General features: G+C 39.9%; 13 protein-coding genes and 4 long non-coding RNA genes across 22 annotated transcripts; 7 read left to right on the top strand and 10 right to left on the bottom strand.

Annotated features, from left to right (window-relative positions):
* Window positions 1–17,263: 17,263 nt before the first annotated feature.
* Window positions 17,264–17,720, bottom strand: LOC120438929. The gene is made up of 3 exons (XR_005612257.1): window positions 17,680–17,720; window positions 17,441–17,589; window positions 17,264–17,336 (listed from the first exon to the last, which is right to left on the bottom strand). It is a non-coding gene; the product is annotated as an uncharacterized LOC120438929 (long non-coding RNA).
* Window positions 17,721–33,428: 15,708 nt separating this feature from the next.
* Window positions 33,429–38,187, bottom strand: LOC116333171 (mucin-5AC-like). The gene is made up of 10 exons (XM_039609536.1): window positions 36,690–38,187; window positions 36,531–36,595; window positions 36,218–36,411; window positions 35,793–35,902; window positions 35,636–35,697; window positions 35,399–35,541; window positions 35,113–35,303; window positions 34,521–34,582; window positions 34,290–34,435; window positions 33,429–34,186 (listed from the first exon to the last, which is right to left on the bottom strand). Exons 1-10 carry the CDS (start codon window positions 38,184–38,186, stop codon window positions 34,101–34,103), a joined length of 2,556 nt encoding a protein of 851 aa, XP_039465470.1. The 5' UTR covers window position 38,187; the 3' UTR covers window positions 33,429–34,100.
* Window positions 38,188–43,378: 5,191 nt separating this feature from the next.
* Window positions 43,379–48,539, bottom strand: LOC116330578 (uncharacterized threonine-rich GPI-anchored glycoprotein PJ4664.02-like). The gene is made up of 12 exons (XM_031752944.2): window positions 48,492–48,539; window positions 47,886–47,946; window positions 47,520–47,798; window positions 47,087–47,424; window positions 46,702–46,763; window positions 46,122–46,611; window positions 45,580–45,641; window positions 45,340–45,488; window positions 44,903–45,240; window positions 44,398–44,459; window positions 44,110–44,258; window positions 43,379–44,018 (listed from the first exon to the last, which is right to left on the bottom strand). The coding sequence occupies exons 2-12, from the start codon at window positions 47,926–47,928 to the stop codon at window positions 43,930–43,932; spliced, it is 2,061 nt and encodes a 686-aa protein (XP_031608804.2). The 5' UTR covers window positions 47,929–47,946; window positions 48,492–48,539; the 3' UTR covers window positions 43,379–43,929.
* Window positions 48,540–61,247: 12,708 nt separating this feature from the next.
* LOC120433432 (GATA zinc finger domain-containing protein 14-like) lies at window positions 61,248–73,228 on the bottom strand. Its single transcript, XM_039599610.1, has 5 exons — window positions 73,203–73,228; window positions 69,562–69,762; window positions 65,732–67,927; window positions 61,404–61,549; window positions 61,248–61,309 (listed from the first exon to the last, which is right to left on the bottom strand). Exons 1-4 carry the CDS (start codon window positions 73,226–73,228, stop codon window positions 61,519–61,521), a joined length of 2,454 nt encoding a protein of 817 aa, XP_039455544.1. The 3' UTR covers window positions 61,248–61,309; window positions 61,404–61,518.
* On the bottom strand, window positions 64,846–65,371 carry LOC120438927. Its single transcript, XR_005612255.1, has 3 exons — window positions 65,232–65,371; window positions 65,073–65,137; window positions 64,846–64,953 (listed from the first exon to the last, which is right to left on the bottom strand). It is a non-coding gene; the product is annotated as an uncharacterized LOC120438927 (long non-coding RNA).
* Window positions 73,229–92,389: 19,161 nt separating the features above from the next.
* On the bottom strand, window positions 92,390–95,316 carry LOC116333179 (cell wall protein DAN4-like). Its single transcript, XM_031756363.2, has 2 exons — window positions 93,616–95,316; window positions 92,390–93,284 (listed from the first exon to the last, which is right to left on the bottom strand). Exons 1-2 carry the CDS (start codon window positions 95,308–95,310, stop codon window positions 93,270–93,272), a joined length of 1,710 nt encoding a protein of 569 aa, XP_031612223.2. The 5' UTR covers window positions 95,311–95,316; the 3' UTR covers window positions 92,390–93,269.
* LOC120434861 (mucin-5AC-like) lies at window positions 95,317–97,003 on the bottom strand (the record flags this gene model as incomplete). The annotated part of the gene is made up of 1 exon (XM_039603370.1): window positions 95,317–97,003. A coding segment is annotated over exon 1 (1,608 nt), but the record flags the coding sequence as incomplete, so codon positions are not given.
* Window positions 97,004–107,202: 10,199 nt separating this feature from the next.
* On the top strand, window positions 107,203–108,895 carry LOC116333187. Its single transcript, XR_004200436.2, has 3 exons — window positions 107,203–107,459; window positions 108,179–108,257; window positions 108,841–108,895. It is a non-coding gene; the product is annotated as an uncharacterized LOC116333187 (long non-coding RNA).
* A 6,580-nt stretch (window positions 108,896–115,475) lies between these two features.
* Window positions 115,476–126,639, top strand: LOC116333178 (E3 ubiquitin-protein ligase ZFP91-like). 2 transcript variants are annotated; one of them, XM_031756362.2, is made up of 11 exons: window positions 115,476–116,203; window positions 116,432–116,463; window positions 116,568–116,696; window positions 116,816–116,852; window positions 116,958–117,041; window positions 117,151–117,312; window positions 121,879–121,923; window positions 122,672–122,750; window positions 122,843–122,957; window positions 123,119–123,218; window positions 125,280–126,639. In XM_031756362.2, the coding sequence occupies exons 1-11, from the start codon at window positions 115,869–115,871 to the stop codon at window positions 126,199–126,201; spliced, it is 2,040 nt and encodes a 679-aa protein (XP_031612222.1). In that variant the 5' UTR covers window positions 115,476–115,868; the 3' UTR covers window positions 126,202–126,639. The 2 variants fall into 2 exon arrangements, with proteins under 2 accessions (XP_031612222.1, XP_039466014.1); XM_039610080.1 differs by having other exon boundaries at window positions 116,565–116,696.
* A 6,094-nt stretch (window positions 126,640–132,733) lies between these two features.
* On the top strand, window positions 132,734–138,421 carry LOC116333172 (ciliary neurotrophic factor-like). Its single transcript, XM_031756357.2, has 3 exons — window positions 132,734–133,098; window positions 133,573–133,884; window positions 137,298–138,421. Exons 1-3 carry the CDS (start codon window positions 132,991–132,993, stop codon window positions 137,436–137,438), a joined length of 561 nt encoding a protein of 186 aa, XP_031612217.1. The 5' UTR covers window positions 132,734–132,990; the 3' UTR covers window positions 137,439–138,421.
* A 3,019-nt stretch (window positions 138,422–141,440) lies between these two features.
* On the top strand, window positions 141,441–154,192 carry LOC116333168. The gene is made up of 8 exons (XM_031756351.2): window positions 141,441–141,607; window positions 145,785–145,894; window positions 146,469–146,553; window positions 147,403–147,598; window positions 149,053–150,128; window positions 150,256–151,055; window positions 152,657–152,863; window positions 152,958–154,192. Exons 1-8 carry the CDS (start codon window positions 141,465–141,467, stop codon window positions 153,200–153,202), a joined length of 2,862 nt encoding a protein of 953 aa, XP_031612211.2. The 5' UTR covers window positions 141,441–141,464; the 3' UTR covers window positions 153,203–154,192.
* A 66-nt stretch (window positions 154,193–154,258) lies between these two features.
* Window positions 154,259–160,201, bottom strand: LOC116333176 (butyrophilin subfamily 1 member A1-like). The gene is made up of 10 exons (XM_039609531.1): window positions 159,501–160,201; window positions 159,258–159,320; window positions 158,647–159,009; window positions 158,252–158,545; window positions 158,046–158,144; window positions 157,882–157,917; window positions 157,767–157,781; window positions 156,989–157,012; window positions 156,836–156,880; window positions 154,259–156,740 (listed from the first exon to the last, which is right to left on the bottom strand). Exons 1-10 carry the CDS (start codon window positions 159,502–159,504, stop codon window positions 156,142–156,144), a joined length of 1,542 nt encoding a protein of 513 aa, XP_039465465.1. The 5' UTR covers window positions 159,505–160,201; the 3' UTR covers window positions 154,259–156,141.
* Window positions 160,202–167,814: 7,613 nt separating this feature from the next.
* LOC120437645 lies at window positions 167,815–170,022 on the bottom strand. Its single transcript, XR_005611317.1, has 2 exons — window positions 169,917–170,022; window positions 167,815–169,160 (listed from the first exon to the last, which is right to left on the bottom strand). It is a non-coding gene; the product is annotated as an uncharacterized LOC120437645 (long non-coding RNA).
* Window positions 170,023–171,161: 1,139 nt separating this feature from the next.
* On the top strand, window positions 171,162–183,062 carry mfsd8 (major facilitator superfamily domain containing 8). 3 transcript variants are annotated; one of them, XM_031756329.2, is made up of 13 exons: window positions 171,162–171,567; window positions 171,997–172,082; window positions 172,286–172,329; window positions 175,046–175,286; window positions 175,396–175,509; window positions 175,598–175,742; window positions 176,699–176,757; window positions 177,014–177,122; window positions 178,004–178,138; window positions 178,218–178,321; window positions 178,466–178,692; window positions 178,812–179,052; window positions 182,277–183,062. In XM_031756329.2, the coding sequence occupies exons 1-12, from the start codon at window positions 171,512–171,514 to the stop codon at window positions 179,016–179,018; spliced, it is 1,527 nt and encodes a 508-aa protein (XP_031612189.1). In that variant the 5' UTR covers window positions 171,162–171,511; the 3' UTR covers window positions 179,019–179,052; window positions 182,277–183,062. The 3 variants fall into 3 exon arrangements, with proteins under 3 accessions (XP_031612189.1, XP_039465535.1, XP_031612190.1); XM_039609601.1 differs by having other exon boundaries at window positions 178,812–179,058; window positions 182,283–183,062; XM_031756330.2 differs by lacking the exon at window positions 182,277–183,062 and having other exon boundaries at window positions 172,000–172,082; window positions 178,812–179,018.
* A 772-nt stretch (window positions 183,063–183,834) lies between these two features.
* On the top strand, window positions 183,835–193,951 carry LOC116333154 (tetratricopeptide repeat protein 31-like). Of its 2 annotated transcripts, XM_031756321.2 has the most exons (19): window positions 183,844–184,016; window positions 184,177–184,199; window positions 185,207–185,419; window positions 185,524–185,590; window positions 185,692–185,873; window positions 185,954–186,034; window positions 186,122–186,190; window positions 186,273–186,455; window positions 186,666–186,833; window positions 187,376–187,439; window positions 187,572–187,662; window positions 187,748–187,889; window positions 188,817–188,921; window positions 189,156–189,255; window positions 189,419–189,674; window positions 190,597–190,671; window positions 190,798–190,900; window positions 191,472–191,587; window positions 193,035–193,951. In XM_031756321.2, the coding sequence occupies exons 3-19, from the start codon at window positions 185,414–185,416 to the stop codon at window positions 193,069–193,071; spliced, it is 1,845 nt and encodes a 614-aa protein (XP_031612181.1). In that variant the 5' UTR covers window positions 183,844–184,016; window positions 184,177–184,199; window positions 185,207–185,413; the 3' UTR covers window positions 193,072–193,951. The 2 variants fall into 2 exon arrangements, with proteins under 2 accessions (XP_031612180.1, XP_031612181.1); XM_031756320.2 differs by lacking the exon at window positions 185,207–185,419 and having other exon boundaries at window positions 183,835–184,016.
* A 3,832-nt stretch (window positions 193,952–197,783) lies between these two features.
* On the bottom strand, window positions 197,784–251,556 carry LOC116333185 (zeta-sarcoglycan-like). Of its 2 annotated transcripts, none has more exons than XM_031756370.2 (9): window positions 251,431–251,556; window positions 251,190–251,328; window positions 238,121–238,315; window positions 229,388–229,489; window positions 218,820–218,907; window positions 216,307–216,429; window positions 215,185–215,257; window positions 202,325–202,448; window positions 197,784–198,943 (listed from the first exon to the last, which is right to left on the bottom strand). In XM_031756370.2, exons 2-9 carry the CDS (start codon window positions 251,226–251,228, stop codon window positions 198,752–198,754), a joined length of 936 nt encoding a protein of 311 aa, XP_031612230.1. In that variant the 5' UTR covers window positions 251,229–251,328; window positions 251,431–251,556; the 3' UTR covers window positions 197,784–198,751. The 2 variants fall into 2 exon arrangements, with proteins under 2 accessions (XP_031612230.1, XP_039464043.1); XM_039608109.1 differs by having other exon boundaries at window positions 251,462–251,555.
* A 2,036-nt stretch (window positions 251,557–253,592) lies between these two features.
* On the top strand, window positions 253,593–257,642 carry dctn6 (dynactin subunit 6). Its single transcript, XM_031756371.2, has 7 exons — window positions 253,593–253,728; window positions 253,966–254,030; window positions 254,140–254,245; window positions 254,361–254,449; window positions 256,300–256,347; window positions 256,853–256,995; window positions 257,104–257,642. Exons 1-7 carry the CDS (start codon window positions 253,694–253,696, stop codon window positions 257,200–257,202), a joined length of 585 nt encoding a protein of 194 aa, XP_031612231.1. The 5' UTR covers window positions 253,593–253,693; the 3' UTR covers window positions 257,203–257,642.
* The last annotated feature ends 1,389 nt before the right edge of the window (window positions 257,643–259,031 follow it).

Here is a 259,031-nt window from a genome sequence, read left to right as displayed (position 1 = left end):
TCACCTTCCAGCAGGACAACGACCCTAAACATAAAGCCAGGGCAACAATGGAATGGTTTAAAACAAAACATATCCATGTGTTAGAATGGCCCAGTCAAAGTCCAGATCTAAATCCAATCGAGAATCTGTGGCAAGATCTGAAAACTGCTGTTCACAAACGCTGTCCATCTAATCTGACTGAGCTGGAGCTGTTTTACAAAGAAGAATGGGCAAGGATTTCAGTCGCTAGATGTGCAAAGCTGGTAGAGACATACCCTAAAAGACTGGCAGCTGTAATTGCAGCAAAAGGTGGTTCTACAAAGTATTGACTCAGGGGGCTGAATAATTACGCACACCCCACTTTTCAGTTATTTATTTGTAAAAAATGTTTGGAATCATGTATGATTTTCATTCCACTTCTCACGTGTACACCACTTTGTATTGGTCTTTCATGTGGAATTCCAATAAAATTGATTCATGTTTCTGGCTGTAATGTGACAAAATGTGGAAAAGTTCAAGGGGGCCGAATTCTTTTGCAAGCCACTGTATCCTCGAAAAGGTAAGGAGCTGGTACTGTGTTCCAAGACTAGGACGAACGGGATGCATTGTTCCTGAATATAAGTTTGACTGAAAAGCTGACTCTCCTTTCCAGCAGTCTGGCATGGACATTCACCAAGGAGCTGTTTAACTGCCTCAGTGACCTTACCCCCAGTGATGGACGAGTCATCCCCAGAGACTCTGCTTCCTCTAAGACGTGTAATTGGGATTAAGGATGTCCTCAAAGTATTTCTTCCTTCACTCGACAATGTCCTCAAAGTCAGCAGCGCTCTACTCATACTATACACAGTGCAGGTAGAGTATCGCTTTCCCCTCTTGAGTTGCCTGAGGGTTTGCCAGAATTTCTTCAAGGCAGTCCAAAAATCTTCTACCATGGCTTCTGAACTCTGAAGTGGTAGATAAATAATATAACAAAACAAATTTGATCGAAACCTATTTTCATAAACACGCCATTGTGGAATAGTGGACCTTGTTTGTCTCCTAAGTCACCTTAATAAATAACAAGTTTAACACAGATTGAAATTTCAGTTAAGACCAATCTGTAGAAATTATGTAATGTGAAACCATCCTGTAGGAGCCACAACATATTTCCTGTCTATTATCTATGTGTTCTATTTCTGTTTCACTTCTACCAATCACCTCTACGAACCCCATGGCAAAGAATGACTAATAGCAGCAAACAAGTAGCCTAAAAGGATTTAATGAAGAATTTATTTGTCAGAGAAAGAGAACCAGAATTAAACTCTTTCTAGTTTTGGTAAAAACCAGTGATGTCTATGCTGGGAATGCTTTGAAAAGCTTTAAGGGGTTAAAAGAACATGGCCTAACAAATCAACATTTTTGGAGGGTTTCTCCACATGCTGTTGGACTTAGTAATGGAACATGTGATCAACTCTTCTGGATCAATTTCAACGTGACAAACCGGAATACATCCATCCACTTCCCAGTGTTTCTGGACCAACTCCTAGGGAAGAACCACTCCATGTGTTATCAACAAGAGAAAGGTAACACACCCGTTGGAAACACGACAAACTGTGTCCAAACTGCAGGCCATGGAGAGGGCGCCCCTGTGAATATGAGTGGACCTTCTAACGGCACGTACTGGGTGCAAGGAATGGCCTGGCTATGTGGACAATGGGCATATTTCATACTGCCCCCAGGCTGGACAGGAACATGTGCTCCTATATTCCTGTCAGACCACACTTTCAGGATGACAGCAGTAAACACCACTTCTACAGCACGCTGGAAAAGAAGATCAACGTTCCCTAAACTTCAACCACATGACCCGATATGGGGTAGCAACGTACCCAAGGAACTCAAACTGTGGACTACCGGACGGAAAGTACTCCACACGTTGTTCCCCTGGGTGGGAATCGGAAAAAACATGCTGAGGATCGAAACTCTGGACTACCGCTTTGGACTCTTCTTGAACGCTTTGTGCAAGATCAATGAACAGCAGAATAAGGAAATCAATGCATTACGGATCGCAGTGATGCAGCATAGAGTATCTTTGGACATGATACTAACAGAGAAAGGGGGACTTTGCGTCCTCTTCAACAACACCTGCTGCACTTACATACCGGACAATGTACACTCATCAAACATGACTGACGCCCTGAACGCCTTGAGACAGATCCAGCAAGCCCAAAATCAGGACTATGTGAGTAATACAAGTGACTGGTTTTCTTGGCTTTACACTAGCTCCTGGCTACAGGTGCTAAAAAGACTACTACTGCCTTTTCACTGTGCAATACTTTTTGTTAATAACCAATGGTGCAATAGACTTCAATACTTGAAATACTTGCAATTCCCTTGTATTCTTATTTATTCTATTTATCCCTTTTGTATACTCTTATTTATATATATCTCTGTATTTATATATGTGTATATATAGTATTCAGCTCACATTCTGTAACTTCTGTCGGTGCTGTGCTACTTGGAAACCGAATTTCCCAGAGGAACCCACCTGAGGGATTAATACAGTTCTATCTTATCTTATCTTATCTTACTCATCGGAGTTGGAGTATTTTTACTTTTATTTTGTGTTTTTGTAACATGTATCCTGCCATGTCTAAAACTCATGATTAACTGCATAATCGTTTCCACTGTAACTGCATACTTAGCCGTGACAAATGATGATGATGATGACCCTGACCTGTTGGAACATGAAGACTTTGTGTGATTAATGATGAGAAAATGTACAACAAAATGATATCTCACTTAAAAGTTATGCTGACAACAGGAGGGAATGTCAATGGAAAATTGTACTTAGTAGTCAGTATAAGCTTTTAATGATATAAGTTTACTTGTGATAGAATACTGCATGATGACCTTTTCCTTGCTTAGAACTGATTGTTCTATATATATATATGAATCTTCCCACAGCGATAGTAAGAAGTTGAACAAGCAGTTCTGACCTCACACACACACACACACACAATCACATACGCACATGCTCACGTCACTGAACGAATGTATTCATTTCTCTTGTGTATAAATAAACACAAGTGCAAGAACAGAGCGCGCACTTCACAGGGCCCCCACTCTGATGTGAGCGTTCTGTGACCGCCCTTGCAAGTAAAACCTGCAGCGTGTGTGTGTCTTCACTCTTAGACTCTCAGCTGAAGAAGTGTCATTTAGAATAAATCTCTTGACAAAATATTTAAAAGTAAGAATGTGGATAAGACTGAAACAGGCTATCTTAAGCACAGCATTTAGACTGGGCCAATTCAGTCAATCTAAGGCATGAAGTGAAATGAAGAAAATGAAGAGTAGTTTAATTTGTTATGACATTTCCATTGGGGCTTTTAATTCACTGGATTTAAACAGCACTGCTTTTTTTCAAAAAGCAGTTCAATTCATAGGACAGCGAATTTGTCTGCATATGAATCTATCAGAGAGAACATAGCTGAAAAAAATCACTGAAGGACATTTTGATGCCTCATTGTTCTTTTATACAAATTATACGCGCAGCACATCATATGATCTGGAGCTGGATCTTGACTCAGGAAGTAACCGCTGATGGGAAATCTTCATTGTCACTTTAGATTCGGGTAACATCTAGCATCAATGACGTTAGTTGAGCATGTGAACACTATTGTTCTTTTGTGACAGGAAGAAGTAACAATGATTCATGAATACAACTTGAGGAACTTGAGACACATTTTAAAGAGACACCAATGAAATACAAACAGTGGTGTGTTTTATTAGGTGAAGACTTATTTCTCTGCCATGTCGTCATTGTTTCAAGCTGTATGCCTGCCAAGTGAAACTAACAGTGTTAAAAATCAGAATCAAAGATTACGCAACAAAATTTCCGTGGAAATTATGGTGCACTGAGTGCAGTTTTGGATCCACATATAAGAGCTGAAATTAACATTAGAACTACATTTTTATACGTCAGGGTTTATATACATGCAACTACTAAATGAGAGAAATGTACCCTGAACCAATTCATACATAGTTTTGTCACACAAAGGTTATTCATCCCCAGAATAAAAGCAAAACACTGCTCACCATTTTAAGGTTTAATGTACCACTGGCTATTACATTTAATTTCATCTGACAGTAATTTATGTAGATGTGAGACTCTACTTACCTACTTGTACACACACTAGAGTGTGTGTGTGTGTGTGTGTGTGTGTGTGTGTGTGTGTGTGTGTGTGTGTGTGTGTGTCTGTCTGTCTGTCTGTCTGTTTGTGTGCATGTAGGTGTGTGTGTGTACTCACGTAGGTGTCACATGGATATGACTAACAGAGCAAAACTGCGTCACACCCTCATAGCAGACAGCAATTATTAGACTGAATGACATCCAGAACATTGTTTTCATATTTTTACGAATCCCCTAATTAACAGTTGGCATTTAGCAAAGCAATTCATTTTACTATTAAAATGATTAATTTATTCTACTCAACTGCGAGTATAGGTCTTTTAGTCAGACTATACAAGGTCAGCAAGATATGCACGAAAATTAATCTGCAGATAAACATAAATGTGAAGTCTGTGAGAATACAATTTACCTAGTAGAAATGATGAGCACAGTCATAAAAGTCTCTTTTTACTGAAAGAAAACCACAAGTCTGAAGATTTTCCTCCAGCCCTGTAGTCACATCATTTAACTAACTAAAGCTTCATTTGTTGATGCAGTTCAGTGAGAAACAGTATTAGTGCACCTAAGCCTGCTTCCCCACTGGAAAACTAATTAGGCCAATCCCCAAGCAAAATACAGGTGGGTTATAATTGGTTTTTTGGCCTGTTCTTAACTTTCACCCTAACTGTCTACTTTTAAGAACAAGACGGTGGCTCCACCCTGAAAACTTTATGTTCCAGAAGCTTCTCTTTTATTGTTATCGGTTCAGCTGCAGTTCAGGACAAAGAGCCCATTGTTGTCAGTTTGCCACAAATATTGTGTAATGTTGTTTTGCAATCCAGATGATGGCAGTGAAGGAAAATAAAACAGCAGTGCTTATTGTACAGTGCTTTTGGTTTTGATTCACAAATAAACAAATTTTTCCTGGATTTCTGGCTTTTAAATCAACTATTACTGGCAACACTGAATTAACTGAAGCCTAGAGTCTAGCATGTAGCTCCTGGCTTGTGGCAGTTTCTCTGAGCATTCTCTGTCTTTGGGATTATTCATTATTCATTATTATTCATTGGGGTTATTATTAATCACTCTTAAAACTGATGAGCAGCGTGATTTGCTTCTCTACACAGCTGATGTTTTTCTTTCTTTGGTATTGCATTAACACACACCTGAATACTCCAAACCAGTAAAACCCATAAATTGTTAATAGAGGCAGTCACACTTACTTATTATCAGTTAATCAAGTGCATTTGATAACGTGATGGTTATGGCTGCCACTTACTCTTTTAATTCAGTAAGACTGGACTTAGTTTTTCACACAATGCTTCTGCATTTTTGCTTAGCCTTTGTTAAATAAATAATGCCTCTTTACATGCCCTTTTATTAAGCTAAGACCTGCTAATGATCAGGTTAAATAAAGCTTTAGAATATGAAGAGGGTGTACTATATACTTACCATGACTGTAAATGCTTCATCATCATCATCATCATCACCTTTATTTATAAAGCACTTTAAAACAACCACAGCTGACACAAAGTGCTGTACATTGAAACTGTAAAATAAAATTACATGAGATATAAATAAAAAACAAATAAAAGAAAAGTAAAACAATTAATTAAATAACTACTTCAATTAAAAGACAACCCAAGTCTCACTGAGGTTAAAAGCCAAAGAATAAAAGTGGGCTTTAAGACGTGATTTAAAAGTGGACAGTGAAGGGGCCTCTCTAATGTGCAAGGGCAAATTATTCCATAATTTAGGAGCCACGATAGAGAAGGCCCTGTCCCCTCTGAGCTTCCTCCTGGATCTCAGTACCTCCAGGAGGAGCTGGGCAGCTGACCTGAGAGACCAACAGGGTGTGTGGGGATGAAGAAGCTCAGAGAGGTAAGCCGGGGCAAGACTGTGAAGGCATTTAAAAACAAACATGAGAATTTTAAAATGAACTCTAAAAGACACATTCTTCTTCTTAATCTTCTTAATCAATAAATTGCTTCTACAAACAAATCAGTTTTCAAAGACTTTTCTACTTCACCTATTTAAAGGTATAAAAGGGATTGCATACCTCATTGTTTTTCCTTAAGGTGGTTCCCAAGGATAATACTCTTCCTTGTTAGTGTTGGCTGTAGTGGAAGGCATCACTGACACCTAGTGGAAGTTTCTGTCCAATTAGCCACATTTTTGACTATTTCGTGGAAAATCATGGCTGTTTAGGTTTCTGCTTTTACACAGTAACCTGGTCTGCACCTTTCCACTACAAACTTCCAGTAAATAACAAGTGCACATACACAGATTTTTTAAAACCAGTTTTATTTTACAGTTTCTTTAAAATGCGGTGTCAACATCGGCTGCATCAGAATGAAAAACCTACAGTACCTGCAGGGCTGGGCGTCATAAGACTTTAGGTGGCTGCACACTAAAAATTCCTTTTGATTTCATCAGCTGTGCTTACCTAAAAAAATAACCTAAAGCTTACATAAACACTTGAACAAACAAGCCGAAAGCCCTTTTGCCTTGTTAATACTAAGCAGCCTTTGTTAAAAGGTCATATGCAGGGATGAACCAGCAGCAAGTGACTTGCACCAGCTGCTGTTTATATAGTTATTTAGTCAGCATTTGTCACTTGATTTATACAATATAAAACCATACACAAGACTGGTGTTTATAAGAACTAGCAGGGACTGTTTCAGTAAACAATCATAAGCTAAAGGACATTGATAATATAGAATAGAATAGAATAGAATAGAATAGAATAGAATAGAATAGAATAGAATTCAACTTTATTGTCATTGCACATGTCACAGGTACAGGGCAACGAAATGCAGTTTGCATCCATCCAGAAGTGCTTTAGCCATGATATAGATATATTACAATATATATTAGCAATAATATAGATATATAAGTATAAGTAATATATATATATAGTAATGTAAGTAATATAGTTTTAAAGCTCTTACTAATCTACTTTAAGTAATAGTTTACGTGAGCTTAAAGCAGCAAGTAAATCTCTTTACCCAGAACCAGTTGTTGCAACCTAACACCATGACAAGTGGCTGAAATAGTAAGGATGCTGCAAGTTTTGTGATCACAAACCAAAGCCTCACCCACAATATTTTCACCTTTGGAACCACGGGATAATCTGCCCTGTATCCTCTGCCACCCACTGAAGCTGAGCAACAGGAACGACCTCTTTCCTTCCCTGAAGTGTTCCAGAGTGAGTTGAATGAAGCTGGTGTGTTTTAACCCAGTGCTTGTTTAGTGTTTAAACAGCTCTCTCATACATATTTGTCAGACCATTCCAGGATGGCACATATTGTCAACCTACTTCGGGGCAGAGCTTTAAAACTGGTTCAAAATAAATAAATGATAAATAGAAATTGTAGTTTGACTTATGCTGATTTCATTAACAAGTTTTAAAATGTTTTTGATAAAGAATCCCATCCTGATGCTGCCGCTCACAGCATTTTAGTTTCCTACAGGGAAGAAGAAGTGTGACTGATTATTCCATTGACTTTGGGATGGATGGATTTTGTCACTGGGCTGCAACCCTACTTAGTTAATACCACAGTCCTAACCATTATTGATTATTTCTATAAGGCCATCCACTTCATTGTTTTATCCAAATTATGCACTGGAGATCAGGAGACTGCACAAACCCATAATCAACCAATGGCCTTCATCTCCATAGGATTCCCATGAGTCCAAGAACTACACCATGTAAATTATACACATAAACTTCTGATCAGAAGGAGGACTGCCTGCCCCTGCTTGTCTCCCTGCCAGCCATCACTGACCGGTCGCTCCATTTGATTATGTGCTGGACAAATAAATTATGTTACTCTTTCTGTTCCTCATTTTGACTCCAGATTGCTAGTGGTCTCTTGACAAGTCAAATAAAAGACTTAAGTTCTTGGCAGGTTTATGGTAAAATTAGTGTTAATATTTCTTCAAGTCTGAAGCTAACTGAGTTTGAGGCAGTAATCGCTCGTTTCATCTGATGGTATTTGAATAAGAAAGATAATTAAGATAAGATGTTTGGGTAAAGACCAAATTATTGAAGATGGAAGAAAGCAGAGAAATAGAAAGGGGAAAAGGGGTAAAAGAGAAAAAAAAGAGAGAAAAGAATGTGGGTTGGGAGAAAAAGTCGAGGGTAAAGTCAACAGACCTACTGGGTCTCCAACTGATACACAGCACCAAAAAACACAACTATGCATCCACCCCAGCCAACGGAAGAGAGAAGCCGTCTCGGCGGTCCAACTGCCAAGGGTGGGGGTGTTGGGGGACAAGAGGCAGTGAGCAGCCGACCACGCAGGTGGGCCGTTCCCCCAGCACAAGGGCCACAGACCCCAGACCGCTGAAAAACACCCCATCCCCAGCAGAGCCCCCACTACAAGAGGAAGAAGCCCAAGCAAGCCAGCAACCATGCCCAGTCAGGCACCCCAGAGCCACCAAATGCCCGGGGGGGGGGACAATTCTATGAATAAATAATGTCAGTAATGTATCCACAAACAGAAAAAGCTGAAACGTAGACAGGCTGTGAATGCTGCCTGCTTTTCAGCTCTGAATATCACGGTACAAGCAGGATTCACTCATATTAGCTCCGGTATTTTGCTGCCTGTGTTTGGTGGTGTCAAGCCATATGAGGCGCCGTACAAGCCAAAATTCATTCTTTCACTCTCACACACATACATTCTTCTGTCAGACCCACGTATTGTCACGTTTCAGGAGATGATAAAATATTTCTTAACACCCCGATAGCTTGCTGAAGAACTCGAGTTTCTTCTCCCCCCTCCATGCTGTCAGACACTTGAAAGTGACCCGCGCGTGCTTCTCAGCCAATCACAGCGATACAGACAGCCAGCCTTCCGTTTCCATTAAACTCCTTCCGTTTCCACTATACTCTTTCATTCGCATACATTATTCTTTTGCATACATATATTTTCTTCAGACATGTATGCATTCTCTTCTTACATACATATATTATTTGTGAGATTAAATACATATTGAATGCATGTAAATGAGAGCAAAATGTAGGAATGCATAAATGAAAATGCATGTATGTTAGAGTGAGAATTTGTAAATATGTACATTAAAATACAAAGAGAGCACAATATTGCAATGTGTGTGTTAAATATGTGTAAACATGAGAATAAGAATATCTAAATATAAAAATTAAAATAAAACTATGTGAGAGTGAAAGTATATGTGTGTGAAAGAAGAATGTATGTGTGTGAGAGTGAAAGAATGAATTTTGGCTTGTACGGCCCCTCATGAAGCCAAACAGAGTTTAATGCTTGTTTTAAGGAGGTGACAGTTTACTCAGAGCTAAAAGAAAGGTGGTTTATTCATAGGAGTTAAACATGTGCCCCCCTGTACCAACTGAGATCTCATCTTCTTTAGTACTCGTAATAGCACAAATAGTAAATACTCCTCCTTCTCTCTCTCCTCAAACCACGTGAGCCTGTCACCTTTATGTCTGCCCTGCACTTTTCCCTTCTCTCTTTTTCTTTCTCTCTGATTGTAAAATAAAAGTACGAACACGCATTCATAAGTTAAACTTGTGTTTTAATCCTGCAGCTTATCACACATTTGATTTCCATGTCTGAGAACTGCAAGTGTCCAGAGTCATGACAGACTAAGGAACCCAGTGCTGCAGATCATGTATGATCATCTCTGAGGGAGAGCTGATGGATGCTTTCCACCCCTGATGATAACTCTTCTGGCTGTTGACGGAGTCGGACGCATCTCTCACCCTCTCCCCCCCTTATTTTTCCTGCTTAGCGTCTATGTCCTTGTCTACTCTCGTCTAACTCTAACCCTCAGAGAGCCTCTCAGTCTCGTTCTTGTTCTCTAAAACCTAAAGAAGAATTATGGATTTGATCAACTGGTTCTTTAATCCAATTGAAAGTCTCTTCTCGATGAGGAGCCTGGGTTCGGGAGAGCCCAAATGTCCTGAAGGGACTTTCCCTGCCAGATACAAGATGGATGGGTGGCAGAAGTAGTGAGTTGTGTGCCTGGTGGGACTGTCTATTGAGGACATCGACGATATCTGTCTATTCGGAATCATGATAACAGGGTTCTTGATGATCAGAGCTGGCCTGGTCCTGGCTTATCGGAGATTGAAGAAAGCGGTTACAGCTGTTCAAATCCCCACAAGGCTAGCTGCTCATACTGGTCCCCTATCAGGGGATCAGAGTAATCCCCTTATCAGTACTGATCCCCCTATCAGGGATCAGTAAAGGCTTCAATCAATCAATGATACACCAGGACAAACTCAGCAGTGTGTGAGGAAGATGAGGAGGAAGAGCCAGCACCAGCTGAGAGATGGGGAGAATAGACAGACTGTTCCCTCTTTGTGAAGGGCTGTTAGAAAAGTAAAATAAGTGATTATCTGTCCTGAATCAGTCTTATTAGGTAATCTTAAAATAATTTTATCATTAGTGTTTTTAGTGTGGGAGAAACTACTCAGGCACTTCAAGTAAAAAGTTATATATTCGGAAATTAAATTATGTAAGTATCAGCACCTGAATGTACCTGAAAATAAATGTCCATAATTTTTTTCAGTTACATGAAGCACCGTGTACTTTGGATTTGTAGTACCGCAGTGTTTGTTGTATGTTATTGCTGTAGATGTTTATGTGCTTTATATATTTTGAGGTAAGTTCTTCTACATTCTTACATCATAAATTATAAGAATATTATAATATATAATATATTATATATTATGTGTTTGTATCATGTCTGCCCAGTTTGACCCATTTAGCAAAAGTCAGTCTGTTCTATGTAACTTAAAACAGTTATGATTAGGGCTGAGTATCATCACTGATTTCTATAATCAATTCAATTCCAATTCACAAAGTCCCAATTCGTTTCGATTCAATTTGAATAAGGGAAATTTCAGAAATATTATAATTCTGGTCATTTATCAGTACTGATAGTTGTGAGACTTCATCAGAGGTGGGAGCATCACAGCAGGTGCCTTTGTCTCAAAGTGACTGAGGATAAAACACCGAAAAACATGAAGGAGATTTTCCTGGCCTGGCTTTTTATAGCAGATAACCCCCTGCAGAAAACAGAGACTTGAGATGGGAAACTGTTCTTGAAGTACAATGAGAGAGAGAGAGAGAGCTGTGCAGGAAGTGAAATTTTATCGTGCTACACAACACTCAAAAAAGTGAAATAGCGTGGTTGTTACATTTACAAGAGTCTAACTTGTAATTTGAACAAAATAATTTTATGTTTTTGTGGTAAACGTAATTATGTCATGTAGGATCTACATGAAATGGAACAACTTAATTTATTCTTGTTAAGGTGATGTGATATAATCTAGCAAGAGTGGTGAGTTGCCTGGACTCGCAATATCACAAGAAAATAGAGGTTTCAAACCACAGGAGAATCACTGGGTTTATAAGAGGCGAAAAAGCATACACACCACATGCACACTATTGCTAGTTTAACTTGTCAAGGACAAAAATATAAAAAGAATTCTTTATCAAGCCTGGTAATCATAGCTTTCCTATTCTTTTTTAAGTATGGATTGACAGCTTGGTGGTGCAGTGGTTTGCACTGTTTTCACACAGCAATAAGGATCTTGAGGGGTTTGACTCCATCAACTAGCAGAGGCCTTTCTCTGTGGAGTTTGCATGTTCTCCTGGTGGTTGCATGAGTTCTCTGACTTCTTCCCACCATCCAAAGACATGCTTTTAGCGTGGTTAGGTTAACTGGTGATTCTGAATGACCCATAATTGTGAATGTGAGTGCCTCTCTACATTAGCCCTGTGCAGTGATGGGAATAATGGCGTTACAAGTAACAGCGTTACTAACAGCGTTACTTTTTTCAGTAACAAATAATCTAACTAATTACTATTTCTATCGTTACAACGCCGTTACCATTAGTAACAACAAAATGCGGTGCGGTTGCATTACTATTTTTCAACAAACAGACGGTGGAAGCTGTCTTCAGCTTACCACATCTTATATCAGTTTCACGGAAGTAGCTGGGCGCTACAGCTTTAAGCAGGTGCGTTGGCTTCTGCGGGTTCAATCACTTTCTGGCAAACAATCACTTTTTGGCACAACACGTGAAGCTAAGCAAGCAAAACAATCACATGAGTGTTGCTGTTTGGCTGAGGAAGAATAAAGTAGTCGTGGTAAGCCGATCACACGACCAATTCAAAATTACAAAGCAACAAGGTGATATATACCAGTTTTAAATTGTGTTGATAGGCCACGTAAAACCAGAATCATGATAAACGATACATACCCGGTGTTTTTTTCTGAATAGTTTCGTCACGTTTAATGTCTAAGGACAGCACTAGCAAGCACTCTCTGCTTATGACCAAAAAGAAAAAAAACAACAAAAAAAAAACCAGCCCGTTCGTGTTGGTGGAAAAATGCAGCATCAACCAATCAAAAAATGATTTGGAAACATAACATTTGGTTGATTAGGAAGAGGGGGAAGTTTTAGGAGTGACGACGAGAGAGAGAGAGAGAGAGAGAAAGACAGCAGAAAAAGAGAGAGAGAGCGAGTTTTGAGATGTGAGAGATTTGTGACGTTTAGCGTGTTTGGAGTGTGTACTGAATGTGTAGTCTTGTGTAGTTAGTGTGTAGTGTTGTGGATAGTTTGGTGTTGTGTGTCAGAACAATGAGGCGACTCATGTTGGTGCAGCAGGCAGAGTTGCAGACCCAAGATGCAGGACTCACAGGCTGAAATGGACTCTATCAGCTTTATTGCTGATAAATACAAATAACTAAACTAGCAGGAACATGTGCGATACAAACAGGCAGCGCACACAGCAAGAGCTGTTTTTCAAAGCATTCATTTTTTATGATGCAAATGTATCTAAAACAAGTAACAGGTAGTAATACATGTAAAACCCCAAATCAAATTAAGGTTGCACGTTAAAGATATTTGTCCGATTAGCAATGAGATAGCAATTTAAATATTGGTGGAAATCCTGTTTATCACTAAACCATGTTCAGTTCATTATGATGATCCCTCATTATTGAACTGTCATTTAGTATAGACAAGTGAACACACACATGTAAATTATATGCATTAACAGATCATTACAAGAGCGACATTAAAAGCATGTCAGACGTGAATTAACACAGATAAAACCTCCATTGCTTTGGTGATTATTTTACTATAAAGTCAGGAGCAAGAAATTTCATTTTTGTGTGATGTAAGAGTCATCCCTTGGTAGCTTTTAATACATCAGTTGGGGGGGGAAACTCTCCAGTAATTTCAATATACTGTAACTAAGCATTAATGGTGAAAATAACTACATTTTTTAATGCTGTCTAATTTAAATCATCTTTTGGTTCATCAAGTGAGAGAAGGACTTTTATTAGTTAGAGTAACAACTGTCTGTTTCACAAGCATCACAGTTTACATTTTCTAAAACAAAGACGAACTGCACTTAAACATGGGTAATAGTAATTTTAAAATACAGGAATAAAAGACAGAAATGCTCACCAGATATCACTAGATTCTCATGATGTTTCACGCAACAGTTAAGCCATTCAAGGATGCTGTGTTTTTGATAACAATGGAATAAATGTAATTGTTTTCCTGCGCTTGTATTTCAAATGTAAATTATCTATTGATGGTTTGCAAATAGCCATGTCAACAACATGAGGCAGGAAGCAGTGTAGAGACGTGTCTTGTGGCTCGATCCTCCTGAAGCTGGAAATGAAGAGAAAACGCAATGAGAAAATTTTAGTTGATTTAGCTGATTAGCTTTAAATGTAGCACTTATCATTTCAATTAGTTTATCTTACATGTGTTTTCAGATATATGTGCTGCAATAGTTGTTGTCGTTCTCACAGTGATTGTTGTTTCTGCAGTAGCTGCTGAAGAAGGAAGTGTTGCACTTTCCACTATTGTTGTTGTAGTTGTGTATAACACCATGGTGGTTGCTGTAGGAACCTGTGCCATAGTAGCCACAAAAGTTGCTGGTTCAAGTACTGTTGTTGCTAAAGTATTAGTTGTAGCAGATTTCACGGTCACTACAGTTGTTGTTTGAATAGTTTCTTCTGTTGGCGTAGAAATGATGGTCGTAGTTATTGATGCTGGTTTTGAAGGGGTAGCAGTTGATGTCATAGTGCAATTAGCAGTTGGTGTAGCAGGTGTAACATTGACTGGAACAATAAAATATTTATCAAAAATAGATTAATATATATCTGTGTACAACCTAAACTATTATCTTTATCCTTCACGAATGTCAAAATAACTTTTGGTTACATTTTCAAATACTCACCAGAAGTTACTGATATTGTGTCAGGAACTATGGCAATACCGAAATTGCTGCTGGAACTGTTAATAGCCTGTTTCAAAGTTTGAACAATAGTAGTATTATTTGGGACTTGTGCACTGGGCGCTGTTTGATTGAACACAAGCTCCACCTCTGCCTCAGTTCTATCCACTCGTGTTTGGACTCTAACAAGACTGTGCCATGAAAGAAATTGAGTCAGATGTTAGATAATGATTACAGATTATTGAATGGTTTAACTATGTTACATGGCACTTTTAATATTCAAAATTAAATTAAAATAATAATTTAGAGGAAAGTAACTTAATCACTGTTAAAAACATGTTTTACCTGAACCGAATCACAATGGCACGGATGAAGGAAGGAAATGGTTTGTAGATTCTATCACACTGCAAAAAAATTAACACAAACAGAAAATTTAAACAACTTCAAACTTACATTGTCTAAAAATGCCTATTTAAATGAAATAAAATGTATGATTTTAGATTTGTTCTCTAGATAAAGTGTCAGTCAATAAAAGATATATTAAGTTGAAATATTACTCACCGTCTCTTCAACTCGTCTTTTGCGATCTTGATATACACTGCTGGTGGGGTCTGTAAGATCAGGTACATATGGTTCAAGGATCTGTAGAAACAGAAAAACTTGGACAGGTGCAGTCGGAGCTTTTGTAGTTGTGGTAGTTGTTGGAGCTGCTGTGGTTGTTGTTGGAGCAGATGTAGTAGTTGTTGGAGTATATGTAGTTGTTATTGGAGTAGATGTAGTTGTTGTTGGAGGAGATGTTGTAGTTGTTAGAGTAGATATAGTAGTTCTTGGAGTAGATGTAGTTGTTATTGGAGTAGATATAGTTGTTGTTGGAGCAGATGTAGTGGCTGTTGGAGGAGATATAGTAGTTGTTGGAGGAGATGTAGTTGTTGTTGGAGCAGATGTAGTAGTTGTTGGAGTAGATGTAGTTGTTATTGGAGTAGATATAGTTGTTGTTGGAGCAGATGTAGTGGCTGTTGGAGCAGATGTAGTGGCTGTTGGAGCAAATGTAGTAGTTGTTGGAGGAGATGTAGTTGTTGTTGGAGCAGATGTAGTAGCTGTTGGAGTAGATGTAGTTGTTGTTGGAGTAGATGTAGTAGCTGTTGGAGCAGATGTAGTAGCTGTTGGTCCAGATGTAGTAGTTGTTGGAGGAGATGTAGTAGCTGTTGGAGCAGATATAGTAGCTCTTGGTCCAGATGTAGTAGTTGTTGGAGTAGATGTAGTAGCTGTTGGAGCAGATGTAGTAGCTGTTGGTCCAGATGTAGTAGTTGTTGGAGTAGATGTAGTTGTTATTGGAGTAGATATAGTTGTTGTTGGAGCAGATGTAGTGGCTGTTGGAGGAGATATAGTAGTTGTTGGAGGAGATGTAGTTGTTGTTGGAGCAGATGTAGTAGTTGTTGGAGTAGATGTAGTAGCTGTTGGAGTAGATGTAGTTGTTGTTGGAGTAGATGTAGTAGCTGTTGGAGCAGATGTAGTAGCTGTTGGTCCAGATGTAGTAGTTGTTGGAGTAGATGTAGTAGCTGTTGGAGCAGATGTAGTAGCTGTTGGTCCAGATGTAGTAGTTGTTGGAGTAGATGTAGTAGCTGTTGGAGTAGATGTAGTAGCTGTTGGTCCAGATGTAGTAGTTGTTGGAGTAGATGTAGTAGCTGCTGGTCCAGATGTAATAGTTGTTGGAGTAGATGTAGTAGCTGTTGGAGTAGATGTAGTAGCTGTTGGTCCAGATGTAGTAGTTGTTGGAGTAGATGTAGTAGCTGTTGGAGTAGATGTAGTAGTTGTTGTTGGAGTAGATGTAGTAGTTGTAGGAGCAGATGTAGTAGCTGTTGGAGTAGATCTAGTAGTTGCTGAAGTAGATGTAGTAGTTGTTGGAGTAGAGGTAGTAGTTGTTGGAGTAGATGTAGTAGCTGTTGGAGCAGATGTAGTAGCTGTTGGAGTAGATGTAGTAGTAGTTGTTGGAGTAGATGTAGTAGCTGTTGGAGTAGATCTAGTAGTTGCTGAAGTAGATGTAGTAGTTGTTGGAGTAGAGGTAGTAGTTGTTGGAGTAGATGTAGTAGCTGTTGGAGCAGATGTAGTAGCTGTTGGAGTAGATGTAGTAGTTGTTGTTGGAGTAGATGTAGTAGCTATTGGAGTAGATGTAGTAGTTGTTGTTGGAGTAGATGTAGTAGCTGTTGGAGTAGATGTAGTAATTGTTGTTGGAGTAGATGTAGTAGCTGTTGGAGCAGATGTAGTAGCTGTTGGAGTAGATGTAGTAGTTGTTGTTGGAGCAGATGTAGTAGCTGTTGGAGCAGATGTAGTAGTTGTTGGAGTAGATGTAGTAGCTGTTGGAGTAGATGTAGTAGTTGTTGGAGTAGATGTAGTAGTTGCTGGAGTAGATGTAGTAGCTGTTGGAGCAGATGTAGTAGCTGTTGGAGTAGATGTAGTAGTTGTTGTTGGAGCAGATGTAGTAGCTGTTGGAGCAGATGTAGTAGTTGTTGGAGTAGATGTAGTAGTTGTTGGAGTAGATGTAGTAGTTGTTGGAGTAGATGTAGTAGCTGTTGGAGTAGATGTAGTAGCTGTTGGAGTAGATGTAGTAGTTGCTGGAGTAGATGTAGTAGTTGTTGGAGTAGATGTAGTAGCTGTTGGAGCAGATGTAGTAGTTGTTGGAGTAGATGTAGTAGTTGCTGGAGTAGATGTAGTAGTTGTTGGAGTAGATGTAGTAGTTGCTGGAGTAGCTGCAGTAGTTGTTGGAGTAGATGTAGTAGTTGCTGGAGTAGCTGCAGTAGTTGTTGCAGCAGATGTAGTAGTTGTTGCAGTAGCTGCAGTAGTTGTTGCAGCAGATGTAGTAGTTGTTGCAGTAGCTGCAGTAGTTGTTGCAGCAGATGTAGTAGTTGTTGGAGTTGCTGTGGTCGTTGATGTTGTTGATGTGTTTGTTGTTGGGGTAACTGTGGTAGATTTAAAATGAGGACAAAATGGTCATAAAACATTTAACTGAGTCCCTGTAAAACCTTTGAGACTTTTTGATCAAAAATCACGAAATGTTACTCACATGTGTCACTGACATTGACAGAGGTCGTTTCGATGTCAAAGCCTGTCACATTTGAGGCTGTACTGATCAAAACATTTCTAATCTCAGTGTCATTTGGAACAGATGAGTTTACAAACTGAAGTTCTATGGTGTTGATGACTGATCCCTGCCTGTGAATGCAGACACAAAAACGGTAGTTTTGAATATTTAGGGCGTTAGGTCAGTACTCTTAACATTATATGTCAAAATACTGAAATTACCTGAAGCTCACAACGGCCAAGGAGACAAAGGAAGAAGGGAACGTGTTTCTGTAAGCAGGTTCAATCTGCAGACACAAAGCAGATTTTCTTAAAATCAGGTTTAGCTGTTTGTGTACGTGATGTATATTGTATGGTGAAATACATTAACAGAAGACTATTTAAAGAAAAAAGGTGAGGTCTTGACCCGTACAGAGAGTAGCTCTGGTAGATCACAGAGCTAACACAGACAGAAACAGACAACCATTCACACTCATATTCACAAATGTCATGGCAAAGACTGTAAATAAAGTACTGCAATGTGTATAGAATTTTGAGGTGAAAATGAATATAATCCATTTTGCAATAAGGCCGTAAAATGACAAATAAAATGGAACAAGTCCAGCGCCGTGAATAATTTCAAGATGCACAGTATGGGCAAGTTAGAAACACCAGTTAATAGAATAGAATAGAATAGAATAGAATAGAATAGAATAGAATAGAATAGAATAGAATAGAATGCCTTTATTGTCACTATACAGTTGTAAAATGAGATACAGAGCATCTCCTACTCAGTGCAAACATGCTGGGGGGTGGCACAGTTCTGCAGCGCTATATACATATGGACAGTATTAACAGAGGGAAAAAGATATATATATATAAAATGTACAAATATACAAGCCGGTTTTTTAAAAAAGTAATATGTAATAAATAGTGTTGTGTATATACAGTTGGGTTATTGCACATAGAATTGGTATTGCACAGTGGTGGTCCATAGAGGAAGTGGGAAGAAAAGGAAAAAAAAAAGAATTGGGTGGGGGGGGGGGCACTGTGTTTTCAGGGTGGTTATGGCTTTGGGGAAGAAATTGTTTTTGAGTCTGTGGGTTTTTGTGCTGATGCACCTGTAGCGCTTCCCTGAGAGAAGCAGGCTGAACATGTTGAAGCCAGGGCGGGAGCTGTCCTTGATAATGTTTGCTGCTCTGCTGAGGCAGCAGGAAGAATAAATGTCCATCAGGGAGGGGAGAGGGCAGCCGATGATCTTTTGTGCTGTCTTGACCACACTCTGAAGCCTCACTCTATCCGCTTTGGTGCAGCTGCCGTACTATACCGTGATGCAGTAGGTTAGCAGGCTCTCAATGGACGAGCAGTAGAAGGTCAGCAGCAGGTTGGAGTTCAGCTTATACTTCCTGAGGACTCTCAGGAAGTGCAGCCGCTGTTGGGCCTTCTTGACGACCGCTGAGATGTTGTCTGTCCAGGACATGTCAGCAGAGATGAGGACACCAAGGAACCGGAAGGTGTGGACCCTCTCCACACACTCCCCATTGATGTAAAATCTAATTGCACTGATATGTCTTTGGCCTGTGGGAGGATGCCAGAGCACCTGGAGAAAACTCATGGTAAAATGGAGAGAACATGCAATTTCCACACAGAAAGACCCAAGATTCAAACTCAGGACCTTTTTACCATGAAATAACAGTGCTTACCACAAAGCTACCATTTTAAATTTAAGTAGTTAAATTACTGCGTGCAGTTTTGCAATGATTCTTCCTTATTCAGTGAGATAAATGTAGTGTGTTTGGTGTTGAAGAAGTGCTATAAAGTCAGGTTCAATGGATTAGGTGAAGATGGGAAAGACAGTAGACAGGTGAGTGAAAGAGAATCTATATCTGGATTAATTAAACTTCATCACTGAAAATCTTTGTTCAAATATGAAGACATATTCAGTGAGAACAAGCCTTAAGACCACTCTTAACCAAGTTTAAGAGCTTTTCTCCATTGAGAGAACAATAAGAATCCAGCAATAATACTGACTTCAAGTAAAACAGACTGTAGGTCAATTAGCTAAACACCACTGGATGAATTATCCATCCCTGGATGTGTAAAGCTTGGCAAAAAGGTTTTCCAAGTTTTATAACCTTGCTAGCAAAGGTTCTCCTCTTGACTTGTTTCTGCTCTTAATCAGTCAAATTTATTTAGGGTTTTTTTTTTATGTGAATTATATTCTTTAAGCAGACTTTCTGCTTTCTATTAGGTAAGCACATGACTTTGCCTCCAACTTCAGTGACAAATGCTTAGAAGTCCAAATAATCCACATTCTGCATTGTTCTTCCTTTAGTGAACCCTTATGAATTATGGATTTTATTTCAGTGTGAGCTGACAATGATAGCTGTGTTTGAAGTGTTTCATAAATACTTAAAACACTTCTGCTGGAGCTGCATGTGCCTTAAAAAATGCATTGAACAATCAGTTCAATAGCATATTGAAGTACTTTTAGCACCATAAGGTGGTCTGGTGCCTTTCATTAATTTGTCACGTAGCTGTAGTTTGAACTTCTCAATCATTCATTCAGGACAGTTGTCCTGGCGCTTAGTTCTTATGGAAATTTTTGAATTTTTTCCTAAGACTTTGTACTTATTCTATATAAATTAAGTTATATTTTTTTTACCACCTTCATGTGAAAACAATGAGAAGAAACTAGTATTTGAATATTTGCATTACCTTCATGATCAGATAAAGTCTTGTACACTAACCTTACAGATAACACTCACCTGCGCCTTTATTGATGAACATCGACTTTTAAAAGCTTCAGATGATGAATTCAACAAGTTTGCTGTAAAATTGCTTTGAATGGATCTGAAAACAACATATCTAATTGTCAAAGGTCCAGTGGTTGTGGCTACAGATGTGGTCGGTGTTCCTGCTGTTGTGATTGTTAGAGCAGATGTGGGACTACTTAGAGGAGTAGTAGCAGTTGTTGGAGGTGCTGTGGTACACCTTCCTGTATAGGTGATAGATGTAAATGATCAGAAAATTACAGGAATATCACAGGGATGATTGTTGCTGTGTTTGTATATGCCACCATCTTACCCATTAAAATCAAGAACGTAGATATAAGCCATTCAACAATCATTCTGCTTTCCATTTAACCTGTAAAATTAAACAATACATTTATTCATCATGTGAAAACATATTTTTAATCTATAACTCACATAATACATTTATTTCTCCACTGTTGTCACAAAAAATAAATAAATACTAATAAACTGGCTGCTCGTTTATTCACAGGAGATCACAACAGTCCATTGCTCAGCTTGTGTGATTTGGTAGATTGTTTTATACTAAATCCCTCATATACACCAAAGGTATTTTGTCTCATCCCAGCTCCAAACCAGGGCTTAAAAAATCAGTCAAATCAAAAAGTAATATCCACTGTAGTGAACCCTCATAAAAGATGTAACCACTAATACTGTGAAATTATAACATTTTGTGCTATTTGTGGTTTTTGTCTGTTTTAACTTTGACAAAATGTAAACTTTACTTTTGTTAAACATCAGTTTTCACTGATGTGGCGTTCAAACAAACACAAACTAATAAGATTTGTAAACATGTACATTACCTGTTTGCTTATGACATTTAAGTTATTCCATCTCAAATCAGCTACTTTTTGGAACATTTGCTGCGCAACCATCTCCAAATCACATAGATTGACGGCATAAATTTGACGGTATAAAGTTTAAACATATATAATGACAGCTGATAAATTTTAGCTTCATTTATCAAATAGTGACTAGATATATTTTTTGGAAAAATGATAGTTTGTTCCCTTTTCAAGGCATTTTTCCGCATATTGAAATCTGCGGCGATGTTTATTACCTTTGTGTGTTTATATACATGAGTATGTCAAAAGGTTTTAAAAATTTAAAGAATGAGATTTTCACTAGTCTTTTATCAAAATAAATCAAATTATGTAACTTGGCACAGAACTTCTGTAACTTGCATATTGGTCATGCGAAATATGAAGAAAAAAGAAGTCGAGTACTTATGCAAAGAGTCATATTTGAGTACACACTAACAAAAAATTTCAACTTGCAAAGGACAATAGTGACTATTTATGAATGATATATACTTGAATTTTACAGTACTGAAAAATAAAGCACATAAAATCCTTTTAACATGAAATACTCAATCACAAAAATGAAGAACATGTCATTTTCATTAAACTTTCATGCTGGATTGCACAAGTATGACAAGTTGTATCATAGAAACAACAATGTCAGTAGATAATCTCATGCAAAAACAGAAAAATATGGGAGTTTCTAGATTGTAATCTAACTTTAAATCAGTAATTTTCTTAAATATGTGCTTATTTTTCATTTCCAAGACATTCGCCTATGTCGGTAGAAATAATAAGAAATTGACTTACCCAAAATGAGAATAGAAGTTGAAAAGTTACTGATTCTCATCTGATGTTTATCTGTGATATGTCTAAATTGCAACCCTTTTACCTTATGCAACTGTCCACATACATATACCACGAACCGAAAAGCTGAAAGACCTTAATGAAGAACAAATATTCTACCTGTCAATATATATTTGCGTTGTCCCTTATCATACACCCTTCTTTTGTTCCATGAGTCAGTGGTGAACTTTGTATTACAAAAGCACTTCCTTGGAAGTCATAATAAATATAAATATTTCTAACCTCGAGCTGTTATTCAAAGTAGTTATAAGTCATGCAAATTGATTTAAATACTGAATCCATTTTAGGTCAACAGGTAGTGAAGCTTGCTAAAAATTCAATTTCAGTGTTGGATTAAGTTTCAAGGAAGTTTGTTTCAATGAGCACTATTTCTTTTTCTATATCATTTATTTGTTTCTTGCTTGGGTTTTCTTTAGTGAGTTGAATTTATGTGCACAGAAATTTTCTTTCTGTAATTTTCTTTTATCACCGTCTTTGCTGTTTAGGCCTGAAAATGTCTAGGGTAGCTTTGGAAAAAGACCATGATTTTATTTAAAAAAGATCCTTTCATAACCTTCTGAATGGAAAATGAGACCAGTGAGTACCAATTACATTCTGATGTGACTATTTAACATGTTACCCTGAAATTTCACACTGATGTTGTCCTCACAAGTCACCTATGAGATGTGCGCTCACGAGGACCATGTCTTGCCCGATGAATGATCATCCCTGTCTTCTTTAACCACAATTTTCAAAAAGATTAAAAATCTTTAGTCATCACACCAGAAAACAGTTTTCCAGTTAGCCTCTTTAACTAAGGCCCAGAAAAGGCAAAAGCAGTTCTGGATCTTGTTTTTTCTTTGAAGGGTAGCATGTAAATGAAGGCAACTACATTTTAAAATACTGTGCAATTTAAATCATCTTTTGTTCATCAAATAACAAAAGGACTGTTATATGTTAGAGTAACAACTAACTGCTTCACCAGCATCACAATTTAAATTTTTCAAAACACAGGCAAGCTGCACTGAACCGAGCTTAATAGTAATATAAGCAGATGAACTCTTAACAAACATATATGGAGCAGATATATGTGCTTCAATAGTTGTTGTCATTCTCACAGTGATTGTTGTTTCTGCACTAGCTGCTGAAGAAAGAAGTGTTGCATTTTCCACTATTGTTGTTTTAGTAGATCCAGAGTCATTCCATTCAATTCAATTTTAATTCAAGTTTAAAGGAGCTTCAGATTGTAAGGTCTTCCTTACAATCTGAAGTAATACAGCGCAAATTCCAACAATCAAACCCCCAATGAGCAAGATCTTGGTTAGAGTGGGAAGCAAAAACCCTCTTTTAACAGGAAGAAACCTTCTCTGCCATGACCAGTTGGGGGTGAGGGGAATGACACAGAACAAAAGACACACTGTTGTTGTGGTACAGAGCCAGAGACTAATAATAACTAATGCAAAGCAATTAGATGCAAAGAGGTGTATAAATACATACCGAGTAAAAAAAAGGAAAGTGCATCATGGGAAACCCAGCAGCCTAGGTCTATAGCATTGTAAATAAAGGAAGGGTCCCCTGATCCAGCTATAACAATGTGCTTTATCAAAAAAGAAAGTTTTAAGCCTAACCTTAAAAGTAGAGGGTGTCTCTCTCCCTCACTCTCCCTAATCCAAACTTAGGGTTAGTACCACAGAAGAGAGGCCGGGCTCTGCCTCCCATCCTAATTTTAAATACCTTACCACAAGTAAGCCAGCAGTCTGAGAGTGCTCTAGTGGAGTGATATGGTACTCTGAGGCCTTTAAGATAATATAGTGACTGATTATTTAAGATGTATGTGAGGAAAAAGAATTTTAAATTCATGTCTGGATTTAACAAGGACCCAGTGAAAGAAGAATCAGACAAATATGCTCTCTCTTTCTAGTCACTGTCAGTAGTCTCAATGCAGCATTTTGGATCAACTGAAGGTTTTTCAGGGAATCTTTAGGACAGCCTGACAATAATGAATTCATGGGTGTGTACATGTACTGTAAGAAGAGACACAGATGAAGTGATACATCTATTATGCCTGGTGCCTACAGTGCAAAACTTTGTAGGCAGTAGGTTGCTTAACCTGGCTCAGCAGGGTTACGTGCCCAAAAATGAGGCCGACTATATGAATGTATGGAATGACCAAGTTTTTCCATGAGTGGATTTTCAAAGAAAATGAGTTTTCTTCAAAGGGTATCTGGGCTCTCCATTAGAGATAGGGTGGGGAGCTCAATCTTTCGAGAGGAGTTGAGTGGCTGCTCTTCCGCATCAAAACAAGCCAGTTAAGGTGGTTCAGGCCACTAAATAAGATGCCTCCTAGGTGAGGTATTCTGGGTATATACTTCCGGGAGGTGACTCAGGGGCAAATCCAGAAGAGATTATATCTCTCAGCTGGCTTGGGAACATCTCTGTGTAGCACCAGATAAGCTGAAAGAGGTGACCAGGGTGAGGAAGTGACACACACACACGCACAGGTGTATACTTTGCTCACACACACATGCCTGCTTAAAACTGTCACGTGGTTAACTGAATTATGTGTAACCTCTGTTGTCAATAAAATAGTGAGGCGGACGCAGAGGAGTTGGAGTTGCTTGGACAGGCGAGTAGCAGCACTGCTCTCCAACGCTCCCTTTGCAAGTAAAACTATTGTGGTGTCTGTGTGGTTGCTTTCAGTAACAGTTTCTGTTTACCAGCAGGGTTGACTTAAACCCAACAACATCCACTTGTGACCGCCCCTCAATCCACAAAATACCAGACCCCAAAGGCTCACAGGAGGAACTGTTAAAGAACTGTTTATTTATTATTCTCTGTTTGGTTCTTAGTTTGTTTATTGGTTTCATTTTCATGTATGTTCATTAGTATTTTGAGTATTAGTTACTATTTTGAGGGGGGTTCTTTTTATATGAAAGTATAGTTGTTCCTTAAGGTTATCATGGTGCTGGGTCTGTGACCCAGTGTTTGTGTTTCAGGTTTAAGTAATATTCTTTGATTCATTGTTATTCATGGTTCTGGCTCTCTTGGTTGTTTTTCTTATTATACTTTAATAGTTTCTAGTCCCTAGGTTTCTGTTCTCTTCTGTTATGTTATGCTATGCCTACACTGTATTCCACATTTTATGTGCAGTTTCTCTTGTCTCTATGTTCATACATCTCCTGTGTGCAGACCATCCCCCGTCTCCCTCATCAGTCATGTCTCCTTGTCTCAGTATCAAGTCCGTGTCTCTGTGCCTGTCTCATGTTTCCTGTTTTACTTTGACAGTCTTGCGTCCTATGTTAGTGTATTTAGTTTTGCTTCCTCCCCGTGTTGTTATGCTTGATCTCTCCCAGCTGTGCTTCCCATCATCTCACATTGCTATACATTCTCCTGTGTTCCTTTTATCCCTGGCTTCTCCTAGTTTTTTCCCAATTTCTTAGCTTCGAAAAAAAACTGGTCCACCCCAAGGATCGGGTCCCCCGACACAAACAGAGTAACATAGTGTACGCTGTTAAGTGCCAGGAGGATTGCCAGGAGGATTGCCAGGATTTATACATCGGGGAAACCAAACAACCTCTAGCAAAGCGGATGGCACAACACAGAAGAGCAACCTCATCAGGCCAGGACTCTGCAGTTTATTTACACCTACAGGCCAGTGGACACTCGTTCAACGATGAGGATGTACACATCCTGGACAGGGGAGGAACGCTGGTTTGAGCGTGGAGTCAAGGAGGCCATTTACGTGAAAAGGGAAAGACCATCTCTGAATCGAGGAGGGGGCTTGAGGGTACATCTTTCGCCATCTTACAATGCTGTGATTGCAGCCATTCCCCAACTGTGTAAATGGTACTCATGGCCATTCATCAGTGGTTGTTGATCAATGGTCATGAGAATTTGCATATTAATGATCAAAGAACTAAACTCCCAGCCCATTGTTCCTTCCAAGGTTATTATCGTTAACGAAAACTAACGAAATAACAAAAACTAGAAGTGAAAAAACATTTTCGTTAACGGAAATAGAAATAAAAACAAAAAAAGGAAAACTAACTAAAACTGTAATGAGTGTTCACAAAACTAACTAAAATTAACTGAATTTATACCAAAAATGTGTTTAGTTTTCGTTGATGTGTGCGTGTCATACAATAGTCAAGGGTGAAAATGAAGTTTAGTTTCCAGGTTTTTTTCTTGCTGTGTCCCATTATGCCAGCAGGTGGCAGTACGTTAGTTGAGTCGTCTGTGTTGCTGCTCCGTCCGCGCGCAGAATCATGTCAGGAAAAGTCTGGAGAAAGCGCCAGAGTCCAATTTGGGATTACTTTGAATATGACTGTGTTTTGGATAAAGCAAGTGTCTTGTAGTGGAAAGAGACAAATTATGAGGGACATTTCTAAAGGGAAAAAAATCCCACAAACCTTAAAGTGCACTTGAAAAGCTCACACAAGAAGGCTAACCTAGCCTAGCTTACCTGGAGAAGGTAAGGGAGCACGCCCAACCCTCATCCCCAGAAACAGAAGCTAACCCCAGGCAAGGCAGCGTGATGCATCCCGAGACAACAGGACTGGGATATCTACATAACTGTGTGAGTCAATTGCCTTAACACCCAGTGCTGCAAGAGTTAATAGTCTCATTGGGGCCAAGATATACATTTTATAGTTGCCTGGTATCAATGGTTGTTCATCTGCCTTTATTTATTTATTTAAAGAACCCATAGGTGGGAATGTGACTTGTCTGTCTCTGCGTGTTAGCCCTGCGACAGACAGGCGACCTGTCCAGGGTGCAGGGTATGGTAGCTGGAATAGCAACATACCCAAGGATAACCAGAAGAGAATGACTGATATGATGAAACTGGGATTTTGTTACACTTTATTGCAAACACAACTAAAACTATAACTGAAACTAATCAAAACTAAACTGAAACTAAGGATTTTCAAAAAAAATAAAAACTAAACTAAACTAGCAAACAATTGGTAAAAACTAATTAAAACTAATATAAAATTGAAAATCTGAAGTCAAAACGAAATAAAAATAAAAAATAATGAAAATTGCAAAACTATTAAAACCCTGGTTCCTTCAGTGGGCTGGTTTCAGTCATTATGCAAATGTACTGTTTATAAGATTGGGGAAACCTGCAGTCAGCTGAGACTGAAGAAGTCACTTGGATGACGAAACGTTTCTCCCACTGAAAACACTACGTCCAGATGAACAGAATCAAACTTACCATATTTCATCTTTCCTCATAAACGTCCTCGTTCATGTACATATTGCCACCTTAGTGCTCATAGTCATAGTGTCTTTGCTCACGTCATAGTTGTGCTTATTAGAGTTTGTCACTGCCCATAGTTCTGTCAATATTGGTTCTTTCCCCTGTATATATTTGCAGCCCGTGCACTACTGTTAATTTATGACTTGTCAGTTCACTCTCAACTGTAAATAGCCACTGCACTTGTACACAAGCATTGCATTAATCCACGTTCTTGTAATTAAACTCTTTTGCATGTATCTCAAGTGTCAGTGTTGTTACGGTTCTGGGTCCGTTGGACCCAGTATTTTGAGTTTATTATGTTTTGGTTTACTTTTGCATCATGGATTATTCTTTATGTTTCTCTGGTACTGTGTTTCAGTTATCTTGGTGTTTTGGTGATGGTGATGATGATTATTGTTATTAGAGTTCCATGTTTCTGTTTATTTATATTTAGGATTTGTGTTCTCATGTTTTGTGTGAGTTCAGGTTCCATGTGTCATTTTCTGTCTGTCTCTCAGTGTCAGGTCTGCGTCTTGGTGTAGTGTTCTCGTTTCCTGTTTTATTGTGAAGGTCCGCGTCTCATGTGAGTGTGTTCAGTTTTACCCCTGTCTCGTCTTGTTGATTATTCCCAGCTGTGTTCCCCACCTGTGTGTAATCTCCTTGTGTTTCTCTGTGTGTATTTAAGTCGCGTCTTCTGTGTTTGTAGTTGCTGGTCCGTCTGTGTATCCACCCTGCGTCATCTGTGTGTCTCCCTGCTGTCTACCGTCATCCACCTCTGCTCGCCGTCTGTGATGTTCGTGTTCAGGTTCCTCCTCCGTAGTTTAGCTGTTTCCAGTATAGTTTAGTCTCCGTTTGCCATGTTTTCCCTGTGCCGTGTATTTCAATAAACCACCTTCTCACCTTTACAAAGTGCCTGCATTTGGATCCTACTTCATTATCTCTACACGGCTCATCTCACTCGCCGTGACAAGTGTTGAATCTGTCTTTTGGGTCCATTCTGTGTCTGACGGTCTGCACAGTGACAGTCACCTTTTTAAACTGGAAATCAAAATCACTATGAACACAAGTAAATAATATCCTAATTGATTATATATCTTTAGAAAACTCTCAGCCATCCTTTAAAAAATAGCATAACTAGGGATGGGTATCGAAACCCAATTCCTTGGAATTGTTTGCCATTTTTGCAAACGATTCACTTATCGATTCCAGTCACCCCGAATGAAGTTGCGTAGCATCATTTACCTGGCAAGGCGCCTAAGCGGCTCAAACGCTCAAAAGTTTGGTTATACTTTACGAGAACGGATGACAACAGGGCAACTTGCAATACTTGCAAAGACATTTCATTTAAAGGAGGAAACACTATGAATATGCAAAAGCATTTGCTCACAAAACACACGATAACCTTAAATGAATGTTGTGTTTTTAATTCCCCTCCGGACTCGTGAATCCCAACCCAGCAGCAGCGGTAACGTTTGCATGTCCTCTCCTGTTAATGCGGCAGGTAAATAATCAACTAACATTGCATATTATGTTAGCGCGATCTGCCTTAATACAAAACCAGCCATTACTGTGCGCTGCATTTAGATGACCATGATGAGAGAGACAGAGTCTGGCTGGCTCAGATGCTGGCAGTTCTCGATGCAGCCTACCATTAGCGTCTTCTTTCAGGCCAGGATAGACGAATGTCACCGAGCAGTGACTAAGTTTGTGGTCAAAGGCTTGCACACATTTGCCACAGCAGATGCCCCCGATTTTCGGTAAGTGAATGTGTTTAATTGTAGGCAGTGACATTACTGGATATTCTTGTGTAATTGCTACAGAATAATTTATGTTATACTTGCTACAGAAGAATATTTATTTTATTATTTTACATTTACAATTTTTTTCCTGGGGACCCCATTGAAGACCTGTAGGCTGTGGATCTCTTAACAGGCATAGTCTGGTGAATTTCTTATTGTTATCATCACTGTCAGAATTTTGACTATCTTTCGTGTTCATAACACATCAACTATATGTACATGCTTATAGATTTGTTATGTATATATCAATCTATATTGCAATTATATTAATAGTTGCTTGTGTGTATGTATGCATGTATACATGTGTACACACATCTCTGTATTTTTATCTCTGTCGCTATGCGTGTGTATGTATGTATACATGTGTATCTAAGCAGGGCTCTAGAGTGCGACCAATTTGGTCGCAAATGCGACCAAATTTTTCAGTGGTGCGACTAAAAAAATATATTTGGTCGCACTGCTCGGGTAACAAAAAAACAAAAAACTCTGCAACTCTCTGTGTGGTCAACAACAGACACACATTATGCCCCTATCGTGGATTAAACCAATCAGAGATAGTCAGGGGCGGGACCTCTCTGATTGGCCGTGGTCCAGTTGAAAGTGCAGGTGGAAGAGAGAGGTGAGTAGCTTGAATAAAGCGATATCGATTCATTAAATCCTGAATTGACTTTTAAATATAACTGTGTTTTGCCAGAAACGCCAGATTCTCAGATTAAAGCTCACAAAACTATTTCAACAACCACCAAACATTAAGTGAGAGCAGGTACACGGATTCCCAGTGGCGGTCCTAGCCTGTTTGGCGCCCCGGGCGAACACGCCCTCTGTCGCCCCCCACACACACACGCACATAAAACATATTAAGGATTATACATTAACATAAAAATGTTGTCGGAACCATACTGAATTTCACCAGAGAAACACACACACACACACACACATATGAAGAGAGAGAGAGTATGCATAGTATGCAAACGGCTACCAAACAGCTATCATAATTTGTCATACAATGAGAAAGGACAAATCAACAATTGACAATGACTAGTTAATATTAAAATCTGTAACATAATGTATTGTTTGGAGTTTAGTCTGTTACTGTTACTATTTTTACCATTTCTTTTTGGAGCAACTGTAACCCACATTATTTCCTTAGGGATTAATAAAGTATTCTGATTCTGATTGTTTCAGGATGACCTGCCATTATCCAATGACACATCTGCTTACCTGTATCTTTTGCTCATTTCTCCTTCTCTCCTTTTCTATTTTTTCTAAACTGAGCACCTGATGGCTTTGAACTTTTCTTGTCCATCTTCCATTGGTTTTAATTTTCCACTCCAGTATGAACACAAATCCCCCAACTCGAGGATCACCACGACATAACCTAATAGACCTGCACCTTAGTTCACAGATTCACTTTGTCTAAGGTGTATTTCTGGGATTTCACACAACCCAGGATTCAAATCATGAATACATAATGGGCTTGGATTTACATCATTATGAATGAAATGTGTTCTATTTGGAAGCAGCTGCCCCCCTTTCGACAGATTGTGTGTGAGACTTTAAATCATCAAACTGTAAATTATAAATTTTAAATTGTTATTGATCCCGTTACCCCGAGTCCTAAAGTGTATATTTATTTTCTTACTCTTCTTACATTTATTGTTTGTTTATGCTGTACTGTATGTAGCGGAGATGACAATAAAGTTTACTTTGACTTCCGCAGCGAGCAGGCGCACCGAGGGCTCTCGCGCTCACTTTTCGCGTATAGAATTTCGAAAAAACATCGGTGCAAATTATAAGTCTGTATCATAATGTCTGGTGTTTTCGTGTTTGTTGGTTTGTTTTTCTTTTGTTTTATTTTGCGAGTTGATTATTAGATGCTGCTCCAGCCAGCCAGAGAATCCCCGCCGCCCGCCCTCTCCTCCCTGTGCATAAGCAGCAGGCGCACCATAAACGGTGGGCGCCCTTACTCCCAGCAAATAGGCGATAGAAAACCGATCGTTGCCTACGACTTTCCCAATATGCGCTGGCTGATGTCGGGGCAGCATGAGTACGAGCAATTTTTTTTGTTTTGTTTTGGGGGGTTTTTGCCGATGCCCGTGATGCCACCCCCCACCACGATGCTGCCCTGGGCAACCGCCCGTGTCGCCCGTATCAAAAACCGCTACTGCGGATTCCACACAAAGACATAAACACAGAGCGACCCGACGCATCAGAATCAGCTTTCTCTTTCTCGGCTTTCTCACCCGACAGCACGTAGACGGACACGCTGTCGGAGCTCACCGATTCTGATGCGTCGGGTCCGCACTGTGTTTACGTCTTTTTGCGCTGATTCTGAGCTGCAGGTTTTGTCTCTCCAACCAAAATTCGCCGAGCGAGCAGCAAAAGAAGCAGCAAACTACGCTTCACATTTGATCAATGTCGTCATGAATTTCCTCTTACTTTTGCTGTTTTGCTTCCACCACGATAAAAGTCACACTTCATGCACAGCTCCCTCTCTCCCTCTCTCTCTCTCTGTACTTCAAGAACAGTTTCCCGCCTCAAATCTCTGTTTTCTGCATTATTCATTCGCTTATTACCCACCAGTCTACCGTTGTTTACAGCGCTGTCTTTTTCTTTTTTCACTTAAATGACCTCGGACAAGAAAGCCTAATTTCTGCTGTTCAATACTGAAGAAATTTAAACTTCTTAAAATTATGCAAAATTGCAGAATATTGCAGAATATTTTAAGGTTATCTGCTATAAAACGCCAGACCAGGAAAATCTTCATGTTTTTCTGTGTTTTATTCTCAGTTACTTTGACACAAAGGCATCTGCTGTGATGTTCACAATTCTGATGAAGTCTCATGTGTATCAGTACTGATAAATGATCAGAAGCAGGAGCAGCCTAGGCCCGACAGAAGTGGATGTAGCTGTGGGTAATAAGAAAAGATGAAAAGAAGTATTGATAACTTTTTTGTTAAGTTAAGGCCTGATCCATCTGAAATTCATAGCCAGCTCTGACACTGTGCCATCAATCTTTGAATGCTGAAAAAGCAGCAGTGTATCCAGAAAACACATTATATGCTGCAATAAATGCACTGCCCAAGTGTCCCCTCTCCCCACTGCCTTTCAGCAGCATGCAACAGCAAACAGGTCGTCAGGCCAAGATGGTGATTAAGTTTAACATTTTCTACAATATTGACAAAGCACTTCAAGCACAAGTTTGTTAGTTAATAATTTAGAAATGAATATTGTATGTATGAACTGCAACTTGCCCCCAAAGAAAGTGCACATGTAAAACTGCGGTGTTAAGCGATGCGGTTGAAAAATTTGAGTGCGCCTAACTTTTGTGCCGGTGCGCCTAAATTTTTAAAGTTAGGCGCCCCAGTGCGCCCATGTCAAAAAGTTAGTCTAGAGCCCTGCTAAGCATGTGTATTTAAAGTGGCATGGAAGGTGTTGAGGTGTGGTAATTTGTAAAAAAAAAAAAAAAAAAAAAAAACAACAACAACAATTTCATTTGTATTTTTTTTTTTCATTTTTCATTGTATTTGTTTTAATTTATAATTATTATTGTTGTTGTTGTTGTTCTGTATTCTATAATGTGCATGTTTTAATCCTATAAAGTACATTGGGATATCTCTGGGTCTGCTAATTACTGACTGACTTCCACACACAACATTAATCATATACAATGATTACACAATTATTATTACTAATTAGTTATCATTTAATTATGTCAATCACATACAACAAATAAACAGGCCATCTTCCCATGGTCTGAAGGGTGCTTTTATGGTGGTAATGCTCTGAGCCGGTTCAGAGCTGGCAAACCACAGTATAAGGAAAATAATGATGGGTAATCCAATTTTGGAAGTCACCAACTGCTTTACTTACACTAACATAATTCTTGACTTGGACTATCCCACCTCAAGCTGTCCTTAGATTCTCCTAACAAATTCCCTCCGTGCCTTATAATAATATTGGCTTTTAATACCTTAATTTCATTTACAGTCAATAGTTACATAACTATACACAAGAGATTTATATCCATACATTCATTTCATTTCTGTTTCTCATGTATGCATGTTTGTCTATATATGTTTGTAAGCTTGTATAGTTTTGCGTCTTTGTATGTACAGGTACATAATTTTGTATATATGTGTGTGTGTTTTCTGTTTTCCTTCCTTGTTGCATGTCCTTGTCCCGTGCTGTTGTTGCTTCAGTAAAAAAATAAAAATTTTAAGAAGGATGCAAAATGATGTGCAATTTCAGTGTGTGAGACCTGGAGATATTGTGTGATGTTAAAAAAAAGAAGCAGCGAGATCAGGGTTTTTTTTAATGCTATTTTCATCAGTTGAAAATAGCATTGAAATGGGGTACGCTGTGGACAGATAGGCAGATAATCCTGCCTTTAGACCTAAGGCAAATTCAGAATCACTAATTAAACTAGCATTCGTGTTTGAGGAAGCTGCAGTACCATCACATCACACAAACATGAATGATGGTACACAGATGGCAGGGTTTGTTCAATGTCTTTAATTGAAGCTTCTTTAGTTTATCATGAAAGACTTCAGAAGAACCTGCTTCAGAAAGAAAAAGGTGATATTAATATTATATTATTTTTATAGGGAGAGTTCATTTCAAATGTGTGCATCAGGATCACTTAGACTTTGATTTTTACCATAATTATCCAATACAATACAATCAGAATACATACAATAATACAATACAATACATACAAGAAATATATTTAAATATTGACTGGTAAAAGTGACTGGTAACTATACAGGACATTTTCACACATCTTATAGTTAATAATGCCTTATCGTTTAGAATGCCAAGGGAGGTGATGCTATCCTGATTATCACTTTCATTTTTTTCACTGTCAGAGTCACAAGCAAAGGAGATGCAAAGGAGATAAAAACTTGATCTCACTGATATTAATAACTTACATCATGACTTTATCACAGCACTTCATAAACTGACAATCAATGACACCTTTGCTTGAAATTATGTTACACTTTATATTTGTAGATAACATAAAGGTTAATTTCTAATTCTAAATCATGGTATGATTGCTCTTCATCAGAAGCTCCTCGTGGATTTTCAGTTGGAACAAAGTCCTTCTTCATACCCAGTCAAAGGAGACATTTCCTCAAGTTATTTCACAAGAGCATCAGCGCAGATGTTATTGCTGGCCTGACAGCAGCCATGACAGCAGCACCATACAGGACGCAGTGAGGAGACTGATCTTGTGGCTCACTCCATGTGACACTGTTGCAAATGTTGAGTAAAAGAAAAAAACAAGGCAATCCTTTCAGAAACTGTTCTGCGATATAGTAATATGTTTGACATGATTGTGTTAAATATATCTTACATATGCCGTCCACAAGAATAGAACTGATATCAATGTCGAAGGGTGTTATCTTGGCTGCATCAATCAAAACTTGTGCAATCTCTTTTGCATTAGGGACCAGTGACAATGCAAATCCAATGTCCATGTTATTGATAATGGATCCATTACTGCAAAAGGAAAACCCCCAAACTTTGTTTTGTTTGCTTTATTTACTTGAAAAATTTGTAAAATTCTATACCATAAACAATTTACCTGAATCCAGTCACACTGATGAAGCGGAATGAAGGAAATCTTGCCAAGTAGAAAGGTTTAAGCTGTAGAAATATGAATAAACAAACTGTAAGTATGTATGCTTTGCTTTTTGGGGTTGTGCTTCTTTACTACCATGTAATTTGTGATATATTATTTGCATTATGTAATATCATAGTGCAATTGATAGTTGTTGCTAGCCATTTTTTGAATGGCTAGCATATAATTTTATGTTATATCTTTTTTCTTTAAACACTTACAAAAGCATAGCAATGAGTTGGAAAAAACATAGAGACATGAGGAGTAATTACTTTGGAGTTTTATTTCAGTTTAGCTTATGATGGAAATGTTTTTGGTATATAGTTTATTGCATATATGATTTTTCTTTATCTCAATCTGTATAATCTTATGAAAAAATGGAAAAATTGTTGACTTTAGGAGGGGATTCATAAATGCATGGATAGAAAAAGATGGCCATACATTTTTTTTATGGTACACTACCAAAATGCTGTTATATGACAATATAAGTATATACTCTGGAATTATTCACAATACATACACTTAAGTATTATTCAAATGCAAGAAGAAAACTTACTGTTGTCTTTATCAGTGTGGATCGTTGTTTAAACGCTGTCGATGATGAAGTCAGCAAGTCAGTTGTAAATATCCCATTAACAGATCTGAATTGCACCACCAGTATTCTTACAGGCTCAGCAGTTGTAGTTGCTGCAGTTGTAGTGGTTGTAGGAGTCATCATTGGTGTTGTAGTGTTCACAGTTGAAGCCGCTGTAAATGCCAAAAAAATGAGACAAAATGTTGCTTTAACAAACAGTTCTGAGATATTATGAATTTAAGATATCCTAATGTTAAATAATGCTTACCTGAGTCACTGACAACAACATTGGTAATGTTAAAGGCTGTTATGTTTGGAGCTGCATTGATCAAAACATATTCAATGTCAGTGTTATTAGGCACTGACGTAAATAAAAAACGAATGTCAATGTCAGTGATGATGGATCCACTTCTGCAAAATGAATAAACCAAATATTGTTTTACTTGCATGAATTCATTATGTATTATATATTATATGATATATCATCAAACAAAAAATAAATTACCGGAATTGAGTCACTTCCATTGAGTAGTATGAAGAAAATGTTTTATTGTAAATAGGTTCAAGCTGCAGAAACACACACAATCAAAGATCTGTGAGTCTGTATGCTTAAGTGAATGCATGCATTTAACCACTGTTTGACTTCAAGAGAACAAACTTACTGTTGTCACTATCAGTGATGATCTATTTTTAAATGCTGGAGATGATCGGTCCAGCAAGTCAGGTGTAAATGTCTCTCCAACAGATGTGAACTGCAACACCTTTGTTATAACTGGCTCAGCAGTGGTAGTTGTTACAGGTGTAGAAAACAAAGAGGAAGAAAAAAAGCCATTAAAAACAAAGTCATTTTTCATAAACACACAATGCTGTTTTTATACATGGTGGATCTAATTTAAAGGAGTCTCTCTACTGTTTAGCACATTAGATAATTATGTTGGTGTTATCTGAGAGAATAATTAAATAAATAACTAGAAAGATGTTCATGCAACAAACAATAATAAATTCTATATGATATTAAATATGAATAGGTATATTGCATAACAATAAACCACTTCAGGAGTGGCATATGTGACTTCTGTTTACTCACTGTTTACTTGGGTTGCTACAACAGATGTGTTATCAATACTGAGGTTGAAAGTGTTGTTGGGGTTAGACACCGCTTGAACTAAAGTTTTTTGAACATCTGCAGCCTGTGGGATTTCTGCAGGTGTTATTGTGTTGTTAAAAACAACCTGCACTTCTGCTTCAGTAGTAGATGCTCGTGTTCTGCTCCCAGCTTGTCTAAAGAAAAAATAGAAAAACTCAGTTCTTAATTAAATATGTTAAATTAACATTAATTATTTGTAATTACTGATAATAAGATTAGCGTTGCTATAAATGAACAAAAGTAAAAATCTTACCTGAATGCTATGACAATTACACGGCTGAAAAGTAAACCATATCTAGCTCTATAGATGATTTCATACTGTGCGGAGCAAAGTAGAAATTAATTAATTCATTCAAATGTAGATGTAATCAGCTGGAATTTTAACAATATTCCATCTTAGTATTTTACTCACCACTACTACCACTTGCTCCTCAAGTGCCTTAAATTGTGGGCTGTTTTTATCTTCCAGTTGAGGCACAAAGGGTTGAACCAAAACTGCTGCAACAACAACAATTGGTGCGCGAACTACTGCCACTGCTGTTGTTGTTGTTGCTGTTGTTGTTGTTGTTGATGATGATGTTGTTGTTGCTGCTGCCGTTGTTGTTGAACCAGTTGCTGTTGTTGCCGCAGTTGAACCGGGCGTTGTTGTTGAAGCTGTTGTAGATGCAGTCGTTGTATTTGTTACAGGTGTGGTGCTTGTAAGATTTGTTGTGGTTGCGTTTGTAGGGGTAGTGATCATTGGTGTTGTAGCGTTCACAGTTGTTGTTGAAGCTGTTGTAGACGCAGTAGTTGTATTTGTTACAGGTGTGGTGCTTGTAAGATTTGTTGTGGTTGCATTTGTAGGGGTAGTGATCATTGGTGTTGTAGCGTTCACAGGTGTAGTTGAAGCTGTTGTAGACGCAGTAGTTGTATTTGTTACAGGTGTGGTGCTTGTAAGGTTTGCTGTGGTTGCATTTGTAGGGGTAGTGATCATTGGTGTTGTAGCGTTCACAGGTGTAGTTGAAGCTGTTGTAGACGCAGTAGTTTTATTTGTTACAGGTGTGGTGCTTGTAAGATTTGTTGTGGTTGCATTTGTAGGGGTAGTGATCATTGGTGTTGTAGCGTTCACAGGTGTAGTTGAAGCTGTTGTAGACGCAGTAGTTGTATTTCTTACAGGTGTGGTGTTTGTAAGATTTGTTGTGGTTGCATTTGTAGGGGTAGTGATCATTGGTGTTGTAGTGTTCACAGGTGTAGTTGAAGCTGTTGTAGACGCAGTAGTTGTATTTCTTACAGGTGTGGTGTTTGTAAGATTTGTTGTGGTTGCATTTGTAGGGGTAGTGATCATTGGTGTTGTAGCGTTCACAGGTGTAGTTGAAGCTGTTGTAGACGCAGTAGTTTTATTTGTTACAGGTGTGGTGCTTGTAAGATTTGTTGTGGTTGCATTTGTAGGGGTAGTGATCATTGGTGTTGTAGCGTTCACAGGTGTAGTTGAAGCTGTTGTAGACGCAGTAGTTGTATTTGTTACAGGTGCGGTGCTTGTAAGGTTTGTTGTGGTTGCATTTGTAGGGGTAGTGATCATTGGTGTTGTAGCGTTCACAGGTGTAGTTGAAGCTGTTGTAGACGCAGTAGTTTTATTTGTTACAGGTGTGGTGTTTGTAAGATTTGTTGTGGTTGCATTTGTAGGGGTAGTGATCATTGGTGTTGTAGCGTTCACAGGTGTAGTTGAAGCTGTTGTAGACGCAGTAGTTGTATTTGTTACAGGTGTGGTGCTTGTAAGGTTTGTTGTGGTTCCGTTTGTAGGGGTAGTGCTCATTGGTGTTGTAGTGTTCACAGTTGTTGTTGAAGCTGTTGTAGACACAGTAGTTGTATTTGTTACAGGTGTGGCGCTTGTAAGATTTGCTGTGGTTGCATTTGTAGGAGTAGTGATCATTGGTGTTGTAGGTGATAGATGTAAATGATCAGAAAATCACAGGAATCTCACAGGGATGATTGTTGCTGTGTTTGTATATGCCACCATCTTACCCATTAAAATCAAGAACGTAGATATAAGCCATTCAACAATCATTCTGCTTTCCATTTAACCTGTAAAATTAAACAATACATTTATTCACCATGTGAAAACATATTTTTAATCTATAACTCACATAATGCATTTATTTCTCCACTGTTGTCACAAAAAATAAATAAATACTAATAAACTGGCTGCTCGTTTATTCACATGAGATCACAACAGTCCATTGCTCAGCTTGTGTGATTTGGTAGATTGTTTTATACTAAATCCCTCATATACACCAAAGGTATTTTGTCTCATCCCAGCTCCAAACCAGGGCTTAAAAAATCAGTCAAATCAAAAAGTAATATCCACTGTAGTTAACCCTCATAAAAGATGTAACCACTAATACTGTGAAATTATAACATTTTGTGCTATTTGTGGTTTTTGTCTGTTTTAACTTTGACAAAATGTAAACTTTACTTTTGTTAAACATCAGTTTTCACTGATGTGGCGTTCAAACAAACACAAACTAATAAGATTTGTAAACATGTACATTACCTGTTTGCTTATGACATTTAAGTTATTCCATCTCAAATCAGCTACTTTTTGGAACATTTGCTGCGCAACCATCTCCAAATCGCATAGATTGACTGGCATTAATTTGACGGTATAAAGTTTAAACATATATAATGACAGCTGATAAATTTTAGCTTCATTTATCAAATAGTGACTAGATATATTTTTTGGAAAAATGATAGTTTGTTCCTTTTCAAGGCATTTTTCCAAGATATTGAAATCTGCGGCAATGTTTATTACCTTTGTGTGTTTATATACATGAGTATGTCAAAAGGTTTTAAAAATTAAAAAATGAGATTTTCACTAGTCTTTTATCAAAATAAATCAAATTATGTAACTTGGCACAGAACTTCTGTAACTTGCATATTGGTCATGCGAAATATGAAGAAAAAAGAAGTCGAGTACTTATGCAAAGAGTCATATTTGAGTACACACTAACAAAAAATTTCAACTTGCAAAGGACAATAGTGACTATTTATGAATGATATATACTTGAATTTTACGGTACTGAAAATTAAAGCACATAAAATCCTTTTAACATGAAATACTCAATCACAAAAATGAAGAACATGTCATTTTCATTAAACTTTCATGCTGGATTGCACAAGTATGACAAGTTGTATCATAGAAACAACAATGTCAGTAGATAATCTCATGCAAAAACAGAAAAATATGGGAGTTTCTAGATTGTAATCTAACTTTAAATCAATAATTTTCTTAAATATGTGCTTATTTTTCATTTCTAAGACATTCACCTATGTCGGTAGAAATAATAAGAAATTGACTTACCCAAAATGAGAATAGAAGTTGAAAAGTTACTGATTCTCATCTGATGTTTATCTGTGATATGTCTAAATTGCAACCCTTTTACCTTATGCAACTGTCCACATACATATACACCGAACCGAAAAGCTGAAAGACCTTAATGGAGAACAAATATTCTACCTGTCAATATATATTTGCGTTGTCCCTTATCATACACCCTTCTTTTGTTCCATGAGTCAGTGGTGAACTTTGTATTACAAAAGAACTTCCTTGGAAGTCATAATAAATATAAATATTTCTAACCTCGAGCTGTTATTCAAAGTAGTTATAAGCCATGCAAATTGATTTAAATACTGAATCCATTTTAGGTCAACAGGTAGTGAAGCTTGCTAAAAATTCAATTTCAGTGTTGGATTAAGTTTCAAGGAAGTTTGTTTCAATGAGCACTATTTCTTTTTCTATATCATTTGTTTGTTTCTTGCTTGGGTTTTCTTTAGTGAGTTGAATTTATGTGCACAGAAATTTTCTTTCTGTAATTTTTTTTTATCACCGTCTTTGCTGTTTAGGCCTGAAAATGTCTAGGGTAGCTTTGGAAAAAGACCATGATTTTATTTAAAAGATCCTTTCATAACCTTCTGAATGGAAAATGAGACCAGTGAGTACCAATTACATTCTGATGTGACTATTTAACATGTTACCCTGAAATTTCACACTGATGTTGTCCTCACAAGTCACCTATGAGATGTGCGCTCACGAGGACCATGTCTTGCCCGATGAATGATCATCCCTGTCTTCTTTAACCACAATTTTCAAAAAGATTAAAAATCTTTAGTCATCACACCAGAAAACAGTTTTCCAGTTAGCCTCTTTAACTAAGGCCCAGAAAAGGCAAAAGCAGTTCTGGATCTTGTTTTTTCTTTGAAGGGTAGCATGTAAATGAAGGCAACTACATTTTAAAATACTGTGCAATTTAAATCATCTTTTGTTCATCAAATAACAAAAGGACTGTTATATGTTAGAGTAACAACTAACTGCTTCACCAGCATCACAATTTCAATCACAAACCCAGTGAAAGAAGAATCAGACAAATATGCTCTCTCTTTCTAGTCACTGTCAATAGTCTCAATGCAGCATTTTGGATCAACTGAAGGTTTTTCAGGGAATCTTTAGGACAGCCTGACAATAATGAATTCATGGGTGTGTACATGTACTGTAAGAAGAGACACAGATGAAGTGATACATCTATTATGCCTGGTGCCTACAGTGCAAAACTTTGTAGGCAGTAGGTTGCTTAACCTGGCTCAGCAGGGTTACGTGCCCAAAAATGAGGCCGACTATATGAATGTATGGAATGACCAAGTTTTTCCATGAGTGGATTTTCAAAGAAAATGAGTTTTCTTCAAAGGGTATCTGGGCTCTCCATTAGAGATAGGGTGGGGAGCTCAATCTTTCGAGAGGAGTTGAGTGGCTGCTCTTCCGCATCAAAACAAGCCAGTTAAGGTGGTTCAGGCCACTAAATAAGATGCCTCCTAGGTGAGGTATTCTGGGTATATACTTCCGGGAGGTGACTCAGGGGCAAATCCAGAAGAGATTATATCTCTCAGCTGGCTTGGGAACATCTCTGTGTAGCACCAGATAAGCTGAAAGAGGTGACCAGGGTGAGGAAGTGACACACACACACGCACAGGTGTATACTTTGCTCACACACACATGCCTGCTTAAAACTGTCACGTGGTTAACTGAATTATGTGTAACCTCTGTTGTCAATAAAATAGTGAGGCGGACGCAGAGGAGTTGGAGTTGCTTGGACAGGCGAGTAGCAGCACTGCTCTCCAACGCTCCCTTTGCAAGTAAAACTATTGTGGTGTCTGTGTGGTTGCTTTCAGTAACAGTTTCTGTTTACCAGCAGGGTTGACTTAAACCCAACAACATCCACTTGTGACCGCCCTTCAATCCACAAAATACCAGACCCCAAAGGCTCACAGGAGGAACTGTTAAAGAACTGTTTATTTATTATTCTCTGTTTGGTTCTTAGTTTATTTATTGGTTTCATTTTCATGTATGTTCATTAGTATTTTGAGTATTAGTTACTATTTTGAGGGGGGTTCTTTTTATATGAAAGTATAGTTGTTCCTTAAGGTTATCATGGTGCTGGGTCTGTGACCCAGTGTTTGTGTTTCAGGTTTAAGTAATATTCTTTGATTCATTGTTATTCATGGTTCTGGCTCTCTTGGTTGTTTTTCTTATTATACTTTAATAGTTTCTAGTCCCTAGGTTTCTGTTCTGTTATGTTATGTTATGCTATGCCTACACTGTATTCCACATTTTATGTGCAGTTTCTCTTGTCTCTATGTTCATACATCTCCTGTGTGCAGACCATCCCCCGTCTCCCTCATCAGTCATGTCTCCTTGTCTCAGTATCAAGTCCGTGTCTCTGTGCCTGTCTCATGTTTCCTGTTTTACTTTGACAGTCTTGCGTCCTATGTTAGTGTATTTAGTTTTGCTTCCTCCCCGTGTTGTTATGCTTGATCTTGTTAGGATGCCTGGGTCGTTGACCCAGGGCTGTTGAGTTTATTATATTATTTATCTTTTCTAGTCTTTGGTTTCTTAGAGTTCCGTCTTATGGTTTATGTCTCTGTGTTCTATAGTTGCTCTGTCTCCCCTGTCGGCTGTATCCCCTTGTTAAGTTCGCGTCTCTGTGTTATGTTTCCTGTTTTACTTTGAAAGTCCGTGTTTCATATTAGTGTATCTGGTTTTGCTTTCCTTGTCTCGTTAGTCCTGATTTGCCCCAGCTGTGTTTCCCTCCTGTTGCCCATTCCCTGATTGCTCCCTCTATGTATTTAAGCCCTGTGTTTCAGTTTGTCATTGTCGCGATCTACCGTTTACTATGCTGTGTGTTTCTGTCTGCTTGCCTGAGTTTATTTTTGCACTTTGGAAGTTTGTTACTTTGAGTTCAGCATTAAAGCTGTTTTTTGAGTTCACGTCTGTCTCCAGAGTCTGCACTTTGGGTCCTTTTCCTGCCTGCACACAGCCGTCACATAATAGATCTCTCCCAGCTGTGCTTCCCATCTGTTTCTACTTCCTTTGTTTCCTCTGTGTATTTAAGCCCTGGGTTGTCCTCTGGCCATTGTCACATCATCTCACATTGCTATACATTCTCCTGTGTTCCTTTTATCCCTGGCTTCTCCTAGTTTTTTCCCAAGTTCTTAGCTTCGAGTTTCCAGTTTAGGTTTTCTTTTCGTGAGTTTAGGTTTTGTCTCTTTTTCTCACAGCAAATAAAGCTGACTTTTTGAGTTATTCCTGTGCACACTGTGTCCTGCATTTGGGTCCTGCCTGCCACAGCACCTTACATGACACAGCATTTGTTCAAGTCTATTCTCTGGTATTAAGTTTGTACCTCTGCAGTTCACTTGATATCATGAGTGGTCTTCTTGCTCCATCCAAAAAAGTGTTTTTGAGCTTGTGTATAGTTGCCCTTAATTAAGCGATTCAAGGCAATTAATAAAAGGCCCTGAAGTCAATAATCAATAGTAATCTATATAGCAACATTACATGTCTCAATACCTTTGGGTGTATGTTTTATCTTTATCATCCTGAACAACACTGACAGTACTGAGGAGAGCTGATGGTTAAAAAAAGAAAAGTTTAAATAAAGAGAGCAGAGCTCAATTCTCTGTATAGATCTTCAATTCGTTTAATGCAAGCAGTTTCAGTATATCATGACAGACTTTCTTTGGACCTTCTTTAAAAGGAAAAAGGCATTGATGTAGTCTATACATTCGGGGGTATTCTAACTGCGTAACCTACTTGTATTTTTTTATTACTATGCTGTATTGTAATGATACAAAATAAATGCAAATTCACACACACTATAAATAGATTTAAACATATGAAACATAATTGGGTAATCATACAGGACGTTATTCACATAGCTTATGTTTCAGGTTTATCCCACAGTCAGTCAAACTGTCCATTTGATGGAGGAGCTGTGCAGTGAGGAGTGCAGAGATTACAGATCACAAATTCTTATCTCAGTTTCATATGGTATTACTCATTAATGACACACATTACACTCATTAACCTTTCAGTGGATCCAGTTATTTCCATCATAGATGGGATTCCAGCTCCTACTTACTATGCAATGATGAAGTAGATGCGCTTTTACAAATATGCTTCATTATTGTTGTGTGTATTACCCAATTTAATATCTAATTCTTGTGAAGCCATCCTTTGCACTTTACCAGGTCCTCTTGGATTTTCAGTGTGAACAACGTCCTTTTTTCATAGCCAATCACAGCAGACATTTCCAAAAGGAATTCCACAAGAGCATCAGGACATGTTATTGGTGGCCTGACATGAGCCATGACAGCAGCACCATACAGGATGCTGTGAGGAGACTGCTCTTGTGGATCACTCCACTATTCACCACTGTAAATGGGAAGGGGGGGGAAAGTCTTTAACAAATGGTTCTAAGATATTGCAATTCCTTTTTAATATGATCGCATGAAACATTGCTTACTTGTGCCATTGACAACAACACTGGCAGTGTCAATGTTGAAGACTGTTATGTTTGAGGCTGCATTGATCAAAACATTTCCAATGTCAGTTATGTTAGGGACTGCTGAAGATGCAAATCCAATGTTAATTTCATTGATAATTGATCCACTTCTGTAAAATGAATAAACAAAAATATTGTGTTATTTTCATCATTGTCTTATTATTATTATTCTTCTTATTATTATTATTATTATTATTATTATTATTATTGTATTTGTAAATTTCCATCTATATATAAAACAGAAATTACCTGAATGAAATCACTCTCAGTGAGCGGAATGATTTAAATGCCATGCTATAAAATGGTGAAAGCTGCAGAAACACAAAATATTCTCTGAATATCTAAATATTCTCACATATTGAATCCATTTCCCTTTTCATTTTACTTTTTAAATCATTTGGAAAAAAAATAGCAAAACAGCACTCAAATGCTGATAAAAGCAGACCATTTAACAGGACTTGTCAGAAGCACTCACATTTTTTAAAATACAAAATTAAATGTGTTTGCACATTTGTTTTTAATGTGAAGATCATGCAAATTATTCTAATTTTCACTATCAAATCAGGTTCCAAACTATGATGGGAAATTTACTACACTTTTATTTTAAAAGAAAATTCTAAATATTTGTAAAGAAGATCAAAAATACAAAGAAATCTGTCATTATGCACATATACTGCAATAATATACTGGCTTGTATTTTCTTTTTTTGATAATATGCATATGGTTGGCTATGACATTTAAGAAAGATACTTACTGTTGTGTCTATGAGCCTGCTTCGATTTATAAATGCTGTAGATGTAGAATTAGCCAAGTCTTGTGTGAATGTTTCATTTGAGGTGAATGTCAGTAATACTCGTGTTACTGGCTCAGCTGTTGTAGTTGTTACAGGTGTGCTGGTTGTAGGAGTCATTGTGGTTGTGTTTGTAGGGGTAGTTATCATTGGTGTTGTAGTGTTTACAGGTGTAGTTGAAGCTGTTGTAGGCACCATAGATGTATTTGCTATAGGTGTGGTGTTTGTAACATTTGCTGTGGTTGCGTTTGTAACTGTAGTCATCATTGGTGTTGTAGTGCTCACAGTTGTAGTTGAAGCTACTGTTAAATGCCAAGAAAATAAAACAAGCCGTTGCTTTAACAAACAGTTTTAAGATATTGTGAGGTTAAAGTATAATAACATTAAATAATATCGCTTACCTATTTCACGGACAACAACAGAGTCTGTGGTAACATTGAAGGCTGTTATATTTGAGGCTGCATTGATCAAAACATTTGCAATCTCAGTTAAATTAGGCACAGCTGAAGATGCAAACCCAATACTCATGTCATTGATAATTGATCCACGTCTGCAAAAAGAATAACAAAAATATCGTTTTATTTTCATTAATGTATGACGCATATTTGTAAAATTCCATCTGTATATAAAAATGGAATTACCTGAATGAAATCACTCTCAGTGACCGGAACGTTTTAAATGCTGCGTTGTAAAAATGTGTAAGCTGCAGAAACACAAAATAATCTCTGAATATATTTGCTATATTTTTAGGGTTTGTGCTTCTTTATTTTCCAAAGTAAACATTGCATTTATGATGCAAAAGTCATTTGCCAGTTTTGTTTACTAATCATACAATTCCAATTTCTTTGCTCACATACAGTATTCAATCTGTTTCTTTTCTAACTAAATATTTTCTTCTTTTGAAAAAACTCAACAACAGCACACAAATGCTACTAAAAGCATACCATTTTGCAGGACTTCTCAAAAGAATTCAAATTTAAAACATGATCCAGTAATACAAAATGATATGTGCTTGCACATTTGTTTATACTGCTGTGATCATGTGAATAATTCCAATTGTCTCTTGCTCACTCTATGCAATCATATACATGTAATGCCATACTAAAATGACTTATATTTTTTTAAAGTTATGTGCGTATGTGCATGCATATGTTTGGGTATGAAACTTCAAAAGGATACTTACTGTTGTCTCTATGAGCCTGCTTCGATTTATAAATGCTGTAGATGTAGAATTCTCCAAGTCTTGTGTGAATGTTTCATTTGAGGTGAATGTCAGCAATAGTCCTGTTATTGGCTCAGCTGTTGTAGTTGTTACAGGTGTGCTGGTTATAGGAGTCATTGTGGTTGTGTTTGTAGGGGTAGTTATCATTGGTGTTGTAGTGTTTACAGGTGTAGTTGAAGCTGTTGTAGGCACCATAGATGTATTTGCTATAGGTGTGGTGGTGTTTGTAACATTTGCTGTGGTTGTGTTTGTAACTGTAGTCATCATTGGTGTTGTAGTGCTCACAGTTGTAGTTGAAGCTACTATTTCACGGACAACAACAGAGGTTGTGGTAATGTTGAAGGCTGTTATGTTTGAGGCTGCATTGATCAAAACATTTGCAATCTCAGTTACATTAGGCACTGATGTAGATGCAAACCGTATTTCAATGTCACTGATAATGGATCCATTTCTGTAAAATGAATAAACAAAAATATTGTAACTTTTTTTGTTAATGTATGACACATATTTGTAAAATTCCATCTGTATATAAAAAAGTTACCTGAATGCAACCACTCTCAATGACTGGAATGAATCAAATGTTGCATTGTAAAAAGGTGTAAGCTGCAGAAACACACAAAACAATCTTTGAATATATGTGCTATATTTGTAGGGTTGTGCTTCTTTATTTTCATAAACAAATATTCTATTCATGATGCAATATGTATTTATGCAATAATACATCATTTTATTTACTGTTCGTACAATTTCCATTTCTTTGGTCACATATTGAACCCGTTTCCTTTCTAATTTTATTTTGTTAATTATTATTAAACTCAACAATACGAATTATGCAGTCAGATTCTAACTATGATGGGAAATTTACTACACTCATGTTTAATTTGGATGCATATGGTTGGCTATGACATTTTAAGAAAGATACTTACTGTTGTCTCTATGAGCCTGCTTCGATTTATAAATGCTGTAGATGTAGAATTAGCCAAGTCTTGTGTGAATGTTTCATTTGAGGTGAATGTCAGTAATACTCGTGTTACTGGCTCAGCTGTTGTAGTTGTTACAGGTGTGCTGGTTGTAGGAGTCGTTGTGGTTGTGTTTGTATTTGCAGTCATCATTGCTGTTGTAGTGTTTACAGGTGTAGTTGAAGCTGTTGTAGGCACCGTAGATGTATTTGTTACAGGTGTGGTGTTTGTAACATTTGCTGTGATTGCATTTGTAACTGTAGTCATCATTGGTGTTGTAGTGCTCACAGTTGTGTTTGAAGCCACTGTAAATGCCAGGAAAAGAAAACAAACCGTTGCTTTAACAAACAGTTTTAAGATATTGTGACTTTAAAGTATAATAACATTAAATATTGCTTACTGATTACAGGTGTGGTGGTTGTAGGAGTCACTGAAGTTATATTTGTAAGTGCAGTCATCATCGATGTTGTAGTGCTCACAGTTGTTGAACCAACAGTTGTTGTTGAAACTCCAGTTGTTGTTGATGCCTCAGTCATCGCTGATCCTTCAATTGTAGTTTCCCCAGTTATGGTTGAACCTCCAGTCGTGGTTGACACACCAATAGTAGTCGAACTTCCAAATGTTGTTGAAACTCCAGTTGTTGTGGCAGTAACTGGTGTACTCAAAAGCTTTATTACCACTGTATGCAAAAATGAGAATATTAAATGCTTTTTATAAAGCTCTCTTTTGGATTTGTATTCTTTTTTTTCATAAAGGATTAACTTACCTATAAATGTCAATAAAACTTTAAAGATTTGTTTGTGGCCCATTATGGCTGGTTCCTGAACCTGTAGTATTTGACAGTACAAGTATTTACACAGCAATAAACAACAACAAACATATTAATATACTTTCAAATCTGTAGGTATATTATATTAATTTTAAGCACATGTTAACCTTTTCCTTAGTTAGGATATTTGCAATTCGGTTTTCTTTTTGAAAATCAAAACTGATTTGTGCTGCTGTTTTTGACTATGTTGGTCAATGCTAAAATGAATGAATGAACATCACCAAAACCCTCAACTGCTATCATTAACCATAACACTACACTTATTTACCCTGATTATGAAATCTAATCCTGTTACGGATAATTGTTCACTTTTAAAATACTATTGAAGAATATTTAATTAAATCAATTTTTTAAGAATCCTGTGTGGTTCTGTTGTTCTGTAGCATGACTAGAACAAAAAAACTAAACAATTTTTTAAACTGCATTTCATTTAAAAAAATGAAAAAATCATGAGCAAAAATAGCTTAAATAAATAGCAATAATTTATTTTATAGTTACAATAAGAAATATATATATGGACTATATATAAAGCAATGCACTTACCCCAAGCAATGGTCTAATGTGTGAGGCGCTGCTTCAAGTGACTGCTCCCTGTTCTTGTGTGATGCCACTAATTTGTTCAGGTTTTATATATGTTCCTCTGAGCTTATGACACGTCAGTGAAATATGAAACAAAAGCATTTACTTCCTGAATAACTGATTCATTGCCATTTTCTTAGTTAAGACAATGAACAATCGAGAGTTCTGTGGTTCATTCCTTTCACATAACTTAACCAGATGCCATTAACTTAGCGGTTGAACACGCAGAGCTGTAATCCTTCAAAATCAGTCTGTTAGAGCAGATTCTGCTCTTTGATTGTGTGATTTTCTTTTCACACAGACGAGTGTGAACATCTATGTGTGATTTACTTGTTGTATAAAAAAGTTGTAATCCCTATACTATTAATGAATTTTTGTGTAAAAACCTTGAATCAAAACCGAAAATCCGCTCTTCAATCAATCACGCATTGAATTTTAAATTGGAATCCACTGTGGGAGCAAAGCTGCAAAAATTGTTACTCCTCCTCCACGTTCATGTGGTTCTGCTACGCCTGCTGTCTACTGACATTACCATCAAACCTGCTCTTTTCCTTTTCTTTGTTTCCTTTGGGTTTTTCCTTGTTTGTTCCTTGTTTACTGTGCATTAGTTTTTATTTTTGTGTCTTGTGGTATTTTATTATTTCAGTGGTGGGTGTGCCATTTACTGTAAAAAGATGATGCCACATGTGGCTAATTAATGCCACGTATGGCAATGTGGAGACTACTTGTCACATGTATGTGAATCATATGTTTGTGAATCAAACAAATGTAAACTGTGCACTCAAAACATCCCTGACATTTACCTGCATGCTATTTGGCACTGCACCTCAGTTAGACCATCTGAAGTCCAATTACAGATCGCCTTTCACACTTATTGAGCTGCTGGATCCCAGTGTACCTGCAACTCTATGTCTCGGTCAGCTTATCATCTGTGCGAGGTCCACCTACTTATTTTCTCTTTACAGCTCTAACTATTCCTAAGAATGTCATCTGTTATGGTCCATGTGAGTGACAGGGTTTTTCCACTGTGTGTCATGTTTCCTCCTCTGGGCAGAGCTGTCCTTGTTCTGTCTTGGGAGCCGCACCAACTCTCGAGAGAGAACGGGAGCTGACTAACGCAGCAGCATTTAAGTCCAGCTGTGACAACTACTGTTCACCAGAACGTCTGGTAACCAGCGTTAGTGTCGAACAATTCATGTTTTTGCTATCTTCGTGCTTAAACTCACCTTGCTTTTTCTTGTCTCTAGTTTTATCCACTGACATTCTCTCCCCCAGTCTACAGTTCCTTTCTACACTTACCTGCTGCCATCTCAGTCATAGATCTGGTACGGTCTGGACTTCCATTCTCACCTGCCTGCCTCCCTGTTTAACTCACGGATCATCTCAGATTGGATTAATTGCACACTCGTCTGGACCTTCTGTCAGGGGCTGGGTCTGTGGCCCATCGTTTATTTTTTATTGTGTATTTCATATGTTAATATTATGTTACATTCATGTGCTATTCTTAAGTTAAAGGTAGAGTTGAGTTATTTTGTATTGATAACATTAAGTTCTAGTATTATTATTAGTTTGTCTTGGTTGAGTTTTAGTCTGGTTTATGTTTTTTCTATGCTTCCTCATCTACGTTCCCCTTCTGTCTCTCTCTTCTGTCTCCCTCTGCCTCTTGTGTGAAGCTTGAATGTCCCAGTTCATGTCTCTCCATGTTTCCTGTTTTATTTTGAAAGTCTTGTTTCTATGTTCAAGGTGCTTAGTTTTACTTTTCCCTTTATCTTCATAATTATTTGTGTCAGCCGTGTCTCCCCAGGTGTTTCCACTTTCCTCATTTCCCTCCTGTATATTTTAGTTCTCCGTCTCTCTCTGTTCATTGTCAGTGCGTCTGTTTTCCTTCCCCCATGTCATGTCAGATTCCAGGTACCTCATGATTCTGTTCAGGTTACGTCATGTTTCATGTTAAAAGTTTTCTTGCGGGCACGTCACCACAACCCCCTCTGGCCTCTGCTCCGTGGCTGCTGGGTGACCTCTCGTTTGGGGCTCTCCTCAGCTCTTCCCAGGAGGCTGGCACGGTTGGCCCCCTGATGGTCCTCCTTGGGTCCTCGTATTCTGGGGCCTGGATCTCCTCCATACCTGCTTCATGCCCTGGGGGACGGGGCAATGGCTTTTGAATACAAGCGTGCCGATCCACACAGGTGTACACACGGGTGTTCACTGACACAAACTACACCTTTCTTGGTTGCTACCTCAAAGCACATTGTGCGCTGTCGATTTTGCGTACTGCACAATAACATGTAATATTTAGTATCTACTGTTATCTACTGTTAGCTAGTTTATTGCGATGGTGTTGTATTTATTATGTTGCTCTTTCTTGTTTGTTTTCTCTTCTGTTTTTTCTTATTTCCATACAGGTGATCCAGGTGTTTTGTTGGTTTTTCTTTTTCTTTCTTCCTCCCTTTCTAACCATCTCTTCTCCCCTCTATTTTTCTTTCTCTCCCTCTCTTTCCTTCATTCTTCCTCCCTGTCCTATCCCCCAGTCATGTCTGTCCCATCTGTAACAACCAAAAATCAAATCAAATAAATACATGCTACTACTGCATGTATTTATCTACTGCACATTCACCCAATGTATATATATATATATATATATATATATATATATATATATATATATATATATATATATATATTTATAATGTTATTCCTCTACACCCCAATGTTTTTGCACGTGTCGAGGAGCATGTCAGGATACATTTCACTGTGTGTTATACTTGTATAACTATGCATGTGACAAATAAAGAACCTTGAACCCTTGAACCTTGAACCAGACCAGCTGGCTGGGGTCTTCACTAAGATCTTCAACACTTCACTGTCCCAGTCCTGCATCCCGCCGTGCCTAAAGTCAGCCACAATTGTCCCACTGCCAAAGCGTACTAACATTAGCAGCCTCAACGACTACCGAGTTGCCCTAACACCTGTTATAATGAAGTGCTTCGAGAAACTGGTCCGACGTCACATCATGTCCTGCCTGCCACCCACACTCGACCCGCTCCAGTTCGCAAACAGAGCTAACAGATCAACTGAAGATGCCATTGTTACAACGCGCCACACCACCATCTCTCACCTGGAAGTGCAGGGCCGTTACGCCAGGCTGCTCTTTGTTGACTTTAGCTCTGCTTTCAATACAATGCTCCCGGAACGACTAATAGTTAAACTGCTGGAAATCGGACTTCCTTCTACCACCTGCCGCTGGATCAGAGACTTCCTCTCAGACCGTGTACAGAGAGTTAGAGTGGGGCCTCATCTTTCCTCAGCCCTCAGCCTTAACACCAGCTCTCCACAAGGCTGTGTACTGAGTCCCCTACTGTACACTCTGTACACACATGACTGTGTTAGTACCCACCCAGACAACACAGTCATCAAGTTTGCAGATGATACCACCGTGGTGGGGCTCATCTCTGGGGGAGATGAGACGGCGTACAGAGCTGAAGTTCAGAGGCTGTCAGATTGGTGTGTAAATAACAACCTGGACCTCAATACCACCAAGACAAAAGAACTGGTAGTTGACTTCATTAGGAGGAAGTCTGAGCTGCAGCCTGTCAGCATCAACGGGGAGTGTGTGGAAAGGGTGTCCAGTTTCAAGTTTCTGGGTGTGCACATAGACACAGACCTCCAATGGAGCTCTAACACCTCTGCGGTTTTAAAGAAGGCCCAACAGCGTCTCCATTTTATGAGAATCCTCAGAAAAATGGACCTGAAGAAGGAGCTGCTGACCGTCTTCTACCGCTGCTCCATTGAAAGTGTGCTGACATATTGCATCAGTGTATGGTTCTCCAGCTGCACCACAGCACACAGAAAGGCACTCCAGAGGGTCATCAATATGGCCCAAAAAATCATTGGACATCCTCTTCCCTCCCTGAAGGACCTGTACAGCACTCACTGTCTCAAGAGGGCACGCAGCATCCTACGGGACTGTACAGACCCAGGACACCAGGTGTTTAAGCTGCTGCCGTCTGGCAGGAGGTTCAGGCTGCTGAGGTCCCGGACAGACAGACTCAAGGACAGCTTTTATTACAGGGCAATAGCCCTAATCAATGCAAATAGCTGACCTGATTGGCTACCTCCCTGACTTTTTTTTTTGGGGAATAACAACAGTAAAACAATAACAATAATAATATTTATATTTATAACAAGGTGCAATAATAATTAATGTGCAATAATAACAGTGTGCAATACACATACACTTATTCTTCTTTTTTTATTACTAACTTAATATACTGTGTTGTGTTGTTTGTGTTGCGTTGTGATGTGTCGTATCGCGTCATGTTGTGTTATATGTAGTGCCGACGTAGGACAGTTTTCAGCTTTAATTGTACTATTGTACTATGTATGACTGTGCAATGACAATAAAGAGCGATCTTATCTTATGTCTGTACTTGGGTCCACTCCACAAACACACAGGCTGCTCAGCTGTGACACCTTCATGAACTGACCATCCTCTCTTATGTGCCTCTACTTTCGGACAAGTAGGCCGCAGAATACTCTCAAACAAAGGCGTAGATTTGGTTTTGGCATTGGTGGGGACGGTTGATTCAACCACCGAACCCTGCCCTGTTTCTTTTTTTTTCCTTTTTGTCTTTGCTTCTTGATAAAAAAGGAGAAATATACTTGCCTACATATGCTATTCTACATACTTTTAAACCATTTAAAATTACAATTCATAGTTTTATATGTGAATTATATAATGTTAAATTACTATAAAACAAATGACTAAGTATTTTAGACTTTAGTTTACTTCAGTCATATTCCATATAAATCAGGTATCATACAAAAATAAAAATAGCTTCAAATACAGTCATGACAATAAAAGAATATGACTTTAAGGACTTAACAACATTACTTCAGTTATAGTACACCAACATCTCTTACTCAAACTCACTGCGAACCTGTTTTTGCTCCATTTTGACTCACCTCTCCTCTCTTACAATTGCTCTGATCTCCGTACCACTTTACCTGTTCCCTGGCCTGATTAGCTATTCCTTTCAACGTCCACTTCCTGTCTTGGGACCCATTATCATGCTCGCAAACAAACTACTCACGGTAACTTTGACTTGATACATCAATCATCCAGGTAAGTAAATCCCCAAAGTTTGATTCTGCCTAAGAGAAAACCCGTAGTTATCCCGTATGTGTCAGGAGTATCGGAACAGCTGAGACGCATTTTTTCTAAACACTGAGTCTGTGTGGCTTTTAAACCTCTTAAAAAAATTGGTACACCCCAAGGATCGGGTCCCCCGACACAAACAGAGTAATATAGCGTATACTGTTAAGTGCTAGGAGGATTGCCAGGATTTATACATCGGGGAAACCAAACATCCTCTGGCAAAGTGGATGGCACAACACAGAAGAGCCACCTTGTCAGGCCAGGACTCCGCAGTCTATTTACACCTACAGGCCAGTGGACACTCATTCAACAATGAGGATGTACACACCCTGGACAGAGAGAAGCGCTGGGTTGAGCGCGGAGTCAAGGAGGCCATTTACATGTAAAGGGAAAGACCATCTCTGAATCGAGGAGGGGGCTTGAGGGTACATCTTTCGCCATCTTACAATGCTGTGATTGCAGCCATTCCCCAACTCTGTGTAAATGGTACTCATGGCCATTCATCAGTGGTTGTTGATCAATGGTCATGAGAATTTGCATATTAATGATCAAAGAACTAAACTCCCTGCCCATATAGACGAATGTCACCGAGCAGTGACTAAGTTTGTGGTCAAAGGCTTGCACACATTTGCCACAGCAGATGCCCCCGATTTTCGGTAAGTGAATGTGTTTAATTGTAGGCAGTGACATTACTGGATATTCTTGTGTAATTGCTACAGAATAATTTATGTTATACTTTGTTATTACTACAGAAGAATATTTATTTTATTATTTTACATTTACAATTTTTTTCCTGGGGACCCCATTGAAGACCTGTAGGCTGTGGATCTCTTAACAGGCATAGTCTGGTGAATTTCTTATTGTTATCATCACTGTCAGAATTTTGACTATCTTTCGTGTTCATAACACATTAATTATATGTACATGCTTATAGATTTGTTATGTATATATCAATCTATATTGCAATTATATTAATAGTTGCTTGTGTGTATGTATGCATGTATACATGTGTACACACATCTCTGTATTTTTATCTCTGTCGCTATGCGTGTGTATGTATGTATACATGTGTATCTAAGCAGGGCTCTAGAGTGCAACCAATTTGGTCGCAAATGCGAGCAAATTTTTCAGTGGTGCGACTAAAAAAATATATTTGGTCGCACTGCTCGGGTAACAAAAAAAAAAAAACTCTGCAACTCTCCGTGTGGTCAACAACAGACACACATTATGCCCCTATCGTGGACTAAACCAATCAGAGATAGTCAGGGGCGGGACCTCTCTGATTGGCCATGGTCCAGTTGAAAGTGCAGGTGGAAGAGAGAGGTGAGTAGCTTGAATAAAGCGATATCGATTCATTAAATCCTGAATTGACTTTTAAATATAACTGTGTTTTGCCAGAAACGCCAGATTCTCAGTTTAAAGCTCACAAAACTATTTCAACAACCACCAAACATTAAGTGAGAGCAGGTACACGGATTCCCAGTGGCGGTCCTAGCCTGTTTGGCGCCCCGGGCGAACACGCCCTCTGTCGCCCCCCACACACACACGCACATAAAACATATTAAGGATTATACATTAACATAAAACTGTTGTCGGAACCATGCTGAATTTCACCAGAGAAACACACACACACACACACATATGAAGAGAGAGAGAGTATGCATAGTATGCAAACGGCTACCAAACAGCTATCATAATTTGTCATACAATGAGAAAGGACAAATCAACAACTGACAATGACTAGTTAATATTAAAATCTGTAACATAATGTATTGTTTGGAGTTTAGTCTGTTACTGTTACTATTTTTACCATTTCTTTTTGGAGCAACTGTAACCCACATTATTTCCTTAGGGATTAATAAAGTATTCTGATTCTGATTGTTTCAGGATGACCTGCCATTATCCAATGACACATCTGCTTACCTGTATCTTTTGCTCATTTCTCCTTCTCTCCTTTTCTATTTTTTCTAAACTGAGCACCTGATGGCTTTGAACTTTTCTTGTCCATCTTCCATTGGTTTTAATTTTCCACTCCAGTACAAATCCCCCAACTCGAGGATCACCACGACATAACCTAATAGACCTGCACCTTAGTTCACAGATTCACTTTGTCTAAAGTGTATTTCTGGGATTTCACACAACCCAGGATTCAAATCATGAATACATAATGGGCTTGGATTTACATCATTATGAATGAAATGTGCTCTATTTGGAAGCAGCCCCCCCCCCCCCCTTCGACAGATTGTGTGTGAGACTTTAAATCATCAAACTGTAAATTAATTATAAATTTTAAATTGTTATTGATCCCTTTACCCCTAGTCCTAAAGTGTATATTTATTTTCTTACTCTTCTTACATTTATTGTTTGTTTATTTGCACTGCTGTAACTGGAGCCTCGTCGTCTCGTCTCTCTATATGCTGTACTGTATGTAGCGGAGATGACAATAAAGTTTACTTTGACTTCCGCAGCGAGCAGGCGTACCGAGGGCTCTCGCGCTCACTTTTCGCGTATAGAATTTCGAAAAAACATCGGTGCAAATTATAAGTCTGTATCATGATGTCTGGTGTTTTCGTGTTTGTTGGTTTGTTTTTATTTTGTTTTATTTTGCGAGTTGATTATTAGATGCTGCTCCAGCCAGCCAGAGAATCCAGCACCGCCCCGCCCTCTCCTCCCTGTGCCGCAAGCAGCAGGCGCACCTCGCAAACGGAGGGCGCCCTTACTCCCAGCAAATAGGCAATAGAAAACCGATCGTTGCCTACGACTTTCCCAATATGCGCTGGCTGATGTCGGGGCAGCATGAGTATGAGCGATTTTTTTTGTTTTGTTTTGGGGGTTTTTTGCCGATGCCTGTGATGCCGCCCCCCACCACAATGCTGCCCCGGGCAACCGCCCGTGTCGTCCATATCAAAAACCGCTACTGCGGATTCCACACAAAGACATAAACACAGAGCGACCCGAGGCATCAGAATCAGCTTTCTCTTTCTCGGCTTTCTCACCCGACGGCACGTAGACAGACACGCCGTCGGAGCTCACCGATTCTGATGCATCGGGTCCGCGCTGTGTTTAAGTCTTTTTGCGCTGATTCTGAGCTGCAGGTTTCGTCTCTCTCCAACCAAAATTCGCCGAGCCAGCAGCAAAAGAAGCAGCAAACTACACTTCACATTTGATCAATGTCGTCATGAATTTCCTCTTACTTCTGCTGTTTTGCTTCCACCACGATAAAAATCACACTTCATGCACAGCTCTCTCTCTCTCTCTCTGTACTTCAAGAACAGTTTCCCGTCTCAAATCTCTGTTTTCTGCATTATTCATTTGCTTATTACCCACCAGTCTACCGTTGTTTACAGCGCTGTCTTTTTCTTTTTTCACTTAAATGACCTCGGACAAGAAAGCCTAATTTCTGCTGTTCAATACTGAAGAAATTTAAACTTCTTAAAATTATGCAAAATTACAGAATATTGCAGAATATTTTTAAGGTTATCTGCTATAAAACGCCAGACCAGGAAAATCTTCATGTTTTTCTGTGTTTTATTCTCAGTTACTTTGACACAAAGGCATCTGCTGTGATGTTCACAATTCTGATGAAGTCTCATGTGTATCAGTACTGATAAATGATCAGAATTATAATATTTCTGACTGTCTGAGGCAAAATTGAATCGAATCAGGACTTTGAGAAGCGGAATCGAATGGATTATAGAAATCAGTGATGATACCCAGCCCTAGTGAGCAGCCTAGGCCTGACAGAAGTGGATGTAGCTGTGGGTAATAAGAAAAGATGAAAAGAACTATTGATAACTTTTTTGTTAAGTTAAGGCCTGATCCGTCTGAAATTCATAGCCAGCTCTGACACGGTGCCATCAATCTTTGAATGCTGAAAAAGCACAGTTTATCCAGAAAACACATTATATGCTGCAATAAATGCACTGCCCAAGTGTCCCCTCTCCCCACTGCCTTTCAGCAGCATGCAACAGCAAACAGGTTGTCAGGCCAAGATGGTGATTAAGTTTAACATTTTCTACAATATTGACAAAGCACTTCAAGCACAAGTTTGTTAGTTAATAATTTAGAAATGAATATTGTATGTATGGACTGCAACTTCCCCCCAAAGAAAGTGCACATGTAAAACTGCGGTGTTAAGCGATGCGGTTGAAAAATTTGAGTGTGCCTAACTTTTGTGCCGGTGCGCCTAAATTTTTAAAGTTAGGCGCCCCGGTGCGCCCATGTCAAAAAGTTAGTCTAGAGCCCTGCTAAGCATGTGTATTTAAAGTGGCATGGAAGGTGTTGAGGTGTGGTAATTTGTAAAAAAAAAAAAAAAACAACAACAACAAAACAACAACAACAATTTCATTTGTATTTTTTTTTCATTTTTCATTGTATTTGTTTTAATTTATAATTATTATTGTTGTTGTTGTTGTTCTGTATTCTATAATGTGCATGTTTTAATCCTATAAAGTACATTGGGATATCTCTGGGTCTGCTAATTACTGACTGACTTCCACACACAACATTAATCATATACAATGATTACACAATTATTATTACTAATTAGTTATCATTTAATTATGTCAATCACATACAACAAATAAACAGGCCATCTTCCCATGGTCTGAAGGGTGCTTTTATGGTGGTAATGCTCTGAGCCGGTTCAGAGCTGGCAAACCACAGTATAAGGAAAATAATGATGGGTAATCCAATTTTGGAAGTCACCAACTGCTTTACTTACACTAACATAATTCTTGACTTGGACTATCCCACCTCAAGCTGTCCTTAGATTCTCCTAACAAATTCCCTCCGTGCCTTATAATAATATTGGCTTTTAATACCTTAATTTCATTTACAGTCAATAGTTACATAACTATACACAAGAGATTTATATCCATACATTCATTTCATTTCTGTTTCTCATGTATGCATGTTTGTCTATATATGTTTGTAAGCTTGTATAGTTTTGCGTCTTTGTATGTACAGGTACATAATTTTGTATATATGTGTGTGTGTTTTCTGTTTTTCCTTCCTTGTTGCATGTCCTTGTCCCGTGCTGTTGTTGCTTCGTAAAAAAATAAAAATTTTAAGAAGGATGCAAAATGATGTGCAATTTCAGTGTTTGAGACCTGGAGATATTGTGTGATGTTAAAAAAAGAAGCAGCAAGATCAGGTTAAGTTTTTTTAATGCTATTTTCATCAGTTGAAAATAGCATTGAAATGGGGTACGCTGTGGACAGATAGGCAGATAATCCTGCCTTTAGACCTAAGGCAAATTCAGAATCACTAATTAAACTAGCATTCGTGTTTGAGGAAGCTGCAGTACCATCACATCACACAAACATGAATGATGGTACACAGCTGGCAGGGTTTGTTCAATGTCTTTAATTGAAGCTTCTTTAGTTTATCATGAAAGACTTCAGAAGAACCTGCTTCAGAAAGAAAAAGGTGATATTAATATTATATTATTTTTATAGGGAGAGTTCATTTCAAATGTGTGCATCAGGATCACTTAGACTTTGATTTTTTACCATAATTATCCAATACAATACAATCAGAATACATACAATAATACAATACAATACATACAAGAAATATATTTAAATATTGACTGGTAAAAGTGACTGGTAACTATACAGGACATTTTCACACATCTTATAGTTTATAATGCCTTATCGTTTAGAATGCCAAGGGAGGTGATGCTATCCTGATTATCACTTTCATTTTTTTCACTGTCAGAGTCACAAGCAAAGGAGATGCTTTATGGATAAAAACTTGATCTCACTGATATTAATAACTTACATCATGACTTTATCACAGTACTTCATAAACTGACAATCAATGACACCTTTGCTTGAAATTATGTTACACTTTATATTTGTAGATAACATAAAGGTTAATTTCTAATTCTAAATCATGGTATGATTGCTCTTCATCAGAAGCTCCTCGTGGATTTTCAGTTGGAACAAAGTCGTTCTTCATACCCAGTCAAAGGAGACATTTCCTCAAGTTATTTCACAAGAGCATCAGCGCAGATGTTATTGCTGGCCTGACAGCAGCCATGACAGCAGCACCATACAGGACGCAGTGAGGAGACTGATCTTGTGGCTCACTCCATGTGATACTGTTGCAAATGTTGAGTAAAAGAAAAAAAAAGGCAATCCTTTCAGAAACTGTTGTGTAATATAGTAATATGTTTGACATGATTGTGTTAAATATATCTTACATATGCCATCCACAAGAATAGAACTGATATCAATGTCGAAGGGTGTTATCTTGGCTGCATCGATCAAAACTTGTGCAATCTCTTTTGCATTAGGGACCAGTGACAATGCAAATCCAATGTCCATGTTATTGATAATGGATCCATTACTGCAAAAGGAAAAACCCCAAACTTTGTTTTGTTTGCTTTATTTACTTGAAAAAATTGTAAAATTCTATACCATAAACAATTTACCTGAATCCAGTCACACTGATGAAGCGGAATGAAGGAAATCTTGCCAGGTAGAAAGGTTCAAGCTGTAGAAATATGAATAAACAAACTGTAAGTATGTATGCTTTGCTTTTGGGGGTTGTGCTTCTTTACTACCATGTAATTTGTGATATATTATTTGCATTATGTAATATCATAGTGCAATTAATAGTTGTTGCTAGCCATTTTTTGAATGGCTAGCATATAATTTTATGTTATATCTTTTTTCTTTAAACACTTACAAAAGCATAGCAATGAGTTGGAAAAAACATAGAGACATGAGGAGTAATTACTTTGGAGTTTTATTTCAGTTTAGCTTATGATGGAAATGTTTTTGGTATATACTTTATTGCATATATGATTTTTCTTTATCTCAATCTGTATAATCTTATGAAAAAATGGAAAAATTGTTGCCTTAAGGAGGGGATTCATAAATGCATGGATAGAAAAAGATGGCCATACACTTTTTTTTATGGTACACTACCAAAATGCTGTTATATGACAATATAAGTATATACTCTGGAATTATTCACAATACATACACTTAAGTATTATTCAAATGCAAGAAGAAAACTTACTGTTGTCTTTATCAGTGTGGATCGTTGTTTAAACGCTGTCGATGATGAAGTCAGCAAGTCAGTTGTAAATATCCCATTAACAGATCTGAATTGCACCACCAGTATTCTTACAGGCTCAGCAGTTGTAGTTGCTGCAGTTGTAGTGGTTGTAGGAGTCATCATTGGTGTTGTAGTGTTCACAGTTGAAGCCGCTGTAAATGCCAAAAAAATGAAACAAAATGTTGCTTTAACAAACAGTTCTGAGATATTATGAATTTAAAATATCCTAATGTTAAATATTGCTTACCTGAGTCACTGACAACAACATTGGTAATGTTAAAGGCTGTTATGTTTGGAGCTGCTTTGATCAAAACATTTTCAATGTCAGTGTTATTTGGCACTGACGTAGATGCAAACCGAATGTCAATGTCAGTGATGATGGATCCATTTCTGCAAAATGGAAAACATTGTTTTACTTGCATTCAGTTATCACAAATTTTATAAATATTATATAATGTTTGTTAAATTGCATCAGTATGTAAAAAATAAATTGCCTGAATCCAGTCACGTTCATTGAGCGGAATGAAGGAAATGTTGTCTTGTAGATAGGTTCAAGCTGCAGAAACACACACAATCACTGATCTTTGAGTGTTTATGCATAAGTGAGTGCAAACATTTAAATATTGCTCTAGTTCAGGAACAAAACTTACTGTTAACACTATCAGTGTGGCTCTTTGTGTGAACGCTGAAGATGATGAGTTCAGCAAGTCAGTTGTAAATATCGCTACAACATCTCTGAACTGCAACTGCTTTGTTGTAACAGCCTCAACAGTTGTAGTTGAAGCTGTAGTTGTATTTGTTACAGGTGTGGTGCTTGTAAGATTTGTTGTGGTTGCGTTTGTAGGAGTAGTCATCATTGATGTTGTAGTGCTCGCAGTTGTACTTGAAGCCACTGTAAATGCCAAAAAAATGAAACAAAATCTTGCTTTAACAAACAGTTCTGAGATATTATGAATTTAAAATATCATAATGTTAAATATTGCTTACCTGGGTCACTGACAACAACATTGGTAATGTTGAAGGCTGTTATGTTTGGAGCTGCATTGATCAAAACTTTTTCAATGTCAGTGTTATTTGGCACTGATGTAGATAAAAACCGAATGTCAATGTCAGTGATGATGGATCCACTTCTGCAAAATAAATAAACCAAATATTGTTTTAATTGCATTAACTTGTGTATTATATATTATATGATATATCATCAAACAAAAAATAAATTACCGGAATTGAGTCACTTCCATTGAGTAGTATGAAGAAAATGTTTTATTGTAAATAGGTTCAAGCTGCAGAAACACACACAATCACAGATCTGTGAGTCTGTATGCTTAAGTGAATGCATGCATTTAACCACTGTTTGACTTCAAGAGAACAAACTTACTGTTGTCACTATCAGTGATGATCTATTTTTAAATGCTGGAGATGATGAGTTCCGCAAGTCAAGTGTAAATGTCTCTCCAACAGATGTGAACTGCAACAGCTTTGTTATAACTGGCTCAGCAGTGGTAGTTGTTACAGGTGTAGAAAACAAAGAGGAAGAAAAAAAACCATTAAAAACAAAGTCATTTTTCATAAACACACAATGCTGTTTTTATACATGGTGGATCTAATTTAAAGGAGTCTCTCTACTGTTTAGCACATTAGATAATTATGTTGGTGTTATCTGAGAGAATAATTAAATAAATAACTAGAAAGATGTTCATGCAACAAACAATAATAAATTCTATATGATATTAAATATGAATAGGTATATTGCATAACAATAAACCACTTCAGGAGTGGCATATGTGACTTCTGTTTACTCACTGTTTACTTGGGTTGCTACAACAGATGTGTTATCAATACTGAGGTTGAAAGTGTTGTTGGGGTTAGACACCGCTTGAACTAAAGTTTTTTGAACATCTGCAGCCTGTGGGATTTCTGTAGGTGTTATTGTGTTGTTAAAAACAACCTGCACTTCTGCTTCAGTATTAGATGCTCGTGTTTTGCTCCCAGCTTGTCTAAAGAAAAAGTAGAAAAACTCAGTTCTTAATTAAATATTTTAAATTAACATTAATTATTTGTGATTACTGATAATAAGATTAGCGTTGCTATAAATGAACAAAAGTAAAAATCTTACCTGAATGCTATGACAATTACACGGCTGAAAAGTAAACCATATTGACGTCTATAGATGAATTCATACTGTGCGGAGCAAAGTAGAAGTTAATTAATTAATTCAAATGTAGCTGTAATCAGCTGGAATTTTAACAATATTCCATCTTAGTATTTTACTCACCACTACTACCACTTGCTCCTCAAGTGCCTTAAATTGTGGGCTGTTTTTATCTTCCAGTTGAGGCACAAAGGGTTTAACCAAAACTGCTGCAACAACAACAATTGGTGCGCGAACTACTGCCACTGCTGTTGTTGTTGTTGCTGTTGTTGTTGTTGTTGATGATGATGTTGTTGTTGCTGCTGCTGTTGTTGTTGAACCAGTTGCTGTTGTTGCCGCAGTTGAACCGGGCGTTGTTGTTGAAGCTGTTGTAGACGCAGTAGTTGTATTTGTTACAGGTGTGGTGCTTATAAGATTTGCTGTGGTTGCGTTTGTAGGGGTAGTGATCATTGGTGTTGTAGCGTTCACAGGTGTAGTTGAAGCTGTTGTAGACGCAGTAGTTGTATTTGTTACAGGTGTGGTGCTTGTAAGATTTGCTGTGGTTGCGTTTGTAGGAGTAGTGATCATTGGTGTTGTAGCGTTCACAGTTGTAGTTGAAGCTGTTGTGGATGCAGTAGTTGTATTTGTTACAGGTGTGGTGTTTGTAAGATTTGCTGTGGTTGCGTTTGTAGGGGTAGTGATCATTGGTGTTGTAGCGTTCACATTTGTTGTTGAAGCTGTTGTAGACGCAGTAGTTGTATTTGTTACAGGTGTGGTGCTTGTAAGATTTGCTGTGGTTGCGTTTGTAGGGGTAGTGATCATTGGTGTTGTAGTGTTCACAGGTGTAGTTGAAGCTGTTGTAGACGCAGTAGTTGTATTTGTTACAGGTGTGGTGCTTGTAAGATTTTCTGTGGTTGCGTTTGTAGGGGTAGTGATCATTGTAGTGTTCACAGGTGTAGTTGAAGCCACTGTAGATGCCAAGAAATGAAGAGGTGGTGCTTTAACAAGCAATTCTAAGATATTATGAATTTAAAACATGATCATATTAAATATTGCTTACCTGGGTCACTGACAACAACATTGGTAATGTTGAAGGCTGTTATGTTTGGAGCTGCATTGATCAAAACTTTTTCAATGTCAGTGTTATTTGGCACTGATGTAGATAAAAACCGAATGTCAATGTCAGTGATGATGGATCCACTTCTGCAAAATAAATAAACCAAATATTGTTTTAATTGCATTAACTTGTGTATTATATATTATATGATATATCATCAAACAAAAAATAAATTACCGGAATTGAGTCACTTCCATTGAGTAGTATGAAGAAAATGTTTTATTGTAAATAGGTTCAAGCTGCAGAAACACACACAATCACAGATCTGTGAGTCTGTATGCTTAAGTGAATGCATGCATTTAACCACTGTTTGACTTCAAGAGAACAAACTTACTGTTGTCACTATCAGTGATGATCTATTTTTAAATGCTGGAGATGATCGGTCCAGCAAGTCAAGTGTAAATGGTTCTCCAACAGATGTGAACTGCAACAGCTTTGTTATAACTGGCTCAGCAGTGGTAGTTGTTACAGGTGTAGAAAACAAAGAGGAAGAAAAAAAACCATTAAAAACAAAGTCATTTTTCATAAACACACAATGCTGTTTTTATACATGGTGGATCTAATTTAAAGGAGTCTCTCTACTGTTTAGCACATTAGATAATTATGTTGGTGTTATCTGAGAGAATAATTAAATAAATAACTAGAAAGATGTTCATGCAACAAACAATAATAAATTCTATATGATATTAAATATGAATAGGTATATTGCATAACAATAAACCACTTCAGGAGTGGCATATGTGACTTCTGTTTACTCACTGTTTACTTGGGTTGCTACAACAGATGTGTTATCAATACTGAGGCTGAAATTGTTGTTGGGGTTAGACACCGCTTGAACTAAAGTTTTTGAACATCTGCAGCCTGTGGGATTTCTGTAGGTGTTATTGTGTTGTTAAAAACAACCTGCACTTCTGCTTCAGTATTAGATGCTCGTGTTTTGCTCCCAGCTTGTCTAAAGAAAAAGTAGAAAAACTCAGTTCTTAATTAAATATTTTAAATTAACATTAATTATTTGTGATTACTGATAATAAGATTAGCGTTGCTATAAATGAACAAAAGTAAAAATCTTACCTGAATGCTATGACAATTACACGGCTGAAAAGTAAACCATATTGACGTCTATAGATGAATTCATACTGTGCGGAGCAAAGTAGAAATTAATTAATTAATTTAAATATAGTTGTAATCAGCTGGAATTTTAACAATATTCCATCTTAGTATTTTACTCACCACTACTACCACTTGCTCCTCAAGTGCCTTAAATTGTGGGCTGTTTTTATCTTCCAGTTGAGGCACAAAGGGTTTAACCAAAACTGCTGCAACAACAACAATTGGTGCGCGAACTACTGCCACTGCTGTTGTTGTTGTTGTTGCTGTTGTTGTTGTTGATGATGATGTTGTTGTTGCTGCTGCTGTTGTTGTTGAACCAGTTGCTGTTGTTGCCGCAGTTGAACCGGGCGTTGTTGTTGAAGCTGTTGTAGACGCAGTAGTTGTATTTGTTACAGGTGTGGTGCTTGTAAGATTTGCTGTGGTTGCGTTTGTAGGAGTAGTGATCATTGGTGTTGTAGCGTTCACAGTTGTAGTTGAAGCTGTTGTGGATGCAGTAGTTGTATTTGTTACAGGTGTGGTGTTTGTAAGATTTGCTGTGGTTGCGTTTGTAGGGGTAGTGATCATTGGTGTTGTAGCGTTCACATTTGTTGTTGAAGCTGTTGTAGACACAGTAGCTGTATTTGTTACAGGTGTGGTGCTTGTAAGATTTGCTGTGGTTGCGTTTGTAGGAGTAGTGATCATTGGTGTTGTAGCGTTCACAGTTGTAGTTGAAGCTGTTGTGGATGCAGTAGTTGTATTTGTTACAGGTGTGGTGCTTGTAAGATTTGCTGTGGTTGCGTTTGTAGGGGTAGTGATCATTGGTGTTGTAGCGTTCACAGGTGTAGTTGAAGCTGTTGTAGACACAGTAGTTGTATTTGTTACAGGTGTGGTGCTTGTAAGATTTGCTGTGGTTGCGTTTGTAGGGGTAGTGATCATTGGTGTTGTAGCGTTCACAGGTGTAGTTGAAGCTGTTGTAGACACAGTAGTTGTATTTGTTACAGGTGTGGTGCTTGTAAGATTTGCTGTGGTTGCGTTTGTAGGGGTAGTGATCATTGGTGTTGTAGTGTTCACAGGTGTAGTTGAAGCTGTTGTAGACACAGTAGTTGTATTTGTTACAGGTGTGGTGCTTGTAAGATTTGCTGTGGTTGCATTTGTAGGAGTAGTGATCATTGGTGTTGTAGTGTTCACAGGTGTAGTTGAAGCTGTTGTAGACACAGTAGTTGTATTTGTTACAGGTGTGGTGCTTGTAAGATTTGCTGTGGTTGCGTTTGTAGGGGTAGTGATCATTGGTGTTGTAGTGTTCACAGGTGTAGTTGAAGCTGTTGTAGACACAGTAGTTGTATTTGTTACAGGTGTGGTGCTTGTAAGATTTGCTGTGGATGCGTTTGTAAGGGTAGTGATCATTGGTGTTGTAGCATTCACAGGTGTAGTTGAAGCTGTTGTAGACACAGTAGTTGTATTTGTTACAGGTGTGGTGCTTGTAAGATTTGCTGTGGTTGCGTTTGTAGGGGTAGTGATCATTGGTGTTGTAGCGTTCACAGGTGTAGTTGAAGCTGTTGTAGACACAGTAGTTGTATTTGTTACAGGTGTGGTGCTTGTAAGATTTGCTGTGGTTGCATTTGTAGGGGTAGTGATCATTGGTGTTGTAGCGTTCACAGGTGTAGTTGAAGCTGTTGTAGACACAGTAGTTGTATTTGTTACAGGTGTGGTGCTTGTAAGATTTTCTGTGGTTGCGTTTGTAGGGGTAGTGATCATTGGTGTTGTAGCGTTCACAGGTGTAGTTGAAGCTGTTGTAGACACTGTAGTTGTATTTGTTACAGGTGTGGTGCTTGTAAGATTTTCTGTGGTTGCATTTGTAGGGGTAGTGATTATTGGTGTTGTAGCGTTCACAGGTGTAGTTGAAGCTGTTGTAGACGCAGTAGTTGTATTTGTTACAGGTGTGGTGTTTGTAAGATTTTCTGTGGTTCCGTTTGTAGGGGTAGTGATCATTGGTGTTGTAGCGTTCACAGGTGTAGTTGAAGCTGTTGTAGACGCAGTAGTTGTATTTGTTACAGGTGTGGTGCTTGTAAGATTTGCTGTGGTTGCGTTTGTAGGGGTAGTGATCATTGGTGTTGTAGCGTTCACAGGTGTAGCTGAAGCTGTTGTAGACACAGTAGTTGTATTTGTTACAGGTGTGGTGTTTGTAAGATTTTCTGTGGTTGCGTTTGTAGGGGTAGTGATCATTGGTGTTGTAGCGTTCACAGGTGTAGTTGAAGCTGTTGTAGACACAGTAGTTGTATTTGTTACAGGTGTGGTGTTTGTAAGATTTTCTGTGGTTGCGTTTGTAGGGGTAGTGATCATTGGTGTTGTAGCGTTCACAGGTGTAGCTGAAGCTGTTGTAGACGCAGTAGTTGTATTTGTTACAGGTGTGGTGTTTGTAAGATTTTCTGTGGTTGCGTTTGTAGGGGTAGTGATCATTGGTGTTGTAGCGTTCACAGGTGTAGCTGAAGCTGTTGTAGACGCAGTAGTTGTATTTGTTACAGGTGTGGTGTTTGTAAGATTTTCTGTGGTTGCGTTTGTAGGGGTAGTGATCATTGGTGTTGTAGCGTTCACAGGTGTAGTTGAAGCTGTTGTAGACGCAGTAGTTGTATTTGTTACAGGTGTGGTGCTTGTAAGATTTTCTGTGGTTGCATTTGTAGGGGTAGTGATCATTGGTGTTGTAGTGTTCACAGGTGTAGTTGAAGCTGTTGTAGACGCAGTAGTTGTATTTGTTACAGGTGTGGTGCTTGTAAGATTTTCTGTGGTTGCGTTTGTAGGGGTAGTGATCATTGTAGTGTTCACAGGTGTAGTTGAAGCCACTGTAGATGCCAAGAAATGAAGAGGTGGTGCTTTAACAAGCAATTCTAAGATATTATGAATTTAAAACATGATCATATTAAATATTGCTTACCTGGGTCACTGACAACAACATTGGTAATGTTGAAGGCTGTTATGTTTGGAGCTGCATTGATCAAAACATTTTCAATGTCAGTGTCATTTGGCACTGATGTAGATGCAAACTGAATGTCAATGTCACTGATGATGGATCCATTTCTGCAAAATCAATAAACCATATATTGTTTTACTTGCATGAATTCATTATGTATTATATATTATATGTAATCATCAAAGAAAAAATAAATTACCGGAATTCAGTCACATTCATTGAGTAGTATGAAGAAAATGTTTTATTGTAAATAGGTTCAAGCTGCAGAAACACACAATATCAAAGATCTGTGAGTCTGTATGCTTAAGTGAATGCATGCATTTAACCACTGTTTGACTTCAAGAGAACAAACTTACTGTTGTCACTATCAGTGATGATCTATTTTTAAATGCTGGAGATGATCGGTCCAGCAAGTCAAGTGTAAATGGTTCTCCAACAGATGTGAACTGCAACAGCTTTGTTATAACTGGCTCAGCAGTTGTAGTTGTTACAGGTGTAGAAAACATAGGAAGAAAAAAGGAATTGAAATCAAATCACTCAACTCAATCTTATTTAAAGGAGTCTTTCTGATGTTTAGCACATTAAATAATTATATTGTTTTTTTGAGAAAGAGAGAGTAATGAAATAAATCACTACACAGATGTTCATGCCACGAACAATAATACATTCTATATGATATTAAATATGAATAGGTATGTTGCCTGGTTTAAAAATAAACCACTTCAGAAGGGGCATGTGTGACTTCTATTTACTCACGGTTTACTTGGGTTGCTACGACAGATGTTTTATCAATACTGAGGTTGAAAGTGTTGTTGGGGTTAGACACCGCTTTGACGAAGGTTTGTCGAACATCTTCAGCCTGTGGGATTTCCGCAGGTGTTATTGTGTTGTTAAACACAACCTCCACTTCTGCTTCAGTATCAGGATCTGTTCGTGTTTTGGTCCCAGCTGGTCTACATAAAAGAAAGAACAAAACTGCAATTGTTAATTAAATATGTTTAATTAACATGCATTTTTGCCATTACTGATAATAAGATTAATTTTGCTATAAATGAACAAAAGTACAAATCTTACCTGAATGCTATGACAATTACACGGCTGAAAAGTAAACCGTATTGACGTCTATAGATGAATTCATACTGTGCGGAGCAAAGTAGAAATTAATTAATTAATTCAAATGTAGCTGTAATCAGCTGGAATTTTAACAACATCTCACTATCTTACTCACCACTACCACCACTTCTGCCGCAAGTGCCTTAAATTGTGGACTACTTTTATCTTCTAGTTGAGGTACAAAGGGTTTAACCAAAACTGCTGCAAGAACAACAACTGGTGCACGAACTACCGCTACTGCTGTTGTTGTTGTTGTTGTTGCTGGTGTTGTCGTTCTTGCTGGTGTTGTGGTTGTTGTTGTTGTTGCTGGTGTTGTCGTTCTTGCTGGTGTTGTGGTTGTTGTTGTTGTTGCTCCTGCTGCTGCTGCTGTTGTTGAAGCTGTTGTTGTTGAACCTGTTGTTGTTGAAGCCGTTGTTGTTGAACCAGTTGTTGTTGTTGTTGCCGCAGTTGAACCAATTGTTGTTGTTGGTGCAGTTTCTGTTGAACGAGGTGTTGTTAGAGTTGCTGCAGTTGAACCAATTGTTGTTGTTGCCGCTGTTGCTGTTGTTATTGTTGTTGCCAGAGTTGAACCAGTTGTTGTTGTTACTGCAGTTTCTGTTGAAGCAGGAGTTGTTATAGTGGCTGCAGTTGAACCAGTTGTTGTTGTTGCCACTGTTGAACCAGCTGTTGTTGTTGTCATGGTTGTTGTTGATGCCGGAGTTGCTGTTGTTGAACCATCAGTTGCTCTTGTTGAAGTCACAGTTGCTGTAGATGAACCTTCAGTTGTTGTTGATGCCACAGTTGCTATTGTTGATGCCACAGTTGCTGTTGTTGAAGCTTCAGTTGTTGTTGATGCCACAGTTGCTGTTGTTGAACCATCAGTTGTTGTTGATGCCACAGTTGCTGTTGTTGAACCTTCAGTTGCTGTTGTTGAAGCCGGAGTTGTTGTTGATGCCACCGTTGCTGTTGTTGAAGCTTCAGTTGTTGTTAATACCAGAGTTGGTGTTGTTGAACCTTCAGTTGCTGTTGTTGAACCATCAGTTGCTCTTGTTGAAGTCACAGTTGCTGTAGATGAACCTTCAGTTGTTGTTGATGCCACAGTTGCTATTGTTGATGCCACAGTTGCTGTTGTTGAAGCTTCAGTTGTTGTTGATGCCACAGTTGCTGTTGTTGAACCATCAGTTGTTGTTGATGCCACAGTTGCTGTTGTTGAACCTTCAGTTGCTGTTGTTGAAGCCGGAGTTGTTGTTGATGCCACCGTTGCTGTTGTTGAAGCTTCAGTTGTTGTTAATACCAGAGTTGGTGTTGTTGAACCTTCAGTTGCTGTTGTTGAACCTTCAGTTGTTGTTGATGCCACAGTTGCTGTTGTTGATGCCACAGTTGCTGTTGTTGAACCATCAGTTGCTGTTGTTGAAGCTTCAGTTGTTGTTGATGCCACAGTTGCTGTTGTTGAAGCTTCAGTTGCTGTTGTTGAACCTTCACTTGTTGTTGATGCCACTGTTGCTGTTGTTGAAGCTTCAGTTGCTGTTGTTGAAGCCGGAGTTGTTGTTGATGCCACAGTTGCTGTTGTTGAACCATCAGTTGCTGTTGTTGAACCTTCACTTGTTGTTGATGCCACTGTTGCTGTTGTTGAAGCTTCAGTTGCTGTTGTTGAACCTTCAGTTGTTGTTGAAGCCACAGTTGCTGTTGTTGATGCCACAGTTGCTGTTGTTGAACCATCAGTTGCTGTTGTTGAACCTTCACTTGTTGTTGATGCCACTGTTGCTGTTGTTGAAGCTTCAGTTGTTGTTGATGCCACAGTTGCTGTTGTTGAACCTTCAGTTGTTGTTGATGCCAAAGTTGCTGTTGTTGATGCCACAGTTGCTGTTGTTGAACCATCAGTTGTCGTTGATGCCACAGTTGCTGTTGTTGAACCATCAGTTGCTGTTGTTGAACCTTCACTTGTTGTTGATGCCACTGTTGCTGTTGTTGAACCATCAGTTGTTGTTGATGCCACAGTTGCTGTTGTTGAACCTTCCGTTGCTGTTGTTGAAGCTTCAGTTGTTGTTGATGCCACAGTTGCTGTTGTTGAACCTTCAGTTGTTGTTGATGCCACAGTTGCTATTGTTGATACATCAGTTGCTGTTGTTGAAGCTTCAGTTGTTGTTGATGCCACCGTTGCTGTTGTTGAAACGTCAGTTGTTGTTAATACCAGAGTTGGTGTTGTTGAACCTTCAGTTGCTGTTGTTGAACCTTCAGTTGTTGTTGATGCCACAGTTGCTGTTGTTGATGCCACAGTTGCTGTTGATGAACCATCAGTTGCTGTTGTTGAACCTTCAGTTGTTGTTGATGCCACAGTTGCTGTTGTTGAACCATCAGTTGTTGTTAATGCCAGAATTGGTGTTGTTGAACCTTCAGTTGCTGTTGTTGAACCTTCACTTGTTGTTGATGCCACAATTGCTGTTGTTGAAGCTTCAGTTGCTGTTGTTGAAGCCGAAGTTGTTGTTGATGCCACCGTTGCTGTTATTGAAGCTTCAGTTGTTGTTAATACCAGAGTTGGTGTTGTTGAACCTTCAGCTGCTGTTGTTGAACCTTCAGTTGTTGTTGATGCCACAGTTGCTGTTGTTGAACCATCAGTTGTCGTTGATGCCACAGTTGCTGTTGTTGAACCTTCACTTGTTGTTGATGCCACTGTTGCTGTTGTTGAAGCTTCAGTTGTTGTTGATGCCACAGTTGCTGTTGTTGAACTGTCAGTTGTTGTTGATGCCACAGTTGCTGTTGTTGAACCTTCAGTTGCTGTTGTTGAAGCTTCAGTTGTTGTTGATGCCACAGTTGCTGTTGTTGAACCTTCAGTTGTTGTTGATGCCACAGTTGCTGTTGTTGAAGCTTCACTTGCTGTTGTTGAACCTTCAGTTGTTGTTGATTCCATATTTGCTGTTGTTGAACCATCAGTTGCTGTTGTTGAACTGTCAGTTATTGTTGATGCCACAGTTGCTGTTGTTGAACCATCAGTTGCTCTTGTTGAACTGTCAGTTGTTGTTGATGCCACAGTTGCTGTTGTTGAACCATCAGTTGCTGTTTTTAAAGCTTCAGTTGTTGCTGATGCCACAGTTGCTGTTGTTGAACCCTCAGTTACTGTTGTTGAGCCTTCAGTTGTTGTTGATGACCCTTCAGTTGTTGAAGCTTCAGTTGTTGTTGATGCCACAGTTGCTGTTGTTGAACTGTCAGTTGTTGTTGATGCTTCAGTTGCTGTTGTTGAACCATCAGTTGCTGTTGTTGAAGCTTCAGTTGTTGTTGATGCCACAGTTGCTGTTGTTGAACCTTCAGTTGTTGTTGATGCCACAGTTGCTATTGTTGATACCACAGTTGCTGTTGTTGAACCATCAGTTGCTGTTGTTGAACCTTCAGTTGTTGTTGATGCCACAGTTGCTGTTGTTGAACCATCAGTTGCTGTTGTTGAACCTTCCGTTGCTGTTGTTGAAGCTTCAGTTGTTGTTGATGCCACAGTTGCTGTTGTTGAACCATCAGTTGCTGTTGTTGAAGCTTCAGTTGTTGTTGATGCCACAGTTGCTGTTGTTGAACCATCAGTTGCTGTTGTTGAAGCTTCAGTTGTTGTTGATGGCACAGTTAATGTTGTTGAACCATCAGTTGCTGTTGTTGAAGCTTCAGTTGTTGTTGATGCCACAGTTGTTGTTGTTGAACCATCAGTTGCTGTTGTTGAAGCTTCAGTTGTTGTTGATGGCACAGTTGCTGTTGTTGAACCATCAGTTCCTGTTGTTGAAGCTTCAGTTGTTGTTGATGCCACAGTTGCTGTTGTTGAACCCTCAGTTACTGTTGTTGAGCCTTCAGTTGTTGTTGATGAACCTTCAGTTGTTGAAGCTTCAGTTGTTGTTGAACCATTAGTTGCAGATACACTACAGTTTGCTGCAGCAGTTGGTGTAGTAGCAACTATTTTTGAAAAGCAGACAGATTACTACACTTAACACAAATGCTACTGAAAACACATGCATATGTATGTATATATAGATATTTATGAATACATTTAGATCAGGCAACTGACGGAAGGGTTAACTGACGGCACGACCATAGCTGGACTGGCCATCGGGCATACCAGCATGCCCAGATGGTGATTTTTCGTTTTTATGGGCTTTTTTTTTTTTTTTTTTTTTTTGTAACGGTATAAACAATGAAAGGTGGTGGATTGTCCAGATGCTGGCCAATGTGTAAAAATAACTCAGTTGTTTGTTGGTGGCTATGGCGGAGCTTCCACAGAGGCCAGCATGTAGATGAGGGAAAGGTGAGGCAGGAGGAGGAGAGACCTGAGGCGGCCGCCGGTCCGAGTGTCAGGTGAACTGAACTTCAGGTAAGAAGTTATGACCGGCAGCCTATCTGGGTCAGATATAAACCAAGTTTAGGTGTAGTTTATTTTCATTGTGCTGACTCTTTGCCGTCAGTTACAATAACTCGTACTGTGTACTAGCTAGCATGACGGAGTTTCTATACAGCTGGGTGGCTGCTATGATGTTACTGATTGTGAACTTTATTTTATTCATAAGGTTGGTTAGTAGAGTTGCCAACCATCCCATAAAAAACAGAATCGTGTCGTATTCAGAGAAAATATTATGCGTTTTGTATTGAGCTGAGAAGGAGCAAAGTTTGTCCTGTACTTCAGCTAGAATGAAACAAAGACACAAAGCTGGAGTTATTCTGCGTCTTTACGCTGTCAGCTGCCTCTTCTTCTCTCATTCTCTCACCCTCCCTCTCCTGTTGCTACTTCAATCATGAAACTGATCAATGATCAGCTGATCAGCTTTTCTCTCTTGTTTCTTTATCGCCCACTTTGTGCCAGAAAGAGGAAACCAGCGGATGTCACTCTAAACAACAGCAGCACGTTTAAGCTTGATCAGCTGTTGTTAGAATTTATTTATTATTAATTTCTAGTATCAGCTGATGTTTGCTGGAGCCACAGCCGTAAAAGCTGCTGGTCATGATATCGGTTTGGATATGTGGTGAGAGGGAAACATGAAGATGAAACCAGGAGATGTTCTTACTGAATCATCAGAGCTGAACAGGTGATGGAGAAACAGATTTACCTTTTAGGTGACATGAATGAGTTGAAGGGAAGTTATGAACTGTTTCTGAGAGACAAATAACACCAGGATCCTTTTCTATGTAGCTGACAGCTGGTAACTGTGCAGGGGCGGGTCTAGCAAAGTTTTGCCAGCAAGCCAGGTAGGGCATTAACAGGGAAAGGGGGGCACAAAGAAATACTTTTCTTTCTTATTCTCATTTAAAATATCTAGCTTTTATTAAATGATTATCTGAATCTTACAACCAAAGTTTTTATCTGACGTAAAATGTATAGAAATCATACATATACCAACAAGACAGTGTACATCACTGTCACCACAGCGCTTGTTTTCATTCAAAGGCTTTATGGCTTTAACCCTTTAAAACCGGTCAGAGCGGGCACGCTCCGTTTTGCGTAACTATTTTTAAATCCCGGTAGCTCTGCAACCACGTAAGCTAGAGCAATAATTTTTTTTGCATATGAAACCGGAGGAGTTGTACTTACATCTTATGCCATCAGTTTGTCCTAGGTCACGGTTTCCTTCCACATATAGCTTTGCAAAAACTGCATAAAGAGCGCTTGCAGCAACAAAAACATAATAGGAAACACGTTTTGCCGATCCAATCAGCTGTTCATAACACTTCCTACGTTGGAATAGACGTCAGCATGAACTTTCGCATGTCCGCCATTACCTGCCCGAAACCGGAAGTGATGTCATTTTCGCGGAAATGTAGTTTATTTTACTATCAGGGCCTCAGAGCCTATACTGGTGTTTTTAAAAGTTATCTTTGACTTTATGACTTTCTGTGTCGTTTCTGGGATGCTTAGAACTCAAATTGCACTGCTGGAAATAGTTTATTTTGATGCATATGCTGCTTTTTTGCAAATTTGCACTATAATATTTATTTTCGTTTTTCCTGCAGTATATAAAAATTGGTATATTTCAAAAATAAAACTATGAAGACACTCAAAATAAATTTCCTGTGGTGGGAAACTATTTTGTGCAACTTTTTTGTGTTTACAGTTTTGAGGGATAAGTCTCTTAAATTTCTCTAACTAGGAATATATGTTAAAAAAACAAAAATGATTTTCAATTTTTTTGTAGTTTATTGCACTTTTTTGCAATTTATGTAATTACTATGCACTTAATGCATACATATTATTAAAATTTGGGCTATAATGGTTGTATTGATGTATATCAACTTGAAATGCTCCCAAAAATGGCACTACAGCATGTAAAAATATAATATAAGCTCTGGCGGACTTGGTTCTATGGTAGGTCTTAAAGGGTTAATACCTGGTGGGCCAGTCTCTAGTCAAAATGCCTGAGCCGATTTTTTGCCCCAGTCCAGCCCTGGGCACGACACGCAGTAAATTAATCTGAGAAGGTGCATTAAAAAATAAATGGCTGGGCCAGCGGTGCACATCACAAATTAGCTCACATAGACACATTAGTTGTGCCGCTTCTTAATGACGGTATCTTAGCTAACAACCCCAACTACCAGATTCAACTTGTAATTTGCTAAAAATCACTTAGCCTACTGGTGAGAGGGACGTTGCTAGCTGGTAGTTTTTTCAAGCGATGTTGAAATTTCGACATTCTGACACTTCAAATGCTTCAGGAGCTGTCTGCTCCTGAAGCAGACAGCTTCTCGAGACTGATCAAACCAGAAATCTTTAATGAGCAGCTGGATTTGTCTCTGAGTTAATGGCTGAGTTAATGCCAGTTAATGCGACATCGAAATGCAGCTGATTAAACTGAAAAGCTACAGTAGACTTTGTGGGGGTCAAAGTTTGCAGAACTATGAAAGTAGCTGGAATATATAGCTGTGCGTATTCATGGAGCCTGCATTTTCACCTGCTGGACATCACTACCTGTCAAGTTAAACTGTCTTCAGAACATTGCAGACATCTGCAGACAAATATAATTGTATAAAGTTGTTCTATATAGTGTGTAACTGTTAATATAGAGGGTTATTAAATTTATTGCCAATGCAATCATATGGCACATTGGCTTCTGAGGAAATTTTAGACGGCACTCATCATCAGAAAGGTTGCCTATACCCCTGATTTAGATAGATAGATAGATAGATAGATAGATAGATAGATAGATAGATAGATAGATACCCTCAGATCTTAAGTTAAATTTGAGAACCGTTTAATGGAAAATGTCCAAAAACTAATTTTAAAAAAAGCCTTTGAAATTTTTTATTAGATTCCTCAATAATAAATCATGCTGCTATACTCCAAACTAATGAAGAAGAAGAAAAACACTTAAAGGAAGCTGATAATCGATATGATATGAAAACAAAATATGTTAACATGTTATTTAAATATGACGAATTAACATCTGAAAAAATAATAAACTGTAAGTGTGGCACCTTGTGCATGTATGTATTTTGTTTTCTTTTTTTAAAGAGCTGTAGTCTAACTTTTTGTAAAACAATCAGTTACTTACCCAGTACAATTAACAAAATTGTCAATGCTCGATCAGCACCCATTATTGCCTCATGTACCTGAAATATTTGAGAATATGCATATTTGTTAGGAAGTGATGTAGTGAAGTAATTATGCATGGACATAGCTTTTATTTATACTCTCTCGCTCTCCAGACACACTTCCACTGCATGTTTGGGATCATCATCATGCTGAAAGTTGAAGTTGTTGTCAATCAAATGCTCTCCAATGGATCTCAAACACCACTGGCCTTAAGTGTTTTGTTTTGTTTTATTTTTAGCCTGTTGTAAGCCTTTTTTTGGCCTGTAACTTCTGCTTTTGTCCTCAACTTGTCAATTTTGTTCAAATGTTTGAAGAACACACTGCACACCATGCTCTCTGGGAATTACGTTGCCATTTTTAGTAGATTCAATTTCAAAAATGGAAACAAATTGTACATTTTGTGAAGGGTGTTACTAACAAAGTACCTAATGGCACATATAAACAAATTATTCTTTTTGTAATTAATTTTTAATTAATTGATTATTTGTAAATGATATTATATATATATAGATAGAGAGAGAGAGAGATTGTACCTTTTTAGTTTAGTACTGAAAGTGTTTGGTACTACCTAAGCACTTTTTCTCACACAAAATCAGATAAATACGCTTTTTGCAACCTAAAAAGTTCAATATCTCACCCAGTGACACTTTAAGATACTTTGAAAAAGTGGACTTCTTCATTCTTAAAAGTGAAAAAAAAATGGGAAATTTGTGTCCAGAAAAACAAATCTGTATTCCAAAAGTTGTTACTGAACAAAGAACAACTGAAGTTAATTAATTTAACTTGCTTCTTCAGATTTTCAAACCATATAACCATTGTTGCTGAATACACTACATCATAGAAAGTGGAAATAATAATCAAGCAATTTAACCATGATACATTATTTTTTTAATCACTTGTAGGCATCAGTGAAAGATAAAGTCAAGGGAAAAATTATGTTTAAAAGTACTGTCTGCATAGAAAAAAGTTTTCTATTGTGTGAAAAAAAATCACAATAGAGCATTATTTTTCATTATAGCATCAGGTTAAGTGTAAGAAATGACAATAACCATTACACAATAAATTTTAACACAAACCGCCTAGCACAAACTCACACTTATTTACATATAGACCATAGACATAGAGATTTGCTCACCCTAGTGCCGTAATTCTCAGAATCCTTATTCAGCCTCCCTTGTGCCTGTCTAAACACTTATGATGCCACCAGTTTGTTAAGGCATTATATATTTGCTTCACAAGTATGTGAAGCACACGCACAATTCTATTGAAATGTTTTGAACTGCCAGTTGAAGATAAAAAGATAAAGTTGTTTGGACCATGAAACTGACTTAAAGTTGTTCAGGAATGTATAAAAAAAACCCAGTCATCAGCTTTGTTAGTCAGCATTCCACTGATGTGAACTAATCAGATGTCATAACATTATCTAACAAACTGACCTCTGATACTCTGAATTCAAATACTTTTGATGAATAATCAGAAAATGCATAAAACATATGACAAGAATTTTGAGATTACTTGCATATATTGCCACAAATCTTCAATAGATTTTTTTAATTTTCTCTTTCTAATTTCCTACAGTCACTGACAAAAAATACAAGCAGATGATGTCTATCTTGTAAGTTAACCTTCATCTTTCACTTTGGAAGAGGAACAAAAGTATTTAAAAATGTTTTCTGTATACATTGCAATATTAAACAATCCACTGACTTTCAATGTGAGATCTATTTGCCAAAAAGGAAACTGCAAATGCACAACAACAAGTTTTAAGGAGTATTTGTGAGCCATTCATGGTAAATACAGTTTAAAATGTTATTCCGGGCAGTCACATTTATTCTACTTGGTGTTGTATTGTACAAAATTTTCCATAAATTGTGAAGGTCTCGTGTTTCCGTGTTCAGCGTGTCATGTTTGCTTCCCCTGTGGCATCAGGTTAATTCGTTTGAGCTGTGTTCCCGGTGTGCTCTCCCTTCCCTCAATATTGTGGCGAGCTCAGACAAGTAGGAGACAGAGGTGTTGTTTGGACTAGCTTCCCCGAGTTGCCAGGGAGCACAGCCGTTTATTTTCCAACACTGAACACAGCGCCGCTAACCCAACTGCTCGGCGTAGCTTAGCATAACAACAACAACAAAGGCGCTCTCTCCACCCAGAAAACACAGAGTCGCAGAGAGAGAGCGTCACACTGTAACCATGGCAACATAACGCTGCTGCCTAGAACAACAGAACATAGCTGTCAAACCCCAAACAGCCCCGACCCGCTTCAATATCCTCCTGTGTATTTATGTCAGTGTCTCCCTCTGCCCGGTTTGGCATTCTCCTTGAGTGTTTCTCCGCGTGCTTCCCCGTGTGATTTAGTATTAGAATTTCCCAGTTTGTTCGGTTTTTTGGGGGGGGTTTATTATAATTTATTATTCCCTTTTTCTATAAACCTATATCGATGTTGGATTGTGTTGCCAAGTCTGTCATCAAGATGCTTATTTGTTCATGTTTATTTATAACGTGTTAATGAAAGGCTCAACTTTGATCAAATTTATTTTTGCCATTGTATTTATGTTATCTGAAAACCTAAATTTAGAAAAGAAAACCACTGCAAGTAGTGTGTCAGGGTACCTGGGTCGCTGACCCGGTGTTTTGCGTTTATGGATTTTTTGAGTCTTGTTTTTTCATTATTGTTTATTCTCTGTGCGACTCATATTTCCTAATTTACTTTCTTCCACTCTTGAGTTTTTCTGTATTTCTAGTTTATATTGTCTTGTTTGTTACATGGTCCCCTTTAGGTCCTTATCTCGTCTTCCCTCAGCAGTTTAGTCAGTCTTGTCTTCATGTTTGCATGCCTGTCAGTCTCGAAGTTTAGTTGCCAGTCGTGTCTCTGTGACTGTCCGGTCTCCATGCCCCTCGCTCCCCGTGCATGAGCACGCTTGTATTTAAAAGGTTCCCTCATGTAATGATCTGCTAGAGGGTGTGGGGAGCCATAGCCCCGTCCTCCAGGGCAGGAAGCAGGTATGGAGGAGATCCAGGCTCCAGACATCCAGAGGCCCCCAGAACACAAGAGACCAAGGAAGACCAACGGAGGGGCAACCGTGCCACTATCCCGGAAAGAGCTAAGGAGAGCCCCAGATGAGGGGTCACTCAGTAGCCGTGGAGCAGAAGCCAGGGGGGGTTGCAGTGACGTGCCCATGAGCTCTGCTGGCAGCCAGCTGTGCCAGAGTGACCGAGACCCAGGCCGAGAGGCCAAGGGCATTCCACCCCCAAAGCGGGGCCCACTTCAACAGCGCCGCCCGGCCCCTCAGAGCCCGGGACAGCCCACTGACCCCACCACAGAGAAAACTGCACCCACCCTGTCATCCACTCATCTTCCAGGCTACAAAAGACAATAGACACCCAGGCTGAGTTCTTCCTCCACCTCTCCTATATCTCCCCCACCTGCAGAGTGAGTTCCTGGAGAGAGGAGACCTCATGCAAGATATAACAGCTTCCCCCACCAGTTGAAGAGCCCGCCAGGTGGCTCGATGCACTGGCGGCACCCTGCGCCAGGGCTGAGCGCCCATACACCCACCCACCCACAACCCCAGCGACGCACCAACCAGGACCCAAGCCCCCAAGGCCCAGCCAGGGCCCCAGCCCGGAGACGGAGCACCCCCAGAACCCCACACCCGCCTCGGACCCACCCAGGGGCAGCCAGGCCACCAGGTCAGTAACCCACGTCTGTCAGCACAGACCCTCCCCTAGCCCTGCTGCATGCAGCCACGAGGAAACCATCACCTAAGAGCCAACAGAGCCCTTAACAGGCCATGACCACAACCCCGGGTTGAGCTCTCTATTAAGAAATAAATATATATTCTTAATGCTTATTTGCTGATTATATTGTTTTATGTATAAGAGAGGGCCAGCTTTGAGTCTAGGTCGCAGGCTGACAGGAAGCTGCATGCTTTTGCAGATCATATGAGGTGCAGACAGAGAGTGAAACTAAGCTCAGACGACATGAGAACTATGTTAAGGGTGACAGGTTGCCCTGGCAACAGACTTTAGAAAGAGGAAGTGCAAAGCTGCCCAGGAAGTAAGACACAAAGAAAAGAGGAACTGAGTAAACGGAGTTGTTTGTATCGAAACTGTGTGATGTGCTGCAAAATATATAGCGAGACGGGCTGCTGCTGCCTCAGACTTGAGCTGGCATTTCTGTGTTTGCTCAATCTCCATTTTCCGGAAAATTTAAAATTAAAGATCATTTTTTGAGTTGGACCACTTTGAGCGTGTCTTTCTTCGCTATTAAAAGAATACAAAGAACTGAATTTAATACCTCCAAGGAAGACGCTCCTGGGGAATCTCTCGACGCCCCAAGCCTGTCCCTACCCCCACACCAATCGCAACAGCGAAGGTGGGACCAAACTATGACCCCCCACCCCCACTAGGTGATGGAGCTGATCAAAGGAGCCCAGAGCAATTGATCTGATGTGGTGGCAGAGGTTCATCATCATCATCATCATCATCGTTTATTTGTATAGCCCTTTAAGAACACACAAGGCAGTCCAAAGTGCTGAACAACACAGATTAAAACAACTACCAGGGCTGGACTGGGACAAAAAATCGGCCCGGGCATTTTGACTAGAGACCGGCCCACCAGGATAGAGATTGAAAATGTGACGTCATTCAGGGGTAAAACCGCAAAGGATTCTGGGAACTTGAGGCAAGAGGTACTAGCACACGCAGGCTTTCAATTGAACTCAGTTACACAGCGATAAAAAGAAACCCCAAAAATGGCAAGAAGCTGTTGTATTATTAACTGCAATAGCCGGTCGCATGACAGCCACGGGAAGCCAACGGGTAAAGAGATCGTTTTTTTTTTTTATCGGATTATGTCGTTGAAGAGAAATTGTTTAAGCCATGTTTCCGAAGTAAAAGCCGACGGATGGTCTGGATATACCAAATATAACGTCTCAGAACACTCCTGCTCACATGTTAGTCTGCTCCAAGCATTTCCACAAAGGTCAGTGTTTTGTAGTAGTTAATACGTCATTTTTCATAACATAATTGGTGATATAGGTTACAAGCAAGTCTGGCGCTGAACAGAAATGGTCGCGCTATGCTCCTTTATTTATTGTGCATAAATAGTGAATTGTCCTGACACAATATTGCGTTTCGCTTCTGTTATTACCAAGGTACATTGACAAAAACATATACTTTTATTCACAGGATAAAACAGCTTTTTTGTATCACTAATTGCCCAGTGCGATTACAACATACAATATTATTGTCACTGCTACATTTCTGTAATGCGTACCAGAAATTATTTCCACTACTAATTAATTACCGTTTAGCTCAAAGGTTATATTAATAAACGGTTAACGAATGTGTATTTATGACGACGATTTGTGAGACTGGTAAACTTACCTTTGTTTGTACGATGGTCGTTCTACACGGTGCATTTCAAGGTCCTGTACCCATCCATCGGTAAACTGTACCCGGGCTTGTTGCAGTGACCTGAAGTTACTAAAAACTTCATGATTGTATGCACTCACTCCAAGAACCGTATAATTATAAATCTGAGCGTGGTGAAAGTTGGGCAGCACGCTAACATCTTTTGTCCACTCTGTGTGCTCCTAAGGGTCTGACCCTCTCACTCCTTTGATTTTTTCCTCGTATCTTTTCTTTGCCTTTTCGTCGAGTCTGTCTTTGTACGGACCGGCATTGTTCTCCTTCGTTTTGTACATTCCACCAAGAAGGTATTGGAACCGGAGAATGAACGTTTTGCGGTGCTGCAAATGCTTGCATTTGATGCGGTACTTGGATTGTTTTGCCTCGAGTTCCCGGCATGCAATGCGCGAAAGTCACGTGATCTGTCCATCGCTATAGGAAAAACCTTAAATTAAGACCAAGAACACTAGAGGTGAGACATGATCATTAATTAATATTAAAATTAATAAATGACAGATTTAGTGATATTTTCATAAACACCTCCTTTCCTTTCTTTGTTCTCCATTTTCTTTAGTTCGTCTATAAGATTGCTAAACAAGGGGGAGGGTCCATCCGGCCTCCTCGGCTGTAATTGGTCCAGCCCAGAGTCGATCATGACCAATTGGCCAATCCAACACCTTTCATTATATATACACCCTTCCTAAAAAAAAAAAAAAAAAAATCCATTGGCCCATAAAAACAAAAAATCGCCAGCGGCCCACCGGGCAAATGCCCGGTATGCCCGATGGCCAGTCCAGCTATGACAACTACCAATTTAAAAATACTATAAAATCATTACATACAATAAAATAAATAAGAAGGTGTCAGTTTCCTACAGAGTTAAAAGCCAGGGAATAAAAATAGGTTTTCAATCTGGACTTAAAGACCTGCACTGATGACGCTAGTCTAATTTGAAGGGGAAGGTTATTCCAGAGCATCGGAGCCACAATTGAAAAAGCTCGGTCTCCTCTGCATTTCAGCCGCGACTTAGGAACCGACAGCAACAGCTGCTCAGCTGAACGGAGCGAGCGAGGAGGAACATGTGGTTTCAGCAAATCAGATAAGTAGACAGGAGCCAGACCATTTAAAGATTTAAAAACCAATAAAAGGACTTTAAAATGAACCCTAAATTCAATGGGAAGCCAATGCAAGGAAGCCAGAACCGGAGTGATGTGATCGAATTTCCTACTACCGGTTAAAAATCGTGCCGCCGCATTTTGCACTAACTGCAGGCGTGACAAGGTGCCTGACCTGGCCCCTATTAAAAGGGGAATTACAATAGTCCAGACGTGAGGTGATAAAAGCATGAATAAGAGTTTCCAAATTGGGTTTGGAAAGGAAAGGCTTAACCTTCGACAGGCGTCTGAGGTGATAAAAAGCAGATTTTACCACCCCATTTACATGACCTTCAAAAGTAAGCGCGGAATCAAGTTTAACACCAAGATTAGTGATTGAACTTTTCAGATAAGAGGTCAAATCACCAAAATCAACATCTGGGGTATCAGTAGAGCGATGTGGGCCATATAAAATTGCTTCCGTTTTGCGACCATTAAAATTCAAAAAATTATTTGCCATCCATATTTTAATATCACTAAGACAGTCAAGCAATGATTGACATGGGGAGGTATCCAAATGACTAAAAGGTAAATAAAGCTGACAGTCATCGGCATACAAATGAAATGACACTCCGTGTTTACGAAAAATCGCACCAAGGGGGAGTAAGTGGGGACAAAAAGAAATAAAAGTCCCTTTACCTTTTTTAACCATTTGCATAAACATGCGAGTAGAATTAGTATAATATGTAGGTTGTATCAAGACTAATGTAATCTATTAGATCAGGGGTGTCAAACTCAATTGCACAGGGGGCCAAAACTCAAGGCACACTTTAGGTCGCGGGCCAAACAAGATAAACATTTTTTGAACACACTAAAACAATGTTTTTTTAAACATAAATATGAATAAAAACAGACAGGAATATTATTCCAGAATAAATACACTTAAAAAAAATAAACTTTAACTTTAAATATTTTGCTCTCCATAAAAATATATCCTGTCAAAATTATGCAAGTTAGAAATATGAACATGCTGCTAAAAACCCCAGAAAAAAAATAAATGAAAGCACACACAAGGTTCGAGCCGCATGTAGACGGAGCAAAGTCCGCCGACTTTGTTCAACATTACTTGGCAACAGGGAAAGTGAGGCAAGTTGCACTGGTGCATTTGTGACAGCTTCACTTGAAATGCCTTCACCGCATCATACATGCCATGTCCATGAACTGACAGATTTCCTTGCTGAGCTCAAAAGCTCTATTGAGAACTTTTCCCCAACTCAACCAACGGACCTCTGTATGATAAGAAATGTCGGCAAACTCTGAATCTATTTCCCACATAAAAGGCTGAAATTGACGGTGATTTAAACTTTTAGCTCAGATAAAATGTACGGTTTGTGTTACGGTGATCATTACATGCTCCATTTTTAGGACTTTAGTACACAGTGTTTCCTGGTGTGTGATGCAGTGATATGCTGTTAACTCAACGGTACAGTTCTCCTCCTGCATCTTTACCAGATCCTATATCCCGCACAACACCAGCGCTCCATCTGTTGTTCCAGGGCAGTTTCATGTCGGTTTCACTTTGAAATACGTTTTCTGTCGCTGTTCCGTGCATCGATTTAATGTCCAATATTTCCACTCCACGGATGAAGCTGGCCAGCTGTGCAATGTCCATCATGTCTGTACTTTCATCCACAGCAAGAGAGTATGCAATGAAGTTTTTGCTTCTTTCACACAACTGTGTTCTTAAATCAGTGGCCATCTCACAAGCCCGATCAACAATCGTATTTCTCCTCAGGCTCACATTTGCCAAAATCTGCGTTTTGTCTGGACACAAGACGTCGCACATCATGCATCATGCTTCATCATGCAGCTCTTCAGAAACTCTCCCCCGATAAATGGCCAGGCTGATTTGGCTGTCTCCTCTGCTACAATAAAACTTGCTTTCACAACAGCTTCACTTTGTGATTTTGCTCTGGTGAAAAAAGTCTGCTGAAATGTAAGATTCTTCTTTAGCTCTTCTACTTTCTGTAGTTTCTGCTCTGCATTTCGGTTTTTCAGCTTATGTTTTGTCTCGTAGTGCCGACTTAAATTAAATCCCTTAATTACAGCCACATTAGCTCCACAAATAAGACACACGGGTTTACAACAACAGTTGCCTCAAGGTGCTTTAAATGGGAAGGTAATACAATAATACAGAGAAAAAAGAAAACCCTAACAATCACATGACCCCCTATAAGCAAGTGCTTTGGTAACAGTCGGAAGGAAAAACTCCTTTTAAACAGGAAGAAACTACCTGCAGCAGAACCAGGTTCAGGGACCTGTGTTGGGGGCAGGAAGACAGGACAAAGATAAAAGAGCCAGAGATTAATAATAACTACTAATTAAATGCTGTGACTGTATAAATAAAATTGAATTGACTTGAATATGTAGTTTTTAAAATTGAATGGTTCCTTGGAAAGCACTTATTTCTTTTTTCTGCCACAGTAGTTATGAAAACCAGTTGCACAAGTAGCTATCTTCCTGACAAACACATGGGTGGCTTATAGTATTTTTAGATCATATCACATATCGATACAACAGGAGAAAGAGGAAGACAAAAAACTGCAGGGAAATAAGACGTAAAACCACCAGACAGACAAACCTTGATGTAAATCATACTTACAAAACCTTGAAACAAGTTTTGTTAAGGTAACATTAAGAGGTAACCCTTATGTACCATTGTAGATACTCATAAAGCTGAGAATAGTTCCTAATTGTGAAGACTTATTTAAAATGAGTACATTGGGTATGAAGAAATGTAACACATGTAACAAAAAGAACCCAAAATAACATTTATGAAGAAATTTTCAGCATCACTAAGATGAGTTGCCAGGCTGTATGAAGAGCCATCTGTCGCGGTCAGCGGGGGCAGACCGTGCAGAGCGTGTTTGGAGGACCCAGGTGCGGACACAGACGAAGGAGGCAAAACTGTTACTAAACTCAAAGCGAGCCTTTATAATGGCCGATAAACAGTAAAGCAAAAATAGCCAAACATAACCTATGGCAATGACCTAAACAAACTGGTCATTGCCATAGGGAAACAACTAAAGACTAAGATAAACTAAGACTCTGACTTGAACTGTAACAATAAGCTATGAACACGGCACGAAAAAGCAAAGAACAGAATTCTGGACTAGTACTTGAAAGATTATGAAAACATGACAGGAGCAGATTACTATGAACATGACCAGTAACAGAGTCTGAAAAACTATGAATCATGATGTGTAGCTGGAGTGACAGGAATGGTAACAGACGACACAACACAGACTGAATGAAACACAAAGACTAAATACCCACAAGGGTGATTAGGGGAAGTGGAAACACATGAAGGGGGAACAGCTGACACACATGAACCTAATGAAGGACAGGGGAAGTGAAACTACATTCAATGAACAAGAAACAAACAAGAACCAAACAACAAAAAACTCTTTCAAGGATAAAACAGGAAACATGGAGATTAGACATGACATGAACTTAACATAACCACACAGACATGAAACATGACAGGTAGACGCACGTGTTGGCTTGGGCAGTGTTTGGTGATGATTGCTCTGTGGAAAATGGCGAAGGCAAGGGGGAACTCTATTGCTGCTGTGGTTTGAGACACCATTACTGTAGATGTTAAAGACCTAAATGTCACTATTGTAGGGACATTAGCTGTAGCAAACCTCACCATAGCTGACCACAGAAGTTGAGTGCACATGCTCAGCATTATATCCAGATGTTGTCTTTTGAAAATAGATGTATAAGTGCTACCAGCATTGCTGCAAAGGTTCTAGGCGTGGAGGATCAGCCTGTCAGTACTCAAACCACACATTCACCACACACATTGCAGTGTGTGGCGAATGGTTGTCATCCCAGAAGGAAGCCTCTTCTGAAGACAATGCACAAGAAAGCCTGCAAATAGTTTGCTGAAGACAAGGTCTCTAACATCCACCAGCCTCATTATCTCATCATGGAGGACTGGAAGAGGATTCCAGTAGCAACCTGTGAAGTTCTAGTGACCTCCATGCCCAACAGAGTTAAGGCAGTGTTGGAAAATAATGGTGGCCACACAAAATATTGACCATTTGGGCACATTTTGAACATTTTCACTTAGGGGTGTACTTACTTTTGCTGCCAGTGGTTTAGACGTTAATGGCTGTATGCTGAGTTATTTTGAGGTGACAGCAAATTTACACTATTGTACAAGCTGTAAACTGACTACTTTACATTGTATCAAAGGGCCAAATCTTCAGTGTTGTCCCATGAAAATATATATTAAAATATATCAGGGCGATCGTGGCTTGAGAGTTGGCACTTCGTCTTGTAATCTTGCCCCGGCTTGGACAGTCGCGGTCGTTGTGTCCTTGGGCAAGACACTTCATCCGTTACCTACTGGTGGTGGTCAGAGGGCCCGGTGGCGCCAGTGTCCGGCAGCCTTGCCTCTGTCAGTGTGCCCCAGGGCAGCTGTGGCTGCAATGTAGCTTGCCATCACCAGTGTGTGAATGGGTGAATGACTGAATGTAGTGTAAAGCACTTTGGGGTCCTTAGGGACTAAGTAAAGCGCTATACAGGCCATTTACCATTTATTTACAAAAATACTTTTGTGAGATACTGTATCTTGTAAGTTCACCTTTGGAACAGTAGAAAAGTATTTAAAAAATGTGTTCGGTATACATTGCAATGTTATCTTTTTAAACAACCCACTGACTTTCAATGTGAGATCTACTGGCCAAAAATGAAACCAGAAATGCACAAAATCTCTATCTTTACCTTTCTCTCTTTCTGTTCACCTCCTCAGGAGTTGCACAAATAAATGGTAAATAGACTGGTTCTTATATAGCGCTTTTCAACTCTGTCTGAGCACTCAAAGCGCTTTATACAACTAACCTCTTAAGTGCTCTATCTAAGATTCATACACATTCACACTCCGATGGATACATCAGAGAGCAGCATGGGGGATATCTAGCATGCAGACTGGAGCAGCCTGGGATCGAACCACTGACTTTCTGGCTGACCTGCTCTGCCACCTGAGCTACAGCCACCCCATAATTACGGGGCGACCGTGGCTCAGGGGGTTGGGAAGCGCACCTCTAACCGGAAGGTCGCCGGTTCGATCCCCGGCCTTTCTGTCCTGGTCGTTGTGTCCTTGGGCAAGACACTTTACTCTACTGGTGTTGGCCAGAGGGGCCGATGGTGCCTCGCCTCTGTCAGTCTGCCCCAGGGCAGCTGTGGCTACAACAGTAGCTTGCCTCCACCAGTGTGTGAATGTTAGCGTGACTGAATAATGGCATTGTAAAGCACTTTGGGTGCCTTGAAAAGCGCTATATAAATCCTATCCATTATTATTAATTATTCTAACAGCTACATCTTATCCCTTGAAGGCACTTATTCATATCAGACATGATGGCATTTTTATTATGTAGAGCTAGAGGTATTTTATGCACCTAGAACACCTTATAAAAGCATCATACCAATTTTCATTTGATGACTATAATATCAAATTTATACACAGAAAACAGACATTTAAAAAAAAAATTGAATATATTATGATGCAACACATGACAAAACGTTACGATATATATATATATACATATATATAGAGAGAGATATTTATGTCGTGGTCCTGGGCCATGTTGGCCCAGTATTCTTAGTTTTCGTGTGTTTTGTATTTTGTTCTTTATTTATGCATTGGTTCCTAGGTTGTTCAGTTAAGATGTTCTTTATTTGGTTACCCGCTGTGTGCCCCTCTGTGTATCTGTGAACCCCCGTTTCCCCTCCTTGTGTTTTATTCCATGTTTTCCCCTGCCCATTATGTCCGTGCTCTCTCTCCTCCTGTCTGAACCTCTGTGTACTTCCTGTTTTACTTTGACAGTCTCTCGTCAGTATGCCATGTTGTGTTCACTCCTGCCCTGTTATCTGTGTCAGCTGTGTTCCCCGTGTGCTCCCGCTCCCCTCGTTTACCCTCTGTGTATTTATGTCCGCGTCTCCCTCAGTTCAGTGTCGTGTTCTCCCTCATGCTGTGTGTGATCCTCCCTGTGTTTCCTGGTGATCTTTATATTTAGTTTTGTATTATTCGTGACCTGTTTTTCCAGCAATAAAGCTGTGTCTTTTGAGTTTATTCCCCATGTCCCTGTAAGTTTGTGTTTGGGTCCTCTCCTGCCTGCACACAGCGAAACATGACAATATATATATATATGAATATATTATGATGCAACACATGATAAAACCTTTATCATATATATATATATATATATATATATATATATATATATATATATATATATATATATATATATATATATATATAGATTAGTAGTTTGGGACCCACGAGATTTGGTAAACTTCCTACTTTCATCCGTGTGCAGGTCTGCAATCTACACAACAACTTCAAATCAGAAGTATCTTTAATTCACTGAGTGTAATCTGTGTGGAATCTATTGGTGCCATAATTCTGAGTTGTAGGGGATCAAATATTTATTTCAATCAACTTTTATGTAGTGTGTATTCTCTGGATTTTTGGTTAATATTCTGTTGCTCTACATTAAATTGAAACTACTAAAAAAATTAATGACGGTTCATTTATTTGTAATTAAGCAAACCTAGATATTCAGCAGAGACTCAGATAATTATTTCCCCTACTGTAAATGGACAGGTCTTACCAATTTAATGAGCTCTTCCAGGAGGCATGTTCTCCCACCAGTTCTAGCTTCACTTGGTTCTGGTTTTTACCCCTGTTTTTCATTTTAGTTTGAACCCTCCTGTCACATTTTGATCTTTCTCAGTGTGTTTGTTACTCTGCTGTCAGTTCAGCTCAGGAAGTCATAGAAATTATCCTAGGCACTGTATTTAAAGTAAGTGTTTAACATTTTGTTTATTTTGTTTATTAGGCTTGTTGTTTTATGAAATAAAACCACATTTGGTTTACTTTTTAGGTTTGATAAATGTGCAACATATATATACTGTGTGTATGGAAAACATTTAATAGATTTATTCACTAGAATACAGTATTATAAAAGAACATTAACCATGCAGACTCACTTCGAAACTGCAGAACATCCATAATAAGAAAGTTCAACAATAAGATGGCATTTTCACCATAAAACTAACCCATGGGTGCCTTTTTTTTTTTTTTTTGCCCAGTCTCCTTCTAATTGTTGAATCATGCATTCTAACCTCAACTAGGAGGAGTGAGTAGTTCTTTAGATGCTGTGCTGGGTTCTTTTGTGACCTCCTGAATGAGCCGCTAATGCATTCTTGGAGTCATTTGGTAGGCCAGCCTGATATTAAGCGTCATATCAGGGTAACCACTGATAATATAACATTTGCGTAACATGAGATTGTTTTACCATAATTACTACAGCCACACACAATATTTCAAATTCATGTTGTCATTTTTAACAGTTGTCAAAAGTCAGACGAAATAAATATATTTTTAAGGGTTTTTTAAGCCAGTTTTACTAGAATCTTGTATTATCTGTTTTGGTAACAAGCTCCATTCTTCCACAGACCTGTACAAAACTGTTCATTGATTTAACTGGTTTTTGCTTTGGGCAATAAAAATCTTCCTCCTGTAGCCTGTCTAGTGGAGTATTCATATCTATCTATACTGAAATACATTTTTTTATACAAAATGACTGGACTCTTTGTAATAATAATGTTTCTAATAAATACAAAGCATAAATCAATCTGTATTTTACAATCAACCAATTAAGACATATATGTATTCGGACAATATTTGTTCATTCGTGCTGCTCTATTTTATACCATTTGCAGTTTCTCAATCTGTTCCATTGTACCACCAGACCATACTACTGGGCAATAATCAGGATTAGACAATATCAGTGGCTGAACTAATTGCCACTGACAAATTGTTATTTGTTTTTTCTATAAACCTATATAAATGTTTAGCTTGTGTTGCTAAGTCTATCATCAAGATGCTTACATTTTAATTTTTATTCATAATCTGTTAATGAAAGGATCGACATTGATCGCAATTTATATTTGCCATTGTATATTTCTTATTTGAAAGAAAAGAAAAACAAATGCAAACAGTGTAGGATTAACATGACATAGAATGGAACAAAAAGCAGCAAACATCCAAAGAAGCATCAAGAAAAATTCCTAAATGAAATTACCGGAAAACTCTGCTAAGAGACTTTAGGTTCTGTTGTTGTCATACCAGACATTGATTTTCAAGCTCAATGTAAATCTTTTTGCCTCATATACTGTATTTCTTTTTATGTTTGCATGTCTTTCAATAAATCACTACACCTGTTTCCCATGTTTCTAACACAATTTAAAGGAATGAGGGATGCCCCAAGACTTTTGCAGATTACTATACTCTGTGTAAGCACTCAACAAGCTTTTTACTGCATTTAATTCATTCCCAACATTTTTCTTTAGCGAGTAACTCTTAGTTCTTCTCCATTTGTGAGCAATCTTAATATTTAACTTTGAAGTACTTTGTGGTCAAAAAGCTCTGTCAATATATACAATCCTGCAACTCAATTAAAATACAGTAACAGTTTATAGGACTGGACTGGGGATCAGTGAAGTGATGCTCAAAGATGCTTACCCTTGCTTTTAAAAGGCATATGTATTCTGCTATTTATGTCATGACGCCTCCACAAATATGTGTATTCTTGACTATAGATTTGTTTTAATCCCTCATTAAATAAGGGGTAAATACAACATGTGATCAAATTAAACTGATCATATCAGCATAGCCAAAATGCATACTGTGTGGAATGTATCTGGAATTTGAAATTATATGGAAGCAAAGGTGGGGGAATACTGTTAAATCATAAAGCATTCTTAGATTTTTACAAAAGCATTTCTAAACAGTGATATCTGTCAAATTTGTGATTACTAACTACTGTTTAGGGGGGCCAAAGTTTCACAAATACCACAGCTACCGTAATGATTTGTTGCTTATTATTTAATCCTGAATTTAGCAGGTATGATGAGTCTCTTTGGCTTCCCCCACCAGAGAGCTTAATGAATGCTATATAATTTTAAATGCATCACTTGTTGTGAATTCTCCCACAGACAACAATGTCTCTCTGATTGCTCTTGTCAGTCATCAGTTACCATCATTTATACCAGAAGTAGTATATGTTGCCCAAAAGAAAGAGAGAAAGAAAGAGATTTTAAACGGTCTTTTTAATATCATAGATTTTTTTTTTTTGATAGTCCAAAATACTTACAGACATTCAGTTTCCGGAGTAGCACTCATACATCCAAACAAGTGGTGGCCAAAGGATAGTTAATTAGATATAGAAAAACTATTATCATTCAGATTTAGCACACTTTTTTTGAAATGTTACTGCAATGTCCAGACTGTGCCAATCACCAGGTCTCTTTGTGTCACAGAGGCAGCTGGACACATGTTACATAGGTGATATATGGGCTTTAACCCTTTCATGCATAGTGGTCACGTTAGTGGACAGATATTCAAAGGCTGTTTTCTTGTATTTGTGTCAGTGTTGATGGTATACTTGCACATAAACCACTACAGTGGTTTATGTGCAAGTATACATACACTAAGTTTATGTGCACTAAGTGGACATAAACTTAAACTCTTTAAAAAAATGAAGTTCAAAAATGTTTTTTTCATGCCTAAAGATGAATAAAAGTACTTAAGAAAAACATCCTTATTGAGGTTGTCATAATTCATGCATGAAAGGGTTAATTTTGAAACTCTCACACTTCTTGCGATACCTGATAATCATTTAGAGTTTGAATAACTTTTGTATAATCTTGCAAGTCTTGTAATGCCATGAAGGTGTTGGTAATATGATGAATATCGGCCTATCTAATCTATGTAACAGTCTGCTTCACATCAATGGGCAGGTGAGCTAATGAAAATAACATCCAGCTTGCAGAACCAGGTCTTTCACTGTCACAGACATTTGAGATCGAGACAAGCTGAGAGCAGAGTATTTTTTTTTCTTTTACGTCACCTGATACAACATATTTTCTTACAGTCTTTGACACATTTTTCTCTGTGTTGTTGCTCTCCGCAGGGACCATCAGGTGACTATGAGTTAGGTGCTGCCTGCCTGAGTGGAATTAAAAGAAAGAGCATTTAGTACAGCATAAAAAATAAAATCTTCCTACATTTTTTAATGTTTAAATATGGTTGTATTAGAGACTTCATAAAACATCTTATATTAATATACATGCACAACCTGAAAAATATAAAAAGTAAGTTCTTTGCTAATTTGGCAAGTACACTTCAGTTTGATGTTTTGGAAAACACATTAAATTAAAGAAAATACATATTTTTTCTAAAGTAGAAAGCTAAACTGAAAAGATGGTTTGCCTAAGCATCAAGAGCAGGTAGAGGTGAAACCTCCTGTCAAAAGGACACGTTTGAGCATTTTTCTTTACCTGATTTGTGTTGTTCTGAGATTGCTCTTCTGGGTTTGAAGCATTTGAAGCAGGAAAGCTGATCCGGTTCACAATTGGGTAATCAAAGACAAGAGGGGTAAGAGTGGCAATCTTGGGTGTGTACTTAAAAAATAATATGTTGGCCCTAGACGAGGGAAAAGATGTAGAGTTAAGTTGGGGCCCTGTTGTGTTGGCTTGGGCAGGGTTTGATGATGATTGCTCTGTGGAAACCGGCGATGCCAAAGAGGAACTCGAGTCTATTGCTGCTGTGGTTTGAGACACCATTACTGTAGATGGTAAAGAGCTAAATGTCACTGTTGCAGGGATATTACCTGAAAAAACTCTAGTCACGGGTGATGGTGAAGGTGTGAAAGAGCTATTTGCATCTTCGTTAGTAGCAGTTTCTGTTCTTTGTGAAGGTGTCGCGTCTGATGATAAACTCACTGAAGTGGCCGCCACATTTGTATTCTGATGCAAAGTCGAAGTTGAATGTGTCATTGTTGTTGATGACTTAGATGTAACCGATGCAAGCTTTGAAGATGGATCAATTAAGGCACTCTGAGTACGTACTGATGATGTTGCAGTTCTCAAGTTCATGGGGATTATGTGAGCAGTCACAGAATTGGTAAGTTCTTCTGAAAATGATGGATTTGTAGTTACAGCTGCAGATATTTCTGTTGGTGTAGCCACGTATGATGAAGTCTGTGCTGATGTTGTGAATAAATCCTTTGTAGATGGAATGAGTCCAACTGTTGATGCTCTGGATGTCGGTTGCACCAGATCTATTTTTTCTGATGTGGTAGATGCTGTAGGCTCAGTTGGTGTTGCTGTAATAGAGGCTGGCATTTGTGTTGATGTAAGGGCTGTTGTAGATGTGTGTATATCAGCTGTGAGTGGACCAGACTGTGTGGCAGTTGTAATGGCCAGTGTGTCCACAGATCCTGCAGTTTGGTTTGTCACTCCTGTTGTAATAGAACCTGGAGTACTGTTTGTTGGTGTTGTGTGTCGGCTTGTTGTTGAGCCATAGGTTTGATTTCCACCTGTGGATGGCTCTGTTGTAGATAATACTGACTTTGACATTAATGAAGCCACTGATTTGGCTGTTTCTGATGGTGTTGCTCCTGCTGGAGTTTCTGACTGTGTTCCTGGAGTTAAGATTGTTGATAAACCCTTTAATGTGGCAACCGAAGTTGTTGTAGTTTGCGATATTGTGTTGGTCACTGATTCACCATGTGATGGTGTGGAACTGTTATCATCTGTTGATCCAACAGAATGATTTAAAGTTGTATACCATTCATTTGTTTTTGATGGTGCCATTTCTGATGTGGTAGATCCTGTTAGAAAAGCCATACGTTTTGGTGATTCCGTTGTTCCCTCAGGTGTACTCTGAAATGTTTCCAATGAAGTGTTTTGTGTCATAGTTGATTTTGCTATAGATGGCATGGCCTGAGTTGCTGTTACTGAAGTAGTTGTCACAGATCCTGCAGATTTTGTCAATTCTTGTGTAAACCGATCAATAGTGCTACCTTCCTTCTTGGTTGCTTGTCTTGTTACAGATGTGGCTGACACATTTGTGGATGCTGTGGCCGGTGGTTGAAGAGTTGTGCCTTCACTTGTATATGATTCTGTGAAGGTTGGTTTTGGGACATCTGTTTGTATTTCTGTTGATTTTGAAATAGAAGTTTCTGTTTGCATGTTTGTTTTTTCATCACCTGTACTTTGCCCTGATGGTGTTTTTCCTGATAAGGTTCTTTGATCTGATGTGGTTTGAAATGATGTTGGGGTTGAGTTTGATGTCAGGGATGTTGTGTTACCTTGGTCCACTGATGTTGGTACCGTGGTTTTTGTTGGTGTTGTGAATCCTGTTTCTGTGTGTGATGTTGTCTGCCTTGTTGTGGTGACGCTTTCCTTTGTAGATGCTATAGGCTCAGTTGGTGTTGCTGTAATAGAGGCTGCCATTTGTGTTGATGTAAGGGCTGTTGTAGATGCGTGTATATCAGCTGTGAGTGGACCAGACTGTGTGGGAGTTGTAATGGCCAGTGTGTCCACAGATCCTGCAGTTTGGGTTGTCACTCCCGTTGTAATAGAACCTGATGTACTGTTTGTTGGTGTTGTGTGTCGGCTTGTTGAGGAGCCATAGGTTTGATTTCCACCTGTGGATGGCTCTGTTGTAGATGTTGCTGACTTTGACATTAGTGAAGCCACTGATTTGGCTGTTTCTGATGGTGTTGCTCCTGCTGGAGTTTCTGACTGTGTTGCTGCTGGAGTTAAGACTGATGATAAACTCTGTAATGTTGCAACTGAAGTTGTTGTAGTTTGCGTTATTGTGTTGGTCACTGATTCACCATGTGATGATGTGGAACTGTTATCATCTGTTGATCCAGCAGAATGATTTAAAGTTGTATACCATTCATTTGTTTTTGATGGTGCCATTTCTGATGTGGTAGATCCTGTTAGAAAAGCCATATGTGTTGGTGATTCCGTTGTTCCCTCAGGTGTACTCTGAAATGTTTCCAATGAAGTGTTTTGTGTCGTGGTTGATTTTGCTATAGATGGCATGGCCTGAGTTGCTGTTACTGAAGTAGTTGTCACAGATCCTGCAGATTTTGTCAATTCTTGTGTAAACCGATCAATAGTGCTACCTTCCTCCTTGGTTGCTTGTCTTGTTACAGATGTGGGTGACACATTTGTGGATGCTGTGGCCGGTGGTTGAAGAGTTGTGCCTTCACTTGTATATGATTCTGTGAAGGTTGGTTTTGGGACATCTGTTTGTATTTCTGTTGATTTTAAAATAGAAGTTTCTGTTTGCATGTTTGTTTTTTCATCACCTGTACTTTGCCCTGATGGTGTTTTTCCTGATAAGGTTCTTTGATTTGATGTGGTTTGAAATGATGTTGGGGTTGAGTTTGATGTCAGGGATGTTGTGTTACCTTGGTCCGCTGATGTTGTTACAGTGGTTTTTGTTGGTGTTGTGAATCCTGTTTCTGTGTGTGATGTTGTCTGCCTTGTTGTGGTGACGCTTTCCTTTGTAGATGCTATAGGCTCAGTTGGTGTTGCTGTAATAGAGGCTGCCATTTGTGTTGATGTAAGGGCTGTTGTAGATGCGTGTATATCAGCTGTGAGTGGACCAGACTGTGTGGGAGTTGTAATGGCCAGTGTGTCCACAGATCCTGCAGTTTGGGTTGTCACTCCCGTTGTAATAGAACCTGATGTACTGTTTGTTGGTGTTGTGTGTCGGCTTGTTGAGGAGCCATAGGTTTGATTTCCACCTGTGGATGGCTCTGTTGTAGATGTTGCTGACTTTGACATTAGTGAAGCCACTGATTTGGCTGTTTCTGATGGTGTTGCTCCTGCTGGAGTTTCTGACTGTGTTGCTGCTGGAGTTAAGATTGATGATAAACCCTGTAATGTTGCAACTGAAGTTGTTGTAGTTTTGCGTTATTGTGTTGGTCACTGATTCACCATGTGATGATGTGGAACTGTTATCATCTGTTGATCCAGCAGAATGATTTAAAGTTGTATACCATTCATTTGTTTTTGATGGTGCCATTTCTGATGTGGTAGATCCTGTTAGAAAAGCCATATGTGTTGGTGATTCCGTTGTTCCCTCAGGTGTACTCTGAAATGTTTCCAATGAAGTGTTTTGTGTCGTGGTTGATTTTGCTATAGATGGCATGGCCTGAGTTGGTGTTACTGAAGTAGTTGTCACAGATCCTGCAGATTTTGTCAATTCCTGTGTAAACCAATCAATAGTGCTACCTTCCTCCTTGGTTGCTTGTCTTGTTACAGATGTGGCTGACACATTTGTGGATGCTGTGGCGGTGGTTGAAGAGTTGTGCCTTCACTTGTATATGATTCTGTGAAGGTTGGTTTTGGGACATCTGTTTGTATTTCTGTTGATTTTAAAATAGAAGTTTCTGTTTGCATGTTTGTTTTTTCATCACCTGTACTTTGCCCTGATGGTGTTTTTCCTGATAAGGTTCTTTGATTTGATGTGGTTTGAAATGATGTTGGGGTTGAGTTTGATGTCAGGGATGTTGTGTTACCTTGGTCCACTGATGTTGGTACCGTGGTTTTGTTGGTGTTGTGAATCCTGTTTCTGTGTGTGATGTTGTCTGCCTTGTTGTGGTGACGCTTTCCTTTGTAGATGCTATAGGCTCAGTTGGTGTTGCTGTAATAGAGGCTGCCATTTGTGTTGATGTAAGGGCTGTTGTAGATGCGTGTATATCAGCTGTGAGTGGACCAGACTGTGTGGGAGTTGTAATGGCCAGTGTGTCCACAGATCCTGCAGTTTGGGTTGTCACTCCCGTTGTAATAGAACCTGATGTACTGTTTGTTGGTGTTGTGTGTCGGCTTGTTGAGGAGCCATAGGTTTGATTTCCACCTGTGGATGGCTCTGTTGTAGATGTTGCTGACTTTGACATTAGTGAACCCACTGATTTGGCTGTTTCTGATGGTGTTGCTCCTGCTGGAGTTTCTGACTGTGTTGCTGCTGGAGTTAAGACTGATGATAAACTCTGTAATGTTGCAACTGAAGTTGTTGTAGTTTTGCGTTATTGTGTTGGTCACTGATTCACCATGTGATGATGTGGAACTGTTATCATCTGTTGATCCAGCAGAATGATTTAAAGTTGTATACCATTCATTTGTTTTTGATGGTGCCATTTCTGATGTGGTAGATCCTGTTAGAAAAGCCATATGTGTTGGTGATTCCGTTGTTCCCTCAGGTGTACTCTGAAATGTTTCCAATGAAGTGTTTTGTGTCGTGGTTGATTTTGCTATAGATGGCATGGCCTGAGTTGCTGTTACTGAAGTAGTTGTCACAGATCCTGCAGATTTTGTCAATTCTTGTGTAAACCGATCAATAGTGCTACCTTCCTCCTTGGTTGCTTGTCTTGTTACAGATGTGGGTGACACATTTGTGGATGCTGTGCCGGTGGTTGAAGAGTTGTGCCTTCACTTGTATATGATTCTGTGAAGGTTGGTTTTGGGACATCTGTTTGTATTTCTGTTGATTTTAAAATAGAAGTTTCTGTTTGCATGTTTGTTTTTTCATCACCTGTACTTTGCCCTGATGGTGTTTTTCCTGATAAGGTTCTTTGATTTGATGTGGTTTGAAATGATGTTGGGGTTGAGTTTGATGTCAGGGATGTTGTGTTACCTTGGTCCGCTGATGTTGTTACAGTGGTTTTGTTGGTGTTGTGAATCCTGTTTCTGTGTGTGATGTTGTCTGCCTTGTTGTGGTGACGCTTTCCTTTGTAGATGCTATAGGCTCAGTTGGTGTTGCTGTAATAGAGGCTGCCATTTGTGTTGATGTAAGGGCTGTTGTAGATGCGTGTATATCAGCTGTGAGTGGACCAGACTGTGTGGGAGTTGTAATGGCCAGTGTGTCCACAGATCCTGCAGTTTGGGTTGTCACTCCCGTTGTAATAGAACCTGATGTACTGTTTGTTGGTGTTGTGTGTCGGCTTGTTGAGGAGCCATAGGTTTGATTTCCACCTGTGGATGGCTCTGTTGTAGATGTTGCTGACTTTGACATTAGTGAAGCCACTGATTTGGCTGTTTCTGATGGTGTTGCTCCTGCTGGAGTTTCTGACTGTGTTGCTGCTGGAGTTAAGATTGATGATAAACCCTGTAATGTTGCAACTGAAGTTGTTGTAGTTTGCGTTATTGTGTTGGTCACTGATTCACCATGTGATGATGTGGAACTGTTATCATCTGTTGATCCAGCAGAATGATTTAAAGTTGTATACCATTCATTTTGTTTTGATGGTGCCATTTCTGATGTGGTAGATCCTGTTAGAAAAGCCATATGTGTTGGTGATTCCGTTGTTCCCTCAGGTGTACTCTGAAATGTTTCCAATGAAGTGTTTTGTGTCGTGGTTGATTTTGCTATAGATGGCATGGCCTGAGTTGGTGTTACTGAAGTAGTTGTCACAGATCCTGCAGATTTTGTCAATTCCTGTGTAAACCAATCAATAGTGCTACCTTCCTCCTTGGTTGCTTGTCTTGTTACAGATGTGGCTGACACATTTGTGGATGCTGTGGCGGTGGTTGAAGAGTTGTGCCTTCACTTGTATATGATTCTGTGAAGGTTGGTTTTGGGACATCTGTTTGTATTTCTGTTGATTTTAAAATAGAAGTTTCTGTTTGCATGTTTGTTTTTTCATCACCTGTACTTTGCCCTGATGGTGTTTTTCCTGATAAGGTTCTTTGATTTGATGTGGTTTGAAATGATGTTGGGGTTGAGTTTGATGTCAGGGATGTTGTGTTACCTTGGTCCACTGATGTTGGTACCGTGGTTTTTGTTGGTGTTGTGAATCCTGTTTCTGTGTGTGATGTTGTCTGCCTTGTTGTGGTGACGCTTTCCTTTGTAGATGCTATAGGCTCAGTTGGTGTTGCTGTAATAGAGGCTGCCATTTGTGTTGATGTAAGGGCTGTTGTAGATGCGTGTATATCAGCTGTGAGTGGACCAGACTGTGTGGGAGTTGTAATGGCCAGTGTGTCCACAGATCCTGCAGTTTGGGTTGTCACTCCCGTTGTAATAGAACCTGATGTACTGTTTGTTGGTGTTGTGTGTCGGCTTGTTGAGGAGCCATAGGTTTGATTTCCACCTGTGGATGGCTCTGTTGTAGATGATGCTGACTTTGACATTAGTGAACCCACTGATTTGGCTGTTTCTGATGGTGTTGCTCCTGCTGGAGTTTCTGACTGTGTTGCTGCTGGAGTTAAGACTGATGATAAACCCTGTAATGTTGCAACTGAAGTTGTTGTAGTTTGCGTTATTGTGTTGGTCACTGATTCACCATGTGATGATGTGGAACTGTTATCATCTGTTGATCCAGCAGAATGATTTAAAGTTGTATACCATTCATTTGTTTTTGATGGTGCCATTTCTGATGTGGTAGAGCCTGTTAGAAAAGCCATACGTGTTGGTGATTCCGTTGTTCCCTCAGGTGTACTCTGAAATGTTTCCAATGAAGTGTTTTGTGTCGTGGTTGATTTTGCTATAGATGGCATGGCCTGAGTTGCTGTTACTGAAGTAGTTGTCACAGATCCTGCAGATTTTGTCAATTCTTGTGTAAACCGATCAATAGTGCTACCTTCCTCCTTGGTTGCTTGTCTTGTTACAGATGTGGCTGACACATTTGTGGATGCTGTGGCCGGTGGTTGAAGAGTTGTGCCTTCACTTGTATATGATTCTGTGAAGGTTGGTTTTGGGACATCTGTTTGTATTTCTGTTGATTTTGAAATAGAAGTTTCTGTTTGCATGTTTGTTTTTTCATCACCTGTACTTTGCCCTGATGGTGTTTTTCCTGATAAGGTTCTTGATTTGATTTGATGTGGTTTGAAATGATGTTGGGGTTGAGTTTGATGTCAGGGATGTTGTGTTACCTTGGTCCGCTGATGTTGTTACAGTGGTTTTTTGTTGGTGTTGTGAATCCTGTTTCTGTGTGTGATGTTGTCTGCCTTGTTGTGGTGACGCTTTCCTTTGTAGATGCTATAGGCTCAGTTGGTGTTGCTGTAATAGAGGCTGCCATTTGTGTTGATGTAAGGGCTGTTGTAGATGCGTGTATATCAGCTGTGAGTGGACCAGACTGTGTGGGAGTTGTAATGGCCAGTGTGTCCACAGATCCTGCAGTTTGGGTTGTCACTCCCGTTGTAATAGAACCTGATGTACTGTTTGTTGGTGTTGTGTGTCGGCTTGTTGAGGAGCCATAGGTTTGATTTCCACCTGTGGATGGCTCTGTTGTAGATGTTGCTGACTTTGACATTAGTGAAGCCACTGATTTGGCTGTTTCTGATGGTGTTGCTCCTGCTGGAGTTTCTGACTGTGTTGCTGCTGGAGTTAAGACTGATGATAAACCCTGTAATGTTGCAACTGAAGTTGTTGTAGTTTGCGTTATTGTGTTGGTCACTGATTCACCATGTGATGATGTGGAACTGTTATCATCTGTTGATCCAGCAGAATGATTTAAAGTTGTATACCATTCATTTGTTTTTGATGGTGCCATTTCTGATGTGGTAGAGCCTGTTAGAAAAGCCATACGTGTTGGTGATTCCGTTGTTCCCTCAGGTGTACTCTGAAATGTTTCCAATGAAGTGTTTTGTGTCGTGGTTGATTTTGCTATAGATGGCATGGCCTGAGTTGCTGTTACTGAAGTAGTTGTCACAGATCCTGCAGATTTTGTCAATTCTTGTGTAAACCGATCAATAGTGCTACCTTCCTTCTTGGTTGCTTGTCTTGTTACAGATGTGGGTGACACATTTGTGGATGCTGTGGCCGGTGGTTGAAGAGTTGTGCCTTCACTTGTATATGATTCTGTGAAGGTTGGTTTTGGGACATCTGTTTGTATTTCTGTTGATTTTAAAATAGAAGTTTCTGTTTGCATGTTTGTTTTTTTCATCACCTGTACTTTGCCCTGATGGTGTTTTTCCTGATAAGGTTCTTTGATCTGATGTGGTTTGAAATGATGTTGGGGTTGAGTTTGATGTCAGGGATGTTGTGTTACCTTGGTCCACTGATGTTGGTACCGTGGTTTTGTTGGTGTTGTGAATCCTGTTTCTGTGTGTGATGTTGTCTGCCTTGTTGTGGTGGACGCTTTCCTTTGTAGATGCTATAGGCTCAGTTGGTGTTGCTGTAATAGAGGCTGCCATTTGTGTTGATGTAAGGGCTGTTGTAGATGCGTGTATATCAGCTGTGAGTGGACCAGACTGTGTGGGAGTTGTAATGGCCAGTGTGTCCACAGATCCTGCAGTTTGGGTTGTCACTCCCGTTGTAATAGAACCTGATGTACTGTTTGTTGGTGTTGTGTGTCGGCTTGTTGAGGAGCCATAGGTTTGATTTCCACCTGTGGATGGCTCTGTTGTAGATGTTGCTGACTTTGACATTAGTGAACCCACTGATTTGGCTGTTTCTGATGGTGTTGCTCCTGCTGGAGTTTATGACTGTGTTGCTGCTGGAGTTAAGATTGATGATAAACCCTGTAATGTTGCAACTGAAGTTGTTGTAGTTTGCGTTATTGTGTTGGTCACTGATTCACCATGTGATGATGTGGAACTGTTATCATCTGTTGATCCAGCAGAATGATTTAAAGTTGTATACCATTCATTTGTTTTGATGGTGCCATTTCTGATGTGGTAGATCCTGTTAGAAAAGCCATATGTGTTGGTGATTCCGTTGTTCCCTCAGGTGTACTCTGAAATGTTTCCAATGAAGTGTTTTGTGTCGTGGTTGATTTTGCTATAGATGGCATGGCCTGAGTTGGTGTTACTGAAGTAGTTGTCACAGATCCTGCAGATTTTGTCAATTCCTGTGTAAACCAATCAATAGTGCTACCTTCCTCCTTGGTTGCTTGTCTTGTTACAGATGTGGCTGACACATTTGTGGATGCTGTGGCCGGTGGTTGAAGAGTTGTGCCTTCACTTGTATATGATTCTGTGAAGGTTGGTTTTGGGACATCTGTTTGTATTTCTGTTGATTTTAAAATAGAAGTTTCTGTTTGCATGTTTGTTTTTTCATCACCTGTACTTTGCCCTGATGGTGTTTTTTCCTGATAAGGTTCTTTGATTTGATGTGGTTTGAAATGATGTTGGGGTTGAGTTTGATGTCAGGGATGTTGTGTTACCTTGGTCCACTGATGTTGGTACCGTGGTTTTTGTTGGTGTTGTGAATCCTGTTTCTGTGTGTGATGTTGTCTGCCTTGTTGTGGTGGCGCTTTCCTTTGTAGATGCTATAGGCTCAGTTGGTGTTGCTGTAATAGAGGCTGCCATTTGTGTTGATGTAAGGGCTGTTGTAGATGCGTGTATATCAGCTGTGAGTGGACCAGACTGTGTGGGAGTTGTAATGGCCAGTGTGTCCACAGATCCTGCAGTTTGGGTTATCACTCCCGTTGTAATAGAACCTGATGTACTGTTTGTTGGTGTTGTGTGTCGGCTTGTTGAGGAGCCATAGGTTTGATTTCCACCTGTGGATGGCTCTGTTGTAGATGTTGCTGACTTTGACATTAGTGAAGCCACTGATTTGGCTGTTTCTGATGGTGTTGCTCCTGCTGGAGTTTCTGACTGTGTTGCTGCTGGAGTTAAGACTGATGATAAACCCTGTAATGTTGCAACTGAAGTTGTTGTAGTTTGCGTTATTGTGTTGGTCACTGATTCACCATGTGATAATGTGGAACTGTTATCATCTGTTGATCCAGCAGAATGATTTAAAGTTGTATACCATTCATTTGTTTTTGATGGTGCCATTTCTGATGTGGTAGATGCTGTTAGAAAAGCCATACGTTTTGGTGATTCCGTTGTTCCCTCAGGTGTACTCTGAAATGTTTCCAATGAAGTGTTTTGTGTCGTGGTTGATTTTGCTATAGATGGCATGGCCTGAGTTGCTGTTACTGAAGTAGTTGTCACAGATCCTGCAGATTTTGTCAATTCTTGTGTAAACCGATCAATAGTGCTACCTTCCTCCTTGGTTGCTTGTCTTGTTACAGATGTGGCTGACACATTTGTGGATGCTGTGGCCGGTGGTTGAAGAGTTGTGCCTTCACTTGTATATGATTCTGTGAAGGTTGGTTTTGGGACATCTGTTTGTATTTCTGTTGATTTTAAAATAGAAGTTTCTGTTTGCATGTTTGTTTTTTCATCACCTGTACTTTGCCCTGATGGTGTTTTTCCTGATAAGGTTCTTTGATCTGATGTGGTTTGAAATGATGTTGGGGTTGAGTTTGATGTCAGGGATGTTGTGTTACCTTGGTCCACTGATGTTGGTACCGTGGTTTTTGTTGGTGTTGTGAATCCTGTTTCTGTGTGTGATGTTGTCTGCCTTGTTGTGGTGACGCTTTCCTTTGTAGATGCTATAGGCTCAGTTGGTGTTGCTGTAATAGAGGCTGCCATTTGTGTTGATGTAAGGGCTGTTGTAGATGCGTGTATATCAGCTGTGAGTGGACCAGACTGTGTGGGAGTTGTAATGGCCAGTGTGTCCACAGATCCTGCAGTTTGGGTTGTCACTCCCGCTGTAATAGAACCTGATGTACTGTTTGTTGGTGTTGTGTGTCGGCTTGTTGAGGAGCCATAGGTTTGATTTCCACCTGTGGATGGCTCTGTTGTAGATGTTGCTGACTTTGACATTAGTGAAGCCACTGATTTGGCTGTTTCTGATGGTGTTGCTCCTGCTGGAGTTTCTGACTGTGTTGCTGCTGGAGTTAAGACTGATGATAAACCCTGTAATGTTGCAACTGAAGTTGTTGTAGTTTGCGTTATTGTGTTGGTCACTGATTCACCATGTGATGATGTGGAACTGTTATCATCTGTTGATCCAGCAGAATGATTTAAAGTTGTATACCATTCATTTGTTTTTGATGGTGCCATTTCTGATGTGGTAGAGCCTGTTAGAAAAGCCATACGTGTTGGTGATTCCGTTGTTCCCTCAGGTGTACTCTGAAATGTTTCCAATGAAGTGTTTTGTGTCGTGGTTGATTTTGCTATAGATGGCATGGCCTGAGTTGCTGTTACTGAAGTAGTTGTCACAGATCCTGCAGATTTTGTCAATTCTTGTGTAAACCGATCAATACTGCTACCTTCCTCCTTGGTCACCATAGTTGATGGTGTAGCTACATCTGTATTTTCATGTATCAGCGAGTTGGTCATACTTTGCATAAATGTGACGGTAGATCCTGCTGTTGCATTTTTCTGAGTTTTCCTTGGTGTAGTTCTTAGAAAAGTCTGAGCTGGTGTTGGTGCTGGTGTTTCTTCAGATGGTAAACTTTGCTGTCTCCTGTCTGAGTCTGCTATTTTAGCCAATGTAGTTTCCTCCCATGTCCAAGATAAGTTTGTGGTTACAAATTCGTTCTCTGTTTCTATTGATGTTGTAGCTTTGGTTCCCATTGTCACATTATTATTCGACCTTTCTGTCAGGGGTGCTGTGTTTGTTACTTTATTGGAGTATAATGTTGCTGTCGATTCAGGAATTTGCTTTGTTATTGATGTGATGCCTGTTTCTTTTGCTGTTTCCACAGATGATTTTTTTGGGGGTGAGGCTGATGTTGTTGTTGAGACAGATTTTATGAAGGGAGTCACTTGATTTGGGTCTGATCTTACATTTAATTTAACTGAACTAGTTCTATTTAGTGCAGCTGTTGATCCTGAAACTGTGGCTGTTGAACTGTGTGTTGTAATCGGTTCTGAATTCTGCATTTGAGAGGTGGTTTTTTGCTTTGTAGAAGAGGGATTTCCAGTTTCTGAGGATGGCGTATATTTAGTGATGTTCTCTGCTGATGTCTTTTGTTGGGAGGAACTTGTTTGTATTGTCATTCTGAGGTTTAAAGTTAATGTTTTTTCTGAATCTACAGCTGTCTTTGGTGTGGTAGCTACCTCTGTCTCTGCTGGAATTACAGATGAAGCAGACCCTCCAAATGTTGAAGAAGATATGTTTACTACCGAATCAGCAGTGACTTTGTTATATATATTTTTTATTATGTTTGAGGCCGGGTTTGTCTCCTCTATCTGTCTTGTTTGGAATGTACTTGCTGACATGACATCCGTTTGTGATAAATGTGGAATGCTGTTGGCCGTGCTGTTATCTATGTGCTCTGACAGCTTAGGTGTAGCTACAATGGTAGCTGAAAATATGTTTGCATGTAGATTATCAATGGTTGCATTTTTTAGGGTTGTCAATGTTAGAATTTTATGTTCTGATAGTGCTTGGCTTATGGTTGCATTTGGTGATGGGCTGATTTGGGTACGTTCATGAAGATCAGTCATGTGTGTAAAATTAGCAGTGGTTAGATTTAGAATTTCATTTTTTGATGTTGAATTTATTTTCTGCATTCGTTCTGATGTTCTGTTTTCTGCTTGAATTTCCTCTGTTCTGTTGGAGCTGGTTGTCGGAGTGCTTGTTGGAGTAAATGTATTTGCTTCTGTTGGTGAAATCCTTGGTTTTGGTGTGGATGAATGATCACTGTTTCGCAGGTGTTGTTCATCTGCAAAAACCTCAGTTATCGATTTGTCCTTAAAGTGATTTAAGTACAAAGCTGTGGAAGAGATGAAAACCAAACAGTTTTACATTACCCTAATATAGTATAACATGCTACAAGTAATAGCAAAAATTTAAACCTGTATAATTTTTGCTGTGATGGGAGTATATGTATCTCAGTGCACTGAAAAAAATGGTTCTTTGCCCTCATAAACCTGAAACAATAATTTTGAGTAAAATGCAGCTGAAAAATATCAAATCAGAGGTTTACTTATTTAAATAAGTAGGCATTAAGGATCTTTTGCTTGGTATAATCTGAACATATACCAATCAAGTGAACTTCACTTAACCAGATAGGTTTAAAATTTTAACATTTTACATCCATCTATTCTCTTCCTTTTAACCTTGCACTGTAAAAACGATAACTAGTAATTGTTGATTTGAGTAAAGTTTTCAAATTAAACTGACTTAGAAATAAAACTTTCCATTTACAACCTAAAATAGCTTGTCTGCCCAACAAATTTCTTCCATTGTTGTCCTAACTAAGATTTTCTAGCGAGCATAACAAAGATTATCAACTTTTGAGTAGATTTTTGAGTCGAGTTGGGAACCGTGGAAACCCCGTAGGTGACTGGCACACGTCGTGGTCTGAATAAGTTTGAACTAGACCAAACGAGTCTGAGCAGACTGTGTGATAGTGGTTTGTCGATGTGTTCTGAACTGAAAACCTGCTAAGAAACTTTGAACAAACGTGGCCAAAGTTGGATGAAAATTAAAATTTTTCGACCATTACGGATTTTACCTGGTCTGAAGTTGGAGTGTATTATTTGACCATTTTTTGGACAGGTGCGGGAGCTGCCGCCATTTGCCCTAGCAGGTAAGCTAACGACATCTGTTATTAGGATTTTCTACAAGCGCTAGGCTGCATCCTCCTGAGGACCCAGGAGGGTGGAACGAGTAAAGCACTGAAAAAAGCCAAACAATAACATATTTAAGTCATCTAAGGGACTTATATATCATGTTTAAGCTAGCGAAGGACCGCGCAGGGGTTGAAAATGATATGCCAGGAGTTCGCTGTTCTCGCTGCTCTAGCGAGCCTTGAATCCCCAGCTAGCTATCGAAGCTGGTGGTAACAGACGTCTCCGAAAACGTAGAAGCATTTTTGCAAAAATGTGTTGTCTTGATAAACTGAGCAGATATTTGAAATTTACACAGCTACATTCTCGCCTGAAAATACCTTAAAAGTTTACTTTGTGACCCAGAAAGAGTAATAAGAGTAATATTAAAACTAAGTGGCTGCCGCCATTGTTTGAAACTAGAATCGGCTGGGCCGCGCGCTGAATTCTGGCATAGGGTGGGCCACGAAGGATACACCTGACCCATCCTTCAAAGCTGTGGAAAGTATTGTATTGTTTTGAGAGCCTTTTGTTGGTGGAGTATTGATTTTATGTACAATTCCACTGGTAGACGCGATCTGTATGGTCCGAGTTTGCACATGCGCAGTAAGGATCGGGAGTCCGATCCGTAACTTTTTTTTTTTTCGTTTTTTTCTACATTATATTGAAATGTTTCATTATTGCAAACATTTTCTCTCAGGCGGAGAGAGGTCGTGGAGTGTCAACCTATGGTATCTGAGGTCCAGGAGAGATGACCTGCGCTGTTTTCCTCTGAGGAGGTAAGACTGTCCTAATTTATTTATAATTTAATTATTATTCAAATTGGGCATGATTTATACTTATATTGAAGCAGTACGGTATTTGCTGGGGTAATGCATTGGCCAACTTTATTATCTTGTGCTACCACTCCAGTCAAGGCCCTTGCCAGTGTTATATTGAAATCCTTACCCTGAACATTTCTGCCAGTACAAGAAAAGAGTCTCCATGCTAAATCGAAATTGTGAAACAGAAAGGCAATCTCATAATTTTGACTTAGCATGTATTTTTTTTCTTTTGTGCTAGAAATAGGACTTCTATAGTCTGAGATTGTTAGGGAAAGAATACTAAGGCAGGTCACAGAATCTGATTGGTCACAGATTTTGGTGCAACTTAGAACATAATATGTATTTTCATATTGATACTGGGTTTTGTGGGGGTGTTTCTATTCCTGTGCAAAAGACGTATTCATGAGAGATTTTTGAAGTAGGTTTTGCTGTTGATAACACAGTCAGGCATATAACATGGTGCAGACTGTCCAAGACAGCTACCCAGGAATTTTCTGTGCTGAGTAAATGACAATATTTTGGTGAATGTATTGTTTAGATATCTGAACATTTCATCGGATCACAAGCAAAGACCTCCTGGGGACCTTCAATGCATCCCTTGACAAAGTTGTGCCTGGCCTGCTGAAACTGTACTGGTCTAAGAAGGAGCTCTTGGTGAGGAGATGGAAGACCTCCTGGATAAACTTGATGAACAGGTGAGTGAAGTGCTCCTTTATCTGACATTTTTAGAAGAGAGTATACTTTTCTCTTAACAGAAACTGAAAAAGATGTTGGCTTCAAACAAAACACATCAGTGGATATGTCAGTAAAAATGAATGTCATGAGTCATTGCTTTGTTCTTATTTGGCAGTATTTTATTTAATTTGTAAAACGAAAGTAAAATTGTTAACATGGTGTTGTTGGGGGTTGTACGTTTTGCATGTTGCTGGGTCTGACCTGTGCTTTACTTTCATTACTATGAGAGTTCTGATTTTGCATTGTGTATAGTACACCATGTTACTTCACTAATTGAAATTCTTGTTTTCCACTGAATACTCTTTAGACATCCAACACTGTGTCCAACGGGCACTGAGAGGCCTGCCCATTTTCCTCAAGAGAAGATGCAACAGAGGTTTTCCTGAAGTGCTTAGTAAGTACAAAAAAGTAATGCAAGTAAACTAATTGCTATGAGATGTTTTTAAAGGATGAGTTTATCCAAAATAGAAATGTACACTTTCTCAGTGCAGTCCAGATAATTTTATAGTGGGGATTGCAGTTGTCATAACTCTCACTCCTTTTTTCTGCTGAGCAGCAGCTGGGCATTGTTAGTGGTTGTTCCATAGCAGAAAATATTTTTGTACAAAACTCACAAGGTGGCATTAATTAAAAGAAAATAAGCTTTTTCTTCTTAAAACCTCCATGGGTCAAACGACCAGCATGGTATAGAGGTTAAAGTTAAAATCTTTAGAAATTTGTTTTGTCTTTAGTTTTTCTTAGCTTTCAATAATTCATATTTTACTTTTCTTCAGGACACTGACATTTTGGAACCAGTGTTGAACGGTGCATCAGTTGCCATCCTCACCATCCTACAAGATGACGATGCTGATACGCCTGTGCGAGAACATGCAGTTGTGTTGGAAGGGGACATTGTGCTACATAACATTCCAGATCTCTCTACTGCCCTGGCACACCTCTTTGGCCTTCTGTATGTCCTCAACATTGATTATCCAAAGCAGATGAGTTTTACCTTTGAAGCAATTCAGGCCATCTTATTTTGGCCTGGTCGGACAATATGAAGGTGAAGTGGATAAATCATTATTCGAAATGTAAATTTTAGTCAGATGAATCTGTATTGTTGAGAATATATGGTGAAAATTTGTCTTGTAGTATTTTAAAAGATTTGTTATAGTGTTAGTTTCCTCTTCATTGATGGTAACATTTCTAATAACTTTTAACTTCCATAGTTCATCATAGTAAGCCTGTGTAAAATGTCAATGTCTGGGTGCATAGGCAATCGTTTGTGGCACTACCCTATTTAATGTGCAATAGTTATGTTCAGCTTTTACAAGACGGTCAGGGTGTGTGTGCATGAATTATTAAGTTGCTGGACACTTTTCTTTTTGGTTCTGGACTCTGGAATTTTAACGTCTCTGCTGGGGTGCTCAAAGCACCCAAAAGAAACTGGCAACACGTTTTTGTTTGTTTGTTATTTCTTTTCTTTCTTTCTTTTTGTTTTTTTAACAGAAATTCACCCTACTACCCATGACATTCTGAAATGTACTGAAAAGACTGTTGAACAAAATAAATAAGCTTTTAGATAACATTGAATTGTGCTTTGTTTTATTCTATATCTATTAAGTGTTTTTTCAAGTATAATAACAACATACATTTTCCTTTGTTTATATAGGTAAATTTTCAACTCACTGGAGTAAGAATTGTATGATTACTCAACAAGAATATCTGTGTTTGGTGAAGGCAGAAATACATGGCATTGAAACCAGAATTTCTTCGTTAGACTTCCAGGATTATCCTAATTAGGTGAACAAGAAGATCCAAGTTGGCAGAACTTGTAAATCTTAGTTGAGTCAACAACAGTTGGCAAAAGTTGAGAAAACTCAAAAATCTCTTGCATCATGTTGCCTTGAAATTTTACGTTTTCTCAACATTTTCTTTTTTACAGTGTGGGGCCAGAGGTAGGATACACCCTGGAGAGGCTGCCAGCCTAACTGAGGGCTAACACAGAATGACAAAGCATTTGCACTCTCACATTAACTGTGGGCAATTTTAGGTTCACCAATTAAACAAACAAAAAAAAAAAAGATGTATATTTTGCATGTACTCAAATATCTTAAAGTCAGCATTTTAGGCATAAATATTTTCTTAGTGTAGCACAAATGTTGGTTTAATACTTTTATTTGTATTTTAACATCAGAAAATCAGTTTTATATATACCCCCCTATATTAGTGTTACAATGTTGGAAAGTAACAGCAGCTAGCAAATCTTGTTGGCTACTGTTACTTTGCAACTCTGACCAGAAAAATCAAATACTGTACCTGATTCAAAGTCAATTCTTTGAGCAGCACTGCACCACTTTGAGTCCACCTGTTGCTTTTGCTTTTGTGTGTTTGTAATGCACACTAGATTTAGCTTCTTCTCCTGTTCTAAAAGAATCTGAATGTAAATGTACATGCTGGCAATGGAGAGATGCCAAACTGTGTTTGTGTTTGTTCTTGTAACAGTAACAATAAAGATGTATTCTATTCTATTTCATTTTGCAAAGAGGACAAATCCCAGAGGAGCTAAATATTTCAAGTCTTATTCGTGGTTTTCTATTGAGCATTTTCCTTTTGGCAAATTAATTAAACTTAAAAGTGAACAGGTGAGACAGGTAATCATAACTTACAGATGTATTTGATACATTTTTAAGGATTAAGGTTTTGTCAGCACATTGGTATTTCTAAAAGCCCTTCTCTGCACTTCCAGTGAAGACACCCAGAAGTTCGTGATCATACTCTTGACCTGAACTCTGAGGTGATGAGATAAGTGGTGACACAATTTTCCCCAACATGAAATTTAGGTCACATTGTCACTGTATATGATGTTTGTTGATCTCAAATTTGGGTTCCACATGACAATGACAAGGATACACAAGAAGACTGCTGTAAAGGAGACTTTGGCTAAATTGTACTTTTTGTTCTCTTTGTAAGTTTTTGATTTTACATCGTACTAACAGTCATATGAATAAAAATAAGTACATTAAAGTGCTAAACATTACAACATCAAAGGAAAACAACTTTTTACAGTTACCTATTCAGCAAAGGTATGAATTCATTCATATTCGTTAGTGGGTAAAATAAATAGCAAACCGCCGATGCTTGCATTGCCATCTTTGAACTAAACCTTCTATGGGGATTTTACATAATTGTTCACCAGTTTTCAGTATTGATGTAGTAGTTATGTTTGCTTGCTAACATAACTACAATGAAGCCCATAATATTCTACCAATAGAAAAAAGAAGTGTTCAGCTTCAGTTGCCTGGTGGGTACCAGCATACTTTCTAGATGCTGATAAACAGATCTGATGTCTGGTGTGCTATTTTTATATGGTTAATGGAAAAACTGAAAGCTGTGTTTAGACTCACCTGCCAGCAGGTTTAGAAACAGTGCATAGTTCATGGTGGCAGCTGATGCTTATCCTAGCATGAGGATGTACAACTGATACTACTGCAAACACAAAGAGGAAACAAATTCAGTTCATTTTTCCACTGGCATTTGTAGTGAAACGCCTTATTCCATCACAAGAATCTTCTATATCATGTGCAAAGTTATTTTACTGTGTTCTATGCCAATATATATATACAGATAGATGCACACTCACCCCCCCCTTTCCTTCTGCTTCTAGAGAATCACAGTCCTAAAAAGATGTATAATTAAGAGTTTAATAGTGGCCAGATCTAACTTGTACACATTTCTGAACCAATGTGAAACTGACAGAGGAAGAACTTCAAATTTGGCAAGTTGGGAGGACCCAAGTTTGTGAGTCATAAAATCTAGAAATCATACTCACCTTTCGACATCAATGTTACTTAATCTAGTGCAAATCTTCAGTTCACCATCAAGCGTAAATGAGATTTTTTTTTTTTTTAAAAATAGATGAGAAGATGAGGTATGTTGAGTCACTTTCTGAAACCAGTTGTTCCTGCTGCATTCACCTGTCAGTGTGGCATCTCACAGCCGTTACGATGTAAATAGGTAAGCAAATCAATGACTACTGTGTGTGACTGTAAATTTAAGGAAGTGGTTTACAAAGAAGGAACACATAACCAGTGAAAATGTTTTATTTCTAATAAGTAAACTTCATTGACTTTGTCATCTGAACAATTATTTTTCAGTGAAAAAATGACAAAACATGATGGACTTCTTGCAAGACTGTAACTAAAAATGCTCCCTCATCCTTTCTGATGATCTGTGATAACGCAGTCCTGTTCAACAACATTTCATTCTGTACGTGCTCATTATGACGCGGATGTCTGGCTGCAGCATGAAAAATTCCCATGAATTCCATTAACACTGTTTAGACACACCCAACACAGATAAACGGAGTAAAGCTCATGGCTGATAACTGATAGTGTTTTATACCACACCTGTTTTGTTGTAAGTTAGTAACAAAAGAAACACTATGTTCTGTTATAATTTTTTTTAATGAGAGTATCTAATTTCCAAATTTAACAGCCAGTTATTTACCAGTGCTCTTGTGTGTGCAGCCACATTTTAAACAGAGCTCTGAGCAGATGAAAGGTAACAAATGTGTCAATTTGTTTCTTGTTAAGATTTAGTATACAAAGTAGTTTGAAGAAGGCGAAACACATAAAATGAAAGCTATGCAGCACATAAAATATGCACTATATGAAATAAAACAAAAAAAACATCCATGAGAACAAGAGAAAAACATTAAAAATACAAGGTTCTTTGTATTGTATATTGAAAACCATCAACAATCAAACAATCCCCTGTGAGCAGGCACAGAGGGGGTGAGAAGGAAAAACTCCCTTTTAGCCTAGAGAAACTTCTGTCAGAACGAGGCTCAGGGAGGGGCAGCTATCTGCCCCGACTTGTTGGGGGTGAGGGAAGGGAGGCAGAACAAAAGACACACTGTAGATGAGAGCTGGATTAACAACTTATGATCAGATATAATTGTCCTATAAGTTGTAGTTATTGTAGAAGTAATGTAGGCTGGGTTTAATACTTAATGTCTCAGTTTTTACAGATTTATATTTCACTAAAAATTGCACATATTTAGTCACTGTCAAACTGAGTACACAATATTAAAATAGGTGAAGTGAATAACTCTCTGATCCACTCTTAACAAATGAAATGTCAAGCAGATTATCTGCTAAACCTTTCTGACTCTGTGTTGCACTTTGCATCAGCTATCTTCTTTGGAATAGTCTGCTAGGGCAGCTGCTTCTAAAAGGATAACAGAAAAGAAGTGATTAAAACTGCGCTATAACCAGGGCAGTGTTAAATAAGGCACATGCCTTGTTAGAGATCACATCACAACCTGTATAGGACACCGAGTAAAAACTGAGCAGCTCCCTCAATGACGGGCTGGTTCACATGTACTGTGTGAAAAAACCACAGCATAGGTCCGATTCCATGAGCACTACTGCTCCCATTTGTCCACACAGACAGGATTGAAATTTGTCACTGATGTGCAGTTTTATTGTTGTGTACTTCTGTTCATACTTCTGTTCTTTCAACTCTAACATACATTTTCACTATTACCACATTTTGAACAACCCAAGGCATCCACCGCCAACATCCCAGTGGTAGCCCTAAAGGACACCCCTAAACATGTTGTGTCCATGCTTTAAAGGCTCAGAGTTCTTTTTACCGAACATGGTACTACGTAGATGATGTTATGGATAATCTGTGTATAATAACCCACTTTATGCATGTTATTAGATATCTAAGTGATTTTTGGGTTGTTACAAAGTTCATATGAAACAGGTGTGTTCGAAAGTTATGAAATAAAAAAATGTTTCTCCTGTGCCAAGTTTCATCCGCTGACTGCAGTCGGGTGCTCCTCTGTCTTCAAACCTGTTAAACAAGAGCACCTTCACATTTTTTGTAGTTAGTTGCTACGTAGCCAAGCCAATTATGGGAACTGACTAAAACAAAGGACAGTTGTAACAAAACAAGGAACTTTTTGCATTTTCCCAGCCATCTACTCCTCTCACATGTCTGTGCTACAGCTAATAATAACACATTTCTCATCTATTTGTTTGTGGAGCGGGTACTTTCCTTATCATTTAATCTGCCATGCAGGAGATATCATGAATTATGATCAGTGCATGACAAACACACCTACCTTTATCAGATTTTGCATACAAACTGTGTAATATGAGAAAGCTACTTGTTCATTGCTTAGGGTCAGCTAAAGCCACTTTAAATAAAAGGAACAGCTATTTTTTTTTCATAAAATGTATACATGCTATAAAAATAAGAATAAAAAAATAACTTTTTGATGTATTTTTTTAAATATAACTATTATTTCGTTATTTGGGAATACACACTGTAAGCCAAATAATAAAAGACAATGAGTTATAAAATATTCATAAAAATAGATTACAATATATGGTTAACTTTTGTGTTGTTGTTGTTACATAACCCAAGCTGCGATTTTCCACAACTACATTTCCCATACACGTACGCCCTCATCAGTATGGAAGCCGGTCAGTCCAAAAATAACATTGACATACTGGCTTGTCTGCCACTGTTGCTCTTAAAGGAGACGTACCTCATTCGAGGGTACTCCCGGTCAAACAAATAAGAGGTATGCTATAGCTTTAAGACCTAAATAATACTGCATATATCTAAAATAATATGCGTCATTAAACATATCTATTTTAAACAGGCTATTTTGCTATTTATGCAGTGGCAAAAAAAAAAAAAAGGCCGTTGGCCAAGCTAACATATCTTGAGCCGGCTCTGGCCTTGTACACTGGGCCTTCATTGTGAATGCTCATAAGTAACTAGGCTTAAGTAATAACTAAAGTCGGTAAGGCGTATAACTGTACGAGCGAAATGGAGTCTGGGAAAGACGAGGTTTCAGACACTGGTCCTAAAACTCGGACGCCCGCAGAGTCGACAGCGGCCTCGAAAGCATCCGCGGACTCGACTGAGCGCTCCTGCGGTAGAGCCGGAAGTAAAAGGCGGACGAAAACAGCCTTTTCCTCCCCGGACTCCGATGAGAGTCGTTCCGTCACCTCAGACTCTGTGCGTGTGTTACGACCAAGGGGAGCTGGAGCAGGTTCGACCTGCGAGTCCAGAAATATCGCTTGCAAGAAAAAAGCGACCAGTCCACGCGACGCACGCAGTCGACCTGCAGGATCACGCACCAGAAACACACCTGTCATGCAGTAAGTGCGTGCGCCGCTACTTTGATGGACGAAACTATTTGAAGAAGCTAGAAACATTCTTGGCAACAAGTTTGTTTACAACTCAGCGGGGACAACGTGGGTTTTAATTCTCGAAAGTGTTATTCCAGTGGGATTTCTTAAAGCTGTATATTTACCACATACGAAAAAAAAACTAAACAATCAAACTAAACCTATAAATGTGTTGATTCTTAACTTTCTTTCTTGCAGAAGTGCAATAAAGAAACCTACAACCAGTCGGGGTAATGCACATATATGAATCTCGTTCATCTACAAGCAGTTATTTTCCCTTTTACCACTTAACAAGTGTGTTATTAACCCATTATCACATTTATTTACCCAGCAGCCACAAAAACACTTGGACCAAAGCTTCCCAAAACTAGAAAAGGTGGGGGGAAACCTTCAACCAGGGCCTCACACACATTATCAGCAGCAACATGCAAGCCCAAAGCAGAATCAGGGGCGTTTTCATGTGGTAAGAGAAAGACCCCTTGCATCCTTTTTGTTGTGCACTTGTTGAACTGTGTGCATATCTTGAAATGAAAGTGCAAGCAACTCAAATGAACTGAAAGACGTGCATGTTTTTTTTTTCAGTGAAGTACACTGGTTCTGTGAAAGAAAGCGATGGCAGGTGAGTGATAACTTATCAAAAGCACGTCAGAGGGAACGTGGGAGGATGTTACCACCGGTACTGTGAAATTCAACATGTCCAGTGTGGTGTTAATGTCCCTATTAGCGTTGCAGATCCAGACGTGGCTCTCAAGGAGGACCTTGCATTAAGGGATGATCAAAATGACCTTGTCAAAACTGAGACAAAGACGTATGTCCATTATGCTGCCTGAGCACCGACCATGCAATTTACTTCACATCAGATTAAGCACATTAGTGGAAATTGTGCTCTTTCTTCTTTATTGTTCCCCTCTGTTTAGGAATAAATCAAAGCGCCACACAACATCACAACACAAAGAATTAAAGAAAGAAGAGTCAGAGAAGGAGGAAGAAGATTGTGGCATTAAAAAGGAAGAAACCACCAGGAATGTAGCTCAGGGTCAAGATGGAGTCATTGGCACTGATCCCGAGCCAGTCAGGAAGTAAGTAGGAGATGTACTGATAGTAAACTGAAAGATAATAGAGGGGTTTTTTTTGCCTGTGTGAGAATTTTTGGCACCTTGTTGGGGAGGTTTTAGTCAATGGTCCCCCCCCAGAAAAAGAAAGGAAAGGAAAAATTAAAAGCATTTATCAGCTGTGGTTCACTTCCTAAGGTATTGCAATTTTGCTTATCAAAAGGCCAGTAAAGACAAATAAAACACTCTGATTTCTGTCACATCAGTTAGCCCAGACATGAGTGGGAACAAGCTTTTTTATTCGTATGCTTTATTTTTGTTTTTATTTGTTTTTTAAATTAAAAACCCAAACACATGCCTTTTTGTGTGAGGCTGTGTGATCGAATTGAAATGAACACTCTTTAGCTTTTCCCACAAGTCTCAGCAGTATACCTGCACAGTTAGTGGGGGTCTGGGGGTCATCCCACATTACGAATTTGAGTGTCAGATAGTTTTGTTGTTTTAGATTGTACAGCTTTTATAGAATTATTCTCAGTTTTGCTTATTTAATAGCCCATAGGGTAATGAGCTGTAGCCTGTTTTGCGTCAGCTGTTTGGGGAAGCAACCCGTTTTAAGTGTGTGTTTCACATTTAGCTTAATTTTCTGGATTGGATTTAAAACCAATTTAAGCTAAAACCAATTCAAATCATATCACGCACGCAGGTTGATTGTTTTTTAGAAGCATGTGCATTGTTATTGAGGCTGACTAAAAGAGGGATTAGTTGAGATTAATTAACAATATAGCAACAGCTTACTTGGTTTTCAAATTTTTTTTAGGGGGGAGTCCCTACAGTATTGCTTTTAACAGGTCGAGAAATGTACTTTTTTTTTAATAAAACATATTACACAATAACACATGAACCTTCAATGTATTTTTCCCCCAATTCACAAGGTTTATATTTTAGTGTGTATTTTATTGTATATTTATTGTTGATATAGTGAGTGTGTGTAGTGCATATTTTGAGTATATTATGCACTTTGTTCAACTGAGGTTGTTTTAATTGTGCTATTGAAATAAACTGACTTGATTAATATAACTAACTCATAATTGATGTAGATGTTAAGGGGTTGGTCCTGGGTGAGGGACCAGACAAAGAGCGATTCAGAAGACCCGTATGAAAAGAACATCGAGGGAACAGTTTACCCTGCCCGGGATAGGGTTACCGGGGCCCCGCCCTGGAGCCAGGCCCGGGAGGGTGCCCGAGGGCGAAGGCCTGGTGGCCGGGCCTTAGTCCATGGGGCCCGGCCGGGCACAGCCCGAAGAGGAGACATGGGCCCATCCTCCCGCAGGCCCACCACCCGCAGGAGGCGCCATAGGGGTCGGGTGCATTGTGTGTCGGGCGGCGGCCAGGAGCGGAGGCCCTGGCGGACCGATCCCGGCTGCCAAGACTGGCAATAGGGACATGGAATGTCACTCTCTGGTGGGGAAGGAGCCTGAGTTAGTGCGTGAGGTTGAGAAGTACCGGCTAGATATAGTCGGGCTCACCTCACGCATGGCTTGGGCTCTGGAACTAGTCTCCTGGAGAGGGGCTGGACTCTGTCTCAGTCTGGAGTTGCCCCTGGTGAGAGGCGGCGGGCTGGGGTGGGTATTCTGATATCCCCGGCTTGCTGCCGGCACGCTGGGGTTTTTCCCGGTGGATGAGAGGGTTTGTTCCCTGCGCCTCAGGGTCGGGGAACGGGTCCTGACTGTCATCTGCGCTTATGCGCCGAGTGGCAGTTCAGAGTACCCAGCCTTCTTAGAGTCCCTGGGGGGTGCTGGAAGGTGCCCCACCTGGAGACTCTGTTGTCCTGCTGGGAGACTTCAATGCTCACGTGGGTAACGACAGCGAGACCTGGAGGGGCGTGATTGGGAGGAACGGCCTCCCTGATCTGAACCCAGTGGTGTTTTGTTATTGGACTTCTGTGCAAATCACAGTTTGGCCATAACGAACACCTTGTTCGAACATAAGAGTGTCCATAAGTGCACGTGGCACCAGGATGCTCTAGGCCGCAGGTCGATGATCGATTTTGTAATCGTATCACCAGACCTGCGACCATATGTTCTGGACACTCGGGTAAAGAGAGGGGCTGAGCTGTCAACTGATCACCACCTGGTGGTGAGTTGGATCAGGTGGCGGGGAGGACGCTGGACAGACCCGGTGCACCTAAGCGCGTGAGTGAGGGTGTGCTGGGAGCGTCTAGCAGAGGCCCCAGTCCGCGAGATCTTCAACGCACACCTCCGGCAGAGCTTCAACAACATTCCGAGGGAGACTGGGGACATTGAGTCCGAATGGACCATGTTCAGCGTCTCCATTGCCGGGCTGCTGCATTGAGCTGCGGCCGCAAGGTGGTTGGTGCCTGCCGTGGTGGGAATCCCGAACCAAATGGTGGACACCAGAGGTGAAGGGAGCCACCAGGCTGAAGAAGGAGTCCCATCGGGCTTGGTTAGCCTGTGGGACTCCAGAGGCAGCTGACAGGTATCGACAGGCCAAGCGGAATGCGGCTCGGGCAGTGGCTGAAGCAAAAACTCGGGTGTGGGAGGAGTTCGAGAGGCCATGGAAAAGACTTTCGGACTGCCTCGAAGAGATTCTGGCAAACCGTCAGGCGTCTCAGGAGGGGAAAGCGGTGCTCTACCTGCACTGTGTATAGTGCTGGCGGTGCGCTGCTGACGTCGACTGAGAAAATTGTCAGACGGTGGAAGGAATACTGAGGACCTCCTTAATCCCACTGACACGTCTTCCGAGGAGGAAGCAGAGTCTGGGGATGAGGGAATGACCCGCCAATTTCTGGGGTCGAGGTCACTGAGGCAGTTAAACAACTCCTCGGTGGCAGAGCCCCTGGTGTTGATGAGGTCCGCCCGAGTTCCTGAAGGCTCTGGACGTTGTAGGGCTGTCCTGGTTGACACGCCTCTACAATGTTGCGTGGAGATCAGGGGCAGTACCCTGGACTGGCAGACCGGGGTGGTGGTCCCCATCTTTAAGAAGGGAGACCGGAGGGTGTGTTCCAACTACAGGGGATCACACTCCTCAGCCTCCCTGGGAAAGTCTATGCCAGGGTGCTGGAAAGGAGAGTTCGTCCGTTAGTCGAACCTCGGATACAGGAGGAACAATGCGGTTTTTGTCCTGGTCGCGGAACACTGGACCAGCCCTTTATCCTCTCAAGGATACTTGAGGGTGCATGGGAGTTTGCCCAACCAGTCTACATGTGTTTTGTAGACTTGGAGAAGGCATTCAACCGTGTCCCTCGGGGTGTCCTGTGGGAGGTGTTATGGGAGTATGGGGTGTCTGGCCCATTGCTACGGGCCATTCGATCCCTATACAACCGTTGTAAGAGTTTGGTTTGCATTGCCGGCAATAAGTCGGACTCGTTTCCGGTGGGTGATGGGCTCCGCCAGGGCTGCCCTTTATCACCGATTCTGTTCATAATTTTATGGACAGGATTTCTAGGCGCAGCCAAGTGGCGGAGGGCTTTCACTTGGTGGCCTCAGAATCTCATCTCTGCTTTTTGCGGATGATGTGGTTCTGTTGGCTTCATCGGGTGAGGGCCTCCAGCTCGCACTGGAACAGTTCGCAGCCGAGTGTGAAGCAGCGGGAATGAGGATCAGCACCTCCAAATCTGAGGCCATGGTTCTCAGCCGGAAAAGGGTGGAGTGCCCACTCCGGGTCGGGATGAGTTCCTGCCCCAAGTGGAGGAGTTTAAGTATCTCGGGGTCTTGTTCGCGAGTGATGGGAGAAGGAGCCGGAGATCGACAGACGGATTGGTGCTGCGGCTGCAGTGATGCGGACGCTGCACCGGTCCGTCGTGGTGAAGAGGGAGCTGAGTGTAAAAGCGAAGCTCTCAATTTACCGGTCGATCCACGTCCCGACCCTCACCTATGGCCACGAGCTGTGGGTAGTGACCGAAAGAACGAGATCGCGGATACAAGCGACAGAAATGAGCTTCCTCCGAAGGGTGGCTGGCCTCTCCCTTAGAGATAGGGTGAGAGGTTCGGCTATCCGGGAGGGGCTCAGAGTAGAGCCGCTGCTCCTCCACATTGAAAGGAGCCAGTTGAGGTGGTTCGGGCATCTGACAAGGATGCCCCTGGGCGCCTCCTGGGTGAGGTGTTCGGGCATGTCCCACCGGGAGGAGGCCCAGGGCAGACCCAGGACGCGCTGGAGAGATTACATCTCGGCTGGCCTGGGAACGCCTTTGGTGTTCCCCGGATGAGCTGGAGGAGGTGGCTGGGGAGAGGGAGGTCTGGGCTTCTCTGCTTAGGCTGCTGCCCCCGCGACCCGATCTCGGATAAAGCGGATGAGGATGGATGGATGGATGGATGTTAAGGGGTTGAAGAAAGCCCACTGATGTAGTTTCAGTGACCATGCCTGTGGAACACATTCTTTCCACAGTGATTCATGTTGTAGGTTTTTGTTTTGTCTCTCTAATTCTCATGTTCATGAAAGTTAAACACCTCAAGAATGGGATTCTTATCAGTAAAACTCATTACTGATTTTTATCATAGAAACCTGAATTCATTTAAAGCCAAATCTGAAATCTGTTTTAAATCTAAATCTCTCTTCTTCTTTTTTTCACTATAGACGAGGTAAACGAGATGATCGATCCCCTCGGCAGCCAAAACGAAGGTAAAGTGTTCGTTATAACTCCCTAGTGCTTTTTGTTGTTGTTGTTGTTATTTTTTTTAAAAGAGCGTCCTTTTTAATTACTCTAGTCATTACAGTTCATAACATACCACCACACAGATAGGTACCTCGGGGGGCAGGTGCATTACCCATAGGCTGGTGAGTGGGGCTGCTGCAGTGGCCCCATTCAAACTCTTGGGGGCTGCAGATGGTGCGGTTGTGCTGGTTCCACCTCTTTCTGCTTGTGGGTCCTGGGGTGTATTGTTGTGGCTTCCCACCCCCATTATCAAGTACATTTGTGACAAAGACGCAGGCATTCCTACACACTCTTGCTCTCTCACACACACACACACACACTATAAGATGACTGTTGATTTATATATCTGTGTATTTTCTAATTTGTGTGTTACAGGTGCTGTGTGTTTGTTTTTTTCTTTATCATACCCCTCTCCCCCTTCTTTGTAAAAAAAATTATTTTTCCTGCCTGTCCTGCCTTATACCCCATCATACTATACAACATATAAAGTAATAACTGAAGTAACGCAAATATAAAATGAATAAGTAAACAGACAAAAGTTTCACATGAACAAGCAGAGCCTACAGAGATTCTGTATAACTGTGTTTGCAAAACCAAAATATGTTTGGCACCACAGTGCATTTAGATCATAATTCTGATTGCAAAAGCTGCCAGACAGGACAGGATTTTTTAAAGCCTTATTGATTATACATTTCTCATTTTCCATCTTCACAGGAAAAAGCCACCAGTGCAGTACGTCCGCTGTGAAATAGAGGGCTGCGGTACTGTCTTGGCCCACCCACGCTATCTACAGGTCTGCTGTCACCAGGGGAACTGAAATGGATCGATTACTCTGTGATGTTTGCCTTTTAACGAGTTTCATTTCTCCTCATCTCTTGATTTCAGCATCATATAAAATACCAGCACTTGTTAAAAAAGAAGTACGTGTGTGATCACCCCTCATGTGGGCGCTTGTTTCGCCTGCAGAAGCAGCTGCTGCGCCACGCTAAACATCACACAGGTGATACAAAGATGTTTATACACAATACCGGCAACAATTTTCATTAGACTAGGAAAAAGATGTAGTACCCACAAAGCAAAAAGATGTTTAATTTAAAACTCAGTTATATTCTTTTTTTGTCCATACTTAGTGTTCTTGTCTTCTTCACGTGTTTCTCTCAGATCAGAGGGACTTCATCTGTGAGTATTGTGCTCGGGCCTTCAAGAGCTCCCATAATCTGGCTGTGCACAGGATGATCCACACAGGAGAGAAGCCAATACAGTGAGTTTATACATCTGATAATGTTACACAAGTAAACAAGGTAGAATGAAATGAAAAACAAAAAGTCATGTCTGAGTGTCTGACATAAGTTTCAGTAACAAAAGAAGAAAGCAGCAGTTTTGGGAAGCAATTTTTGGCAGACAAATGACATGAAGTGTTTACTGAAGGTGGGGAAAAAATAAGAAATGCAACTTGAATAACCAGAATTCAGTTTTGCTTAAAGCCATCTATGTCATAGCACTCGCTAGAATAAACAAGGCACACAAGTCTTACACATGCAGAATATACTGCTGACTCATTTCAGTTGAATGAAAAAGTTTCAACCCCTCTTCACAAACAATGTACCCGCTAATGGGAGCGGTTGGATCATTATTGTTTCTTATCAGATAATGATTTAATCATTAGTGCGATAGCTTTTTTTCAGCTGATCATCTTAGTGATACAGTTTTTACTTCTTTAAACGTCACTCCAAAGGATTTTAATTTCTCCTTAAGGCTCCCTGAAAACCTTTTTCTTTTCTAGGCAGGGAACAGAGTGCAAAGTTCACTGGTACAGTGTGGTAAATAAAATTCTAGGAAAATTATACTTTATTTCGTTTTTTATTTTGTAACGTTACACATTAGAGCCCGTCTGATGTAGACGTTTTGAGAAGGGTACCGATGTTTGGTGATTTAAAACTCCATTGTACTGGATGGTATTTTTTCAGACACAAGATATAAACAGATCTTCGTAACATTTGTTATTGTTAGTTATTTGAGAGTCCTTAGTAAGATATAAGGGAAGATGTATAGTGCCCTCAAGTGGTCAAACTATGCAACGTCACTCACAACATGGTTGAAGGTGTTGTTTCTTGTCTAATCTCTACTTCTTTAATTGTCTTTTATCGGTTGCTATAAACGCAAGTATCGATATGTCGGTCAATGTCACACATGATTTTTACCTTAAAGGTCATAGGTCAGGTTTATATAAATTAGGGTTTGTCTCTCATATTAAAAACGTTATGCATCCATCAAGTAGATTTTGGCCTCCCACCCAAAAACAAACAAACAAAAAAATCAAATACAAATATTGGAATATATAAAAACTATTTTTAATTTTTCAAGTATGGTTCAATTACTTAAACTTAAAATACATTTTGTTTAATCAAATGGCCAAATGAACAAAAGGAATGTGTAGACCTGTGTTACTAGACACTTTACCCTACCGCCTACTGGTGTTGGCCAGAGGGGCCGATGGCGCGATATGGCAGCCTCGCCTCTGTCAGTGCGCCCCAGGGCAGCTGTGGCTACAACTGTAGCTGCCTCCACCAGTGTGTGAATGTGAGAGTGAATGAATAGTGGCATTGTAAAGCGCTTTGGGTTTGGGTTTTGGAAAAGCGCCATATGAAATCCAATCCATTATTATTATTATTACTAAGGTTGCTTAACTCTGTTTTGGTTTTTTACTGAATCATCCCCAAAAGGAAGACCTCTTTATAAGGCAGTGTGTCAATGATAGTAACAATCAAACATTATGATTGTGATATGTCTTGTTTTTACGTATTTTGCTGATGCAAAATGTTGATCTTAAATGCTCAATTTTTTAATGGTAATAAAATCCATGCCTTTCAACAAAAAAAATGATGTGCTTTTCCTGTTCCACACAATAGTCCACATCCCAGCAAATAAATGACCTATTTAACTTAATTCTCCAAAAAGAAATCTTTTCAGAAATTCAGAAGTACAACAAACTTTTCTTCTCGCTCATTCTCTGCAAGAGAAATCGAGGTCTTGCACACATTTCCATAAAGGTTCTCCAACCCTGTTCCAACAACACTTGTTTATACTTAAATTTGACATCTTTCCAGTGGAAGGTCTGAAATATTTTTCCTATTCACTCTGCAACATTTGGTCAGTGAGGGAATGTACTGGAATGTATTCTACTCTAATCTTAATTAAAATACATAAAACCTCGTTCACTGATTCAGGAAAAAAATCAACTAAAGCAGCAGTGTCTTAAGTGAGGCTTGACCTCAGTGTGCGTTCAGACCTTAAGCTGTTTTTTGTCTCCATCTTGTGACAGGTGTGAAATCTGCGGCTTCACCTGCCGCCAGAAGGCCTCCTTGAACTGGCACATGAAGAAGCATGATGCAGAAGCCTCCTACCAGTTCTCTTGTTCCATTTGTGGCAAAAAGTTTGAGAAAAAGGACTCTGTTGTTGCCCATAAAGCCAAGACCCACCCTGAGGTGCTCATAGCAGAAGCCTTAGCCGCCAACGGAGGAGAAGTAATAAGCACACCCACCCCGGTCCTCGAGACTCTTCCAGCAGTCATCCAGTCTGAGCAGCCTTCATTCAGCCAGGAGAGCTGCTCAGTAATAAGCACTACCACCCCGGTCCTCGAGACCACTCCACTACTCACTAAGCCTGTGCAGCCGTCTGTTAGCCAGCAGAGCCACAAGGACCAAAAGAGTCAGGAGAGCCAGGAAGCGGCAAGCGGTGGGCTCACTCCACTGCAGCAGGTGGTGCTCCCAATTGCTCCACAGTCTGAACAGGATGTATCTCAAGGACAGTTTCTCCAACTGCCCCGCATGGTGCAAGTTTCACATCAGCAGCAGGGCCCAACCTTGATGCACCTCTCCAGCGCCAGCTATCCTCAGCTCATCCAGCTGTCCACTCTTCCGGTTAGTGCAGTCACATCCGTGGCTTGTGTGGAACCCCAGAGCACGCTCCTCACCCTGAGCTCCGTCACCACCCTGGCCTCCACAGCATCTGTGGCTCCCCAGCAGGCCGTGCACTGGGGGAGGGAGGGGGACGCGGATGCGCAAATTTGCGGAGAGGGTGATCTGTGGGAAAGGGTGGTGGTGGAAGGGGGCGGACAGGATGTAGGGGAAATGATGTGGGGGGGTAACACGGAGAGGAGGAAGGAAAATGAAGGCATTGTTTGGGAGAGGGAGGGAGAGCGGCTGTCACAGTGTGCGGATGTAGGTGGAGACAGTTTGATCTAGATGCAAAGAGGGCGAAATGAACTGAAGGGCGACTTTATGTTTATGAAGGAAACGCACAATAAAAAGGAGGCTTTTATTCCAATAAAACACTGAAACACTTGAAATGCATACATGATGGATATTTAAAATAATAGAAGCTGTCTATGTAATCTATATACAGTCACTTTCAGTACAGAGCTACTTTGTATCAGGGAGTTGTTGTTGTTTTTAATTAATACAATGGGTTGCATACTTTTTGACCACCTAATTTATCAATTTTGGAGTTTGTCATGTAATTTCGAGATCAAATGATTGTACGTTATGCACAAGAAGATCACAGCTTATTTGTATTTCCCTGTAGTATTCCTGTTGTGTTGATGTGTGTCCTTTTGAATGGTGAACTAATGAGAATTACAAGGTGCAATTAATCCTCCAACTATAAAAAACAACCATACCTGATTTCAGTTTGGTTGCTTGTCCTTTTAAGGGCAAAACCTTACAAATCACTGTGAGACTGAGCTTGGATCACTCCTTGAAACCCCATTGTGACCATTTGTATTTGGATAGTCTCAGGCATGGGGTTTGGACGTTCATGGAGTTGTGCACCATAAATTCTTCCTACATGGGAAAAAAAAGAAATCATCTGGAGGCATCTGAGGGAGAACATTCAGCTTAAACGACCTGAATAATACAGTCGTCACTCACCACCTTCATCTTTTTCTCATTTTAACACTATCTCGATACATAAATGCACAAGTTCAAGTGGTCTGAACGGGACTTCCAGGGACCCCAGGAAGAGACCCGGCACTTCACAAGGATCTTATGAGGCTGATATCAAAGCCGGCACATTTCGATTCCACCTTGTACTGATGTAACTGAGTTCATTTTAAAATCTGTTAACAAACGTCTCACTGCAGTCCTCGTGAGTTGGCATAGTAGGACAGTGGGTTATAAACACAAGGCCCGTGGACCAGAATTGGCCTGGGAAAGATTCCGGTGTAGCTTTGGAAAATGTGAAAGAGTGCTTAGATTTGTAACTATTAACTCTTTCATCGGGTAAACAGCTGTTCCTATTAACAAAAATATCCCTCATTGCCATTCATTCTACACAAAAGTAATTAAGTAATAGAGAGAATTTTTTTACATTCCACAGTAAAAAAGTAAAAACACTGGTGGAGTTTCCCTGATCTTGTCATTTGAGATCAAAGTGAACTGTATGTGGTCCACAATGTAAGCTGATGCTGTAGTGTATAAACGTTTCTGTTCTAGTGGCCCAGCCACTGTGACAGTGAGTTAGTGTGAACAGCTCTGAAAACCACCTATGTTTGTTCTTCTCTTGCTCCTCTTCCTTCCCATATGTTGCAGTTTGTAAAGAAAAGATTCAAGTTGCTTTCTGTGCTTTATTATATTTCAGTAAACCAGGAGCACCACACTTGGGAAATAAATTGTTTTTCCAAATCTTCACGTTTTTCACAGGCAGCAGTATTATGTTAGGAAAATACGTTCCCTCTAAAATTAATTTGATAATTTTTGTGTTAAGTGTTTTTATCAGACCACTGTAATATGATAAAAAATTATATTAACTTCTGTATGTTGCTAATATTAGACATACAAGATAATTCCATGTGTTCAGAAAAACTATTAAAAATAAATCTGTTCTCAAGTCTTTATGTGCCACATGTCACTGATGTGATACATTTCACATTTTTTTCTTCTTCTTAGCCTCTTTTGTCTGGCAGCCTTTGCAGAAGTATGATCTTAATGCACTGTTTTGTGATATTTACATCACAAAATTCTAATGTATATAGACCACTTTAAGACACTAATTCAACATCTGGACAGTTGGGCTCTAATGCGCCTGGTCTTTAAAGAAATAAAAAGCAAATCAGTATCAAGTTGTATATAGAAAAATAGGAAAGATTGCTAAGAGTCTGTGTTGCTATGTTGCTCAGGGATCGGGCACACTTTTGAAGTGCAGCCACAACTTCCTGATTGGATTGAGAACCAGGCTAGAAAATATATCTTCTCTCCAGTCGTAGTTCCCCTGTGGATATAGAGTATCCTCCAGGATCAGACCAAAGAACCCTCTTCCAGTTAACTTCAGAGTCTCCGACATCCCTTTGAATGAATTCCAGGCAAGATTTCATGCAAGTTTTTTTCAGTTTTCTCTTTGTCACTCTCCCATCCGGGCAGACAGTTCTAATATGTACACTCTCTCCCATCAGATCCACTGAAGCTCTTTCAGTGTGTCACAGGTGTATTGGTGGCCTCTCTTATTCAGTTTGTGAGGATGGCCAGATCTAGGCAGATTTAGACCAAGTGCTATATTTCTTCCATTTCTTAAAGATGGATTTAACTGAACTCTGTGGGATGTCCAGTGAACTGGAAATCTTTTTGTAGCCATCTCTTGACTTCTGTGAGTTGCTTGGAGTCAATTGTAGCAGGAATACTGATGAACCAGAGACTGGACCTCCGAGACACAATTTTTTACTACATGTCAAGTCAAAGTCAAAGTAAACTTTATTGTCATCTCTGCTATATACAGTTCAGTATATAGAGAGACGAGATGACGAGGCTCCAGTTCCATACATTTCAAAAGAACAACATTAAATATAGGAAGAATAAGAAAAAGAAGAAGAAATATATATACACTTTGAGACTGAGGTAAGGGGAGTAAATATACACTTTGAGGTAAAAGGGTTAATAACAGTCTAAAATTTACAATTGAGATTTAAGGTGACTTTGAAGTGGTTTAAAATGACCAACATAGCAACTTTACAGTTTTCAGTGTGAATACACATCAATTGTAGTCAGGTGGTCGCTGTTTGACTAATTGTGACACTTCTGGAATCAATTAAATGTACCTCTGTTGAATTAATTGTTAATTTAAAAGATTCTCAAAGTCAGAATTTCTTCCCCACTTTAACCTCCTAGGACCTGCCGTCCACATATGTGGACATCACATTTTTGGTTATTTTGACCAAAATACTCAATTTTGCTCTACATGGGCCTGATATCCACCAGGACAGAGGTTCCCAAAGTGTGGGGCCCGCCCCCTAGGGGGGGCGCAGAGCCATTGCAGGGGGGGGCGGTATGAAAAGAAAAAAAAAAAAGAGCGCTTGGACACTGTGGACAGGTTTTTGACGGGGCTCCCACACAAACGCAAAGCAGGAGATGAAGCATCGCCAAATATGTTTCCAAACCAACTTCCTTCCAGGCCAAAGACAGGAAAATATGGTGAAGCATATCTTCCCTTTGGCTTCACCTGCACAAGTGCCAAGGTAGGTCTCCCCTGCAAAATTAGTTTCCCTGCGTCGGGAGCACGCGCTGGGCTCTCCAAATCACGGGCAAACAGTATCCAACATTCTTGATTTTTAGTTCAGAAACACTTCTTGTAATAACTAACTACTCCTGACATTTTGGACATGTTAGCTCTTTATGCAGTAAAGTTACAGTGGGATACAAATAATATCAGGCTGATCCTGCCGTAATTTGTTCCCCCTGTCTAAATCACGGACTAACAGTATCCCACAGCTGTTTATGTGTTTAAACCCATTTTGCACAGAAAGGCATTTTTTGAAAAATGTATTGATAGCAATGTTGAATATTATTACACAGGAAAAAAACAACTACACATAAAATAATCACACCGTGACGCCTCTGCCTTTCTAAATGGAGGGACAGTAACTGCGTGTATATGTAAGCGTATAAAACCTGAAGATAGTCAGATTAACAGTATTTTGTCTCTATCTGCCATTCTGCAATCATCTCATGTAAACAATAACGTGGCGCACAGCGTGACGTGAAAAGAGGCACATACCTTTGACGTTGCGTGACGAACTGTAATCCTCGTCCACACGTAAACGCAAAAAAGGAGTTTTAAATAATCTCCGTTTTCGGTGAATCGCTACGCCGTTTACGTGTTGACGAAAAGCCCAAACGCATAGAAACAGCTGAGTTTTCAAAAATACCCGTGTGGGTGTGGACGCAGCGTAAAAGAGTTAGTAGTATATTTTATTACTACCTGTAATTTATTGCCGTTTACTTGTATTTGTAATAAACCGCAATGGAGTTTGTAAACAAAATATGGGTGTGTGTGTTTGGAGGATGTGTTTGTGCGGGGGGGGGGGGTGTTAGGTGGTGGGGGGGCGCGAACATTTTTCTTGTAAAAAAGGGGGGCCTGGCAAAAAAAGTTTGGGAACCACTGCACCAGGACATTATACTGCTATTGTTCTATCAAAATTTTAAATGAATATCCTCATATGTGGCTCTCATTTTTCTTAAAAACAAAAATAAGGTAAAAAAAAAAAAAAAAAAAAATCTGGAAATTCTTTGTTTTTACATTCATTGGGCCCCAATATGCCCAAATATCAAAGAGAAATTAAAAATGCATGTCGTGGAAGAGTTCGGGTCTTAGGAGGTTATGGCACTCCTTCTTGGTATGGCTTCTTCCTTGCCAGTGCTCCCCCTGGTGGACACATTAGGCAATACATTTTATTTCTGTTCATTTTCATTTCTGTTTTAATAAATAATTTTATGCATTGATACCTAGAGACTAGCAGAGTAGAGCATCGGCTTAGCATATTATACTGAAAACCTGGGGTGTTCTTTTTATGATAATTTCTAACTGCATATGTATATTCTTCTGACTCTATTGGAGTGGTTTTTTGCACAAATCAGTTCAAAACAGAGGTATGAGCTGTCACACAGGTCAGAAATCTTTAAATCATGTGCCACCCTCTTTTGAAAGGGACCAAAAGTAAGTGGACATTGACTCAAAGGCTGTTTAATGGGCAGGTGTGGGCAAATCCTTCATTATGTCATTATCAATTAGGCAGATAAAAGACCTGGAATTGATCTGAGGTGACTGTGTAGTGTTTGCATTTCGCAGATTTTCCAACATGCAGTCAAAGGAGCAGGTAAAACAAGCCATCCTTAAGCTGTGAAAACAGAAAAATTAAACAAAAACATCCTAAGAAAGCAAGCAGGCAAGCAAACAAGCACTGGTGAACTGGTGACCTGGATGTCCACAGTGGTGGATGATCACAGAATAATTTCCATGGTAAAGAGAAACCCCATCACAACAGCCAACCAAGTAAACAACACTCTCAAGGAGGTAGGTGTATCAATTTCCAAGTCCACCATAAACAGAAGACTCCATGAAAGTAAATACAGAGGGTTCACGACAAGGTGCAAGCCATCCAGGTGGCTTGCACCTTTGGTACAAGCACCTTTATTTTTAACACAGCCTGAACTCTCTTAGGCAAGCTTTCTTTTAATTTCTTTAAGCAGACTTCAGGAATAGTTTTCCAGGCTTCCTGAAGCACATTCAAAGCTCTTCTTTGAATGTTGACTGCCTTTTGCTCTATGTTTAGAATCATTGCCATGCTGAAAAATCAAGCTGCTATCAATCAGATGTTTTCCAGGTGTTAGTCCATGATGGATGCATATCCGATGGTACCTTTCTGTGTTCATAATTTCATTACAGATGGCTGTAGACACTGTTACCACTTGCCTGACCACCTCTGTACTTACAGATGATGATTTAAACCAAAATCTTAGTTTTGGTGTTATCACTCCATCAGGCCTGTTGTCACTGATTTTCAGTCCAGCCCTTGGGTATTTGTACCTCATCCTTTTCTCATGTTTTCCTTCCTTAAAAAAAGGTCTTTCCAGCCACCCTTTCATTTAGAGCATTTCTGATGAGCCTTCGTTGAACAGTAGATGGATCAGCAGTTCTGTGTCAGGTATTTGCCGGACCTTTTCCTATTTCTTAAGGACATGACTTTCAGATTCTGCTCATCTGCTGGATCACCTTATACTATTTTATGCCAGCTAGACTGTGTTATCTTTGGCATTTTTTGTCGCTTAAAGTAAAGAAATGAGGGGTAATTTTGCAATTTAAAACTGGTCCTCTGCTAAGTTTTCTGTCATGTGTAGACACAACACTGGTTCATCCCTTTGAGTTAGGTGCGTTTTTATGGTTGAATGATTAATAGGTCGGTGTAAATGGTTTAACAAACAAAAAACATTCCTCTGAAATTGATCAGGCACAAGGACACAGCAGCTAATGTCCAAAGACAAACTCTGACAGACCTACAGAAAGCCTAAAGAACTATTATTTAAGACCACTTCAAAAATAAATCACAAGAAGTAAAATATAAAGAAATGAAGGGTGGCACAAGACTTTTTGCACAAAGCTGTGTGTAGACACAAAATAAGGAAAATAAAATGGGTCCACATTAAACATTAATTGAGATATACTTTCCCACACATCTCCAGCGCATCGCAAAATTAATTGTTAGCCTTGGCCTTTTAATAAAAACTATAAAAACTAAACAAACAATGCATTGAACAAAAATTAACTTACTCTCTTTTTTTACTTATACAACAAACCTATGTAGTTTTCCATCGTTGTTTACAGCTGCTGGAGAGAAGGGGGAAAAAAAGCTATTCCAATAAACAGAGTTTTTATTATGCGTGGAGGGTGGATGGGTGGGCCGCATGGTGACGTTTTCTGTACACCCCACTCACACACACGCACAGACACGCACACCGTGGCTGGCGGAACCAATTACATCCCCTCTTGTTGGTGGTGTACATGCCAAATGAGCACCCGCACAATCGCGCTCCACTGACTCTCCCCCCGCGTGGATCTCCGGCTCGTGTTCAGACCGCAAAAGTATCCAGAAACAGCCACACGGCGTAGTTTCGCTGCCAGAGGGGAGGGGGACTGTTTCTGCTCCTGTCGGTCGGTCTGCGCCCCGCTCGCTGCTAGCCCACCTTTGACATAAACACGGCTGAGAGCAAATGGCAGAGCAGGAGGAGCAGCCGATAGCTGGCCGCTCGCTGACGGGACAAGCGGTGGCTCTTGCCCGGCTACTGCACCATGAGTGTACCAGTCTGCTCCGGCTATACGTGAGTGATCAGAGTAGCCACTCTTTCTGCTTAGCTCATGCGGGTCATTCTGTCTGGGACGCTCCCCTCCCAGTTATTTGGAGCTTTCTTTAAAGTCATAGTGTTTCAGTACCCAGGCAGCTAGCTACCTGTCGCTTTTGGACTGTGTCTGTCTTTCACAGCAGGATTTAAAGCTGACTAGTTTCTTCTTGGAGCAGATACTGTGCAGTGGAGGGAGGGGGGTGATTACACTAAAAGATGCCCCACCCCACCCCACCACTCAATTTCCCAAGGGGAACCTAATGGATAGATTGTATTGGATTTTTTTCCCTGCTGCCATCCATCCTTTTAGAAAAGCTCTTAATTGATCAGTTTAATCAATGGTTATCTCTTGGTCCCTAAAATAGACTTATACTAAAATGAGATTAAAGGGTGCAAGGTAAGTGACCTGTTTGCATCGGAGTGGGACAAATTTATATTTATTTATCTTTTCAGACGGAGAGGGAGACCTTCCTGTCCAGCTACACCCCAGATGGGAAGCGCCTCGTGTCCCCGTCCCCAGAATCTGAGGAACCCGGCACGGAGGAGCAGGTGCAGTTGCTGCACTCTGCTCTGCGGCAGTGCCTTGGGCTGCTCCACCGTGTTATCCAGAAGGAAGAAGAGGAATGGGGCAAGCTGGAGGATGAGTACGAGTCCATGAGGAAGAGCGTGCAAGCCCGACTGGAACACTTGCTCTACAGCACCAAAGGTTTGGTGCAGACCGACGGCACAAACCTGGAGGTTACCCCTGATAATCAGTGTAATGAGGTAAATGAGGTGCCGTTTGGGGGGTTTTGTAGTTAGTCATGTCCTTGTGGCCTTTCCTCTAATATGATGACACTCACCACCAGAGATGGGCAGTAGCGCGTTACTTGTAACGCGATTACTTTTTTCAAGTAACGAGTAATGTAAGGGATTACTATTGCAAAAACGGTAATTAGATTACCGTTACTTTCCCGTAGGAACGCTGCGTTACTGCGTTACTAAAACCATGATTTCTTGCGAGAATGTCTCATGACAGTGACGTAAGCGAGTGCAACGTTCATGACAACAGCTGTGTGCAGATCAACAATGGATAATATATCGAGTGCGGGAGAGAGTATGAGCGAGCAGCGTTTAAAGCGTGGAAGTACTGACCTTATTTTGAGTTTGATTCCATAAAAAGTGACAAAAACATTAGTGTCCGTTGTGCGTGGGAAGAAAACTTCTTTTTACAGCGAAAAAACCCCTAAACTTCTAAGCAAGCAGCGAGTGTACTATGACGTAATGTGAAACTCACAGAGAAACTCGCGGATTCTTCCACTGACCGCCGCGGCACACCTGCACCAGGGTAAACCTCCGCCTACCCCAGTCCTGCTTTACAGGTGAAAATAGAGCAACAGGACCGCTAGTCTTTGATTTTATTTATTTTCTGCTGTGTTTTACTTGCATCTATTTGAAAGAGTGAGTGTAAACACAAAAATATTTTATTTTATGTGCTGGAATGTGCAGAAAATAGGTTTAAATGTTAAACAAATTTCTTCCAGTCAGAGAATATTGCATATAATTAAGTTTTTGCTTGATGCATAAAGTTAAAAGATTTAAAGTTTTAAAAAGAGATGTTTCCATTTGATTACATTTTGTATGATGGATTATGCAGAAAAAGTAGAATTGGGCTGAAAGATCTATCGCTTTATCACCTATTCAGGTTGTAAATCGTGTTTTTAAAAAGTAACTAAGTAACTAAGTAATTAATTACTTTTGAAAATAAGTAATCAGTAAAGTAACGGGATTACTTTTTGGGGGAAGTAATCAGTAATTAGTAACTGGTTACTTTTTTCAAGTAACTTGACCAACACTGCTCACCACTGTCCACAGCCCATAACACATTAAAAGTGCCGGTGGGCAATACGGCCTCAAAATATATCACAATATTTCAAGAACGTTTGGGAGATTTCTGACAATCTAGGGAAAAATACTGAAGAACATTTTATTGATACTTGCAACCTAGCAGCATTTCCCATCCTTTTGCAGTGAGCTGACACACTTCCTTATTGTGAAGTGTGAATCTATGGAAACAGGTGCCAGCAGCAGTTGCATTATAGTGCAATAGCAGTGACGAAGGACAGGAAAATGTGAGCTCAGAAGTGGCTTAGGTAGAGTTTTCCCCGGAAATTTTAACTAATGTATAAAATAACTTCTTCACACTGAAGTCCAGTGTGAACCCTCTAACTCTGCAGGAGCAGCACAGTATCATCACATAATAACACTGAAAATATATGCTTTGCCTGTAGTGTTGTATCTCGGCTCAAGCTTTTTAACCAGCTGCTTAAATCCCTCCTTCACCACCGTGTAACCACATCAGTAATTTCCATCCACCGTCTGCTCTTCCTGACGCATCGAGTGCAGGTAGTGAGCGCTCCAGCGATGATCGTGGAGTCATCTGATTGCTCTGTGGTGGCACATCACCAGCTGATCATCTCGCCGCCTCCATTGCTTGGTAGTAACAGTGTGGTTTCTGTCTCACGTAGTGAACCAAGCTTGTCATTTCCACCTTCAGTGGGAGCAGATGTTTTCTGTTTTGTTTGAGCTTGTTGGAGCTTGTTGGAGTAGCTCCCTTTTTAGGTACTAAATCATCATCACTGGAGGCTGACGCACAGCTCTCGGCGTCAGACATGCCTGGGTTTGTCTCCTTTATTTAGATTTACACTCTAGGGAATGTAAATGGTGTCGCAATAGCAGTGAAGTCAGCAGTGATATATTTTACATCTCGTAAGAATTCATACAGGTATCATCGCATGTGATATGGTCCGACACAGCCCTGATTATCACTTAAACTTTGTGGCATCATATAGACTAAACCCGTGCATGCAGCACAGAGTGCTGTAAAGGTTTATTATGATTTGTCTTTATGTCCCTGGCTTTCTCCATGTAACTGATTTCAACCCTTTGACATCGGGTTGACCAAGTAAACCCCCTGAAGTGGATAAAATTCAGTTTCAACACCTACATCTATGAGCTTAAATGCATTTATTTTAACGGCATCACAATATTTGGATCATGTACGGCAAATCTGACTAAGCCCAAAAAAAACTTTATTTTAGAGTAGCCAGGCTCTGACTTTACATTCTCATCAGATGGAAAACCTAAAATCTCAGCATGGTTGTGACTAAACCCTGTATTACATGAATTACAGCTTTTGTGTGAATGTGACTAACGCTGTATACAAACATTTCAAATCATTAGTTCAGGCCCTGAAATGTTCAAGAAAACCCTGGTTGTACTTGTCCTTAGTTTTACATCGACAACAGACTAAACAGATGGATATTTCTCCCACAGGTTGGTGGGGAACAAAACAGAGGGCTGTAGGTCACCCCAATAGAGCACTTCTCTCTCAGACTGCTGGCTTACTTGTTGTTACTAGAGTATTTAAAAGTAGAATGGGAGGCAGAAGCTTTAGCTTTTAGGCTCTTCTTCTGTTGAACCAGCTCCCAGTTTGGATTCGGAAGACAGAAACCCTCTCTACTTTTAAGATTAGGCCTAAAACTTTCCTTTTAGATGAAGGATATAGTTAGGGCTTGATCAGATGACCCTGAATCCTCCATTGCTGCTGCAAGCTTCCCATAATGCACTGTTTATTCTTTATTCACTTTTTTCCACTCACTGTGGCTTTCTTCCACAGTGTGTCTTAAGTCCTTTCTTCCTCCCCTCACATCCAGCAGATCAAGTCCCAGGTGGTCCCAGCAGATAGCCGCTCCTCTCTGAGACTGGTTCTTCCAGAGGTTACTTCCTGTTAAAAGGGAGTTTTTCCTTCCTTTGGTCGCCAAGTGCATGCTCATAGGGGGTCGTCTGATTATTGAAGTCTTTACCTTACAATATAAAGCACCTTGAAGTGACTCCTGTTGTGATTTGGCACTATATACAACTGAATTGAAGCACCAAATATTTAATGTGAAGTCATCTGGTTGTTGATACTTTGTAGCCATTGGATGTGTGATTTAAGTGCTTGTTTGTGACATTGTCATTGTCAAATATAAAGGGTGACATTAATTTAAATTAGTTGATTAGTAAACAATCCAAATGAGTTTCACCAAGTGTGGACATGTTCATTAGGCCAAAACAGTTTCTTAGCAGAATTTGTATGCAAGGGCTCAATCCTAATGAGAGGCATCTATTGCTTTATCTTGCTCTCTTCTGTGTAGGAAACCGACGGCTCTGGGGGAGTTTTCGGGTTCAAACTCTGGACCTATCGAGTGCTGCTGGAGCTGATCCACTGGTCTGATCATGCCGCGAAAACTCTCCATGTGTTGCACACGGAGAGAGAAGGAGCGGAGGAGGCCTAAATTCCCAAGTTAGAGTCGATCAGCATCTACGAACAAGCTTATTCAGCAGCCAGCTTTCCCCTTGATGTATTCCAAATTCCAAATTGTAAGGTGATGTGGAATATACTCTGTGAACACTCAAGTAAAATCCCAGCTAAGCTCCTTTAGCAAAGTAAACAGCTTTTCCTAGGCATTAGTATTTCCACAGCAAGCGCTAAAGAGCCCTCTGGTTTGCCACAGTTGTCGGTTCTTTGGACAAGAAAAAAAAGAGTGTGCAGACTTTACACTGGTGTAACCATCAGTTTGCTTTGTGCAGTGGCATTTAAGAACGTTTGAAAGTGACTTTTTTGTGTATGCTGTGTATAATTTATTTTATTTAAGTGGATTTACCTTTGATGACTAAGTACCTGCTGTTCTTAACACTCCAAAATCTGACTGCTACACTAACACCATAAAAACACGACTGTTAAACTGTGACTGACATGCAGCTAAATATGTAGCCATTTACTAATTTAAACAGCTTTTCTTCATGTACCACGTTACTAACATATCTAATGATTCCAAATTAGATTTCATGTTGTCGTGTATAGGCTGGCCGATCGGATGTTTATGGGGCTGGCACAGTCTGTGATGATCAAGTGTCATGTTTTGCTGCTCTGGTCGCCAGGTTCTCTCCTGTTGCTATACTTGAATTTGCTGCTACACTGTTCACAAGTTGGAACTATTAGACCAGTGGTTCTAAAACTTTTTTTTTTTTCTCTCCGGGCCCTCGGATGGATATTTTACAGTTGGGCCGTACTATCTGTAACCAAAAATATAAACATTCTGAAACGCAGTGATTTCACTGTCGTTTAAAATGCCTGACACAGTATACGCTCACGCAGTGAATGAGCTGTGACTTCCACACTTGCCCGTATGGTGAATATCCGATGACCATGCTTTTCTTTTATGTCTGTGATGAATAACTGGATGTGTATTGAAGATTAAAAGCTCATCTTAATCTTTGTGTTTTGTTGGTATTGGCTCTACTTTCTCTTCTGGGTCGTGTCCTATGTACTCTGATGTGAAGCATGTCAGCTTGGCATTGGATACAAGTTAATTCAAGCCACACTGTAAAAGATGCAATATCTATAATAAACATGGGTAGGGCATCAGGTCTGAGGCATGCAGACAGTATGATGAACTGCACTTAGGGTTAGGTTATTAGACAATTGCACATTTCGTTCTAATTTTTTTCTTTGCAAACCACTACGGGGGATTTTAATCCAGCTTTCAGCTTTAACTTCAGGGCTTTAATGAAAATACTACTTGACCTTTTTAGAAATTACAATCATTTTTATACACAACCCCCAGTTTTAGAAACTGAAAAGTCCCTGGACAACTGGCTTGTCTGTTGATTTAAAATCCACTTTGGTGGCGTACAGAAGCATAATGACAGAAATTGTGTCAATGTTCCTACTGACCTAACAGTAGGTCATACCCAGCAACCATGCCCCCTTCCTGACGCAGCCCTCAAGGGATTGTCTCCTAGCTGTTTTGGTGCCAAGAAAATAAACCACAAGTATAGATGAGGGATGGACACTTAATTTTCCAAAGACCTCATGTGAGAAACTGGGACTGTTGTGAAAGGCTGCACCAGTAAGATGAACTCCATTTTGCTCAATTGTATCTTTTTATAAGCTTATTGGTGCGGACCTCCACTGCAGTCCCAGTTTTTCAAATAGCCTCTTGGGAAAATGAATTGTCCACCCCTGATAGAAATATGATTTACACATGTCGCATAATATGTAATAATTAGTAAATCATTTCAATTTTGTGTTTACTTTTTCTTTGCTTTTTAAACCAGTGGCACATTGTTTTAGGTTCTTGTGAAGATCGCTTAAGCAGTACAATTACTGATCATGGATGAACCTGAGGACATGTAACATCTAGTGAAGTAAGAGAGAGGAAGGTTCAGTAGTGGTGCAAGTCGGGGAATTACTGAAGAAAAAGCATAAGAGTTAAAAGGCCTCTCCCACGTGATATATAAGCCACAACCATCTCACAACCTACACGCTACAATATAACAAGCTCATCGACAAGTTTGTCCTCTCTCTGAATAAAACAATATCTGAAAGTCGTGATGTAAGAAATGCACACAGCAGAGCACCCATCAAGCTATTACATACAAACGTTGCATACTTAAGCGTGAGTATATAACAGAGAGGTAATGCTGCTGCAGCTGAGATTAGGTGAAAGGTCATTTTACCGTACATCTGTTGATATATTAAGCAGTTATCATAAAATGTACTACGTTACTGTTTCCCATTATTGTTTAATATATTTTATGATATTTTGGTCCTTTCGCTTTAAAAAAAAGTGTGAAAAGTCAACACTGTATTCGAAACTGTTTCCTGGTTTGTAACCAACAAATCACTCAACATAGAAAGAAACTTTGTGTTTACTTCACTGAGGCCAAGTAATCTTACATTTAAGCTCAATTTCACTGCAGGACATCAACACCTGTAGGGATGGTGCTTAAGGAACGCTGAAAAACTTTGTTACATGACATAAAAGAATACAAACTCAAAAATGCATGCATTTTCAAAAAGATTTGAATTCTCAGATATTGTGGCTCAAAAATAAATGGAAACTGAGTGAAAATGTAAATGCAGAATAAGGGATTTCCATGATTAGTTTGCCACAGCAGCATTTTGTGTCTTTTTTGGGGTCAGGTCACAGATTCTCAAGAATACCAGACACAATTTTATCCCATGCTAAAGCAGCGTGAAGAAATTCCACAAGTAAACTGATCCATGCCACCCACCATTTTTATCCTGAAGCTATAACTGGTTTCCATGAGAAACAAAAAAAAAAAAAAAAAAAAAAGCAGGAAGAAAGTGACTTTGTGTTTTCACTTAGGGAATTGTGTGTAATGATTTTTCACATTTGCGAAGCTCCATTTCTTGAAACCTTCCACCTTTTTTTTAACTCAAAAGTGCAAAAACTGGTTGTTAAAAATACATTCACAAAATCTCAGACTCTTGACAACACCAAACATCAAAACAGTTTTATCAATGCTCGCGGCCACTGTTTTGAGATCACACACACACAGCACACAGATGGTAAAAAAGGACCACACAACTGAGTGTAAAAAACAAAACAAGAGAAAAACATGCAGTTAAAATCATATATTATCATTATATGATGGTGAATATGTATACAGCAACATTCAGGGCTGCTACAAAATGATAAATGACAGGTGACCCCTTTGTCCTGCTTCATTCATCCATATATGCAAACCAAAGACAAAATTGTTAATAACGTCTTATGTAATGTGTCTCATATCTGTATTCTGAAATTTTCATCTTTAGTTTTTGTGTGAGAAAATGTGTTTCAAAGTATTGTAATCATATAAGTGCAATGAGGCATATTCAACATTCACTAGCAGGGGAAACAAGTAAGTCTTACATTTTTGTAAAAATGTGTTATGTATATGTACTGTCATTGAGCAAACAAGAACATGCTCTAGCTGTTGATCAACAGCCAACCCCCCTTAACCCTAAAAAACAGCTTTTCGTGCACTCAGAAAACCTTTTTTCGTCTTTGTGATAGTCTGTTTTGCAGACGGTTATTAAAAATGTTTATTTTGCTTTTTAGCTCAAAAGTTAGGACAATTTTATCCACGTATAATCATTCTGTATATTATACACTAAAATTTAGGAGGTTTTCACTGGGATTGAGGGTATGAAAGACTGTAATCTGAGACGTAATGACTAAAGCTGTAGGACAGCCTAGACTTTAAAATGCTCTTCTGTGTTATCGTGAGGTATACGAAATTTAAACGCACTTGGATACATGTATTTAGCAGTTACAGTTATATTAGTTGTATTTCACTCGTATCTGCTGCTAGTCTTTATTTCTGTTTTAGGTCTTTGAAAGTTAAACTGTCGCCATATGAAGTAAAAATATAAATAAATAACGCGTCAATAAAATTAAACTAGCTTCTCGCTCATAGAGGTGAGTGCACCCCATTTTACCAATAGAACCCCAAAGGATCTTGTGCACATGCGCGTTGTGCAATCTACCGGAGCGCGAGAGGTAGGGAAGGCAGTTCTAATGGCGGAGAATGTTCGGTCGCCTTTTGACTACCGGGAGCCACCGACCCTCGACAGCGACGGGGATGGGAGCAAACCGCCGCCTCCACGGGGGTGAGTGAGACCGGCGAGCCTCCGGTTTGTGGCCGCGAGCGGTCCTTTTTTCTCAGCGGAGATTTGTGAGCAAAATGCAACGCCGTAGACGCACGCGCCGTGCGCGTCTGTTTAGTTACCATTAGAAGCCCTTTTTCTTCGCGTGCATGATTTCAGCGTAATATTGCAGAGAACGGGGAATGGAAAGTGAATTTCGTTCACCTGCGGGTTGCAGCTGGTGTGCCCAGCGAGGGTGCATCTTCCCCCCATCCAACCCGCTGTGCATTTAAGCGCCATCCTTTTATTTTTTGAGATTTTGACGGGACAGAAGTACCAGCGTTAGCCGTTGGAAGCTAACGGGGCTAGCCGTGGTTTAGCATTAATGTTAGCATGTCCTCAGCAGGAGCCGTCAGCTGTGTAACCCAGACTGTCAGTTATATCTCTCCCTCTCCTCGGTAACCTCAGTCATATGATTTCTTAGACTGAACGTATTATTCAATGACAATGTCGTTCAGCTCTCAGCACTTCTCGAGTGCTCAGCTGGTGTAGATCATGACTCGTGGCTTGTGCGGTGTGAGTAAACAAAGTTGCTGACCGCGACCAAAATGCCTCCAAAAACACTTTACTGTCACCGTGCTCAGAGAATTAGGCACGCAGTGTTTTGCTAATCATGCTTCTTTTTTTTTGGTCATTTCCTTTTTACAGACTGACGTGATTGCTTAAAGGGGTGGGGCCATTTTTGATTAATAAGTGTAGTGTTAAGCCTCACAATAGCTGTGCAGTAGATCAGTGTTTGTTAATCCTCTCCAGTGATCACCTCTTTTCTGCATTTTTATTAGTCAGCCACATGATGTAAATCCAGTAGTATTTGAGTAGACTGCATGAGATTATTTTTCTGTTGAATGCAATTATCTATTTGTTTGCAGAACAATAACTTAAACACAAATATGTCCTTATGAAGCTTATATGTTGTCGTATATTAAACTTATTTGGACATAATGCAAGAGATTCTCTGGGAAGTTGTTTGGAATTGGTCTCCAGCAGAGCTGCTTTGATGCCAAGCTTTTTTATGTGTGTGTGTGGGGGTTTGTTTTTTGTTTTAATACTCTTGGCACCATCTGCAGCACATGTTCACATCAGTGCTGAGCAGATGGTGGTGCAGAGTCCAGAGGGGTCAGATAATTTCTAAATGGGGGACAACTACCACCGTCAGGACTTCCTGTTTCATTGAGGGTGCTCGCAAAATTTTTCAGAATGAGTTGATCCCTTTGGAGTTGTAGACCTACAATGTAATGTTCATGATGTGATTTTTAAAAAAAAATCTGTTAGTTTTTGATTTCACACATGAAACTAGCAGCAGCCACAAAATAATAGTTACGGTCCACCACCACAGCAAGCTGCATATTTAAACTTCTAATGTGCATGGTAATTTCTGTAGTCACACTCCCAATGATTGCAAATTGTGTTATTCTTTCACAATCGATTAGTCTTTATTCAAACAGTCAACACACTTCACCAGGCTGCCAGCATTTTAAAGGCAAAGTAACCTTTCCTGTAAGAAAAGAAATAATAATAAAAAATTAGCATATTGTGATAAAGTTAATTATTTCCTGTAATGTACTGATAAACATTAGACTTTCATATATTTTAGATTCATGACACACAACTGAAGTAGTTCAAGCCTTTCATTGTTTTAATATTGATGATTTTGGCATACATAACTCATGAAAACCCAAAATTCCTGTCTCAAAAAATTAGCATATTTCATCCGACCAATAAAAGAAAAGTGTTTTTAATACAAAAAAAGTCAACCTTCAAATAATTATGTTCAGTTATGCACTCAATACTTGGTCGGGAATCCTTTTGCAGAAATGAGTGCTTCAATGCGGCGTGGCATGGAGGCAATCAGCCTGTGGCACTGCTGAGGTGTTATGGAGGCTCAGGATGCTTCGATAGCGGCCTTAAGCTCATCCACTGTTTCTGGTTCAAAAGTGGCTTGACCTGGGGAATGCGGCACCTGTAGCTCATTTCCTGCACACGCCTGTACACGGTGGCTCTGGATGTTTCTACTCCAGACTCAGTCCACTTCTTCCGCAGGTCCCCCAAGGTCTGGAATCGGTTCTTCACAATCTTCCTCAGGGTCCGGTCACCTCTTCTTGTTGTGCAGCGTTTTCTGCCACACTTTTTCCTTCCCACAGACTTCGCACTGAGGTGCTTTGATACAACACTCTGGGAACAGCCTATTCGTTCAGAAATTTCTTTCTGTGTCTTACCGTCTTGCTTGGGGGCGTCAATGATGGCCTTCTGGACAGCAGTCAGGTCGGCAGTCTTACTCATGATTGCGGTTTTGAGTAATGAACCAGGCTGGGAGTTTTTAAAAGCCTCAGGAATCTTTTGCAGGTGTTTAGAGTTAATTCGTTGATTCGGATGGTTAGGTTAGTAGCTCGTTTAGAGAACCTTTTCATGATATGCTAATTTTTTGAGATAGGAATTTTGGGTTTTCATGAGTTATGTATGCCAAACTCATCAATATTAAAACAATGAAAGGCTTGAACTACTTCAGTTGTGTGTAATGAATCTAAAATATATGAAAGTCTAATGTTTATCAGTACATTACAGGAAATAATGAACTTTATCACAATATGCTAATTTTTTGAGAAGGACCTGTATTCTTTAGTCAGATATGCGGCTATCTTTCTGACAGCTAAAGCTTGGCAGAAACTGGGTCAAGCAGCAGGACAGTGATCCCAATCACAGCAGCAAATCTACAACAGAATGACTGAAAAACAAAAGAATTGAGGTGCTGCAATGACCCAGTCAGAGTCCAGACCTCAACAAAACTGAAATACTGAAGCGAGACCTGAGCATAAACAAATGCCTCCAAACCACAATGAACTGAAGCTACGCTGTAAAGAAGGCTGGACCAAAATTCCTGATAAAATCATGGAGAAAACAATTACTTCAAGTTGAGGTGGTTCTTTAAGCTGTTGAATCATGGTGTTGTACTATATTAGAGTTTGTTTGGTTGTTGTTTTTTCTTTAAACTAGGTCAATCTCAAAATTCAATGCTAGTCATGCCAAACAAATTTAAATATGTTTTGCAGGGTTTAGTACAATTTTCTGTGATACTTGTATGTATTTGCATTTTTAAAGCATTTATTAGATCACAGTATCTAAACTTTGGGCATTTGCTGAGACAGACTACTGATTCAGTACCAGTGTTAAGCTAGTACAATGTATTCCTCATTGAGGAGGAGACTGGGGATATTTTAATGTATGTGATGACATCAGGCTTGACTTAAACACCGCATTCCTATCTTTATAAAACAAAATGTAGAAAAGTGAATATTTATTAGTAAAAATTATTAAAAGAACAAATTTTATTTTTATTATCAACCTAATTTATTAGAACTGGTCTCATTTCAGCTCAGCCGTAAAAATTTTACCACATCCTCTTGCCATTTAAAGTGGCTAGTTTACTCTTTTCCCTGCTGACACTGTGAGTGCACCTGCTTTCTCACACACACATATGTGGAGTAGAGCTGAGATATATTAACATTAAGTTGAGTTGACAACTAAATATTAAGTTACAGTAAATGCAATAAAAAAAAAAAAAATTCCACACAGATGTTGCATCAAACATAACGAGAGTGACAGCGAGTCAGAGTGCGAGAGAAAGAGACGCTGACAGGGAAAGTGTTGACATCAGTCGTGCCAGCTCGCTCAGCCACAATTTGTGGTTAAGTTACAAATGATTCTGAACAAAGAGAAAAGCTGTTGGCTGCACCAGCAGCACACTGTTTCCTGTTACCTTCCTTCTTTCCTTGTTTGCTCTCCCACTAGCAGGTGGTGCACTGATTCAGATGTGCAGTGTAGTAAATGCATAAAGTCACAGAATTCATTTTTAATAGATCAACCCAACACTACTAAAGTTCCTAGATCCTGCTCTAGTCTTCATCATATATCCAGTATTTTTTTTTTTAAAGTCACAAGTTTAAAATGATTTTCTTATCCCTTTTTACCACAGTGACTAGTTAAGTAGGTCATCCACATGAGCATACAACTGTATTGCTTTGCTGCATGTACACATGATCACTTTGTTTGTTCTGTGATCCACTCCCGTGTTTATACAAAGTCTTTGTGTGAGTGTGCTGTTTTTTTTAATTTAATAAATGAAGGCCTGACTTTGTTTCTACAGCCGTGTGTGTGGGAGGAAAAGGAAGGGAACACCTGTAAAGGTGTGTGACCGAGCATATGTGACAGAAGATGAAGAGGAGGAGAGCATGTCAGAGCACAGTTACAGCCCCGGTAAATGTAAAGACTCACACAATGTGTTTGCCACCTGGTGTTGATGTATTTTTCTCCACTGATACCTAGGTGAGAGAAAGAAAATGTTACTTTCCAAACCTGTGAAGTGATAACAAGTGTGAGATTTAAAGTGGAGCTATTATGCTAATTTCCAACTCATAATTGTATTCTTGGACTCCGTTAGAGATGACCCAGTATATAACAGCTTGTTTCGCTTGTTTCAATCTGTTTTCTTTTACTTTAAGGGCAACCTCCATTTACTGCTACTTTTTTTTTTTTTCTTTTCTTTCTGATTGGATGCCCCTCAATTTTTAGCAGCAAGTGGGTGGGGATTCTGTATCCACAACCAAAGCCATGTAGCTGAGAGGACCTTGTTATGGATAGCCTTTAACGACATACAGAGCCAAGCATAAAAAACAAGCTTTGGGGTTGTTCTGAGCTCATGCAGACCTGAAGTTTTGAAACTTTTGCCATGCTTAATAAAAGAATTCAACATTTTAACATTGTGTATATATGGGAAAAGGAATATGGAGAAGCATAATGGGTCCTCTTTAAAATGTTTACTCTGTCCCAGGTGATGGCCAGTACCCTGAGGGTGCAGAAGACCGCCTCCCTCCACCTGGCAGTCCCTACTACCTGCCTGACCCCACTCAGCTCTGGTAAGTAGGACCCTCACCACTTTGCTCAGATGATCTTTGAGGGGGGAAAAAAGACTCATGTGGAGCTAGCCACACCTGCAGGCTAACACAGTGTCACAGAAAAGGAAAGTTAATTCTGTAGGCAGAAAGTTTCAAGAGAGGTGCTAAATTGAGTTTGTTTTTTCGCTGACTAAAAAGCAAGGCTCATACATTCATCGACCTCAGAACATTCATATGTGCTTTGCATTGTCATTTTGAAACCACACACATGTAAAGACGTGGAGCCACGTAGGGGTACAGAGCTTCAGAAAGTCACTGAAATGGAAAAGAGGCAGAGAGCTGCAACTGTCTGGTGCAGCTGTAAAGGAAAGTTTCATTATATGAAAGGAAATTGCCAAGTTGGTTAGGCCATTCAGATGGTGATTTTACACCAAAAAAAACCAAACTGCGAGGTTGATGATTTGTAAGTTTTTTATGTGCATCCATGCGTTTTGCTTTTTTTGAAATTTCCCACTGAATGATTGTCATGTTCAGGCTTGTGAAGCAAGCAGTGTACCTGTATAAATATAACTGCAGAGAAAAAAATAACTAAACTGGCTTTCACATGAACATGTGACTGATTTTATTAATGCACCACACTCCCAGCAGATGCCATGTTCATGTTGATGCAGGTTGGTTTTATTGTGGCCTTCTTGTAAAACACTTTCGGTTGATTAACTGGAATAATGGCTAAGACTTGTTGAATTGTTTTGATTTGTGGAAGCCTTTATGTGGACCACTTGTGTATGAGAATGACAGAATTGAAGGTTATTGTTGTTGTGATCAAGTCAATAATATATGTTGAAATCAAGTTTGACATCATGTTTCTAGTGTGCCAGAGTTGGGGGAGGAGGGGGGAAGTGGTGTTCGAGGACCCGTGCTCTTCCACCCGCCGCCAAACTGCCGGATTCGAGAAGTCCACTGCGGAACCCAGGTGCGATTAGTTGTCATAGCGATCCGAGACATCGCCAAAGGGGAGGAGATCACAGTGGACTACAGCCTAACGGACTGGGGCGAGAATGCACTGGTGAGTTACCGACTGATGGAAACATGACATGTTTGGTGTTATTCTGTATTTGTCTCTGGGATGAAAAGATAAAAGCTCAACAGTGAATGGAGCCTTCTAAGAGCTTTCCTTACAGTTGTTCTGTGTCATAGACCCTTGTTGCTATGAGGTGACAGTCCACCAATGCATAAGCAAGCTTTAAGCCCTAATGCTAAAAGCTACAGATGGTAGCTGTGTGGGGAATTATTTTGCCATTCATAAACGTGACTCTGTGTCCTCAGTAGGTTCCAGGAGACTCTCAAATGGGCACTGCAGACAGAATGAAACGATTGAGAGACAAACATGAGCATTTTTTTCTTTTTGTTTTTTGCCTGTGAACTAGAGCTGGGGGATATAAGATTTTTTTCATATCACGATATGTTTTTTTTCATTTCAGGCGATAACGATATATATCACGATATAAGCCAAATAACTATATTTGTAAGATTTAAGTGTGCCGTTGCTCACAAGTAAAATGTGAAATAATCAGCAGCTTGTTTTGATATAAATATTTATTTCCCATAATAAGTTCAACAGGGTAGATGTACTTAAGGAACATGACATGAGACTTCAGTTTCAGATAAATAAAGGCAAATATTGCAAACTACACAAAAGGCAGCCGCTAAAGCGTTTAAGTTTCAAAACAGAAAAAACAAAACAGACCACTAAATTGTCAATTCCACTTAGAAACAAAATTTTAATTCTAAAAATAAATCTTAGTTTGTTTTACAGAAGAACAGACAAAATTGACTAACTTTTGTCAATATCAAATAAACTGAGAACTAAAAGGAAATTCTCAATCTCTCCTTGTTGTATAGCTTAGCTTTTCAAACAGTTTGAACAGTGACTTTAGTCTGACAAAAGCCGAATGACGAATTAGCGCTTTCAGTCAGAGATTGAGCATGCACCGCTTTATTGTATTTCCAGACTTGCTTTCGGCACAATTTACAGTGCGCACTACTCTGTTTTTTGTCAGACTTGAAATAGCCGAAATACCTTCACACTACGGAACTTCTGTGGCCCTTCCGTTCGACAATCTCTCCGGCATTGGAACCATCATCTGTTTTTTCTTCGGTAACCTTCGCTCACGCTCTCGGTTGATTTTTCTCTAGTCGGCAAACTCATTTCCTCCATTACCCGGGCAGCCCGGCTGCAAAAACAAATACACATGTGCGCCTTGGCACTTGTGCTGTACGTAACAAGTCACGTGACGTGACGCTGCGGCTGTGATTGGTTCGGCTCTGCGCTACTTAATTTGGATTGGCTGTTCTTCTTTTTCTTTTAAGAGGACAAGAGAGATGAGGCCTATCGCAATAGTTAAATTTTTCTCGATAGAAAATTTTTTTCCGCAATACATATCGTTATCGTTCTATCGCCCAGCTCTACTCTGAACTAAAAAAAATTAGATCTTTTATTTTTTTAATCTGTCCATTTAGGAGGAAGAGGCTGGCCCCCACCCACTATCGCTCTCTGTTTCTGATTACCTTACCCCCTCGTGGTCATTATCGCCCTCTTCCTCCCCACTCACCCACTCTGAACCCAGTGACTCAGACCGGGAGGAGGATGAAGAGGAGGAAGATGATGACGACGACGACGATGATGAAGAAGAGGAAATGGAAGAGATAAGGGGTCGAATGCTTCGGCGCCGCAAGAAACGCAAGTTGCCTGCGGCGGTCAACTCGAAGAAGAAGAATAATGCACCCACTTCTTCCAGAGGACCTGGGCGCCCCTGCTCCTCCTTCTCCCGCCCGACACCTGTTGCACCCCCACCTAGATCCCAGCCCCAGCCCACAGTCAGTTCTCTGACACCTCCAACCACTAACATAAACAATAACATCAACATAAACATCGGCAGTTCTAGTGGTCCCACGGTGAGCCGGCGGCAGCACTGCCCGTACTGCGGCCGGCACTACCGATCCCTGGCACGCCACCTGGAGAAGCACCACGCCAACCAGCCGGAAGTCAGAACAGCCATGGAGCTGGCACACCTCCACACGCACAGCTCTTCAAATGGCAGTGCCTCACAACCCCACCCCTCTTCATCCTCCACCTCTGCTACTCACAGTCATTCCTTCGCAGTCCCTCAGTCGTCCTCCTCCAACCCAACTCCCCCTTCTCTCTTCCCCAGGGAGAGGGAATCACCTGCCACCCGTTCGAGCACAGGCGCTGTCTCGTTCTCCCTCTCGCTTTCACCAAATGCTTCGGCTCAGCCTCCAGCTGCTAAGAAAGCACCCAGCTTACCACTGCCCGCCACAAAACCCCCAGCACCCCCGATGGTGCCCCGGGTAAAGAGTCCATCACCTCCGCCACCATCTACCCCCAGAAGGGGCCGGAGGATGAAGAAAGAAAAGCACGAAGAGCAGCAGAAAGTCGAAGTGGAAAGCTCAAGAAATCAAGAGGAGTTAGTTCCGCCTCCTACACCGGAGCCGGACATTGATCCAGATGAAGAGCTGGAGCTGAGTGCAGAAGGGGAGGACGATGCACCAGAAGAGAAGAATGGAGAGATTGTAAGGTGCGGTGAATTGTCGTCTTTTTTCTGCTCTGCTGTGTCTGAGTGTTTTTATGTTTTGGGTTTTTTGAAAGTTGATTGTGATTCAACTGTTATTTTAAAAGCATGTTTCTCTTTCTTCCCTTTCCAGCACACACAGACATCACATGTCTCCATTACTCTCTTCCCTTTCTTGCCTGGTCCTATATCTCCGTCGTCAGCAGCACTCCTCCTTCCTTTCTTTGACTCGTTCTCCTCACTCTGCCGAGGCCTGGCGTCTGCTCTGCCACTCCAGCCTCTCTCTGCTCATCCTCTACAATCGCCACCGAGAATGCGAGGTGGCCAAGCTCACTATCCAGGACTACCGTAACCGCATCACCCCTCAGCCCAACGCCAGCAACAGCTCCCCTTCTGGCATGGAAGCTTTCCTGTCCCCCTTTGAGCGCCAGGTCTTGTGTCATCTCCCACGGGCCGGTGTCTTAGGCAAGCGAGGGCGCATTCAGCCTCTAATTCTCCCGCCACACTGCGAATCCTGCCTCGACCTGCTTCTTCGAACCAGCCCCAACGTGGGGGTGGACCCAGAGAGTCCCTACGTCTTCTCCCGGCCCTACCACTCCCCTGCCACCCCACTTCGCGGCACAGACCTCCTGAGAAACCTGGCTAGAGCCAGTGGTGCTAAAAACCCCGGAGCATTAACGGCAACACGAGTGCGGCGACAGGTAGCCATCCTTACCCAGCTGCTACTGCTGGAGGAGGGTGATGGCCAGGGAGGAGCCATCAAACGGCTGGAGGACTTCCTGGAGCACGAGTACCACGTGACCCAGAACTGCTCCACTATCATACGAGACCCAGCACTGATGGGTCGTGTGGGTCGAGTCGTTCTCTATGGAGAGAGGGAGGGAGTGCTTTTCAGAGGGATGAGCCTGCAGCACATCTGCCTCGAGTTGGATGGTAAGGAAAAGATTTATTTTTTTTAGTCTTAATTTTTTTCTATTCAGTAGAAATGATTGAATGGTCGAGGAGTATTTGCCCATCAACAGCTACTTCAATGCATGAATTTCTCTTTGCCTATTAAAACTAGCGCTATGCAATACTACAGCTTCTAGTTTTGATCCAATACAGTACCAGTATTACTGATACTTGTACTCTATAAAGGCAGTTTGTGAATGGCAGATCAGTGTCTCATGATTAAGACATGAATCATCCTCATCAGTTTGCAAATTCTGAACACATTTTAATGACCACTAAATCATGGTCTTTTAATTTTCCACAATAATTGGTTAACACGATAAAGCACACCTTTCAGCTTCTCATGAATGTTGAAACTGTTTTTTTGGAGACCTGGAATGTAAATGTGAACGTCTCTGCAGCGCTTTGGGTCAACTTCTATTGTTTAATGTTTTCATTTCCACACAATTCAGAGGGTTACATACTGAACATATAAGATAGGAGCAAAACTTTGATTCTATCATCCTAGTATCAATACGATGCCAATACCATGGATCAGTCTGCTGTCCTCTAATTATAACTCAGCACTGTCATAGTTGTTCACTTTAATGGAAACAGTTTCAGCCACATAAATGACTTTCAGTAAAAAAGAAGATGGTAGCAGTAGGTGGTTTTATTATGCACAGATATCAGTGAAAGCAGTTCAGCTTGTTATTGTGATATCCATGGGATAGTTTAGTCCTGTTATTACAAATAATGATTAAATGAGAAAAGAAACACAAGTGCCACGTGTGGCCTGAACAGTAATGTCTGAGGAGTATAACGTGTAATATAAACTAAAGAATATTTCCAGAAAGATTTGGATTATCTGACTTGCATCATGTCTTTTTTTCTTTTTTTAAAATTTCTCTAGAAAGTTCAGTGAACCCTAATTTCACCAGTTAAGAGTGCAGCTTTCATGGATTTAAAACAAATTAGTGCAGCTGCATTGCTAGATGGCACTACAGGTTAATATGAAACTGGGGCGGGGGGTGTTTTTTAAATAAGGGTAAAGATTTGTGTGTGTGTGTTTGAGTGACTCAGGGAAATGTAGTGTGCTCATTGAATAAAATGAGAGTATCAATGCAACTCCAGCTCATCTTTAAAAAATGAGCATCAGCCAGCTGCTGGTTAGCTTTGCTTTGCATAAAATCAACAGGGAAAACGATTAGCCAGTCATTATGCTATGTTATGCTAAACCAAACACCTGCTTGAATAATGTAAAAAAAACTTGAATAATGTAAACTGTAGTTCTAAAAATGCAAAGTAGCTACTGAAATTTCATTTTTAAAATGTATTCAGTTATTTTCATGCAACATTATTTAAATACTGTAGTCTCCAATTTAAACTGCAACACACCTATGAGAGCAAGTTTACAAATCCGAGACCCATTTTAAGCCCTCGAGAAAAAACTTACCTGAAAGACATCATTTTGTCTGAGAAGAACATTTTACAACTTTGAACTTATTTATTAACGTTTGAAGTAACATTAACCTTGTGGTTGAACAGTTTTGCAGGCTAGTACGTTTGGATAACTAACCTCTGTTTGATCTCTGTTCATACAGTCATGTCTGGCAACTCAGCAGATTCCTTCTCAGAAGATTCTGAGGCAGAGGAAGTTAAAGAGGAAATTAAAGAGAAGACGGAGGTCACGGTGAAAAAGAAGGGACCGGGCCGACCTCCGCGGAAGAAAAAGGCGCCCGTTCCGTCACCTGCCATCAGCCCGTCTTTAGCTAATGCCCATAAGAGAAGAAACATTCCACCTAAATCAGGTAAAATCTGTCATTATTAGTGCGTGACCTCACAAACATTTGTATTAATACTTCAGTCATTAAACTGTGTCACTCCTCTGCCTCGGTCACACAGGGAAGCGCGGTGTCCTGAAGCGTCCCTGGTCAGAAGCCGAGCGTGTAGCAGTGGAGACTCACCTGAAGAGAAACCTCATGGAACTGCGCGTCCCCGCGAAGGCGGACTGCGAACGATGCCTCGAACTCTGCCCTCTGTTGGTGAGCAACCAGCGAGACTGGAGGGCGATCAAGTTCTACGTCCACAACCGCATCCAGCTGCTGAAGAAGCAGGGGAGGAGGGAGAGCGCGGCTGCAGTCTGCTAGGGCCGAGCGCAGACGCGGCACAGGACAGATATCATAATGTAAAAACCACCAGCAATCACAATGAAGAGGATAAACTCTAGATCACGATGGGACGCAGTTTCTCTTTCCCATTTATTTTTATTTTATTTTTTACATGGGTGCCGTACTCTGAAGTATAGCTGCATTCCCCGTCTCTGGTCATATGGGAGTAGTGTAATAACAATGAGTAAGCTAAGAAGACAGATGGGTTACTCCAGTTCAAGATGATGTGTGTACTCGGTGTTGCGGATGCCCGGTGTCTCTTTTTTTTTAAATGTCTTTTCAAGCGGTTGTACAAAAATGTACTTTTGTGTGAATATGCATTGAAACACAAGGAATGATTTTTTTTTTTTTGTATTATTTTATTTTTATTTTTTTAATGTCATTTTGCTTTACTAGAAAACAGTGGCAAGTGAGTGAGTGTAACGGAGAGAGAGAGAGAGAAGAAACAAGCAACAAAGGTCTCTGACTACAGCAATTAGTCCTTGGTCTAGCATTTCTTTCCACTGAAGGCTGAAGACCAAACATGAATGTGTAAAGCTTTGGAAGAAGATACCAGTGGTTCTGATCTTTATAACTAGACTACATGTCATGTGAAAAAATGTATGAAACTGTATAGTTTGTGTTTGATACTGACTGACGTTGTTCTCCCAACTCATGGCTCCCAAATGAAGAGTGTATTAAAAAAAGTATTCTTCAAAATCTCGGACCATGATGCACCTGTGAAGTGTTTTTTGCAAACCTCTATACCATGATCATAGTCAAACTAGTATGTATCAAGGCACGCCTATTTGAATTTATCAAGTAACATAATTTAAAAAAAAAAATTGTATTTCAAAATCAACATATGGTCTTATTCACAATGTAAATACTTACTAATCTATCAAAGTATGCAGTAGTGATTACAAAGTATTGTGTTATGGTGTACATACTGTAAATACTGTCTGTACTTATTAAAGTGTATGACATTTTGCTGTGTTTTCGTAAACTGGTTTGTGTAAGCTGAAAACAGAAGAAAAATGAAATGACAAATTCTCATCCTGTATCGATTTTGTTTATTTAAAAAAAAAGGTAGTAATGCAAAATGTCAACATTATCAAACAAAATGCACAAAGTATTTCAAAGGTTATTCTAGTTACATATGCATACCATACAGAACTTGAAAACAATACAAAAGACCACTACAATAGTGCCACATCACAAAATTTAAAATGGAAAGTGAACTAACACATCAGTACAGCCTCACCCCCACACCGAAAAAGAAAACCTTAAAAACGGTCATGTGATGCTAACGAATCTTATAGCTACTACACAAGCAACACATGTCCTAATCACAGTATAAGTAACACATGGAGTGTATTGGCAGACGTAAAGTAAAACACACAACATACAACGTAGCATTGGTTCCACACAAAGATCAGAGGGGTTTGAGAACAACTGTAAGACTAACCAAGCCACAGACACTGCTTACCGTGTATAAGAAGGTACTGAGTGATGCTAACTACTATTTACAGATCTGTGGTATTCTCCCGGATCAGCTTTAGGTCAATTATTGTATTCTTTGTTACCACAGGGTCAGCTTTATCAACAACCACAATAATCTCTGCTAACAGAAATATTTCAAATCACTGAAACACTGTCAGATACTGATGGCTGGATGTGTAGTGTTCTCTGTTTGTATTAATATTTTTGGTAGTATTTTACTATTTTGTAGTATTTATGGTTTCTAACAGTGATAAACTATCAATGATCAGTTGTTGATAAGCTAACCCTGTGGTATCTGCATTAGCTTATCAAGAATCATAATTTATGGTACTATCATCATCATTACACACAATATTAACCGTTGTTTCACACAAGTTGGAGATGCAAGGCAGTGACCTCACATTCCAGGATTTTATCATTTAGGGAATATCACAAAGGTAAGGAGCTTTTATTCCCAGGATGATGATAAGAAAGTTTGCCCTATCTTTACCACTGGCCGGAGCACAGTAACACACTGCTAACAGAAATATTCCATTACCTGTCTATAGAATTTTACAGCAGCCATGGTTTTAGTTTACCAAAAAAAGGTGAATAAATGCGCCTGTAACACAGGCACCAAGCTCATTCCTCTAAATTTTACACCTGATGTTAAAATATTATGCAAATTTATCAGGCCCTACGTAATCTGGCTCGGCAATATCTGACAGGCATGTGAACTACAAACCAGCTATAACACTTAGGTTATCTGGTTTACTCGCCTCATTTAATTTTTCTTTGTATTAGTGTGCATGAATTTATTACTTTTATCTTTCAGATCATTATTTTTATTTTTGACTCACATTTTTATATATTTTTGTATTCTTGCTCTTAATTCTTGCATTTAACCTTATTTTATTCGTACTTGCTAAATATTTGATTCACTTTTTTGACTTAGCTTCGGAATTATTTCAGATTAAAAATTAAAAATAAATTGCACACATTTATGTCTCTTCATTTAGTTTTATATTAGCTACAAAATTTGATGATTAAACCTCCACAGCAGCACGCGTTTTGTTTACCATATTTTGCCTCCACTTGGAATCAAATGTGTTAAAAGCATAAATGTTTTCTTACTTGTTTGCCTGCCCAAAGATTTAATAGAGACATTAATTAACTTTTTTAACCATAAGCAAGAAATTCATAGTTTAAATTGTATTTACATAAAATGATGCTGCAGCCATGGAGTTTGAGTTAATATGACCTCCAAAGTTTGAGCTTTATCCTTAAACTGTATAAATAACCTGAACATCAGACAAAATTGATGGATTTAATGTCTCAGTAAGTCAGTATAAAAGTAATGTGAGGTCATTCGATACTTTTCCCATAAAAACAAAGAAAATGTTTCAGCTTGTTTGTACAGTTTTCCTTACTTGCAATATTAAGTTTAAGTCTTGTTCTCAGCTGAATCCTGCACAATTTCCTTCATCACCTGTTTGACTCTGTACTTCCCTGTGTAATATCTCCATAGGTGATTTGTCACTTTTCCCAGGGTTGAATAATGGAAAGATTTCACCTTTGAATGTAGCTGTGAAAGATCCAATCAGTGTTTTCGCTTCCACATTATAAAATGAAAGCTCACCACTGTCACGATCCAAATACACACCGACCGTCTCTGGTCTTGAATGGAGAGGTATTAATATCTCAGGTTGTGTGCTAAACTGAAAACTATTTGCTCTTTTGGGAGACGAAGACAGAAACCAGAAACCATTAGATGTGTTTGGAAAAGATGTGGATGAATTATTGGGGATTTCAGCTGCACTTGTAACTCCTACCCACCAGGACTGTTTGATGCCTAGCTTCTCGTTTATCCTCATAGAAGCCTCCCAGTAGTGTTTTCCAGAAGAGAAGGCAGATGTTCCTTTGATAGCTGTGATACAGGTAACCATGTCTCCATCAGGAAAACACCTTTCAGGAAGATCATTTGGGTTGGCCTCTCTCACTTTGTTGCCTGCAACCTTGAGGTATTGGTTCTTTTTGTCCTCAAGTTCAACATTTACTGTTGAAAATTGAATCAGAAAGAGTGACAAAAGTCATGAAAGAGAAAAAACAGTGAAAATGTGAGACTATAAACAAAATGAACTGAGTTATTACCATAATGATTTCTAGCTTCTGAAATAGATGTTGGCTGCACCACTCCTGTAGGGAAATAGAGAATACATGTGTTTATTATATTATGTCCTAATGATATAACCTTCATGAGTCACAGTGATTCTAAGAACAAGGTCAGCTTTAGTAACGTCTTACCTCTTGGTAAAAGTTTTTGAGTCTCTGTAGAGAAATACAACAAATAGTTTATCAGTATTTTTCTTTTTAATGGAAGAACTCATTTGAGTCAGATTTCTTTGTCATGGAAGTACAACACTGTGCAAATGATTACAGAATGCCTTGCATTTCCACAGTGATACTGATGGGTTAGTGTGGGATACTGCAATCCTATAACTTTTGTAGTTTAGGAGGTGTATCTGATATCTCCATGTTGGTGTTGTTCCTGCATCATCATAACAATGTGGGTCAAGGATCAAGATTGCAACCAATCAATCACAATGTTGTGATTTCAATTTTTGTAGTGTGGGAGAAAAGAATAGACTGTCTGTGTTTAGATAAAACTCTCTTCTGAAAGACATGATAAGCATTTCGGGTGTTTTATTTATTATTTTTTTCAGTATAACAAATATATTATCAGGTTACCTTTGCTGTTAGCCAAATTTAGGCTACTGCTGTTGGTTTCCTAGAGACAGTTTTTTTTAAGCATCAGCTAACTTCTTGGCTAATGCTAACGAAGTGTTTAGACAATATGATTGGAGAGTTGCGATATTGATCCTGGACTGACATTATTATGATGATGTACGCACAACACTTACATGGGGATATCAAATCACAGGGAGAAGTAGGATCCAGGTTTTGTGAGAGGCTGACTTTGCCCCATCTTCAAGGAAATGCATCATCCTTTTATCCCGTTATTCCACATATAACAAAACCACAGCTGATGTGAAAAATGATTTGTTCAGTGTGACGTTCTTACCACTTAAGCCGTTCCCTGAAACACAAAATATTCATGTCAGAATTCAGTTTCTGCCCCGGCACATGTTTATATAACTGAGAGCATTAATTTAAACTTGTCGTGTGCTCTTTCTTACCATCAATTTGGTCTGTTCCTGATTGGGTGTTCCTCACTAAAACACAAAACAAACATTTCAGGATTTAATTTAGAACAGTGAACACTTTTATATGACAGTGGATAACTTTAAAGTGTTATCTATTTAAAGATATTATATAAATGTATTGTGTATGTATTCGGTACCTTTCTTTCTGTAGTACATTACTCCGAATGCAGCCAACACTAATGCAGCTACAAGAAGCACTCCGAAGGCTTCCCACCCACCTGGCAAGGACCCTGACTCTAAACAAAAAGCAAGAAAATCTGTTTTTTTTAGCTTTTACTATATTTACAATCAAAAACAAATAAAGATAATATAACTATTACACACACACAAAAATTCTCTTTACCAGGTTTAGCAGTCTTACGAAGAGTTCCCAGGCTCACTTTGGCCTCCTTTACCTCTTTATCAGAGAGACCCACTGAGCAGGAAGGCTCAGAGGTGGAGGAAAGAAGAAGCCAGCTGTGGACTAAAACAAGTCCAGAAGAGAGATTTTTGTACACCAGACTTTGAGGTTTCACATCTTGCTTCTTGTCTGACCAGCGCAGCACAGGCTGTGGATACCAGCCTTCAGATTCACAGCTCACGTTCACCTTGTCATCTTCTCCCCACACTACTGATAGAAAAGGGGGACTTCCCGAAGCTAGGTAAAGGGTCCGAGGGGGAAGATGAAGAACATTTTAATGCGAGGGTTCAGAGCAAAGCTTTTAACATCATATACATTTCCACCCCAAAGTCACTGACCTGTCACAAGTAGATTAACAGGTGCACTGTCATAACCCTGGCTGCTGCTGACATAACAAACATATTCTCCTGCATCCTTAGTTGTGACGTTGAACAGCTTCAGGCTCACATCGCCTGAATTCAGCCCGCCTGACGCTGCATCCTTGAGTCCAAATGAGACTCGGCCAACGTAGGCAGCTTCTTCATATTTGAACGTTTTTGACTGGTAGTGCATTAACGGGCTGTCAAAGCGATTAGTACGGTACCAGCGTACCTCCAGGTCCTCTGCATTTTGCTGTGGACTGAGCCAGCACGGCAATATGACGTCACGGCCACGAGTCACAGTGACACGAGGTGTGGTGGTAACCACAAGATTGGTTGAAGCTGTAAGATAAATAATAACACTGGCATCATTTATCTTTTACACTGGCAGAGTGGAAAAGATGGTTAAAGACAGAAAGATAAAGCTTATTATAACGAAGTCAATCAAGTTTCGAGGTTTAGCAAAAGAAGTAACAATAACATGTGGCTAAATGTGAAGAAATCAGAAATATTAAAGGTACAAGCAGAATCAGACACTGAGATTGTGTGTGTGTGTGCGTGTGTGTGTGTGTTACTAATCAGAGACTTACTGGGAGCAGCAGTGCAGGGACATATAAACAGCGTTAGGAGACACAGACCTATCACCCGTCGATCTGTAAAAAGGGAGGTGACGGAAAATTGTAAGGAGACGTTGTAATTTCCTCCCCATAACTCAAATCTAGTAACGCTTAAGAAGACAAACGTTTAGTGTTGACGGCAGAAAAAAAGGCCGAGGGCTAGTTCACGATTAGCATGCTGCTAAACGACAAAACAAGTGATCAGTGTCGACCTACACATCGTGTTTCTGTAGCTCCACGGAGAAATCTCCCTCACACAGTCAGAGATGTGCTGCTTAAAGAGACGGACGAGAAAAACGTGAAATCCAGGAGTCCGGTTTGTTCTTTCTTTCTCTGCAGTTTCTCCGCTGACCTCGATAGCTTGCTGCTCACTTTCACTTTCATTTTCGTCAGAGAGGGCGGAGAGACGAGGATTTGAACTCTGAAACAATCTTTCATTATATTGATCTCAGTATGTTTGTAAGTACAACGTCTGTCGTTTGGGCCAATCTCAGCAAAACTATGCGCGAACATCGCCACACATACAGTCACGATTACAATCTCTATGATTTTTAAAAAAGACTTGATGTGAATCTAAAATGTTTTGGACTTCAGTGTAACGCTACTTTCTCCGTTTGCGTTTGTTTCACGTGACACGCTCAACGTAGGTTGCTCGCACGTAACTTAACGGTCACCGTAGTTTGTATTGGGCACGTGATTTTGTTTCATGCATCGCTACGAATGAATGCAGACTTTGAAAAAGAGCCGCAGACTGGGTCGATGGCGTGCAGCTCTTTGCCCTCATACAGATGAAGCTACGTACAGACCAAAGATGGCACACCACATTTTATGTCCGATACAGATATCATAAATTTGGATATCTGCCGATACTGATATGAATCTGATAAAGTGTATTTTATAATCAATAAAACTGTTTTTTATGTCTTGCTGCATTTTGTATAAGTACATACTCAAGTTTTAACAAACAAAACACTAAAGCTATTCTATTATACCTGTACGCAAAAATACACTGCACCCAAAACATTTTAAAGTTCACCAATTCTGATCTTTTTCTTTAAACTTTTGGCAGAACTTTAAATCTAAGTATTTTAAGCAATATTCAAAAAGTAATTCAAAATGCAATTTTATGAATATTTCAAAAACTCTTTGGTTCTGGAAAAAAAAGAACTGCAATATCAGCACAAAAATATTTTTTATATTCAACAACTTAAAAAATTAAGTTGTAGAATGGACCCGTTTATACTTAAAGCTGAACATAAATAAACATCCAGAGTGGAAAGCAGTGCAAATAAATGCAAACATGGCTTCATGACAGTATCTTTTATCAACATGGATGTCAGTGTAAGCTGTTTCTATCACATTTTACCTGAGACTGAATTTTGTGTAATTTCTACACACAACTTAACACAAGGATGAATAAAGTGTTTTTCATGGTTTTGTTTTTTTAACTACGAAATTGTTTCGTCCGCAACACTGCTTTTTGCCAAGTAAAACTTGAGTCTTTCCATTGTACGGTCAGACTTAGCAATGACAACGCACAGACGTCTGAACGCCATATATCGGTTGTTGAGCTTAACGTGGGAATGCTTTACAAACATCCAGAGATGAACTTACACACTTGCTTTACTTCTCTGGGATAGCTTGCTCGGAGATGAAATGCCGGTTTGGCAGCATGTAATGAGTCTCCAAATGCTTTCAGTGTGAAGTAACTCCAGACTGCTGACAGGTCTTGCGATACCAGCGAAATAGGATCAATACATTGTTTATATCCTCTGTTCAGTATGTAGCCCTCTGAATTGTGTCAAATAAATGTTTTTTTGTGTTTTTTATGTTGTTTTGTTAATGAAAAAATCAAAATGTCCGTACGTTTTGTCTGTTTTATTTATAGCCTATAGCACATTTAAACAGCAGAAGTTCACCCACAGTGTTTCAGAGACAGACATTTACATTCCAGATCTCCAAAGGTCCCAGTTTCAAAATTCATGAAAAGCTGAAAGGTGTTTTGTCGTGTTAACTAATTATTGTGGAAAATAAAACTCACAGAAATTTAGTGGTCGTTAAAACGTGTACAGAGTTTGCAAATTAATGATTCATCTCATTAGTTATCATGACACACAGATCTCCCCTACATAAGCTGGCTTTATTAGCTAAAAGTATCAGTATCGTTATTGGTATCGGCAATAATAGACCACTAAAACACATCATAATATAAGAAAAAGAAATGCGGCTCCAACAGTATGTCCTAGATTTTCCATGAGACAGAAATACTGATGTAGTACATGAAAAATCTTTTAGTTTGACTCTTTGGTCTTAAATTTTAAGAAATAAATGTGTAAAATTACAGGAAAGATTCTGGTAGCTCCCTCCCCAGACCTTCTCTTTTTAATTATAAAAGAGAAAGTTTGTGTTTATTCGCAGAAAATTTATTTTTTGTGGATCCATTGCAAAAAACAAAAATACAAATTAATAAACAAAACCTAAAAACAGACATTTCTGTAGGAAGTCATTAAAAACAGTTTTGTTGAGGTTTTTATCAGCTACCTCTGTTAGCAAAATAATGACATTCATCATTAATATTTAGATCAGTTTTAATGACACATCATGATTGTGGTAGAACTTGACCTAAGCGGCTAAAGAATGGCAGGAGACAGATGCTGTCCAGTGTAGCGAGTGATTTATTCACCATTTTGTGACCAAACAATATTTACAAAAAATAAATAAGAAACTCAACTCCATAGTTAACTCAGTACAAATAAACATAACTGAACTTAAAGCAACGGAAACTAAGGTCAAAATGCACACAGCTACACTGACCTGGTCCTTTTTCACCGAACACCTGCGTTCATCTGCTTAAATAGTCCACTCACCCCTGGACTATTTCATTAGGTAGGTAAAGCAAACATTTCTATACTCAACCTGTACTGCTCCTTCTTCTTAACAATAAAAACTATGCGGTGTAATCAATACATTTTACGACATGTTAACTTAACAAACTTGTCCGAATTGATTTAAACCAGGATGTTATGTTATATAATCTGTAAAAGTGCACAACATAAACAAACCCGGGATAGTACATGTTTTGCCTATTACAGAATACATATGTGATATGGCTAAATCAAAACAAGAATGTTAACTAAGAATACGGACAAATGGTGTTCTCACCCACTTTGTCACAATGATATACAGTATTTATTCTTAAAAGTAAAAACAGAAAATTTTAAAAATGAGAATAATGGACAACCAACTGTTTATAAGGTGGTAACGAGGTGATGTACGGGTAGGAGACAGTGACACTGACCAAACAACCGGTGGCTGAACTGGAGGTGGCAGAGCAGACGATGCAAAGAATTAGGTGCATAACAGGAGGGCCATGTGCAGAGCTGGGATAGTGTATATACTGGACAAGGGAGCTTTAAGATGGAGCTGCCATGTAAGAGGAACAGAGAAAGACCAGAGGAGGTTTGTGGATGTAGTGAGGTAGAAAAGACACCTTTGAATAAAACCAAGAAAAGTTTTAAAACATTTGTCCTGCACGCACTCAAAACACTGTTATAAATAAAGGTTATTATTCTACTAATTTAAATAATTTGCTTGCTTAGCATTATGTAATTAATAAGCCATGAGTTCAAGACCTTGCAATAGGCTGTTATTATTAAATTATTGCACTTGAATTCTGTAAAATATCTGGCATAGTCCCATTCTGGACAGATGATGAACACTGTTGCTGCATGTGAGAAGATGTTAAGAAGGCTTAAATGTAAAAATGAAAAGGCCAAAGACCACTGAGACAGTTTCTGTGGGTTTAAATCCAAAGACAAAGTGTAAACATAACCTGTATTGATCTTGAGAAACTGTGCACTTTGGCAAATGTATATCACCCAATAACTTACTGTACACATTTCTTTGCACACCGTACTCTATGTCAATGTATTTGAACTGCCTTGTTCTGTGTTTATGTTTTTATATGTAATTCAGTAAACTTGTGAATAATAAGAAAAACACACCCATTCTTTTTAGAGATTATGCAGAAATCTGTATACTTATGTGACATAAATAATGAATGTCTTCATGTCACAACACCGATGCCCTGGTAAAGAAGGCCTAGCAGCGGCTGCTCTTCCTCCATAACCTGGACCAGAAGCTGCTGCTGGCCTTCCATTGCTCCTCAGTGGAGAGTGTGCTCTCCTACTGCCTGGGTGTTTGGTATGCAGGAGCCACTACTGAGAACAAAAAGGCTGTGGAGAGGGCAATTAACACTGCCCAAAAAATAAATAGCTGCCCTCTGCCACCCCTTAAGGGCATCGCCAGATCTTCCTGTCTCAGGAAAACCAGGGCCATCACAAGTGACCCCTTGTACCCCACCCACCACCTGCTTGACCTGCTGCCCTCAGGTTGGCACCTCAGGTCAGTCAGGTCCCACACCTCCAGACTCACAAACAGCTTCTTCCCCTGGGCCACCCTCCTACGGAAGCGTAGAGCTGCCACCCAGGCAAAAGAAAAATAGAAGTATATCACGTTATAACGTGAAAAGTTTATTGTTCTAACAAGATACTTTTCATGTTTGTACAATATACTTTTCACGTTTGAACAACATAATATCACGTTATTACAATATACATAATTATCACGTTCGTACAATATAATATTTATATTGTAATAACGTGATATTATATTGTTCAAACGTTGTCAGGAGTTTATTTTGAATAAGACATTCTTCAGGCTGAATAAAGACACTCAGACAGTTAGAATATAATAACAGCGACATGCACGGGTGAGAACTCTGGCGAGACACACCCTGAGTGCAGGCGACAGTTCTTTTTATAGGTTACATCGCGTATGCAAACACATCACATTTTCTTTAAGCAAGTTCCTCTAAACCAACGGTTGTGTGTGGGTGTGTGTGTGTCAGATGTGTGTATGGCTGTGCACTTTTGAACTCTTATGGTTTAGGTGTTGCATTTGTTTTCTGCTTAGATAGTTTGTGTTGCAGGGTTCACTGTCAGTTCACATGGCAGTGGAAAAGTACAACAAGCCTTGTGAAATGGGGAAGTACAGCAAATTTTGTGAAATATATAAACACTTTACAATATGCTTGAAAATTAAAGATAACTAAACAACGAATAAAACACATAAAAACATAAAAACTTATAACATTCCCTCCTGTTGTTAATATATTTCACTTATACTCTATAGACTTCAGTAGACAATCACTTGCTTGCGCATTTTCAATTGCTACATCATGTTAAGTACAGGAAATTTTAAACACAGTCTTCTTCTTCAGTTGCTATGGGACTATAAGCGTGTGCTAGGAAAACTCCGGTTGCAGCATCTTTAGCGACTTTCTTAATCAGAACTTTAAAACATGGTATAATACAACAAACAATAATGGCCAACATCACTAAAATACTGCATAAGACAGTTGCTAATACTTTGATTGTGTCTGCCCATCCCCCAAACATGTTCTGGAAAGCCTCGTCTAGTCCTGACCATGTTCCTGCGTCTTTATTTTTCCTTCTCTGTTTTCACAAACGTTTCACCTATTGTCCTGCAAGCTGGAGAGTTAAATGTCAGTAGTGGGTAAATTCAGCGGTTGATAACAAAACTATTAAGTTTTTCCTGTTTTAACACCAATGTGAGATATAGAGGCGCACATATAGTGTGTGCTCTAGTGTAAGCTGCTCTTCATTGCATGTATGTGTGTTAGTACGCTTGCATGCAGGGCCTCTGGGCCTGTCTCACCCAAAAGGGCATTTTCTTAACAGTTGCCTTTCACTCGCGTGTGTTAAGAAAGGCAAATGTGCTTGTAGCAGTTGTGAGATTATTATGCTGTCATATATTACATTATACCTGTAATCAAAATGAGTGAATCATGATACTGCTGTAGGCCACATCATACTTCTTAGTTAAAGAATTTGAAAATCATTAGATTTATTAGATAGGTTTGTGTTATCCTATACTGCTGATTCACTGCTGATTTACTGTGAGTGAGTTACACTGTTTCATGACATTTCATACTGCCGAGTTATGAAGAGAATATTGTATTCAGAGAGTAGGGGCCTCTCTCTTTTTTTTCTTTGTGATAGTAAAGAGAACAGAGCACATGCCACGGGAGCGTCACCCCCACCCTTGGTGGAAGCAGAAAAACAGGGAGCCAAGGTCATAACTCAGGTTCACAAAGAGTCAGAAAGAATGTGAATACTTAGTTTTGTGGCTGTGGCGCATTCTGTATAGCTTCTTTTCTTTGTTTAGTAGCTTTCTGCCTTTACCTGAGGGTGTGCCCTGAGCATGTGACTTCAGGTCTCCATAATTGGAGTTTATTTAAAGATAAATAAGATGATTTCATATATTGCTCGCAGATCATGCACTAGACGGTATGTTGCAGTATTAGCCTGGTTCAACACTTAAACAAAACATCACTCTTTGTTTTATTTGGTATATTTTGTGTGAATTATCTGGTTTCACGCATTCTATTCATTCAGCTTGGTTGTCTTCCCAATTTTGTTTCATTGCTTTAATTTAAGTTAACCTTAATTTAACCTTTTGTTCATTCCACTTCATTCCTCTTTCCATGCTTTAAAATATTACAACTCTTGTGTATGCTTCGATTTCTTTTTAGCTTCCTTTTCAGTATTTATTTCTGCTTGGAGGGTTTCTTATAATTTAGTTAATGCATTTTCCCTCCCACGTGGGACATTTAGTTTTCTTTGGATTTCTCCATCTATATGCACTAATTTGTCCGGCGCCTGGACATTTCTTTTCTAGCCACTGCTCGTCAGCAGTGAGTTTTGTTGTTTTATTTCCCATTTTGATTTTGTGTTATTAATACTACAAACAGAACTGTGTGACCTTCTCTGGTATTAGAGTTAGGGGAGGTTATTAAGGCAGCCTTCTACCCTTGTCCTAATGTCAAGGGCGGCCTTAATTTTATGCGATGAAGCGCAACCTTTTCCCTTCCTCACCAGTATTTCAGTCGACACAGGAAAACAATAGAAGTGGTGTAGGGTCCTACTGTCCCTCTTCAAATGACACTCACTTCCTCTTTTTAAATACAAACAATTCACATACGCGGCAGTGTAATCCTATTTTAATTGACACCTTCCTTTTCCCATTTACTCCCGGAGTAAATTTTGTCGACTACCAGCTTTTATTATTGCGAAACGAGTCTCTTCTGGACTGCCAGTTTCGTCTTACAAGCGAGTCCTTTTTTAAACTGCCAGTCCCTACAGGACGAGTTTCTTCCTTAGAAAAGTGTCAATCTAAAAGACGATTATTCGCGATGTGTCTTTGAGTGTTAATATTCACCTGGTTATGATGATATAAGTGCCGGTCAGAGATTCCTCCTCGTTCCCCAGGATCGTGGACCTCTTACTAAGAACGCTGGCCAACCCCGAATTCACGTAGTTGGTCTTTTCTCCTTCATAGGAAAGAGGCTGTCGACAGACTTCAGCGCGGGCTCTCCACGATGTCAGGAAACGACGAGGTCACTCCGTTGGAGCATAAAATTAGTTATAATTCGATGTCCTAAATCCGGCTCGAAGGACCAATTAAATGTCAGGAGTTTATTTTGAATAAGACATTCTTCAGGCTGAATAAAGACACTCAGACAGTTAGAATATAATAACAGCGACGTGCACGGGTGAGAACTCTGGCGAGACACACCCTGAGTGCAGGCGACAGTTCTTTTTATAGGTTACATCGCGTATGCAAACACATCACATTTTCTTTAAGCAAGTTCCTCTAAACCAACGGTTGTGTGTGGGTGTGTGTGAGTCAGATGTGTGTATGGCTGTGCACTTTTGAACTCTTGTGGTTTAGGTGTTGCATTTGTTTTCTGCTTAGATAGTTTGTGTTGCAGGGTTCACTGTCAGTTCACATGGCAGTGGAAAAGTACAACAAGCCTTGTGAAATGGGGAAGTACAGCAAATTTTGTGAAATATATAAACACTTTACAATATGCTTGAAAATTAAAGATAACTAAACAACGAATAAAACACATAAAAACATAAAAACTTATAACAAACGTCAAAAGTTTATTGTACAAACATGATAGTATATTGTACAAACATGAAAAGTATCTTGTTAGAACAATAAACTTTTCACGTTATAACGTGATATACTTCTATTTTTCTTTTGCCTGGGTGGCAGCTCTACACTGTAAACCCGGATAAGTTCAATACACTTAAATCGTTTGAGGAAACCGATTCCCTTCAAATGATTTGAGTAATCAACCCAAAACAAAAAATTAACTGATTTAGTCAAGTAAACTTAAAAGTAAAATTGTCACAATTTACTATATTGAGTCATCGCTACCTAAAGTGTTTAAGTATTCAATATTTCAAAAATAATTTGTTTAAGTACAGTTAACTTAATACTAATAGAAAAAACTAAATTGTTTAAGTGGTGCTAATATTACAAAACTCACTTTTTTGCGTAGTGTTTAATTAAAAGCGTCTTTTAATTAAATGTATTATTATTGCTAAAACTTAATATGTCAAGGCAAACACACTCAAAACCAAAGACCACTAAAGTGTTTCTTGTTTTTTTTTTTTACTTTATTTATAACAAAACAAGACTTTTGTTTTCCTTTGAACAGTATTCCAATTTTTACACATGGCGCTTCTAAGAAGACATTTCTTTCAGAAACAAACACAATATTTCAGTTGTTCCTAGCCACTTTTTGACAAGAATTTATTTGTGGTCTCTGAGGTAGTTTTTTTTGAACAGTAAGTTTTTTGTTTGCACAATTGGACTTCCAATAAAACATTTTCTTTAAAACAATCCTTTTAAACAGATAAAACTGTGTATCACAAATAAAGAACTTTGGTGCGACACTCTGGGTAACAAGTTGTAACAGTAAAACTTATTTTCACAAATATTTTAACTTGGAAAAATAAAAACTATGGAATAAGGAATGGCCCCAGCGAGACAATGAAATTAAAGGAATAGTTCACTGATTTTACATAATAAGATATGTTCTTACCTTAGATTTGACGAGTTGATGTGTACCAGTCTTGTCTTTGTGCGTGCCCTCAGTCATGCAAATGGAGCAAAGCCTCTCCCATATATTCCAAATACCTCCAAGGGGTACTATATTACAAGGTGTAATAACACTGTAGTAGCACTTCTTCATCCCCCCAGTAACTCAGTCTATGCTCCAGAGTGCACTAGGGTTACTGCGCACTTGTAATATAGTGCCCCTTTTTATCGGCTTAAAAAATCTATACGTTAAATTTAGTGAAACTAAACTTAGATAGTGTAACTTTTCATGTAATTTTACATAAATAGGGAAAACGTGGAGGAGCTCGGTAGCTTCTAAAAGGAGCAAAACGTGGAGGTAGTTGGAATATATGGGAGAGCCTTTCTCTCGCACAAAGACAAGACAGGTATGCATCAACTCTTCAAAGCTAAGGTAAGAACATATCTCAGTATGTAAAATCAGTGAACTACTCCTTTAAGCCCTGGTTTTGCCATCCACTAAAAACAAAAAAAGACAATTACAAACACAATAATGACTTCCTGAACTTGAGAAAAAGCTGCTCAATGAAGAGTGAACATTCAATGTATCTATGCACACATTGAAAGCTCATTTTTTAGCCTTTGGAGTTTTGGAGGAGGATCGTTTCGTCCCAGATTCAGCATAATCTGCTGGATAAACAGGAATGTATTCTTCATGCACTTTGGGTACTCCAAGCGGAGTGCACAAGTCAGTCCAAACAGGAGACACATTGCCAAAGGAAGACTGCAGATGGAATCCATTACCACATTGCCCTCTAGAAGGATCTCCAGCTGGGAGGGGTTCAGTTCTTGCTCTGGACTTCCGTTTTCACCATTGAAGATGATTCCTATTGGGATTTCAAGGTCACCATCAGCAGCATTCTACAGAGGGGGGAAAAACTGTGAGTTAACCTGTTGGTGGAGAGTAACACAAGTATAAAAGGTCAAAGTATTGTATTTCTATAAATGCTCTTTATTATTTAAGTACAAGTTAATTGTCCAAATAAAAAAAAAAAAAAACAGGAAAATTTGGGGAATCTGTAAGGCTTATTGTCATTATACAACTGTATAATGAAGTTTGTCCTCTGCATTTGACCCATTCTTCAATGTTGATAAGGCAGCAACCCGTCAAGAGAATGGGTTTTGTAGATTGGCTGCAGGAGCCTGTACAGCAGGTTGCGACCTAGGCTTAACCTGGAAGGAGGATTAACCTGTTGTGCATATTTTTGTAATTTTTCTTTCATAAAGATGATGAGCTTCATCTAACACCGTCCACTGGTTCACTCTTCTACTCTGGTCCTCCTCCTCTGACCGGGGCCGGAGTCCGGACCCGGCTAACCCTGAACACGGTTTGGATGTGCTCACATCACACAATGGAACCGCGCGGTTTGGATGGACGAGGAAGATGCTAGAACCATTACGCATGAGCAGGGGTTAAGGCTGTGAGGGTTACAGCCTTAAAACATTTATAATAAATACTTTTCACTACTTTGCGGATTTCACTTATTGCGGGTTGTTTTTGGGACGTAACCCCCGCGGTAAACGAGGGTTCACTGTAGATTGAATTAGCGTGCACATTTGCGTAATGTAACATGCAACTATTTTTGCTTAAAGTTGAAATACAAAGATTTAACTCACCAGTTTGCGTGGAGGTTTGAGGAAAAGTACTCCCTATCGACTGTAGACTGAAACAAACATGTCCAATCCCAGGCAAAACCACCAAAAACGACTTGTCTTAATTTTTCTGACAAACAAGTCCAGACGTGTCTTCGGTTCCAGTGCCGGAAAAATATGGGAGGGGCAACAAAAACTTAAAAATAGTGAAAGTGCTTTCAACTAAACATAATCAGTAAACATCAAATTTACTTTTATTATTTGAGTGTTGAGTTTAAAACTTATTCTCTTATAAAAAATTGAACTTAAACTATTTATTAGAATAAACTTAAAATAGAAAGGACCATGTTAAATGTATTCATTTTAGTGCATCACATGCAAAACAATATAGGTTAAGTGCAAAAAGCTTCCACCGATGAGTTCTGTCTGACACAGTTATATGATTTTAGTTTTACAAAGAAAATTAATTACCATCAGTGATTATAGCTAAACCATTTGAATGCAAATAACTTTTGGGATTACAGTGTACGCTTCCGTACCCTCCCCACCCATCCACTAACTGATCTGAGCCATTGTCTGAGAAGCCCTTAACACTCAGGTCACTCACACATGAACTATATTCAGACCAAGTCCTTTGCACTACTTTCAAGCATGTTGCATCCTGTTCACTAATGTGTGTCCTTCTATTGTTTTGTATATATTCCTCTTGTTTTGTAAATATTTCTCCTGTTTGTTATTTATTTATGCTGTCTTAATATTTACATTTTATTCCTGTAGAATTTCGTTGTACATGTACAATTACAATAAAGGGCTATTCTATTCTATTCTAATTTTTTTTTACATATATAAGTCAATAATTGTGCTCAGATTCTTCCATATTATAGCTGGACTAGTTGCCTTTTAAATTACTTTTGTATCAGCCCCGCACTCTAACTGAATCCACCAATCGCAGCACGGCGTCCTTCTCGCCGATCCAATCAAGTGACCCTCGGACTGTGTTTGGGTGGTTTGCGAGTTTTCACGTGAGCGCGGTTCGTCAAAGTGCGCGCTAACAGCCGAGTAAAAACGGATGTTATTCGAAATTAGCGTCTAAAACACTGCGCAGCCGGTGCAACAATAAAGAAAAGACACCTCAGAGTGTTTAATGTTTATATAAATAATTTCATGCTAAGTTTTTGATAAGATATGATAAGCGTACTGAAGAAAAATCCCGGCAGAACACAGTTTAATTGGGACTCAATTTGCCTTATTTTGAAAGAATTTACCGGAAGCCGATGCTTAAATAATGGGTGCCTTGCGTGTTAGCGCTGTCACTGGTATCATAGTCCAGCTTTGCGGGTTTTTATGTGGCGTACTGTGCTTTATGTGCTTTGTTCTTGGTGAAACGACCGTTTATCATGGTTTGTGGTATCAGTTAGACTCGTGCGTATGACTTAAGGTGTCAAATGTTTGTCCCTAACGTTAGCTAGCTAGCTACTCGGAGCTTTATGGAAGAGGTGAAAGTTAGCAAGTGTAGTTCACTGACCCTCGACTACATGGCGACTTAGAAGTAGTGTTTTGCTTTTTCAAAGTCCACGGGTTGAGTCATAATATCGCAGAGTTAGCGTTTTGCTAAAAAAATGTCTCAACCTGAACCCGACGACATCACCCCGCTGCTCAGGGATGAGGCTAGCAGGTAAGTCCAGATAGCCGCCTCCCTAAATAAAAACAACGAGAGGAAGCTTGAGTATGAGTAAATGTTACTCAACAGGTTGTAGAAGCGCTGGTTTTACTGGCCTTGTGTTGTGTCTGTTTTGCAGTATGTAAGCAACAAAGTTAAGCTACAAAGCAACTTAACATAGGCAGACTTTATTTACATTGGGTTACTCGATAAAACACGCAGCTGCAGTCAGAGATGGTGGGTGCAGCAGCTTTATTCACCTTTATTCTTTAACCCAGTTTTCTTTATCATACTGTGTTCTCGCCCCTATAAAAAAAGGAGACGCTGACCTGTCATTTGCCCATATATCTTGCTAGCTAGTACATTACTCCTATAGGTTACATTGTCTTGCTGGTATGTCATCCTTTATGGATAACTTAATGGATAATCTGTACTCCATGTCAGCAGCGATGACTCTCAGGGTGAGGACTACAGAAGTCGGTGGAGGTCCATCAGAGTCATGTACTTCACTATGTTCCTCAGTAGTGTAGGTGAGGACACGGGAGTATAACACTTTTATCACGTTCAAAGTCATGATCTCAGCACTGTTACAGGAAAAACAGAAAACTGTGGCTTCTGACCTGTGATGCCATTTGAAGAGACATGAAATAACTTCAGTCACTTCTAGCCTAAAAACATGTTGAGCATCTTCAACAGCTTGTGAGTCATCAATGTGATCTGTGCTCTCTCTTAGGTTTCACTATTGTCATCACATCCCTTTGGCCCTATTTGCAAAAGGTAAGTAGTGACACAGTGTACTTTGGGCTGAACATTGTTGCCTGGTTCAACTGATGTCATTAATTCAAACTAAGCTCTGTGGTTTGTTTTTGCTACTTAAATGCAGTCTTGGGTGTTTAAAGAGGAAGTGAAAGATGCAAAGAGGATTGTTGGGGATTTAATTTAGGACATAGTACCCTGCTCTTTGTCCTTGTCAAATGACTGAATGATTAAGCACTTGTAAGCAGGGTTCCTATACGCGTGCTGGACAATACTTGAACTTATGTCGTGTTTTCAAGGTTTACAAAGGTTCTTTGATATTGGTGCTTTAAACTGCTTTGAATGTAACTGCAGTCTGTTCATTATACACATGAACGGACTGGTGATGAGTTTTAATAGCATAATTCACTGTTTTCTATTAGCTTGTCATGTCCACCGCTGTTCTGTCATGCCATTGTCTCCCCAAAAACACTTCAGTCATGTTTTGTGAGTTTGTTTTTCTCTTTGAGCTTCTACTATGTGGTTTTTGTTTTTTTTGTTTTTTTGTTTCCCCCCACTCGTTCCATTGTGTTAAATTCAACTTCTGTCTTACTTATGTTGCAGTATATTTAAGTTGCACCACATGTTGTGCTTTTGAAGCTACACTTCAGCAGTAGAAGTTCCTGTATGTCACTGTAGTGCAGAGGTTCCCAAAGTGTGGGGCCCGCCCCCTAGGGGGGGCGCAGAGCCATTGCAGGGGGGGCGCGGTATGAAAGGGGAAAAAAAAAAAAAAAAAAGAGCGCTTAGACACTGTGGACAGGTTTTTGACGGGGCTCCCACACAAACGCAAAGCAGGAGATGAAGCATCGCCAAATATGTTTCCAAACCAACTTCCTTCCAAGCCAAAGACAGGAAAATATGGTGAAGCATATCTTCCTTTGGCTTCACCTGCACAAGTGCCGAGGTAGGTCTCCCTGCAAAATTAGTTTCCCTGCGTCCGGGAGCACGCGCTGTGCTCTCAAATCACGGACAAACAGTATCCCACATTCTTGATTTTTAGTTCACAAACACTTCTTGTAATAACTAACTACTTCCTGACATTTTGGACATGTTACTAACATGTCCAAAGCACGCGCTTGTGCTCTCCAAATCACGGACAAACAGTATCCCACATTCTTGATTTTTGGTTCACAAACACTTCTTGTAATAACTAACTACTCCTGACATTTTGGACATGTTACTAACATGTCCAAAGCACGCGCTGTGCTCTCCAAATCACGGACAAACAGTATCCCACATTCTTGATTTTTGGTTCACAAACACTTCTTGTAATAACTAACTACTCCTGACATTTTGGACATGTTACTAACATGTCCAAAGCACGCTGTGCTCTCCAAATCACGGACAAACAGTATCCCACATTCTTGATTTTTGGTTCACAAACACTTCTTGTAATAACTAACTACTCCTGACATTAAATGTCAGGAGTAGTTAGTTATTACAAGAAGTGACATTTTAATGTCAGGAGTAGTTAGTTATTACAAGAAGTGTTTGTGAACTAAAAATCAAGAACTAACATGATGTTAGCTCTTTATGCAGTAAAGTTACTGCGGGATACAAATAATATCAGGCTGATCCTGTCGTAATTTGTTCCCCCTGTTCAAATCACGGACTAACAGTATCCCACAGCTGTTTATGTGTTTAAACCCATTTTGCACAGGGAGGCATTTTTTTGAAAAATGTATTGATAGCAATGTTGAATATTATTACACAGGAAAAAAAACAACTACACGTAAAATAATTACACCATGACGCCTCTGCCTTTCTAAGTGGAGGGACAGTAACTGCGTGTGTATATGTAAGCGTGTAAAACCTGAAGATAGTCAGATTAACAGTATTTTGTCTCTATCTGCCATTCTGCAATTCATCTCATGTAAACAATAACGTGGCGCACAGCGTGACGTGAAAAAAGGCACATGCCTTTGACGTTGCCTGACGAACTCTGTAATCCTCATCCACACGTAAACGCAAAAAAGGAGTTTTAAATAATCTCCGTTTGCGGTGAATCATAACGCCCGTTACGTGTTGACGAAAAAGCCCAAACGCATAGAAACAGCTGAGTTTTCAAAAATACCCGTGTAGGTGTGGACGTAGCGTAAAAGAGTTAGTAGTATATTTTATTACTACCTGTAATTTATTGCCGTTTACTTGTATTTGCTTAATTGTTTACTAAATGTTTGAGGTGTGAAATAAACCGCAATGGAGTTTGTAAACAAAATATGGGTGTGTGTGTTTGGAGGATGTGTTTGTGCGGGGTTAGGTGGTGGGGGGGCGCGAACATTTTTCTTGTAAAAAAGGGGGGCCTGGCAAAAAAAGTTTGGGAACCACTGCTTTAGTGTCCTAAAACTGGATTCCAAGTATATTTGAAAACCTGAAATGTTGTGACCTTTCTACATACACTTGTATGCAATGAAGAGGTGAAATAATGTGCATTAATCCTCCTTATGTGTGGACAATGTGTAGGACCCTGCATGTTCCGCTTTTACTGTTACACGGAGACATTTTAGCCAGAACACAGTGGTCTACCAGTCAAGTTTTTCTTCACACTTTCCCTCCACTTCATGCAGCTTGGAAGTTAGTGGAATTATTGCCTAAACGTGTACTCAGTTTCAGATGTGGTTGCTTTGATCAACAGTGGGGCTCTGATGTTGTACTAGGTTTCCTATGAGGTCTAATATGGAGCATTCATTTCTTACAGACTGATGACAGCACCAATGCCAGCTTCCTGGGATGGGTGGTTGCAGCATACAGCATCGGACAGATGGTGGCCTCACCCATTTTTGGCTGGTGGTCCAATCATCGGCCACGCAGGGAACCACTGGTGTGTTCCATCTTCATTAACTTGGCAGCCAACATCTACTATGCCTACGCGTACCTGCCGAAGACCAATAACAAGTATCACATTCTCATGTCCAGAGTCTTTGTGGGCTTCGGAGCAGGTGATCGTTTAAATGTAGACCTAAAAGTTTGATATAATTTCCTTAGTAAGCAAATTGATCTGTTCCCTTATATGATGATCCATGACACATTTTAGTCTTTCCATGTCAGGTAACGTAGCTGTGGTGAGGTCCTATGTTGCTGGAGCTACATCACTGAACGAGAGGACAGGTGCCATGGCAAACATGAGTGCCTGCCAGGCCCTGGGTTTCATCCTCGGGCCAGGTAAGTTTGACAACAGGGAGCAAAGCTGCGAGTTTGCTGAAGAAAAAATCAGTTTTAATGTTTGGTTATGTTTCTGTGTATATGTCAGCCCTGCAGGCATGTCTGTCCTTCATTGGAGAGCAAGGTGTCACACTGGACTTGATAGCGCTGAAGCTCAACATGTACACCACCCCAGCGTTACTGGCTGCAGTGTTTGGCCTCATAAACATCCTGCTCGTCGTCATTGTGCTGAGGTGACTGAACAAATTCTTGATGTGACTTCTTGTTTGTGTATAACATGGTGTCACCATAAACTTGATCTATGTACTGTAGTAAATCTGTCTTGACCCCTCAACTGGGCCTTTTTTTGAGGCTCTACCTAAATTAACTTTAGGTTCAGTGGTCACCAGGGTCAAAGATTTAAATCAGGACCGTTTGAGAGTTTAGTATTATTGATCTGGTGTCAGTTTATTTATATTGTAATGTTTTAAATGCCGTATAAATGTGTAGGTTCACAATTCTTTCAAATTCTGTCTTAAAGCACTGTTTGTGCTTTTGATTTTTATTGAACATATTCATAACACATATTGAACGTATTGCTATTGCAGCGTACTTTGGGTCATTATCTGTTTACACAGTCTGATCAGCAGCGTATGGTTGAATCCGAGCAGAGAATGCAGCCCTGCTGCTTCTATCAGCAGTCACAGAAACACCACTGACAGTCATACATGTCTATGCCATAATATTAGCCCCGCCATGTTAGACAGATAATGTGGTATGCTTCAGATCATGAGCTGTTTCTCTCCTGCTCCATACCTTTCTCTTCCCATCATTTTGATACAAATTAATAAATGTTAATCTTGGGTTCATCTGACCAAATATTTTTTCCAGAACTGTGCTCTTTTAGATGTTTGCTGGCAAAGTCTAGTCTGACCTTCAGCTGGTTGCTTGCACCTTTTAAATTATCCGTATTTACATTCATGAAGGTCATTGTAGACCTTGACAATGATACTCCTGCATCCTGAAATATTTTTGACTTGTCTTTAACATGTGAAGTTGTTTTCCTTAACCATTTTTTTGAAAAAAAGGATCGGTCTTGAGTAGGATAGTTCTGGAAAATTTCAGTATTTGACTGGTCATTTCATTATTTTACATAGACGATAAAAATACTGTGGATCTACCCTTTAGCTAAAATGTCTGATTCTTTCAGAGAGCATCACGTTGATGAAGATGGAAGGCACATTCAATCTATCAACTATACATCAGAAGGTGCATCTATTTTTCTTTAGCATTTACTGTATGCCAAGGAAGGACGACTTGCTGAAGGCAATTTAGAGAAAAAGTGAAAACTATTTTGGACTAAAACATTTTATTTATTTTTAAGTCATTTAAAATACAGAGTGACATAAAGCAGTACTGCGCTGACTCTGAATGGCTAATGTTAAAGGAATCATACATTTTGAATATGAAAATAAATGAGTCATGTATTACAGTTTCTGATGGAAGATATATTTATGTTTTCTAGAGAGAGTTGATATTTCAGAAGAAACTGTTGAAAGCATCGATCAGGTGGCTGTCATGACATCCAACATCCTGTTCTTCATCGTCATGTTCATCTTTGCCATCTTTGAGACGTATGTATTTCTTCAAAGACGTCAGACTCACAGATGGTACATTAAAGCTGGTTCCAGCTGGGTATCGCCACTGATTTCTATTAGTGATTCAATTCTGATTCACAAGGTCCCGTTTTGGGGGTTTAGGGTTAGGATTCAATTTTGACTCAGTCAGAAATATTATAATTCTGATAATTTATCAGTACATGTCCATATTTTTATATCTATGTATAAAAACAATGCTGACACTTCACTTCTTCACTTCGCTGAGACTTCATCAGAGGTGTAAGCATCACAGCAGATATCTTTCTGTCAAAGTAACTGAGGATATAACAGAAAAATATAAAGGAGATTTTCCTGTCCTGGCTTTTTGTAGCAGATTACCTTAAATATTCTGCATTAGAACAAAAACTGAAGAAAACATCAATTATCATATGAACATTACCTGAAGTGAAGCAGAGCAAAGTTACAGAGGTTTTGTTAGAGATACAGCTAAGCGTTTTGCATTTGACATATTTAGATAAGTTTCGATTTCTTCGGTGTTGAACAGCAGAAATGAGGCTTTCTTGTGGCAAAATACATTTATATTACAAAATTGATTCAGGATTTAATTAATCTATCTCATTTTTCAAACTAAAAAAAATTATTATTATTTTTTTTTTTTTAATTTTTAAACCCACTCCTCGTTCTAAGTCTCAAGAGTGAAGCCAGTGCAAAGTGTCTTAAATCTGCATTATTTCTATTGGCCAGCAGGGTGTGACTCTTGTACTTGTGAAAAGACCTAAAGTTGTTCTGAAGTCTATGGGCCAGTGCTATGCCTGTCTTTTATATCCAGTCTATGGCAGTCTTTCTCTCTCTTTAAAGCCTCTTTTGTGCTCTGCTGTGACTGTGTTTTTCTTCAGAATTACCACGCCCTTATCTATGGACATGTTTGCCTGGACAAGGAAAGAAGCTGTGCTGTACAACGGGATCATTCTCTGCTGCATCGGATTTGTATCAATCTTGGTGTTTCTGGTTGTAAAAGTGGCTTCTCTTAGGTATCACCCCTCTCACTGCACATATAAATTACATCAAATAAAGAATCGCGTTTACTGAATTTCGTTTATTTCCTTCCAGATTCGGAGATCGGCCTGTGTTGTTAATCGGCTTGATCATTATTTTCTGTGGCTTCTTTATTCTTCTTCCATGGGGAAACCATTACCCTAAAATCCAGTGGGCAGGTATTGATCGGTTGATTTTAAGTAGTCAGATTAGTTTCCAGTTGTTGCCATTTTGACTCTTGACAGCTCAGTGTGTAGTTGTTACATCTTTCCAAGCATCTGTTTAGATTTAAACTAATTTCTATCCTCCTCTTTCACAAACAGACGTAAAAAACAACTCCTTTGTGACTCAGATGCCTGACCTCATGCCAGCCCCGAACAGTACTGTGGAGCCAACGGGGTGTCCAATCGAACAAACCTGGTGCCAGTATACTCCTGCTATACACATAGCTCAGTTCTTCTCAGCGGACTTCCTCATTGGAGTGGGATACCCAGCCTGCAATGTGATGTCCTACACACTGTATTCCAAAATCCTTGGACCCAAACCTCAGGTAAATACTAACATGTGTTAGAATATGGGCACATTCATTTTGAATGTGCCCATATACTTCTCAAATGTCTAATTTTGAAACCTAAAAGTTAAACTCATGCGCCTTGTTTGTTTCCTCAGGGTGTGTACATGGGCTGGCTGACGGCGTCGGGCAGCGGGGCACGGACACTTGGCCCGGTCTTCGTCTCCCATGTCTACACCCACCTGGGACCTCGCTGGACCTTCAGCCTCATCTGCGGCATGGTGGCAGGAGCCATCATCCTCCTCAGCTCGGCCTACCACAGACTCATCGCCTTTTCTGTTCGCCATGGAAGGATTGTAGAGTAGCATTGATGGAAAGCGATCGCTATTTGTTATACTTGCTTTCTACGGTGGCCCCTAGAGACAAAGCACGTACAAACTCCAAAACACATGCAAACTCCAAAACACTTGCAAACTCCAAAACACTTGCAAAATCCAAAACACTTGCAAACTCCAAAACACTTGCAAAATCCAAAACACTTGCAAACTCCAAAACACATGCAAAATCCAAAACACTTGCAAACTCCAAAACACTTGCAAAATCCAAAACACTTGCAAACTCCAAAACACATGCAAAATCCAAAACACTTGCAAACTCCAAAACACTTGCAAAATCCAAAACACTTGCAAACTCCAAAACACACGCAAACTCCAAAACACATGCAAACTCCAAATCACAACGGAAGTGCTCCAGGACGCTAGGGGCAGTGTTGAGCTCAATTTGCAAAATAAACGGCAAGTTTGTCTGTATGGGACGGTCTAGTCTCCGTCGCGCTTCCCAGGTTGCCTAGCAACCATGATACTAACCGCTGGAAACGTGTCATACAACTTTGTTTGACAGAAATGAAGGAGAACATATTTTGTTCATTTGTTTGTTTGTTTCTACAAGAGCTTTGTGTGATTTGATAAGTATCTGAGGCTGAGACCACAGGACTGTAAAACATGATTTTTGGGCTTCATTTCTGTAATGAACAGTCATTTAAGATTAGTTAGTAAATAACAATTAGCTAATGTTGTTCATGAGACTAAAGTCATATCACTTTGGTAATGTAAATATAATATGGCCAATATTATAGTTATTATATTAATCATTATTAGCTATTACAGCAGTGAACATGAACTCTGTGTCAAATACTGAGCCTCAGTACAGATTCAAGTTGCAGTTATCTATATGTCTTATCACCTTAAATCTTCACTCAAAGAGAAGTATCTTTGACAGTCCGTATATAGGTGTATCATATATAAGAGACAAATGTTGTTCCTTCAGTATGTTGGCATTGCTAAATTTGGCTCATTGCTTACATATATTTATAAAAAGAAAATGTACAAACTGTGATAACTGTTTCTGATAAAATGAAGAGTAGACTGATATATGAAATATTCCTTTATTGGGTGAGAAAATCAGAGCATGTCATAACTGCTTTAAGTCATACAGAATAGATATCAGAGCCTTAAACAGGCTGACTTCTGCTAAATGGGTCAAACTGGGCAGAAAGTATACAAACACATAACATCCTTATAAAATATGATGTAACACTATAGATCAACTTACCTCAGAATATATAAAGCATATAAACAGTTACAGCAATATGATGCAACAAACACAGCAGTGCTACTAATCCAAAATACTCAAAGCTTCATAGAACTGAAACAAACATTTATTTTTAGCTCCATTCTGCTGCTGATACATACTTTAGGTTTCTGAATATTAAACTTGTTGCTGCCTTTCATAGTGTGTAACTTGAAGGCCCTGAGTACTTTCTCCCACACTGAAAACACTGGGATGATAACATTATTTGAACATTACCTAATAAGACTGATTCAGGACAGATAATTAGTTATTTTAAATGTTTCTAGCAGTCCTTCACAAACAGGGAACAGTCTGTCTATTCTCTCCATCTGTCAGCTGCTGCTGGCTCTTCCTCCTCCTCTTCCTCACACACTGCTGAGTTTGTCCTGGTGGATCATCAGGGTGCAAAGCCTCACAGATGATGTGCAGCAGTGGGTCCCTCAGTCTGTCCTCACTCTGGACACTTGCAGTTGTCACACATGGAAATCAAATGTGTGATAAGCTGCAGGATTCAAACACAAGTGTAACTTATAAATACATGTTCATACTTTTATTCCACAATCAGAGAGAAAGAAACAGAGAGAGTGCAGGACAGACAGACAGGTGACAGTCTCAGGTGTACACACTGCTACAAAACAGCACAAGAGAAGGAGGATTTAGTGTTTGTGTTATTACGAGTGCTAAACAAGAAGAGTTCCCAGATGGTCCAGTGGACACATGTGTGACTCCTGTGATTAAAGCATCTTTCTTTCAGCTTAACGAGTGAACCGTCAGCTCGTTCAAACACACGTTAAAGTCCGTTTGGCTCGACACCACCGAACAGAGGCAGCAATATAACATAGCTAACATTAACAGTGCAGTGAATCCTGCTTGTGCCGTCATATTCAGGACTGCAAACCGAGCAGCATCACTGACTTTCAGCTTGTTGTGTTTGTGGATATATGACTGACTTTAATTATCCATAAAATCATCACATTCTCTGTAAGATTAAAGTCAACTATTGAACGGCATATATTTTGAAGTAAAGGCTTTAAAACCAAGTTAGTACAAACATCACTAATGTCACTTAACTTTGCTGACATGTGGCCAACAGTAATGTTTTAATGTTCTTCATTATAAAAACATTTGCGCATAAATAAGTGACATAATATTCAGTACTTACTTCTGAAAGTTTACTCTTTGGCGGCTCCGCTTCCGCCGTTTTTTTCGGCAAAATTATCCACACCACGGCCGCGCTATGAAATCTGGGATATGTTGGGCCATGAAGGCTACACCGACCCATCCTTAAAATTCAGGGAAATTAAGGACGCATTTGAGGGCCGCATTTCGAGCAGCCTTTGAATTGGGACAGCCTTCGTCGTGTCGCTGTGACATAATCGTCCTTAAAATGTGGCCTTTAAGGCTGCAGACCCTGAATTGGGATAGAGCCCAAATCCGGTCATTGGTACTTCCTGGCTTGTGTAGTTACTAGGTAACGAAAGCTCAACACTGCCCCTAGCGTCCTGGAGCACTTCCGTTGTGTTTTGGAATTTGCAAGTGTTTTGGAGTTTGCATGTGTTTTGGAGTTTGCAAGTGTTTTGAATTTTGCAAGTGTTTTGGATTTTGCAAGTGTTTTGGAGTTTGCAAGTGTTTTGGAGTTTGCAAGTGTTTTGGATTTTGCATGTGTTTTGGATTTTGCAAGTGTTTTGGATTTTGCAAGTGTTTTGGAGTTTGCAAGTGTTTTGGATTTTGCAAGTGTTTTGGAGTTTGCATGTGTTTTGGATTTTGCAAGTGTTTTGGATTTTGCAAGTGTTTTGGAGTTTGCAAGTGTTTTGGATTTTGCAAGTGTTTTGGAGTTTGCATGTGTTTTGGAGTTTGCAAGTGTTTTGGAGTTTGCAAGTGTTTTGGATTTTGCAAGTGTTTTGGAGTTTGCAAGTGTTTTGGAGTTTGCATGTGTTTTGGAGTTTGCATGTGCTTTGGAGTTTGTACGTGCTTTGTCTCTAGGGGCCACCGTAGCTTTCAGCACATAAGTCCTGGCCATCATGACAACCTTCTGTCGCTGCCACTTTGAAATGTTGGGACTGATAAGCTTTTAAAAGTTTAACTCAGGGTTTTGACTTTTTAACTCTTGCAAAGACAGTTTTTTCATAACTTGATCGAAGACCGCTGCTTCATGATTCACAAAGGAGCTAAAACTGCAGTGAACACAAAGCTCACTTGTTGGGAAAGAAAGCATGACAGAAATGTCTTTGAGTGATGAACATAATTACACATGCATTACATCATAGGACATTACATTTGAGAATTTTAACATTTCCTGCTAAACTCTTTTTCTTAATGGAAAAAATACTAACATTATTTTTCCTCATTCTGTTAATGGCTTAACCTGTAGTTGTTTAAAACTGCAGGTTTTTGTCTATTGGAAAATATTCAGAAATGTCTGGGTGGGTGCGGGTGTGTATGGTAACAATAAACTGAATAATAAATAAACTGTTGAAGATTTTATCTAACCCTGTGCTGGCAGTATTGTAGTGTGTGTATATCTTATGATGAGGTGGGCTTCTTTATATCAGATATTGTATTATGTGTGTAGCCTAACATTGTTGCTCCTCAGAGAAGGCTTAACCAGCTGTGCACTTTAAATTGTTAAAGGAAAAACCATGAGAAGAGGGAGGAAGCGGTCCCTCTCTTTAAACAAACAATAACACTGCAGACCCCTTCTGGCAATCTGATGGATGACTCTGTATTTGGTTGCCAGGAGAACGATACTGTGTGACTAATAAAGTTTTGTGGTGGGGGGATTATGGTGTGAGCCTGTTTTTCATTCCAGTGAAAGGAACTCTTAATGCTTCAGCATACTGACATCTTGGACAATGTCCCCAACTTTGTGGAAACAGTTTAAGGATGGACCCTTCAGTTCCAGCATGCACACCAGTGGACAAAGTAAGGTCCATAAAGACAGTGAGTGAGTTTGGTGTGGAAAACCTTGACTGGCCTGCACAAAGTGCTGACCTCAACCAGAGAACACTGTTAGCATGAATAAGACAGGAGACTGCGGGTCGGGCCTTCAAATTTAAACCCTAGTTTGCACTTTTGGAAGAATTGTTTAAAAAAAAAAAATTTAAAAAAAGCCCCAAAACACACTCCTAGACCTTGTGGAAATCCTCTCCACGAGAGCTGGAAGCTGTCAAAGCTGTGGGTCAACATCATATTAAACCTAAAGATGGCCACTAAAGATCATATGCGTGTGAAGGCAGACGAGTCAATGCTTTTACCAATCCAGTGTACGCTGCGTACTTTGCTATATTGTTATAATGACATAACATGTAAACACAGTCTAATGCGGTTAATTCTTACATTCCTCCACTAGTAGCACACATACCAAAGTAGACTTTACACAGCTATCAGACACATCTGCAGGTTCAAGGACTGAAACAGACCCACTGCATTTACATTTTTATTGCAAATAAACAACAAATGGTCATCCATCTGTCCGGCAAGGGGGCAGCGCAGGGAGCATGACAGCGCGCATGCGTTCAATAAAAGCCAAGTCCCGCCCGTGCCCTCGTGTGCGTTCACGCGATGTTGAAAGTGATCGAGAGGGAGCGCGCCAGTATGTTGGCAGCAAAAGTTAGAGGCTGCTAACATTAGCATTAGTGATGAAACTTAGGGTGAAATTAACTGCGCCGTGAGAGTGTGTAAAGCCGTGACAGGACTTATATTAGTAAACATGGAGATTTATAGAGAAGAGGAGGGTAAGAAAGCGCTTTTTGTGTCTTTTAAAAAGTTGTTGGCTAACGTGGCTACGAAGCTAGCTCGCTTGAAGGAGTCATGTTTGTGTAGAGAGGAGGCAAAGCCCGGTTATTGAAACGACGGTATTTATACTGTTCTTTGTTCTTTTGTTTGCTTTTGCAGAGATTCCGGATCCTCATATGTTCGTAAGTACGCTCTCTTCCTTAAAGTTTACGCACGCGTTAGCTTACACTTTGTGGAAAAGCTCCCCGCGTGTTGGCTCTTACTTCGTGGGGGGAGTTTATGGGTCTACGGACTGGATAGGTAATGTGTTAAGATCATCAGTGGCTTCCACGCAGGTTGGACGTGAAATCAGCACAGTCTAATTCGCTGAATGGAAACATGTAAACACTGCGCCGTGTCACTTCCTGTACATATCCTGTATTCAGAGAAACGCTGTACACGCACAGCTGCTTCTTACGGAAATCTAACCCAGTTTTACCAATGAGCAGGATGTCTGTGAATAGTTTTAGAAAACCGTGATGTTAGTAATCAGTCTACAAGGAATTGCAAACCATGCTGTACTTTTTTGCGTGACAGTGAAGCAGTTATTTGACGTAATGATCTCGTATTGTACGTGCAAAGTGGCCTTAGTTGGACATCTCTGCTTCGAATATAATATATTGACTCCATAACAAATACTAAACCGGTCCGTGGATTATTCTAAGGAAAAGTACCCTCTTCGTATCTCTTGGGTTAGTGACATTTCCTCATTAAGTGGCATGTTGTTGCCCCTTTTCCTCCCACGTGTGTAACCTGCCTGTGGGTTTCCTTTTTCTGCCACGGTACTCAAGATGTACAGATTAGCACATCAAAAGTTGACTGAACACGAAAAGCTGCTCCACAAAAAAACCCCAGTGGATCAGATAACTGCACAGCTGATTATGTAATGCTTGACATTTATTTTTGTGCCAAACAAACTTTGCTCCACTGTAATTTATTGGTGCTGTTAAAGTGGAGGAAAAAGACTTTATGGCTTTGTTTAATCACATCTAGCTTCTATTTGCATTTGTGCCCAGCATTACAGCTCTTGTAGTGATTCTTCTGTAAGTCTGACTAAAATAAACTATAGTATTCACTATGAGAATATGCTCCACATCCCCAAATTAGACGCAGGCTTCTTTGTTGTTGCATTTACGTGTATTTATTATAGTGCAAGACCAGAGAAAGGGGCTTGCCTGCTGATCCAGTGACTCAGAGCTTCTGGATAAAGGAAAGTGAAACTCTCGGACGTGGTGCTTTTCACTGCCAGCATTCTTACTGGAGCTCAGAGGCACGCTGAGTGCTGGCAGTGGTGCAGTTTTTCAGCAGCTGTGGGAATACTCCACACTTATCATACTGGGATCCAGATGTAGGTGGAATGTGGGTAAGAATTCAAGGCTGAAGAGGCTGCGAGCTAGTCTGAGGGCTGTATGTGACTGTTTGTGAATACTTTTCAAATCTCTTTATCTCTCTCTCCCTCCTGTTTAGAGAACTGTTTTAGGGATGTTTGAAGGACGTCCTCATATGCAAAGAATAATAAGATGTGGCCTTCTTGGTAAGGAGATATTGTGCAACACGTCTCCTGTGCACACATGAGTGTGTTGATCTTTATTTGTAGGACTGTACAAAACTTCTGAAACGTTATTATTCCTACAGGTATTGACTACGATGACGATCTAGACGACCCAGGAAATGATGATTATGTTAGTTGGAGTCATGATTTCCATGGATACCCTACAAACCGCCTGAGGTCATCCAGCACTGTATATCAGCCTGTATACTCTTCAGCCCGTAATTCTTCTTGCCCGTCCCCTTTAAGATTTCAGACGAAGGAGCGTGTAAGTGTTTAGTTTTACCGTTTTCTTTTTGCTGTGATGTTGTGCTGCAGACTCTAAATGATTCAAATCTGCTTCTTCAGGATGCCGAAAGAAAAGCCAGATTATTAGAAGAATCTAAAAAAAGCAAAGAAAAGGCTGAGAAGAAGCGGCTCAAGAAACGGGTAAATCCTGCTGTCTTGAATATGAAGTGATTGGTAATAAATGTCAGCTCGTGTGAGTAATGTTCACTGCGTGTGTTTGTTGATCAGAAACAGAAGGAAAGAAAACGTCTCGAGAAGCTGGAGAAGGACAAGCTGAACCCCGAAAAAAACGAGGAGGTGATGATCGTTCTATGCAACATGTTTTGAAAAAAAGAAACTGACCTCTTATCTCAACAAACTTGTCTTCTGTGCTTTACAGGGAAAAGATGATGCAGAGCAGTCCAAAGCAGAGGAGGGTAAAGCCGCTAATGATGAACACAAAGCCAATAACAATACTAGTGTTAAACCACAGGCCTCAGCCAAAGATACAGACAGCAGTGACAGCAGCGATGTTTCCAGTGATGAAGACGGCAACTCCAAGAACGACTCAGGCGACTCAGAGGTAGCACATTTAAGCAGGTTTGGCCTGCTGCAGAGTGGATATCATTCTCAAAATGAGCCACTGATTGATACCTCCTGGTGTAAAATTATTCTGATACTGTTCTTTTAATCCAATTTACTGTAACACAGGAAAATATGATCGCACAAAATTTGGCTGTAAATTTGATCACTTTCTGTTCATCAATTAAATTTTTTCTCGTCTCTTTTTAAGGAACTCGATATGACGAGTAGTTTTGTGAGAAAAGCTGCTCTTATAGCTATGCATAAACTGGAGCAGAAGCCCAGACCGGAGAAGAAGGAGAAAAAGAAGATGCCAGAAAAAGAAGAATACAAAACAGTCCCTGAAAAATCAAATAAAGAACGGGAGGTTGCAAAGAAGGTGAAGAAGTTTGCATACACATCAGATTGATACAGTCTTTCCTCTATACGAGTGAGTTAAGTAGGAGATGGCCTGGAAACTACGCTTTTCTTCCTTCTTACTCGTGTCTGTTTGTACCCGTTTAGACGTCTTTGTGGGGACCAAAAATTGGAGTTTTACTATACTTGTGTGGACCAACGGTCACTTATGAGGACAAAAGTGCCTCTCCTCACAAGTTTGAAGGAATTTTTGAGACTCAGAATGTGGTTTTAGTGTCAGGGTTACATTTAGGTTATGGTTAGATTTAGGCTAAGGGTTAGGGTAAGCGGCTAGGGAAAGCATTATGTCAATTAGATGTCCTCACTAAGATATCAAAACGAAAATGTGTGTGTAAAACTCACCGCAGAGAAATGAATGTGTGGACATCTGTTAGTTAAACATCTTAGATAAAACAGCAAGGATGGAGGAAACACTGGAGAATGACCAGAAAGCTGTAAAAGCTGCTGTATGGTGTCTTTTGGTGCATGTTAAAGGTTGAAACTCTGTTCTTGTTGTCTACGTAGGACTCTGCTGCTCCCAGCGTTCCCTCCTTTGAAGACCATGTAAAAAAAAGCACTGAGCTTGCCGGTAAGTTTCCTCTTTATTCATTCACATAAATTCTCAATGAGGTGATTTGACTTGTAAAGAATGCATAAAATGAATATTTATCAGTGAGATTTCATCTGAGGTTTTTCCCTTTTCTTTTTTTTTTTTCCCTAGTCATTGGAAATAAGCATGCGAGTGCTGGAGACTTTAATATGGCTGTGAAGTATTTCACAGATGCAATTAAGCACAACCCTAAAGAGTTTAAGTAAGAACATGTTCCCTAACTTTAAGTAACAGCAGTGATTGCACTTACACCTCTAGCTTTAATGCCATCTCTGCGTCTGTTGCAGGCTATTTGGAAATCGGTCCTTCTGTTTTGAGAAGCTGCAAGAATACGAGAAAGCTTTAATGGATGCAGAGTTGTCGCTTGGCATATGTCCAGGCTGGGATAAAGGCCTGTATAGGAAGGGAAGAGCTCTGGCTGGTCTAAAGGTAAAAACAAACCTTTTATCTAATCTTAACAACCCTCACATGTCATGTTTAATATGCTGTGTGTTCCTGAATTTAAGAGCAGACTGTTGTGCAACAGCGTCCTTGAGTTTAGCCGTAATCTGCCTCACTTTGTTCTTTGTTACAAACCACTCTTTAACCGAAGTAGCAACACACTTTTCTAACAAATGAAGGAGAAACATTAAAAAAGGACATAAAATTGAGTGCTGGTCACATGGAAGTTAGCTTAGTCTTAACTTGTTGATGCAGCTGCAGTCGGCTGTGTAGCGGCACATGCTGGATGTGACCCATCAGTGGTTGTAATGTTTACAGTTAAGGTTACAGTGACTTTAATAATGTCGCCTTGTTTGCAGCACTGCTGCAGTTGTTGCACAGGCTCACATTATTTTTCCTCCAAGACCAACTCGGCTCGGCTCAACTCAGTTTTCAGGGTTTTCCATTACGTAGTATTACCTGGAACCAGGAACTTTTTTAAATTTCCTACTCGGTCGGGGTTCCAAGTGAGCTGAGTCAATCTGAGAATGTGACGCCAACAGACCGCATGTCACTGATTGGCCAGTCAGTCACGTCACTTGATGAGTCATGAGAGCGCCAGTTCTGAAACCTGGCAATGAGGGAAATGGCTCCACAAACTCTGTTAAAAAGCAGTATACTAAGCGGCAGGTATACCATCGCCTCACATGCAGATGTCATCAGCCGCGTTGCTATAACAACCCCACACACACTGAGGTGATCCTCGATTGTAACAGAGAGTGACTGAAACGGTCAAGTTGAGTAGGTGGTTTGGAGAAAGAAGCGTTGTTCAGACTCATTGCAGTAGACAGTAATTAGGCCAGTTAGTGAAGAAACAAAATGATCTGAACCCAGGTTTACTTTGAATTGAAGATCTTGTTGTCCGTCATGTTTCAGAGGTATGAGGAAGCTGCCCAGGCTTTCACGGAAGTTTTCAAACTGGACAGTTCGTGTGCAGAAGCTGCCCAGGAGCTGATGCGCGTGCAGATAACACAGCTAATGGTATGTAGCAGCTGCGCTTAGTGGTGCAATCCCATCATGTCAGGAGTCAAAAGTAGTGCTGTAACTACATTGTGTACTTGAATCCAAACAGAAACACAGCGCTAACATCTTCATAGTTAAGATGAGAAAAGAAATGGCCTGCAGCTCAAGTTTTCAGCTGAGGGAAAGATGGGAAAATGAGGACTGATCCTTCATTGAATGTGCTTCTTAACTTGTGTTTCTGTTTTGCTTCAGGAGTTCGGTTTTACTCGAGAGCAGAGCTCAAATGCTTTAATAATTCATGGGACTGTTAAAAAAGCACTAGAAGTGCTGTCTAAGTTAAACGATCGACCAGGTGAGTTTCTCACTCCACCGCAGTTGTGGAAATAAGTCTTTTGTTCTTGTAGCCCACCTGTGTATTCTCCACAGAATGTATTGCTTGTATATTGGGCTTAAACTGACAAAGTGTGTTTAACTGTGTATTTTTATCCAGTTTAATTGCTGATCTTTGTGTGCAGGAGCTCTTCCGAACGGCTCTCTCCCACCTGTTCAAGTAGCAAATGTCACTGGAGTGTCTCCAATCCTTTCAGCCAACACAATCGCTGCACCTGCTGCCGCTGCGTGTCCTCCTGCTCAGTCCAAGGATGCGCTGAAAAAACCACTTATGAACAAACCTTTGGGCGCAGTCCAGAATACATCTGCTGCTCAGAGTCAATCAAAGCCTATTCTTACTCAGCCCATGAAGGCCAGCAACGGCGTTAATCGACCACCACTGTGAGTACTGATTCACTCTCACCGCAGGGTGCTTATGTGGAAGGTTGAGATGTTGCATTTTAACACAATGTTTATAGTGGACATTGAAGTTTCTCACGAAGGATCTTTGGAAGTGATGGTGGAAAGAAACCCAGAGTGGACTCTGGGCTTAAAGTTCTCAAAACACATCAGTTTAGATTTCACAACAGATTAATTCTTGGAGTAAATGTAGTCTAATACAACTGTGCAGAAGTAACAATGTGGGATTGAGGTTGTACACCAGGAGTTTACTGTTCCCGTGCGGCACTACTAATGAAGCGAGAGAACGTCATAAGCACGCCACTGCAGTCAGACTGCTTGGATTGAATATAAAGAAAAAACAAAACAAAAGCGAAGTTTGATATTTTAGCTGAAAAATGGCCCTTTGTGTTACTATTGCTGATTTACTGGTTTCTCCTTGGACCTCAAATGACACAGCCTCACAAACTTCATAACCACCATTTCATCCACAGCTAATGTTAAAAGGTGGATTGATTACATGAAGCAGAAGCAGCGTGGGTATATGTGGGCACCTAAACATTCAACACTTTGTTTTTTTGCCCCCCCGTGTCACTTCCAATAGATCGGTGTAAGAAATATTAAGTGGTATATAGAGAATGTGGGGCAGCAGATAGGAAGGTTAATTAAAAAGCTGATTCTTGATTTGTTTTTGTAATGGCGAAATTTAATTAGTCAACAGACACGATACTTTATTGGTATTGCTTCACCTTTAATTAGACGGCGTATCCCAGGAAATCATTAGAGCAGAAAATCGTTAGAGGCTTCTTTTTTTCTTTTTACTGTTTACTGTGCATATTATAAATTGTTGTGTATTTATCCTCAAAACAGACTGTGTGCATCGGTCGTATATTGTTTTTTTTTAAATGGTGTCTTCTTTCAACAGGGAGCTGTTTCCAGTTTGGGTGGGAAACCTGAATTTCCCAGTAACTGACTCCATGCTTGCAAACCTGTTTAACAAGTAAGAGCTGGTAGTGGAGTTCTAGGGTTTCTTATGTAATCAAAGTAAATAGCTCTGCATTGCTGTAGTGTAGTGAGATACTTTTTATGGTAACTTTGTTTTGTCTTTTACACTCCTGTTCTGCAGGGTTGGGGTCGTCTATAGCGTCAAGGTTCTGACTGCCAAACGATGTGCCTTTGTAAACTTCACAAAACAAGAACATTGTGATGAAGCAATCCGACGTTTCCACGTAAGTGCATCCTTTATTGTGGTAATTCAGTACTACTATGTCTGTGAAGTTGCCGAGAGGCAGTCGCTGTTGTAATTTGCAGGATGGCTCTCTGGCAGAAATCCAGGAAGCGGGGCCGCTTTAGATTCTTTAACATATCATTAAATTTTAACTCCCTGAAACACAAAAGCTACAAAAGCCCATGAATTTATGAAATGAGTTTTAATTTGTCATTTATATCTATTCAACTAAATATGAATACAAAATTCAGACTGGAGGCAAAGAAGTGCATGAATCTCCAGGGTCAGAAATCTGTCCCGCTTTAACCCCTTAATTTTCCATTTTTGGGGTTCCATTTTTGAGATGTCTCCTTTCCTAATCTCCTTAGGCCAGTTATATCTACACTTGTGTCTGTCTAGTTTTTGTTTGAGTCTTCTGAAACTGTCTGGATCATGTTGTGAATGCGTTGTTGACGTGTAACTCTTATCAGAGAGTCACGGTCACGCGTCTCTCTGTGATTTTTGGTGAATACTTTGTCACGTGCACAGGTTACTCCTCCACCCACTAAACTAGTATTGTGTTCCCTTGTCAGGGCTTTGAGCTGAATCACAACAAGCTCGCTGTCAGGTATCCGGACAGGATCCCTGCGGGCTTGGGTATTTCCAGATCTGCCCTGAGAGCTGATGACCTGCAAGATGAGAATGCGAGGTGAGTCCTTTCATACCAGACTTCACAGCTCTGACTGTCCTGCCTCCTGCAGGCTCTACCGGGGCAGCTCCCTCGCCTGAACCAAACCGAGTATTTCAAGTAGTTAGAGAGCATCAGGTGTCAGTCTCATTACTGGAAGTGTCCTGCTGAATGCTACATAAGAAAAATGACACCTGGGGACACCATCCTGTCAGGATGAGACTTAATGTGTGAAAATGGGCCGAGAGTTTAAAGGAATAGTTCAAAACTTTGAACTTTATTCCCTGGAGTAAAGGAGCAAGCTATTAGGGGTGCAACAATACTCGTATCGATATTGAACCGTTCGATACAGTGCTTTTGGTTCGGTACGCATATGTATCGAACAATACAAAAATTTTTATTTCTTTTATCAACTTTTCTTCTGCCGATGCTGTCTGTGTTGAGCGCTCAGTGAATCTGCGTTCGGCTACTCCGCCTAGGCTGCACTGTCGAGTGCAAATCCACTGAGCGCAGCGCATGCTAGCAAGACAGAAGCTAAGCTCGTTGCAACATGGCAACTGCCTCAACGCTACCCGAAATTGACCCCTCCCCCCTTCCTCCCCCTCCCCTCATTCAGATCCGGCGTTTGGAACTATCTTGGTTTTCATGTGAAGCATGACCCTGATGGTAAGCGCGTCATGGACAAAAGTAAAACAGTATGTCTGATGTGCCACACAATGCTCAATTGGTGGGAACTAGTGCGTTAGCGCAGTTAGCTTGTTAGCATGTTGACGCCGTCCAGCCCCACGCACGGGGCCATTCGCGGTAACTCGTTAACGGAGATTTGCGGCGTTATGGCGTTAGTGTCATTTTAACGAGATTAACGCTGACAGCACTAGTGGGAACACAACGAATATGACTGCACATTTACGCCGACATCATCCTAGTGCAAAGACAAGTGGAAGCAGACAAAAACAACAAGCACGCATGCTACAAACTTTACCCGAGTCATTTAGACAGCCGTTAGCACATGATTCTCCTTATGGGGACCTGATATGTTTAATATGCTGCTGAGAATATAGCCCAGAAGAAGCATATAGTATAGCTTTTACTTTGGAAAGAGCCATTTCTCTGTAATAAACTCTCTTTTTCCAAAGATGAGTGATTTCTTGATCAGATAGATTTATTTTTTTATTATTATTTTGTTGTTTCAGCAACGTTAAATTTAAAAACTGTACTTTTGAGTTGAAATATCTATTTATAATTTTAATAAATGACAAATTAAAAAGGCATGAACATTTTTTTATATCGAAAAAAAATATTGAACCGAACTGTGAATTTTGTGTATCATTGCACCCCTACAAGCTATTTAATTATCCAACACATAAATGGCAGGATTATATGTTTAAACTGCTAGTTATGTGTTATTAATGAACTGCTAAAGTTAAGTGGCTCATACCTAAAATGTAGTTCTTTGTTTTTATTGCAGGCATAACGAGAACAGCCAAAGGACAGTACGTCCTTAGAAACCCATCCCCGACCACAGAGGGGACTACTGAATGAAGACCCAGCTGCTACTTTGACTTGGCCTGAATGTTGTGTTTTCAATAAACGCTTAGTATCCAGTACAGAGTAATCAACAGTATCTACAGGTTCTCCTGATGTAATAGCTTTATGTAAAATCATCTGGTAAATGATGTCTGAAAATATTGTGTTATTGTAAGCTGATAAATTCAGATGTTAAAAGCTTCATGTTGCCAAAATTTTCAAAGCCTGACGAATACATGGAAGGGTTGGGTATGTATTTTAAATGTTAGTATTCAGAAAAAACAGTATGTAATTTACATGTTTATTTAAACTGCGGATTAGTCTAAGACTGCAGAGCAGCATTACAGCTGAGCACAGCAGTCTGTTTCAGTAAATAAGTAAATTTGAGTGTTAATTATAAAGTTGTTCTGTGGACAATTTCTGAGTTATGCAAGTAACATTGGTCATCAAATGCCAGTATTACATTGGCTCTAAAAAGAATTTCTTTTAAACATGTTAAGCAGCAGGAATCAGTAAAGTTTTGTTTATGTCGATCTTACTTAAATAATACATAGAGCCTGAACACATGTTCAATTAAGGCCTGTGGTCAGCCGGTTTTCCTAAATTATCTCTAATCATTATGGTCATCGATGATTCTTATTATACAGGTGTATTAAGCTTATAGTAAATGTATAACACAACAAGCATTACGCTGTTGTTTCAGTGCTCCTTGTTTATTTTTACCTGAAATGTGTCTTAAACGAAAAACCTCAAGGGTTGAAAATGCCATTGCACATTTTTTTTTTTTTTTTTTTAATATAGAGATCCTCAAATTGTGAAGGTTGTTCTTAATCCAACAATTAAAGTTTATACTCTGAATTCCTGCATCGTCCTTTTTGTTTTTAAGATATGAACCAACTTCATGGGGCATAGATGGACCACACATACGACTGCTAGAGAAAGCTTGTAGTGGGGTGTCCTGTTACAGATGTGATTGAAAGTGTGGGTTGTAGAAGTGGATCAGATCTGTTTGAATCAGGCCTTGATCTTGACATGGAGGTGTTCACTGATCCACAATAAAATAAATCCTCTCCAAAGTGATAAAATTTAGGGCTGTTCCAGCTCCCCCCTACAGAAGGTCAATGTTTACACAAATCACACCATCTGCAATCCAAACGGGTGAAAATGAGGCAGAAAAACATCTTGCTAAGAAGATTTCCTTACAGCGGGTACAAACATGGAACAAGAATAACAGTGAAACGCTTAAACCAGGAAAAAATGTAATTTTTCAAACTCACAAGTAGAGAAAACTAAAGTGATTGAACAGATGGGTCACAACCATCTAATCCTGTTTTATTCCAGTTATCCTGTTCAGGCTTGTGGTTGTGCTGAAGCCTGTTGCTGCTGTCATCAGGTGAGAGGTACGCTACACCTGCATACCTTTGAACTTTGGGAGGAAGTCTTAAGTGTCTGAGACCCACCCAGACACGGGAAGAACATGCAAACTCATAAAAAGGTCAGCCAGTGGACCCGAGATCTTGCTGTGTCACGTTTTATGTCTACAATAAACTAAATCAAAAATAATTAGCTCTCAGTAAACTGGGAGTGGATCTTGGGACATGTGCCCTTTGTGTTCAGGCAGTAATCCAGCTTTGAACAGGTACCTGTAAATGTGAGACCTATGTTGGCCAATAGATGGCAGCAAAATCAAGCGAATTAAAATGTGCACCAGAGGTAAATCATGTTCCAGCCTTGAAAAAAATTCTGACAAATTATATTTTATAAACTCACCATTATGGCACATGGAGTCAAAATCATGGGCCACACACCTCTTTTGCAGCACCTGGAGCTACAGCAGCTTCAACATTTCCCATCATTAAACATGCTTTCTCCACTGAAAACATTAATACACACCCACTCTAATAAACACCACGGTTTTGTGTTACTGACTTTTCTTTGCAGCCTCAATTTTGAGTCATTTTGTTACGTGGGCGACTGCACGTATAGTACTCTACAACTGTAACGCATCGGGGTACGAGTGTGCTTAATATTTCACACGAAGACACGAGTGAAACAGAAGGCTTGGCAAGAAGCGTTCAACCTGTGGATTGAGAGCCATGTGCAAGAAGAAGACGAAGAAAATGCTGGCGTTTTAACAACATGGCATCTCATCAGCAAAAGAACTGAACAGGTGTATGAATTGGACAGATCTGAACAGAAGCACAAACTGAGGATAAAATCTGAACTTTTTCTGGCTCGGCACTCCAAACAATCAAGCCTCCCCCTCCCTTTGGGATCAGAAACAAATATCCACACTGAGCTTCTTAACTGATATGCATATGAAGGTGCGAATCCAAAGCAGCGATACTCTCAGAGGTCTTAAGCATATGGTGCCTGTTTGAGTCAAATGAATGCTTCAGCATGATCACAAATGCAAAGAGGCCGTCTTTAGCTGGGAGCGAAAACACTCAACTCCCCAATGTGAATGGATTTCCTCTCACCTGTCACCCTACTCCCTTCATACGGGGTTTATGTATTCTTACAGGTGGAGGGGAGCGAGTTATTAGTTTGGAGATTTGATGCGACTTCTGAAGGGGCCTGCGGTGTTAATTGTGTGAATCGTCTAACTACCTGCTTGCCGCAGAGCCCCTCTTGAAAAGTGAGACTTTAAAATACAGCAGCCACAGAGTTCCTGCGACACCAATCGGGTTCTTTGATGGCAACTTTGGACCTAATTAGAGGCAGAAAACGTGTGAAGTGCACCCAGCCGTGAATGTACAGCAGCGGGCTCGATAATATCAGCTCTTAACCCTGCTCCTTAAACACTCTCCTCTGCCTCTTCTGTTCAGACTGCCTGTGGCAGAGAAAAAAAGGCTTTATAATGCTCCTGCTCCCGTGCACGACGAACATTACGGGCGGAGAGAGAATTATGAAAAAGAGAGGTAGCGGCGTCTGTTAAAAGGCAGGTTTGAATCATTTCTGCTGCTTTTTCAGACTGCTGTTCATTCCTCTTGAGGCCGCATTAAGGCTGGAAAAGCAGGGCATTTTTTTTTCCTCCCCCCTTCACGGGATGTGTCATCGTAAGTACTCCAAAATCTTCCCTTTTTGTCTCTCAATTTATAAGAATAAAACTCTAGGCTGGCTCTGATTAACCGGGTGGGGTTTGGGAAATGAGCGTATCAACCTGCAGCGCCGTCATGCATTTTTCTGGGTGTAATTCGTCCAATCTATAGAGGCTTTGCACCATGACATCACCCTATAACACAAGCTCCATAGTCTCTCCTGCAGAGTGGAAAATGCACAAACCTTCTGCAAGAAAATGTGGCTAAAATGTTAAAGAGCTGCGATGCAACAGACAGCAGAAATGTATTCAGAAAGAATTCTGATACTTGCAGAGAAGCTAAAGGATCACAGCTATGAAAGTACCGGTGGATAACATGTTGTGTCTTTCTCTGGCTTTTTGTTTTCTTCAGCCAGAGATATTTCACATGAGAGAAGAGAACCTAAACACACTGTGCACATCATTAACTGACCTTAAATAAACAGGTGTGTTTCAATTAAATTTAAAAATTTGATTTATGTTTACGTCCGTCACATGTCATTGTTAAACGTGCACCACACACCTTGTGGGACAAAGCTGCAGCGGCCACACAGATGACACGTGCACGACAACTTAAAGGGTTAGTTTGGAGTTTTGTAAGCGTGGTAGTACTTTGAGTATTACCTACAGCATTCACCAGTATGAAGGAGGAGACTGGAGTACCAGCTGAGCCCTGAGACCTAAACAGAAAGAAACAAGATAGTGAATATCAGTTAAGGTGTACAGTACGTAGTGAAGACTGCATTATCTAAAATACCTTGAGATGATTATTAAATACATTTCCATCCATCCATGTTCTTAAACACTTGTTTAATTTAAGGTCGCAGGAAGCTGGAGACTATCCCAGCTGTCATAGCAGGAAAGGTGGGGTACACCTTGAGCAGGTCACCAGTTTGTCTTAGACACAACCATCCACACTCATGTCTACATCAAATTTAGAATCACTAAGTCACCCAACGTGCATGTGTCTGGAGTTTAGTTTAGACGGATCACAGCTTTGATGGGATGTGACTTTGCTTGTTTGTCAACTTTGCCACTAATTTCAGCTTTTTGAGGCTTAATCTGAAGATGGTCTGTGCCGTCTTTGGTGCCGACTTGGGGAAAATAACAAACGTGCCCGGTGTATTAAATGCTTTAACAAAATCCAGTATGACAGAAACTGACTTAATAGGGTGCTTTGAAATAGGCTTGATGCAAGTTATCCAACCACACCTAATTTTTTTTTGAGGTACGAGTTAAATGCACTTTCAACTTCTGCCCTACTGGTGGCGCTGTAGTACTCGAGAATAGGGGGACTTTCCCCTGTCATTGAACTCATTTCAAAGAAACACTTACCCCAAGGTTCACTGAGCTGCTGTTCTGGAGCTTTTGATCACATGATGTTCATTCTTTTTAGTGTGAGTTATCCTTGATTCAGCTAAACTTCATTTTCAGCACAATGAATATCACATAATATGTGATATACGCTCCAAACGGGTCCTCTCAATGAGACGGTCTTCCAGCTAAAGTTGTAGTACATCATGTCATAGTTATCTGAGAGAGCAAAGTCTTTGGAAATCTGTCCACCTGAACCTCGGGGAATAGTTAAATGTCAAAAACAATGAGTGCCACATAGAAACAAGTTTAATACACAGCCTCTGACAGAGTAGAAAACAAACACAGACCTATTGAGATCACTCAAAACAAAAACAATCTAAATTTTTTCATAGACTGCATATAAAACATGGAAATAACTTTGCAATGTGGATAAACCTGCATTTTTTTCTAATGACCAGCAGGGGGCGACTCATCTTGTTGCGAAAGAAGCTCGACTGTATGATAAAATGATCCCACTTCTCTCTTCATGAACACAATAAACCATTTTCTGTCATGTTTTGGGCTCAATCAGTATTGTCAGGTCTACTTTAACAAACGTCACCATTGGGGTCATAAAGGACAAACTGGGTAATGCGTGTAGTTAGCAAGTTTTTTATATATGTTTGTGCAGTGTCGCTCAGTTTGTTAGATCTAACAAAGATGGTGACCATCAAGAAGCTACACTCAAGGCTTCACACACCTGTTAGCGGCTTTGCAGTGATTATGTCCATCTTTTATATTCAGTCTATGGGATTTTTAGAGGAAAAAACATCATTGTGCTTACTCCACTTTCTACCATTACAGCTAATGTCTGACTCCAGCTGCACAGACAGTTTTAGAATGAAGCCATTTAAAGCTGAAGGCACCTGTGTTTCATCCGTCCCCGCCTCGCCTCTTCTTCCTTATCATAAAAACAGTCACTGCCTGCCAGCACTCAACCTGGAGTAGAAAAATAAAAGTCGTGTCCTCTGAATCTAATAAGGAGATGGAGGCTCTCCTCTCTGTGTGGGATATTCCTGATTTCAGAGAGCCGCTGCGACTTCCACTGGTGGAAGAGTCCAGCAACCTGGATGCTTCTGTGCTGACCTGACTGCAGTCTCTCTTACCAGCTCCATCTCAATGTCCCACTCTGTCATTTGTACCATCGGAGAGACCCATCCCGCTCTCTGCAGCTCCAGAGCAGATGTTCTAGCTGTCTCCGCTCAACCGCCGCTGCTCCCAGGTCAGCTCCAGAGGCAGATGTTGCTCATGGCCTGGCAGGTGGAGCTGCTCTCTGCGGGAGAGAGGTAGATCTTTCCACTGGGGCAAACGCACACCTCGTACACGGTCTGCTCCTGCGGGGCCTGCCTGGGCGATGCTGTGTAGGTGCCGAGCGGGAGGCTTCCAAACTGAACGGCGTTGGCATCTAAAAGTATCTGGAAGGACACAACGTTGGAGACAAGCTGGAAGTCATTCAAATAACACTGTCAGGGGTGTCCTGGAGTGATATAGTACCAACTGGAACTGATAAATGACTGTGGCACAATCAGTAAATACAGTGGCAGGTGGAGTGAAATACAGCAGTCCTGATCAGATGAGTTAGATCAGCAGTGAAGGTGGATTTTGCTTGGAACATTAAATTGGTCTCTCTCTTTTTTTTTTGGCCACACTAGTGGCTCAAGGGAGCCGAGTGTCAGTTGGTGGGTCGCTGCTTTGGTTCAGACTGAAATGGCTCAACAACTATTAAACAGACTGCCAAGATTTCCCAATTAGTGACTGACAATTCTCTAAACAACCATTATTAGAACTCTGGAGATCTGTTTCCATCCACCACCAGGCTCAAATGTTAAAAAGAAAAACAGGAAAGTAAAACGACTTCAGTTCCACCATATCCACAGGCTCAAAGCAACTGGACAAACTCATAAATATAAGGATTGCATTGTGACTTTGTTGCAGACAGTTTGCAGTCAGTTACCACCTGCAGTCTGAAAGCAATGACATCACTAAATGCGCTGCCAGGCCTTTACTGCAGCTGCCTTCTGTCTCAGCGTCCGTGGCTCAGTTTTTGTCTCAGATAAGTGAACAGCTGGCTCGGTTGGGTTAAAAAAAATCAAGCAAGTGACTCATCGATTTAAGAGCATTAAATATCTTTTGCCTTCTGAAGCTCTTGGGTTGTTTTGGGATGTTTGAGGTCACTCTTCATTTGCGCCGTAAAAAGCCGTCCTGTTCGTTTTACAGCATTTGGCTGAATCTGAGCAGGAAGTAGAGCCACGGTCCAGAATTTAGCCTGCTTCTTTTATCAGCATTCACAACAAGAGAGTACAAAAACCCAGCCAAGGCTGATCATTTCCTCCGCACCATGCACGAGTTCCTGGATCCAGAAGGATATCTGAATTTAGACTAGTTTGTAAAATGACAAATTTGAAATAAGTAAGTTGAGCCAAGCCCGGGCTCTGGCCAAATTTTCATGCAAATCATCTTTAACTTTTTGAGACATCCTGCTAACAAACAGACTAAATAAACAAACCACATAACCTCCTTGCCGGAGCTAATTAATACCACAGACCTAGCTTCACAGGTAGCCGTACATGCCATCACAATGCATCCTCCATATTTGACAAGTAATGATGTTTGCGTTGGATAATTAGTCCTTGCTTTCCCTCTCTTTCCATCATCCAGGTAACAGGGGCAGAGGGTACTGATACGCCAGTACTGCAATATTTTGAGAGATAATACTGTATTGATACTTTATTATATGAACTGCAAAGACAATACTAACTTTTTAGCCCTAGAATAAAAAAAGAAATTACTTTAACAGTTCAACAGATGGTGATCTTGTGGGGGTTTTTTCCCCAGTGACATCGGCATACGGGAGGAAGTTTTAAAAACAGATGGCGGCATTGTAGAAAAAAAGAAAAGTATTAAATCCAATCTATGGACTTATTTTTGTATTATTTTTTTAAAAAAAAGGAAGGGACAAAGGAGGTGGATATAATACATGGGAGTGTCATAAAATACTCTGGTTATTCGCGGTTATTCTCTATGTGTGACCTGCTCAAAGTGATTTTTGCTGATTCAGATTTTCTTTTAAGGACTAAAACTGACAGCACATTCAAACAAAAATCTAATTTTCTACATTATAAAATTCTTCATAATAAAAGAAATTATTCAATTTTGCAGCATGTGCTCTCACACTGAAACAAGTGAAAAACTGCTCTGATACTGGAGACAGCTACAAATAATTAACTGAAAATGAGCTGCTGCACTTCCACCCTTACCTGACATATTTACCTTAAACAAAAGCAAACGATTTACACAACAAAACAAATGTCAGGTACTTAAATCACTTTTACAGCGTTTTTAAAAAGTCACCAGATGAGCCCTTTTCTCTTTGTTTCACTCGTCTCCATAATTTTCCTCATAACAGTCTTGATCCTTTGCTCATACCGAGGCTCCTAGCTTGCGGTTGGCTCTGAGCTCTGGATAGCTTCAGCTTTGTTTGTGTTGCCTTTGTTAGTTTCATGAAAACATTCATGTTTGTGAAGGTGAAATAGTGTCTGGTTGGGTTTACTATTAGGGAGGATTTCACCCTTCAGTTAACTTTGCAAACTTTCTGTCCTCATTGCTGGCAGACATGTTTCTGTGGGTGTCTACGGCTATTTGTCTGCACTGCTATGCATTTACCGTGCATGCACAAAACTGACTGATTCATAATCAATCTCAATCTCTACAAAACAACCAACACTGGGACCACTGACAAAACTACCTCTCCCAATTTAGAGCTAAGAAAATATTTATAGGTGCCTTTCAAGAAACTCAAGGACACCTGGCTGTACAACTATGTGGAGGACAAAAACGAAGCATTTTTCCCTCCACAATCTGAAGGCACTGGAACCCAGGTGTGTGACACCTTTTGATGGATACAGCTGTACCCAGGCTCTACAGAGAGGTTAGGCATAAATGTGAGTACAGCAAAGGGTTGCATTAACTTGAGACATCTGGACATTACATGCTGTGGATTCATATGTGGCTCATTATCTCACAGATGACTGGCTACTGCTGCTCAAAATACCTTTAATAGTACAGCAGCCCACACATTTGCATTCAGTCGCACACAATGTAACACAATGTAGCACAAACAGCTCAGTCTGTCAGGTGCATGCAACATTTTTGATGGGTTTTAATGACAGTGTTGGTCAGTCTGTCTGCTTTACAGTCCTATTTTGCTGCGATAAAAATGACAGAAATGAGACGACAGACTGAGAAATTTACAAAGTAGAAGAAAGAGATGCTGACCAAGTTTGGAAAAAAAGGGAATAAATCGCAATATATGTTAACGTGACAGCATATAGCAAAACGCTTAAAATCACAATAATATCACATCAGGAGTATCATGACAACATGGTATTGTGCGGTCTCTCGGGGTTGCCACCTCTACGAGTTCCTCCCGGTTTCATCCACAGAATCTGGTTCCAGAGCTGGCCTATTTCCACTGTGGTATTCTTGACTTGAATAAATACTGCATTCATGAATGCCCCAGTGTATTCATTCTTTTCATGAATATAAATTGAACACTTGGAATCAACTCCAGACTTGTGAGTTCCTTAATTTATGATTAAAGAAACAATGAAAGAGATCTTTAAGTCTGTGAAAATGGAAAGACTATAAAAAAGTCTCTTATTTCCTCCTGTGTTAAAGCTAAAACTACTCAGTCACATTTGATTGCTTCATATAAAATGCCTTGTGGTAGAATATTTACAACAAATATATATATATATATATATATATATATCCACCCATAAACGAATGCTCCTCACCTCTCCTTCAGTGGACTCTAGCTGTAGGTCCTTGCGACCGCTGACCTTCAGCGACCCTTCAGCGGCACTCACTTCCACCCCTCTGGGAGCCTCCATGGTCAGGGTTCGTGTGGGAGACTCGAGCCTGGCGATAAAAAAGAAAAAAAAGAAGCAGCAGCAGCTCAGTGATGCAGCAGATGAGCTCATTGATTTATTCTGCTTATACTTTCAGCATGTTTGCATTATTAAAACTTTGCCTTTCAGTATGATTTAATAGCTAAGGATACAAAATTCATTCAAGGTTACACTGATTGTTATTCAGTTCATATTTTATACACCACTCCGTGTTTAGGCCAGATTAATGACGTGAATCGTCTTTGTTTTCATAACAAATCCAAGGATTTCAAATTTGAGTCAAAATGTCTCACATTTAACAAGAAAGAAGGAAAGAAAGCGTACTGATATTTCTGTCTGAATAAGTGTAGCTTGGGGTTTGCCGTACCAACCGCTTCCCTACCGGAGGAACATTAAAGCTGCTGTTCATGTTTAAATAGCTGCTTTCATTATTCCAAAGCAGTATGGCTGTCCTAAACAGCCCATAATTGTATCAGCTGATGTTGACCTTCAGCCACGCCGAGGCTAATGCAATTTGCATTTTCCTCCTGTGGACTATTTGTTTACACAGAGAAAGATAACTGTGAGAGCCAATCAATGTGGAATTTGTTTTCATAACTCATAACCGTTTCAAATTGATTCCGCCCCCCCACGCGCACATCTCTCTCAAATCTGTTTTCAATGAATTTTAAATGGAAGACTTTAAGGAGCTGCCTTTAAATCGCTTAAATCTCCATACCCTCTGAAAGTGACACATATTTTGGATTATGCACTAGTGGAAATAAGGGTGCGAAGAGAGACGAGCAAACGAATTTCATCTGCATTTGAAAAGCCTGTCAGTAGATACAGTCTGAAGGGGATCTGTGAAAACGTGCCTTTGACCCGGGATTGTTTGTGCTCTAGACGTGAAGGAATAAAGAAGACAGAGTGGCTTTTCTTTTAATACCCATCTATTGTTTTCTCCATGAAAGCTGTTCAGTGAGCAGATACGCCACGCTTCAGCATACAGTGTTATGACATGTTTGTTTGTGTATTACGTTTTCCAATTCAATTTTAATCTCAAACCCTTCGTTTTGTTGGTTTTGTGAATGCAAATAACGGCTTATTACAGATAAAAGGCAAGAATGTAATTTTAAGGACTAATTTCAATTTTTTTATCGTGTAAAAACAAAAAAACAAACAAACCCGAAACGAAAACAAAACTCATTCATCTCTAGTGGCAGGACTCAAAATCCCATCTCCCCTCTCAAACTCCCCAATAATGATTTCTTAAGAGTCTGCTGATTCTCTATGGACAGGGCAGTCATTAAAAGATCCATTTAAAACACTGTCCGCTGAGCCGTGCGGTAAGAAATCTGCGATATGTAATGCATGAGCCTGTGATATTTTCACTCCATTCAAAGCAGTTCTGTCATCACCCACTGAGCGCGCACACACACACGCGCACACACGGCAGAGCGGGCGCTTCTGCCAAAAGACAAAGTGCTCAATTTCCAAGAGTGCTTGTTTCAGGCACAGTCCAGAAGAAAAAAAAGCATTAAATGAATTAAGTTAAAAATGTCTCTTCGGTTTTATAACCGTCTCAGGCTCCTTCCATTATCATGTATGGCCTTTGTGAGGCTAACGCAGCAGCGTGAAGTCACACTTCACTCTGACTGAGACTGACTGGTGTAATAAATAAATAAATAAACCTAGCAATCACTAATAACATATCAATTGGAATTCATCATTGGCTGCTCAAGATGTGCATTACATGTGTAACATTAGATTCATTTAACTCTGATATTCCTGATAACTGTATTAAATATAGTGAATGGAAAAGAGCCGTGTGTGAGTTTAATAAGCTCCACATGTTAAAAGGTTGATAGAGTTGTGCGGCACTAACATTTGGGCCAGCAGCAGCACTTGTGGTTTGAATTTTCTGGCATTGATAAAATGTTTGTTTTCCATTTTTTTTGCTTTGCTGATGATAAATGACCATTGTTTTTCTGATGATTGGTTTTTTTTTTGTGCGTGTGGGGGTTTGTTTTGTCTTCTAGTTTTGTTATTTTGTTTAATTTTGTGCTTTTTTGTGAAGTGTTTTATTGTGTTTGTGCTTTTAAGTGCCAGGTTCTAATTTACCACAGTGGTTATCTGTTTTTCTTAGTAAGCTGTGAATCATTAGAAGCCGTCGCTCAGGGGGTGCAGATGAAAATGGGCTTTAACTAAATCTAGCACACTATACACTCGCTGGCCAGTTTGTTAGGTAGACCTGTTCAGCTGCTTGTTAATGCAAAATATTAATCAGCAAGTCACATGGCAGCAAGCCAAAGCATTCAGGCATGTAGACATGATCTAGAGTACCTGCTGAAGTTCAAACTGAGCACTAGAATGGGGAAGAAAGGTGATTTAAGTGACTTTCAATGTGGCATGGTTGTTGGTGCCAGATGGGCTGGTCTGTGTTTAAGAAACTGCTGATCTACTGGGGTTTTCCCAAACAACCATCTCTGGGGTTTTACAGAGGATGGATTGAAAAGAGAAAATGTCCAGTGAGCTGTAGCTGTCTGGGAGAAAATACCTTGTTGTTGACTCCTTCAACTGGATAGGAAGGCAACAGCAACTCCAATAACCACTCACTGCAACCAAGGCTTTCCAGGGCGCATCTCTGAATGCAGAACACACCAAACCTTGAAACAGATGTGCTACAGAGGTAGAAGACCAGATGCCACTCTGGTCAGCCAAGAACAGGAAACTAAGGCTACAAGTTTGCACCAAAATTGGACGAAATGATTCATCGTGCTTTGTAAATGGTAAATGGACTGGTTCTTATATAGTGCTTTTCTACGCTTTCTGAGCACTCAAAGCGCTTTACACCGTTCACACAAGCACTTTTCTTCTAAGCTCTTTCAATATAACACCTATACACATTCATACTCTAATGGATGCATCGGAGAGCAACTTGGGGTTAGTATCTTGCCCAAGGATATTTGACATGCAGACAGATTGAACCATCAACTTTCCGGTTAGTAGGTGATCCTCCTGAGCTAGAGCCACCCAAGTGGAGTCCCTTTTAAAACAGTGGTTCAGGCTGGTGGTGTAATGGTGTGGGGGATAATTCCTTGGCAAACTTTGAGCTCCTCAGTACCAACTGACCAAAGTCACTACCTGAGTATTGCTGCTGACCATGTCCATCCCCCTTTACGACCGCAGTGTACCATCCTCAGATGGCTGCTTCCAGCAGGATAGCACGCCATGTCACAAAGCTCAAACTGGTTCCTTGAACATGAAAATGAGTTCACTGTGCTTAGATTGTAAAAAAGAGCACCTTTTGGGATCTGCAAATCTTCAGCAACTGTGTGATGCTATTGTGACAATATGGAACAAAATCTTTGGGGTTCTGAAGTCTAAAGTTGGTCTCTAACCCAGTACTAGAAGCAAGGTCAGTGAGTGTGTACAGTGTACATTTAACATTTTTGGATTCACTGAAGTTGTTTGTGTTCTGCTTTTGTAATTTACCAAATCAATAGTTAAATTTCTCGACTGTGTCACAGATTTTAACCACATTTTGACAAACTTGGTAAAAATAAAGAAAAACACAGCTTTTCATTAACCATTATTTTTTTTTATTTTTTCACAAAGTTGGTAAACTGTCTTCTGCCTTTGCAGAAGAATTTTCCCATTCTTGTGATAAAACATTAAATGAGTTTTTCTTAAAATGTCACAATTCCCCAAAACGTTACGATCATTAGGCTGACTGATGAGAGCGTCAGTTAAAAGAGGTTGACGTATCCACCATATTTCAGGGCTTTGAAACGTAAAGCCGTCACAAGTGATAACTTATCTGGTATTTGCAGTCGTAAAGGCTGTTTATGACAGGCTCTCCCGCTCTCTGGGAAACCTGACCAACCTTTTGTGGTGTATTCAAGCTGACCTTTACATCCACATAAAGGTCACCGTATCACAGAGCTTTGGAGGAAAATAGCTGTAGGATGTGCTGATGACCAAAAAGGTGATGCCAAAGAGAAAGAGATTTGTTTAAATAGTGCATAGTATGTTTGCTTGGAGGGCGAAAGAGTAATTTATTTTTATAGGTCACTATCACTTACAGGGATCCACTGGGCTTTATTATACTACCAGCTTTATCAGTTTCCCTTTTAGCACAAGTTCAATAACTGGTTGTGGTGAATGTGTGGCAGTACCCAAAAACTATCTCAAACATTACACAGCAACAGCAAAACTTTCCAAAACTACTACAGCCTACCACAAAACAGTAAGTGTGATGGATGCAGAATGAAAAAAAGGTAATATGCTACTGTTTTCTCCACCATAAATATGAAAGCTATATTCAGGCCACAAAAACCTAGGAGGGAGTATGAAAAATATAAAATATGGACAGAATTTAAACTGTGCCGCAATGGAAGAACACATAACCACCGTCATAATCATCAACATGGAAAGCCTTATATTAGCAGCTGATCCGAAATATTTAAAAAGGTCCCTTTAGATACACTATTAGAAATCCTATCTTTAAGGTAAAAGCCATGCATACACAGGCATTACTTGAACTCCCAGTGAACTCTTTCGGATGCAATCTAAAATGGCACAACAAAAGAGGCAGGACATGACTGGTTTTTGCAGTACAAAAATAAAATCAACCTAATTGTTCCTCAGGTCACAATCTCCTGTCAGGCGAGTGAAATATAGAACCCACTCAAACTTAAACCAAACATGAGTCATGAAGAGACACCATCTCTGCCAATCACCAATGGTCAATGCCACCACCAACCCCAGAAATGTGATGTTATGAACACTTCATCCACCAACTCTTCACGAGCAAACATTTCCTGTCTTATCAACCCGCCCTTTGGTAATCTCCCATAGGGGAGACAAAGAGGACAAAGAGGATGGAACAAATACTTTGAAATGCCTCAAACTGTTCAAATACACAGAAAATATGACACAGGTCAGGCAGTGTAGTATCAGTAATCTTTCAGACCAACTGAAATATGTAAAGTGCAGACAGCTTCAACTCAACGCAATTACAACACGTTTACAACAAGGTGCAAACTAGCTTGTTGCACTAAACGATGAGAAGGGCAGATTAGACTTCACCAGAAAACATCTAAAAGAGCCTGCACACGCCTGAAGAAAATCTTTTGAGAGACAAAACCAAGGTTAACTTGTACCCGAATGATAGACAGAGAAAAGTATAGAGAAGGAGAGAAACTGCTCGTGATCCAGAGGCAAAGTTAATGTATGGGCATGTAAGGCTGCCAGTAAAACCAGGTCACGAGTGTTTATTGATGATGTGACTGCTGACAGAAGGATGAACTCTGAAGTGTATACGGCTATACTCTGTGCTCAGACTCAGCCAAAACTTAGTACACTACACTTCATAGCGGACATGACCCAAAATTGTGTAGCTGTCTAAATAGTCATGGACCTAACTGTATGCTGAGATTTGAAGCAGTCTGGACCTTTAGGAAGGGGGTACGATAATAGATATCCCACAAGCTCCACACACTTGTCCATGTGTCTTTACTTATGAAGACACATGGAGAAGCAAGTATGACAGTGAATCAGTATCCCTAACAAGGTTTACACCAATTATTTCCAATATATCTGTAAGTAATGTTATCAGCAGTCCAAACATTCTTCATCTGGTCTACAAGACCATTGCAATAACCAAGAAACAATATTTCACTGCTGCAGTCAAAATAAGAGGAAAAGAACATGCGCACACTCCTGTAATAACTCTGTGCTCCCTAACTGGTAGCAGTAGTAGAGTCTGACCAGAGCTAAGAGGGAACAAGAAGAGTTTTTATCTCTTTAATGAACATGTCAGTCATGTGTGGACACGGCTAGAGCACGGACTGTCCTCAGAGCTGCTTAGATAAACTGTAGACAGACGTGCAGCTGGCCGCATTGCAGAGGAGAGCTCTAGTAGCAGAAAGTTACAGAGAAAACGAAATGAAAAACTATTTTTCTGCTCTCTGATTCTGGGCCTGATTCATCATGTGATGTCTGCACTGTAAGAAACCAGAGAGCCTTCAAATCCTGTCTGTCCTGCCTTTGCTGCTTAATGTCAGACTTTTCTCACTACAGATTCCTGTGTGGTTTCAAGCAGCAGTTTATAGCCAGCAAAAACCCCCCCCCAAAACTGAGTATGTTCGTTCTTGATACAATTGAGACCTGGAGACTTTGTGTCACATTGATTAGAAGTGAATCTACCATCTGTTGTCAAGAGATGTCAAAAGAATAGATGAAGTCTCCCTAAGTGTATGCAAACTAGATGACAGAAGTATCACAGCTACACCAGGACTAATATCACAGCAGTATCACACAGCTTCCTTTGCCTATCCTCATGGATTTGGGACATTCGCATTAGGAATCAGAGCACCATCCTTCAGAATGAGATATGAAATTATGTCATTATGTAATTGACAGAAACATTTTAATATTTAAGCCTATAATTGTGGGCTGCAAGCAAGCTGCTCCTTATCATCAAGCTAAGAGGGCAGTTAGGTAGAGAGTCGGAGCCAAGTTTACAGCAATTATCTCTCTCGTTTTGTCTCAAACTCAGTCTCGGGGGCGCATTTTCCGAGTGGAACTGAACTAAAGAAATTACTGTGGGGCGAGGGAGCTGATCGGAGTCTGAAAACAGCTATGTCTAAAGGTAATGAAGCTGTGAGCTGAGAGCAAGAGATGACAAACTGGCACCTCTCCAGCAGGACCAGATCCGCTTCATAACTGCACTCCCCTCGTTTTACAGACCTAACATCAAGAGTTCTCTTCTTTGTTGGCACAAGTGCAATTATCCACAAGTCGCGGCACGCAAACATACCTTTTAGTTAGCAGCTGACGAAGCAGAGGACCAAACACTCTACTCAGTTTTAACCTTGCACACTGCTGTCACAGCATTCATTACACAGGAGACTAAAGCATAAACAATAGCGTGATTAAGTAATTAGTTAGATTCTAGTAGCGTAGTCAAAGTATTCAGAAATTAAGAATATTTATCACAACAATTTTTAAACTGCAAACGTAGCATTTTGTCTTTTCATATTTGTGGCTGAAATTACTTGAGAATGACTTTTTCTGTTTTCATCAAACACGAGGACCGGGGTCTAGAGCCATCCCACCCCCCCTAGAGTGCAGTGGAAAGTGTGGAAATTGCAGTGAAGTCATTAATATCTGACATGAGGTGATGTCAGTGTTACTGTGAAGAAAATAGTCGGTCTCAGAAAATCAGTCTCAACATGTTTTTTGAATCATAAAAAGTCAAATACCTCTGTTGTTCAACGCTACCTGTGAAGGTTTTTTGCAGATTCAGTGTAATATGCAGTGCACATGTAGTAATCAATATTGCTAAATATTACTACAATTATTATTAATGAGAATCTCAGATGTTCATCATCATTTTATAAATTGTTTGTTCACTGTTTCTAGAGTGCTAGTTCTAGAAAGTTAGGTTATTATGCAGCTTTGTTTATACATTACCCATAAACTAGAGTGAGTTTAACACCCCTGGTCTGTGTGTTTCATCTTTAATATAATGCTCATCCATCGTCTTCTGCTTATCAGGGTCTCTCACGCCCTCCTGAATGACAAACCTCATTTGGGAGGGGGTAAGAGATAGCCTTTGCATACAGGGGGACATGGTCAAATGCCCACTCTTAATTCCACAAAACACATTTGGGCAAACTCCCAGGCATATTACGTAACCTCGAGAGGATTAAAAGCTCATCCAGTGTTCCACAACCAGGATGAAAACCGCATTGCCCCACTTGAATCCGAACTTTGATTTAAAAAAATAACAAAAACAGACTCTCTTCCCCAGCAGCTTGGCATATACCTTCCCAGGCAGACTGAAGTGTGCAAGATGGGACCAACACCCTAGTCTGCCAATCCAGTGTCCCCGTCTTCCACATGATGCTGCACAAGTCAACCCACCACCCCCAAATTCTGCTCCTGCTACATAAGGTATATCAGTGGGACTTAAAATATCCTCAGTTGCAGTCAGCCAGTACTGCATCCTGACTGTACACAGTGTATAGTCAGGATCACACAGTGCGATACTCCAGCTTCCTGAATCAGCCAACAGTTTCCAAGAATTGCCTTAAGGACAACCGAAAATCTTGCTTACCGAACTCCTCCAACATCCAAATTTTGACTTCAGCTATTGCTGTGGTTGCAATCCACTTGGCCTGTTGGCCTGACTTGTCGGCTACCTCTAAAATCAAGCTCAATAGGACTGCTTCTTCAACTTGACAGCTTGAAGAAGATATCTGATACCAGATATCTGGTGTCCAATATCTGGTTTGGGGTTACCACCATAACAGGCACCAACCACCTTGTGGCTGCTGTTCTGTGTAGCTGCTTTGGCAATGGAGGTGCCATGGGGAGTCTGGTCCACTCAGACTCCCCATGTTCCCAGTCTCCCTCAGAATGCTGTCAAAGCTCTGCTGGATGTGGGAATTGAAGATCTTGCAGATCAGGGCCTCTGATAGGTGCTCCCAGAGCACCCTCTCACCACCTTGTTTTTTTATTAGTTGAAAGCTTTGCTCCACTCTTTACCTTAGTGTCCAAGACATAAGGTCTGATGATATGATTATAAAATCAATCATCAAGTTCTGACTTACGATGTCCTGTTGCCAAGTGCACTAATGGAGAAAAAGTGATTACCATGAAAGTCTAACAAATAAAAAACCACTATTATTTTGTGAGGCTGTTCCTCCCAATGGTCACACAGTTGTTTACCATATGAGCATTGAAATTCCCCAGCAGGACATTAGAGTCCCAAGCACGTAGGGCTTTCAGATTGTCCTCACAAATTCGCTTGAAGCTGTGTCACAAAAGTCTATCAGGTGATATTCTCACATAGACTAAGAACTCTCACAAGGCAACCAGCCAATAAAACAAATTAAAAACTGTTGTAGGTTGTAACAAAGGCGCATCATTCTGCTACAATTTTATACAGTGAGAAAACAGAAAAAGCAGATGACTCAGCAGATAAAGCAAAGTATGCACAATCTTTCTGGTCAGTGAAACTATGTCACTGCAATTTTATTCCTGCTCTTGATTGTAGTTTGGAAGGACGTAGTTCTCCTGATGGGAAAATATCTGGCTGTGAAATAATCCAGAAACACTTTAAGGACTGCATCTACCTCAACAAATATACATATCATAATTTTTCAAATTCAGATTTCCAGTTCTCTCATTTCAGCTTAAACTTGTACATCTCATTTATTTCACGCTTCAACAGGCTGCCAACGCAAAAGATGCAGGAAGCCACTCTGGCTAAGTCATTTGCACTTGTCCACCTTTAAGATGAAATATTATGAGTCACAAATAATAAGAAATTAAATCGCAAAATGAATTACTGTACTCATTATTTTAGAGGTAATGATCATAACAAACAAAGACAGATTTGAGTGCCAGCGTACACGGGTGAACTCCAAGAGAAGAACAGGTGCTTCAAAGAGGAAGAAGATCTCATGTGGCTTTCTTTGATTTGACTCTGCTCTGTTCATCTCCCAGATTACTGCTGGCTTTCAGGGAAATAAAACGCATCACAAAGAGAGTGATGTTTCTTTAAACGGGGAAAGAAAGGTGACGTGGACGCAAGCCAAGCTGTGTCCTTATCATCCGGAGGGGCTTACTGCACAGGTGACACACGATTTGCAAGGAGGGCTTAACTTGTCATGATTTCAGCGAGGTGGAGGGAGGGAAGAGCCTCATTAGTATTTACGGAAAGGCCCAGAGCTGCATACATAAACAATGCTGAACAAGGCAAATGCCACTTTTAAAAGAAATATTGGAGATGTGGGAAAAAAATGTTTTCTTTGGATAAATAATCAGATTCTTGAATGAGCTATATTAAGCATTAAAGTAAAAATCCAAGTATATATTTTACTTTAGTGACAGTGTTTTCTGAAGATGATGTCACCTTACTGACTACTTTATTAGATCTACGTGTGTAATCATTCGAGGCTATTCCAGCTCACAATTTACTGTTTGGCTATATCATGAAAAGTCTCTGCTTTGCAATTCCGGGGATGGGGTTTTGCTGGCATGGTATGAGAGTTAGGTTATTTTAGGAAACAGTCACACTTTCACAGACTCAAAACATGGCTGCTTTAACTGCTCATTGCTGGAAAAAACACATCTAATGGACAAAGGAACATAGTTTCGAGGTTAAGATTACATTTTTATTTTTTTCGGGACAAAGTATTCAAAGTTCCACTTTCATCTTATTTCTACTGTAAAGCCTAGTTTAGTATTTAAGAAATTTAACCACTGACATACTGAATTTAAAATGTGCAAGAGATTTTTACTATTTAATCTGAATCTTGGTCATTTGCACTCATTTTGACAAGGTTTTCACAGCAATCTATGAAAAACCAAGAACACCCGATGAATCACCTGGTTGTAGAACCAAGTTTAGCAGCAATAAGTTTAAGTAACCGTTTTCAGTATGTGTTCATCAACTTCTCACATTCTTGTGGATGAATTTTAGGCATCTCTTCTTTACAATGTTGCTTCAGTTCATTGATGTTTACGGGCTTTCATTTATGCACAGCTCTCTTAAGGTAATATTATATCATTTCAGTTTCAGTTAGTCTGGACTTTGGCTGAAATTGGGTCATGAAATAGGACAATGATCCAAAGCACAGCGACAAATCTGCTAAAAAAGAAAAGCATCAGGATGTTGCAGTGATCCAGTCAAAGTTCATATGTTGGACAGATGTCTTCACATTGGACTTTAGAACACTTTGGTACTCAGAGGGGTTCATGGTCGACTCAGCCAGTGCAAGATATCCAGGTCCTGTGGCTGCAAAACAAACCCAAATCATCACCCCATCAACACCGTGCTTTACAGCTGGTATGAAGTGTTTGTACCGATATCCTGTGTTAAGTTTTCTCCAAATATGGTGCTGCACATTATAACCAAACATCTTCACTTTGGTCTCATCTCTCCGAAGAAGTCTTGTGTTCAGATGCCACTTTAAAACATAACCCATACTGATGTATTCTTTCTCTTCACAAGCCATACTTGTTTATTGTTTTTCATGACAAATGAGGCCTGTACAGTCTGAGTAAAGCTCTTGGTGGGTTTTTGTAGTTTCTCTGAGCGTAGTTTGAACTTGGGGTGAATTTGCTGGCACTTCCACTCCTGAGAAGATTGTGGCATTGTGTTAACGCACAGTTAAATGCTCCAGACCAGCAAACTGCCAAAACCTTTGCTTTCATGGCGGTGCTCACACTTGCTGATGATCAATTAAGCAAGTATATTTGATTAGAATTACCTTGCTGCTACTTCTTAACTACCATAGAAGAATTAAGGCTCTGCTTAAGTTTTTCACAAGACTGTAAAGAGTCCTGCTTTTTTTTTTTTTTTCACATGACTGCAACTAAGAGATAAAAATTGTGATTTTGGTAATTTGCAGGTAAAAATACATTTGGTTGTAGATTTAAAATGGAAAAAATCTGATTAAAAAGCTCGTTCAATGATTATTTTAATAGTTTGCAATAACTAAAGAGGAAGCAGGTCCCCCAGGATATCCTCTGAAGATTTCTGTGAACTATAATAAAATAAAATAAAATAAATTAACTTTTATATTTATTTTGCATCAACAGCAATGTTGTTTTGCCCACAACCCACTTTTTTCAATAAACAGACAGAATGTTATTAGGCTTCAAGTGATGTCATAAATAACTCACAGGATTATGTTTCCTTCATTTCGCTTTTTTAAGAAAACCGTTTGACTCAACATAAAAAATAAAAAAATAACAATCTTTCATAAGACATTTGGAAAGAAAATTAGGTTTACATAAAAGGAGTCTTTATTTAGTCCTCACAGTACAGTTTGTACATCTTTTTGCTTGGAAATATTTCAGTAATTCGCCAGTGAGGGAAGACAGTCGTCCACAGTCAGACGGCATCATGGATTTTAGGAAATTCAATTTGGAAATCTTTAAATTAAACCCAAACAGAATCAACCTTTGATAAATTAAATATCTTTGATCGAATATGCTTTTAAACAGAAGAAAATCAGAGCCCAGCTTAAGTCATGTTGCCGTTTCTGTGTGTCGACCGTCTCCTGTTCGGTTTCCTCTCATTAAGACTTTGACCACATTGCAGATGGTCGCCCCTGAGCTGAGCCTGTGTGTGTCTGTGTGAGTCCTGTGTGTGCGCACTAGCTTTAAAGTGAAACTCATCAGTATTCCTCTCACTCTGGGGGAATTAGCTGCCAGAACACCGCTTTTTCTGCCAACTTTGATCCCAGCCCTCCTTTCAGGACCAGTAAGGTGGACAACAAACCACACTCGTTATAGCTCGTTAATGGACTGACGCAGGGCTCAGAGCCTCAGGCAGAGTGCAGTGAGGATCACATGCACGAGGGAGTATAGGACTCCAACACGTAGCTCAACCTTACCCCCTTCTCTCCAAGCTCTCTCAATGCTTTAATCAAATCCTGCTTGCCAGAGAATAACTAACAAATTAGCTCAACCCTCGGCTGTAAAACTGGTCAAATCTTGTTTTACATTTGTATCATAACAAGGCGACCAGGAGATGCTTGAGTACAAGAGGGTGCTTGAGATAATGATATTGGTGAATAATGGCTCCTGCCACATGTGTTTTTTTTAAGCACAGTCACTGACTTTGAAATGCCACAGAACATCTATCATCATTATTTAAAGATCTTAATTTTAATTTAACAGGATATGAACGGATGACATTAAGCTTTAATGAATTTCAGTAAAGTCATTGAATATGAACTTACTTCAGGTCTTCAGAAGCCCTCGCCTGGATCAGGGGAGTCTCCACTGAATGTCCGAACACGGCACCTTCCGAGCCTGCGGATAAAACAAATCCCAGATCGTGTTCAGTGCGGCTTTATATTATGTTCCACCAAATACTTTTTGGTAACAATCTAAACATAGCCATGAAACTAAATCCATATTTTTCAGTGAGTGGCATGTTTACATTATATCACCATTTAAAAGAGAACAAAAACAAGTGAACAGACTGCAGGCAATGGGCACTTATTGTCCACATAAACCTCCTGCTGCAGTCTTTCAATCATTAAAATCCTTAGAACAGCTAAGGCAGCACAGTGGCTGTGTGATTAGCTCTGCTGCCTTTTTACTTGCCAAGCAAATGTGTAAAACCAGAAGACCACTGGAGGCAACTCGCTCATGCTTTCATGTTGTTTACACCAAATTCTGACCCTACCATCAAAATGTTGCAGGAAAAAGACTCAACCAGGCGACCAACATCCAATTTTGGTGAGCCTGTATCAACTGTATCCTCAGTTTCCTGTTTGGAGCTGAGAGTGTCACCCAGTGTGGTCTTCTGCTGCTGTATATTTGCATTCAGAGCTCCTCTTCTGCATACCTTGGTTGTAACGAGTGATTATTGGAGTTACAATTAGCTTGAAGCAGTCTGACCTCTGGCATCAACAAAGCACCCAGAGAACAGCCGCTCATGGGATATTTTCAGTGTTTTGGACCAGTCTTTGCAAATTCTAGAGATGTTTTTGAGGGAAAATCCTAGTAGACCAATCACGCCATGTTCAAAGTCATCTGACTGCATGCCCAAATGCACTGCATGCATTGGTGCCATGGCTGATTAGATAACTGACAAACAAGCAGCCAAACGGGTGTACCAAATGAAATCACCAGATAGTGTATATTACTTGTGTTGACATACTGTGGATTAAAGTCTTAAGTCTTACTTATGCCTTACTTATTAATGTGCTGGACTTCTAATATACTCCGGGAAAACCTACAGTACCAAAACTTAAGATTCAAATCTGCCCTTTTAGTTTTAAACAATACACCACTGATCACCGTTTGTTTAAGATATCCAAAGACAATCGAGTGAGACTGCAGCACCGTTTTACCTGTGACTGTGAACTTTTCTGCTGCCATGATGACCTCCTCTTCGTCGGCAGTGAACAGAAGTGTGCCCCCGTCTCTGCTTCGCACCTCCAGCCTCTGACACTGGGCTTCCACAGCCTCAGGACCTGCAAGAGAGACGTACATACTCAAGTTTCCATTGAAAACCTTCAGTAAACGTTGCTGAGTGCACTCAATTTAACGGTAAAGGAACAATTCAGCCTATTTGCATTCATTTACCTCTACTGCATTTTCCAGTATTTTATGAATGTTTCTAGAACTAACTATACATTTTAGTTACGATTAGAAAAATTTCCACCTCAAAAGTTTTATTAGTCTGCAGTGGTAACAACTTTCACTTTTTGAAAATAGCGCTGTCAAATAAAGGTTGACTTATGCGACTCTGGTCTTTTAAATCTGCTCCGGGAAGCTACAGTATGTTTGTGCATGTAAGACTATTAGCAATCTGAAATACTTTGTGGAGTGCTTGCTTTGCAAATGAAAGGCTCCTAACAAAGCTGGATCAGCCATGCTTCTCTGATGAATGAAGACAAATCAGTAATCTGTTCCGCTGGTGAGGAATATTAATTCCTGTTCTCCAGACTTTGGTGTTTTTCCAGATGTGCATGCACAAAATTCGTCTCCTTTTCTTGCTCTCTTCTCCTCGCTCTGCCATTAATCCATGCCCTGCGACGGCTGGGGAATTTAATTATTCTCGCTGAGTTTCATCTCATTTCAGACAAAACGCAGTACCCACAAAAGCAGGCGTAATTTTCAGAGGAAGGTCAAGCGTGACCGAAACGTGTCATATCAACAGTCTTGTCAAATCACCATCAACTCTCTACTTATGCTGGCTAAGATCAATAGCTATTAATGTTAATAAGCAGGTCATTTGCTTTCTAGTGGTGATTAATCATGTAAATGACTTTGGTAATTTAGTCTGACTGATGATAAAGAGATGAAACTATTGCTCTTTCAAATAAGAGCATCAAAGGTTAGCGTCTGGAAAAAAACTACTCAGAATAAGATGTAGAAGCATTAAAGAGAACTTAAGATAAATTGTTGTGTTAATCTTAAATGAAGTCATCAACAAATGGTATTGATCTGGTAATTTAGACAGCTATGGCCAGATTAATCCAAGACCAGTTTTTTTCAATAATAAGTTGTACAAAGAGAGAGGAATACAATGCTGTGCAAAAGTCTGGAAGTACATCTTATTTCTTTATATATTTTATTAGGAAAACATTCATAAGGCAAAAACAGAGATTCTACAATTCTAACAAGCTTGAAAGTCAATATCTGGTATAAAAAACTTGATTCTTCAACACAGCCTGAACTGTTAGGCAGCTTTCTTGTCATTTAAATAGTCTTCAGGAATAGTTCTCCAGGCTTCTTAAAGGACATTCAAAGCTCTTCTTTGGATGTTGGCTGATTTTTGTTCTGTTCTCTGTCGAGTTGATCCCAAACTGCTTCAATAATGTGTAGGTCTAGGCTCTGGGGAGGCCATCCATGACGGACAGCATCCAACTGTGTGTTTATTTCTATTCCAGGTATTCTTTTACTGCATTGGCAGTGTGTTTTGGATCATTGTCATGCTGAAAAATACCAATCAGAAGCTTTCCAGATTGTATTACATGTTGGATCAAAATCTAATCGCGTGTTTCTTTTCCAGTTCTTTTGTAATTTGGAAGAACTCCGCCTTTTCTCCTTGTTTTGCTTCCTTAAGAATGGCTTCTTTGGCACCAGTTTAGGTTACTGATTGAGCAAGCGCCCATATGCCTTGTGGCTAAAATGGAGCAGCCAAGGTTCGAGTCGAACCTGCGGCTCATCTCTCAGGTCTTTGTCAAGAGTTTTTCCCTTTTATTAAGAACATAACTTTCAGACACTGTTCTTCTACTAAAGATAGTTTTTGAAGGTAGGGCTTCAAAACAAAATGTTATGCTTGTCAAACTGTGTTCTCATAATCATAATTTTCATACATACACATGATGAAAAGCCTTTTTCTGACAGCCTGCTGGTGATAAAGTGCCTGAATATACAATTTTAAATTGGTTCTTTGCTAAGTTATTACCTATTATGTGTAGACAAAACACTGATTTATCCTTTGAGTTAGGTGCCTTTTTTATGCTTGAATGTTTTATAGGTCAGCATTAAATGGCTTATTAAACAAAACCATCCTCTGAAAATGGTCAGGTACAAGGACTGAACAGAAAATGAGTGAAAAAGCAGCCAATCTCCAAGAAAAGCCTTTGAAAAAACTTGAGAAAGCCTGGTCAACAAGTTTAAAATGGCAAGAAAGTCAAAAATGGCAAGCAGCAACATAATGAAATGAGGGATGGCTCAAGACCTTTCAACAGCACTGTAAAAACTGAAACTACTTTTAGGCTACATTACAGACAGTTATTCCACAGCAGGTGTTTCCTTGCAGGTAAGCCAAGCTGCAATTTATAGTTTCAGGATGGAAATGGCACCAGCAGTAGTAGCGTAGAAGTACACAAAGAAGGAAGTGGAAACTCACCGACTGTGAGCTGACCAGTTAGCTGGCCTTGGTCGTTTCTGGCATTCAGTGTTACGTTCTTGTCTGACCGCAAGACCAACAAGCTGTCCTAGGGGGAAGCATGGAGGGGGGGGAGGACGAGACACACAGTGGGAGAGAGACGGAGAACAGAGGAAAAAGAAATGCTGCATTAAAAAGCTTAAATCTCATAAACAGCGCTGGAAACTGTTAAACTTATTCTTTCAATGTTAAAGAACCACAGAGGAAGGAAGAAATTAAATATGTAAGATCACTGAATAGGAATTATTTAAATCCCCACACTCAGCAGCCATCAGAGACTGCCTTGTCTTGTTGAAATCAGAATTAATGTAATTATGCTGGTTCGAAATAGATTGTAGTCTACAGTAAAAAGGTTTCCCAAGTGGATCTTTCCTGGATAATAACCACTGAATTACACAACATTAAGGCTAAAATGGAACAAATTAAAACCGAATTATTGAAAGATGAGTAATGAAGTGAAGAAAGAGATAGAGGAGGAGGAAGGAGTTTGCGGGGCAGCCGAGGACGTGTGTGTGTGACGAGCGTGGGTGCATCCTTTTCACCGCTGCAGACATTTCGGCTGTGGACCTGTCCTGTTTTCTGGCAGCTTTGCATTTTGCAAGTTTATAGATTGTTGACATTTGAATGATAGCACATGTGCATTTTGAAAAGGCTTTGAAATGCTCCTGTTCTACCTCAGATGTCTACATTTCCCCGTAACATCATCTTATGAATACATTTAGGACACTTCTAAAATTTTAAATACCTGACCGCTACAATATGGTATATGGTTGAGCATTACCATACTCGGGGGGGGTGGGGAGTTATGTGGGTCTGCGAAAATGTGAAGCACATATCAATGTTTCTGGTGTGTTGTATCTGTCAGTCCTAAAGGAGCTAGAGATCTTTCTCTCGGTACTTGACCAAAATATTTTATAAACCTATAAGAGCAACATAAATAAGAAAAAAATGCTTTCCTAGGCTTGAGCAAGTTCTCGAGAACAATTTCATTGTGGGAAGATGACTATGATTACTGCTAGATCCAGTGAAATTAATTCTGTAAAAATACATGTTGCCTGGAAGCTCAGTGACATAATGACAATTTGCGCTCTAGGGCTGCAAACCCAGACACTATGTCAAGACTGCCTTAATTGATTTTTGGACATCTGCAGGCAGTATAAGAAGCTGTAGCAACACTGACCTAGCACCACTGTATAACTTTCATGGTGAAAAGTTAGCAGTAAGCAGGTGCTCTTTGACACATGCCACAGAGTGAAATTACCCTTCACTTGGAATTGTTTTGAGAGCTCTGTGTGTTGTTTCTTTTTTAAACACGCTGTTTTTAAATTAAAAATGATCCCCCTGCACACATGCAATTCAGCACAGTTTCATAACTCAATCTTTCCAACAAGACCATTCAGAGTAAATTAGTGGCAGAGGGTTGGCTGGGCGATACTTCTATGTGGGTTAGTCACCAGGAGGAGGTAAAGAGTGATGAATAACTGGTGCATCCCAATGATGTTTTAGCCACAGAGCTGAAAAGCTTTTCTTTAAAAGTGGATCTATTCTGCTTGCATGTGAGCTGAGATATATGTGCAAGTAATCCATGTGAGTCTGCTGAACAGTCAATTTCAGACGCTTTCTTCTATTTCAAGATCTGCATGATGTCGATAAGAGGGGTATCCTTACCACCTGCCATCCAAACCTTCTGTATGTGTGTAAAAGCCAGTCGGAAGAAAGTCGGATTAGAGTGGCCTTAAAGAGAGGAGTTAAAACACCAGATGAACAAAGTGACCTGTAAAAGCACCTTTTAACACTTTGTAAAATCATGGTATCATTTCAATTTAACCACAGTAACATCTAATCTATATCCACAAAGCTTTAATATTATGATGTACACTGCTCAGGTCCCCTGATTGGTCCCCGTTTTGCTGCCCAGACAGCCTCGACCCATCAAGACATGGACTCCACTAGACCCCTGAAGGTGTGCTGTGGTATCTGGCACTAAGATGTTAGGCTGTTTTGAGGTGGAGCCTACGTGGATTGGAATTGTTTGTCCAGCACATCACACAGATGCTTGATTGGATGGTGAATTTGGAGGCCAAGTTAACACCTCAAACCCATTGTTATGCTCTTCAAACGATTCCTGAACCATTTTTGCTTTATGGCAGTGTGAATTATCCTGCTGAAAGAGGCCACAGCCATCAAGGAATACTGTTTCAATGAAAGGACATACATGCTCTACAACAATAATTAGGTAGGTGGTGTCAAAGTAACATCCACATGGATTGCAGGAGCCAAGGTTTCCCAGCAGAACATTGCCCAAAACCATCACACTTCACTGGCTTGGCTTCTTCACCTATCACCCTGTCACTGGATCACCACTGTTCCTTTCTTGAACTACTTTTAATAGATACTGACCACTGCAGACCAAGAACATCCCACAAGAGCCGCAGGTTTGGAGATGCTTTGACTCAGTTGTCAAGAAATCACAGTTTGACCTTAAACACTCAAATCCTTACACTTATCCATTTTTCCTGCTTCTAGCATCAACTTTGAGGACAAAACATTCACTTGCTCCCCAATATATCCCACTCACTTACATTTGCCATGATAAAGAGATAATCAGTCTTATTCACTTCACTATCAGTGCTCATAAAGTTATCCCTGAATGGTGTACATGATGTATTAAGACCAGACTAAAATGACATTTATACAGTACAACATTGCAGGGTCCATTTCAAGCATGTAATTTTAGCTTTTTTTGCCAGGTGAATGTTATTCACAGGTATGGGTAAACCATAAGGCACAAACATGCAAACATAGTGACAGTTAATTTCTGAAATCCTTTTTTACCATATGGGTGTTTACTCAAGTCTTGATTACCAATTTTTTATTACACACTAAATGGGGGTGGACAGTGTCTTGCTGACAAGTGTAGGAGTGTGCTTATTTTCAGACAATGGAAAGCTGGCATTGTCCCGTAATCACACAGGGATTTAAATATATTTTACTCCATATAAACAGTACTATATTTAGCTTTGATTTAATCTTTTTGTTTGTTTTTTTTAATTTTTCAATGTAATTAAGCATTGCAGTATGCCAACTGTGCAAACAGACCAAACAGCATGGGCACTCGTTGCCAGTGTCTGTTACCATCAGTGTGTTTTATTTTACTATTTTAGTGGCCTGCATCTATGAGAATTTACCTTCATACATGTTAGGGGTATTATTACACATTAGTACCTGTAGAAGGTTTTTTATGTTTAGTCAGGTAAGCCAGCTGCTACTTTCTTTAAAACATCAACTGGTGCTGATGGAGAATTTTACTATTACTGTAGCAGGCTGATCGTTCTGCAGTGTGTGAGTCAACCACAGGCTCATTCTGACCCAGGGAAAACGTCATGTCACCATCTTTACAACTGTACTAAAACAAGTGACATTTACAAGCATTTAGTCACAGTCTAGTATTTGAGCAAATAATTCTGCCGTTCCCTTAATCTTAATAATTATCTCAACTTTGCAGAGGTCATTTGGTTCATTTTCATTCCCCGCTCGCTCCTTTCCGATGTTAATGTGCATCATCAAGTTTCACCACGAGGCAGCGGCATCATGGAGAAATTTGAGTTCTTGATTTGAAGTATCCCTTTAAAGAGTTTATAGGTGTTTAACAGTATCCTGAGGGGGCACGGCTGAGACGCTCATGCTCTCCTTAAAACCTCCCCGGGATCACATAAAAGGCTTTTAAAGTCACTGTGTCTGCTGAGGAAGGTCAAGCGCAGATCAGAGTGAATGCACATAAACGGAGCCTGTTGTTGTAGGTGTACCGGGCCCCATCAGACTGAAAAATTACCATGACTGGTGTAAGGCAGAGGATGCCTCCCCGCATATGATGAATAAGTTCAGAGCAGAAAGCGAGAGCACGTCACCCTGCTCCTAAGAAATAGTTTAAAAACAAAGCAACTCTGTGCTGTCTGAAGCTGTTGACTTTCAGCGAGTGAGTATAAAATGAAATCTGTTTAAAGCACAGATAAAGAGCACTGTTCAGAGTTTAACTGTAAGCCTAACCATCTATTTGCATAGAGACATTTAAATTTTAATTATACCGATTGTTGTGCTGGAGGCTCATTTACATACTGAGCCGCACAACTAAATGTAATTTTTTAAAAATGCCAGGCGTGAAAAAGCAATGCTTATTATGCCTTAATTTCCTCATTTAAATATGAAATCTTGCAGCAGGCTGTTTAAAAACATGTCTGCAGTCATATTCAATATTAAAAGTTGCCTGTATTTTAGTGCAATGCAAATCAAAGCGGTTCTAGCTTTCCGAGGCGACGCTGCAGTTTGCGGTTTAAGCTGCTCGAGATTAACAGGTGGATGGCTTTAAGCCGTCTTTTGCCGACTTGAATTCAGAAATAGTGCTTACAATCAGCTCTCTCGTGCTTATCAAATGCAAGTAGGTGAGGCTTAGTGAAGGAGAAGTTTCACTCCAATAAAGATACACCTGCATCTGCGGCTATTTATAGATCAGTCAGGCTCCCCGGAGACGATAACGAGAGCCAACAGTCTGAACAGCAGAGATGTGATTAACTGTATCTGGGCACTGCGATGCACTCGTACCACAGTGTTCAGTTTTCAAATTCCAACCAAGTTTTCATTTAATTTACATTTTTATCAGCGACAGTGTACCATCTGTATCGAGTGGTTAAAAAGTTACCAGATCATTTATAAAACCCCCAGAAATGTTGTGTTATTATAAAATCCATGTCTGCTCCATGATTTGGAAAGATTACCTTTAAATAAAGACCGACTGCTCCCACATCTAGAGCCTCCCAGCTGTCAGATTTGATCTCCGTAGTGTCATTCCTAATGGAGGGTAAAATTCTACAGTTGCAAGAAGCTGTGGCTGGAGAGGGTTAAAGAAATTCAGCTACAATTATTTTACTACATAAATGGAGAATTTGTAGTTGGTGTACATCCCAGGCCTCCTGCCTTGTGTTATGTCCAGTCCAGCAGCTCATTTCTTTCTTTCTGTAAACGTTTGAGCTGGCAGAAGAAAAAAAAGCTCTTATCATAAATAAAAACACTTGCCTCTTAATGGCCAATAATTGAAAGTTCTTGGAATTACATCATTAAATTACAAAAAACAGCAAAAAGACTAATTAGAGTGGACTGACCACTCTGCTAAAATATATCACTGCTGTTCACTGAATCTAATTTGACCACAGTTTGTCCTTAAAGGCAGCAGAGATTATTAGCCTAATGCATGTGGAAAACAGGAGCAATTCCAAAAGATAAATTGCTAAACTCAAGACTCGTCTCCTTTGTGTATTCATTTTCTGTCTGCAGAGAAATCTGCTGAGAATCTAAGCTATGCATTCCCTCGATGAGATGAAACATCGCACCTAAAATCTTTCATTTAACTTGATGTTAACTAACTTCAACTTTGCCCCAACCAAAATATTCAAATATTCAGATAGCCATATATATTCATCTGTGCAGTCCCAGTATCATTTAAAAGTTTCTACTAACCAGCTATCCAACCCTTATTTATTCCAACATCTTTGCAATACTGATAGTGATTCGGACTGATCTACCCTGTGAGAAGTTTCCTCTCGATGAAAGCGGGAGGGGTAAGAAACGCCCGCTCACACGTCTGCTTTCACAAACACTTGAAATTATAAATGCAGTGTTCCTCTGGCAGGTAAAACTCCAAGTGTGACAAGGATTTCAAAAAGCCTGAAATTGCTGTTGCACTGTTGCACTCAGACGGGTAAAAATGTCGAGTTTCAAACGGATTTGTCATGCCTGAAATTATAACAGTATTGTGGCGTTCACCGGTGTAATTTAAGCTATTGTCTCGCAATCATATGCTTGAATTTTGTTGTAATCCAAACGTCTGGTATTAAGGTCATCTCGCGGTATTGTTTTCACGCTCCTCATACGAGCCTGTGTTTGGTGGAACAGCTCAAGTTTGCATGTGCTGTGCTATCTGCAGAAGCTGACAGGTGGAGGCAGAGAGGCAGGGAAGGAGGGAGGGATGAGATAGGTGGACAGACATGCAGGCAGTGAGGAAGCCTTCAGGGCAGGAAAAAAATAATATAGAAAATCTTCCTTCCATCCATCTGCCTGTCAGTTTTGACAGACAACTCAGCACAGGTACATATGAAAAGTGCAGCAAAAGAGGCCAGCATTATCACACATATTAAAACAAGCTGAGTGTTAGGCTCTAACTTTTTACACTTCATTTATGTCCTTACTATTTCAACTCTTCAACTCAACATTATGGTCCCACTTAGAATATATATAGATAATAGAGCATCCTTTGATGGCATGTGTGTGATTGAACATTTGCTACAACATGAGCAAAGCATTTTTTATTAAAAGGAACAAAATTATCGAAATATACTCGGCCCTGTGTGAAAAGGTAATTGCCCCCTGAACCTAATCACCGGTTGTGTCATCATGGCAGCATTTCTGATTATAGTCATTGAGTCTTTCACGTCACTCTGGAGGAATTTCAGCCACTCCTCTTTGCAGATTTTTTTTAAGTTGGGTCAAACTGGATTTTCCAGCATGAATGGCCTGTTTAAGGTCAAGCCAAAGCACCTCAATTGGATTTGAGTCTGGACTTTGACTAGAAAAAGCTTAAATTTGCTTTTATGAGGCATTAAAAAGTGGACCTGCTGGTGTGTTTTGGATCATTGTCCTGCTGCATAAGCCAAGTGTGTTTGAGCTTCAGGGTACGAACTGATGGCCGGACATCCTCTTTCAGGATTTTCTGGTAGAGAGAAAAATTCATCGTTACAGCAACTCCTGAAAAAGCAAAGCAAACCGTCACACTACCACCACCATATCTGAATGTTGGTGTTCTTTTTATTTATTGCTGTGTTAGTTTTATGCAGATGTAAAAGGACAAAAAGTTCAACTTTTGTGTCGTCAGTCCACAGAATATTTTCCAAAAGTCTCTGAGATCATCAAGACTGATTTTGGCAAATGTGAGACGAGCCCTTGAGTTCCTTTTGGTCAGCACTGGTTTTCTCTTTGTTCTCTCCCATGGATGCCCAGTCTCTTTCTATGGTTCAATCATGAACTCTGACCTTAAGTAAGACAAGTGAGGCCTGCAGCTCTTTGTATGTTGTTCTGGGTTCTTCTGTGACCTCCTCAGTGAGTCGTCGGTACTCTTGGAGTAATTTTAGTTCAGCAACATTTTCTCCATTTGTGAATAATGGCTCTCACTGGCATCCCAAAGCCCTAGAAGTGGCTTTGTAACACTTTCCAGACTGATAGATGCCAAAGACTTCTTTAGATTGCATTTTTGGCTGCTTTTTAAAACCAGCTTCACTTTTTCAGACAGGTTCTGTTTAAGTGATTTCTTGATTCAGCAGGTCTTGTATGCGTGGCTGGTAAAACTGAACTCAGCTTTCAAAAAAATGCAGTTTATCACAGTTAATTCATGACTTAACAAAGTCAAATTACCTTTTCACACAGGGCCAAACAGATTTGAATATTTTTTTCTCTTAATTAATCAACATTTAACAACTGCATCTGCGGCTATTTACTCAGGTTACCATAAAAAAGTGTGAGAAATATGCAAAAAAAACCCCAGAAAAGCAAAAAATCAGGAAGGAGCAAATACTTTTTCATGGCTATAAGGTTACACAGACACGGCTGGGAAAACTTACTAATAATATCAAAACTGAAAGCAGCAATAATTAATTTTCTGACCACTTGGTAAAGTGCAACAAGCTGTGAATGCAGACATATGATCATCTCATGATGTTAGTATGGGTAACCCATTAACACTAGCACACTATTTACACATACAGCAGCAGATGCCGACCATCATTAGCATTCCTTTGAACTGATGCTTTTAGGCGCTTTCCTTTTAACTCTGTTCGGTCATATATCGGACTCTTTATCTGCAAAATGTTCAGCAGCAGACCGTCGACTCTGCCTGCTGTTTGGTGCCTAACAAGTTGTGAACAGTGGATTTATCAGAGGTTTCTACTCGAACAGCCATATGCTGCTGCTGAGGTTGACAGAGTGACTCAAAACTCTAAAGTTGTGGGTGAAAAAAACAAAAAACACTCCGAAAAGATGAGCCAAAAGACACACACGCAAAATAAAACTGTAGAGCTGAAGAAAACTGAAGAGCCTTTTTCTGTAGGTTCATCAGAGCAAGAAATGTGATACACATATGATTATTTGGGAAAATGATACATGATTTTAAGCTCAAAAGTCACACAAAAATCCAAATATTCAGTATTTTTCTACACTGCATCAGACAAAACTTGTTACATGTAACCAATAAATACTGTTAAATAACAATTTATACTACAAGCAAAATGAAATAAAATGTGTTCAAAATCAAATTTAATCTCTTACTATTATATTTATTATAACATTGCTTAAATCTCTAGCTTTTGTTTTGTGGATAACTACCCTGATTTATTAATGTGGCCTATTTATCACCAGCGTCACACAGAGACTGTAAACTGCATTAAGCTGCCATTAAATAAACACTAGGTTGGCGTAGCCCGCTCTCCAGCACACTCTCACAAAAGAGATTTTAAATCTCAAGAGCTCCACTTCATGGTTAAATAAAGATTTAAACAAAACCGACAAGACTTTGGTTTTATGAGTAACAGTGGCTTCTTTCTTCCTTCCTTTCTTATTTCCCTCCTGTCTGCCTCCCTCCCCTGGGTGACAGGTAGGTGGATGCAATTAAATGTGCAGGAATAAACTCAACTTCAACTCAACTCAATTGAATTCAATTGAATTTGAAAGTAGGGCCAAACAGCAGCAATGATGCAGAATGACAGTAAAAACGAAAAAAAACAAAAAACAAAAAAAACACCCCCCAACAACACACACGCCTTTAAACAGAGCGTATCATCCACATTGACTCTTTTTTTAATCATTTTGACCTGCAAAAGAGTCTGCAGGTCAAAATGCTAACCTGCTGACACTTTAAAAAACACAACAAAAACAACCCGATTGCATTTTTCCTCATGATTTTGCTCAGTTAATCAATGTAAACTGAAAGAGAACAGCTGTCACCTACTCTGACACTACTCTGCCTTTTTAAGGGGCTACTCAGCATGTACTTTGCTGCCAGCTATCAGAGTTACTGCCAAAATAAGCAGAGGGAGTATTTCAATATGGTATCCGCAGATTACAGCTTCAGTTACTGATTAAAATTTAAAGCAATGATTGACTCGTGAAAAGGAAAAAAAACATATCAAACTACAGCTTACTGTGAGTTTAGCAGCTGCAGCTTGAAAATAAATAAATAAATACGCTCATGCTATATTTGATTTTAAGAAACCTTTGATGCAGTACCAAGTTCACTGCCATTTGTGGTAATGGCTTATTGATCAATGCTGGTTATCTGACTGAAGAGAAGCACCGTGCACTGTTGTGTAAACTCCTTAACCATAATCCCTGCTCTGTGTGTGCTTGACATATTTCCTCAGGTGAGGAAATATTGAGTGACCCATGGAGACTTTTGTCCTGCAAATATCTCTGGTGCGGCAGATAAGAGGGGCCCTGCACAGCGCTGTCTGTAAAACAAGACAGTAAAAATGTCTGCAGGTGGTATTGAACTGGGGGGTGAAATATTGGCTTTGTCCAATATTCAGTTTTGGGCATCTGCTATGGCCTTGAGGTGGTTTTTCTTGAGGCACAAGAGCGTTATATTTAAATCAACATTTAGCTCCAACTAGGACATCAAAGTGCACGAGTGGGCAATTCCGAGTTGTTTCTCAATCTGCTGTGGCAAATTGGAGCCACAATCGAGCCACTTCCTCCATCCATGTCCCTCAAAAAAAAAAAAACAGAAAAAAAAGAAAAAAAGGAAAAAATCAAATTTATACTGGAACCCTAGCCTACAGTGCTTGAAATTGCTTTCTGCACCATGCCTAATCACTGAAAAAGGGGATGATCCAACTGAGCGTCTGTGATTTGTGTGGGAGAAGAACATTTGGATCAACTTTGGGCTGGAGCTGTGTTGGTTAATCTACTAAACATCAAAGAGGAGAAAGGAGAGGGAGGAAGTGCACAGGGGGAGGAATTTATCGCGTGGGCTTGATTGGAAATCCAGCAGGGACACTCTGGTCCCCCCCTGTAATCGTCTGTAATCTCCTGTAGGTTGTATGTGGCCTGAGAGGAGCTGAGAAGCAGCCTATTACCCACCTCCTGCCGATGGGAGGCCCTGATAATACGCCGTTTGAGGACGACAGGAAATGAGGGAAGCTGAAGAGGAAAGGAGTAATACACAGAGAGGAAAGGGGTCGTCTTTTATTTTATTTTTTTAAATCCAGGCACGCATCAAGTCTGAGCTCAGAGGAAAGTTGGCCTTTGTTGATAATGAATTGATCATAACTTCCTCAACAGTGAAAGATCAATATGAGCTTGTCTGCAGCTTTAGAGACATCTTTCTCCCTGAGAGCTTTTCATATGCGTTTCAGTCAATGGTACTTATTCCTAGTGCATCAGAGTCAGCGTATTGATCAACTTGAAGCTGGTGAGAAAAGGGAGCAACTTACCCTTCTGGACTGAATCTCATTAACATACAGAGGCAAAAGAAACTCGCTGATTCCCTCCATGCGAATCCCGTCCTGGTTCAGCTTGAGGTTTCCCATTCCATCCTGAAACAGAGTCATGATCATCAGTGATTCTGTAAGAAGCTGTGTTCATTTTCCTGATTTGATTTAAAGGATTATAGCTTCCCAAATGTTTTTTGAAAAAAAAAAAAAAGGAAAAAAAAAAACTGAATCCTGCCGTCGGTGAAGTACATTAGACGGAGCTCAAGCTGTTGTGTAGCAGACAGGCCGGTGGACAGGCAGCGGGGCTGAGTGACAGGGAAGAAGTAGGACATGACATCGAGGTGACAATGCCACAGACACTCAGCACTGTCAGGGTGACAGGCTGCATGCAGTGGGAGGCAAACTGAGGAGGAACAGACTAATGTGGCAGCTCTGGAAGCGAATGTTGAGAAGACTCATGGAAATAAGAAAGGAATTAGATTTATGGTCCTGCTGATTTGCATGAAATAGTATTAGCTCAGTATTGTATATTAATATGCAAGTTTTGGGGGTTTTCTTCTTACCAAGGTCAAAGTGGGTAGTGTTGTACTGCACTGTGATACATTCAAAGCTGCTGCTAATGTTTTGTCCACTCCATTTACATAAATGGGCATGTGTGATAAATTGGACAAAATTAAAGACTCTGCTGTGGAAAATAATGGCTGCGAACATCAACAGAGCTTTTTTAACCATATGAGACCTGACAGTCACTGCCACTTACACACCAGCTTCCTTTAACTGCTATCAAAACGGCTCAAGCTGCTCCTCGCCACACACAGTTTAATGATTAATAACTGCAAGAGCCAGCCAACTCCTTTTTGAAAAAGGACCAACTTACATTTCAAGCAGCACGCTGTATTAGAATTTAACAGTCAAATCAGGCACTTGGCATGTAATAGCAGGAAAACCATTAGAAAGGAGAGGCACGTGACATTAAAGACATCCATATTCTGCAGAGATGGTCCGTTCCAGCTATTATCCATTATCTTACTCACCTTCATGTTTTACATAAGCACTTCTCAAACTGTGTGACTGAGCCCATAAACTCTGCAGGAAAGAGTTCACAGAGGTCAAGACAGAAAGCTGTTTTTCTCATAGACTTTATAGGACAGGAAGTCTTTCTGTAGCCACAACTATGGTGTTCAGATTTAAGCCACTTCATTTTTTTGTACCATCTTTGATGCTGTTTGATGATTTGGCTACAAAATGGGTTGTGTCATTCATAAACTCATAAAAATAAAAAATAAAAAGTATGTGGTGGCAACAAATAAACATCTTATATACATATCTATATATAAAAACAAGAAATTTTGGGAAATCTCTCAAAATATTTGCTTAAAACTAGTTCAACGTTCAAGTTCAACCACTAAAACTGATTCTTCTATTCAGGAATGCAAGAAAATAACTGATTTGGTATCTTGATTAAAAAAGCAACAATGTGCTTTACTCAGTTTTCCTACTTTTTTTTTTGTAAAACTACATTTGGAAATAAATGGATGACAACAATAATTATAATTTCGTGTTAACATAAAAAAGGATTTTGGTAATTACCAGCTTATTTTTGTCCCAATAGTTCATTTATTTATTTATTGTTATAATTGTTTTAATTAAGTAATTTCTTTTCTTTTAATTAATTTATTAATTAATTTTTCTCTCTGATGTTCAGTGCACCTTAGTTTGTGTTCTGCTATGGAAATAGAAAAATATTTAAAAAAATTTGAGTCTCAAAAGAAATTTGTTCCGTGTGAACTACCTCAGGATTTCACGTTTAAGTTTTCATTATTAATAGCACAACGTCTGGGTAACCATAGCTGTTAATTAACGTTGGAATGAAAAAAAAATAGGGATCGTTAATAACGAATTTGTTTCACTTGAGATTTTCCTGCAGTAAGAAGCTAAATTTAAACTTTTCAGCTTTAAAAGTTGTCTGGACATCTGTGTGATTGAACTTTCTGAAAAGCACCACATCTTTGGTGGGATCTTTTGCTTCACCTGTGCGCTTTAAAAAAGTCACGCCAATAAAAGTCACGCCGATTTTTCAACTATGTAGCTGTACAGCTAGTCCTACCTCTCTCCACAGGTAACAGCCCAGTGGTTTGCACTTAAATTGATTCTTTGCCATCCCGTTTCAACAGAAGCTACATCAATTTTAAAAAAAATATGAAATACCAAATACTGTATGAAATGAAGCATGATCCTGCAACTTCACCTCACATTTACTCGGGGGCTGATTTTGGACTGTATATAATTCAGTAGAAATTGGACAAGGTTATGCCTTGCTGCACCACAATGAGCAGACTGAAGTGTGAGGGCAGCTTTGTAGGGATGTGTATGAACAGATTGGCCCTGAGGGATGTGTTGAAAGAGTCCATAGTGCTAGCGGCACAAATGGATGGAGTGAATTACAGAGGCAGAGAACAGCAGGGAGAGCGCCATCATGCATGAGAGCAAAGAGCGGGGACAGACAGGAGAACAAAGTCAGGGGAGTTTAGGAGGTGTGTGTGGCGATGTGGAGGTCAGACTGTGAAGTCGCTGCTGTGCTGGAAGGAGGCGGCATAGTGGGTGTGAAGAATTCAGCACACGCTGCAGTCACTTAAATAAGTAGATGGGAGGTAGGAGAAAAAGGAGGGCGTCACAAACAGCCCCAGTTCGATAATGTTCAAAGCCTAAAGGAGACCCTCAGCATCAGTGAAAGAAAGGGTGATGTTCCAGAGGAGGAACTCCTGCCACGGTTAAAAGAAAAACAACCTGAGCTTTACCCCCTCTGCCCTCGACAGACGGGCAGAAGTTTTGGAGTTGTTTCTTTAATGCTACATATCTGCTCTATCATCCTATTTGATCCAGTGAGAGGATGAGGGATCCAAGATAGCGCACGCACATAGCCTAACACTTCACCCAGGAAAAAATTAATAAATAAATAAAAACGGAAAACAGCCCACATGGTTTTCAGACCAGTGACTTCAAAAAGGATTGAGTCACATAATCCATTTTCCTATATTTAGAGGGGAAAAAAAGCATTTTCAGAGAAACTTTATTTTTAACAATCAATGCTGTTGAGCAGTGTGCATCATCAGGCTGCCTGTGTGATGTAACCACAGAGATATTCACACACTCAGCTTGCCGGAAACGTTCAGGTTGTGACTTCTGACTTACCGGGCAGCTTTATGGTGAGCGTTTATCCCGTCCCACTGGAGTCAACTATTAATCCTGAGATTAATAGTTGACTCCAAGTCTTAAGAGCTTGATTGCTAGACCTGCAATGAATCCCTGTGGGCCTTAGTGCTTAACATCATTGTTTGAACTGAGCTAATAATGTTCATCCTGGAGATTATAAATACTGAACAACTACTTTTACTGAAATTCAGGATAGAGAGTCAAATTCAGAAGCAACTGAATGTGTGATTAGGTTGTCAGAGATATGATAACAGCACCGTGGCGTATCTCTAGATACCTGCTAATGCATTAACATAGTGAACAAGCAAGACAGTCCATTACTTTTCTAATGATGGAATTATCATTGAGCAATTAAATATACTGTATTTACACAACATATTACAATGTTAAACCTTGTTACCATGTTAAGACAAACCAAACAAACTGTACTACTGCAACATTGTATCAATACAAGGATACCAAATATCGATATTTCATCAAAAAATTAAATGAAAATTCTCTGGAAATACTACAAATATTAGTGATCATCTCGTGCACGACCATCCAGAGATAATGTTAGCCAAATAAACTTACATTAATCATCTCAACTGAATTACCATCCAGCAATAGACACACTTAGCTTCACAAAGGTAATTCAGACAAAGCTAATGGCTCGGTCACATGAGTAGAAATAGGAGAGCAACATCCTGCATCTACAAAAAAACAAAGAATCAGGTGCTGTCTGGTGGCTGTTTTGATTTTTTTCATATTCTGTGGCTGACTAACTGGTTACCCAGAACATGAGGGTGTTGCACACTCACGATCACTTTTGAGGACAGGGTGATGGCGCAGGTCACCTGATAGGAGGCAACCTTTCTGCAAACAGCTGCAGTCTGACTTGGACTGACTGCAACCGCTCTGAGAGAGATTGTCGAAGGTTTGTCTCATTTATAGACAGATTGCCAACATGTTGCCGTCAGTCTAAATGAGTCTTTGTCAGTGAGCACAACTCCAGGGGACTCGACCCGACTGACTGCCAGCTGGTTATAGTCTGGTTATATTTCTGTGGATTTCTGTCTACGTAGATAACAGATATGTGATTTTTGATGATTTATTACAGTTATATTACCAATTTGACTCCATTTAATCACTCACTGATAGCAGACTCTTTCTGGCAACGTTTATAGCAGGTTTTAATGAAATGTGTTGTTGTGCTTGACAATCTCATTTTGCCGCAAAGAAATGCAGTAATGCAGTTTTTATGTACTGGAGAAAAAGAAACTTAATGTTGAGGATTTTTTCCCTTGATAGGTTGCCAATATGGCTGCTGAGTGGAAAATCTTGCTTTATTTTAAATCAAGCATTGTTATGTGCACCAAGTGTTCAAAGTGACTTATTTTTTTTATGCAAGTTCTCCAATACTGTCTCATTTTAGTAAATGATAATCAGTGGCAACTTTAACAGCAATGCCCTCATGGTGTGGTTCTTAGAAGCTACTGTTATGCTTTTTTTTTTTAATAAAACCTGCTGAGTCCTGAGAGATCGGGAGCAGCGAAGTGCATTTTCTGAAGCAACACCAACAGCACTGATAAGGTCTTTTACTCATGACATAGATTGATGACAGAAGAAGGAGCAGAGGAGTGATTGTAATAGTCGAGGGGGTTTTGGGGGGTTGGGAGGGGTGCTGCCACTGGGAATTTGTTGACAAAATGGTAAATTGTGTGCATTGTCCCTGAAAATGTCACGGGAGGAGCTCGCAGCTTCTGCCTGTTTGGATTTTGCTTGAGATTAACACGTTCTGCTGCCAAGGTTTTTCCTAATACTACAGAATCCAGACGAATCCAGTACACAGCACGAGATGCCCGTTATATATTTGATCCCTTATATTTGCAACCCTGCTGTCAATACTTGTTTAGTTTAGGCACTAAAGCAGTCTCAATCAAATCTTACTGCTGTACACTGGCTGATTTGTCTGATTTACATAATTATGTTATTATTATAAATCCTTTTCATAGGAGAGGGTTGGGACACAGCACAGACTGGAGTGTATCAGAGAGGGTAAAGTGAAGACAGTGCTGCCAACAACTTGTTAGCCTACTCTAAGTGCAATAAAAGCTTCCAACAACTGTTAATCTGACTGAGAGAACAAGACGCACACCACAAATGCTGTTCTGGATACAGCATTATGGCTCTCCTACTGAGTTAGCGGTCGACACCCCCGATAGGCACAGGAGGACGGGCTAAGACCAACACTTCATTTCAGTGATGCTGGATTTAATAAGAGGACAAGCCTTCTTTGCAACAATGAGCTTAATTGTGCACATCTGATAGCTCTGGAGGAGAGCCTGACAGCTTTAAGGAGAAATTCTGGACCAGTTTTCTTTACATGTTTGAGGACAGCACTAGAGATCCCACGAATATATGTATAAATATATGATCTCTAGTGCTGGTCTCAAATACCTACCTGCACATACAGATATAAGATTTCCTCTTAGGCCACCCCAAACACAATACTGTTTATTTTTTTGTCTGATCAAATTCAGTCGGAGATTTATTTGCCCTGCAAACTTTACTCAGCTCCAGCTGACGGCGAGTCACCCTGACATTATTCTGCAAGATAACTTGATAAAGGTGGGAATTCATTTTCCCCTCAATAATGGCCACCTGTTAGGAATCAGGAGGCAGCAAAGCAGCCAAAATCATGACTGCTCCCTCTACCCACAGCAGTCCACAAATCACAGACAAGTCCTGGTTTATTCAAATATTGCGTTTCATACTTTGGATTAGAGCGCGACTGATATAGCAGCAGGCGGATATTATTGCCTAATATTAGCCATTTCCTGATATATATCTACCGGGATTTTTATCAGCTGGTAAATAAACATTTAAATATTACACAAGCAAGGTGAGAAACACTATTCCACCAATATTATGAGTGCTGGCATTGCATAGTCTGTCCACCAGAGGGCACTAACTAACTAACTTCCTTGTAGGCATTATGTTTTTGGAACGCCACAAACAAAAGTAGTCCACCTTCATGACTCTGCAGCTGTCTACGTGGGCCGGGTCCTTCGAAGACCGAGAAAGCCGGAAGTGCGAGGCTGTGAAATGGGACGGTCTAGCCTTCTGATTAGCGTCACCGCTGTCTCGGTGGAGTTTAATAAACTCAGCCGTCTGCTCCTTGCTATCTAAAATATAACAGGACACTGCCGTAAATTCTCGACCATCTCACACTTCTGTTTAATCAGTTTTCTGTTTGACGTTTATTCAGCTGTGTGAAAATCCCAGAGGAACGCACTCGAGGGATTAATAAAGTTTTATTTCATCAAATCTAATCTAATAACTTTGATCTCAACCAAAACTTTTATTCCGGAACAAATAAAACACTGAAAAAAGCCAAACAATAACATTTTCAAGTTATCTGAGTGACTTATATATCATGTTTAACCTGATTAGCGAAAGACCGCAGGGGACTGAAAACGATGCGCCGGGAGTCCGCTGTTCTCGCCAGCTCGAGTGACCATTGAACCTCCAGCTAGCTATTCGATCTGGTGGGTAACAGACGTCTCCGAAACCGTTGGAGCACTTTTGCAAATATGCGATGTCTTGATAAACCGAGCAGATATTTGAAGTTTACACAGCTACATTCTCGCCTGAAAATATCTTAAAACTTTATTTTGTGACCCAGAAAGAGTAATAAGAGTAATATTAAAACTTAGTAGCGGCCGCCATATTTGGAAACTGGAATTGGCTGGGCTGCCCTATGAATTCTGGGATATGGTGGGCCCCGAAGGATACACCCGACACATCCTTCAAATCTGGGGAAAAGGAAGACGCATTTGTCGGCCGCACTCGGAGGAGTCTATGAATTGGGACAGCCTTTGTCGCGTCACTGTGACGTAATCGGTCTACAAATGCGGCCTCAGGAGGATGCGGCCTACGTTTCGAGACAGAGCTACTGTCTTCCTTAGCCTCTCTGTCATGTGGAATTCTTTTTTTCTTTACCTTTTCCTGCTGGGGCTGATTTTTTTAACCATAGCTTTGTAAATTTGGGTGTCATCTGCATAGAAATGGTAAACATGTCCATAAAAAGTAATGATGTCAGCTCCCCTAAACCACTGCTGTAGTGCGCTGCTCCTTTCTTGATCCTGGGCCTTCTGCAGCCGTACATTAAAAGCACAGTGGCTATTCTTGGTCTCAAACTGCCCTTTGATTTTATGCAAGACACGCAGATAAATTCTGTAAATTCTGTAATAAAACCTAGTTTTTAACCTTTTAAGGCAGCAGTCCCCAACTTTTTTTTGCACCACGGACCGGTTTAATGTCAGACAATATCTTCACGGACCGGCCTTTAAGGTGTCGCGGATAAATACAACAAAATAAAATGATACAACCAAGACAAAAACTGTGGTATTTTGTCAATTTAATATTAAACGCGAATTCACTGTGTAATTGTGTAACTTTATTAGCAGCGTCCTCCTGAAATGCACCAACAACATTGACAGTAACATCCTCCTCTCTGTCCCTTAATGCTCTCTGGTCGCTATGGTAACGCGTAAACATTTCTTTCAAAATCAGACACACAACTATAACACGGGAAAAGACCCAGGGAAACTGAGTTAATCATAAAAAAAACATACTTGAAAACCTGACAACCATAAATTTCACACCCGAACCTCAACTCTCGTGGCCCGGTACCGAACGACCGGTCCATGGCCCAGGGTTGGGGACCGCTGATCTAAGGCTTTCACAAAGGACCACTTTTTTCACTTTCTAATTCATGCTTTTATCACAACACATCTAGACTAGTACTACGATTTTTTTTCTTTTTATTTGTTTTTAAAAATTTAAAGAGTCAGCAACACAATACATATCTGAGCTGCTGACTCCAATTGTTCCCTGAAGATTGAAGTCCATGGACCATCTGCTCCTGGCAGCCCAAAAACCCATTTCAAAACCAGGGACAATCAAGCTTTTTCAGTTACCGCCCCAAAGTAGCGCAGTGCCCATGTTTGGATGGCCCCCTGACTGTTTTTTTAAGATTATTATGGCCATTTTTTATCCTTTATTTGAAAGTAGAGCAGTGAAGACAGGAAAGTAAGGAGAGATTCTGACCTGGGCCACCACAGGTCAGAATCAAACCCAGGCTGCTGCATGGGGCACATGGTCACCTGCTCACCCACTGAGCTAAATTGGCTCCCTTTAAAACACATCTTAAAACTCATCTGTGTTCCTTGGCATTTAAATCAGAATCAGAGTGGTGTGTTCTTACCTTCTATTTATTATTATTAATATTATTGTTAAGGGGTTTTTTGTTTCATTGTCTTGTTGAGAGTGTAATGCTCCTTTGTATGATACCTTGTCAAACTTGAGTTTTCAATAAAAAGTGCTCTATAAATAAAATTGGATTGGACTGGAAAGAACCAGCTGATCCGGGCACAGTAATCCACAACTTGCTGTGAGAATAAAACAAGATCATTTTTAAACTTTTTAAGCTTCCTTCTGATAACTCAAAGTGTGTGTTTGCTGTGCTGTACTCACCACTGAGAAATTCATAACCTTTATGATCCAGACGGTGAGGGCCAGGTTAACTATCATGGTGACCAGGAGCAGTAGCAGGAAGAAATAGAGGCATCTTTTTCTCCACCCGTATAAACCCACCGGGTACACGGCATCGCATCCTGGTCTTTGGAGGTGCAGGGACTGGGATGCAAGAATAAACTGCTCCTGGGTAATCTGGAAAACAAACAAACAAACTGTGTGTTAGCCGGCTGTTAAGGATATATTCACTCCGCACAGAAGCAATCACATATTCTAAGTGGTTATTACCTTGCGAGTGCCGCTAAAATGACTCTAGGCTGAGGCACGGCTGTGTTATTTTACAATTTTTTTAAAGTGGTACGCAAAAAAACAAAAGATGAAAGCATGGCATGAATATCAGCTCGGGTATTAGCACTAGATTAAGAATTTATATCTCGACATCCTAGACCACAATTACAGATTTCTATTGAGGAAATTGCAAATAGCCAATTTATTTATTGGTTGTTTGCAATGTGCATAAACCTGGAAACAGCACAGTAGCCCAGTGATTAATCAAGCTGTGTCCAAAAGACAAGGTCATTTCGTGACTTAATTTTATTTAAAAAAAAAAACATAAGAAACCAAATCAAAGCCTTAAAAAGTTGTGCATTTCAACCCACTGAAGGAAAGAGGGATCGTCTGTCAACATTCATTGATCAGAAGAAAAGCCATCAGTTGTCGGAGTAACTGGCCCCGAAGTGGAAAAGCTCTTAAACAGCATACACTGCAAGTCAATGAACATAAATCTACAGCCAAATCTAGATACTAACGAGCTAATCATAGTGATTAATGTAAGTTACACTCTGGAAAACAAGGTCCTTGACCTTTCTCTTCTTCTCGTTTTTCCGTTCTTTAAAAATCAAACTTCATTTGTACCGGCTTAATAATGTGTCACAGCTTTGTTTTCACTGCTAATTACTTGTTGACATTTTGTCATTCCAGTACTTGGAAAAGAAAGTCACTGAGAGCAACGGCTTCCTGCAGATGACCTGTGCAGCACTCGCCTCGGGCTGAGAACTTCACAATGTTACTACCCATCAACCTTTCAGTGGAAAATATTTCACATGGCTGGCTTTATGGAGCTACATCCAGCACAAGATGTGAAACACACTCAGACGGTTGCCACAGGCAGTCAGTACACGACTTAGGTATAGGAGTTCTCCCCAGACTATTTTATTTTCAATTATTTTTTTTCAATTAATTTGACTTCCAATGATTATGAGAACGAGATAATCGAGAGGAAAATGGTCCTTGTGCCATTTTCAGCTTCTCGGTGATGTTCTCATTTTGCATTGTTATAAATCCAGCCCACCTGCTTTAGAGGGAGGACTGTCTCAAAGCCCAAACTCACTTCCACCGGGCTGTGGCTCATTCCTGTTCACATTTCGTCACCTAAATTAATGTTTGAGAAAACACACTGTTAACAACCTCGACTGTTGCGTGACGTTTCAAGTAAAATACTTGCGACATCAGCACAGACCAACATAATGCACGAAGCCCTGCTGTTCAGTATGCAACTTAGAAACTCCCTCTGATTTTTACAACCAATTACTGTGATGAATGATTCATCTATTAAGTGTGTTTTGACAGTGACCATGGGTCAACTCCAGCCTCAAGACAACACAGGATAAGAATTAACCCTTCAAATCAATATCACAGATTATTTTTTTTAAGCTAAATCATCTGGATTTTGTTGGGCATGGGTAGCTGTGGCCGGCAGGTATCTGCAAACACTCACCTATGGTTACAAAAACAAAAATGTGCCAGTCGGTGCACCAACTCTGAGGCTTCAAATCGTGTGGCCAGAAAGTCAAAAGGTGATAGCCATCTTTTATGTACAGTCTAAGGTCAAATAGCATAAGTAATAGGGATGTGCCGACTCGATGTTTGGACTGGATATCAGCCTGATATAGACCCAAAAAGGTGGAGCCCATATCAATTCAATTCAATTCACTTTTGTTTATACAGCGCCAAATCACAACAACAGTCGCCTCAAGGCACTTTATATTGTAAAGTAATCTCTCTGACAATCATCCGGTGTCGGTCAACACAGTTCACTTCTCTGTTGGAGTTGGAGGTGTTTCACTGTAGCTACACCAACAGCTTCTGTCTGTATGTTTGCAAAACTGTTTAATTTAAGAACAAACTGTGGTTAAAGTGAGCGACCATGGGTGAAAAGATCAGATGTGGCTTTCTCTCTTTCTCTCACTCATTCGCTCACTTTCACGCTCACTTTGTTCAGAGAGTTTGTCCAAGACGTTAGAAGGACGCTGCTTTAAGCTTTCATTATACTTGTGATAAAGTAACGCGTTGTTAATGCCATTAAATATTATTTCACTTCAGCTGTCTCCTGTCAGCTCCGTAGCTGTGTGACAATGAAACAGTAGCAGACACTGTGATATTCAAAGTCAGTCCAGTGCAAATAAATTAGATGCATAAAACAAGTACATTACTTTTCCATTGTATTTATCTTCTTGATATCGATTATTATTTAACTAACACCAAAAATTCTGGAAATTTCTTGAATGTATTTTTTTCTTACACTTTATGTTACAAAGTTTGAAAGGATTTTTAAAGTTGAGTCTGATGTTTCTTTACACATATAACAATGATTCTCGGTCTCTGCTGTTCAGTTATGGTCACACATTATTAATTTAACACTGGTATCAGCTCAGTTCCTGTTATCAGCAGATACACACAGTCGAGGTATCACTATGGAACTAGAAGAAAAGCCGGATCAGGCCATCTTTAATAAGTAAAAGGCTAAAAAGCGAGCTCTTCTCTCTACATCATTAAAGCTGCCTCCTTTCGGAGATTCAAACCACGCCAAAGCAATAACTTAAGCTACAGGCATGTTTAGCACTGCGGAGACACAGAAGTGTCCTGAGCCACTGCTCATCTCTTTGTATTTGGTGGGAAAATAGTGAATAGCCTTCAGAGATTTATTGAAATATTTGCAAACACACATAGAGATACAGTAAAAAGAAGCCTGAAAGTCAATAACTTTATGACCACCTTTATTCTTCAACACAGCCTGAACTCTCTTAGGCAAGAAAAATTAAGCTGTTGCCAATCAGAAGCTTTCCAGATGCTTTTACACAATGGAACAAAAATCTCACTGTGCTTGTTTCCAGCACCACTGACCCTCCACCGTTTTTTTGCAGATGTGGAAATGTCCAAATGTCCACAGAAAAACTTTGAAAGACCGTCAGAAAGCCTGGAGGACTATTGCTCAAGACCAATTTTAAAAGGGAAGCAAAATATAAAGAAATCAAGGACAGCTCAAGAATTTTGAACAATGCTGTATGTCTACACTCAGTGTTCACAGATCGTTATCTTAAAAGATCTGAACATGTGCTCAGGGGGGTTAAAGCCCTGCTAGAGTCCCTTCAGATCTTCATTTTGCTCTGTTCTGTCTGTCCTGTACAAATAGGCACCAGCAGATCTTGTTCAAGAAAAATCACTTAAATAAGCTTTTGGCTTTGAGGACAGTGATGGCCCTCTACACACTATGACTTCAAAGCTGATTTATTACTAACATTTGTTTTGGTTTTTTCTACAATATGCCAGCATTTGGGGGTCTTAACTGTGAGATGAAATAATGTCCAATGAGGCACTGTTAGTGTGTAACGTTCAAAACAACTGAAAAAAAAATAAAAATGCACTTTTCTTTCATTTTTTTATGCAGTCTGCTGAACCCAAAATAACAAAACATGACAGAGAATTTAGCGCTCCACTTCACCCCATCCACATAACACAGTTTAAATTACGATTATCATTTCTGTGTTTTTCCATCCACTCCACATCAATCAAAACAGGATAAACTGGAATTTGATTGAAGGGTCGATTTTGCGCCATCAAAGTGCCTCACCACTCTGCCTGAATAACTAGGTGCCTGCCAGCCACGAAGAAGCTGCGACATGGGAGCTCTGATCTGAGATCAGAGAAGATGATGTCTGTCAAGTGCGGCTGTCCGAATGAGGGCGAGCAGTCGCTGTTCTTCAGCAGATCGTGACCGCTGGCTGACAGCGTGAAACTCTCGATCACAGGGTGCAAGGTTGGCTGAGCTCTCAGCTGCTCTGCTCAGCTGTAGCTGGCCTGAATTTATACTAAGTTTGGCATGCCACTCACTCTCATAGATATACATGAAGAAAAGATACCAGCCCATACAGTCCAAGATAAAACGTCCAGCTTTATTATGTCAATTTTGTTCTTTTCGACTTTTTTTTTTTTTAGACCCACAAAGAAACAGAAACTATAAATTTATCAAAGCAGTATGAAATGCTTTAATTGCATTACACACATATCCATAACTGACACACCTGTGCACAGTTCCCCCCTGAGGGACCCCCAGATGTGTAATGCATTCACAAGTAAAGCCCTGCCCCACATGCTTTATTCACACTCAGCATGCCATTAGCATAAGACACTTATGGCAGGCATCATTAGCTTGTATGTGTTTTTCCCCCCCTGACAGGCTCTCATTAACTGTGGCAGAACGGGCAAAGACTCTCAGCAGGGTAAAGACTTTTTCCAAGAAGAACTACTTTGCCAGGGTTTGAGCACGGTGAAGCAGAATATACATACACATATATATATATATATATATATATATATATATATATATATATATATATATATATATATATATATATATATATATATATATGGTAGCAGACGTCTTACTTATAGAGGGAGTCGTGCTGCACAATATCTGTTTTAACAGTCAGGACAGAGAGTCGCAGGCTGTGAAGGTATTGTGTTGTTGCAACAAATCAATATCTCTTACAAGGGTGAGCGGTTGATGAATTTTAGTCATTATAAAAGCAGAGACACTGAAGGTGTTTTTGTACAACTGTGCAGCATTGCATCATCAGGCAGTGTGTGGAGTGGTGGTAAAAGGTTGGTGCTAGAAATAGACACACAACCTTCGGGCTGTGGATGAGTTCATGGAAATCGCTCCACAACTCCAACTCGTGACTTCATTAAAGAATGTGATACTCAAAAGCCCAAGGGGACAAAACATGAATTAATCTTATAGCTTTCCTACACTCAGGGGCAACCTATCACATCATGTATACACTATAGCTATTCTTTCACTGTAACATTTTATATACACACACAAAAATGTAAATGGGACCTCTGCTGCTCATTCCATGCTCCGTATTTTTATTCTTGAACTCTACTAGAGAGTTTTCATGACTCACACTTCAAAATAATCCTTATTTATCTTATACCAGGCCTTCGTGCAGCTCCCCAGTTTATCCTCTGTCTGTAAAAAGTGATTTTTTTTCCCCTTCCCTTCTCCCCTCCCCTTCATGCCAACTTTCTTCCCACTGGATGCCCCTTTTAAAGAGAAGGTTTCATCAGCAGCAGGTGGGTGGGGCTTTTGTGCTCGCAGCCAGAGCTGTGGGCATGACCGTATTCGGAATATCTTTTATCATTGACATCATGCAGAGCCAAGAATAGGAAAAGATGGTCAGTGTGAGCATTTAGGACTGTGAACATCAGATTTATACTACACGGCCAATATGGCCATTTATTTCAGTGCCCAGTGGATTGAGGTATTTGATGTTATGGGAATGAAGGAGGTGCTTGGTGGCATATCAAATGAGGACAATTACATTACCAGAATAAATGTCTCTAATGCTAGCAAAAAATATTCCTGACTAAACCACAACAAAATACTCAGTCAGCACAAACTGCAGGCCCACCTGTAAGCCAAGGACCGGGCACAGTGGGGCATTTAAACAGCGCGCAGAGAGAGAAAGAACAGATAATAAACTGGTAGTTAAATCCAAAATTAAGCCTGCAACAGTTCGCCTGTCTCCACTGCTTCACTCAACACCTAATAGCCTAACTGCACTTGTGTGAGTGACTCAGTCTGACTTTCAATGTTTGCTGTGGGAGGTAAGTCTCTTCCTAGTGAGTAAGAGAAGTTTCAGTGAGGGGAGGGAGTGAATGCTGTTAGGAGCAGTCACCTTCTTCTACTGGAGTGTGTCAATAAGCTGAGGATGCACTGGTTACTGGTGAGTAACCATCACCTGTTTACAATATTATCATATCCATATTTTTTTACAACACTTAATAAATGTTCTATTTTTAACTATGATAGTCGACACTGTTAAGTCACAACAAACACACAGAAAGTCCCAAACCTATGCAATTCATCCAGGTGATGCTACTCAGCCAATCACGTCACTTCATTGAGGATGTGTGTGTGCATATGTGTTTGTGTGTGTAATCAGAAACGTCTGTGACGAGACGAGATGCAGAAGTCCCAAGAAGTAAGTGAGGGAAACAGAAAGAGAGAAAAGAGCTGCTGTCCGTCTTTCCTGAGCTTGGTTACATGTGAAATGTTGTTAACGAAAAACAACGAAAGGGGAAACTCAAACTACTTTCTTTTGTTAATTTAAGGACTTGAGAAAACTTTCTCAAAAGCCCTTTTGAAATGTAAAAGAACATGTTTTATTTTATTATTAGATACCCCTCCAGCCCATATTGAAAATAAATAATAAATATTGTTGAAATACTGAATTGAATATTATTTTATTTGAGAATCTGCCGCCACTTTGGTTTATTGCAGCCAGAAGTTAACATGGTTAGTTTCAAGTTTCATTCATAAACTGGAAACGTTCTGGTAGATAGTTGCCCAGATTATCCTGTATTTATAAAATGTTTTTGTTTATTCACAATTTATTTTTGTTAAGCAGAGCCAGTATGATAAAAACAGTCATTTATATAAATAGATAGTGGAAAAACAGTAACTTTCTGTCATTTAATTGTGTATCTATTACTTAACCACTTTGGTGTAGTACGAATGAAAATTTGGGTGGAGACTTTATCAATCTTCCATTGTGCCAGATTGGCGTCTTTGCCAGGCCAATTCTGGTCCCCGGGCCTTATGTTTGACACCCCTGACCTAGAGAAACTCCAATTTCTGCCACTTCCATGTTGGCGCCATTATTCCGCTCTGGAAAAAAAACTTTAGAGCAGTTTGAAGTCATACTTCAGACTGAGCCCAGCATCCACCATTGTCACCCTATGTAGTACAATAAACCCCCTTTTCTACGTTGACAGCTCAATCAATAATTAAAATAACCATTAACTGGTGTCCTAGATCCTTCTTTAAAAAAAAGCCATTCAAACATAGGACAGCTAAGCCTTGAAGAATAAAACTAATACCTGCAAAGTAAGGAGAAGAAAATCTGCTCATGGCACATTAATGACCTATTATATAATCCAAGTCATTTCTGTCATTTAAAATTTTTACAAACCCTTTAAAATCACATATTTCAGCTGTGCAGTGAAGCAATGAAGCACCTTTTTTTCCCCACACCCTTCACTTTACTGACATTGTTCCTTGGAAGGGCAAGGATGATTGAGCAATCTCTAAAGCGGGGGGGATAATAACAGCATACCTCGCTGCAAACACGGCATCTAACACAAGACTTCCACAAGCTTACTGCTGTTAAACAACCTAATCCACTCTTCAAGTGATTGTTTCCATGGATGAACAGTTTGGGTCACATCTGCTGGTGCTGGCAGATGTCTCACAAATGGATGTTGCGACTTAGCAGCAAATACAAATGACCCATATCGCTGGCCTAGAAATGTCAGTGATTCCAATTTAACCAGCGATACAGCTGAGGGACAAGAACACTATGAGAGGTGCTTACACAGAGGCATAAAATCAACTCTCGGTGTAGTCATGCAAGTCATTTTCACAGCCACAACTTTTCACAACACTGGAAGATGTTTACACAAAAGTGACCTGAGCTACTGAACCCTCAAAATTATCATGAGATCTTTACACAACTGGTATCCAAGAGGACCTATCAACATTAATAACTCCAAGAAAAAAAAACTATTTCGAACCAATCTTTTAGCCTACAGCCATGGCCCTGCTGGACACTTTTAGTCTATTTTCAATCCACTGTTGCTAGGGGAAACTTCAGCACTTGTAATTTCTATGGCAACCCACTGTTCCCAATGCTAGCAGATCCTGTGATTTCTTTGCAAGGGTTTTTAATGCATATATTACCCTGGTCCACTCTTGCCTCCTAAAGCTTGGTTATTCATAGAGCTAATGGAGGAGTGCATAGTGGCTGGCACTTTGTCAATTTGTCATTTCAGCATGCTGGTCACAGCTGACGCTCTCAAACACGCTGGCCTGGACCAATGAAGATGTCCAACTGCATCCAAGTGCAAGAAACAACTGTGACTTTTAAGAAGAAAACACTGATAACAAATAAAACTGCTCTAATTATCAGTTTTTTAATGATTGGTCTAGAATATCACAATTTGTGCAATTAGAAAGAAGTTAAAAGTAGAGCCTGACCAAAATGGGGTATTTAAGCCCGATATTGACATTTGGTGATTTAAAAATCTATTTTTTGTTATATATTTTTTCTTTCTGACAAAGAAAATCTCTGACATTTGTTAGGTGCAGTTATTTATGAGTCCTTAGTAAGAGAAAACTATAAAGTTTAATGTTTTATTGTATCAACAAGTTGTGGATTACTCGTTTACTCTTGCCTGACTCTGCTCTTATGTTGTGTTTGTGTTGTTTCAAACACGTGTTGACAACAGAGAAATTGCAGAGTGACCTCTAGTGGAAAAAGCAGGCAATATCAACACTGATACCATGGTTGAAGGGTGTTTCTTTCATCTCTTCTTTACTTTTCTAAACATTCATTTATGAGCTGTTATAAATACTGATACCGATACATCTAGCTAATAGCTAATATCAGTCGATACACAGGTTGGGTTTAAGCAAAAACTACTGAAGATTTAAGTCTACATTTTAGGCATACCCAGATATCTTAATGCCCATTCAAGTGCATTTGGCAATTCATCAAAGTATTTTCTTTCTAATTCTAATTTATATGCATGCTTCTACATCCACTTCAAAGCCTCTTGATTCTGTGTTGGAATTACGACTTATTTAAAAGTCTGTACTACAAAGACCACCTGTTTACCTGCTGACGCTTTATTCACTGGCAACCATAAGACAGGATAATCACCAGAAACCCCACGATGCAATATTATTCAGATTTTTAGGACTGCAATGACATATATTGTGATTTATAACAATTTTCCACTGCAAATTATGTGCTTAAACTTAATCTTTGTCAATATATGAGATAAAGTTTTGTTTTTTTTTAAATTATTAATTGTATTTGATTTTTATGCTGAAAAATGAGATCACAAATACAGCCCCTGTTATAACATATATCAGTCTGTGATTGACTGGGGGTCAAGCTGGGAATTACATGGAGTCTATTTCTGATAACACAACAATTAATTGTGATGAATATATGTAAAAAATACAAATATCACATATACATAAACTCACAATTAACTATTACATTTGCTCTCATCAGCCTTGCTGTTCTACAGGAATATAACCAGAGTACAAGCAGCTGGCAGGCTGAGTCCCCTCGGGTTGTGCTCATTGACAAAGACTCTTTCAGACTGATGGCAATCTGTTTATAAATTAGACAACAGTTATTTGCAACCCTTTGACAATCTGAGAGTGACTGCAGTCAGTCCAAGTCAGACTGTAACTGTTTGCAGACAAGCTGCCTCCTATCAGGCGACTTGTGCTATCACCCTGTCATCAAAAGCGGTCACAATTGAAATTCAATACAATCACCAGGCAGACACTGGTTCTTGTTTTTAGATGTAGATGAACGATGTTGCGTTCCTATTTTTACCGGTGCGACTCAGCTGTTAGCTTTGTCTGAATTAGGCAGCTTTGTCAAACTAAGTGTACCCAGTGTTGGATGGATTTTCAGTCGAGCCAATTTAATGTAATTTTGCTCAACTAACATTATAACAGGATGGTGGTGCATGAGATGATCCCTCTAGTTCGTACTATTTCCGGAGTATTTTAATTTATTTAATAAATATTTGAAATTTGGTCACCCTGTATCGACACATAATCACCATGCAACATGTTGCATCCCCCACGCCCAGCAACTACTATTGCACGTGTGTAAATTTGTGATAAAGCATTATGTGTCGTTATATTACGCAGCAATCTCGACCTTTTAAAATTTTCACAGGTCACAAGAACTGCTTTAAAGTAAAAAATAATCTGACCATTGTTGAGTATTCATGTAGTTTAACCAAAATGAGACTCAAAGTCTTCTGAAAATAAACAATTAAGCTTTACACCACTGACAACAACCATACATTTGTGTTCACAATTAGAGGTCTGACAATGATTTTAACCTGACGCCTAAAATCTCTAAATGCTGATTTGTAGACGAGTTTCCTTCAAGGAGAAGTTTAAGCAATTTAACAGAGCTATCAGCGCTGAAATCATCGAAATATGTTCTACAGCACTCAAGACAAATGTCAACGAATTATCATGAACAGGTGGGTCTGAAATCCTCTCAGATGGTTTACCATCTACAGCCCATTTTACATGCAGGTTCTATTAATAGGAAGTAAACTCCTACACAGAAACTAGCTTCTCTGAGGTACAAAAGGCCAAAAAGCTGATATCTCTGTAGATGAAACAGTGTGCTGGAAACATCCTCGTGGATTTGTTGCACAATCAAAGTTATCCTCGCACATGCCTCTTCATCAATCCCATTTAAGTTTGTGCTGAGATCTGAATCTGTCACTTTACTTTTCGCCTCGGGGGTGGGACCAGGTCCTGAGAGCTTTCACTACAGACCTTACAGCTGGATCCAAAGCCAAAGCCAGCAATTACCCAGCAGTCCCTTCCCACTGCTGGCGTGCCTCATCTTCAGCAATTAGCACAGAGGGTGATATTCTACACGCTGCTTTGATCAAATGCACGACATGCTGCAGAGGCAGCAAAATACAGCTGAGAAGCCCCTAATGAAAGAAAATGAGACGTTATTAATGCTTGATAACGTTAATCAGCAAATCGGCGAGCACTCTCTCGCTCGGCGGTGCCACTGGAGTCCCACGGGGCCGCCTCAGCTGGAGGTAAGAAAACATTTGAGATGCACTAATGACTGGAAAGCTCGTACGCGTCCATCCCGCGTGCGAGCGCTGCACAATCGCTGAGGCAGCAGCACGGAAAATAGATGGACACGATCTAGCTCCAAGTCTGACACACAGTATTAAAGCACCTATTTATTTCAGTTCTTTGGGCTTTTATTTTGACAGAAAGTTCAATCAAAAGGGTCGCACAGTTGAGCCTGAATACACGACTGTAAGCGGGAAAGCCAATTACGCTCCTCAAAGCCAAGCTCGCCGCATCGACGTTACCCGCTCACATTTTGTTGATGTGACAATCAAGCACTTGGGTGCGAGGGGTGGGTAGGGTGGTGCTGCTGTCAATAGTCATTCCACTTGTACGCGAAATCCAATTTTTGCGGCTCCTTCATCTCTGCAGGAGATACAATAGCGGCGGAGTTTGTCAATGGGTTCATCTTCTGCGGTTTGGTTGCCCTTTCTGGGCAAATCGATGGACGGGTGCGCGCTTCCTTAAAAAGTCAAAGCAACAAGGTAACTCTACTGTAAGTACGAGACCAGCGGGGATCAAAGATCTCCAATAAGCCCGGCGCAACAAAAGGTCGCAGCTGTTCAGTCGGAGCACTCACAGGCACCAAGAGTGAGCATCACATCACAGGCTGTTTGAAGATGCCATTTGAGGGGGGAGGGCTGGGGGCGAGTTTCCTTTTTGCTGCTGCACACAGCTCTGCTTTTGAAGACACTTCCGTCAAATGGCAAATTGCCTGCACTTATACAGAGCCTTTTAGAGGTAGATGGGTTCTTACAGAGTGTTTTCACAATGTGTTTTCCTTGCGCACACAAACGGCAGCTGCCTCGGGGAGCAATTTGGGCCTTACTCAAGGACGCTGTGGCAACACGGGCAGGCCGGCCGTGGCTCACCTATCATGTGGCCGACGATACCTTCTGACCCTCGCATCGTTAATTACAGTCGAGAGCTGGTGTGAAGTCTCTTCAGCAGCTCTGGCGAGGTTGGAACGTGGTACTGATGGTGTGCGAGACAGTCGACAAACTGCTGATGTAAACAGACGCACACTTCTCCACAGTAAACTAGCTTTCCCTGTTAATCCCCGGCAAATCCTCCGAGAGCCAACGGGGCCATTTTGGACAGCACCCCGTAGTCATCATTTGCATTCATCAGAGGAACGCACTGGGGGTAGGGGTAGGGTGAAGTGCCAGACTGAGCGCAGCATTATCAACAGAAATAATGTCACAAAGCACCCCGAACAAAGCCTCTGTTTTAATTAGATAACACAGTGTCAATTCAGAGGATTCAACGGAGCACAGCGTTCGCAGGAAACGGGGAGGAAATGGTGAAAGGAAAAGTTGCAGGACGGATTCTGAGCGGGGCAGGAGGGGTTTCTCGACTGATAAGAGTCACCCAGCCACCGGGTGATGGACTTCAGAGTAGCTTTTTTTGGGGGGGGGGCTGCAGAACTGACAAGATGCACATACTGTACCCAGAGGTTACTGCCTCCACTGCTAGGCTGGAATAATAATGAGAAAGCATAGCAGCAGAATATTCATAGGCTGTCACATTACAGTGATTCTTGAAGAGCAGGATGCATACAATATGAGGTGTAGTGCAAAGGAAGAGGGGGAGGAGGAGGAGCAGGGGGAGATGTGTGAAGGAGTCCATGCAGACAGGCTTCTTGAAGTGCCTGAGCGCTGGTCAGTTGTTATTAATCACACTACTGCCTGTAGAGAGAAGCAGACACTTTCCATTCATCTTTAATTAGCTGGGATTTTTTTTCTTTAACAGGAACACTTGAAGCCGGAGGGCGCACCTGTTGCAGAGAGGACTCTGCGCGAGTTTGAGCTGCTGCATTTAAAACGAATAACATCATCCACGTTGATAAAAATGTCACCGGCATCCACAGGTGTCCTCCTGCCCGCCAGAACACGCCTGAAACTCCTTTAATGCCAAACTGGACATGCGCCTTAAGCTATGGTTAATGCCACCTGTGCACGTGCGCGGTTCCAATTAAAACGAAGACTAAAAAAGGTGTTTTTTCCACTGTGACTGGCTTACCTTCAGAGTCTCTATGTCCAGAGTGGCCGACTGCTCCATTTTCCAGTGGCATTTGTCACACTTCACATATTTCCACAAAGTTGACGCGAACGCGTGAAATTCAGCTCCCCCGCCGCGCGGCTAGACCCACTTCTTCACTCTCATTAGAGAAAGAACAAGAGAGAAATGAAGAGGCATAAAAAATATATACCTACTGTTTCAGGAAGGTTGTTTTTTTTTTAAATGTATATATTAACTGTACACTTAAGTTGTGTTTAAGCTGTATTGTGTACGGAAGCCGGTGTTCAAACGGGCTGCCGTCTAATTAATGTACTCCGACTTGCGCTCTCCCCCTCCGCAGCTCGCTTTGACGCGCTTCGCTCTCCTTCAAAACTCAACAGCCGACAAGTATGACGGAATAACCCGCGGGACTTCCGCTGCTTAACTTCAAAATAAAAGTCGGAAAATGGTGTCGCTTATTCAGCGCTGCTCAAGAAGGGGAAAACAGCAATCAACATGCTGTTTGTAGTTATAAGCGATTTAATTTACTTTAAATTGTGCGAATTAATCTGTATACAGAAGTGACCACGTTCTTCTCCTTCTTCTTCTGCTTTAGTTGCTTTATTAGCTGTCTCCATCTGTCAATCCCAGCATCCTCCTCTATCACACCAACCCTCTGCATGTCCACCTTTACTACATGACCCTCCTCTGAGGGCTTCCTCGTTTCCTCCCCACTGAAAGCTCCTTTTCCTACATCCTTTGTTGGTTGGTTCTAGTTCAGGAGACAGAGCAGGTCATCTAATAATTGGAAGGTTGGTGGTTTGATCCCTGGCTTGTCAAAATATCTTCGGAAAAGATACTGAACCCCAAGTTGCTCTCTGATGCATTCATTAGAATGTGGGTGTCTTCAGCTTAGTCACCTCAATGTGTGGTAAAGAGCCTAAAAATATAGAGAGAAACTCCAGCAGCCACTGGCAACAGTAGGAAGGGAAACACTCCCTTTTAACAGGAAGAAACCTCTGGCAGAACGCATCTGCTTTACACTAATACATGTGTACTTAAACTATAAAGGTCAGTCTTTCAAGGATGCCAACATTCACATTTTGGACTGAGAAGACATGTGTCTTTAAAAAGGGGTAAAGGAGGCCATTTATGTTCACCGTAAAGGACCATCATTGAACAGAAGTCATGGCTTACGACATGACTTACGACAGTCATGGCTTACGGCACCAGCTGTCAGCCACCCACAATGCCATCCTGAAATCCCTTCAACCCCCACTCAGACCTTGCCTCAGGTGACCTCATTAGGTCACATAATGGTATAGGGCACAATGATGACCCAAGCCTTTTTCATTAAATTCATTGGATGACTCACACAATTAAGAGTGGGTCCACAGACTTCAAGACCACCGCCAAAGGGGACAACGCCCACAAGAGGTTAAATACCTGGCATTCCCCAACAAATTTATTTTTAAAAAATATTAATAATAATAATGGATTGCATTTATATAGCGCTTTTCGAGTCCCTCAAAGCACTTTACAATTCCACTATTCATTCACTCTCACATTCATACACAGGTGGAGGCAAGCTACAGTTGTAGCCACAGCTGCCCTGGGGCAGACTGACAGAAGCGAGGCTGCCATATCGCGCCATCCGCCCCTCTGGCCATCACCAGTAGGCGGTAGGTAGGTGAAGTGTCTTGCCCAAGGACACAATGACCAAGACAGACAGAGCTGGGAATCGAACCGGCAACCTTCCGGTTACAAGATGAGCGTCCCAAGCATCAAGTTCTCATAATAATAATAATAATAATGATAAAAATAATAACAGGGTGACATAACAAACATCAGATGGACTTTGTAATGACTAGGAAACTGAACTGAGCTTCTGTTTTAAACATTGCAAAGTAGACCGTTTTAATCTGAAAATAAGATATTGTTCAATTTCCGGTTTACTCCTGGTGAACTCCGGTTGACTTTACAAAATATAAATCCCACTTAACGGACAATCTAAAGGCAGAAACTGGATTATTCTGAAAGAGCCTCTCCGGGAGAAATCAGTAGACACAAAAATGTGAGAGTATTTGACACTAAATGAACAAGCAGCTCAGCACAGAGTTTGTTTCCTCTCTGTTAGTTAAAGGCATTAATGTCACTGGCTCATTGTACAGCTCCATCAGCTCCCAAAAGTTGGTGATTGTTGCACCCTGCAGGAGGCACACCGACAGTGCAGCAAAAAGGAGGCGATCTTTATGTCAGCGTGAGTGTGTAAAAACACAAACAAACTTCTGGTGCTCATTAAACTGGGCTTGAAATCAAAGATAAATCAGACTGTGCGTCGCTTACGTTGCACTCTGCACTTTGTGCCCCTCGATTTTAGCGTTGGAGTCCATTGGAGCATTTATATAAGAGTCCCAGCAGAGGGGGAAAACGATATTCCAGCCAGACAAATGCAATCAAGCCAAGAGCTCCCAAGCTGAAGGATAAATAATCGACCGTGGATCAATTTATTCTTCATCTCGAAGATGTCAGACGCCAAGCAACTAATGGCACAGAAAAGGTAGACCCCCCCCTGCTTTCCAGCCTGCACTGCACCGTGCGTGGCGTATTTTGAAGCAATGACAGATTTCAGGAAATTAAAATGTTCAATCATATTCTCCATGTATTGCACTGGCTGACACTGTAGCAGCCAGGCGATGATCTATATGTGCTGCTTATTCTCGCTGTCGTGTAGCCCTCGTTTATTTGAATGATGATCTTCGTATATCTCTGTGTGTCTGTGCGTGTTTTCCTGCAGTGCTAAAATCGCCGCTGGAGCCGTTGTGTGTGTTGAAAGCGAAATAAGAGGAGATGTGACTATCGGTGAGTCTTTTATATCATTACGACCTTCAAAATAAATAAAGAAATAAATAAAGAAATCTACAGCTGCTGCTTTAAGCTCCATGTAAATCCAGTCCTTCTTCATTCACAGGCGCTAGAACTGTGGTCCACCCAAAAGCGCGGATCATAGCAGAAGCAGGGCCTATAATCATCGGAGAGGGGAATCTAATCGAGGAGCAGGCGCTTATCATTAACAGGTAACCCATAGGTGATGTGTGACTTTACAGTCTCGCTTCTTTTTTTTTTCTTTCTTTTTTTTTTCTGAGTGATCATTTTCATGCACACTTTCATTCCTTTAATGTCTCTTGATAGTTATCCAGAGAATATAATGCCAGAGTCGGAGGGAGTCGAGCCAAAGGCCATGACAATCGGGACTAACAATGTGTTTGAAGTTGGATGTGGTATCCTTTGCTGTAACAATAGCCATTGTTTATCGAGGCCCACGAGTGCCAAAAATAATTAAATAAATACGTAATGAAACCTTTAATTAAATATGTGGTTAATTAATTTAAAATGGCAATGAATAATTATTTAAATATATGAATAATTAATTATGTATCAATTAATATAATACATTTAATTAATTATTTGTATTTGTTTCCAATTTTAATGACTTAATGACACATTTAATGATGTATTTGTTTGATTCATTTTGGCACTTGTGGCCCTCTATAATTATTAGCACATCAAGTAAATACATACAAACCTGATTTTTTTATTATTATTATTATTTTAAATTATCTTTTAAATTTTGTTGTTGTTGCCTTACAAGTTAAAATGATTTTCTCTTTTGGGAATATTGTTGTCCATATAGAGTTTGTCCACCAGAGGGCACTAACAGGCTTTGGCTTGCGCATCACATACTATGTACATACAGTACAGTGCAATTACTTAATGCTCATTTCCATCTACCCCACACTTCTATTATATTCTAAAAAGTAACTGTTCTAGTAACTATTCTAAAAGTAACTGTGCTGCCTCTAAATTCATCCACTCAACCCAGCTGTTTTCAAACATGTGGGGCAGGCCTCCTTGTGAGAGACACATTTGATTTGGAGGACATGACACGAATGTGACATGAACTGTTTTATGAAGGGGTAGTTAAGAAACAGGAGGCCAGTTTTTTTTTGGTGGGGGGGGGGGGTGTTTTTGACACAGTGTGTGAAAACAGTTTTGTTTCCTGGAATTTAAAAACATGTAGGTTACCATGCCAACAAGCAGTTTTAATCAATTTCCCTTTGTTTATTTTCTATGAATTTTTAACTCCAAGATGTCAAACTGTGGCAATTCTTTGAAAGACGATGATTTAGTAGAAAAATACTTCGTCGTAACACATTCGTAAATGATTAAATCTCTGATTAAAAACTCCACCAGGTTTACAGGAAACCAATGATCACAATCCACATAGCGTTATCGCCTCAGGCTAAAGATGTAAAAGTTACCAGCAGTGCCAAAGGGGGCAATTTTTGTTGGCTGACTGGCCGAGTCGCACCCCTGTGCTGAGCAGGGATTTTCCTCTCATGCCCGAGAGGTTTAGGACAAAGTAGTGCCATGTTTAGTTGCAGTTTATGCACCACAAACTGTTAAATAAACAAATTTTTTTTTTGACATAGTTTTGAGAATGTTTGAAGACAGTGAAGTTAAGATAACAAGCATTTCAAATATTGGAAAGTCTGATTATTCATCACTGTGTCATCGTTTCCTTGTATTTGTGCTCAGCTGGGATCCTTGGTATGCATTTTCGGCTAGTTTTTAATGTGCTGCATCACATTTCAGTCAAATTTATCTTGGATCTTTTTTTATTGTTATTGTTTATTGTTAAAAAAAACATTATAAAAAACAAACTTTTAGATTCCAAAGTGGGCATGGTGGAAAAATTTTGAGAACCATCATCTTAAGACAACTTTCTTCTGATTGGCTGTCACTATCAAACAGATGGATTAAATGGCTGGTGGGTGGAGCTTCTGTGGTCACAGCTATAGCTGTGTGCCTGAGATGACTATTTTAGAGCTATGCTCTCGCTTTGACATTGTCCAGAGTAGAAAATGAGTTCAGTGGTCACAGGGATTACTTGTACTTTAGTATTTAAAACTTTGTCCATGTTTACTCACTACTGTAACATGTGACAGAAAATAAGGAAAAGCACATATGAAAACAGCAATATAAGCCAGTATGCAATATCTTTTGATTACATATCAGTTGTTTCATTCCCCTGATTTACTGGTTGAAGTCCTTGACAATTCTGACACAGTCTCTCAAGCTTTGAAAATTGGAGACAACAATGTGATTGAGTCCAAGGGTAAGTACTGCATTAACATTAGATAAAACTCGAGTCTTGAGCCTGCCCTGAGGTCTTGATATTTTGCTTCCAAGGATCCAGACTTTAAAGTGCTCTTGAGCAATAGTTCTCCAGGCTTTCTGAAGGTCTTTTAAAATTTCTCATTGGACATTGGCTGCTTTTTCACCCATTTCCAGTCTAGTCCTTGTACCTGACCATTTTCGTTTGTCTGTCAAAGCCACTCACTACCAACCTATCAATCATTCAAGCATAAAGTCACTTAGCTAAGAGATGAACTTTGTATTTGACAGTGTTGTGTCACAACACATAACAGAAAACCTAGCAAAGATTACTATATTGCATCATTAGCTACTGTGTTACTAGCAGCCTGTCACAAAGACAAATTGTTTGTTCACGTCTTTACTTAAATCTACAAAAACCACTAAAACTCACATGTAAATATGGTTTTACAGTAAGCCCAGTTTTCATATTTTTCACAGTGTGTTTTTCTAATGTTCATTGCCAGCTGATCTCGGGAGGAACGTGATCCTGACCAGCGGCTGCATCGTCGGCGCGTGCTGTCAAATCAACACGTGCGAGGTCGTGCCGGAGAACACAGTCGTGTACGGATCAAACTGCATCAGGCGTGTGCAGAGTGAAAAGCCACCGGTCAGTGCTTCATGCTGATGCTTGTCTGCGATCCTCCAGGTTCTGTTGGCTTGTAGGCACATTTGTAATAACCTAGGATGATTTTTAATTTATTTTTTAATCACATAGCCTCAGACTCTGCAGCTGGACTTCCTCATGAAGATCCTTCCCAACTACCACCACCTGAAGAAGACGGTGAAAGGAAACGGCACGCCTGTAAGAAACTAATGAGGATCCAGAGGATTGAAACCTCCTGCAGTCCCAAGCACCTCCAGACATAGACACCTTACACTCGTGCACTTCACTTAAATTCATGTGTACTTATCTTACACTTTAGCATTTCGCTGTCTGATTCTGATTCTTCATGGCCGTCTTCACGGATCCAGCGAAAACGACCACGTGCACTTTGGCTTTTTAGATCACTATTGTGACTATTTATGATCTACTTTGGACCTGAAATCTCAAATGTATCATGTCTGTTTATGTTAATGTGTCTCATCTATATTTATAAATGTTCCAATAAAATGACATAAATAATGCAGTAAAGATTCAAATAGGTTTCCTTTCAAGCTCAGTTTATTTTTATATTATTTGACCACTAGGAGGAACTGTTGAGCAGCTCTTGGCTATGAAGCCTTTGTTTCATCAGGTGATACAAAATATCCAATTAAAGCAGCATTTATAAATAACATGACTAAAAATATCGTTTTTGTGTGTGCCAGAAATAATACTCATACGATCGAGTTTGTGCGTGGTTAAAAATAGTCCTTTCAAAGAAAGCGTGATTTGGCTGCGACTCGTTTATCATTTAATAAATGCGATTACTGAGCAAAAGTGAGGCCTTGAAAAGATAAGAATGGGTGTGGCAGCCCCCTTTCTTGGATATGTTGGTGTTGCCAGTCATGTGCCATCCCACCAGGGGTTGCCAAATTGGTGCCGTGAGTGGGTAGAGTGGGAATTCCACACAGAGCGGGTGTGGTTGAATTTCTGCTGCAGGATGGGTCTGATTAATGCCTGGCTGCCCTCCCCTCATCGTGTCTAAGCCCCCTTTTAGAGTTGCTGAGCCCATCTGTAGCACAGACACAGATTTGAATGTGTGTGTGTGTGTGTGTGTGTGTTTGGTGGACAGTCAGTAGAGCATCACCGCCTGAATCACCTGACATAAAAAGTTCAGAAGTCACAGTTTACAGTTGCTTCCTTTAGCTGTAAAACAAGCTCAAGGCCACTGCTCATGCTCTTCAGAGTCTAAAGGGCTGGTGTCGTGCTCAGTGCACGCTACAGCGGCTCCCTGCAGGAGGCCCACAGCTGGTGTCGCACACTGCCAATACTCATTTGAACATGTCACGGTGGAGTCCCACGAGGAGCACACATCAACCAGGGGGCTAATTACTTCAACAGCGGAGTGCAGCCGGGGCCACGTCTAGGCTCTTTTCTGTTCTCACTTCTTCAGCTTTCTTTTTTTTTTTTCCACTACCCTCATTTTTATTTTGGGGTGTTGCCGAAGCGGTCAGTTTACTTTAATGTGACAAGGAAGACAGATGCTGCGCACAGTTGCACGGATGTGGAGAGTGACAAAGACCTCATGGGGGGCTAGTGTGGCCTTTAATCTGCAGTGGGTTCTTTACACAGGCAAAATGGCCATGGTGATAGCAGCTCATAGCAGGAATGTGAGAGGAAGTTCAAATATTGTGCTATATTTGGAAGCAGTTATTTATACCCCTCCCTTACTGTTCAGTTCTGAAACTGAATTATCCAGCTTCCACTTATTTGTTAAAGCAGGCTGCTCTAGATTGCAGTGGTATTCACTTTTTTCTTTTTTTTAAATCTCAAGTCTTTATTTGGCTTTAGCTACAATATGCAGCATTCTTTGAACACTCCATAATATCTTATCTTAAACAAAGAGAAGTATGAGATCTTAGATGGAAAAACAGTGCTGGATACTGAGCAGGCTGCTGGAAAACAATGTGAGTGAGCACCGTTTGGAAACATGTAGCTATTGGTATGAAAAAAAGCGTGAGAGAATGTGTTTTCTTGGTCTTTAATGAGCTATTATGTTG

Source organism: Oreochromis aureus, linkage group 3 (assembly GCF_013358895.1).
Source record: "Oreochromis aureus strain Israel breed Guangdong linkage group 3, ZZ_aureus, whole genome shotgun sequence".
NCBI lineage: Eukaryota > Metazoa > Chordata > Actinopteri > Cichliformes > Cichlidae > Oreochromis > Oreochromis aureus.
Note: the sequence above shows the minus strand (reverse complement) of the source record. Positions and strands in the feature narration are given on the sequence as shown.

What these genes read in the sequence shown, in the direction of transcription:
- LOC116333171 (XM_039609536.1), bottom strand. Translation starts at nt 38,186, where the DNA reads ATGATCACTACTCCTACAAATGCAACCACAGCAAATCTTACAAGCGCC. An exon ending in TGTAGCAACCCAAGTAAACA is followed by an intron (nt 35,903 to 36,217) that starts GTGAGTAAACAG and finishes CTGCTGAGCCAG; the next exon opens with TTATAACAAAGGTGTTGCAG. An exon ending in ATGGAAGTGACTCAATTCCG is followed by an intron (nt 35,542 to 35,635) that starts GTAATTTATTTT and finishes TTCATTTTGCAG; the next exon opens with AAGTGGATCCATCATCACTG.
- LOC116330578 (XM_031752944.2), bottom strand. Translation starts at nt 47,928, where the DNA reads ATGGGCCACAAACAAATCTTTAAAGTTTTATTGACATTTATAG. An exon ending in GCAGGCTCATAGAGACAACA is followed by an intron (nt 46,764 to 47,086) that starts GTAAGTATCTTT and finishes GTGTTTCTGCAG; the next exon opens with CTTACACCTTTTTACAATGC. An exon ending in CTGAGAGTGATTTCATTCAG is followed by an intron (nt 44,259 to 44,397) that starts GTAATTTCTGTT and finishes TTCATTTTACAG; the next exon opens with AAGTGGATCAATTATCAATG.
- LOC120433432 (XM_039599610.1), bottom strand. Translation starts at nt 73,228, where the DNA reads ATGGCCAGTCCAGCTATGGTCGTGCC. An exon ending in AGTCCAGCTATGGTCGTGCC is followed by an intron (nt 69,763 to 73,202) that starts GTCAGTTAACCC and finishes CTGCTTCAACAG; the next exon opens with AAACTGCAGTAACAACAACA. An exon ending in AACGGCTTCAACAACAACAG is followed by an intron (nt 67,928 to 69,561) that starts GTTCAACAACAA and finishes TGGCATCTACAG; the next exon opens with TGGCTTCAACTACACCTGTG.
- LOC116333179 (XM_031756363.2), bottom strand. Translation starts at nt 95,310, where the DNA reads ATGCAAACAGAAACTTCTATTTCAAAATCAACAGAAATACAAACAGAT.
- LOC116333178 (XM_039610080.1), top strand. Translation starts at nt 115,869, where the DNA reads ATGGAGTCTGGGAAAGACGAGGTTTCAGACACTGGTCCTAAAACTCGG. An exon ending in GAAACCTACAACCAGTCGGG is followed by an intron (nt 116,464 to 116,564) that starts GTAATGCACATA and finishes TTATTTACCCAG; the next exon opens with CAGCCACAAAAACACTTGGA. An exon ending in CCTCGGCAGCCAAAACGAAG is followed by an intron (nt 121,924 to 122,671) that starts GTAAAGTGTTCG and finishes CCATCTTCACAG; the next exon opens with GAAAAAGCCACCAGTGCAGT.
- LOC116333172 (XM_031756357.2), top strand. Translation starts at nt 132,991, where the DNA reads ATGGCAGAGCAGGAGGAGCAGCCGATAGCTGGCCGCTCGCTGACGGGA. An exon ending in CCAGTCTGCTCCGGCTATAC is followed by an intron (nt 133,099 to 133,572) that starts GTGAGTGATCAG and finishes TTATCTTTTCAG; the next exon opens with ACGGAGAGGGAGACCTTCCT. An exon ending in CTGATAATCAGTGTAATGAG is followed by an intron (nt 133,885 to 137,297) that starts GTAAATGAGGTG and finishes TCTTCTGTGTAG; the next exon opens with GAAACCGACGGCTCTGGGGG.
- LOC116333168 (XM_031756351.2), top strand. Translation starts at nt 141,465, where the DNA reads ATGCGCGTTGTGCAATCTACCGGAGCGCGAGAGGTAGGGAAGGCAGTT. An exon ending in AGAGCACAGTTACAGCCCCG is followed by an intron (nt 145,895 to 146,468) that starts GTAAATGTAAAG and finishes ACTCTGTCCCAG; the next exon opens with GTGATGGCCAGTACCCTGAG. An exon ending in ACTGGGGCGAGAATGCACTG is followed by an intron (nt 147,599 to 149,052) that starts GTGAGTTACCGA and finishes CTGTCCATTTAG; the next exon opens with GAGGAAGAGGCTGGCCCCCA.
- LOC116333176 (XM_039609531.1), bottom strand. An exon ending in TGTTAATCTACTTGTGACAG is followed by an intron (nt 158,546 to 158,646) that starts GTCAGTGACTTT and finishes CCCTTTACCTAG; the next exon opens with CTTCGGGAAGTCCCCCTTTT. An exon ending in AGAAGCTAGAAATCATTATG is followed by an intron (nt 156,741 to 156,835) that starts GTAATAACTCAG and finishes AATTTTCAACAG; the next exon opens with TAAATGTTGAACTTGAGGAC.
- mfsd8 (XM_031756329.2), top strand. Translation starts at nt 171,512, where the DNA reads ATGTCTCAACCTGAACCCGACGACATCACCCCGCTGCTCAGGGATGAG. An exon ending in CTCAGGGATGAGGCTAGCAG is followed by an intron (nt 171,568 to 171,996) that starts GTAAGTCCAGAT and finishes ACTCCATGTCAG; the next exon opens with CAGCGATGACTCTCAGGGTG. An exon ending in TTTGGCCCTATTTGCAAAAG is followed by an intron (nt 172,330 to 175,045) that starts GTAAGTAGTGAC and finishes CATTTCTTACAG; the next exon opens with ACTGATGACAGCACCAATGC.
- LOC116333154 (XM_031756320.2), top strand. Translation starts at nt 183,992, where the DNA reads ATGGAGATTTATAGAGAAGAGGAGG. An exon ending in TTCCGGATCCTCATATGTTC is followed by an intron (nt 184,200 to 185,523) that starts GTAAGTACGCTC and finishes CCTCCTGTTTAG; the next exon opens with AGAACTGTTTTAGGGATGTT. An exon ending in CACAACCCTAAAGAGTTTAA is followed by an intron (nt 187,663 to 187,747) that starts GTAAGAACATGT and finishes CGTCTGTTGCAG; the next exon opens with GCTATTTGGAAATCGGTCCT.
- LOC116333185 (XM_031756370.2), bottom strand. Translation starts at nt 251,228, where the DNA reads ATGGAGCAGTCGGCCACTCTGGACATAGAGACTCTGAAG. An exon ending in AGGTTATGAATTTCTCAGTG is followed by an intron (nt 229,490 to 238,120) that starts GTGAGTACAGCA and finishes ACTCTGTTTCAG; the next exon opens with GATGGAATGGGAAACCTCAA. An exon ending in AGAAAAGTTCACAGTCACAG is followed by an intron (nt 215,258 to 216,306) that starts GTAAAACGGTGC and finishes TTTTATCCGCAG; the next exon opens with GCTCGGAAGGTGCCGTGTTC.
- dctn6 (XM_031756371.2), top strand. Translation starts at nt 253,694, where the DNA reads ATGTCAGACGCCAAGCAACTAATGGCACAGAAAAG. An exon ending in CAACTAATGGCACAGAAAAG is followed by an intron (nt 253,729 to 253,965) that starts GTAGACCCCCCC and finishes GTTTTCCTGCAG; the next exon opens with TGCTAAAATCGCCGCTGGAG. An exon ending in TGTGTTTGAAGTTGGATGTG is followed by an intron (nt 254,450 to 256,299) that starts GTATCCTTTGCT and finishes ATTCTGACACAG; the next exon opens with TCTCTCAAGCTTTGAAAATT.